The 285,957-nt window shown below is 40.0% G+C and overlaps 14 protein-coding genes and 1 long non-coding RNA gene across 33 annotated transcripts in view; 8 read left to right on the top strand and 7 right to left on the bottom strand.

Annotated features, from left to right (window-relative positions):
- The first annotated feature begins 9,660 nt into the window (after positions 1-9,660).
- LOC124857534 (protein transport protein Sec61 subunit alpha-like 1) lies at positions 9,661-16,675 on the top strand. The gene is made up of 12 exons (XM_047348837.1): positions 9,661-9,808; positions 10,527-10,594; positions 11,323-11,388; positions 11,502-11,580; positions 12,395-12,526; positions 12,662-12,771; positions 12,889-13,042; positions 13,691-13,851; positions 13,931-14,128; positions 15,192-15,383; positions 15,492-15,568; positions 15,641-16,675. The coding sequence occupies exons 1-12, from the start codon at positions 9,802-9,804 to the stop codon at positions 15,825-15,827; spliced, it is 1,431 nt and encodes a 476-aa protein (XP_047204793.1). The 5' UTR covers positions 9,661-9,801; the 3' UTR covers positions 15,828-16,675.
- A 12-nt stretch (positions 16,676-16,687) lies between these two features.
- LOC124857535 (mitochondrial intermembrane space import and assembly protein 40-like) lies at positions 16,688-20,549 on the top strand. Its single transcript, XM_047348838.1, has 3 exons — positions 16,688-17,768; positions 18,200-18,298; positions 19,145-20,549. The coding sequence occupies exons 1-3, from the start codon at positions 17,747-17,749 to the stop codon at positions 19,483-19,485; spliced, it is 462 nt and encodes a 153-aa protein (XP_047204794.1). The 5' UTR covers positions 16,688-17,746; the 3' UTR covers positions 19,486-20,549.
- si:dkey-202e22.2 (netrin-4) lies at positions 20,292-53,079 on the bottom strand. 4 transcript variants are annotated; one of them, XM_047348834.1, is made up of 14 exons: positions 52,939-53,079; positions 52,815-52,837; positions 52,301-52,435; positions 52,078-52,145; positions 38,782-38,852; positions 27,004-27,485; positions 26,632-26,919; positions 24,168-24,294; positions 23,831-24,019; positions 23,325-23,541; positions 22,583-22,707; positions 22,433-22,501; positions 22,155-22,325; positions 20,292-22,010 (listed from the first exon to the last, which is right to left on the bottom strand). In XM_047348834.1, exons 6-14 carry the CDS (start codon positions 27,310-27,312, stop codon positions 21,874-21,876), a joined length of 1,632 nt encoding a protein of 543 aa, XP_047204790.1. In that variant the 5' UTR covers positions 27,313-27,485; positions 38,782-38,852; positions 52,078-52,145; positions 52,301-52,435; positions 52,815-52,837; positions 52,939-53,079; the 3' UTR covers positions 20,292-21,873. The 4 variants fall into 4 exon arrangements, with proteins under 4 accessions (XP_047204790.1, XP_047204791.1, XP_047204792.1 ...); XM_047348835.1 differs by lacking the exon at positions 52,078-52,145; XM_047348836.1 differs by lacking the exons at positions 38,782-38,852; positions 52,078-52,145.
- A 151-nt stretch (positions 53,080-53,230) lies between these two features.
- On the top strand, positions 53,231-103,590 carry dnah1 (dynein, axonemal, heavy chain 1). Of its 4 annotated transcripts, none has more exons than XM_047348828.1 (76): positions 53,237-53,579; positions 55,622-55,781; positions 55,870-56,011; positions 56,141-56,255; positions 56,387-56,545; positions 57,524-57,779; positions 57,880-58,037; positions 58,145-58,356; positions 59,270-59,547; positions 59,702-59,852; positions 59,978-60,168; positions 61,845-62,067; positions 62,167-62,286; positions 62,393-62,475; positions 62,863-63,004; positions 63,269-63,424; positions 63,526-63,724; positions 63,840-64,093; positions 64,307-64,519; positions 64,601-64,762; positions 64,869-64,990; positions 65,260-65,365; positions 65,456-65,635; positions 65,740-65,877; positions 66,031-66,194; positions 66,299-66,412; positions 66,552-66,740; positions 66,832-66,937; positions 67,570-67,683; positions 67,773-67,922; positions 68,037-68,123; positions 68,202-68,388; positions 68,473-68,564; positions 70,717-70,871; positions 70,954-71,131; positions 71,228-71,422; positions 71,529-71,648; positions 73,097-73,249; positions 73,463-73,537; positions 73,640-73,780; positions 73,881-74,041; positions 74,686-74,843; positions 74,997-75,167; positions 76,007-76,185; positions 76,397-76,627; positions 76,760-76,956; positions 78,333-78,468; positions 78,582-78,790; positions 78,895-79,066; positions 81,156-81,347; positions 81,454-81,564; positions 81,732-81,908; positions 82,186-82,377; positions 84,433-84,600; positions 84,725-84,916; positions 85,103-85,234; positions 86,977-87,102; positions 87,242-87,361; positions 87,490-87,639; positions 87,731-87,891; positions 88,279-88,498; positions 89,729-89,924; positions 90,075-90,226; positions 90,325-90,521; positions 90,631-90,775; positions 92,718-92,876; positions 93,311-93,442; positions 93,580-93,750; positions 93,907-94,086; positions 95,598-95,768; positions 96,384-96,560; positions 96,700-96,830; positions 98,150-98,294; positions 98,644-98,850; positions 99,658-99,892; positions 103,356-103,590. In XM_047348828.1, exons 1-76 carry the CDS (start codon positions 53,375-53,377, stop codon positions 103,475-103,477), a joined length of 12,420 nt encoding a protein of 4,139 aa, XP_047204784.1. In that variant the 5' UTR covers positions 53,237-53,374; the 3' UTR covers positions 103,478-103,590. The 4 variants fall into 4 exon arrangements, with proteins under 4 accessions (XP_047204788.1, XP_047204786.1, XP_047204784.1 ...); XM_047348829.1 differs by having other exon boundaries at positions 73,100-73,249; XM_047348830.1 differs by lacking the exon at positions 96,384-96,560 and having other exon boundaries at positions 53,235-53,579.
- A 208-nt stretch (positions 103,591-103,798) lies between these two features.
- On the top strand, positions 103,799-133,320 carry mapkapk3 (MAPK activated protein kinase 3). The gene is made up of 10 exons (XM_047348571.1): positions 103,799-104,522; positions 113,182-113,321; positions 122,036-122,100; positions 122,447-122,526; positions 122,627-122,753; positions 122,924-122,999; positions 123,867-123,991; positions 129,829-129,914; positions 130,007-130,087; positions 132,590-133,320. Exons 1-10 carry the CDS (start codon positions 104,220-104,222, stop codon positions 132,743-132,745), a joined length of 1,239 nt encoding a protein of 412 aa, XP_047204527.1. The 5' UTR covers positions 103,799-104,219; the 3' UTR covers positions 132,746-133,320.
- Positions 124,017-130,052, bottom strand: LOC124857350. Its single transcript, XR_007035574.1, has 3 exons — positions 129,971-130,052; positions 125,738-125,831; positions 124,017-125,328 (listed from the first exon to the last, which is right to left on the bottom strand). It is a non-coding gene; the product is annotated as an uncharacterized LOC124857350 (long non-coding RNA).
- A 6,002-nt stretch (positions 133,321-139,322) lies between the features above and the next one.
- On the top strand, positions 139,323-156,237 carry pfkfb4a (6-phosphofructo-2-kinase/fructose-2,6-biphosphatase 4a). Of its 5 annotated transcripts, none has more exons than XM_047346365.1 (14): positions 139,323-139,597; positions 148,395-148,511; positions 148,642-148,738; positions 148,814-148,880; positions 148,983-149,057; positions 149,146-149,202; positions 149,463-149,584; positions 149,747-149,954; positions 150,061-150,207; positions 150,563-150,667; positions 151,950-152,079; positions 153,127-153,189; positions 153,304-153,368; positions 155,445-156,237. In XM_047346365.1, exons 1-14 carry the CDS (start codon positions 139,546-139,548, stop codon positions 155,502-155,504), a joined length of 1,365 nt encoding a protein of 454 aa, XP_047202321.1. In that variant the 5' UTR covers positions 139,323-139,545; the 3' UTR covers positions 155,505-156,237. The 5 variants fall into 5 exon arrangements, with proteins under 5 accessions (XP_047202321.1, XP_047202320.1, XP_047202319.1 ...); XM_047346364.1 differs by lacking the exon at positions 155,445-156,237 and adding an exon at positions 153,906-154,640 and having other exon boundaries at positions 139,324-139,597; XM_047346363.1 differs by lacking the exon at positions 139,323-139,597 and adding an exon at positions 146,211-146,484.
- Positions 156,238-157,423: 1,186 nt separating this feature from the next.
- On the bottom strand, positions 157,424-159,889 carry LOC124856140 (actin-related protein 2/3 complex subunit 4). The gene is made up of 6 exons (XM_047346372.1): positions 159,755-159,889; positions 159,046-159,164; positions 158,641-158,752; positions 158,457-158,552; positions 157,992-158,162; positions 157,424-157,911 (listed from the first exon to the last, which is right to left on the bottom strand). The coding sequence occupies exons 1-6, from the start codon at positions 159,755-159,757 to the stop codon at positions 157,906-157,908; spliced, it is 507 nt and encodes a 168-aa protein (XP_047202328.1). The 5' UTR covers positions 159,758-159,889; the 3' UTR covers positions 157,424-157,905.
- Positions 159,890-160,035: 146 nt separating this feature from the next.
- Positions 160,036-169,754, top strand: tada3l (transcriptional adaptor 3 (NGG1 homolog, yeast)-like). Of its 4 annotated transcripts, none has more exons than XM_047346369.1 (10): positions 160,036-160,215; positions 160,340-160,399; positions 160,541-160,928; positions 162,119-162,366; positions 162,512-162,617; positions 162,741-162,876; positions 162,974-163,077; positions 163,234-163,340; positions 169,012-169,203; positions 169,299-169,754. In XM_047346369.1, exons 3-10 carry the CDS (start codon positions 160,719-160,721, stop codon positions 169,489-169,491), a joined length of 1,296 nt encoding a protein of 431 aa, XP_047202325.1. In that variant the 5' UTR covers positions 160,036-160,215; positions 160,340-160,399; positions 160,541-160,718; the 3' UTR covers positions 169,492-169,754. The 4 variants fall into 4 exon arrangements, with proteins under 4 accessions (XP_047202325.1, XP_047202326.1, XP_047202327.1 ...); XM_047346370.1 differs by having other exon boundaries at positions 160,687-160,928; XM_047346371.1 differs by lacking the exon at positions 160,340-160,399 and having other exon boundaries at positions 160,687-160,928.
- A 24,967-nt stretch (positions 169,755-194,721) lies between these two features.
- On the bottom strand, positions 194,722-208,950 carry LOC124857002 (RNA-binding protein 38-like). Its single transcript, XM_047348026.1, has 4 exons — positions 208,515-208,950; positions 205,016-205,139; positions 203,922-203,976; positions 194,722-196,287 (listed from the first exon to the last, which is right to left on the bottom strand). Exons 1-4 carry the CDS (start codon positions 208,725-208,727, stop codon positions 195,945-195,947), a joined length of 735 nt encoding a protein of 244 aa, XP_047203982.1. The 5' UTR covers positions 208,728-208,950; the 3' UTR covers positions 194,722-195,944.
- Positions 208,951-211,257: 2,307 nt separating this feature from the next.
- Positions 211,258-216,430, bottom strand: rae1 (ribonucleic acid export 1). 3 transcript variants are annotated; one of them, XM_047347862.1, is made up of 13 exons: positions 216,394-216,429; positions 215,734-215,852; positions 215,534-215,638; positions 214,523-214,615; positions 214,345-214,431; positions 214,175-214,261; positions 213,930-214,001; positions 213,745-213,852; positions 213,547-213,653; positions 213,322-213,397; positions 212,531-212,725; positions 212,362-212,447; positions 211,258-211,790 (listed from the first exon to the last, which is right to left on the bottom strand). In XM_047347862.1, coding segments are annotated over exons 2-13 (1,107 nt in total). In that variant the 5' UTR covers positions 215,824-215,852; positions 216,394-216,429; the 3' UTR covers positions 211,258-211,789. The 3 variants fall into 3 exon arrangements, with proteins under 3 accessions (XP_047203818.1, XP_047203815.1, XP_047203817.1); XM_047347859.1 differs by lacking the exon at positions 211,258-211,790 and having other exon boundaries at positions 212,358-212,447; positions 216,394-216,430; XM_047347861.1 differs by lacking the exon at positions 211,258-211,790 and having other exon boundaries at positions 212,358-212,447; positions 216,364-216,408.
- Positions 216,431-222,344: 5,914 nt separating this feature from the next.
- Positions 222,345-270,193, top strand: LOC124857159 (bone morphogenetic protein 7-like). 2 transcript variants are annotated; one of them, XM_047348295.1, is made up of 7 exons: positions 222,345-222,948; positions 228,871-229,060; positions 232,946-233,094; positions 234,961-235,167; positions 235,252-235,325; positions 235,417-235,527; positions 235,616-237,097. In XM_047348295.1, the coding sequence occupies exons 1-7, from the start codon at positions 222,552-222,554 to the stop codon at positions 235,763-235,765; spliced, it is 1,278 nt and encodes a 425-aa protein (XP_047204251.1). In that variant the 5' UTR covers positions 222,345-222,551; the 3' UTR covers positions 235,766-237,097. The 2 variants fall into 2 exon arrangements, with proteins under 2 accessions (XP_047204251.1, XP_047204252.1); XM_047348296.1 differs by lacking the exons at positions 228,871-229,060; positions 232,946-233,094; positions 234,961-235,167; ... (1 more) ...; positions 235,417-235,527; positions 235,616-237,097 and adding exons at positions 252,725-252,902; positions 253,010-253,056; positions 269,205-269,357; positions 269,428-269,571; positions 269,651-270,193 and having other exon boundaries at positions 222,348-222,948.
- LOC124857158 lies at positions 239,070-247,924 on the bottom strand. Its single transcript, XM_047348294.1, has 3 exons — positions 247,770-247,924; positions 242,210-243,365; positions 239,070-241,093 (listed from the first exon to the last, which is right to left on the bottom strand). The coding sequence occupies exons 2-3, from the start codon at positions 243,233-243,235 to the stop codon at positions 240,755-240,757; spliced, it is 1,365 nt and encodes a 454-aa protein (XP_047204250.1). The 5' UTR covers positions 243,236-243,365; positions 247,770-247,924; the 3' UTR covers positions 239,070-240,754.
- A 980-nt stretch (positions 270,194-271,173) lies between the features above and the next one.
- On the top strand, positions 271,174-284,666 carry cdh27 (cadherin 27). 2 transcript variants are annotated; one of them, XM_047348748.1, is made up of 16 exons: positions 271,174-271,256; positions 271,604-271,726; positions 271,976-272,125; positions 274,949-275,093; positions 275,167-275,330; positions 275,673-275,804; positions 276,780-276,962; positions 278,523-278,839; positions 281,044-281,186; positions 281,256-281,480; positions 281,563-281,781; positions 281,861-281,988; positions 282,066-282,161; positions 282,239-282,301; positions 284,080-284,154; positions 284,240-284,666. In XM_047348748.1, the coding sequence occupies exons 1-16, from the start codon at positions 271,236-271,238 to the stop codon at positions 284,456-284,458; spliced, it is 2,403 nt and encodes an 800-aa protein (XP_047204704.1). In that variant the 5' UTR covers positions 271,174-271,235; the 3' UTR covers positions 284,459-284,666. The 2 variants fall into 2 exon arrangements, with proteins under 2 accessions (XP_047204704.1, XP_047204705.1); XM_047348749.1 differs by having other exon boundaries at positions 284,258-284,666.
- LOC124857482 (protein LSM14 homolog B-B-like) overlaps positions 284,463-285,957 on the bottom strand; it is a 2,999-nt gene continuing 1,504 nt past the window's right edge. The window contains exons 5-8 of one of the 2 annotated variants that reach the window (XM_047348751.1): positions 285,851-285,925; positions 285,257-285,397; positions 285,060-285,186; positions 284,463-284,979 (exon numbers count right to left, since the gene is read on the bottom strand). In XM_047348751.1, coding sequence (XP_047204707.1) covers positions 284,823-284,979; positions 285,060-285,186; positions 285,257-285,397; positions 285,851-285,925 — 500 coding nt within the window. In that variant the 3' untranslated portion in view covers positions 284,463-284,822. Of the gene's footprint in view, positions 284,980-285,059; positions 285,190-285,256; positions 285,398-285,850; positions 285,926-285,957 lie in introns of both variants that reach the window. The other variant, XM_047348750.1, reaches the window with a different exon arrangement.

Consider the following 285,957-nt stretch of genomic DNA (forward strand, 5'->3'; position numbering starts at 1 on the left):
TCTAATTAAGACTGAAGGCCTGTATGCATTATCCAAAGATTAGTGGGTATGAATGTTTATGTTTGTAAAAACTCTACAATAACTGCTAAACTTTTACCATGTAATGCATCTTGGCTATCATTGAAGTTGTTTAAAAAAAAAAAAAAAATCATTCCACCTCGGGTCATTAAAAGTCAGAAGTCAGAAAATGTGGATTGTTCCAGCAGAAGGATGGTGACGGCGTTCCCCCTGACTGCCTCAGCCTGCCTCAGCCAGTCACTGTCATCTCCAAACTGGTCTGAGGCAGACGGCACGAAGGCAACTCATCTGTTCCCAGCGTCACACATGCATCAGTTGTCTGTGTAAAATAATAAATAAAAAAGCTCATAAGTAGACGAGGGCTTGTGTCAACAGAGTGCAGAGACCATTAGCGCTCTCTGAAACGTGCTACACTGCTGGTACAGATCCATCAGACTCACAGAGATCAACTCAGCCTAAGCTTCTGACAGCTTTAATGCACAAGTAACCTTTTCTCAAGGAAGATTAGGTCCTAAACATCGGATATATTTTTGCTGTCTTTCTTAGCACATGCTTGTTAGAACAGAACTGAATTATTCCCTTACATGTGTTGGGTTTCAGATGTAAACAGTTTGGGCCACATACAGTATGATATGATATGTAACATATTTTCAGATGTAATGCCAGTCTCGCTAAAATCAGTAAAAATCAATAAAAAAATAAAAAACTTTATTTCTTGCAGCAATAGGTTGTACAAAATTATTTAAATAAAATTGATCTTTGATTCGATTATAATTACTCTGTGGGGACAAAAATGCCATGACAAGAAGTAATTGTTTTTTACAGAAATTACGTTGGTTCTAACAGTTCATATAATATAAAGCATGCTTTACTCTTTAAGTTGATCTAATGCTTAATTAGTATATATTTTAATACATCTGTCACAAACCAGATGCCCAGTAATCTTAGACACTCTTCAAAAATCCGCAAGACAAGAGATGTGTTTTGCTTCACCTAAATTAGAAAATGGCTGAAGAAAATACTCACCTAAACTTGTTATTTACAGTCACAGCATCTTTATCTTCAGCATGAGATTATGATACTGCAACAAAAGATTATCTGAAAACGCTTTATACATCTAGAGGAGGGGCTCCAAGAAAGCTGGAGGGAGTGTTATTAGGTCCAAACATTTGATGAAGTCGGTACATTGTGGCTCCTGCACATGTCCCAGCTTCTATCAGCAATTCTCTGAAACCCACATGGTGCTCTGTTCCATCATATGCGAAAATCACTTTGTACATAAAAGTGAAAATGTGTGAATGGGAAAACAAGGAACACATTATAAAGAAATTTGTAGAATCAAAGGTGCTGAAAAGAGCAAACAATTTGCTTCTACATTTATTTATTTGCCGTTTGTATTATCCAGTCAGATAGTAATGTGTTCACTGCTAAGCTGTGCCATGTCTGTTGAAACGATGATCCCACTGGCCATTGTGGGTCAAACCCTTGGTGACACGACAGACAGGTTCATCTTTAAGTGTCTAGGTCAGGGCAGCAATGGAAGAGCACAGACTGTACTTGAATGGACATCACTGTTCGTTCATTTTATTTTAGAAGCACATGAAAGACTTAAAAAGAGATAATAGGAGACTTAATTAAAATGACAAAGTCACAAATATTAAATCATAAAAAGTGTGCAGATTCAGTACAAAGTGGCTTAAAGCGTTATCACAGTACAACTGAAACATTAAATCAGTGCGTGATTGTGGAGTGGAAGAAAAAGTGATGCATGGATTTCAAATATTTTACCAATTAAAATGGGCAAGTATTCTGGCTCCTCTTACAAATAAACAACATCTAGCAGTATAAGAATAAAAAAGTTCTGAAAACAAACTCACGGCACACTTTTCAGACTTATATTTGTACAAAAAAAGCAGGCATCATTTTACTTTGTGGTTACAACGTGACAAAATGTAGAAAGGTTTAGGGGATATGAATACTTTGCAAAGCACCGTAAGCAGTTCTGAACCATGGATGATGCTTGAAGCCTTAGCTTTGGCACAGAGATGAGAAAATAAAAGATGAAAGGATGGAAAGATAGTAGATAAGCTCTTCCCTCTCCACTCTGCTGGTAAGGAGTGGGGGAGGGGGAAGAGCAACCAATATTACATAATAGCCTAAGGGTCAGTGGGATGTTCTCAGCCATCCGAATGACCCCATTCTGTCACTGCCCCGTGTGCTGTGGCTGCCCAAGCCTGTGCTCCGTATATTTATACGTTCTCTGCCTTTAGAAAACACATACCTCTTGAATTATCCTGTTTCACATGTGAGCCTGTGCATCATTATAGTCCATTGCTCTGTGTAGGTTGCCACCACAAGTGGAGCACTTGCATAACATCGGGTAAAGTCGCTATGGCAACAGCAACCGAGTTTAAAAGAGTGTCAAATTTTTCGGTCCCTGTAGTCAAATCCTCATTCATCGAGTTCTAAAAACACCATCTCTCACACTTTGTTCTGTTCTTCATTCATTAAATTCATTCCAGTACTGGAATCAGGCCAACCGAAGCATGTAGCGCATTACTAATGCAAAAATAATTACTATTAATATACTATGCATGTTGACGCCTCTAAAGTTCTCCAGTCTTTAGGAAGTACACCGCAGCCCAGAAACTTCCAATGGCTGTTCGCTGTTTTGCAGGATTTGCCCTTGACCTTTACACTTATGACACAGCACTCAATGTAAGGGAAAACACTGAGCTTTCTATACTTATTCCTCTGTGTTTGTATTCTTATGAAGGGCTCTGGACTGAACAAGAGTTTGGGCCTCTTCCGTGTATAAAGTCTACAGATGATTTTCCCAATCAATGCCCATTTGCATGAAATCTAGTTGAATACACATACAAACCATTTGATAACTCAGTCACACACTCTTGAGTTTTGCATGTGATCCTCAGCATGATGAGTCGCTTCAGGGATTGCTCTATTGCTCACAGCATAATTTACTGAAGGCACATCTCTGCAGAGACCTCAGAAAACAAAGCAGGGCCTAAATGCAGCAAGCAAGACTGTGTGCGAAGTTCACATAAATGTGATTCAAATATAGCAACGATGTCCCATAAATAACACAATACATTATGCTGTCTGCCATGATGAAAATTCACTCATCTTCCTATGCTGGATGCATGAAGCTGAAAGTGAAACTGTTGGCTTGACCTATTTTTTTTTTCATTTGGCTAATGCCATCGGACCACTTGGGGGCATATACCCTTTAAATTTTATTATCACGTGGTCCGTTAATGATTAATTATAAAAAACACAAGATGAAGTTATGTACCCCACCCTGATGCACCAGAACATGTTTGATGTCCCACAAAATCCATTTCTTATCCTCATATTTAGACCCATGTAATATGTATTTTTCAATACGGGGGAATACATGGCAAGATAGGAGACAGTGAACCCGATCAAGTTGCTTTTGATAGGTGCCTCACAGAGTTTGCATGGGGCTGGTTACCTGTACAGGCAGTTGGGTAAATAAACAATAATGTCTGGCCATAATGCATTGTGTGAAACACAGCATATTAGCATAATTGCAACTTTGAAGCAGGGAAGTGGAGGCGTTATGATTTGGGCTTGTTTTGCTAACACAGGCCTTGGCCACCTTGCAGTCATTGGATTGATCATTAACTCCTCTGTATAGTTCAAAATGGGACTCTCTTCTACCATTGAGGTTTGGCCCAAACTGAGTCATGCAACTAAGAAAATGGGCCAAAATTAATCAACAACAATGCGAGAGACTGATAAAGTTGCATAAAAGACAACTACTTTAACTTCTATCTGTTAAGCAGGGTTCTGTAACCATTGAATCTTGGAGTATAATAAGTTTACCACGTACAATTTTTGCCATTTCGGCATCATCCTGGATGCCTGTTGTACCACAAATCATTATCTCCATCTATTTAGATATTTTTTGCCAGCTATAAATTCATATCTGCAAATTAGTCTTTAAACATACGTTAGACCGAATCTACGTTTATCAAGAGCCTGAAATCTTAAAAAACAGCAAGCAAAAACAAACGTTGCATAATTCTGCATTAATTTCACTCAACCCCTGTTATAAACGTGGTTATTATGGTTATTAATCATATTGTAGAAAATGCAATGACTTTGAAAATAAAATATAATGTCCTGGGACAAAATACAGTATGTGCAGCATGATATTAATCATATAAATTGTTATCATCACATTCTTACACTTGATTCTACTATTAAACAAGCAGTTCTCCTCTCCTTCCTCTGTTCTCACCTCATATGTATGCTAACAGCACTTATGTGAAGTTGGAATTAACCTTCCCCTGCAATCAAACTGTTTATAAGAGCATGACCTGACAACACAAGACAGAAAGCCTACGACTGATTATACAGCCACACACAAATGAACAGTTAAAGCAGGACAGGAATGGCAAACTAAAGCCAAGATGTAATTAGGATGTTACATAACTGTGGCAGGGAGGATGTCCCCCAGGCATCTGGGTATGGAGCTGGCGTAAAGCTCCTGGTATATCCACTGTGTGTTGGTCCACGCTGTCAAACCTATTTACACTGACCTCTTAATTATTCTAATGAACGATCACAAGCATAAATTAACTCCAAACGAGCTCTTAATGTAGGATCGCCCATGAAGGTTAAATAAAAGAAGACTGTCTGCCCTATCAGATCAGGTTGTGGGTGTTAATGTGACTTTTTTTTATTGCAGTCCCAGATCATGAATGGATTAGTCGAGGATTACAAGGGTTTTGGAGTCAAAGGGGGGAAAACAGATAAATACTATGAACACAGAGCAGTGGGAAACGTCCCGAAGGGGCTGCCAGAATAAGTGCATCCACAGTGTGACAGGGTTTCAGTACCACATGATGTTCTATTGTGAAACAAATGGATAATACTTCATCCTTCCTATTCCAAATAACCTTGGGTTCTCTTTACCCTCTGATAATTTTCCTCCTTGTGATTAGGATTCTCTTGGATCTCCTTTCAGTTTGATCAATTTCCTTTAAACTTCTCCCAGCTCCCAGTCAGGCTATTTTTCTTGATGTCCATCCATAGTCTACTGAGAACGCTGCCCAGATGCCCTTAGCCCCTCAGAATGAACAGTGCTGTTTTTTTTGTTTTTTTTACATTTACTCATTCCTATAAATAAATGATTACAAATGACTCATCTGGAACAAACGCAAATTGGACAATGTGTTAGCATCATCATTATACTTACAGCACATCTTCTGCACATATTAGCCTCCTCCCCCTTAGGCAAACTGCACTTCTGTGTCACTCTGCACTACATCACTATGTGGAGGCATATGTGTCTGGTGATGTGTGGATAAAATCAAGTGTGGTGTGTAGTTGTGAAAATGAGGCCAGAACATGTTTGGCTTGATCCAGTCTGATGTATTTTATGACAGCAGCAGTATGTATGCTTGGGAAAGCAAAGTTTTTCAACACTTTGGATGTTCTGCTTCTTGAATCCTTTCTGTAAATTTAATCATCTCTGGACATTAGATATACAGATTTCTGCATTGTTTAGCTTAAACGCGCTGCACCTTGTAACAGTGCTATACTGTGTCTTGGAAAAATAAAATGTTGATTACTTCCAATAATATGTAAATTGGAATTAAAATGATACAAGGTTTTATTATTTTGTTTGTTCAAACAAGAAATGTAAAAAGTGTTGTGTGTACATGTATTCAGATGCCTGAGTCAATACTTTCTGACTGGACCATTCTAATACATACATCTAACACATACATATGCTTTAATGTAAAGCATTCCATTGTAGCTCTGGCTATATGTTTATGGCTGCTGCCTTGTGAACCTTTGTCCAAGTGAAGGTTGCACTAGATTTTATTTAGGAGCACCAGAGTAAGGGGAGCTAAATACAAATGTGCACAACACCTATTTTATTTGTAAAGATAATTCACTTTGTAAAAATTTTGAAAACTATGTCTCCTTTGTCCTTCCACTCCACAATTATGTGCTATTTAATGTTGGTCCATCACATAAATTATAATAACCTAAGTTGAAGATTTGTGGTTGCAATGTGACAAAATAAAAAAAAGGTTAAATGGCCAAAACATATTTTTCAAAAATCTGTAGGCCATAAAGAAATGGAACTATCACTGAACATTCATTCATGTGTTCAAAGCTGACAGGTAATAACAGTTATCAGATCGTCCAGACTTTTTAAAAATGTGCCTTATCAAACATAATTATCAACAGCTGCCTGGATGGGAAAGAATGTTCACAAATTTGTCTCACGTCTGCAGTTTTATTTAACCTGGGGTTAGACCTTAAGTAATGGTAGACGTAGGTTAAGAGACTGAGCCACAGATCCATCAGATATGTTCTGCATGCTCCATATCGGAAGTACAACACTGATCAAGGATCAGCTGAGCTATGGATGCCAGTAGCAGCTCAGTATAGTTTCTGCTTACTTTATTTAACTCCATTATGTGACCCACAGTGTTGGTCAGACTCTTCAGATGGCTAAGCCTGGGTACAACTTCTACAACTCGTTAGTTTTTAGTACCATAGCCCAAGGTACAGAATGTGCTCTTATGTTGTTAGCATACTTGCTACTTCTAGGGGTAAAAGTTGTTTTATATCTGTTTTCCATTGCTTGCGGTTCCATGTATTACATAAAGCAAAGATCAAGGACATACAGAACATCTGCTGCAAGGATACACAGGTCCACCTGTACTGCAGGAAGGAAACATGTCATCACCAAGCCACTTTAACTTCACTTCTTTATTTGTTTAGATTTCCTTTTTGTCAAAAAAGATAAAAAAGATTATTTGCACATGAGAAATGGTTTAATGAAATATTAAAGCTTTGCTGCTTGGTTGTTTTATTGGTAATTTTCTGTCCACTTCATCAAGAAACAACGTGAATTTTATGTTTAATTTAGAGTCAAATTGAATTCTTGCACCGCTGACAGTTGAGACGCATTTAAGCCACAAAATAACAGACTATTCACATTACAGTGAAACGCAGCAACTGAAAGGGTTCTTTGTGGTGTTTGCTTGTCCTCACCTCTGTGTTTGCTCACAGCTCTTTGGTCATTATGTAACCACATGAACAAATATCTCTTTATCTAAATCAAGATGAACAGCCTTCAGACCACCCTTCACTCTGTGTGTGTCTGTCTGTTCTGCTGTATTATTGTCGTCTGGGCCATGGGCTAAGCATACCACCTGCACCAAGTTAATATTCCTTCAGCACAGCAATCAGATACGAGAGTGAGTCAATCCTTTCTTATAAGCTGTGTCTTGACTCGATTAACTAAGTTATTTATTTAGATTCACAACATGTTTTACAAGAGCCCCTCATAAAAAAAAATGAATAAATAAATGTAAATGAATGAGGAAATAAAAATAATCTTACACCATTTAGGCAACCACGACATCTAGTGGTCATACGCGATATTACTACGGAAATCTTCCTTTGATTTCTGTACTGAAATGTTGCTTGAAGCTTTTGTATTTTCATTTAAAAATTTAAAACTGAACTAGTGACTTGTTTTTACATGAAAATTTTCTAAATGATCTAAACTAATGAGAATAACAGTGCGCTCTACACCTGTGATCCAACTGGCTGATCTGTATCAGAAAGAAAACCTAAGAGCTGTGTCATATCATTAGCTAAATGTCAATTAAAGAAGATTAGTAAAATATTTGTATACAGGGTCAGTCTGAGATATAACAAAACTTTGCGAATGCTTAAGCCCCCTTGATTGCTTGGGGGATCTGAGAGAAACTGAATTCACACAGCACACGTTGACAAACACACAAGTTGTTTACATATTAAGGAAAGCCTTTATAGTTTGAAAGTTACGTTGACAAAGTCATGATTTAAAAGGTAATGTCCTAATATCTTGCGTCCGCATCATTAAACTTGCTATGCCCTTGCTATGTAATCTACAAAGCAAATAAAAGAAGAATATTGACAATGGTAGGTTTAAGTGGAGGTAGACTTATAGGGTCACACATAGTCTTGGGCCAGGTCTGTTTATATGTATGATATTTATTGTGTAAGATGCTGAAGTCATAAATGTAACCTCAGGGACCGAATTTCACATGTGACAGGGGGCCGAGGAAACTGGCAAGCTAAAGAGAGACAAAGACCCCTGCAGGATCTTACTTTAGTCTTCCAGCAGCTTTCCTTGACCACAAGTGCTGCACTTACTACAGTGTTCTCTGTTTGATCAGTCTAATCAACACCATTTTTAGATAAACCGTGGTCCGTTTGTTATTAACACTGTGTTTCTATTACATTGACATATGAGAATATGTATTTATTTTATACACAGCTCTCTTATGATGACAAGGCATTTCACTCTGATTGAAGTATAAAATCAGAGTAATTGCAGCTCTAAGATTTATTTAAAACCACTAAGATGTGTTGTTCCTTGGCCCAACTTGCTACAACAAAGACTTTTTCAATGACAAGTCTTCAGACAGTTATTAACTTAGGTGAACTAAGGTAACTGATTCATTCAATATAAAACCTTTATGATTTATTACCAAAAATAGCTGATATTTTTTAACCATTATTGGTTGTTATATATACAAACTTATATGACTGATAGAATCATATCTAATAGTTAATTTTTTGTAATGTGGGATCCTTGTCCTGTTTCACGACTGTTGGACAGATGGCCTCGTGATTTCCTCAAAAAGCACTTTAAAAGAGGTTAAACAAAATAAAGAAACGTGTGTAGAGTACAGGATCCCCCAGCTTCTTCAGCTGTAAACCATCAGCCCTCCACCTCTGCCTTACAGCAGGTATGTTTTTATTATTAGTAGTATTATCTTTGACATGATGTGCACCGTTCAACCAACATGGTAGGCAGTTTATAGCAACTGTCTTCAACAGTTTTCACATGTGATAATCCCTATGTACACTGTGGGGATGGCTCCTGCTCCATCTACTGGATGATTTGGAAATGGCAACTCTTCCATGATTGAGGGGTAAATGAATTCCTTTAGAAAGAAGCAATAAGGACTTGTTTTTGTAATGTAATGTTTCTGCAGACTATTCTGTTTGTTTTTGAATAAACAATGACATGGCCTAACGTTTTAATGTGTTCATATTAAGTTATATACAGATTTAAAAACCTAGACGGATATTATCTATATATCTGACAGCTCTGGGGGTGACCTTACTGTGACTGAAAGCAGGTGAATATTTGTGAAGCGATTGGATTTGAAATCCTCCGTGATTTGTAAAGAGGAGGAAAGCGCTGAATGATCTCAACAGATATCTTTTTGAGGTTTTCAAAACACTACTATTGCAGTTAACTTTCTATTGCTTAATCAAAGGCAGCAAAATAAAAATAAAAAGCACCTGCTGGTCTGCGTTGAGATAGGTGGGGTTGGCTAAAAATGGAAAGTCTCCAAATCACAGCTACTAGTTTCTTAACGAATGGGCGCCCTCTAGTGGAAAGGAGGACTTTGTGAATAACAGATGCTTATTTAAAACGTAAGCAATAAAAAACATGCATTTTTTCTTATCGAAATGGTTCTTCTGGCACCCTAAATAAGGCGTGTCTGCAGGCAGGCGTGCATGCCACCGTCGGGGAATCATTTTATTCTCCGTTTGCTTGTCGGAGAAGTGACGTGTGCCTGCGGCTTGTCTGGTGACGTGTCTCTCCGACTCTCTCTTTCCTCTCGCAGCGGCTGATGGAGCCACACTGACTCCTCTGTGCACTTAAACTGTTAACAGCTACACAGCAGGAGTCGGCCCAAGGACACCATGGGGAGTAAGTACTCTTCTCTTTTGTTCTTCTGTTTACCTTTTTGGAGAAAGTTGAATTAGTAGCTTGTTTTATGGTTGGAGAGCAGTGACCAGTGAGCTCTCGCAGGGGAAGCTAATTAGCTAGCCTTCGTCTGGTTGGAAAGTTAAACCTCCTTCTAAAGACCCTAAATTTAAAGCTTTGGCGCAGTGGACATCGGTGTAGTTAGTTGTAAATGTTACATAAGATTAATAAAGTCTACTGTGCGTCGGCTGTGGTTTTTGAACGCATTTGTCGTCTGGTTTGTAGTAGGACTCTGTAGTTAGCATTTAGCTAACGTTAACACCTAACACCTAATTTTGTTTCTCTTTATTATTTTTTTTTCAATACCGTTCCTGATATCTATCCCTCCTAATTGAGTCCATTATCTGGGCTGCGTTAATTAAATCTCTAGATGATGTTATAGTCAGCTTCAGTGATTGACAGCTCTGACTGTCACAGAAGCTGAAAACCATCTGATAAGGATAAGGGTCTGCATAGTTGACACCTGTGGCTCTGAGGCAGTCGCATATTAAGATGTTCTGCGTTTAACATGTTAACCAGTTACCCATCGTGTTTTGCTTTGCTGGCAGCTGGTTAGTGATGACGTTGCATCAGCGCTCACCTGGTCAGAGAGGTGTAGGTAAACTAAAATCTTGCTGATACAGCAACTCTATGCTCTTTTTTCCCCCTTTTCTATATGCAGTTAAATTTTTGGAGGTCATCAAGCCTTTCTGTGCAGTCCTGCCAGAGATTCAGAAACCAGAAAGAAAGGTGAGCTCCTGTCTTTTTTTATATGCATTTGTAGGTTTGTTAGCAACATTTTCTAGAGCTGTGTGTCAAAAGATCAAAGATCATGCATGCAGGTTAAAAATTAAGGTGGCATTTTTCAAATTGACGCTTTGAAAAAATGTGTGGACCAAAAACACAAAACAGCATCATTTCAAATAACATTTTAGATACTGATATGAAATACTCAACAGTCTTTGTTTAATATTTTTACATCTTACCACTAAAACTAAATGTCAGTCAGCTTGCAATAACCTTTTTATTTAAACAAAGTGTCACATTTGTTACTCTTAAATATGGTATATTAGGCACTTAAAAGAGCAACAGAGAACTTAATGTATTAAAACCAAAATACATTCTGCTTACAGTGTTTTTCAAAGTAAACATTTATTCTCAATTTATGACCACAGCTAATTTCGATTTTTAAAAAATTGTTTTCCCATTAAAACTATAAAAGACTATGTGGTTTATTAAAGAAATTCTGTTTGTCAGCAAGTAACTCGGGTAATGACAAAAGTACTGGACAATACTAGGGGTAAAAACTTTTATTCAGCCTCTGTGAAGTTTTTGAGGGAATGGTGAGGAGGGTAGTGTCATCACAAGTCAAGCGACTGGACCCCGAACTAGTGGCAACATATCTAATATTAGTATGGCATTCTAAATGTGTTTGTTAAACTGAATGGCATCTCAACTACTCCTGTTTTCCATTGTAGATTCAGTTCAGGGAAAAGGTGCTATGGACAGCCATCACACTATTCATCTTTCTGGTGTGCTGCCAGGTGTGTATCTATTGATGAACATGAAATAGCGCTTTGTTCTGACACCCTTTCTGTGTTTTTTACACACTATTTAACCTTTTTGTTTTTATGTATTTTTACTTATTTTTTTCTAGATCCCACTCTTTGGCATTATGTCGTCAGATTCAGCAGATCCCTTCTACTGGATGAGAGTGATCCTGGCTTCCAACAGAGGTGTGTATGTCAAATATCTGCCACTCATTATACAGTAGAAGAAAGAGACTGATGGCACCAACTTCGGCTTGGTCCGCACTGACTGGTGACTTACCGGCCTGAAAATAAAGATGTTTTTCCGATCGGTGAACACGCCATAGCTTAGTGACACTCGTTGACTTTAGCAGCATTCTTCGGTGCGGAAAATGTCCCTGTGGGAAGAAAACCTAAATGTACCAACATTTTCTATCAGTGAGATGTTTAAAGCCAGAGGAAGCAATGAGATGTGAAGAAAAAACAAAAACAAAAAAACATTTTAAAAGGGATTTTTTTTCTGAGACATGTCTGTGGTTTGTACAGACAAAGCGCAAGACTGTCAGCAGATAACAGGAAGGCTGAACGGAGTTCTGCAAAGTTGCTTTATTTTATCCCTTTCAGCCTCTGCCAAGGCACATGTTGGGTTTGGAAATGCTGGCAGACCTTATGAAGCTTTATAGTTAGGTTAAGGTTAATGCTGTGTTAGTAACATTGGCAGTAATGTTACAGCAGGGAGGCTTGGAAAAATGTTCAAAATACTGTGCTTATATCTTCCTATGTTATAGTTCAGAACCAGCTAACATCGGTACTGGTAGGTCAACGTTTTATTAAAGCTACGAGTCAGACGTAAAATTCTGATTGGTGCATTTGTATTTATTTCCCGTGTAATCAAATCAAAGCAGTCAAGCCACAGTTGGTGTTGCGTTATCCCGCGCTACGAGCCACAGGTCAACAGTTGTCGGCTCCTTAGTGTTGTCACTGATTTTCAAAATTGTTGTCCTTCTGTTTTGGTCTCCAGGTACCCTGATGGAGCTCGGTATCTCACCAATTGTCACCTCAGGCCTCATCATGCAGCTGCTGGCTGGCGCCAAGATCATCGAGGTTGGTGACACTCCCAAAGACAGAGCTCTCTTCAATGGAGCTCAGAAATGTAAGTCCATCTTTGTGATTTTTGTAAATTGTTGCAAAACGTTTGGAACTTTGTGGACATCTTCATTTGATATTTTGAATGTGTAAAAATATCAATCTGTGTTCAGGCCGATTTATTTTTCTGTACTTTATGCAGTGTTTGGAATGATCATCACCATTGGGCAGGCCATCGTCTATGTCATGACTGGCATGTATGGAGATCCTTCAGAGATGGGTGCTGGCATATGCCTGCTGATCATCATTCAGGTTATTACTAAAATCCCACTAATGATAATAAAGGTTTAGTTTCAGTCTGGATAAAATGAAAGTGGATCCTTGTTAATCTTCATGGTCTTGCTCAGAACCTGTGCCTTTTTTATCCAGCTCTTTGTTGCAGGTCTGATAGTGTTGCTCCTAGATGAGCTCCTCCAGAAGGGCTATGGTCTAGGATCTGGCATTTCTCTCTTCATTGCGACCAATATATGTGAAACCATTGTCTGGAAGGCCTTCAGCCCTACCACTGTCAATACTGGTAGAGGTATGGGCACTGATAAAATAGTTTTGTTTAAAGCTCAAGGCTCCCACAGAGTCTGGTGTACCGTGAGCAGTGCGGACGTTTGAGGTTTCATAGTCGAGCGTACCAATTTCCTACATCTCTTGTGACAAATTGCTCAATTTCCCACATTTTCTGCCATGGCATCATCAGACAAGAAGGAAGAGCTAATTTGCCTTTTCACTTTGGAAAAACAGAAGAAAAGAAGGTGCTATATCAGGCCATTAACCCACACTAGAGATGAAGAAAGAAAATACATTACGCTGGTGAAGGACACGAAGACGATGGACAGCAAGAAACACTTTGAATCCTTCCGAATGGATAGTAACAAGTTTGATGAGCTACTTGGACCCCTGGCCCTGTTTCTTCTCCACCAGGCCACCCACCGCACACCTGTCAGAGAGTGGCAGTGACACCGCACACCGTCGCGACTGGTTGCTTAGGGCAGCGTGTCGCATATAAAATAGTTCAATGTGAAGACTTTTTCCCACCCAGAGGTTTATTGTGTGACAGCGCACATGTCTGACCGACGTCCGTAGATTCAAGTACGCCCGACTCTGTGGGAGCCTTAAGAAATAGAAATAAGGTGTTTATCCACAGTGAGTAAACCAGTGGATGCTGTTGTTTGACCAGGTACTGAGTTTGAGGGAGCCATCATTGCTCTTTTCCATCTGCTGGCCACCCGCACGGACAAGGTGCGTGCCCTAAGAGAAGCTTTCTACCGGCAAAACCTGCCTAACCTCATGAACCTCATCGCCACTGTCTTTGTGTTTGCCGTGGTAATATACTTCCAGGTGAGACTCTTATCATTGTCTGTTGCACAAAATTAGTTTGGATTACATGCTCACTTTCCTGTTGTTGTGATGTTGTCAGGGCTTCAGAGTGGACCTGCCTATCAAGTCAGCTCGTTACCGTGGGCAATACAACACCTACCCCATCAAGCTGTTCTACACCTCCAACATCCCCATCATCCTACAGTCTGCCTTAGTGTCCAATCTGTATGTGATTTCTCAGATGCTGTCGACACGTTTCAGTGGCAACTTCCTGGTCAATCTCCTTGGAACCTGGTCGGTAAGTATGTTATGGCTCCTTTGGCTTTGATATGATGCCGTATAAATGTATTCACTGGCGTGGAACCTTTGCACATTTCTTCACATTCCAACAACAAACCTGGACGTTTTTATAGGGTTTTTACGTGATAGACCGACGGAAGGTAGCATGTGAAGTTGAATGAAAATATTACATCCATCCGTCTATTGTCTATATCTCCTTAAGCTTGCACGGTTGTTGGGGGTTGCTGGCTAGATTTCTGATTTAAAAAATAAAAATCTGAAAAGTGTGGTGTGCATTTGTATTAAAACCCTAATACCCCTTGATGAACTCTAGCGCAACCAGTTGTTTTCAAGTATTACCTAATTAGTAAATACAGCCCACATGTGTGTACTCTGTCTAAATCCGGATGTTTTGTAAAATGGTTTATTAGAGAACATGGGTTCTCTGACATCAGCATCATGAAGACCAAAGAAACCTACCAAATATGCCCGTCCACCCAAAGTGACAGACTGGGCTAGGAAGAGAGTATTAATCAGAGAAGCAGCCAAAATGCTATTGGCCATTCTGGAAGAGCAGCAGAGCTCATCAGGTCAGGTGGGAGAATCTCTTGGCAGGAAAACTATTAGTTGCGCACCCCACAAATTGAACCTTTTTTCATGAGTGGTCAGAAGAAAGCCATTATCAAATGAAAGCCAAAAGAAGTTCTCTACAAGCAAACCCATGGAAGAGAAAACTTAAAGCATTTGGCCTACATGAAAGGTGTCCATAAAGTCAGACGGACTGAAATAAATGCACACCACACTCTTGTGATTTGTAAAAAGAAAAAAGCAAGAGAACCATGTGTCTTTCCAATTAACAGTTATTCATTACTTTGTGTTGGTCTGTCACATAAAATTCTTATAAAAGAAACTGGAGTTTGTGGTTATAACTTGACAAACTGGAAATCCTCAAGGGGTATGAATGCTTTTGCAAGGCATTGAAAACCTTGCTTCAGACAGATGATTAGGCCATGATACAGCTCAGGTTTATACAGAGCTTCATACATGTGATCGGATTTATGGCTAAACCAAAATGTTTCCAGGACACTTCAACTGGAGGACCAGCTCGGGCCTACCCAGTGGGCGGTCTCTGTTACTACCTTTCTCCGCCTGAGTCATTTGGTATGGTCCTGGATGACCCAGTTCACGCCGTCATCTACATCATCTTCATGCTGGGCTCCTGTGCCTTCTTCTCAAAGACCTGGATTGAGGTGTCGGGATCTTCAGCCAAAGATGTGAGTGTTGTGGGCTGTGCTACACAGCTTGGTCTCGAGATAGGTTGAACATTGGAAACATTTTTGGATGTTATGATGTTATTTATTTTTTCTTTTTTTTTTTTTTAGGTAGCAAAACAGCTGAAGGAGCAGCAAATGGTGATGAGAGGACACAGAGAGACCTCAATGGTGCATGAACTTAACAGGTACCAAACACATATATTGGGTAGAAATGGTGTTCTTGAGTACGCATGTCTAATTCTGATGTGTTTCTGCAGGTATATCCCCACAGCTGCTGCATTTGGAGGGCTCTGTATAGGAGGGCTGTCTGTCATGGCAGACTTCCTGGGAGCCATCGGATCTGGGACAGGAATCCTCCTGGCCGTTACCATCATCTACCAGTACTTTGAGATCTTTGTGAAAGAGCAGAGTGAAGTTGGCAGTATGGGAGCACTGCTCTTCTAATATCGAATATGCCTATCTCCTGACACACGAGATACAAAGAATCCAGCTATTTTAAATTTTTTATCCCAAACACTTCTGTTGGTCTATTTCACCGCAGGGATAAGTTTTTTTTGTTTTGTTTTTTTAACTCCACCATTTTTGTTTTCCACCATACTGCTCTTGCAGAAAAGTGTTTCGGTTACTTTCAGGGTTGAACGTAGTATCAGTTGTCATCAATCTTTTTTTTCAGTAGAGATCTCTGCAGGCTGCCTGAATCACCCTCTGGCTGCCTTATCAGCCTAATAACGCTTAAAAGCACACGGTTGTGACTGGCTGTGACTTACCTCAGGCATTTTTCATTGTAGGTGTTTAAGGAACACTAAGACGGCATCAGCATGCTGATCCTGATCCACAGCTGAAAGCGTTGCGTTCGGACGTTTCGGAGGGGAGTTGATAGAAAGCCATGTCGTGTAAATCACCTGTCAACCATGTTTGAGGTTTCAAAAAGCCCAGAGTAGGATGTGGAAAGCATACCGAGAATATGCCGGTACTCCTCATACCTGTCTCTGGTTATCTCAAACTGTAATATTTTCATTTTACTTTATTATTATTATTTTTTTTTAATCACAGACTGTTTATATCCACACCCGTCTTACGCTGGGGACAGCGTTTGTCCAATGTTCCTGGGCCCTCAGCGGAACTCGTCTGTGTCATCTTGCTCTTTTATTCCCAGACTGAATCGCTGCTGAAAACTGCCGGGATGGTCGGGATGAGGGTGGGTTTGATAGGACTGAGAAAGGGGTTCATTTTTGTTTTTACTTTGTGTAAGACATAATTGTGTTATTAAAAAAAAAACCAATGTTTTCCAACACAGTTTGTGGTTTTTTTTATTCTGATGCTGATCTTTTAAAAGACATTTATACCGTGAACAAGAAATATTTATTAGTGCAGAAACAATGCACAGTACAGTTCTTATCAAGTTGTATTAACAAAAGTTATATAGAACATTTAGCAAAGGTGCATTACACAACATACTGCTTTTAACCAGCTGTTATTTACTTAGATGGGGTCATCTTTTGGAAAGTCCCTTAATTTACACCAAAAGGCTGTGTGGTTGAGTCTAGAATAATATGCTTGGTACAGTGCCCTCCAGAGGTATTCATACCCCAAGAACTTTTTTAAGAGTTTGTCGTGTAAAACAACCTTTATTGGAATTTTATGATTGACTAGCACACTGATCTCTAATGCCGTCCTGTGCTGTCAACTGCTTTCAGAAGTCGAATAATTAGTGAACAAGAGTGGACTTGCGTGTAATTTATTCCCAGCTGTTCTGTGAAGGCCTTAGAGGTTTGTGAACAAAGCATCATGGAGACAAATATAATTATATTAGGTTATAAACCAGTGTCCTGAGTTTAGAAGCTCTCAAGTCTCTAAGTGAGACTCGAGTTTCCATCTCTGCCACAGAATGATGCTGCCACCACCATGTTTCACCGTGGTGATGGTGTGTTCGGTGTGATGTGTAGTGGTGTTTTGTCGCCAAAAAGAATGTTTTGCATGTAGCCCAAAAAGTTGAGTTAGAATCTAAATTATTCAGCTATATGAAACTTTGTGTTGGTCTATCACATAGAATCCCTATAAAAAACATTTAAGTTTAGGTTGTAACGTGACAACATTAAATTAAGAGTATTCAACTGAAAATACAAAAATCTAGTCCAAACGTATTTATTTATTAAAATACGTTTGGGCGACGTCATTCTTGTGCGCCGACGTGAACAGGTCACCGTCCAGACGGCTCAGGGGCGGAGTCACCCCGGCGGTCAGAGTTCCGTGTGACACCTGCTAGCCTGTCAAATGAAATCTCCGTTGTCTCACGGCGTCTTCCACTTCAGTCGTTTTCTGTCGAGAAGGCCGAAGGTCGACGGACAAAAACACCAGCAGACATGTCGTACTGCAAGCAGGAGGGTAATTTGAATGTCGTTTTCGGCTATGTTTCGCTCCAAGGCTGGGTAATATCAGGGAGCAAGCATGCCACATGCTAGGCCAACGTCTAGAAACAGCGAGAACTTCCCGCGGCTCCAGTGCTTTACCTAGAAACTTGTTCTGGCTGTAAACTTATGCTGGATATAAAATGTAGCGCTTTAGGAAGTTAACATCCTGATTTTCGCCATATCAGTTATAGTAAGTCGTCCGTATTGCTGTTAAACTAGCAGTAATCCTTTGAACCAGAGTGGCCACCAGGGGACGCTGTCAGACTGTGGTCCAGTGTAACAGCAGCGACAGACTTCAGTTTGTTCCTGTAATGAAAGAACTAGAACTGGCAAACAAACCACCTGCACCGTCAGCTTTACTAATAATCACTGTTGTTTGTACCTTTTCACTCATTACAACTTAAGGTAAGGATCGGATTATCTTCGTGACCAAGGAAGACCATGAGACCCCCAGCAACGCTGAGCTGATAGCAGATGACCCCGATGATCCTTATGAGGAGCAGGGTTAGTATTCCCTAGACTCCCGTAGACAAAGCTATACAGTTCTAGAGAAAAGTTTTTTTTCTACACTCACCATTGGCATGGGTGTCGCATTAATGTGGGGTTTTTAATCATCCATGTGAACCTTTATTTTTTTTTCCATGTAATGAAAGTAAAATGGTCAGAAAACGACCAGCTTCAACCTATTTTGAAAACAAGTATTGGCTGCACTGTAATCCACATAGGCTCAATTATGCTTGTGCACACTCACTAATCGGATACATGTCTGTCAGCAAGTAGCACCTTGCCTATACACTTTTAAACCCATTAACAAGCTTCTTCCACAATTCTGCTAGGTATTTGCCCACTCTCATCAGAAACGGTAGCGCTCATTTAAACTGCTTGGTTTCCTGGCACAGAGATCGATTTAAAGAATAGTTCATAAATCATCAATAAAGATTAGGCCCCAGCCATACCAGTCGCTTACTGTTACCCAGCTTTGGGTTTCTGTTTGGCATCATTGCCCGATTCTGTCCAGCTTATATCAGTCCAGTTTGATGTGAAGCTGTAGAATTAAGAGGAAGTCTCCCTCCTTTAGTATTCCATCAATTTTGTGTGTGCTCCAGCACCACTGACTGCAAAATAGGCACTCAGATATCTCACATATCAAATATGTGTCATTAATCAGAAGCCAGTGTTCATGTTTATTATTATTATTATTGGAAGCAAACTGTTAGAATAGAATAAGCAGTTAAAGGGTGTCACTAAGGGTTTAATGCTTATATTGTAGGATAGGTTTTCACGTATTCAGACATTTTTCACGTAGGATTGACTCAAAACTGACACATGTTGAATGTCTTGTTTCTGAAGGCCTGATTCTGCCCAGCGGAGAAATAAACTGGAACTGCCCCTGCCTGGGCGGCATGGCCAGCGGACCCTGCGGCTCTCAGTTCAAGGAGGCGTTTTCATGCTTTCATTACAGCAAGGAAGAAGTGAAAGGCTCAGAGTGTATCGAGCAGTTTCGCAGCATGCAAGAGTGCATGCAGAGGTACCCCGAGCTTTACCCCCAGGAGGAAGAGAAGGAAAGCTCCTCCCAAGCAGAATCGGGCTCTGCTGCCGCTGACAGCTCTGGCTTATTGTCTGAGAGTGACTCTGCTATAGAGGTTTCACCAGACAGCATGTTGCCTACAGACAGCCAGACACCTAGCTAAAGCCTGTCTAACCATCACAGAGTGACTCTCCTTGAGCCGTGGACGGGTCGAACCACTGAAGGCTATCCTACAGAACAACAGCAGAGGACTTTGCAAACGTGCAAAACAACATCTTGATTTGTTTTCTAAGCACTAAAACTTTGAGCATGGACTTGAGTTGTAAGATTCTCATTACATTATATGCAACAGTAGTTTATGTTGTTGCTTCTTCTGACAAACAGAAGAGCCGTTTTCTTCTGTCAGTGTTCTGTTAATGTGAGCTAATCAGGAGCACCATTTAAAAAAATCAAAATAAATAAAAAAAAAGACCTAAAATCCAAACTGACAATAGTTTGATGTTTTAACTAACGATTACTGTGTTTTGGCCAATCACTGATTATGTTGTGAACTGCCCACGTGCAGACGTGACCTAGTCTGTCAGAGCCCTCTCTCAGCAAAGCAAAAGGGTACAGTGGGTGATTTTCAGACCTTTGCGGAGGTAGATAAGATCGGTTTAACATGTAAGTATCGGCCAATTGATTGGCCGGCCAATCAGTCGGTGCACCCTAGTTTTAACTGTTTTTCCAAACCAGATATGTGTCAATGTTTAACATCAAAGCTTTTTTGTCATTTGAGACTAAAACACGTGGAAAAAGAAGAGCAAGGTCGCTATATGCCATCAGTGTGATGTATGTGTTCTGATGTTTCTAACTCTGTCCAGTCGAAACTTCCAACCCTGCACGGGACAGTAGGCGATGATTATCTGTGTCTTCATTAATGTTCCTGCTGTCAAAGGGTTGCAGAAGTCACCTTCATGTTTTTTTAAAGGTGTCTTGGTGTTTGTGACAAATTCTGTATTAAAATGGTCATCTGGTTTTTTTTTTTTCTCTCTCAGATTTCATGTTTTTCTTAAGACGAGGAACAATATCTATACGTTTTATGTAATGTGTGTTTTATTTAGTCAGCAAGAGAAAGCTGATTAACGAAAGGCCAGGGCTAGATGTTTTCTGGAGACCTCACATTGAGGCCAGAAAGCTCACCAATAAGATTCAAGAACAAAAAATAAACTTTTCAAGTAAATATAATTTCTGTGTAGATGATTGTTTCCGTTTATCTTGTGTTTCTTTAGTTTAAAGCACAAATAGTGAAAAAGTTTTTTTTTTTTTTTTAAACCATCTCCTACTGGGCACAAAAAGTCAATCTGATCACCTAATTGTTCAAACTCTGACTTGCAAAACTATTCATACTCCTTGAACTTCATTTTTTGTCCTGTTAGTCACAAATCTCAATGTACTGAGATTTTCTTAGATGATAGACCAACACAAAGAAAAACAAAAATGATACATGCTTTGCATGTTTTGTTTTTAATTAAAAACTGGTGGATGCATTTTAAGTCACCCCTTTCCTCTGATCCCCCTAAATGAAATCCAGCACAACCAGTTGCTTCTAGAAGTTACCCAATTAATAAAGTCCACTTGTGTGTAATTCAACCTCAGTATAAATGCAGCTGTTCTGTGAAACTCTTAGATGTTTGCTAGAAAACCTTAACATCATGGAGACCAAAAAAGCTCCAAAGTTTTAAACATTTCATGGAACTGTTCAATCCATCCTCATTTAAGCTGACAGGCCAGGCAAAGAGAGCATTAATCAGAGAAGCAGCCAAGAGGCTCATGGTAACTCTGGAGTAGCTACAGAGATTCACACCTCAGGGATAATCTTCACTTTCTCCATCTGACCTTTATGGAAGAGTGGGGACAAAAGCAACCGTTGAATGAAGACCCAAGAAGTCGAAGGGAAGCTGGTCTGAGCTTATGGGAAGATGGAAGAAGTTGATTACAGCCCAATCCTGAAATAAATCCTGTTGGAGGCATCCAAAGACTAGATAACCTAAACAATAAGGCAGATCGACTACAGAAGTGTTGAACTCAAAGCACAGTCATGTTAGAAATGCCCATGAAAGTCCAGACCTAAATGTTATTGAGAATCTGATAACTGGTGTTTCAGCCTAGATGTGCAAAGCTGGTAGACATACTGAAATGCCATATAGTGAAAGTATTGACATGCATGATATCCTTCTGAAGCATTTCCAAAAGAATGTTGAAAACTAAACTAATTATTTTCCTTCCACTTTACGAATACACATCACGTTTTGTAGGTCTAACACATAAATTCCCAAAAGAGTCCAGCTAGGTTTGAGGTTATGACAAAATGTGAAATCGTTCATAGGAATACTCTTCCAAGGCACTTTAAAACCTTCAATTTTTTTAACTTACCTGGCCATGGGTTTAGGTCTTTGGTCTCTTCTAGAATCACAACAGTCACTTTTAGACTTTTTCAGAAGTTTCTTTTGGAGAATAGTCTGCTTATATATCAGGTTAGGTCATCTAAATGTTGTTCTATCTGTGAGGATCATAGACATCCATTTCTCAGGCCCCCTGATAAAAGCAAAGATAGTCGAGGCGTCCATGGAACCACTAAACTCTGCATGGTGACCAACAAACGACCCGTTCCCGGCTCCTGTGGACCACCAAGCAAGTATTTCATACCTGAGGAGGAAAACAGTGCAATAGCATGATCTCTTAAGACCATTGGTTGCTTTTTGAAATACACAGATGATGTCTTGAATGTATCTTTTAATGCAAAAACTGAAATGTTGTTTCATGCAGCACAGTTTGGCAGCGTGCCTTTACCTGGGTTCAGGACAGGGCAGGTGCAGCCGCGGCTGGTCCAGGACAGAGGGTACATGCTGACGGTCCCCAAGTGCAGCGCCACCTGACCGGATCGAAGCACCTTACGAACTTTGACCCGCACCTCTGCATGACTGCCTTTGTCATGAGCAGACAGCACACTCGCCTTGATCACTGTCAAGAGCCCCAGAGGAAGAAGATCAAGAAGATTCCTTGAAGCACGGCTAACAGTAGATATTATAAACAGAAGCAGTTTTACATAAGCACGTTTCATTTCTCACCGTAGTCATGTTTGGTCTTGCAGAGGTCAGAGACACTTCTCAGACTTTTCTCCTTACACCTGCATTTTCCTGTGTAAAGACTATAGGTTATGCTCTGATTTTTTACTCCTGTATCTCCAGATTATTCCCGACAGTGCAGACAAACATCACCTGTATAGTGTAAAGCAGAGACTGCAAGCTTCTTCGACCATGGTATTTCTTCAGCTGTGAATATGTGATCCGCATCTGGGATTTTTCCACCAATCGGCACATTTAGTACATGATTGTTTGGGTAGCTGCAAATGTGGAATGAAAGCATTTTGCACATTCTGTAAATAATGCAGCTAAAGCCTTGATAGACAGACATAAAGTAATGCATAATTCTGAAGAGGAAGAAAAATTATACATTGTTTTAAAAAAGTTAACATACAAAATCTGAAAAGTGCACAGGGCATTTAGCCCCTTTACTCTTATGCCCTGAAATAAAAATCTTAGCTTCAATGCTATGGTTTAAACCAAAGCATGTTCATGTATTAGAATGTCCCAGTCAAAGGCCAGATGTAAATCCAATTGAGAAGACTTGATTTTTATACTGATGCTCTTCATTCAGTCTGGCTGAGTTTTGACCGTTTTACAAGGAAATGGTCTAAAATATCGCTAGATATACAAAGCTGATGGAGTTATACTCTGAAAGACTTGCAGCTGTAACTACAGCAAAAGGTGGCTCTAAACAGTATCAGATTAATAACCTGAAAAGAAATGTCCTAGATTTTAATTTGTAAAACAAATTTCAAATAGTGTATGCATGGTTGCATCCATCTTCAATTGTTTTTTTTTTTTCATTTGAAGGATGAAGGAACTTCCTCCACGAATGGCAATTCCATCTTCTATGCCAGGGTTTTTACATATCTACCTGTTCAGACAGTGCCCCGTAGTCGGATCACAGCTGTGTGGACAGGCACAGGGTTTACAGCCATCCTCTCCAAAGCCCCAGTAGCCAGGCAGGCAGTGACTGCAGCTCATGCCCTTTACACCGGACTTACAGCGACACTGGCTACTCTTAGGGTCGCACCAGGGTCCAACCTCTCCAGATGGAGGAGGCAATGACCCCCGAGGATCACACCAGCAGCCTAAGGTGGACAGATACAGAGTGGGTTACCATATTTACCAAACAGGTAATTTTATTCAATTGTAACTTATAGATAGAAGCCTTTCAATATATTAGCAGGGAGAGCCTTTCAACTGTTTCATGTCATCCACATTCATTTTGACCTAATGCCAATAGGAACAGAGCGATCATGAAAATCATTGTTAACTTTTTAATTTAAGATTGGGAGCATCCGTCTGTCCATCCAGAATATACCCAATATAATGTTAAAACCTTCCATTCTGATTAACTCATGATCAGCTGACTCTTACGCGTGCAGACGTGGGGAGACCTGAGGGGCTTGGACGGATGCCGATGGTAGCCGTGACGACAGCGCTGACACCTGCGGCCCTCTGTGTTATGTTGACAGTCGTTACAGACACCTCCGCTGATCCCACCTGAGGAGATCCATGCCCGCAGAGAGAAGTGACAGCTGTCTGCATGGCCATGGCACTCACACTCTTCAGGCGCAGCGGTGAGGGCGATCATTAGTGTTAGAGAGTGAAGGAGGAAAACCCACTGGTCATAAACACAACTCTGAGAAGTGACCAGAACTTTGAGGCTAAAAAGATCTAATTACACAATCTAAAAGTACTGTTGATTGCTTACTCTGACATGGGTTTGGCTCACCACTGCTGCCATTTGCAGGCCTCCAGGGTCGATCGTTATAGAGTGGGCCACACCTCTCACAGTGGTCCCCCTCAGTGTGGTGGACGCATAGACACTTTCCAAATACCTGGAAGGAATGTGAGAAGTTGATTAAAAACAAATAAACATTTGTTTATTGTTACAGACACTTGTTTTCTAGAGACCCTGATAAAACAGTTTAAGGCACAAGAGTGGAAAGTCATAATGATGATCATTTTATCTACAGGTACTTTTGGAAGCACCCAACTTTTCAGAGCAAGAAGAAAAAACAAAAAAATGGTAAAATATACACAGAATATCAAAATATATATAATAGCCCTCTTTGCATTTATTGAAAAATCCAACCTTTAACATGAGTGTATTTGGAACGTTCACTGTGACATCCTGAAGCAGAGCATTATCCCCTCCCTTCTGAAACTGGGCCGCAGGGCAGTACTCCAACATAAGAACAACCCCAAACATAACTCTAAGACGACTGCTGCCTTGCTAACAAAAACTGAGGCTAAAGGGGCTGGACTGGCCAAGCATGTCTCCAGATCTAAACCCTATTGAGCATCTGTGGGGCATCCTCAAACAGAAGGTGGAGGAGCAAATGTTTTAAAATGTTGTGATTAAGGAAAGCTACCAAGATGGGATGCAGAGTGTCTCGATTATCTGCCTCCCATGCTGTCCGGTGGGAGGTTGGTACTGTGAGGTGAAAGGTGGAGGAAGACCTGAGAGTTTGACGGTGTGTTAAAGCAGACAAGCTTAGGCAGGCATGATGGATATGGAGTTAAATTTGTCTCAATATTATTCAATCAAACAAAAAACTAATCTCAATCAAAAAAATAATATTCAATCAAAAAAAACTAATCTCAATCAAAAAATATTAAGTTGTGATCAAAACTTTCAGAGTTTTTTCTCACAAAGAGAAAAAAGTTATTTGCAAAACATAAACTTTTATTTGCGCATGTCAAAACCTTTGGTTACGAGTCTCGCTTTTTTGGTTTGGATGCTCTCTGTTTTTGGTTGAACTCAACAAATTTTGAGTTCTGGAAACATGAACATCCTGGGCGGGGCCTAAAGACGAACGGTGTAAGACGTTTCCCTATTGGTTAGCGCTGACTAAAGCAGCAGACTCTGATCCCTCCCACCTCTGAACTTCTGCTCGAACTGCAGGGCCTGCAGCGTCGCTTCAGTGAGGAGACATCAACTCTACAGAAGAAAACTGCGGTCAAGTGAGCCGACAGTCAGAAATACGCGGTCACGTCAGCCGACACCAGCTCTCTCTTAAAGATTAGCGTCGCGCATACAAGGCGCATTACGGTAATGGAGCAGAAAGGACCCGATCCTGGCAACGGTTGAGAAAATAAGAGGAAAACAGAAAAGTAACCTACAGAACATTTATATTAATTACAATTTTACAACTTTCACATTCATGTTTTATGTAAAAGAATAAATATTTTATATTTTACTGTACAGTTTTGGAGAAATATCTTGTCAAAGTACCTCAAAATGCTCAACCATTATATGCATTTGTCCCACATTCAGGAATTTATTTCTCCAAAACCATGAGAGGTGACAACACAATCTCTTCGCCCCGCCCAGGATGTTCATGTTTCCAAAACTCAAAATTCGTTGAGTTCAACCAAAAACAAAGAGCGTCAAAACCAAAAAAAGCGAGACTCGTAACCAAAGATATTTGACATGCGCAAATAAAAGTTTATGTTTTGCAAATAACTTTTTCCTCTTTGTGAGAAAAAACTCTGAAAGTTTTAATCACAACTTAATATTTTTTGATTGAGATTAGTTTTTTTTGATTGAATATTATTTTTTTGATTGTGATTAGTTTTTTTTTGATTGAGATTAGTTTTTTGTTTGATTGAATAATATTGAGACAAATTTAACTCCATAGATGGATGCCTTTTGTAGTAAATACCATCTGAAATTGAAAACCAGTAGAGATCTTGAAGAACAGGAGTACCTTAAAATGACTAGTAGAGGGTCTTCTGGTAATAAGGCAGAATTATGAACAAACTGGAGTCTATTATTAGGGTTTATAGATGAAAGTGTAGGCGAAATTATGACTTAAAGCCTTTTTACTAATATATTTGCTTTCAGAATCATTTTTACTCTTGGATTTAACGTGCTTCAAAAGGAATTTTACATCAACCAGAGGACACACGTTTTTATGTCTTAGCCTCTCGTCAGGCACAAATGCAAAATAAGCACGCCGCCTGTGGAGCAGGGGTTTAAGTGTGTGACCCAGGTGTGGAGGCCTTAGTCCTCAAAGCCAACTTGTGGGATCAAATCCTGGCCTGTTGAAACTTTCAGCACTCCCCTACCCTGCTTTCCACACTATTTCCTGTCTCATTACTATGAAAAAATACTTTAAATCTAGGGCAGAGGCTAAAAATAATAATAATAAAAAAACAAGCAAGATTACCATGTCACTATCTTGTGTTTTGTCTTTGTTGCTTTTATATGGTAAGCAATATTCAGCATGCCCATGGCACAGGCATGTCCCTTTAGCCAGTAATGTATAAATAGCATATGGTGCTGAGGGTGGGCTTTCTGATGTGGTTGTTGGGTTTGTCAAGTTCAGAGATGCAGGACAAGTCTGAGCTTTCAGCAGTCTGATGCGGAGATTTGTGATGGTCAGGCGGACAAGGCCCTCTGGACTGTAGGGGTCAAAGGTTTTAGCACTGCTTGGGTCCAGTGTACGTAAGATTACCTAGCAGAAAGAGAAGGAGAGAGGTAAATAGCACTGGTTGTAAATTCAGAAAATTCTTTTTCATCTTTGTGCAAGTTCCTTTACCTCCCCTCCACTGCAAGGCTGAGGACTAGAATAACGGGACGTGCACAGTGAGCCCGGTCGATTAAGGTCATCGTCCAAATCAAATTCCACCCTGCAGTTGTGAGCAAATACCCTAAGAGCCTCCCAGGTTATTCCAAAATCAGCTGAACGCTCAATGACCATAGCAGCAGGCCTGGGGGACCTGAACACCAAAACTACATGAGACAGACAGAACTTTGTCTCCATATCCAACCGGATCTCATCCTGCTCTTTGTGGCCTCCTCCTGATGCCCACCAGGTATCGGGATGCAAAAAAGGGTCGTCGGTCATGAGAGAAGAAGGATGAGTGTCCTCTTGGTACGAATGGGGTGTCTCAGGGGCATTGGGGCACAAACTCTGGTTGATATTGTCATTAATACTGCAGTTTGGCCAGGTTAGAAGTACCCTGCCACTAGCCAGATTCCCAATGGGTGGACTGCAGGCTTGGTCTACACACCTAGAAACTGTAACAAACAGAGAGAGAGAGTGTGAAAGAGCTAGTAAAAATACAAAAGGAGAACGCAATGCCTTGCAAAAGTATTTTTACAAATTGAGCTTTTCCAAATGTTTCATATTGCTACCATAAACCTTGATATGTTTCATGTGGATTTTATGTGATAGACCAACACAAAGTGAAGGGAAATTAACAGAAACAACAAACTGGTAGAAAATTATATATGATTGCCAACGTTGTTTTGTAAAAAGAAACTCCAAAGTGTTTTGAACATTTCTTTTCTGCCCTCTTTAACTGATACCCATAACCAGTGCAAACAACGGCCCTCAAAGGTCTAGGTAAAGTAGATAGACTCCACCCATGTGTAAATACAGTGGTTCTATGAAGACCTCAGAGGTTTATTAGAGCACTCTTGCGTGCAGTGTACCACAAGCCATGGACACAACGTGGATGTGGAAGAAGGTGCTAAACAGACAACAAAAAATAATCTTAGTTTGTAGATAAGCAAAGCTGATGGAGACATACCCTCAAAATACTTGCAATTGGTCGTAGTACTGTAGTATTGACTCAGAGGCTGAACATAAAAGCACTCCACACTTTAAAATTTTTATTTGTAACATTTTTAAACGAGTCATTTTCCTTACACTTCACAATCATACCCTACTTCATGTTGGTTTGTCACATAAAATTCCCAAAATACAGTTGCCACCGCTGACATCATAGAGGAAACCAAAGTCAACCTCATTGTGTTCTTTATGAATTATTAATTTGGATGACCATGGTGTCACTGATGCTGCCATCACAAAATCCAGCTCTTTGACCCTCTGGGCAGCATCAGATTACATTGGATGGAAATATTCTTTATTTATAAGCAAGGTGTATGACTTTTACTTTTCTCCTTCACAGAAAAACGCAGGACGACGGCTGTAGAAAGGGAATCAGCATGATGGCTTTTCTGCAAAGAAAGGAGACAAACAGCATCAACACAGAAAGACAGAGGCGCTCCTCACCTGATCCGCTACGCGTCCCGAATAAGAGAAGCCACCCAAACGCCACCAGCATGTGCTGTCCTCCACTGTCCAGCACCCTAAACCCCGTCATCTTTATTCCTGCTGAGGTCACAACTCACTTGGTGCGATGAACGCCTTCCCGCAAAAAAGTCCCCGCATTGCGCTTTCCCCAATTAAAGGACAAATTTCTGCCGGTGTTAGGCAACGCGCAATAGGTCCAGGCGAATCCGGAAGTTTTTAATCAGCATCCTCCCAAAACACGGCCAAAATATAAAGTTAATGCACCATCAAGAGATCCTGGACAGAGGCGGATGGTTCGTCGCTGGGTTAGAAGATTGATAAAGGAACGCTCAAAGTCTAAAAACAATTTTAAAACATTTGTTTACTTTTTTCATTCATGCTCACAGAGAGATTGTCTCTTTCTTTGATAGAAAAAAGCGTGTAAACTCCATAGTAAAGACTTCTATCATTAATTTTGTCCCCAGCTTAAAATCTTCATTGTTCTCTTAATGCGCTCTCTCTGCGTTTGAGCTCTATTTATACATGCGCAATGGCGTTTCTTGCACGAATGACGCCCTGTGCGCAACTACCAAACACACCTACCCAGTTAATTCCACAAACAAGTTATAGATAGATAGATAGATAGATAGATAGATAGATAGATAGATAGATAGATAGATAGATAGATAGATAGATAGATAGATAGATAGATAGATAGATAGATAGATAGATAGATAGATAGATAGATAGATAGATAGATAGATAGATAGATAGATAGATAGATAGATAGATAGATAGATAGATAGATAGATAGATAGATAGATAGATAGATAGATAGATAGATAGATAGATGATACCAACTGTGCCAAAACTGCACTTCACAGAAGAGTGCCTTACTGACTGGGTATGCAAAGAAGCAGAAAGCACAGAAGCAAGAAAACTAATTTATGATAAAACTGAGCAGCACTGTCCTGGGCAGAAAGCCACATTGCCCAAATCAAAAATTGCCTCTGTACACAGGTCTCCTCCATTCACAAACCTAATCTTTTCTTTTTCTGCATGTTGTACATACAGCACAATCTTTCCAAAGGTTGGCAGCACGTTGGGGACAGACTTGCTACTAACATGGGCTCACCCACACTGCTAATTTAAACCAGCATCACAGCGCATACCATCCAAACACAGTCCCTTCATAACCCGGGGCCTCATAATGATGCTTGGAAAAGTGTTTATCAACTTCTTCCCACTTATCTTTAGCTGCAGCAATTCCAAGTTACCACCTGCTTTGAAGTGGAACGCAGAAACCTGAGCATTCAGATGAAAATTGCCCTTAGAGCTGTAAAAAGCAGCTCAATGCATTGCGATGTGGCACCAAAAGAATCTGGCAGCTTTCAGTTTCATGCAAATGTCCAGAGAGAAAAAGGCATTTTCTTCCAGGTGCTTCCCTTTCTCTGAGATTCCTTTCCCATTCCTTATTGTAAAAATAGATCATAAACACAAAATCTTATACATGACAGTGCTTCTTTGTGAAACATATAGTCCTTTGATGAGTTTGATGTTTCTTTCTCTCCTCCAGCTCACACAGACTGAGCTGGCTGAATATATGCAATGTCAGATGAGATTCTTGGCTTAACTGGGAGCATAGGGAACTCATATCCCTTTGGGATTAATTAGAATAGACACACGGAATCAGGAGGGTTTTAATAAACGTTCTCAGAGAGATAGAAATTGCTTTCAGACCTGCCTCCATGCTTTTCTCCTGAAACAAGATTAAAAAACCTAATTACTAAAGACTGACAACAAAAGATAACACTAATTGCGTTTGGCCTTATTGTGACCAAACTTTAGAAGAAGCTGACAGTTTAGTCACATTTTGCCACCATCATCTGAATTTTGTCTAATTAGATTTACTTAAAGCTTGAATTCCCTCTTCTCTTCCTGTGCAGAGCAGCTCTCTATACACTCTCTTGCAAAAGTATTCATATCCCTTGAATTAATTTTTTTCATTTTGTCCCTTTACAACCACAAACGTCAATGTATTCATTCCTGTTTTTACATTCGACCAAAAGACTAACATAATTTGGACGTTGAAGGAAAACGATACATGGTTTTCAAAATCTTCAAATATAATCTTGCAAATATACAGGTCCTTCTCAAAATATTAGCATATTGTGATAAAGTTCATTATTTTCCATAATGTCATGATGAAAATTTAACATTCATATATTTTAGATTCATTGCACACTAACTGAAATATTTCAGGTCTTTTATTGTCTTAATACGGATGATTTTGGCATACAGCTCATGAAAACCCAAAATTCCTATCTCACAAAATTAGCATATTTCATCCGACCAATAAAAGAAAAGTGTTTTTAATACAAAAAACGTCAACCTTCAAATAATCATGTACAGTTATGCACTCAATACTTGGTCGGGAATCCTTTGGCAGAAATGACTGCTTCAATGCGGCGTGGCATGGAGGCAATCAGCCTGTGGCACTGCTGAGGTCTTATGGAGGCCCAGGATGCTTCGATAGCTAACTTTAGCTCATCCAGAGTGTTGGGTCTTGAGTCTCTCAACGTTCTCTTCACAATATCCCACAGATTCTCTATGGGGTTCAGGTCAGGAGAGTTGGCAGGCCAATTGAGCACAGTGATACCATAGTCAGTAAACCATTTACCAGTGGTTTTGGCACTGTGAGCAGGAGCCAGGTCGTGCTGAAAAATGAAATCTTCATCTCCATAAAGCTTTTAAGCAGATGGAAGCATGAAGTGCTCCAAAATCTCCTGATAGCTAGCTGCATTGACCCTGCCCTTGATAAAACACAGTGGACCAACACCAGCAGCTGACACGGCACTCCAGACCATCACTGACTGTGGGTACTTGACACTGGACTTCTGGCATTTTGGCATTTCCTTCTCCCCAGTCTTCCTCCAGACTCTGGCACCTTGATTTCCGAATGATAATAATGAACTTTATCACAATATGCTAATATTTTGAGAAGGACCTGTAAATCTGAATGGTGTTTTATACAGGAATATTCAGTCGCTATGCTTTTCACGCCTTTTGCAACAAACACAGCTGCATGTTTTGTGGCTGGCACTAAATATTTTTGCTCAGTAGTGAAAAAAGTCTCAGTCTCAGTCAGGCTGAGCCGTTCCAAGACAGGGATGAGGCTTGATCTAAAGGAGTCCAAACGTTTTGCCACATGGGTCAAAAAAGTCAAGTTAAAAGGCCACAGAAAATTATTTTTTCTTGTAAATAAAAAAGCCAAATATAACTTGACCGTGACTTATTTTGCGGGCTCAAAGATCAGCTGAGCATATAATATTATGAAATAAACAAAGTATAAGTTTTTTGTAGAGAAAGATTTGTGCATCATTGTAGATCTAAAATATAAAAAGGGCCTCAGACATTTCCCCTATTTATAGAAAAGCAAACGTTTTGTTGTTTTCTTTTTTCTTGCTCTAAAAAAGTTTGACAAAAGCAGGATGTTGGTCACCCTTTCTTTTTAAACGCTTGCTGTGTTTAGACAAGTTTCATGAATGGGTGAGCCCTGGTCTGTTTTTGAATAAAAGTCGCTAAATATTTGTGGGGCTATTTACTGTGAAATTAAAATAAGCAATAACATATAAATAACATATAAATAAGCAAAACACGTGATTTATGAAAGACAAACACATTGTGGTGTCTCTAACATTTATAGTTAAAAAAATGTTCATTTGTTAGGCACTATCCCACCCTAAAAATGTATCCATCTACATCAGCTACCTGTTATGGTGGGCTAAATATGTACCTTTTTTAAATTGGGGTTGCGGGCCTCACAAAATCATTGAGGGCCGCAAATGGCTTCATCCAAACCCAGTTGTTTAGGCTTTTTGTCCTGATGGAAGGTGAACCTCCATCCCAACCTCAGTTCTTTTCATCAAGAATTGACGTGTATTTATCCATCAGTCTCCCTGTCAACTCTGACCAGCATGTCTATACTGAAGAAAAGCATCCCCACAGCATAATGCTGCTACCACCATGAGTCACTATGGCAATATGTGTTTAGAATGTGTGTTACAAACATGGTGTTTTACACATAGACTAAAATGTTCAGTTTTAGTCCCATCAGAGCAGAGCACCTTTTTCCACATTTGAGGTGTCCCCCACATGGCTCGAGGCAAACCGCCAAAGGGACTTCCTGTCCCAGGTTTCATCTTGCAAATCTTGTAAAGAGCTAGATTTGTGGGATTTACAATCATTAGGTGTCCTATCAACAGCTTCTAAAGAGTTACAATGGGCTTCTTGACTGCTTCTCTGATTAATGCTCTCCCTGCCCAACCAACCAGCTTAGATAGGTTTGCACTTCATAAGTATGCAGTACTTTGTTTTGGTCTATGACATAATAACCTAATAAAATACATATAACCTAGTCCTTGACCTGTCTGGTGTGTTCCTTGGCTTTTGTGATGGTGTTTGCTCTAAATGCAGTTGGTTGCAACAGACTTTATTTAGGGGTACTACAGTAAATACTGAATCCAAATGAACACCAAACTTTTATTTGTAAAAACTGTTGAAAACCAATTCCCATCACATTACATTCAGTCTATGTTTGTGGCTGCAGTGTGACACAGTGTGAAAAAGTTCGAGGTTTTTTTTAAGGTACTGTATATCTTTATGACATCTTATGGATTTTCTTTTCTCCTGTCTCTCTTTCCTTTTTTGGAAAACCTATAAACAATAAATCCCATTTTGTCATTACACATCTGACATTTTTTCTTTTTGTTTTACTCATGTGCAAATACAAATATACCAAGAAAGTCTTTGTGAAAGACCAGGTTATTCCCGTTTAAAACATGTGAGCAGCTGCTCATTATTTTAAGTACCAGACAGACGTACCTTTGCACTGGTTTAAAATGATTTAGAGCCAGCTTTTGGCTCAGCCCAACATGCGGATATGAGATTTCCATGTTTTTACTGTTGACCTGTGTGGATTTGCGTGAAAGAGAGAACAAATGGGTAAAACATAAAATCAAATCACAGATGTGAGTCTGGCTAGCTCTGGAAGAATTTACCCTGCTTTGGTGTGTTTTCAGATTTTTGAAAAGGCTTTAAAATTGTGGCTTTAATGTAACATAAAACACTGAAGTTTAAGGTTGGAGTTTGCTGCAGGGCCATAAAACATTTTTAGGAGCAGCAAGTGCGATAAACGTCTGTGCAAGTAAATTACACTGAGCTGCTCATTTGAGCTTTAAAATGCAACACGTTAAATCCTAAAAAGACAAGACTGTAGTTAGGGATAATTTTGTATCATGCAGGAATGCAGACACACCCATAACCAATAAAGTGTTTGTTTAAAACGTGAGCATACGAACTGTGGTAAACATTTGTCCCAGTATGGGTACAGGTTGAAAAGTGTCTTTATTACCTTTTGAATTAATAATGTTTTAAATGTGTCTCTGCTGAGGCTTTTCAGTTGTTACAGATCATGTACTCGCCCAGATAGGTCACCAGGATGTCCAAACATGCAACATCCATGTAAATCCATATGTTTACCTAAGAGTCCCCTGCTGCTCTTCTCCATCTTCTTCTCCCTCCATGTCCTCTGTAAAGCTAGGTGCTAAATGTGTCAGCATGCAACTTTCTTCAGAGATAAGGAGGAATAACTGGCTTGCTTACTTGACCTTACTACATGGAGGCCACAAAGGCCAACATGATCCAATTTGAAATATCTCTGCACACAGGAGTAACAAATACGGATCTTAAACGATAGTGTAGCAGACCTATGTAGAGGTCCATGAAATTCAAAAATAAAACAACCTCAGTCTTATACTTGACAGATCACCATCAAATATCTACAAGTTTAACTTAAAAATGATTGATGTGAACATGTCCACAGCACTGGTTTTATCTGTTTCTTTAAATGTTGTCAAATAATCTATGGCCAATGGTAATTTTGGAGGAGCTGCAGAGATTCACAGCTCAGGTGAACAAATCTGTCAACAGGGCGATGGTTAGTTGTGCACTCCATAAATATGGCCTTTATGGATAACTGGCAAAAAAACAAAGCCACTGTTAAAAGAAATCCATAATAACCCTTGTTTACAGTTTGGTACAAGCCACATAGGAGGCACAGCAAACATGTGGTCTGATCAAATGAGAACAACGCTGAACTTTATAGCCCACATGTAAAGCATGTGGTGGAAGTCTAAAAATGCACAACCTGAACACACCCTCTTATGGTGAAACATGGTGGTGGCAGCATCATGATGTGGGGAATTTTTTTTGTCAGCAGGGACATGGAAGATGGTCAGAGTTGCTGTAATAACGAATTGAGCTAGATACTGGAAATCTTGGAAGAAAAAATGTTAGAGGCAACAGATGACTTAAGACTCAGGCAGAGGTTAACCTTCCAATATGACTGAGAATAAACTATTTTGTAAAGTTAAGTGAGCAAAAACTTCAGGTAAAGTCTCATACAAAATACCTAAAAAAAAAAAAACATGAAATAGATAGATTTATGATAACTGAGCAAAGGCGAGAGCATAAAACAGCACTGGAAATCATAGGTTTGTTTCAGCCCTCTTTCTTGTACAACAGGCATGCAGACATACCATACAGAAAAGAACATCACAAGATGGAGCTTGAGCGATTCAACAGTTGTGGGGGGAAAAAAGTAACTCAATGTATTGATAGGGATGAAAAGCTAAAGACTAAATACATTAAAACATTAAAATAAGCTCCAAGGAATCATAAACATGCTGCTGCTGTCTGAGAGCCAGCAAGGCCCCGATATCATGCAGGCAAACCACCAGTGACATGGGGAGGCTAATGAGGATGACAGGACCTGTTTGGCTTTTCTGATTTTTGGCAATATCAGTGAAAGTAGCTTACAGCTGCACAAAAAAGAAAATTAGCAGTATCAAAAAGAACACTTTCCATTTCAGTGTTTTTCTTGCATTGACATCCTGACAGTAGCCAATAAGGTGGCATCCCAGTAAATTCTCCTTGTGCTTCTTGCTACCATGCAAAGATTTGTAAAATCACACTAGGAATACCACCAGATTAAACAGTGATTGTTCATGGTGTACATTTAGTGTTACTCTGAGGAAACTTTGGTATCATCCATTTAATGTAAATACAGTTTAAAGAAATGAAATCATTTTACGTATCTAATAAGCTATAGTCAAAGAGGAACAAAATAAGTGTCAAGGAAAAAAATGGCCCTTGCTTCAAACAGACACTTCTCAAATATGAAATGCAGTGGAGGACATTTCAAAGAACAAGCTTAAACTGGAGCAGACAGCTGTGAACTAAGATCAAGTGCTCATGGCTACTCATTTTACCTATGAAGTTGGAACATGGATCTCTGAATAACATCAAGCACAACTTAACCATGTTATTGTGCCTAACTAAAATCTATCTGCATTTGATCTTTTTGCAGGTTTTCATGAAGTTTCCCACTTAAAGGAGAACCCAGCTAGGCCCATAACGTTCTGAAGGTATTGTGTAATTCCTAATGCTTAGGGATACCTTGGTATCCTCCAGATTGAGATAAAAAGTGTCTCTGCAGAAAGTAATGTTTGAGTTTCCACTGGTGGACCTGATTTCAGATCAGTGGAAGACAATAAATAAATGACTGGATGGACGGACGGACGGACGGACGGACAGACGCATGGACGGATGGATGGATGGATGGATAGATGGATGGATGGATGGATGGATGGATGGATGGATGGATGGATGGATGGATTGTTGGATGGATGGATGGATGGATGGATGGATGGATGGATGGATGGATGGATGGATGGATGGATGGATGGATGGATGGATGGATGGATGAATTGTTGGATGGATGTATGGATGGATGGATGGACAGGTGTAACGTGCTTGGTAGGGATGCCAGTGGAAACCCTCTTCTTCCAAAAAAAATATGGTAGGACAACTTTGGCTTGTGAAGTTGTATCTGAATAAACTAGAAGGAGATCTGAAACAATGTTATTTGCACAGATGAGACTGAAGTAGAGATGTGTGGCAATAATGGAGAGCCCCATGTTTGGTAAAAACCCAACACAGCATATCAGCACTGAGACCTCATGGCATGGTGATGGAGAGGTAAAGATTTGGAACTGTTGTACAGACATAGGTCCTTGGTTCCATGCAGTCCTTTAGACAGCCATGAACTCCACTGTTCAAAAATGATTTTAAAGTCAAATGTGAGACCATCTGTCCATCAGCTAAAGCGTGGTTCAAAGTGGGTCTTTAAACAGGACAATAATCCTAAAATAGCAGCAAAGCTACAATAGAATAGCCAAAAGAGAAGGGAATCAAAGTGCTGCAAAGTCCCTGGCCCAGGTCCATATTGCAACTCTCCAGAAAGGCTGCAGTGGGACCTTAGGAGAGTTGTGGCAAAACAAATGTCTGCAAACATGAAAAAAACGGAAGCAATGTAGAAATAAAAGACTGGGACTAAGCTCCCCCACAATCATGTGAGCCAGCTGTAAATGCATGCAGAAAACAATGATTTTAACCTATTGTTGCTGAAGTTTGTTTGAAATTCCTAAATTATGGGGTGTACTTAGTTTTTCACATATAGCTCATCCATTTTTACACCATAATTGTAATTCTTAAGCAGGATTTTACAGGAGTTTTACTAGGCAGCTTGCTAAAAGAAGCTTTAGTTGAGATGAGGATGACTTATTTATGCTTGAGATCTGTGTTTAATACTTGCCAACATATTAATTTCCTACATGCAAAAATTTATTCAAAATCTTGTGGTTCTCTGTGTCCGGGGCCGGGTGCTTTGGTATGTGCTGGCTCAATCCCGGTGGCTGCTTGCTGGGGCCTGGCCCCCTGGGCTCTGTCGGGCCTCTGCTTGGGGGGGTGGTGTGTCCCGGGGTCTTGGACCTCTGGGTCCATGGCTGGATCTGCTCGGGCATGGACGGCTGCCGGCGGGGCCTGTGGGCTCGTCGCTCCGGCTCCATGGGGCTTCTGCACTGTCGCTGCTGGGTGGTTCCCCTGGGACTCTCCACTGCTCTTCTCTGGGGGGTTGCGATAGTCCCAGCGGTGGTTCTCCTGGGGTTCCTGTGCTTTGGAGGGCCTTTACATGTCTGTGGCTCGGATCTCCTCAGTGTCCGTCCAGGGACCATGGGGCAGGCCTGTGGGTCCTCACACTCGCTATTGCATATTTTTGTGGAGAAACCTTGTATACAAAAGCGCGTCCACACCCATACTCACAGGTGTTAAGCTTCAGGTGTTGACAGATACACAGATGTTCTATATTGGGCTGCACCTCTCACTAAGTACATTTTACATTCAGAATTACCGTGTACTATTTTGTAAAAAAAGAAAAGAGGGTGTAATCTTGTATTCTCTTCACCTTCTTTCTCTCTTCCACTCTTTCCTCCTTTTCTCCCCTTTTCCTCCATCTCTCTCTTTTTTGAGCTTCTTTTTTCCTTTTAATTTCAGTCTCCATGTCCGTAACAATTGAAATATTCCCAAAGAAGTTTATAATAAAGTTTATTTTATAAATATGAAGTAGAGCTTTAAAGCATTAGCTGTGATGCTCTGCTTGTGAAAGTAAATCTGTTGGGCAATTTCTTGGCACTCAGACAACAATTCTGAGCGATACTCGGCCGGACAGGACACGGTAAAAAAAAAGCAACAAAAAAAAAATTTGTATTCAAAATATTGCACCCCTCAGTCTCCTGTCTCTGTTGGACCCTTTTATTTATATTTTACGTCACATACTAAGGAGCTCAAGATTTCATGTTGTCACCAACTCCCTCACATTAACATAAGCATCAGTGGGCAGACATCCAAACAAAGACAGTCATTTGATAACTCCTTCCATCACCCTCCCATTTAGACAAGCTAACTTTTATTTTCACTACAATAACACCAAGTGTCATCTGTTAAAGATTGTGCTCACTGCTTTCTTTCTCTGCTGCTTCACACTTACTTTGATGAAGAACACTGACTGTGCTGTGATTTATTTCCATGGTCTCCGGCAAAGTCAGAAGGGATATTGACTGACTTTGGTTTCTCTCCAAAAGCCACAAATTGAAACGTAGTTAACGACAGGAAAAATCAGACACAGCTGTCTGAGGTCGCAGGGTGGAGGCTGGGGGTTCCAGACTGTTCCCTTTGCCTAATTCAGCAGGCTGCTGGGCTATGAGGCCCCTCTCAGCCATTTAAACCCCTTCTTTATTGATATGCCAACTCCACCTGTGTGCCATCCAACTCTCAATGGCAGTTTAAATGTCTGGTTAAATGCACATGTCACTGTTCAGTGACAGTACATCATCTCACCTGGGAAAGATCAAAAATCTGTCCTGCATGCAGGAGGCCTGGTTCATGTGTGGATGGGAGCTGGTTGGCTCCTTTAAAACAAAGACAGAAGATAGTGATGTTAAAGCAACATTCGCTGGCCTAACAGGGCTTATGCTGCATCTTTTAACAGATACCTGTCTTCCATCAAACAGGGTTTAGTGATGAGTTGGAGTTTGTTGGTGTTGGCTGTAAAATTCTTCTATTTTGAACCCCTAGGTAAGCCATTATGATCGTCAAATAGTGGGTATTCGTTCTTGAACTTTTTCACAGTGTGTTACTTTATAACCTGAAACAGCAAAGTATTTAACTTGGAATTTTTGGGATAGACAAACACAAAGTAATACATACAGTAATTGTTAGGTAGTAGGAAAAAAGATTGTTCTAAATTTATCATCAATAAAAAATCTAAAAAACAAATGTGATGTTCATCTATATTCACCCCTCATGAATCAATACTTTGTAGAGGCACCTTCCCATGCAACAGTTGCAAGTTTTTGGGGTATGTCTCTACTAGTTTTGCACACGTAGAAACCTGGATTTTCTGTCTATTTTTCTTTGCAAACTAGCTCAAGCTCAATTTCAATTTTGATTGAATAATGAGCATCCATGTACATAATTTTAGATGTAGACTTTGACTAGGCCATTCGAACATCAATTTGCTTTGATCTAAACAGTTTCCTTGTGGCCATGCGAGTGGGGTTGCTGCCCTCCTGGAAGTCAAACCTCTGTCCCAGTCTCACGTTGTTGCACCCTCCAACCAGTAGTGAGCTCCATGAATATTTCCCATCCACTCTGACCAGTTTCCCTGTCCCTGCTGAAGAAAAGCATCCCCACACCATGATGCTTACACTACAAGGTTTCACCTTGGTCGTGGGCAGTATATTTTATTGCCACAAACAACATTTTTTTAGGTAGCCCAAAAAGCTCTCTTTAATTCTTATCTACCCGAAAACATCTTTCTATGTTTGCTGTGTCCCAAACCTGCAAATTGGACTCCTTATGAGTTTGTTTTTGCAGGAATTGCTTCCTTCTTCTTCTTCCCACGTGAGCAGTGGACCTCTGCAGCTCCTCTGAGGTTACCATGGTTTTCTTGACCGCTTCTCTCATTAATGCTCTCCTTGCTCACTCTGTCAGTTGTAGGTGCGACATCAAATACTGGTAGGTTTGCAGCTGTACAAGACTCTTTCCATTTTTTTATCATGCCCAGAACAGGGCTCTCTAAGATGTTGAACGTTTCGGATTTTGTTTTATAACATAAATCTCCTTTAAACTTTTTCACTGCCTTATCCCTGACCTGTCTGTTGTGTTCCTTGGTCTATATGTTTTTTTGTTCACTGATGCTCTGTAGCTGTGCTGAGATTGAACATGTGGCCTTTATTTTTTAATAGATTGAATAAATTGAATAGATTAAAAAAATATATATAAAAGGAGGAAACATGAAAATCTCATAAAAATAAACATAACTCAGACTGAAAACAAAAATAAAACAATTAACTGTGACTTATTAAACATAAGATCTCACTTTTCAGAGACTTTACTAGTTAATGACTTGATTTTTGACAGATTGATTTATTTGTCTCACAGAAACCTGGCTGCAGCAAGAAAATTATGTAAAATTATATAGCAACCATATTTCAGTCCGATTTATTGATTAGTCCCGGACCAATAGCTACAACTGTAATATAATTAATCCTCAGTTTTCCTCATCCAAATTGCAAAGCATTAAAACCACTTCAGTTTCTTGTCTTGTACCGTCCACCAGGCCCCTTCTCAATTTTTAGATCAGTTCTCATACTTGTATAATTTAGTGTTAAATACAGATATGCAGACCAGAGTCTTTGAAAAAGAATCTTCTTAGTCAATCAATTAATGTGGATGGCATTAAACTGACCAAGAGTAATAAAATTAAAAAAAACCTTGGTGTTGTTTTTGACCAGGACATGTCATTTAAATCCCATATTAAACAGCTGTTAGGTATTATTTAGTCAACTCAGAGGTAAGAACGATACAGTCAGAGTTACTTGTGACAAGGGTAGCCCACTTTGCAGTGAAACTACAAAGTTTTGACACCCTATCTCTTTATTTATATACACAGTTCAACAGACAGTTCAGACAGGGTGTGTGTGTGTGAGACGGAAAGGAGGCTGGTTCACACAGAGATAACAATGATCTCACACACACAGGGAGGAAGGCATAGTGCAGGTGCCTTCCAACCCAAGGTTTTTACATGAGTGATAACAAGTTTTTGCACCCATCCAACAGTCCCTCCTTTTATCACAAGTAAAAACATTTAATATAAAAACGAGTAAGAAAAATACTTTGTATGAGCGAAAACCCACGGACGGTAAACAGATTATATTTTGTGGGAAATACTCATACGGCCCCGCCGCCCTCGGCGACCATTAAAAGTTAAATGTTGATTAATACTTGAAATCATAAAAATAAAATAATGATACTTGAAATCATAAAAATAAAATAATGATACTTGAAATCATAAAAATAAAAGAATGATACTTGAAATCATAAAAATAAAAGAATAATACTTGAAATCATAAAAATAAAAGAATAATACTTGAAATCATAAAAATAAAAGAATAATACTTGAAATCATAAAAATAAAAGAATAATACTTGAAATCATAAAAATAAAAGAATTAAAAAATCTGCCCTGTTTATGTCATCATTGTACTTTTTCTCATTTCACTTAAGCAACAACTTCTTTCGATTTTCTGCTGTAAGGTCATTTTATGAAATATAATGTATGAGTACACTCAGGCTTTTGATGTGATTTATTTACAACATGTCATCATAATCGTCCCCTTCATTTTCGTGCATTTCTACCTAGTTCAGTGTTGCATATGCCACCATGAACAATACCAGAAATTCTGTAGGAATGGATGTGCGTCATGTTCTTCCGTCAGTGTTCTGAGATGGGTCCCGTCTGATGTCCATCTCTTCTGGTTCGGTATCACCTCCTGTGGATCCTGCTTTAGATAGAGAAAGAGTCCTGCTACCAGAATTAAACTCAGGCTTATCAGTCCTGTCCACAAGTTACAGAGAGCCATTTTATAATTGGGCGCAGATCAGCTGTTTTCTTCACCGGTTTGAGACGCTGGGCCATCTTTGAACCCGGACTTCCTCTGCTACCCCGTCGGTTGATCTGGCTCCTGTAACGGCAAAACTGGCTTACAGTGGCTTTTATGAATCCAGGAAGGCCTCTCTGCTATTTTCAGAACTGTGGGCGTTGTTAGGAGTATTTGAAACGGCCCTTTCCACCAAGGAGTGCTCCAATCCTTCCGGTGGAGTGTCTTAATCAGGACCAGGTCTCCAGGCCTCATTCTGTGGGATAGGAGCAGAGATTATCGGCAGACCACTGGACATTTGTTCTTCTTTTGTCTGCAACATTTTATTCATCCACTCAGCTAATGAAGGTTCCTGTTGTGCTTTCTCTATTTCATTCATGTCAGAGGGCAGAGAAAACGGTCTGCCATGTACTATTTCTTTGAGAATACAAATTCACATCAGCAACTTGGTGTCACGTGATCTCAGACTCAGAATATAGTGGGTGGAGCCATACAATGATGTACAGTAGGTGGCAAATGGAGTAAGACCAGTTTGATTTGGAGTTATTCTCATCCATAATTAACCAGGGATAGGCATTCGGGCCATGGCCTCCCTGTTTCTTCCATTGTTTTCCTTAATCTTTAACTGAAACCCTAATGCATTAGAACTTAGATCTATTAATTTATTTACAAAATGAGTTCCATTATCTGACCTTATAATCTGTGGGATACCATATGTGGGGAAGAAATGTGTCACTAGGTTCATCTATTACAACTAGGCAATATTTCTTCCCCCGTGTTTGCAACAAATTATGCATGATCTGCAAAAATTCTTTGCATAGTCAGAAAAATTTATAGTGTAGCATTAATGCTTTACCAGATGTGACATATTCCCCCCTTGACACGTGGGTCTTCCCAATGTGTCACTGTAGCTGCTGTGTTGTATAAATGTTTTGGGAGGATTGGTTTATCTTCTATCTGATAGATGTCATCTTTTTTCTGTGCTCCTCTCTTTAGCCAGGCCTTTATTTCTGTCTCGGGTGCTGACTGTTGGGCGTCTTTCAGCACGTCCGTGTCTATAAATAGCAGATCTGACATTGTCTCTTTAATAGGTTGAAATGAGTTAGTTCTGTCCCTGATGATGTTTTAAAACCTCTATTTTGCCAAATCTTAGCATGGTGATGTACTGATCCGAAAACGTATTGGCTGTCTGTGTATATAGTAAGTATTTGTCCCTCATGTAATTCACATGCTCTTACTACAGCATATAATTCTGCTGTTTGGGCTGAGCATGTATTGGGTAGAGATTTAGCTTCTATTATCCTATCGATGGTTGTTACTGCATAACCAACTCTATTCTTTCCATATTCATCTTTAGATGCTGAGCCATCTACAAACACAACACATGAATCTGGTATAAGGGTTTGAGAAATGTCTTGCCTGGGTTTGGTGTCTTCTTCAACTTTTGCTTTATAAGAATGTGGTTTTCCATCTTCTGCAGTAGGTATTAGAGTACTTGGATTTAAAGGGCACATCTTTTTAGAGTTATGTTTGGCTGTGATAATAATAGTGATGTCAGTGTGATATGCCTTGCATGTAGCGTCAGGTGCTTCTCTTAATATTCCTGACTTCAACATATCTTGTATTACTGGCTTAGTACCTTCTTCAGCTTCTGGCTTTAAGGGGTATTGGCGGACTAATGGCCTTTTTTCAGATATTAGTTTAACCTTGTATGGTGGGAACCCCTTTATAAGTCCTACATCAGTTGATGATTGGGACCACAGTTCAGGTGGGACAGCAGATAGGGCAGGATGCATGTTGCTCTCTTTGCTCTCAGCTAAGCCCTGTATTTGTCCCTCTGCCTCATCTAAATGTATCCTTGGATGGACTTTGACTATCCACGCCAGAATGAGCTTCCAGATTCCTGTATTAGGATCTACCTTTGACAGTGTCAGTGCTGTTCCTGCAGAGGTTTAAAGCCTCTGTTTTTCCAAATTCTTATTATTCTTTTTTATTATATTTTATAAAGTAAGTCCTTATTACATTTAAAAATGAGATCAATATTTTTGGTAGTTGCTATTATTATAAATAATGCTTGGTTTAGTTCTTATTAAAAATAAAAAATAAAAACTCACTCACTGATGAACACAAAAAAATGAAGGGCATATTATATCTTATAATCTTAGTTTATCTTACCCAGTTTTATAGATACAACATACACTTTCAGTCAGCTTTGTATTTAATTCAAGTAACTAAAGTTTGTTTCAATTAACTAAAGTTTTATCTATTTCAGTCCAGTTCAGTAATTCTGTTAAGGTTAATTTAATCTTATGTTAAGTTTGAGTCTAATTCAATCATTTTGAACCTGACTGGAAAAAGTCTAAACATCTGTTAAAATCTTTTTGTTTTACCATAGAGAACTGACCTAATATTATTATGGTAATGTTGAGGACTCTAATTTTTACATAACATGAAACAGACATTTATTTCACAAAAACAGAAAGTCAAACACAGACATTTGGCCACATGAAAGTTTAAATAACCTGTTTGTAAAAGAATTAGGAAAAATTCAAGACGGGTCTATGAACTTTCTTATGGTTATCAGTATTTTCAGTAGAGGTAGAACCTTTGCCATCTTTAAATGATTTTTTGAAAAAGATTCTGGAAACCTTATTAAGATATAAATTTGGCAAAGATCATCAGAACATCAGACCTTTATTAGCGCTTTTAATGTCCCTCAAAGATGCATTACAATGAAATCAGTCATTCCCATTCACACACATTCACACACTACTTACTTATTTCTCTGTCAGAGTAATTTTTATTTGCAAAGATTTGAACATAATTTGACTTCTATTATTCTTAAAATGCACATTGTTTCCTCATAACCCCTTTTGTTTCCACAAGGTCTGTTTTGAACGCTTCAATTCTTTTTTTTTTATTCACCAAGAATCAATAAGGTGTTCTTAGTGGGTCCACCTTAAAGGTGTTGTCTGTTGGGTGTCATGTTATCATTGTCAGGTCAGTGAGGTTCATAAGTCAGTCAGAACCTTGGTCATTTGTTCTGTGCACATAATGTTTCATAGATCCATCCTATGATTAGTCAGCAAAACTTCCACCTATAGGAGAAAAATTGATTGTTAATGAATGAGCTGCATTTCCTAGGAACACTGTCTTCCTCCTGGATGAGCATCACCTGTTGAAAAACTTTCATCATTGTTTGTTTCACATATTCACTCAGATCTTTATATTATACCAGTAGGTGAAGTTGTTAGTATCTCATGTAGACTGACATATACTGTTGCATTTGGAGAAAATCTCAGATTAAATAAACATAGTTAGAGCTTCAATCCAAGTTCATTTTGTGTCTGCAGACTTTAGCCAATTTTTCTTTTCTTTCTTTTTTTTTTTATACATAAAGAGCAAGATTCAAAACATTTTCAAAAGGCAGATTGTGGCAGAATGTAGACAAAACTGCTTATTGATTGACAAAATAACATTCAAGCACACAATCACCATATTAAAAGGCTCTACTTCTAGAGAATCACTAAACTTCTGGGGTCCGGTTTTGGCCCGCGGACCTTGAGTTTGACACATGCAGGGTAGAGTTACAATTTATTTCAGACCTTTCAGCAGAGACAGGCTTCTGCTGTTTGCAGAAGTTTTATCTTTGTTTTCAGGCAGCTGCATCTCTTTGTCAAGGTCGTTTCACAGAGCTGAAATTTAACTTCTCTCAAAGAGGAAAAATCAAGAATGCACACAATCTGAGCCAAATATGGAATTATTTTCCTGTAAAATGAATCTTTTGCATTTTATCATGATATCGTTGGTAGTATAACACCATAGAATGATTTTTAAAGCACCTGTTTCTCACTAATGCTTGCCTACAAAATCTTTTACTCTCAGATTACTTCTTTAACAACATTCTGTTCTCTCTTCTCTAGTCATTGTTCACTGGGTTGTCCAGTTGGACAGTTTCCATGTTGTCCACATTGTCACCTCCTCTTTTAACTTCCTTTACCACGTCCTCTAAAACCATCTCTTAGTCTTTATAATTTGGGGCTACCTTGGTATTCTAACCTGGGATGGGTGGCAGTCCGCCCCCCCCTTTATTTGTTTTCAGTTAAGCTGAAAGTTTTTTCCTGTGCTTTTCTTAAGGCCTCAGTATTATGGCTATGTCAGTTAAAAGCTGCTCTTATTGTTGTTTTTTTAATTCATCTTTTTGTTTTAATCTGTTTATCAACTGTGTGCACTCAGGGACTGAAAAGTCCCCTTTGAAATTATAATCTGGCAAGGTTTTTTATTGTCTCTTGAATCTTTTGAATGCATAATCTCCAGTTTAAGATCCCCGTGTAGTTTTAGGATTTCAGTGATAATTAAGTTACCTGAAAATCCATATTTTTATGCCATCGTGCACATATTTCTGTTAAATCAGAGCTTTTTCTCTGTTCTTCCCCCATTGTTCTTTGTTATTTTTCTCTTTTTAGTTTTCATTATTGCTAATTTTAGATCCCCTTGTAATTTTAAGACATCCTTTGTATCTAATTTGCCCAAAAACCCATGTTTTTTATTTTTTATTCCATCTATGACAGATCATACCTGCTCCTTTTACATAGTTCTCCATAAACTTTACCTCCCCTTCTAAGTCAATTAGTTTACTTTGTTTCTTCCCCATTATGTTTTATGTTAGTTTAATTATAGTATAAATGTCCCAGATAAAAGGTCACTGGCATGAGACTTTAAGGAGAGGACATTAACACGGCCTTCTACTGCGACTAATTCGCAGCGGTGTTAATTTTCTGGAATGAAATCCGACCTGAATCTCCAAAGTCACCAGTACGTAGTTTTAATCTGGGCAAAAGAAAACACAGGACTAGCAGAATCCTGCTATGATTCTATTAAAATGCTTAGTCCTCCAAACACACACAACACAGTCACACAGTTAGTTTCAGGTACCTTGTAACTTTTCTAAGTTAACTTGGTGTTATTTTATGAGCTCAATTTACTCCGTTCTTTTTACTTTTATAGCGCTTATTCTATTCCCTCGCAGGGGAATAACCCTTAGTCGTTTTATTTGGCCCCCTTCTTGGCGGGGCCCTACCTTAATTTGTCACTATTCCTTTCACGGTGGAATAAAACCATCCCAATGCAGCGTCCTTACCGGCGACGCACTACCAACGACTTTTAAGTACTTTTCTTCTTTTATTTATATAGCGCTTTACTCTATTCCCTCTCAGGGGAATAATCCTCAGTCGTTTTCTTTAATCCCCTTCACGGCGGAATTGTACCAAATTTGTCACTATTCCTTTCACGGTGGAATAAAACCATTCGAATGCAGCGTCCTTACCGGCGACGCACTACCAACGACTGTTAAGTACTTTTCCTATGAACTGTATTTTAAAACTGTCTCACCTCGGAGTTGACTTCTTGGTGACTCTTTGGACCCTGTGAGAGTCACCCCGTGCAGAGGAAGGCAATAACCCACTGGCCAGGTGTGAATTCACACACACCGGGACTTTCAGCCACTCCGGCTAAAGGAGGCTGTGCAGCGGTGCTTCGCTCGACGTCAGGCTTCCCCCACGGATCCCAGAGTCACTGTTAAAGCAAAGAGAAATAAGGTTATTGAATTAATCCGGCTTCGAAGGACCAATAAATGTTAGGTATTATTTAGTCAACTCAGAGGTAAGAACGATACAGTCAGAGTTACTTGTGACAAGGGTAGCCCACTTTGCAGTGAAACTACAAAGTTTTGACACCCTATCTCTTTATTTATATACACAGTTCAACAGACAGTTCAGACAGGGTGTGTGTGTGTGAGACGGAAAGGAGGCTGGTTCACACAGAGATAACAATGATCTCACACACACAGGGAGGAAGGCATAGTGCAGGTGCCTTCCAACCCAAGGTTTTTACATGAGTGATAACAAGTTTTTGCACCCATCCAACAACAGCTTTCTAGGATTTCCTTCTTTCACCTCTGGAACATTGCCAAAATTAGAAATATCCAATCCAGAAATTACAATGAAAAACCAGTCCAGGCATTTGTTACTTCAAGGCTAGACTATTGTAATTATTTACTATCAGGATGTCCACCAAATGCAGTTAAAACCATTCAGCTGATCCAACCTGCTGCAGCAAGAGTTCTGGTAAAAATTAACAAGAGAGATCATATTTCACCTATTTTAGCTTCCCTGTTAAATCCAGAATATAATTTAAAATTCTCCATCTCACAGATAAAGCCCTTAATGATCAAGCTCCAAGATACATCAGGGCCCATATTCACAAAGATTGTCAGAGTCCTCTAAGAGAGCTCCTATCTTAGCCTAAAAATTCCTGCCAAGGACTCCTAGCTTAAGAGGGATTCAGTTCTCTGCTGAGAGCGACTTAGCTAAGAGACGACAAAGATTCCTATCTCAGTGAGGAGGTGTGGTTGATCCCGTTGATAGGTGTGACACCATCTTCTGAGAACTGTGATTGGTTGCTACAAAAAAATAATAATAATACGCTCCTAGTAATCAATGGACAGAAATTAACTGATAATAGAATTTACACTGGATTCAGAACCAGCTCCCACTTTTAGTCCATGAGGCAGACCCCCTGTCTACTTTTAAGGCTAGGCCTAAAACTTTCCTTTTTGATAAAGCTTATAGTTAGAGTGGCTTGTAGTTAGGTTATTCTGAATTATCTCTGTAACTATGCTGCAGTAGGCTTAGGCTGCTGGAGGACATAACGACCCCCCTCACTCTCTCTGCTACATTCTCATACTACTCTCCAATTTTGCATTATTTGCTGTTATTTCAGCTTTTAACTCTATGTTCTGTCTTTGTTTTTATTTCTTCCTAGAAGCTAAACCTGACCTGGCTCTGTGTTTAGTTGTGGCACCTTCCTGGAGGGGGGCATCGTCCAAGCTCCTGCTTCCAACAACGAAATGCTCACCTTGTACAGATGATACACTTTGCCCTGTCTTTCAGTGTTTAACCTGGTCTCTCCTAGACATAGCTACTGGCTGAGCTGTTACTGTGACTAACTGTTTGTTCTCTCTTTCATACTCAAGACTTGAAAACTGGCTCAGAATGTATCTGCTTAGTGGTCTTTCTCTCCTAGATGAAGCCACTAAAGGAGCTATAACCATTAATGTTTTACTTTTCTGAAAGGACTCCTGGATCAGTGCTTCTGTGTTCTTTTTGTGCCTCTGCTCTGTTCTCTCAAACCACCAGTTCGTCGTGGCAGATGACTGCTCACACTGAGCCTGATTCTGGTTCTGCTGGAGGTTTCTTCCTGTTAAAGGGAGTTTTTTTTCTCCACTGTCGCTACATGCATGCTCAGTGTGAGGGTTGCTGCAAAGTCAACGCAAGCGACTGCCCACTGTTGCCACATGCTCATCCAAGGGTGAATGCTGCAAGCCACTGTCTTGATGCAATCTGCTGGGTTTCCTTAGAAGGAAAAACATTTAACCAATTTGAATAATAAACTGATTCTGACTGCACTGTATGATAGTTAGGATTAATAGGAATGTATGCAACTGACTTGAAATCTGTATGATTCAATTGAATTGACTTTGTAAAGTGCCTTGAGACGACGTGTTGAGAATTGGCGCTATATAAACAAAACTGAGTTGATTTGAATATTCTAATCACCTGACTTCAAAGGGCAAATGGTTGCAATGTATTTTTAAGGGGTGTCGGTGGACATAAATTTAATGCAAATTAGGGTCATACTTTTCATACTTTCATTTGAAAAAAAATAATTTGGAAACCATTTATCATCTTACTTTTACTTCACTACCATGCACTTCTTTGTGTTAGTCTATCAAATAAAATCCTAATAAAATACATTAAAGTTTATATTGGTTAAATGAATACATGTGAAACGTTCAATGTAAATATTCAAGCTACTGTATACCTGGGGAAACAGAGGCACAGAGAAATTTGATTTTTTTTCTGAAATATATAAGCAGATTTTTACTTCATATGAAAAGAGGCTATATTGAAAAGTTTACAGGATCTCTTGAGCCAACCCTTTTATTTTCCTATATTTGGACTCACAGACAAAAAATGCAGTCATAGAATGCCATGTGGGTATGCCAATGCACAATTATGGGTGTGCCCATGCAGTTATGAGTTTGCCAGTTCACAGTTGTGGTTACGGCAGAATGTGAGCTTCTGCGGAGGGTCTATGTAGTAATCTGTGCAGCTGCTCCTTGCCCACAATTGTTACAGTAAGAGGGGGCTTAGCTGGTGTTTGATGCTGTTGGTGAACATCTGGTCCTCAGGAGAACCTAAACTTAGCAACCCATGTTGATGTTATTAATGTGCAATTGGAGTTATCCTGATGCTGCTGGAGCAGAAAAGACAGATAGCTGATTTTTTCTTTAAAAATCAGGGATGTGATGATGTATTGTTCGTCTAGTAATTATGAAAGTGACCCACACTGACATTCTTTTAAGAATGATGATCTGTCCAACCTTAATGCTAGCAGAACCTCTGCTGGGCTTGCAGCTTCAGGAGAAAGAGGATTATTGGGCGGCTCAAGGCTGTTTAAGGTTTAATGGGTTTGGCTCAACCCGAGCCACTGATCACAACTTTACATTTAGGTCTCATCTCCATGGTGGCCTCCTGGCTGCACAGTTGTTGCAGGATTGTCAGCCAAACATTGGTAGGAAACCATGTTTCAAAGACCACCACCTCATCAGAGACTCGTGGTTCTGATGTGGTTTTCTTTGGAACTTCAGTTGTTTTTCACAGATTTATTTAAAAGCTCTAACATGTGGCAATCATTAATAATCTACTGTGGTCAGGATGTTCTGAGCACTGGGGCTACTCTGATTTAATAATCCCATTATTAGATGTGGGTTGTTTAGATCCTCGGAGGCTGTGAGGTCATTTCTTAGGAAATTCAGCTCTGCTGGGAGAAAGTCAATGGACCAGTAGAGCTCTAATAAACATTTCACCAGATATGTCTTGATTATTGATTGGGTGAAAAACAAAACGTGGCAACATACAAGTTGTTTACATTAAGTCACTCTTTGCATTTAACCTTTGCTCCTCTGTAAAGCATTCTGTCCACAACATACTCAATGAACCCAATTTAACTTTCCACATCTTCAGCAATCTTGTGCCCCCTATTTGTCTTCAATTTACATCAGAATGTTTCTCAAAAATTACTTATGAGGTTTTAAATGTAGCCGTTTATTTATACAGTATTTAGCGAGCCAATCTCTGGTAGCTCCAAGTGGTTTTAGCTTAACAGGTCTAGGCTCTAAGGAAGTGTAATCCCGCCTAAGGTTTCTTTCAGAGGACTACTTAAAACTAAAATACTGATCCAATTTTAAACCATTGCTCTCTTTTGATGCCAATCCGTTTATGGCATGAAAGGGTAAAAAGATGGCCATTTACAGTCATCCATCTATTTTCTGTACAGGGTCACCGGGGAGCTTGTGCCTATTGCCAGGGGTCTACAAGCGAGAGGCGGGGTAAACCCTGGACAGGTCGCCAATCCATCGCAGGGAAACACAGAGACACAGGACAAACAACCATTTACACACCCATTCACACATAAGGGCAATTTAGAGAGACCAACCCAGAGAAAACCCACACATGCACAGGGAGAACATGCAAACTCCATGCAGAAAGACCCCAGGCCAGGAGCTGAACTCAGGACCCTCTTGCTGCAAGGCAACAGCGCTACCAACTCCATTTACAGTCATGTTCAATAAATTAGAATATATGTTTTGATTAGGTCAGATTAAAAGTAATTTTTGAAAATAACATTTAAGCAGGTATTATACATACTTTTAATTAGGTCCAGATTTCTGTACTAAAAGTTTTTTTATTAGTCTGAGATAATATTCTAGTTTTAAATGTGTTTTCATTAGCATTAAGTAAAAAAATCTAACAGAAATAAAGGCTTGGAAATGTCAGTCTGTGTGTAATCAATCTTCACTTCGTGAATTGAGTCACTCAAAATTACATTTTTCAATTGTATTCTAATCTATTGAATATGATTGTATATTGTAACAACGGCAGGCAGGGTTCCTTCACATTTTTATTTTAAGATTTCATACTTTGCCAGACACAGATATATGGATTTTTCAGCATTTTTTGAAAAGTTCTGTACATTTGAGTGCAAAATATTAACCTTAAATATTTTTGAATAGTATTCAGGTCTTAACTGTAGGTTTCAAAAATAATGACATAGCAAAATGTTGAGATTACCTTCTTATTATCAATGGGGTGTAGTGTCATAGTTCTTGAAACTCTTTTGGCCCACATGTAAGAGAACCCTCAAGAGAAAATAAAGGTTTAAAACGCTTATTGGAGGGCTGAAGGAGTTGACTGGCGGATCTCAGGAAGGGTGTACAGCAGCAGCCTTCTTTGGAGATAAAAGATTAAACTGATGAAGATGATGTTGATGTGAAATAGTAGAATAGAATCTTACTAGTATTTTGCAGCGGGCAGAGTCAAAGAGGGCTGAGTGCAGGCTTGTGTAGTGGGTTGTGTTCCAACAGTAGCTTAGTGGGGGGCGTTGGAGGGTGTGCAGAGGAACGCTGCTCAGCCTCGCCCTCCAGGGAAACTGCAGCTCAGAGAGGGAGAACAGATTACCTCATAGACAACCGCAGATCCCTTACAAAAGGGCCGTTTTACTGCTTTTTTCTACCAAGACCCTGAAATTCTATAGCTTGTCAAGTAAGGACTGGAGTGTCCTAAACATAATGCAGATTCTTTAATTCATAACTTGGGACCTTTGCTACATGTGTTGAGGTTGTAAAAGCTACCACAAAATAGCTGTTTTAGAGATTTTACCCAGAAGAAACACAGGGGCAGTTTAACCTGAATTTACAGTTGTGTAAAGTAAAATGTGAAGGTGGAAGAAAATTTTTAAAATAGAAGAAGGAAGAGAAGACTGGTAATTAAAAAACAAATATGGAAAATTATACAAGCAAATTCCAGACCTTTTTAAGATGTCGTAGGAGCCCTGTATAGTTTAAGTGACAAGAAAAATGTGACACTTTAACCTTTCATTTTCTCCTAAAGTCATGTACACATACAGAATAACCTCTTTATCTACAAGTTCACCTTAATTGGCTAAGAGAGAAAGACAGCATTCATATTGTTAGGTCCACACGCTGGTTTTCTCCGTAGCTGATAAACGATTATGTCACATTTTTCAAATAATAGGCTGTTTCATGCAATAAATAATGGTGTCGCGAAGGTAAGACGCCAGTAAAATCCTCAAACGGTCTGCCCTACCAGATGGGCATGCGCGAGTTCTGAATCTCCATGGCAACAGGAAATAACTGTACTGTTACTGTGGTTAAGGAAACCGAGATTTGTTGCGTTCAACGCTACGCTTGCTTTCAATTTAATTTAAACTAAGGTACGTCGGAGTCGTTTTATTTTATTGTCTTTTTTGTATCAAAGAATAAGAAAAGCAAGCCGTTTGGAAGTTCAGTTTGCGCGTATTAGCTCCAAGATCATGGTGTGGCAGCACTGCTTTAAATAACCTTGTAAAATGCAAAAGAAAGGTCCGAAGCCTCTAATGATCCCCAGAAAACCTCCTGAACAGAAGCCTGCTTTTGTAAGGCACAGAGCTAAACTCCCATCGACCACTGAGTCGGACATTTACTCACCATTGGTTGGTGAGGAAGAGCGTTTTGTCCAGCAGAGTTCCCAGGCCACCTCCACGCTGGAATGTGCTGTTCTGAACTCATCGGAGGGTGAGCATGCTGTATTAGCTCATAAGTGATTGATAAAATGTATGTTTAATGATGCATAGATAAAGTAACAACGTTCCTATTCCTTGAACTTATTTCCAGGTTTCCTTTACTTTAAAGCTACAAACATCACTTTATTTTATTGGGATTTTAATGATACAACTCAAAGTAACCTATAATTATGAGGTGGTGATCCATAGTTTTCCAAATTTGGAGGTTTTCCAAAGTTTTCACAAATGAAAAGTGGTAGGCATTAAGAATGGGCAATTATTGTATGTATTGTTATGGGAGAACAATCTGTTGCGTTGATAATTGTGATTTATTGTAATAACTATTAACTGATGATGTTTGCAAACCCCACAAACTGACAGCATGATTTTGTGTTTTTCACTGTCGGTTCCATGAGATCATCACTAAATGTCGATATGACTGAAAAAATTATTAAATGCAGTCATGTACTGGTTATTGATGGGTTTGCAGGATTCTGCAGGACTGCATGGTTATTTTTGCTGTTGCCTCGCAGCAAGAAAGTCCCGAGGTTACATGTTCTTCCCATGCTGGGTACTCTAGCTTCCTCCCACAGTCCAGTCTGTGAGGCCATGTTAGCATAACTGGCTTCATTGAATTGCCCTCAGGACTTAGTGTGTGAGTGCATGGCTATTTGTCTATGGAGAGCTGTTTCACTCAAAATTAATAAATATAAATAAATACTGCTATTGATAAATTATTGATAAATATTCCATGAAATAAATAAATATCCCCATGAAATAAAACAAAATAATTATGTGAAAAGAACAGACTTGGTGTGTGAGTGCATGGCTATTTGTCTTTGGAGAGCCGTTTCATTATTATGTTTGCCGATGCCTTTGATGGACTGGTGACCTGTCCTGATTGTACCCCACCTCTTACTCAGTGGAACTAGAAACCAGACGAGCCCCCATGACTCTGACAGGGAATAAGCAGGTGTAAATGCACGACAACTGCACTACTTAATGTAACTGTAACTTGTGTTCTCTTCCAGTCCTGCCTTATATTTAGCGCCATCTACTTTCCCATCAACACTGACCAGCCTCCCTGTCCATACTCAATAAAAGTATCGCCACAGAATGATGGTACCACCCCCATGTTTCATGATGGGAATGGTGTGCTCAACATGATGGCCAGTTTTAGTTTTCCGACACATGTGGCGTTTATGCATATATGCCAAAATATTCAGTTTTGGTCTTATTTGACCAAAGCTTATACCTCCACATGTACGTATATACTTATAGATGTATGGCTTTCTTTCAACAATGGATTTCCTTTTGCCTTGTTTGTAATGTTCACGTGTTCCCTTTTCTTTCCACTTCACGATTATATGTTACTTTGTGTTGGTATGTCACAAAATCCTGATAAGGCACATGTCATCCCTCTGTTCATTGAGGTCTAATGGCTACCCTTAGCATCGAATTAAATTCCCTGATGTTAGCCTATAAAGTGCTTCATGGAACGGCTCCTGTCTACTTGAATGCTGCCTCACTCCGATCGTGAAGGGATTGTCGGCTAGCAGTGCCTACACCACGTTCAAGACGATCCAGACTCTTCTTGTGTGTCGTTGCACATCGGTGGAATGACCTACTGAGCTCTACCAGAACAGGGCAGTCCCTGTCTGTCTTCAAGAAACTCATGAACACCCAGGTCTTCAGAGAGCATCTCCTACCCTAGCCCCTCTACTGCACGCTCCGTCTGCTCTCTCTTTCTACACGGTCTCCTCTGACAGACCCTGACCAGTGGTCTTCCTTCTTATTGTTAGCTTCGATATTAACAGCATTGTTATATTGCCATTTGTAAGTCTCTCTGGATAAAAGCATCTTCCAAATACATAAACATCAACAAAACCTTTGGAGTTTGTGGTTGTGGCATGATAAAACATAGAAAAGTTCAAGGGGTCGGAATAGTTTGTAAATCGCTGTACAGATTGTATTTTTCAAATAAGCAGACTGTGATTCTACTAAAACATGTTTGTTGCTGTCTAAAAAAAAAACCTTCTCCACGCTTTTGTCCAGCTGTCAAGACTGCATGGGAAGAGTGCATGGACAACAATCATCATGATAGTGCAGAGCAGTCGGAATCCTCGTATTTCGGTATTGGTGGAGATGTACCTAAAGTTCAAATTCCCTACGAAACCCTCCCTGGCCATGCTGCTCGCCAGTTAGTGGTAGAGAGGTATGAGCTGTTTTTGATGAAGAGTGTTTTTTATTTTACATTGTTTTTCATGAAACTATAATTAAACCTAAGTCATCTCTGTTAACAGACTTCGTAGAGAATACTTGGTTATTGACTTGGAGCAACTTCTGGCAGAAAAAGGCATAGAGCCTAACAGCTTGATGCCAAGACATCTGAACAGTACTGATCCTATATCAGACAATGTGCTATCACCCATCCTTCCACTTGAGGTAAATCCATAGTGTTTCTGCTGCAGTTGCTTTCTGGCAACTATTCCAAATATGTGTACTGTCTCCTATAAAATGTCCATATCTCTCTTGTTCTTATTTGATCTATTTTTATTTTTTTTATTTTATGAGATTTTTGACAATGAGGATTACGACTGCCGGACACCAGAAGACTGGCTTGCTCTGGGCAAAACTGAAGGATCACCTGGTCAAAAGCCTGTTCCTGCCAAAGCCTTGCTGCTTAAAGGTGATAAATTGATTTTTGGGATAAATGTTACTTCCCTACTTTATAGATTTATAGACATTTCTTACTCTTTTTTTCACGTCTTCATTTGTTCATGTCATTTTTTATTCATTTGTCTTCTTCTTTATTCCTAGATGATTCAGGAAGTCCGTGCCCTGAGTACAGCTGGCATTTAGTTGGGGTTCTGGACTACTCTAAAGAAAAATGTCAGTACTTAGTGCAGAAGGCTCTCCATTACAGCAATAAGAAAGATGAGGAAGTAAAACCTATTAAAAAAAGAGGACACAAGAAAAGTAAATCCTTTGTTTTGTTTGTTTTCTTGTGTAGCGTAGTAGCAATACTTAATAAACTGTTGAAACCAGATATTTACAAAAACTATATGAATACAAAATAATATTTTTCTCACTATCTGACTAATCAGACTAAACTTTTCATATTTTGGTATGAATTGTGCATTTGAATTTCAGAACAAAGGAAAAGAAAGTCAGAGTGTACCAACATGGCAGAAAGACCACTCAGAGATTAAAAAGCCATTACTCCCAAAAACATTAAAAAAACAGGTTGTAGTTTGCTGAAGCAATCTGGGACAAAGACCTTAATTTCCATGTTCTGTGGTCTGATGAATCTAAAATAAAATGTTTGGCCATAATGGCCATCATAACATTTAGAGGAAAAAAAGGGGAAGATTGCAAGTCGGAGAAGACAATTCTCACTGTACGTAAGTAAGGGGGTGGTAGTGTAATAATGTGTGGCTCACCTCACAGAATAGATGGCATCCGAACAGACATTGACTCTAAGTATGCCACTAAATTCATTACAAAGCGGCACGAAGACAACAAAGTCAGTGTTCTGGAGCGGCAATCACAAGGCCCTAAATTCAGTGCCAAAGAAAATTTGTGGGCATAGCTGAAAAGGTTTTTGTTAGCAAGGTGGCCCACAAACCTGACTCAGTAAAAATTAGTTCTAACAGGAGAAATGGGCGACAGTTCCAGCAAACTATTGAGATAGGATACTAAAAAATTTGAACCAAGTCATAAGGTTAAAAAGGCAAAAAAAAAAAAAAAAAAAACATCTCCCAAATTCATTCGCTTTTAATTCTGACAGTGAGCAAACAGAAATTATTTTCATCCTTACTGACCTAAAACAATTGAAGGTTTAGTTTGATTTAATGCCAGAGAGTGATGAAAACAAGGTTTTATCTTTATGCACAGCATATGTAAACATTTGTTTTCAGCTGTATTTTTCAGTCAATCAACACTTTGCTTTCACAGAGATGGACCTTTTACATGGAGGCTCTGAGCACTGGGTGCCGAGAATCAGACTGTTATTCAAAGCTGAGGATCCTCGAGTCTTTGCGGAACGAATCGAGTTTGCTGTACGTTTCAGGAAGCGTGCAGAGGTTCAACTCCTGTACAGCACTTCTGTGGACTGCATGCCCATCTGGGAGGGAAATCCGTCCCTCAGCGATGACAGTCTGCGACGCATCAAGATATTTGTCCAGTCAGCTTGTGGCTTTAAGGTGACAATGTGAGTCCCTTCATTGTTGACTTTGTTTTGTGTTTTTCGGACAGCTCGATATGAAGTACACTGTAGAAAAGGGTATAACAAGGCGATGTTTTATGTGCAGATTTGAGAGATGTATAAAAGACTTGGAGAAGGAGGTCAAACTGGAATATGACCGGATTATGAACCGCATGGTGTTTGACAAAATTGTGATGAGCCACCCTGAGGAGTTTTCAGACATCTCTTTGCCACAAAGAGACACAGAGTGCATACTACAAAATGGTAAGGTAGTTTTTTATCGACATGTACCTTGTTTGGTCAAGATTAAGGACATGTAGTGTCAGCCAGAACTCTCAGAACCTAAACACTTACTTCTTTTACTCATACAGGATATGTTCCAGTCCCTCCTTATGACTTTGAAAAGAAGCAAGCTGAATTTGCCCTGAACTCTTTGCTAAACCTACCGGAGGTGATCTGTGTGTTACCTCACATTTTGTCTGAATGCCACAAAATAACAAACATGAGGCTGTTTAACGTGACATTGACCAAACCAATTCGACTGGACGAATTTGAACTTGTCCAGTCTCAAGTTTTCACTGAGGTAATTAAGCACTGAGCGAGTACAGCGACACCTCTTTTCTGCTAATTTCCTGTTAATAATAATAAAAAAAATCAACAATTAATGATTGAAATAAAAATACAACATCAATACAGCAACGATAAATATAAAGCAAACTCTCTGTTAATTCTGAAATTAACAGAGTTAATTTTCTGCAGTTATTTAAACCTCACTTTACACTGTAATTATTTATTCAACAAATAAGAAAGATCGTGAGACAAAATGGAAAAATCAGATACATACAAATGAATCAAAATGAATTTATACAGCCCGTTTCATACAGTCTGGTGTAATGCAAAGAGCTTTACAGAAGTTAAAAGCAGAAGGACATATATAGAACCACAACATATACACAAAAAGATAGATTTAAATTTCTTTCACCAGAAAACCTGTCAAATTCCATATTTTGAGACGTCAAATACTGAGATATTGATAAATAATTTAAATACATTTTTAGAAGGTCAAATATACAGACCTTCTTGCTTATGTTCCTGTTCCTGTTTAATTACATTTAATTGTGCAGAAAATAATATGAATCCAATATGATCAACATAAATTCCAAAATAGTCTGGTTAATGAATAGTAGTCGGAAAATTGGGATAAAAACTGATTTTTGCTTATAATATTTTTATAATTCATAATTTAAAGTGCAAAACTTTGTTTACATTTATTATGTATTTTGCAAAAAAGTGAAAACGTTTTGTTGAGCTTTTTGGAGGATTAATAATCTTTCAGAAAAATAGTTAAATCACAGAATTTGTTGATAGATTAATAAATAAAAGGAACTGTTAGGGTCAAGCCCACCCTTAAAACCCAACGTTTGAAAATACCTTTTGCCACACACATTTTGCATCACATGATAAAAGAAGCACAGAGACCCTTTTAATTTTTCCAGGTAATCCAGTATCTCCAGGAGAAGTGGGTCATCTCACTCAGCAACAGCATCCGCTCCACTAACAATTCCCTTGCCAAGGGAGGCGCTGGGAAGGAGTCTCGCTTCACCATATTTAGACTGATGAAACTCTTGGTCTTCAGAATGAGGAGCTCCTTGCACGACCTTGTTCTAGATTCACTGGATAGCCTGAGCGAGTTTTTTCTGGAAGCTTGTCACAGTGTAATGTCGTGTCCTCCGGATATGGTCTGGGGAAGTGACCTCTTCAGAAGCCCCTACAAGTAAGATAAAGCACAGTTACATGGATGCTCCTTTTTAGTGGTGAAACAATTCGTCTGATGAAAAATTAACATAATACATCCTTAAGGTGCTTTTACTGGTCATATTGATATTCAGTACTTTGTCAGTCATTTTTCTACGTCCTTCTTTATCGAGGCCGAAGAAGAATCCTCTGTTACTTGTGGATCTGGTTTTGGACCAAACTGGGGTTCATTACAGCCCTTCACTAGAAGATTTAGAGACATTAATCGCAAAACTGTTCAAATCTGCTATTTTGGTCACACACAAAGTTCCGCAGCTTTATAAGGTAACCATAAAACACACGTTTCATGTGGATTTGCTTTGAAAATTAAGCTCTTGGCTCTCTCCATGGTGATAATGACATGTGCATGTGTGCCAAAGACATAACTGTTTGGTTCTTGTTCTTACCAGTTTGTGATGAAGAACTTGGTTACCATGGGCAGTTTGCTAATTGAGCCAATGAGTTTCCAGAAGAAAGAAGTAGCAGAGCTGGAGGAAAAAGTCCGGGAGGCTGTGATAAAAACAGCTACTCCTCTTAGGGCCTACGCTGCTGAGTATGAGAAACACTTGGACCTACAAAATTTGGACATTGAAACGTTCAAGTAAGTTTGTTTCCTTTGGTGCCTGGCATAGCTCCACACTTTGCTGCCAGTAATGGTTCAAAATGCTTGGTTCACTGTATCTTTTGCGATTTTTAGATTATCTTTAAACCCAGTATAATCTTGAAAACTATGACAACCAGATACTATGCATGTACTAAGTGCATCCCTGACAGGAGAAAGTTTAAACTTGGACTTTCAAAGTAAAGCTCATAGCTACCCTCCAAAATAAGAGTAACTATTTTCTAGAGGACATTTTAACAACTGAAGGATTCAAATTCCCGATGGGCCAAAACCACTGATTACGATTGCTGGTAACCTTCAGATTTAAAGCAGATTAATATTTCATGCATTAAATCAGGAGTGTCCAAAGTGCGTTCCAGAGGCCATATGATTGGTGGCCCTTGGATTAATAGTGCGTGGCTCCCGGATCTGATGCACGTGGACACTTTTCAACAAAGAGTTAGCTTCCAGTTATGTTTGCAACTGTACATTTTGATAATACACAGGGTAAATGTCTTAATCAAAGGTTATGTTATATCCAGAAGGACGTCTACAATTGACATCAACACTTTTATTTGACCAGATTCCCTTTTATTTGCTTTTCATGAGGTAAAAAACACATTTGGGAAAGTTTTGGCACCCTATGCCTAACTGCCATTTCTGCCTGGCACATTGCTCTCTAAAACTTTTGTTGAACATATATGCTTCAACTTATTCAGTCCAAATTTGCTGCAGTTATAATGAAGATGTGGATTAATGCAACCTGGGGGTTCTCCTAGGAATTCCAAAGGATTTCCATAGTGTTTTGCAATGTTCATTTAGAAAAAACATTTGGCGAGGCTCAAAAATGTTTCTTTTTTCTTTGTTTAATCACAAATAAATCAGACATAGTAACAGTTACAATAGTGGTTCCACTGGAAAAATATTCTTTTATGTCTTACCTTTACGCAGATACCAAACATTTGCATGTAGGCCTTATAACTGTGGAGTTAGACTTGATTTATTTAAGGTATGTAATTTCAGGCGGAAATTGCTCTAAAATCCCTTTTGAAGAACAGACTAAAAAAATACTAACGGAACTAAACCAGGAAAAGGGTTACTTTGACCTTTTAAAAAAAAAAAGAACGTAAAATATTCTTCAAAATAAAAGCTGTAATACTCCATAGAACAGATTATTGCAAAAGCAGATTTCACATAAATAATGTAAGTAAATTAGTGATAAAACATTTTTTTTCTAAATTAACACTTACATAATATGGTATCTTTTGTAATTACAAAAGGAGGTTCTAGGCTCCTTGTGGACCTAAGCCTGGAATGAAAATAGATCCTGTTTGGGCTGCATACTCAGAGATAATTTTCAAAATAAAAGTCTTGTTGTTTTATGGGTTAGATTATGAAGAGAGTTGTTTCCAAATTTCCAGTGACTCTAAAGAACAATGTTAATTAATTTGTTTGTCACCGTTCGGCATTTGATAGCTTAAACATTTTGCACAAGTTGCAGGCAACATCAGATTTTCCTCTGCACCTTTCTTGTTATTTTTATTATTTGACACAATTCAGTCTTACACAAAATGAACTCTGTGGCTCACTGTATGGTCATATTTATTTCTGGTTTGGCACTGAATGAAATGATTATTTCCTCTGAATGATGAGTTGTTATTTCCTCTATGCTTCAGGTCTCATAATGCAGAGCAGACCTCTGAAGAGGTGAAGACACAGGTCAAACAACATCTTAAAGAAATGGAAAAGCTTGAATACTCCCTGCCTTCTTCCATTGTTATTGGTCCCTTTTTTGTCTGTGTGGGGGCAGTACGACAGTCACTCATCAGAAAGCGAAAGTCTTTGGCCAACGCCCTCTTGGAGAATCTTGCTCTAATGCTACGCAAGCAGATTGAAAGTGTAAGTCGTTTGTTGGGAGGCCAGAAACCCTAACCCTGTGGTGTGTGGACTTCGCTGCACTGCCACTACTAAATAGCACGTGGGATTTTCTGTTTTCAGGCAAGCGAAAAGTGTAACATTATAAGCAGAGCGCTACAGGAGAAACCCAACAGCATTGAGGAACTGACTGAAAAAAGGGAATGGATGAAGCAAATCCCAGAGCAACTTAAGAGTTACACGGTACAAAATTCAACAACTAAGTGGATATTATAACATTTCTACGTATTATAATAATAATAATATCTTAAGTTTTACACAAATAACATCTGCAACCTGTCGACAACAGGAACATCTTGCCAAAATTTTGTTGGATCTTGAGGTTCTGGTAGAATTTTACTACAGTTTTTCAAACGAGGATGTTAACAGAAAGTAAGTGTATATTCATTATCTCCAACAATATGTATCAACGTTGCAGGGTTTATACGCAGTCTTGAAAAGTATGGAAAAGTTCTGAGTTTGAGTTTTAGCATTTTTACAGATCTGGATAAGTATGAGAAATGAACGTAGAGGAAGGTAAAACAACTGCTTAATCAGACTTTACTTCCTGTCATGTGGTCCACGTGATAAACAGAAGCTCCTCCAACCCGAACAGTTTAACGTCGGCTTTTATATACCAAATATGTATCTGTCCATCCATCCATCTCCCTCAGTTAGCTGTGAATTGTTTTTGCTTTGGTCATGTCATTTAGCTTTCCGTTCCATTCTAAGATTGAACTGTCAAGTTATTGGTACTGTTGCGGGGGCTTATTTGTGCAGGTGGAACGCTATTTGGTGGCCACAAAGGATAATGTACCAGATGGAGATGGTAACCATCCAGCATGAAGAGGATGAGAAGTGCTTCCACGAGATCCAACTAGCAGACCGAAACAAATTTGAGGAGCAACTTGACTCTTTGAAGGTGTTTCCTGTCTTTTTATAAATGTCAATACATTTCTATTCCATATGAAAGAAGTATTATCCTGATGAGGTCTGGATAATTTTCTGGTTACTTCTTCCCCATAAAACACATGGAAACTTGTGGTTGTAACGTGCCAAAGTTTAGAAAAAACATTTGAGGGGTGTAAATATTTTTGCACCACACTGTACATGTCTGACAGTGGTCAGTGTCGCATTCAGCTAATTATATTGATTTGGTTCTCATTTTATATACAACTGTTTATAGAATACCATTGTTGAGTTTGCGAGATATGACGACATTGATCTTGCCCATGAGATGGCTAACAAGGCAAAGGGCACAAGAACACAACTCAAGCAGTGCCAAACCTTGGCGCTAACCTACAACGCCAGAGAGCGTCTGCTTGGTTTACCAGTCTCCAACGTGGGTGCATGAAAGTTCTTAAATCACTCAATGAATTTACAGCAGGGAGTACTTGGTTTTCTCCTTTTTTTTTAGCTGCAAATTATGAATGCTTATTACAGTTCGATTGCCTGCAAAACCTGATTAAGGACTTCCGGCCCTTTGAAGAGCTCTGGACCACCACCTCTGACTGGCTACGTTGGAATGAAAGCTGGCTTAATGACCCATTGTCTTCAATCGACCCTGAGCAGCTTGAGCGTATTTTCACGGCTGCCCAAAAAACAATGAGCAATTGTATTGAACAGTTCAAGGGAAATCCTGGTTGGTAACTCAATTATTACCTTAGAAAACCTGCCAAAAGTAAAAAGTGATCGTTAACTTGACTGTTTTTATTTTGTGTGTGTCCTGGGATGCTCTGTTGTCAACACAATATTAGATGTCCAAATAGTGGCAAGTGTAATGCTTGGCAAGATGGAGAAATTCCAGCCGTTCTACCTTCTGATTCAGTGCCTGAGGAACCCGGGAATGAAGAGCCACCACTGGGAGATGATTTCACAATGCGTTAACACCAAAGTTATACCAAAAGCAAACATGAATCTTAATCGCTACTTGGAGCTTGGCCTTCAGCACCACTTGGATGAAATATCTCGCGTGGCCGAGACTGCTGGGAAAGAATACAGCATTGAACAGGTGCTAGATACAGTGATCCACAGTTTTTATTATGTAATCTCTGTAAATTGTTGTCAAATTGACAAAATTAAAAGGTTTAAATTCATTTGTTGGCATTGTGCAATATGACAGGAGAGCTACTGTCATGGTATAAAAGACTGAACTTTCAGTTTTTGTTTGTGCATAACTTGACTAAAGTCAAAGTTACACGTCTCTCTCCACCTTCTCACCTAGGCTCTGGAAAAGATGGAAAAAGAATGGGCGACAGTTGTCTGTGATGTGTTTCCCTACAAGGACACAGAAACGTTCATCCTGAAGGTCCCAGATGAGATATTCCATTTGCTGGATGACCATATTGTCAAAACTCAGAACATGTCCTTCTCCCCTGTCAAAAAATTCTTTGAGGGGCGCCTTAGCAACTGGGAGAGAAAGCTCAGACTAACTCAAGTACACACGTAAACAAACATTAGATTCACAAGATTGTTCCTGTGTCTCATCTTCTATTGCTGCCATCTTCTGTTAATACAGGAGGTGCTGGAAGAGTGGCTGTCATGCCAGCATGCTTGGCTGACCTTGGAGCCCATCTTTAGTTCTGATGATGTCAAACAGCAGCTGAAGCAAAGAAGAACATACGAGCATTTAGAGCAACGTTGGAAAAGTGTCATGAGCATTGACTTTAGTGATCAAAATGTCTGTGCTTTTACGTTTCGCATTTTTGAAAGCAGGGCTAAACATATAGTACACTAACTTGGCACCAATGGCAATAATGAACAAGTGCATTTGTGTTCATTTTTAGGTGATTGAATTGTGCCAGAATGTTCAGCTACTAAACAAACTGAAGCGCTGCAATGTGTTTTTGGAAAATGCTCAGAAAGGTCTCTGTGACTACTTGGAGAAAAAAAGAAGCTCCTTTCCAAGGTAAGAGCGATGAGGGGGTGGTTGTATATAAATATAAAACATGGAAAGTGTCTCTCAGGTAGAGTGAAGCAATACATTTGTTTTCTTGGATGTTTCTGCAACTTGTAGAAGTTTTGATGCTCCTTCATCTTTTTCACATTTTGTCACATGACAACAACAAACTTCAGTGTATTTGTGAGGATTATCAGTGATAGGCCAATTGTACTATATTGTTCCACACTGACTGCTAAACATACCACTGACACTGTGTATATAACCTCTGTATGCAGGTTTTTCTTTCTATCAGATGTTGAGCTTCTGGAGATCTTGTCCCAGTCCAAAGATCCCACTGCTGTTCAACTGCAACTGCACAAATGCTTTGGGAACATTTCACAGGTTTGCTTTGGCTGGATGATTCTTCAAGTACCCCTCATATAGTATATAACAGGAAAATGAATAGAAGCTAAGTCCTCCATTTGTCTTTAGCTGCAGTTTCAGTCAGACCTACAGATCACACACATGTATTCCAAAGAGGAGGAACAGGTCAAACTATCCCTGCCAGTAGCACCAGTTGGGAATGTGGACATCTGGCTGAGGGCTTTAGAAAAGTCTATGAAGGCCACCCTGAGGGATAGCATTGAGAGTGCTCTCAAAGTTTATTCGGAGGTTAGTCGACTTTTTTGTTGTATCTCACCAGATATTACATTTTTTCCCCACATGAAATTGAAGGCTTATTTTAAAAGCTCCATATGTGTGTTTTTTTGCCTCAGCAACCTCATGTTGAGTGGGTGTTATCATGGCCTGGTCAAGTGGTGATAGCTAGCTTTCAGGTTTTCTGGACTGCTGAGGTGTCTGAAGCTTTGGAGAAGGGAGACTTGACTAATCTTCATCCCCGGCTACAGAATCAGGTTTGCCGGCGCTAAAACTACATACCAGTTTGATTAGCCACAGTTTGTTGAATAAAGTTCATACATTTTCATGCACAGCTCAACTGAACAGTGTGCACCCTCGATTAGACAGTTTCCTACAATCCTAACCTTTTTGTCGTTCTGTTTGTGAAGCTTGGTGACTTAGTGCAGCTAATGAGAGGACATCACTCTAAGATGCAGCAAGCTGTGTTGTCCTCCCTTATTGTGATAGGAGTCCATACAAAGGATGTAATTTCCAAACTGGTGGAGCAGGAGGTTTCAACCATCAATGACTTTGAGTGGATCAGCCAGCTAAGGTTATCAGTTTGCTTTATTTACTTAACAAAAAATAAATTTTTACCCCCTGATATTGTTGCTTATTATATGTTTGACTATTATATTTATCAAATACTTGTTGCAGATATTACTGGACAAAAGAGGACCTGTACATACGAGATATGAATGCAGAATTCTTATATGGATATGAATATCTTGGCAACTCTCGTCGCCTGGTCATCACCCCACTCTCTGAGAGGTACAGTAGTGCTTAAGTATGATGGGGTTTGTTTATTTAAAAAAAATAAAAATAATAATAAAATAAGTATGATGGTTTACTGGTGCTTTTTGCTTGTTATGGAGTACATCCACTGAATACCTACTTCTGGCTCTTTTAGGTGCTACCTCACCCTTACAGGAGCACTAAATCTCAAGCTTGGGGGTGGACTTGCAGGCCCAGCAGGTGCAGGAAAGACAGAAACCATTAAAGATCTCGGAAAGGCTTTGGCCATCCACACCGTAGTTTTCAACTGCTCCGATCAGCTCAATACCTTTGCAGTGGGAAAGTTTCTTAAAGGGGTAGCCAGGTAAAAACTTGTCAGTTGCAAAAAACATCATGAAAAAGCTTGACACGTGCTGTCATTCATGTAAGATGTCCTATCTGTTTTTGTGCTACAGCTCAGGCGCTTGGGCTTGCTTGGATGACATTGTTCACATTGCTGTGGAGGTTCTCTCTGTTCTGGCACAACAGATCTCCACAATACAAAAGGCCCAGCAGCAACAGGCAAGCACTGGATAATTCACATTCTACTGCCTATTAGAATCACATTTTGCTCATACCTGTGCTCTGCATATAAGAGATTTACCAATCATGCTTGTCCTGGCCAATGAAAATCTCCTTTTTTTCAGGTCTGACCTGCCAATTTTGATTTTTATCAATGATGATGTTTATTTTACAGACTGTAACACATGAATGAGAAAGAAATAGCAGTAGATTTTTTGATAGAGGTAGTCATTTTAAAATGAAGGAATTACAAAATTAGCCCCAATACGCATCAAAACAAATGTCCCTAACCTTTATCTGATTTTTATGAAACTCAATAAAGTGCGTCAATGTACATTAGGTTGCTTGATTCATTTATAGACCAAAAATGGCGAAAGTTCTCAGTTTTGATCCATTTAAGGAATCGGAGATAAGCAGATTTTTCAGTAACTGACTTGCTGATCACTGATCAGAGCCGATCAGGGAAAAACTGCCCGATTCCGATGTTGTTTCAGTGATTGGTTCATCTCTGTATCTTTGATAAGTTCTTTATTTGATTCTTGTCAAAACTGAACAGAGAATATTGTTAGTCATTTGTTTGGAAGTCAAGCAAAAAAACAAGCTCTAATAGAAAAGTGAATGTTTTTTCCTAGGCCGATCATTTTGTGTTTGAGGGAGTGGAGATTCCTCTTGTCCCTTCTTGTGCCATATTCTTCACCATGAACTCGAGTCGTGCTGCTTGCACAGAAATGCCTGCCAATCTAAAGGTATGAAATAATGATTTAAATCCAAATAACTTTGCAACACTAAGGAAAAAGTAGGTGGGATTCAACAAATAGCTCAACATCTCCTGCAGGCCCTGTTCCGCCCTGTGTCCATGATGATCCCTGAATATGCTGTGATCGCTGAGATCTCCTTGTATTCGTTAGGCTTCACTAATGCCAAAGCCCTCTCCAAGAAGATTGATGCGTTTTTCAGGCTCTCATTGGAACAATCAGGTTCTCAGGTAGAAGTTTTGAAGAGATGTGTTGATTACGTTTTATATACACTGAAAAATAATAATTTTCTGTTGGGTAATCTTTGAGGAAAAAGAAATATATATTTTTGTTTTAATCTAAAGGATCAGTATAATTTGGGAATAAGAGCTGTAAAGACTGTGATCTCTGTAGCTGGAAACCTGAGGAGGGACAACCCCAACATGAATGAGGTTTGATGTTTTTTTTCTTTTGTGTAGATCTAATTTACCACCAATAAAACCAACCTTCCTTGCCAATTCTGTTCCCAGGAGCTAATCTGTCTTCAGGCAATTCAAGAAATAAGCATGCCACAGTTTTCACTGGACGACCTGAGACATTCCAGAGCCGTTCTCACTGATCTTTTTGGTAACATAAAACAAGTCCCCATGAATTCTGGCTTTCTGGAGCAGTCCCTGCGTAGTATTTGCATCACGAAGAACCTCAGAGATTTGGATGGTTCGTATCTTCTTTGGAAAAAAAACTTCAAGGATTATCCCTTCTTTTTTGAGTAAGTCTATAACAGTATTGTGGTCATTTCAGGGTATATTAACAAGTGCATTCAGCTGTATCAGACCACTCTGGTGAGACATGGTCTGATGCTGGTGGGACCTCCTGGATCTGGTAAAACCAAGGTACAGTATATTCCAAAAGTATTCATATTTAAAAGCTCACAGGGTTGAACTTTTCCACATTTGGTCACCTTACAACTGCAACCTTTCATTTTATTGGAATTTAATGTGACTGACCAATACAAAGTATTTCATAATTGGGAAAAGGAAGGGAAACTATTGATGGTTTTCCATTTTGTTGCAAATAAAATTTTGAAAATGTGGCATGCAATTGTATTTAGCCCTCGTATATTAGTACTTTGCATAACCGCCTTTGGTTTATGTCTCTATCAGCTTTGTACATGTAGAGTATTGCCACACCATGATGCTGCCACCACCATGTTTTACCGGGAGGATGGTGTGTTTGTGTTATTTTCTGCACACATAGATCAAAATGGTGTTTTTTTCAACTTACCTGAGCAGAGCACATTCTTCCACATGTTTACTGCATCCCTACATGACTTGAGGCAAACTGAACTCTTTATGACTTTCTTTCATTAATTGCTATCCTCTTGCCACTCTTCGATGGACAGATTTTATTTAGAATCAGATTCACACCATACTTTTACTTTCTTATTAGTAAAACATACTGAAAACCAGGGATCCTTTTCCTTCCACTTCACATGTGCTGCTTTGTGTTGGTCTGTCGCATAAAATCCCAGCTATACACATTTATGTTTCAGGCTCTAAAAGGACCAAATCTGAAAAGGTTCTATAAGCATGAACACCTATGCATGGGTGACTTAGTCATTACAAGTAACTTACATGTAACTGTTGTATTTACGACTGCAATTGACCCCAACAACAAATTAGATTTATTGACAAAATTCAAAATCATTTAGGCGTCTCTAATATACAGCAAGCAATTTTAACAAGAAAAGTTTAAATAGGATAATAAATCTAAAATTACAAGAATTTGATCTAAATTCAACACTAGGTCCTACTTTCAGTCATTGCTGCAGTCTCAAAATAACCCCCTGAGAAGATTTATTTGTAGGAGCACACATTCACAAATCAAGTGTGGTCTCAGGCACATCGAATGCAACCGTTTTAGGGATTCAGCTCATATACCTGGACTGATTAATACTTGAATGTGATTAGTAACCTTTTACTGCATGTTAGAAATAAAGCAAAGTCAAAGAAATTGTCCAGAAAGGTCAGAGAAGAAATCACAAATAAGGAAAAGGTTTCAAAGCTAAATGAAAGGCACTGAATGTTTTTAGCGATACAGTTGGAAGCAGTGTTTGCAAGTTTAAAATTCAAGGATTGCTACGTCAATTCCCACGCCACCTGCTGACAAATAGAGGAAGCTATTAACGATTCCAGTTGAGCCAGGTGGTCAAAAACCTGACTGACTGGATAAGACCTGCAGCAGCCATTATGGTTTCAGTTTCCACAGTAAGGCACATAAGAAAGACTGGAACCTTTAAGACATACACCACTACTGATCACTATCCCTTCAGTGAAGCATGGTGGTGGCTCAGTGATGCTCTGGGAGTGCTTGGCTTCCTCCTTCACTGAAAATCTGCAGCATGTGGAAGGCAAGATGGATTCAGTCATGTTTAAGAAAATCCTAGGAGAAATGCCATACTCTCTCCGAGGAAGCTGAAACTTGGATTTTATTGGATTTTCAAACAGGGCAATGCCCCCAAACATGTCTCAAAGTTCACAAAGGCAGGGTTTTAGAAGAGGTCCTGGAAGATACTAGAGTGACCAACATGGTTCCTTTACTTGCTTTATTGAAAAGCTCTGGTGGGATTTGAAAAAAGCAGTTGCAACATAAGAACATGAACATGAATGTCAAGTGGAGGCATTTGACCATGAGGATGAAGATTCTTCAGGAATGCTGCTAGAAGCTGATGCCTGGCTATGAATCAGGTTTGCAGCAAAAAGCTCCTCTACTAAGAACTAAAGAAGCTTGGCTTGAGGAGATGGAATATCTGTCAGACCTCAATAGTTATTATAGATGGTATTTTGTGTTGAATTTGGAGAAACCTCTTTCAGTACTAGTTGTGTTGAGTTATTTAAATTGCTTTTGTTTCATTAGTTGGATTTAATTTATTTTTCCTTTCTATCTTTCCCTGTAAACCTAATTTGCAGTTTGGGTTGAATAACTGTAATTGCAATGGATACATGCACTAAAGCTGAACTGAATTCATATGTTCACTTTATTTAGTGTTACGAGCTTCTAGGTGCTGCATTAACAGCTCTGGAGGGCCAGCCGTCTACAAGGGGCAGTGTTTATCAGGCCGTCCAGGTCTATGTCCTTAACCCAAACTCCATCACTGTGCCGCAGCTCTATGGAAACTACGATCCTCACAACTATCTCTGGTAACAAAATGTTCCTTTAAAATACTATCTACACAACTAATAAAAACAATACCCAAACTTTGGCTTATCTCAAACCATGTAGGAAAGATGGTATCCTCCCAGCTCTTCTTCGTGAAGGAGCAGCATCTGTGGACAAAAAGAAACGGTGGTACATCTTGGATGGACCTCTGGATCCTGTGTGGATGAATGGCTTGAACACTACTCTGGATGACAACAAAAAAATGTGCCTTAGCTCTGGGGAAATTATAAATCTCACTGAAGTAAGGAGATTTTCTTTTACTTCAGTGTGTATTTTCTCTTACATTGCTTTCTCTTCTCCCATTTACACTACAACATCCCATGTTTTTAACCGATAGGAAATGACCATAATGTTTGAGGTGCAGGACCTGGCTGGGGCATCTCCAGCTACAGTGTCTCGCTGTGGTGTGGTCTACTTGGAGTCCAGTATGTTGGGTCTCCCCTCCTTCACAGAATGCTGGCTGAGGCAGGTTCCTGAGGCTTTGAGAACGTACACAGAGCAGATGAATTCACTGTTTTCCAGGTTCCTGAAGGTGAGAGAGGAGTCTGTATGAGTTGGACCAGGAAGTAGTATTAACGCTCTTTCAGCTCAGCACCTACTAATGATCAAAGCACTTGTTTTGCTATGTTCTTATACAGGACTCAGTTACATTTGTGCGCTCATCAGTAAAAGAGGTCAGCCCATCTCTGGACAGCAACCTTGTCTGTAGTCTCCTTAAACTCATGGATTGCTTTTTTTGTCCCTACAACATTAAAGAGGTTTGTGTAAAATTCTTCAGCTGTTCATGCTAAATCTTTAGCCTCATTTAAAGTTCGACAACCATAGAAAACTGCTTTCCTGTCCTGAGAACGGTCTTTGATTTGTAAATGGAGATGGCCTGTTTCATTGTAGAAGAACAATACAGAAAATACTTTGCCATATGTATTTTTTACATCTGTTACATTAGAAAAGTATACATACTACTTAAAAGTTTTCAAATATTGTCAAGTGACAATTTAATCACAAACTTCAATGTACTTTGTTGGGATTTTATATTTTAGTGTGTAATGAGGTAGAAGGAAAATTATAAAAAATTTGGTTTTCAAAATTATTTCAAAGTGAAAATGTGAAAAGTGTGGGGTGCAGATGTGTTTACCCCCCTTACTCTCAAACCCCTAAAAAAAATCCAGTGCAGCCGACTGGCTTAAGAAAATCTCTTTTTAATAAATAGAGTCCACCTGCATATAACCTTGTAATCTCAGTTTATATTCAGCTATTCTGTGAAGGCCTCAGGTGTTTGTTAGAGAACACTAGTGAACAAACAGCATCAAGGAGCACAGCAGGCAGGTCAGGGAGGTTGTAGAGAAATGTAAAGTAGGTTTAGGTTACAAAACTCAAGTGGGAGAAATCTGTCGACAGGCTATCTGTAAATTGTGCAGTGCATGAGTCTATTGGTGGCTAGAAGAGAGACATCCGAATTCCCATTTGTAGCTATAGGCCTCGTGGGAGACACAGCAAATATGGATGAAGGTTGTCTGGTCAGACAATAACTACACTGAATCTTGGTCTACATGAAAAATGCTTTGTGTGGCAGAAGATTAACAGTGCACATCAATCTGAACAGAACATCCCATTGGTGAAACATGGTGATGGCAGCATCATGCTGTGGGGGTGCTTTTCTTCAGCAGAACCAGGGAAATTGGTCAGAGTTGATAGACAGACAGATAGAACATTTGTGAAAAAAGAAAAAAAAAAACAATTTGTATAATAAAAACATAATGCAAACATGTAATGCAAAGCTGGTGGAGACAAAGACAAAACACCGTAAACTGTAATTGCAGTTAACGGTGATTCAGCAATACATTGACTCTGGGGCATACGTTTTCTACTTTTTATTTGTGGAAATTTCTTTCAACCATTTATCAAATTTTCTTCCTCTTCTCAATCATGCACTCTATCACATAGAATCCTCATAAAATGCATTGAAGTTTGTGGTTGTAATGTGACAAAATGTAAAAAAGGTCAAGGGTTATGAATCCTGTAGCAACACACTGAACTGAACTGTTATTTAGACTCCTTGGTCACTCAAAAGCAGTTTCCATTAACAATTACAGGAAGCAGGAAATAGCTGAAATTACATCTCTACTAATTGTTATTTACATGTCCTGCATGTGTGAATATTGTTGATCACCCTTCTGTGTGGTCTTTGGTTCTTTTTTGGTTCAAGAAGCCACCAACTCAAAAGGAACTGGATCGTCTTACGGAGCTGATAGAACCCTGGTTCTTTTTTTCACTGGTGTGGAGCGTAGGAGCCACAGCAGATGCAGCCAGCCGGCAACGCTTCAGTGCCTGGCTCAAAAACAAAATGGCAAAAGAACAGGTCAGATTAGCTTAGTGTAAATGTTTTTTGGCACAGTAAAAACATCATGAAATCACAATAAATCTAAAAGGAAACAAACAGAATGTGTTGGTGGGATAAAAAGAAAGCCAAGGGGTTCTTACAATTTGTTTGGATTTGTTAATCTGTATAACTGTCAGGTTTCAGTGATGGAATTATGTTGAAAAAAATAATATATATACTTGTTATCATCAGATAAAATTATCTTTTCCTGAGGATGGTCTAGTTTATGATTACAGGCTTGATGAAGATGAAGATGAGGAGAGAAAAGTAAATATATATTTAAACCCTTGAATTGTTATTTATTAATTTATTAAGTCTTCAGGTAGAAGTGCAGTTCTGCTCCATATACCTGCTTTGCCTGTGCATTAGGTACAGTGGATCAGCTGGATGAAACATCCGAAAAGTGTTGTCATCACTCCAGAAGCAAATTATGCCGACATATTTGTTCGAACTGCTGAAACAGAGAGGTTGTCTTTCCTGATGGATTTGTTATTGACCAATGGGAAACCTGTAAGTATGGTAGTGTAACCACAGCAGATACGACATTTTACTTATTTGTGTTTGGAGAGCTTATTTCTATTTCAGTGTTCACGTTGTGTATTTGATCCAGTTGCTGTGTGTTGGCCCTGGCGGTGCAGGAAAGACTCTGACCATGACAAACAAGCTGCTGAGGAACATGCCTGCTGAATTCAACACGCATGCTCTCTTGTTCACTGCAAGCACCTCGGCCAATCAGACTCAAGATTACATTGAAAGCAAACTAAACAAAAGGTACACTTTTGTAATTAACCTTTAGCATATTAAAGCTTACTTTTTAAACATTCTTTGTGAAAACTTTCATCCATACCCAGACGGCGTTTTTCATATAAAACTAAACAGATTTCCAGGTTGGAAACCAGGTGATGGCAACTGTCAGCTTTATTTTTAAGCCCTTTCAATTAAACTGATTATTACATAAGATAAAACACATGCAAGTGCTGCAACAGTCATCATTTAAATTCTGCACAGTACACAACCTCTCTCTTACTGTGTGCATAACCTGCAGTTTAGGCACTTACAGTCATATTCGTTCAATTACAATATGCGTTCCAATGAGGCTCGTTTGTTGGATTAAAAGTACCTTTTAAAAATACCAACCTTTAAGCAGGAATTAAACATACTTTTCATTAAGCCCGTATTTCTGTATTAAAATGTTTTTTTTGGTCTGATGTAATATTCTGACCTTAAATGTCAGGTTTTCATTAGGTGTAAGCAGAAAATCAGCATAATTAACAGAAATAAAGGCTTGAAAGCATCAGCCTGTGTGTAATTAATCTATATAACGTGTTTCACTTAGTGAACTTCGTGAATGAATTAAACTGAATTAAACAACATCAATATTTTAGTTATTGAATATAACTGTAAATGTCTTTCAGGCGGAGGGGTGTGCTGGGACCTCCGATGGAGAAGCATTTTATCTTCTTTATTGATGACCTCAGCATGCCCATGTCAGAAATGTGCGGAGCTCAGCCTCCATTTGAACTTCTGAGGCAGTGGCTGGGTCATGGTGGCTGGTACAACAGGAATCAGATAGGTATGTTTTCTGAACTTGATTAGGGTACTCTTTGCTTTAAAAACATTTAGATTATTGTTATATGATTTGTTATATAAAGAAACATTAGATTATTAGAGAGACATACATCCACAAGACTGAGTTATCTTGTGTGTTCTTGCTACTTCTGCTCAGGAACATTTAACCATTTAGTGGATGTAAATTTAGTTTGTGCCATGGGCAGCTCAGGAGGAGACCGACATGCCATCACTCAACGCTTCACACGGCATTTCCACATCCTGTCCTTTAATGGCATGGAGGGCACAAGTAAAACTATTTTTTCAAGCATTCTTGGAAGCTGGATGGGTGAGTCAAAGCTTTGATTGAAATTCAAACATTTAAGTGATAGGTAAAGTTCCTGGCAAAGGTATTGCTGCCCTTTGAACTGTTTCACATTTTCTCACAATAAAACTGCAAACTTCAAAGTATTTTAATTTGATTTTATATGATAGGCTAACACAAAGTAGTGCATAACTGTGAAGTGGAAAAAAGATATGAAAAGTGGAACCACCTTTCATCCTGATTGTAGCTTCAAGTCTTTTGGGGTAGGTCTGCCAACTTTGCAAATTTAGAGGGGGAATATTTGGCCAGCCTTCTCATTAGTCTTGGTCAGATTGGCTTATTATTTATTGAGAGTTTAGTCGGCTTATGGTCTGGGGGATGAAACTGTTGCTGAATTTTGCTGTCCTGCTCCTCATGTTTCATGGCTCTCTTAATACGCATTCATACACATATATGCAGATCAGTAGGCAACTTGGGGTTAAGTGCCTTGCCAACGGGCACATTGACAAGTATAGGGGGAAGCCGGAATTTAACTCACAACCATTCAATTGCAGTCCAGCTACCGTTCATCTAAGTCACAGCAACCCAGAGGTTGATTGAAAGTTGTCCTCATGACAGATGTGGATCTCTTCTGCTCTTTCAGGGTTACAATGGGCCTCTTAGCTGCTTCTCTGGTTAATGCTCTCTTTACCTGGCTTGTCAGTTCAAGTGGACAGCCATGCGTTTGTCAGGTCGCAATTGTATCATCTTATTTCCATTTTCAGATAAGGGAATGAAAGTACAATAGGTTTTTACAGAAATTGTTTTAAAATTGTGACTTTTTAACAAGTTTTCATTTATGTGCCTCTTTTTTTTTTTATCAGGACCTGCTCCAGCAATCCAGGAGCTGCTGGAGCCTCTTGTTGATGCTACTATTCAAATTTACACCGCCGTAACCTCCCACCTCCTTCCAACTCCAGCAAAGTGCCACTACACCTTTAACCTCCGAGACCTGTCTAAAGTCTTTCAGGGGATACTAATGGCCGAGGCACACACTATAAAGGTGGTCATTAAATCGTCACGTTAATAAATAAATTGAGGCATAACTTGTATTTATTCCATGGGATACATTTCAAATGGGTTGTAATGCATTGTAGCTTAGATTTGCAAAACAAAAAGCATTTAGGAATAGAAACAGGGAACAGAAATTGAGTTTTTTTATATTCATGAGAATCCTAAATATTAAAGCAGCATCACTGCATTTTCGGTTGTAGGATAAATTAGAGCTACTTCGTCTGTGGTACCATGAAAGCTGCCGGGTATTCCAGGATCGTCTGGTTTGTGCTAGTGATAGGAACTGGTTCAACAGTCTGCTGAAGGACTGCATTCAAGGCTTTGACTGGCAAAATGAAGACGTTGTGCCCTGCCATCCTGTTTTGTATGGAGATTTCACATGTCCTGAATCTGACGAGAAGGTCTACACAGTTATAGAAAACAAGGAAGATGTGAGTAGTACCAGTCAGTTTTGGAATCTAAGATTCTGGTGTTTTTTTTTATATCAAATTTAACCAGATTTTTCTAAAGTGAATTATATTTTATGTTGTATTTGAAATATTATATTGTGTTACCCCGTCTAGCTTGCAAAAGTGATGGAACAGTATGTTGAAGACTACAATCAGAGCAGCGTGGCCAAGATGCAACTGGTGCTTTTCATGGACGCCATTGAGCATGTGTGTCGGATCAGCCGCATCTTGCGCCAGCCCCTCTGTCATGCCCTGTTGCTTGGAGTGCACGGCAGTGGCCGCCGGTCACTCACCAAACTAGCCTCATATATGTGAGACTCAAGCAAGTCTTTATATTTTCATGTAATCTTTCTAACTAGCTGTAATTTAAACCATACGTTTTAAGAAAATTATTTTCAAATGTTAGCTTTTTAAAATGAGTTATTGTATGATTTTTATTTACTTTAAAAAAATGTAATGTATGTTCAGGGTTGTAGATAGCATTCCTTTGTAATTATTTTTAAAACAGAAATGGGCCTTCTAAAAACATGTGGATGTCACGTACAGTATCTGCTCTCAATACCTGGGTGGGGCTTCTTTTGCATGAATTACTGCATCAGTATGGTGTGGCATGGAGGCGATCAGTGTGTGGTTGTGCTGAGGTAAGGAATCCCAGGTTACTTTGATAGCGGCCTTCACCTCGTCTGCATTGTTGGCTCTGGAGTCTCTCATTTTTCTGCTGAAGACAGTCTATGGCAGGCATTGGTGTTTTTGTCAGTGTGGGCAGGTTTCCACAGGAAAATGAAATTAGCACTTTCATAAAGCGCAAAAGCAGGGGGAAACATCGTGTGCTTTAAAATTTCCTGGTAGATGGCTGTGTGGACTTTGGACCTAAATAGACACAGTGGACCAACACCAGCAGATGACATGGCACCCCAAAATTATTGCTGATGGGAAACTTTACACTGGATGTCCAAGTAACTTGGATTCTGTACCTCTGCACTCCTCCTCCAATCTCTGGCACTTTGATTTCCAAATGAAATGCTAAATTTACTTTGATATTTAAAGACTTTGGACCATTGAGTAACATTCCAGTCTTCTTTCTCCTTACCCCAGGTAAGACACTTCTGACGTTGCTTCTGCTTCACGAGTAGCTCAACACAAGGAATTCACCAGTTGTAGTGAATACCTCTTGGACTAGCTGGAGTTCAGGGCTTTTGCTTGTCCAACCACACATTTTCCTTCCAATTAACTTCCTGGTAACATGCTTGGATACAGCGCTTTTTGAACGGCCAGCTTCTTTAGCAATGAACTTTTTTGGCTTGCCTTCCTTGTGGACCCTGTCTATAATCACACTATCTGCTCAACACCTGTCAACTCTGCAGTGTTGTATAGGCCATAATATACCCATAAGCCAATATTGCTATTATAAAATACTTTTTATTGCTCTGGCCTTACGTTATATCATTAGTCATTAAAAGTGTTAAACATTAAAAGTACAGATTAATTCTTAAAGTATATCACATACATCACTTTGTGTGTAATGAATCAATATATGATTTTACGTTTAATTGAATTACTTGAATAATGATGTTATAATTTATGGAGATCCTGGATGTGACTTAGTGTTAATTTTATGAAACATGCACAAAGACCATTGGGATATATGATGTATTAGCACAGTCTTAATTCATTTATTCATATTTAGATCTGGATATAAATGTTTCCAAATTGAAGCATCTAAGAACTACAGTCAAACCGAGTGGAGAAAGGATATTAAAAACAACATGCTCTCAGCTGGTCTTCAGGACCAGAAGATTACATTCCTCTTTGTTGAAACTCAGGTATACAGTATGACTGTTACCAACTGCTGCTGTATTTTTGAATTATAATCATATAATTACCAAACCCACTTCCACTTACAAACAAGAACAGTGGTTTGTTATTCATTCACCAGATTAAGATGGTGTCATTTCTGGATGATATCTGCAACATTTTGATCAGTGGGGAAGTTCCCAACCTGTATACACCAGAGGAACAAGAGCAGATCTTAAAGGCAATGAGGCAAGCAGTGGAAGTCCAAGGCCAGCAGCCAACAGAAGCTAATCTTATGGCTGCTTACAAGCGGAAAGTTAACAGCAACTTTCACCTGGTTCTCTGCATGAGGTTAGTCAGGAAAGGTTAAAAAATCTTCCAGCTGTTTGTTTTATACTTTCTGTCAATGAAAATGTTTCCTTTTGCAAATTTTTTTACCTCTTTTACGTCTTCAGCCCTGTAGGTGAGACGTTTCGTGCACGGTTGAGGAAGTTTCCTTCTTTGGTGAAATGCTGCACCATAGATTGGTTTGATGCCTGGCCAGAGGAGGCTCTGCAGGCTGTGGCTGGATCATTTTTAAATGAGCTACCTGAGCTGGAAGTCAGTCCCATGACAAAGAACGCTCTGGTAAGAATCTGGTTTATGAACTTCTGTTTGTGAACCACTGTATTTTTCTTTTGTTGAGTTCCTACAGTACTTTGTGTACAGTGTTTGTCGCGTTTATTGGCACCTCGTGTACAAATGTGTAAAAAGCCTTAAAGTAAATTCATCTTTTATTGTAATAAGATAATCGCTCACTAAGAAAGTTAGAAAAATCTAACCTTTAATTTGAGTATTCTTAGAGCGGGGAGTCTAATGCGAAGAATCTATTGTTTTTCACAAAATCATCTTCTGTTCTCATAACCATACCATCAGTCCATCCATTACTTATACTGACTTATCCCTGCAGTCCATGGGGGTGGGTGGTCCCTATCTTGGGTGAGAGGCAAACCCTAGAGAGGTTGCCAGTCTGTCACAGGGCAACACACACATACACAGGTCAAACAACCCACACACTCACTTAAGCGCAATTTAGAAAGACTAGTTACCTAACAGTCATGTTTTTAACTGTGGGATGAAGCCATATTACCTGGAGAGAACCCACGCATGCATGGGGAGAACATGCAAACTCCATGCAGAAAGACCCAGCTCGGGATTCAAACCCAGGACATTCCTGCTTCAAGGCAACAATCCTAGCAACTGCTCAACTGTGCAGCACCCATTAAAATCCCTACAAAAAAAATCTAACTAATGCATTTCTTAACATTTATACATTTATGTATGATTATGTTTTTAGGAAATTATGACTGGTAATGCGTGATTTTTCCCTGGGGTATAAATAAGAAGTAACACTGAGGGCGTTGTCTTCTGGTTACTGGCCACTAGGCTAAAACCATGTCCCATATTTATCTTGCCACTAACCACACCGATGATGGTAAGAAAGGATGGTAAGGGGTCTAAAAAACTTTCCAAAGCTTACTGTTTAAGAACTACTCCATAGAGTGGTGCCTTGTGGTAGCAAATTTCCATAACAACCATCAAATGCTATCTACATGGCTATTGGTTGTCAGATGAGACTAAGATCAATTTTTTCTGACAAACACTCTAAGTGGGTGTGGCATAAAACATTTGATGAATACGTGGGAAAGCATCTCTTGTCTACTGTTAAGTGCGGTGGAGGATCCATGATGCTGTGGGCCGTTTTCTAAAATGTTACAGGAGAAGACAACGTGCTGCCATATTGGAAAAAAGAGGCTGTATAAAGGATTGACAGCAGTGGTCCCAATCTGTATAATTAATATAGTATATTAGTATAATATTTTCCTCCGACTGAAAAAACGTACTCAGATTACATGTTTTCAATTTGGATTTTCAATGTGAGAAAAAAAATGTAGGGCTTTTAATACATTTTTACCAGGGTTACCAATCAATGTGATCAGCACTGCATGTTAATAGCAGTTATCAAAAGTAATCAAAGTTCATAGATGACGTGTACCCTGCTGAATGACGGAATATCTTTTTTTGTAAGTCTTCTTTGGATCCTACTGGAAGAAAATTTCTCAACTTTTCAGAGAGGTGTTGACAGATCATCACTCACTCATTTTCAGGCAGTCAATCCTAAAGGTTGAGGTTGTCACCTTTGTACCAACATGTACATTGTACAACAAAATTATTTCCATGTCTTTCTTTCCTCAGTTGAAGCTGTGACATATTGGCCAGAGCTGATCATAATGAATATAGAAAGTTATCTGTGGGAACAGGTCAGCTGGATGCTGAAGTTTTCCGTTGATTAGCACATTAGCTAATATTCTGATGGGGGCAAGTTTAGTTTATCTGCTAAAATGAAAATTGGCACTGTTTGTCCTATAGGTGACAGCAGAGCAGGTACAGATGGGCTTCCTCTGCATGGATTATTGCACATTAGAAGTGGGGGCTCCCATCCCCAGCTGTCTTTGCTTCTTATTTAACACAAAGAAGACCAAAATCTCCCTTACACAAGGTTATGATAGTCTATTTACTGTCTGCAGAATCAATGATTACCTCTGTTTACTATATGTTAAGATTTTTAAAGACAAACAAAATGAGTGCAGCTTAACTGTCTGCAGCAATCATGAAACCTTGAAACAAGAAAGCCTTGTCTAAAGATAGTAAATTCCTATTGAATTTCTCTCCACAGACATTGGCATGTGTGAAGATTCACCAACTGGTGGCCACGAAGAGTGAAGAGTACCTGGCAGAGCTATCTCGACACAACTACGTCACACCTAAGAGCTATACAGAATTCCTCAAACTCTTCTCAGAGCTCACTGGATGCAAGAAACAAGAGCTGTGCGTTGCTCTTCAGCACGTAAAAACTGGCCTCAACAAGGCAAGGCACACTGGAAAGCAACTGAATAACTGATTGGTTTATATACATTTAAATAGCATTGAGTGAGCATTAGTAACTGAATGAATAATGAATGGTGGGTCTGTAGCTTTGCAGCACAGCTGAGGACGTGATCAAGTTCCAAGAGGAGCAGGAGATGATGCGACCTCTTTTGGAGGAGGCTGCTAAAGAGGTGGAAGCAACTATGGAGACCATTCATGTAAGCAAATATCACTAGAAGTGCATGAGTCATACTGACATGTATAACAACAAACACAATAACGAACCCTGATATGTTATCTATATATGGTCCATCCTTTATGCACTGGAATAAATGCTATCATCAGATTTTTAGATCTGTTTTGTCCTCAAAATCTATATTACTAGAGCACTTCAGCAGTCGCAGAGGAGACCCGTAAATCAGTGGAAGAAGAAGAATCCAAAGTTTTAGAGAAAGAACGTTTTGTTAAGGCAATCTCTGCAAATGCACAGAGAGACATTGACAACGCTTTAAAATCCGTGGATAAAGCTTTTGCCAGCCTCGACAAAAACAGCATCACTGAGGTAAGAGGAGGTAAGATGATGATTGAATATACCAAGGGTGTCCATCTTCAGTCCTCAAGAGCTTAGATGTTCTTCTGGTTCAACACATCTGAATTAAATAAATGCCACATCACCAAGTCTGTGCAGAACTTGATGACCTGCTCAGGACATAATTTAACCATTAGTTCAGCTGTGTTGAACATCTAAAACATGCACAACACCATCTCTTGAGGACTGGAGTTGGCCACCCCTGGATTATACCTTTTTAACTATAATCTAACTGATTTTAATTTCACAGGTCCAAATCACTGAGCAGGCTCCCCTGGGGGTAAAGCTTGTGCTTGAAGCGGTTTGCATCATTATAGGCATCGGACCGGTTAAGGTTCCTGGAGAGAAGCCTGACACCAGCTTTCAAGACTACTTGGAACCTGCTAAAGGTCTCCTACAAGAGCCAAGCAATTTTTTGGAGAGCCTCTACAACTATGACAAGGTAGACCACATTGATGTTATACAGGTAAACTAAAGAGTAATTACATTAATAATAAGGCTTGACATATGAGGACATGCAAACGACCTGTTCCTAAATTGGTCTATTATCCATTAACAGGAGCCCTCAGATAAACTTAAACACAAATATTTCCCTACACCGTTGTTATTTCAATAAAATACAACATCAAAATGCAGAAGCTGTTTGCAAAAACAGACAAAACCCTAACAGTACAGATGAATAAAGGGCTAATTAGCAGCCAGATGATCCTAATCTAATGCACTCTGCAGTGCCATGGAAAAGTATTCATACCCTTTGAACGTTTTTTGTCACATTACAGCCAGATTTCATTGGAATTTTAATAAGCAAGTAAGTAGGTAGATCTTATTTATTTAACACCTTCGACACTACAGTTAAAAAAAAAGTGCTCCACATAGTAGTTCATTAAAACTATTAAAAACACAAAGAAAACAACTAAGTAAATGATAAAGATGATTAAAAACAAATATCAAAAAATCTTAAGGAAAATCTCATTAATCAAAGAAGCAGAGGCCGAGAGGGCCATGGTAACTCTGTGGGAGCTGCAGAAATCCATCCCTCAGGTGGAAAAAGCTCCTCACACCAAACACACCCCTGGAAAGACCATGAATTCTGGTCAATATTTGAAACCTCAGGATTAAATACAAGTCTTTTAAACTACCAAAAGTAAAGGGCGAAATGGCCCTGATGGAATTACTATAAGATTATTATTTCATCTACTTGTGGTGTAAAACAAACTATGAAGCCAATATAAATAAATATATAAATAAGTTAGGAGTTTTTCCCAATTAAAAATGTGATTGAAGATAAAGAGTAAGATAAAAACTCAAAATTGTTTCAGAATTTTACCTTAAAAACTTGGTTTAGAGTGGCCAAAAATACAAAACTGAAAGTGATCTACAATCTCTAAAGTGGATATTGTGTGACAGTAAATTTAAGGCTATCACTGCGGTTTTTGATTTATACTATGGACACAAAATAAATCGCAACATGGACAGCTTTGGGGAAAGAAGGAAGATTAAAAGGTTTCCATGAAATTAGGGATAAATGTGACCTAAATAAACATGAATTCTTAAATGCCAGCCATAGTCATGAATTCTGGACATGTCCAAAGATAAAAACCTTTTTATAGGACATAAACAGTGAATTGAAAAAATAAAAACCTTGGATACAATTTGTTTTGACTGTTTCTGTTATATACTTTGGTATTTTGCAGATGAATATAGAGGGGAAAGATAGATATCTGGTTAATATTCTAATGGTGGCTTGGAGAAAAAGGTAATAGAACCAGGCAGATCCACCAACTTTTAAACAATGAACTGGCATTATTCAAGAAACCTACAACAGCAAAAAATAAAACCTACATAATTGAAAAACTGATACATAATAAGACTGTCGGAAACCCAAATTGAAGAAAAATTTTAATATAGACTATATTCAAAAGGAAGATGGGCAACAAAGAGGACCGAAAGACCATGTTATATACGAGACATCTAGAAGATTCAATCAGGAAAATCTCCCACTTTGTTCATTGTTTGACAAAGTTTCTGTTCATTAAAATACTAAAATAAAAAAGTTACAGAAAAAAAGTCAAGTATATTATAAATTGTGGTTGTATTGTGACAAAATCTCAAGACATTCAAAGGCTTTGAATCCTTCTTCATGGCAATGTATGCGGGATGACCTTTGTAAAAATATTTTTTGGCAGTTTACTGCTCTGAAGCATTTAAATTTATTTTAAAAAGAGCTGCTAATCCTTCAAGGACATGCTCTTCCATGGAGGTAAAATCCTGTATTGCTGAGAGGCGTAAAAATGTTCTCATGATCTGGATGCCAGATTCTAAAGCTCCACATTAGTAGGTTACAGGTTCAATTTCAGCACTGAAACTGCAAATGTATATATGTCCCTTTTACTTGTAACCTTAACCATTAAAACAATGTGTAATTTAGATTTGTTAATTTGCTGGTTGCTTCACTAAAAACAGATTTTTTTGTCCCCCCCCAACGCCTGTTGTTCAGGACAACATCCCAGATGATGTGATCCGTTCTGTCCAGCCCTACATTGACCATGAAGAATTTCAGCCTGCTTCCATTATCAGGATTTGCACCGCCTGTAGCTGTATTAGCCAGTGGGTTCGAGCCGTGTACGATTATCACTTTGTGGTCAAAGCTGTGGAACCAAAATGGGTAAAACCTGAAATACCTATTCGCAACATTGTCTGAATTATCTGTGCAAAATATTAGATATACAAACATACTCATATTTTAAAAGAGAGCCTCTAAACTGTTGGAAATGTGAACATTGTTGCAGCAAGCTCTCCAAGAAGCTGAAGAGGATTTAAAAGCCACCCAACTGTTTCTTTACGATGCCAGGACAAACCTGGCAGCAGTGGAAGAAAGAATTCCCTTTTTAGAGGCCAAGCACCAAGAATGTCTGGCTAGGAAGAAAGACCTGGACTACAAATATCGACTGACTGAGACTCGCCTCGTCAGAGCCAACGAGGTCAGAACAAAGACTGACGCTTACATGTAAAAACAAAACCCTCATAGTTTAACATTAAAATTACTGAAACCGACCAAAATCAGACACAATTTATAAACAAGTTGAAAAAAACAGTCGGAAGACACGAAAACGTTTAATATTCTGAAAATATTAAGCTTCTGTTACACATTGTGTGTTGCTCTCCAGTTGGTAGATGGGCTAGCTGAGGAAGAGGAGCGCTGGAAGGAGAAAGTGAAACATCTTGACCATATGGTTTATAATTTAGCAGGAGACATGCTTCTGTGTGCAGGCTACATCGCATACCTTGGGCCCTTTTCTGTAAGTTTGGTGGAGCTTCGGTAGTGTACAAGAAAATGAGTTTTTGTCTTTGCTTGTATTTACTAATAGAATTAAGAAAAAAAGTCCTTAACTGTTTCTAAATGGATATGTGCCTGTATACAGTGCTCTACAAAAGTCTTTTTATGGTTTGACTTTTTTTTACATTCACAAATAAGAAAAAGGATACACGGGTTTTACAAAAAAACTGGTGTGCATTTCAGTATAGCCATCTTTACTCTGGAAGATGGAAGAGTGGCAATAAGTGCTATTATTGAAAGAAAGCCCAAAGAAGTCCAGTTTGCAATCTGCCATGGCCAATGTATGTGTCACAGCAAACATGGAAGAAGGTGCTCTGGTCAGAAGAGACCAAATCTGATTACCTGCACATCACCTTCAATGTATCATCATCATAGTGAAACATGGTGGTGGCAGCATCATGCTGGGGGATGCTTTTCTTTAGCAAGAACAGGGAAGCTGATCAGAGTTAATGGGAAATTGGATGGGGCTAAATATACATGGCATCGCAATCCTGAAAGTTAACCTATAAGACTCTGGGGCCGAGGTTCTCCTTCGAACAGGACAACATTTAGAAATGAGCTGGATGAAAGCATGCATCAATCCAAGGCAATCAAGTCCATTACAAGTCAGAGAGTAAGCAGATATTCTTTAGCAGGGCTTGGATTCTGATGTTCACAGATCCTCTCAATTCATTCTGACTGACCTTGAACTATTTTGCAAAACTTAAAAACTTTAAAAAAAAATTCAAAAACTTGCAAAACTGTATTTTCCTCTGTGCGCAAAGCCAGTGGAGATATACCCTAAATGACTTACAGTTGCAATTGCAGCAAAATGTAGTTCTACAAGGTATTGGGGGACTGAATGCAAACACTATTACTATACTTTTCTGTCCACTTTAGTTGAACAGGTGTAATGCTTTAAGTATCTGCATGGGGACACAGATAAACACCTCTCTGTCTGTCCAAATACACCCTGACAGGATTTATAACAAATCCTTCCAGCACCTCTATCTTCTCAGGAAGCTGAGATAATTTAACGTTAGCAAAAAAGATTTTTATCATGGTTTACCGGTTATAGAATCCATTCTCACCTTCAGTATCACATATTGGTACAACTTCATCACTAACAAAGAGAAAATAAAACTCTGACGCATAACAAATCAAGCAAGCAAAATAATTGGTTCATCGCAAATTTCACTCTCCCATCTGTATGAGCGCTCTGTGATCACGAAAGCCATTCTGATCACAGAGGAACCCTCTCATCCCTTCCATTACTCATTCAGTCTCATCCCATCAGGCAGGAGATACAAAGTCCCACTGGCCAGAGAGGCAATATACAAAAAATCCCTCATTCCAACCGCAGTTACAGTCCTCAACAGCAGAGGGATTTCAATAACCCTTTTATGATTTTAATTTTGTATCGTGTGTATTCTGTGTTCATTTTGGTGTAATTCTCTTTTTAACATCTATTTGCATGTATAGAGCACTGTCAAAGACAAATTGTTACGTTTAGTGTCAGACAAATAAAGTTTCTATTTCTTTCTTAAAATTTTAGATTAGTTTGCATTGATCTTTTACAGCAAAACCTGAATGAAATATATTAAAGATGGTTGTAGTGTGACAAAATATGAAAAAATTCAATGGGTGTAAATAGTTTTGCAGAGCTTTGTATATTTGTAGGCAGGTGTCACTAAAATAATTTTTACACACTGGTTTTGTTTTTAGGGAGAATACCGGGCAGCTATGGTAGAAGAATGGCTGCAAGGTTTCAAAGAGCTGAGTCTTCCACACTCTGCTGATGCTAACCTGATCAACAGTTTAGGAGATCCTGTCAAGATCAACTCTTGGAAGGTCAGATGCAGACCATGATCGGTTTTTCTACGATCAAATGGAACTCTTCTATACACGCTTACAATGATCTGATGACCACAAATGATCTGAATTTTGAATATTATAAATTTATTGGCAGTTTTTATCTCCATGTTCATAGATTTCAGGATTGCCCAGGGATACATTTTCATTGGAGAACAGTATAATTGCCCAGTATTCTCTCCGCTGGACACTGTTCATAGATCCTCAGGGTCAAGCAAACAGATGGATCAAAAACATGGTGAAGTATTTCAAATTGTACCTTAATTACTTAGGGTTGCTGATATCCATAAAAGGCTATTGAAGGTCATTTATTAACCTGCAGTCATAGTTGCATTGCTCTTTTTTGCTTCCTGTTTTGTTTTTCAGGAGCGGGACAGGGATCTGAGGGTTTTAAGGCTCAGTGACAGTAATTACCTCCAAGGTCTGAAGATGGCTTTACTTGAGGGTAAACCTTGCTTGTTGGAGAATGCAGGAGAGGAGCTGGATCCCGCTTTAGAACCCGTCTTGTTGCTAGAGGTGGGTTGCACATTCATCCTTTACAACTGTTGGCAGAAACTCAAACATGTAAGACAAACTGAACTGTTTAATCTGTATTTATTACTCCTAGACCTTTAAGGAGGAAAACAGAACAGCGCTGAAGCTGGGTGACTCAGTTGTTCCGTACTCTGAGGGCTTCAGGTTGTACATTACCACCAAGCTGCCAAACCCACGTTACTCTCCAGAGGTTTCTGCCAGCGTCACACTCATTAATTTTACTGTGTCACCAAGGTAACACACACTTTCAGATAAAAGAAAACGGCATCATTGAAGCTTAGTTTTTTTGTTGGTTATCTTCATTTCCACCATTATGGAGAATCAGAGGCAAAGTACAGATGCTTTGATGATGATCTGTCAGGAATAATGGTTCCTAAATAGAAACTTTGAAAAGTGATGAGCAATCCCACAATTTAAAAAATACTGTTCTTAAAGATATTTTGTGTCATGCTCTTCAAATTTCACACCCTAAAAATGTTCTAAAGATGTGTTCATAAACAATTTTAAGACAAATTTGAAAATAACTGTTTTGCTTCTGTATTATAAAGAGACAAATTATGTTTTCAAACAACCTTGGTGTGTGAGTTCTAGTGTGTGACTGGACATTTTGCGTGAAATCAGGGGTCTGGAAGACCTGCTGCTTAGCCTGGTGGTAGCTGAGGAACATCCAGACTTGGAGGAGGCAAAGAACCAGCTAGTAATTGGCAGTGCCAAAATGACCCAGGAACTGAAAGACATCGAGGATCAGATCCTGCATCTCAGTCCTGCAGAAGGAAACTCCAAGGCTGAGGATTTAAATCCAGTGTTGGAGGCTTCTAAGATCAGAGCTGTGGAGATAAAGGTCAGAAAGTTTGAATGTTTAATATACACTGCCTTTAAAAAATATTCCTATCTTGAGGATTACATATTTTGCCATGTTACAGTCACAAACCTCAGTGTGTTTTACTGTGATTTTATATGACAGACCAACATAAAGTAGAACATTTAATTAAATGGACAATAAATCATACATAAAAAGTAGCATGCTGTGCATTTCTATTCAGCCCCTCTCAGACAAGACATCTGCAGTTACAGATGCTAGTCTTTTGTGGTGTCCCTTTACCAGTTTTGTACATCTAGAGACTGAAATCGATACCAGTTCCTCTTTGCAAAATACAATACAAGCGCAGGCATGTTGGAGGAGATCTTATGTGAACATTTCTTCTTTAAGTCTTGAAAGCAGTTTGAAATGCAGATTGGATTTAGGTCTGGACCATTGGACCATTCTAACACATGATTACGCTTTGATCTACCCATTCCAGTAGAGCTGTGGCTGTATGTTTTAGGGTTGCTGAAGAATAGATTCCCCACAGCATGATGCTGCCAGCATCGTGTTTTACCATGGAATTGTTGTGTTCAGGTTAATGCGGAGTGTCAGTCTCATGTTTGCTGTTTCCTCTACATTGCTTATGACTTCTTTGGGGTTTCCTTCAACAGTGACATGAGATGAATGTTGTCCTTGCCTCTCCATGCGTTTAGATGGACGGCCATGTCTTGATAGGTTTGCAAATGTGCCAAACCCTTTTCATTTTCTGATCATAGATTGAATAGTCGTCCATGAGACATTTAAAGCTGGGATATTGCTTTATAACCTAATTCTGCATTAAACTTGTTCCTCATTCCTGACCTGTCCGGTGTTTTTCAGTCTTCATGACCGAACATGTAAGACAAACTGAACTGTTTAATCTGTATTTATTACTCCTACACCTTTAAGGAGGAAAACAGAACAGCGCTGAAGCTGGGTGACTCAGTTGTTCTGTACTCTGAGGTTTCTTCACTGATGTTCTCTAACAGACTTCTGAGGCCTTCACAGTTGGTTGCATTGGATTTTATTTAGGGCTATTAAAGGAGGCTTAATAAAAATGCACTTAAGGGTTGTCACAATGAATATCCCACTAAAGTAAATTGTGGTTTCTTGTAATGGAATATAATGTAGAATGGTTACTAATATTTTTTAAGTTACTGTATTAAATGTTAAGACTACTATTGGTTGGTTTTTATTTGGTGCTCTTCATTTGTGTTTTCATGGCAGGCTAAAATGCTTGCAGCAAAGAAGATGGAGCAAGATATCGATGCCACTCGTTTCAAGTATTCACCAGTGGCAGTGCGAGCTCAGATTCTGTTCTTTTGCGTGTCAGAGCTGTCTAATATTGACCCAATGTACCAGTACTCTCTGGAATGGTTCCTAGGTGTCTTCATGGCTGCTGTTGGCAACTGTGACGCAGCAGGTACAAAGCAAATCTTACAGTGAAATTCTGTGGAGAACTGGCTGTTCTGTGCAAAAACAAGACCTATTTTACGATGTATCTGATAAAATCAGTTTAAGTATAAAACATTGTTATGATTTAGGTTTTCTATCTTCATTGTCTTTTGAACAGACACAGTGGAGAAGAGAATCAGCAACATAAAAGATCATTTTACCTTCAGCCTGTACAGGAACGTGTGCCGCAGCCTGTTTGAGAAACACAAACTCATGTTTGCTTTTTATCTGTGTGCTCGCATCATGATGAACGAGAATCAAATTAAAACGGTAACAGAGTCAGTGGGATTCTTCCTCTTTTTGAGCAGTCTCCAACTGATCTAGCCCATGTCCACTTGCTTAATCTCCGTTCTCTTTTGTTGTGGTAGACTGAGTGGAGGTACCTGCTCTCTGGAAGCATGCCTGTCCACAAGCTGACCAGCTCAGGGGCAGCCTGGATGTCGGATTGGGCCCGGCAGAACATTTTAGACCTCAGCGTTCTGGATGACTTTGGGGAACTGGCAGAAAGCTTCACAAAACATCTGCAGGGTTTCAACAGAATTTTTGACAGCAAGTACCCCCACAGGCATGAAAAGATGACCACTATTTAAACACATGCAGCCTTCCATTGTTTGTTTAGAATTTGACGTAAATATCAATTTATAAGGTGACTTTCTGTGTCTGCTTGTCTAAAGAGAGTTGCTGCCAGGAGAATGGGATGTCAGACTAAACTCATTCCAGAAGTTGTTGGTCCTTCGTTGTCTGCGACCGGACTGCCTGATTTACGGCGTGCAGGACTTTGTGTCTGCTCAGCTGGGTCACCGCTACATAGAGCCTCAGGTAAAGTCCCTCCCTTCCCTGCCGTGTTTATTTTCTTCTCAAGTCAAGTATTTCTGAAGTTATTTTGATCTCTCTAGCAGTGGCTATGAGCTGTCATTTTTTAATTGTGAAAGGTTTGTCTCCCTCTGCTGACTGTAGAAGTAGATTGCATTTATTATACAAACATGGTTTTGTCCCTGGCGTCATTCGCTTTCTTAGACTGATATTCTTTCTCTAATACCAAGCATTTGCAGTAACTGGCAGTGAGTCTTTTACATCACTGGTAGGGAGCTTTGTTCTATTTGTCTTTGCAGAACAATTTAGTTGAAGCGTTTTGGAGCATGAACAACCTGTTATGCTTCAGAATTTCAATTGGAATTAAGTCTGCACTTTGACTAGGCCACTCCGAAACCTTAACTTTCTTGTTTTCTTTGACATGTAAACTTACATATGTGCTTCAGATCATTGTCTTGCTGCATGACTCAAAACAACTTTAGCTTTAGATCCCAAACTGATTTCAAGACATTCTACTTCAGGGTTTTCTGTAAGAGAGCAGAATTCATGGTTCCATCAATAGCAGTCAGTCGTCCAGGTCCTCTAGCTGAAAGCCACCCCAGACTGACTTTGCCACGCCCTGTTTAACTGTCACTATGATGTAAAATGCTGTGTTAGTTTTACTCCAGGTGTAACGGTACACACAACATTCAGAAAGGAAATTTTTTTTCTGATCAGTCCACATAATAGTTTCCCAAAGGTCCTGGGGATCAAATGTTTACCCGATGTTTTTGGTAAGTGTGAGGCGGGCCTTTATGTTCTTTTTGGTCAGCAAGAATTTTGGCCTTGGAACTCTCTTATGGATGCCATTGTTGCCCAGTCTCTTTCTGACTGTTGGATCATAAACACTGACTGTAACTGAGACAAGTGAAGCTTGCAGTGGTTTAGATGTTATGCTGTTTTTTTTTTTTGTTTGTTTGATGAGTTGTTGATGTGCTCTTGGAATAACTTCGATAGGCTCTCCTCTTCTGGGGAGGCTCAACACTGTTCTATGTTTTGTTTTTTTTGTATAATGGCTCTTACTGCGGTTCACCAGAGTCTCACTCTTAGAAATGGCTTTGTATTTTTTCCCAGACAGACATGTTGTCAGACAGGTTATATTTAACAGATTTTTTAATTCTACATATAAGACAGTGATCAGGCCAAGGTGTGGTAGGTAAATTAAATTAGAAAAAACTTTCCCGTAGGACCATTTTGGTTTGAATAGCTTCTCTTCCTTAATAAATGAAATCAGAATTGTTTTTTTTGTATTTACTCAGGTATTCCTTGTCGGATATGTTTATTTGACTGTCTGAAACAGTTAATATGTGACAAAAGAATTTGGGGCCAAATACTTTTTTTAAAGCACTGCAGACTTAAGCAAAATGTAGAATAATAAATACATATTAAATTAAGAAGTAGTTTTCAAGTAGTTAGCTGCTTATCAGACTTGCTGGTTGTAGCTTGCTACCTGCATTTCAAAATACATCACCTTATTAAAAGGGGTGAGTGGTGCTGCTTTAGTTATGCACCTTAACTGTCCTTTTTCAGGACTCAAAATATTTCCAAGTAGCCATATTTGTCTTTCTTGTAAACAAGAAATAAGTGTGGGAGCCAAAGTATCAGCAACAGGTGGGGGAGGGATAGTACTGTGCTGCAATAAGGCTGAGAACACTTTGATCACTCCAGCACTGGCCTAGAGAAATTGGATTGTAAGAACCGTATGAAGGTAAATTGTTTATAATCAGGCTGTAGATGGATCCTAGTAAATGGCCCATGCCTAACTGAGACAAATTAAGACTAAACCCTTTTTCAAATGTAGATTTAACTTTTATCTTCAGGCATAATGCTTTTGGTGACTCTTCTGCCACCTTAAATGGTGTCTAATAAGCAAATTGTTATAACTATTTGTTTTTCCATCTCTCTGCAGATATTAGACCTGCCTGTAGTCTTCAAAGAGTCATCCCCCATCAACCCCATCATCTTGATCACGCCTCCTGGCATTAACCATGCTGCTGACATCTACAAGTGTGCTGATGTTATGCAGTTCTCTAAGAAAGTTATAGACATCTCGCTGGGTCAAGGCCAGGTCTCTCCAACTTTCAATTCTTATTTTTCTATTTTTTTTTTCTATGAATGAACCTCCTGGTTCTAACGGTTCTCTTGATTGATTGTGAATGAATACAGGCAACAAACTTAACCACGTGCAGCATTACAGTGAGAATCTAATATTTAAAACCTATCTTTTAGAAAACTTCTTTCTGCATGTTATAAGTTGAACGTGGTCTAAATCCAAAGAAACTCCAATTGGAAATTGTTTTCAAACTGTACACTCCAATGGTGGCTGTTCTGTAGATTTCAGAAGGTATTTTGCAGAACAATGTCTGTTTATGCCATTTAAACCTGGTCCGAAGCTGGATTATGAAGGGAAGTGTGAACAGTTAAACCTTCCCTAAACCGATTTAAGAGTATTCTCTTGTCTACGTACTCTGTTTTCTTACTGTCTGCTGTCAATCCCATCAGGGTCCCTTAGCTGAGGCTGTGATGCGTACTGCTATTGAAAGTGGTCATTGGGTCATTTTCCAGAACTGTCACATGGCACCCGGCTGGCTGCCGACCCTTGAACGACTCATTGAATCCATCAGTCCTGTAAAAGTAATGACATGCATGTGCATACAGTATATATACAAAAACACAGCTGAACAATACCAAAAACTGAACTAATCTTTTTGAAGCACAGATCTAAGGCCTTTTCACAATGCCTCTTTTACTGGGTCACCCTTTATGCACAGGTGCACAAGGATTTCCGTCTGTGGCTAACAAGTATTCCCTTTAAGAAGATTCCAGTATCTATTCTTCAGAATGGCTTAAGGATTATCATTGAGCCTCCAAGAGGAGTCAGGGCAAGCCTAGAGAAAGCCTACCTGAGATTCACCAATGAATTTATGTCTTCTTCAACGAAGGTCTGTCACCCTTCCTATATATTTACCTCCATATTATTTACTTGTCATGTTAATACATTTCCCTTTGGATTTGTTTGTTGTCTGTTCAGCAGAAAGTTTCACTTCAATGGGTTGTTGTAGCTCACTATATTTACAATGAATTCCTGTCTGCTGTAGGAATCTCAGTTCAAGTCATTGCTCCTCTCCCTCTGCCTGTTCCATGGGATGGTTTTGGAGCGAAGTCGGTTTGGCCCACCGGGGTTTAACGTACCCTATGAGTTCACTGATGAAGATCTGAATATCTGTGTAAACCAGCTGAAAATGTATTTGGATGAGTACCAGGACATTCCCTACAAGGTGGTTGGACCAAATATGACTGTCCATTATTTCTCAAAACTACAAAAAGCTTCTCCTGCATGACATTTCCTTACAGAGCCCTGCATAATGCCTTGTTTAAACCACTCATGCCCTACACAACCATTTTCACCAATAGCCTTATAAACAGTGTGGTGTGCATTTATTTTGATTTGAGTCATTAATTAGCGTCTGGGGTATGTCTCTACCAGCTTTGCATGTAGAGACTAAAATGTTTGCTCATTCTTCATTTTAAAATTGCTTGAGCTCAGTGAGGTTAGGTCTGGACTTTGACTGGGCCATTCTTTTTATTGATCTAAACTGGAACTCTGGCTCTTGATGCCTGGTATTAAGTGTCATCCATCTTCCCATCAGCTCTGAGCCATCGGATTTCCTGTGAACAGATGCTCTTATCTGAGTTGTAAATCTCTGCAGCTCCTCCAGAGTTACATTATGCTGATATGCAGCTTCTCTGATTATTGCTCTCTTTGTCTGTCCTGTCTAGTTAGGTGGATGGTCGAAGTAGGTTTGCAGTCATGCCATACTCTTTCTATTTTTAAATGATGGATTGAGTGGGTGCGGTGGCTGGCGGAGCGGTAGAGTGCGTGACCCATATATGGCCTCAGTCCTTGACACAACATCCCGAGTTCGAGTCCCAACCCAGAGACCTCTGCTGCATGTCCCTCTTTCCAACCCACTTCCTGTCTGCCTTTAAAAAAGAAACAAAAAAATGAAGGCCACTAGTGCTGCAGTTTATGAAATGATGGATTGAGCTTCATGAGATGTTCAGAGTTGGGATTTATATTTAAGCAAAGGCAATTGATTGCAGTGGATCTCAGACTGCAGTGGGGAATCAGAGTAAAGGGGGGCAGAACACAAATGTTTAGTTTAGTTTAGCTTATTATTTATCTGTCAGGGACCGTGTAAAAAAAACAGTAATCTCACAATAGGAAGAGATGGTTTGAACCAGACTTAGCAAAGCTACTTTCCATCTGCAGGGGCAAGAGTACACAATAAAACAAATCACAGTACAAACTGACCATTAGCTCATATTAAGAAATACTTTGTTCGTATGTCATATACAATACAAAACACATTTCCTACAAACTATTAATTGGCCTAAATTAATTAATACTAAAAATACTATACAAATATATCAACAATAAGTAAAAAAAAATAAAAAGTAAACACAGCAAATGCACTCCAACTTTTCAGATTTTTATTAGTAAAATCCTTGAAAAACCATTTATCTTTCACTTTCCAAACTACCATTATGCACTACTTTTGTTGGCCTATCACATTACATCCCAATAAAATATGCTAAAGTTCGTGCTTGTAATGTGCCAAAATGTGAAAAAAAATCACTTTTTAAAGGTGCTGTATGTTGCTCTCATGTAAAGTCTAATTAAAGTAGAACGTGTGACCAGACAACTAATTCTATACTCTTGAGACTAAAAGTATGTCTGTAAGCATGATCATTTATCTGTCTGTCTTGTTGTACTCCACATGACCAGGTTCTAAAACACACTGCTGGGGAGGTTAATTACGGTGGCCACGTGACAGATAACTGGGACAGAAGATGTCTGCTCACTCTGCTGGAAGACTTCTACTGTCCTGCCGTTCTTGGTGCTGATCACGTCTACTCTGGTGTCTACCGCCAAGTAGACTCTAATCTGGACATCAAGGTTAGATAAACACAAAGCCATGTAATTGATAGTGTGGATTTCAAATTGAATTTGAGTGCATCAGGTTGCATACAAAGCCATAAATGTTTTTCAGGGCTGCAAATAGATGAGTATGTAATGTGACAGTAAACACTAACACAGTATGTTAGGAATTTAAAGCAACAATTGTGGTCATTCATTGGTTTAAATAAAGATATAAAAAAAACAATTCTTCGAGACAAAGCAGCCCTAAAAGGTGCACTTTCATTTAGATATCAAACAGCCACACACGGGAGGAACTGCCCGAGAAAGATTTGACCACAAATTTCAAATGCCTTCAGACGCTCCACTTTGTGTGACCCTCTAACAATAAGTTCACATTAATAAAGTGTTTTCTCTGTTCTGTTTGCATAACATAAACAAGGAAATATAAGAGGTGAGCCTGTCAGTATTTTTCTGTTTGCAATAAGAAGTGTAGTGATGGTCGGTGCCGAGTAAGGATGTGTGAAGGTTGTCAGAGCCTAGAAATGCGTTATTTAAACGTTATCTATAAATAGTGTCTGTAGAAATGTTCTCACGTGTGTCAATCAGCTCCTGCTGACTGACAACATCCTGTCATGTTACTTCTGACGCTAGGGCTATTTAGCGTACATCCGAGGATTGCCTATCAATGATACACCTGACATCTTCGGTCTCCATGACAACGTTAATATCTGGTCTGCGCAGAATGAGACATTTGCCCTGTTGGAAGCTCTGGTTTGTCTCCAACCTCAAGCTTCTGCTACATCTGCTGGAGGCAAAACATTGGATGAGGTTTTGGCATAATCTGATTGATGATCTTTATTTGAATGAATGACATTTATGTGTTTTTAATTTATTAAATAGTGTAGTTAATGTAGCAAATGTGTAATTTTGTAATATGTAATGTTATGCATGTCCTCTTGGGGTTCAGACAGTGGAGGAGGTTGTGGTCAGCATAGTTGAAAAGCTCCCTCAGCCTTTCTTTCTTCAAGAGGTGACTGAAAAGTACCCGGTTCTGTATGACCAGTCCATGCATGCAGTGCTGATCCATGAGGTCATCAGGTGAGATCAGGCTGCACTACATTGTCTTCTGAACACATTCATAACCAATGATGTTTTTTTTACTTTCTGTCATGTTACAATCACAATCTGTGTTCAGAGGGATGCACGGTGTTAGTTTTCCACCACACACAGTATGTTGCCTGTAGGTGAGAAAGTTTTAGTTTTGGCTTCTTCTGACCAGAGCACCTTCCTGTGTCCACTACATTCATGGTTCTTACCTTTTGTCCTCATGGCTCAGATTTGTCTTGGCCCCAACACACCTGACTCCACAGCATGCAGTCCAGTGCTGCAGAAGAATTTTACCACTGATTCATTTAAGTTAGGTGTGTGTCAGTAGGGAAACACCTAAAACATGCAGGACAGTGGGCCCTGAGGACAATGGTTGAGAACCACTGCACTTCATGGTTTGCAGCAAACTGAAAAAGTGGCAAATTTGTGGAGTTCCTTTCAGAACTACCATGGGCCTCTTGGCTGCTTTTTAGATTATTTCTCGCCTTGTCTGGCCTGTCGGTTTAGATGGACAGGTAAATATGCAAATTGGTAGATTTTTTTGGATGATGGGTTGAACAGACCTTTGTGAGATGTTGAAAGCTTGAGATACGTTCTCCCTGACCTGTCTGCTGTGTTCCTTAGTCTTCATGATGCTGTTTGGTTCCTTAATGTTTTCTAACAAACCTCAGAGGCCTTCACAGAACAGCTGGATTTATACTGAGGTTAAATTGTACACAGACGGACTCAAAGGGCAGTATTTTATGTAGGGTTAATAGGGGGCTGACTACAAATACAGCTTTTGTTTGGTAAATATTTTTCAAAATCATGTATCCTTTTCTGTGAACTTCATAATTATGGACCACTTTGTGTTGGACTATGACAGACTCTTAATGAAAAAGCTCAAAGGGTCTAAATACTTTTGCAAGGTACTTTATAAGACACCAGTTTCTACATTTTTAGATCAAACTTCTAAAGTGGTATTTCACTTTTGTTTGCTACTTTGCAAGAATGACTAGTGATCAAACGTTAATACAACTAAAACAGTATGCATTACTGTATAAAATGTCCTATATTTTAATCACAATTACCTGCCTTGCTGTGATTAAGTGAAATGAATGTTTCACTGTGGTTGTTCTTTGTGCTGCAGAAGCCAAACTGAAACCAATAAAAACCAGTAATATCCCAATTTAAGACTACTGTGAGATTTTCAGCATTTAAGAAATAGTATATGCTCATTTGAAATGTGGTGCCTCGATGTGTTTATAAGAGTTGGGATAGTGCAATAAATACATAAAATGTGTTTTATTCTTGTATTTCTTGTCTTTCAGATACAACAAGTTGTTGGGGGTCATTTCTCAAAGTCTCAGTGATATGATGAAGGCTCTGAAAGATTCAGATGTAATGTCATCAAATATGGAGCTTATGGCCCTCAGCTTGTTCAACAACACAGTGCCTGATATGTGGAAATCCAAGGCAAGGCACGGAGAACTGGGAATAACTCTTCAATTCTCTGATAATGTTGTCTAATCAGTGCAAAGCCTTACTCATTTGTGTAATACAGGAATTTATTGATATATATTCCTAGAAAATATGAATACATACATAAATGTTATGAATGTATTTAAAATTAGAGTTTCAAATTTGTATTATTTTGTAATTATTTCTCTATTCTTTGTATAGTTATAAAATTGTGACAAGCTGAATTGCTGACCTATAGCCTTGGTGCTATATCTGTCTTATAAGGAAAGTCTCGGCTTTCTAGGAATACACAGAGCTCCCCATTGGTAGTAGAACTTTAGACTGCTTTGCTTTCTCTCTGCAGGCCTACCCATCTATGAAGCCTCTGGCTTCCTGGGTGTTGGACCTTCTTCAGAGGATCTGTTTCCTCCAGGGGTGGATCTCCAAAGGCATTCCACCTGTGTTCTGGATTAGCGGGTTCTTTTTCCCACAATCCTTTCTCACTGGGACCCTGCAGGATTACGCTCGTCGCTTCGGCCAAGCTATTGAAACTGTGGAATTTGACTTTGAGGTCACTAAGGCTCTTCTTTGCTGTACTAGCTCAAAACATTTTCATCTACAATTTCCAGGATTAAAGATTTAGGTTTAACTCTGTATACTCCTACTTTTGCAGTTACTCTGAAATATTAGCAGGGTTCCTACACAGTTTAGAAAAGTCTGGAATCTGATTTTGATACTTTGATAAGTATGGAAATATGAAAAAATCAAATAAGAGTATGGAAACATATTTGTATTTTCAGACTTAATTCCCTTTATTGACTAAAATGTTGTGACATTCCCTCTTATCTTCCTTCTTCTTATCCTTCCTTCCTTGTGTCCTACATCCATGTATTCCTTGTGTCCTATTTTCCTTAAGTCTTTCTGTCCTTTCTTTCTTGCTTCTTTTATTTTCTTCCTTGTCTCCTTCCTTCCATCCTCATGTCCTGCCTCCCTTATTTCTGTCCTTTCTTCCCTCCTCATTGTCTTTTTTTCCTTACCATCTTGTTTCCTTCCTTTTTTCATTTGTTGTGTCCTTACTTCTTTCCCTCCTTGTATCTTTACTGCTTTCTTTTTGTCAAGCCATTCTTGTGGCCAATTTGCTTTCTTTCTGCCCTTCTTCCTCCCTCTGTTGCCCTATCTACATACCTTTCTTCAGTACTTTTTTCCTTACCTCTATATCCTGCTTTATTTCTTTCTTTCCTTTCTTATGTTCATCCTGTCTTACCTGACTTCATCCTTCCTTCCATAAAAGTATGGAAGTGTTACATGTAAAATGTGAAGGAATTTATTCCATAATTCCATATCTTTCCCATATCTTTTGCAATGGCTCCTCCCCCAGGTGCTGGTCAAGCCAGTGTCAGAGATAACGGAAATGCCTACCACAGGCTGCTACATCTATGGTCTTTTCCTTGAGGGGGCTCGCTGGAATAACATGGCAGGTCGGCTCACAGAATCCAAGCCCATGGAGCTCCACACAGAAATGCCTGTCATCTGGCTGATCCCCAAAGCCAACCGCAAACCTCCAACTTGCATAGTCTATCTCTGTCCCATCTACAGGACCCTCAGTCGAGCCGGTTAGTACATACAGAAGATCTGACACTTGGACACAATGTTACGTAGTCAGTGTACAGTTTGTGTAACATTGTAAATTTGCTGTCTCCTCAAAATGACTCAACACACAGTCTTTGATATGTCTAGAATGCTGGCAACAAAAGTGAGCACGCCAATGTCCAAATTGTGCCCTATTAGTCATTTGTCCTCCCTGGTGTCATGTGACTCATTAGTGTTACAAGGTCTCGGGTGTGCATGATGAGCAGGTGTATTAAATTTGGTGTTATCGCTCTCCTCCTGGTCACTGGAAGTTCAACACGAGGTTGAGTGCACGTGCTCAGCATCATATCCAAAGGTTGTCTTTTAAAAATAGACGTATGAGTGCTGCCAGCATTGCTGGGGTTGACGGGGTTGACTTTCAGCCTGTCAGTGCTCAGACCATACGCCGCACACTGCATCAAATCGGTCTGCATGGCTGTCGTCCCAGAAGGAAGCCTCTTCTAAAGATGATGCACAAGAAAGCCCGCAAACAGTTTGCTGAAGACAAGCGGGCTAAGGACATGGATTACTAGAACCATGTCCTGTGGTCTGATGAGACCAAGATAAACTTATTTGGTTCAGATGGTGTCAAACGTGTGAAGTGTAATTAGGGGTTTGGGGTCACCAGCCAATATAGCACATTTTTAGGAAGAACTGTTCTGGCACAGACTTATTTTAGCACATGAGGATTTTATTTCATTTAAGCCCATTTCAGAATCACAGATTGATGCATCAGACCAGGGGGATCCTAACAGAATTGTAAGAGAAATCCCAACTAACAATGAACACAGCTGTTTTTTTATAAACTCTGCGAGAAATGCATACGCCTCCTTCATCCGGTTTTCTGTTACCACTCAGTAGACAGCTTCGACATGGGCATGGATTCCAACCAGCATCAGTGCTCCTGTGCTGCTGACTACCCGGTTAGACACACAACCCTTCAGTCTCACAAACTGTGGTCTGTATGTCAGGTAGTCTTTGATCCAGCAGATTGTTGAGGCCTCCACCTGAGTCTTCTGGAGTTTCTGACAAAGGAAATCTGGTTGAATTGTGTTACATGCACTGGAGAAATCAAAGAACATGATCCTCACAGTGCTGCTGGCTTTGTCCAGATTCATTCATGTGGGCCAGGCTAAGGTTGAAGAGGTGCTGCAGAATCCCACGGAGCTGCTCTGCACAGGCCTTCAGCACCCTCGGGCTGACATGATCTGGATCTGGACTTGCAGCCTTATTCCAGTTCAGTCTTTCCAGTTGTTTTTTTACCTGACTCCTTGAGACACACAGATGGAAGTGGGAGGCAAAGGGAGCATCAGCATCTTCTGATTTGGTTGAAGGCAAAGATGTAGAAGCAGAAGGGTCCATGGCTGAGGTGGAAGATAAAACATTTGATGTGTGACAGAAAAGCTGTGGGTCAAAGGAGGGTGGGATGTCTGTTTGGCTGTGAGCAGGATAGAAGGATGCTGAGCTTGTTTCAGATCTGAACCTACTGAAGAATTTTTTTAGGTTATTGGCTCTGTCCAGACCTTCATCGGTCTGATCATCCTTCTGCTTGAAGCCTGTGATCTTCTTCATCCCTAACCACACATCTCTGATATTGTTTTGCTGGAGCTTGCTCTCCAGCTTCTTCTTGTACACCTTCTTGCTGTCTCTTATCTTGACTTTAAGTTGCTTCTGTAAACTCCTGAATAATTTTCTGTCTCCCTCTCTGAAGGCTCTTTTTTTCTTGTTAAGCAGGTCCTTCAGGTCACTGGTGATCCAAGGTTTGTTATTGGGGAAGCATCTCACGGTTCTGGTGGGGATGATGTTATCCACACAGAAGTTTATATAGTCAGTGATACTCAGTCATGGCATTGATGTCCTGTAGCCTCAAAGCAACCTCGCAGGGCTTCTTCAGCTTCCTGTGACCATCTTCTCACAATCCTCTTTATTACGGGTTGCCTCTGAACAAAGGATTTATATTCAGAGCAGAGAAAAATAAGATTATCTGATTTGCCTAGAGGAGGTCTTGCTTTAGAGATGTATGAGTCCCTGACATTTGCACAAAAACAAATCCAACGCTTTGTTTATTTCTGTAAGAGCAGTTGACAAACAGTTGAAATGTTGGAAGTGTAGCAGAGAGTGAAGCGTGGTTAAAATCACCAAATATTGCCACAAATGCATCATAACAAATGTCCCAAAGTAAAAATGTATGAGCAAAAATCCTTCCAAGAGCACAGCATCCAACACTGGAGGTAACAATCATCCAAATCAATAAATCACTATCCACAAAAGGAGGTTTTTGAGTTTTTTTAAATCAGATATCAGAACAAAAACAACAGAGCAACATGGTGCCACACTGATCGGCGCAGTTCTAAAACCCAATAGAACACCTTTGGGATAAATTTGATCGTAGAGAGCTGAGATACTGTACAAAAAGAAGATTCTTAATCAATGCTAAACCAAGGTTTAAACTCTGTCACATGTGAATGTTTTGCGTGGCAGCTGAGGATCTTCCTCAAGTGTTTGTGTGCACCTCCTTCTAGTGGTTTTATTACTCATCCAAAATAGACTCCAGCTAGTGTCGAGTTTCATGAAGCCTCTGAAAGTGCAGCTCTGCATTTTCCACTCACAGCACGGAGCCCACACTGTCTCGTCAGTTTACTCAGAGGCTAAATATTTAGACCTTTATTACAGATATTATAGGCTAAGGGAAGAAAAATATTTCATAGCTTTTTATGTACCACAGACTCAGTGTCTATGACAAATACCTAACACAATGCAGAGAAGGGGGTGTATAAATTTGATTTCATTACAGCATGAGAGATACGGGGGAGTTGTTGTTTATTGTGTTCTTTCATACATTGTGTACAGCACTTTGGTCAACGTTGCAGTTGTTTTTAAATGTGCTATATAAATAAACTTGAACATAAACTTCTTCCATCGACCTTGGCAAAAGTATTCATACCTCCGGAATGTTTTTTAACTTTTGTTACAATGTAACCGCAAACTTGAGCATATTTTAGAGTACACAATTGTGATTTGGACAGAAAATATATGATTTTAAAGTGTTTTAATAAACAAAAAATCGGAAATTTTGTACTCAGCCCCACTGCAACACTGCCTGTTTTTAGCTGTTTTGCTTCAACCAAAAACAGCCCATCACATTACGTTCTTGGAATAAAAGGATGTACACAGCATAATAGTGCCACCATCGTGTTTCTTTACTAGTTAGGTCATTTCTGAATGTAATTGATTGCACTGGAATCTATCTAGGGATGTTAAACTAAGGGCCTTCAATGGTTTTCAGATTTGTTTCTGTGAAAAGAAATTGGAAAACATGTATCATTTTCCTTCTTTGTCACATTTATGTGCTACGTTATGGTGTTTAATGTTATAAAACACCAATAAAATATACTGAATTGTTTTGCAAGGCGCCCTATAGCTGAACTTCTGCTTGTTCCTCTTTAGGGACCTTGTTTCCCACTGGCCTTTCCAGCAATTATGTGACGGCCCTGGAGCTGCCCACAGACCAATGTCAGAGACACTGGATCAAACGAGGGGTTGCCCTAATCTGTGCACTGGATCACTGAACACATGGCATGCTTTCGTCTTTGCTTTCATCACTATAAAGCTAAGCAGTCCAAGGTGATGTTAGGCGCAAACTCAGCTTGTGTAATAAATTGTTCTCTTTCTGTCATTTAAATGTTTTCTGTTGAGTCTTTTTTTTTTTTTTTATTAAACTGGATCTTTACGGGTTGAAAGCCTTATTTTCTCTGTTTTCTGGCGGGACTTTTAATGACCGCCTCTTTGTATCGGTCCATTACAGAGTAAGAGCCTAATGAATTTCCGTCTTGCTCCTTTAAGACAGTCTCATAGGTCAGTGGAGAAACATGACTTGACTGAAAGAGGGTGGTGCTTAAACAAACAGTGACAGCGTCTGGCCATGTGAATTTAACTAGAACTCAAGATCAACGGGAAACTGAGCTCACCGGGGCCAACAGATGATCGCTCTTTAAAGGATTTAAATGTTCGCTTTTATTTCTGGTGTGTTAAAGTAATCAGTGAGGGGACTGGCCTGGTCTGAACAATTTGAAAATAGGCGCGCAGTTGAAGGAAATATTAAAGACCGCTCTACGACTAAATTAGAAATGAGATCCGCCTTATAAAGATAGACAGCGTGGATTTTCGTGGAGTGTTTCCAGAGGATCTATTGTCCAGGATAAACAAATGTTTGATTAGTGGTTGGGTTCGGAACCTCTCAGCTTTACGCGATTAGCGAGTCATCAAGTAACTTTGGTGATTTACTCAGATTCGCTCCAGGTTGGTGTGATCATGCTTCAAAATGGGAGCGGGAAGGAAAAACAGCCACAGTCAACAAACACCGATGGGTCCGAATCAGAGCCTCCGGCTGGCAACCCGAATCAACAGCAGCAACCTGCGCCCCCAGCCGAAGAAAGGAAGGGCACAGACCCTGGGTCCACACATTTCCCTTTGCCCGCTTATCCCAAAGTGGATATAAAGCGCAACGCAGTGACTGATGACTACAAGATTTCCAGTCAGGTTCTGGGTTTGGGGATCAACGGCAAAGTTCTGGAGTGCTTCAATAAGAAGACTGGAGAGAAGTGCGCTCTGAAGGTACCGAGCTCATCTGACTCTTATCAGTTGTTTTTTTATAGAAACTAGATAGGCAGTAGAACAGGGGCAGGTTTGCTTACACTCATTAAATGTGTCCTTGTACAATAAGGACATTTTTTCAGATTTCGTTGAGCAGATCGAAACCGTATTTACAAGTAAAAAACATTTCACTTTAGCAAATAGAAAATGTTTAGCTATATTTGTGTGTTCAAATGACCGCTGCTCTGTTTAATTAAGGCTTTATTACATTTAAAAGTATAACAAGATGATTTCCTAAAGTGTCAGACACGACTCTTTGAAATACTAACATATCTGAGGATAATTTTACATGAGCCATCTTGGTTCCGTCATAGAATCGGTTCTGGAAAGGCTTACCCTGTATCTGTATTCCACATGTCTATGAAAATAAGAAACCTGTTGTATCAAGAACGTTGAAATGTACTGGAGTTAAATTTTGGTCACAGACAGAAATACTCAAAGGAAGATGAGGAGTGCAGAACAACTATTAACTATAAAAGTACTCATCCCCCTTTCACATTTGATCACTTTACAAAAAGTATCTGAAAAGTGTGGTGTGCTTTTGTACTTGTGGCCACTAAATAAAATATAGTAATATAACCACCTGCTTTCGAATGTCACCCTTAGTACACAGAGTCTACCTGCGTGTCATTTGATCTTAGTATAAAAACAACTGTGTTACGGAGACCATGAACTTTTGTTAGAGAACATGACAGAACAAACATCGTCACGATGACCACGTCAGACAGGTCAGAGACAAGACATCTGAGAAGTTTAAAACAAGCTTGGAATATCTCACAGAGCCCTGTTCAGTCCATCATCTGAACATGGAAAGGGTATGGCACAACTGTAAACCTATCAAGCAAAGCCGGCTGTAGCAATTTTGGTGCCATAGGTGAGATTATGTTTTAGCTCGCACCTCCCACCAACTGAAAAGATGTTGGACAACACCAGTATGTATTAAAGGTGTAATTATCCTGTAGAAAAGGTGAAGAAGTATTGATGGTTACAGCCTGTGGTCCCTGTGTCAACTGTCCAATAATAATATTTACTATAATAATAGAAGTGCATAAGATAGATCTTGATAAAAGATAATGTTGCTGTTCTTAAATTAATTCCTTCATATCAAATATGTGGGAAAGCTGTATTCAAATGAAAACTAGCTCTGTTTGGAAGCTGCAGTTCACATAGTTTTCTCTTAGTTAGGCGGTTTTAAAAGTTTAAAGGTTTAGCCTTTTTATCGGCACAGCAAAAATAGACTTAGATCCTCTGTTTGGAAAAAAACAAAATGTGAAAAAATATTTCATCAGTGCATCTGTCTAGAGAAGATGTAGATTAGCTCTACCTGTTGCTGAACTGTCTGCAGCAGACACGAGGAGCCCATGAAAACTAATAGTTGTGCGCTCCAAAAATCAGTCCTTTATGGAAGAGCAGGGGCGCTGCTAGGAATTTTGGGCCCCATGAACAAAAATTGAATTGAACCCCGCTCCCTACACTTCCAGTAGTTCAATACCAGCACAAGCACAACATTTACTGATAGTGAATTGTACATGCAACAGTCTGCACTCAGTATGCAATTCGCTATTTTATGCAAAATTCAAAGCGGACATAAAAAACATGCTAAAACCATTTTTCACAGTCTCCATGCATTTATTTATTGTGAAAATTCAAAATGAAAAATTCTCTTAACATTCTGAAAAGATAAAAAAAACAAAACTTAAATGCGCATTTTTAACAGTTTAACTTTTATAAAATTATAACATGAATACATTTGTACAACCATAAATCAAAAAAAATTCTAAATAAACTTTTCCCCCCTATACGACGTCACTGTGGAAGAGTAGCAAGAAGAAATCGTCTGTTAAGAGAAAGCCATTGGAGGTCCTGTTTGAACATTGCCACAAACCGCATATGGGACAAAGCAAACATGTGGTTGATGAGACCAAAATGAAACATTTTGGCCTACATGCAAAATGCTATTATGTGGCAAAATATTGATACTATATATCACCCTGAACACATAATCTCCACTGTGATGCATGGTGGCAGTAGCGGCATCCTGTTGTGCAGGGAAGGGACAAACTTCAGACTGGGGTGGAGATTAGCCTTCCTGCAGGACAGCAACCCTAAACATACAGTCAAAGCTAGAATGGAACGATTTAGATCAGAGCATATTCATGTTGTTGGAATGGCCCAGTCAAAGCCCAGGCCTAAATACAATTGAGAGTCTGTCCTAAGACTTCAGAAATGTTGTCAATGAAATCAGGTAGGAATCTAATCATGTTGTAAAGAAGCATGGGATAAAATGTCAGATGTTCAACGTTGATACTTATCCCGAAAAGACTTGCAGCTTTAATTGTTGAGAAAGGTGCTTCTACAAATTGACTCAAATTCATGGCAATTTTTTCCGATTTTTATTTGTAAAATGTTGAACACTATGTATAATTTTCCTTCCAATTCACAATTATCCACAACCTGTTGTTGATTTACATCCTAAAACCTCTATAAAATACATTGAAGCTTGTTGTCTCATAATAAAATGTGAAAAGTAAAATATGTAAATAACTTTGCACGCCGTTCACATGTCTGTGGTGGAAAGTTCTGCCTATCCCAGAATCAGATGCAAATATCTGGGGCAGGTCACACTGTATTCGTAGAAACGTGCATTTTGATGGTGATACTTTTTTTCCGCGAGCAGCTGAAACATGAGCGCACCCTTTGCGCGCTCAAAGTCAGGCACATGGCCAGGTCACTTACCTCTCACACCTGTCACCACAGTGCCACACACTCTGAGATTTGCAGGCTTATAATAATCTGTCTGCATCTGAGTGACCAAAACTAGGCAGCAGCAATGTGACACAACCAGAACTGTGAATTTAAAAGACTGAGAAATGATGAAAAAGATCAAATATGACAGAGATTAAGTCACAAACAAAAGATGAAAAAAATGAAGGCAATGCGAGGCTAATATCGTTGTAATTGAAAAAGATAAAATGCACGTTGCCTAAACATCTGAGGCTACGATGAGCTGTTCATAAGAAATGTTGTCAAGGCTAAACAGTGCTGTTGGGTAATTCTTTGAATTCTTGTCTCATCAAGTAACAGCCTCATGATTGGCAGATTTTAGCTTTCACCCGTGTTAGCTCATACAGGGTCATTTTCACACAAAGTGTCAGAAAACACCACAAACTGACCAATTCCTTAAAAAAGAAAAATCTGTTTAAAGATTTCAGAGAGAACGAAGAAGAGACACGCACTCCTCTAATGTAGATCTCCCTCTGTTGTGTGTGGTTTGGCTTTGTCTGGGAGCCAGACAGTCCAGAGAGCTCATATTTCATTTGCTCTGACAGATCGCATAAGGTGTCCCTTCTATTCGGACCGACATTCACCCAGATTTTTACTCAGACCAGCACCCCTCCCCCCTAACTCACACACATACACACACTCGCACACACACTCGTTTATATTGGCTACATATTGAGCCAAGTCACTCAGAGCTATGTGACATGTTTCACCACAATCATTTGTGAAATTGGTCTGCTCAACTGACACCTCTTGGAAGCGTAAAAAAAAAAAAATGTATCGGGACAAGATATTTTACAATCAGACATTGTGTTGGCAATGCAAACTAGGTTTACTGGGTTGATGTGAAGTTTCTTAAGAGAACCTGCCTTAGATGTTATTTCCATTTTGAAACAAATAGAATTTGAGTAGTAATGAGCAAGAGTTTAATGTGAAGGCGATTTAAAAGAGTTGTCCGTCTGTGTTTTAAATTAAGAATTTCTTTGAGCCCTGAATGTAATAGATGGATCTAGGTTTAATCCACTTTTCAGCCGCGCTGGCCAGGAGCCATCCCTTTTAATGTAATTCAGTTACCATGGTCTTTTAACTCAGACTTGTCTCACTTAGTGACAGGACAAAAGGGTTTCTTGTGCTGTTTGGATGGTCTTTTGAGCACTACCATTTACTGCACATGACGGGAGAAGCACAAATAGCCTTAAATGATTTGATTTCACAGGTCTCTATTAATAGGGAAAGCCTTCTTACAACGTATACGGGTGTGTTTATGGCTGTGGTACAAATCAAATACAAAATAGCTAGAAGTTCAAAACTACTGTTACATGCCCTACATGCTCTCCCTTAGTAGCTGATCCTGTTAAACAAGTTAATCAGTCTCTCAGGTTTAGAGATAAGAATCGTCTTGGCTGATTGGATCAGGAGCTTTGGAGTTGAGCATGGTGGCTAACTGTGTTTTTGGTATTGTAAAAAAATGAAAAGTAATCTGTTTGAATGATTCCTATTCCTGTCCTTAGCTGATGGAAAATACAGAAATGGACTTTATTCACTCATGGTTCTGTTCCAGCTGACTTCAGGAACTTTATGTTGATTGCCCTTGAACTTTTTTCCATGTGGTTACATCAAAACCACAAACTTCAAAGCAATTCATTGGGATTTTATATGATAGACTAACACAGAAAATTGCATAATTGTGAATAGAAAGGGAAAGCACATATTGTGGTTAGGTATAGGTGTGTATACTTGGATTGAGCCCACTTTACTCTTATACCCATAAATAAAATCCAGGTTTGTCTCTACAGGTTTTGCATCTAGAGACTGAACTGTTAGTATATTCTTCTGCAAACTACATCAACCTCAGTCATATTGGATGGAAAGTGTCTTGTGAACATCATTTTTCAGGTCTTCTTACAGATTTTCTGTTAGATTAAGATCTGGACTTTGACTGGAAAATGTTAAGATGTGAGTATGCTTTGATCATTACCACTTCATGTTTATTTTATGGTTGTTGTCATTTGGAAGGTGGACTTCCAACGCATTCAGAAGTTGTTTTTTTTTTGTCTCCTTAAATGTTTAGTAGACTTCATTCTGAACGTGCACTGACAGGAATTGAGGTGGAGAGAGAGTCATGCAGCAAAGGTCTCTGGGTTGGGACTCGAACCCAGGACAGCTGCGTTCTCTACCCCTGTGCCACTGCTGCACCCTGTTCTTCTTCCTATGACTTTCATCTTGTCACTCTTCCATAAAGGCCAGATCTGTAGAGTGCATAACTAATAGTTTTCCTTTTGACAGATCCTGTTATCTGAGCTGTGGCTCTCCGCAGCTTCTCCAGAGTTTCCACAGGCCTTTTTGGCAGTTTCTCTGATTAATGCTCTCCTTGCCCAGTCTGTCAGTCTAGATTGACTGTCATATTTAGTTTGGTTTGCTGTTGTGTCATATTCTTTATGCTTTTGAATAATGGATGGAATAGTGCTCTACATGATTTTCAGTGGTTGAGGTATTGTTTTACAACCAAATTCTGGTTTTAACAACTCCATAACATTCTCCCTGTGTTCCTAGGTCTTCACGGTGCTGTTTTCACTAATACTTCTTCTATAAACCTCCGAGGTCTTCAGAGAACAGCTGGATTTTATACTGAGATGAAATTACACACAGTTTACTAGCTATGTGATTTTGTAAGGTAATTGCTCTACAAGATTTCATTTCGGGGGTTCAAATTAAAAAGAATGCTGTATACAAATGGACCCCACACACTTTTTAGATTGTTATTCATAAGAATTTTGCACACTACTTTGTGTTGGTCTACCTCATACATCACAACAAACTACATTAAGGTTCTTGGTCGCTTAGGGGTATGAAAACTTTTATATTGACTATACAAGTCTTTGTGAAGGGTCCGTATTTCTTTTTTTTTTTTTTTTGCTTAATCAACCATTGCAGATGGGATGTTTAACCCATGCTGGGTGACTTTGTTGTTCATTTATGAGTGCTGCTTTATTGTTAAAAGGTTGTAAAGATAAGCCCAAGTTTATTGAAGCCGTACACACAGCCTCCTTGAAACACACGGATGTTTAATAGAATGTAAACATCTCAGAGTATAAGTGAGTGCATGCGTGTAATTAAGGTTCTGTGAGAAGTACTGTGCAATCAAAATGAGCGAGTGATCAGGTAAATCGTGTGTTTCGGTGTGAGTTAAGCCTCTCCTGACACAAACGTATGGCTTTAAGTGCCAGGACGATTTTGATTGGTTTATTTGTCCACCTGCTCACATAAGACCAAAGTCCGTCATAAGATTAGCTGTCTAATTCTCTCCCTTTCCCCCTTTTTGCGGCGTGTTTAATTCAGTTTTATTACAACCCATTCTCTTTCTATTCCGGAAATTAAGGAAACCCTGCTCGCAAATTGTCCGCTCAGATGGAAGTCATAAAGCCATAAATAACACAATTAGAAACAAATCTGCGCACAGCTTTACTCAAAAGTCAACCTGAAGTAAGTGAAGCTATAAAAATGAGACGTATAGAATGCTAGGTCAGACAATTTTAGTCACCGGACATCTTAACTTCTTCTTTCAACACCCTGTTTCTGAACTCTTAACTTCCTCTTTTAGCCAGCTGAAATATGGACTTAGAAAAATAAGGTGTTGTTTGTGACATTTGGAGTTTCCAGGAAGCCTAGATTTTCAGTTACCAACTGAATGTGAAAGCCGTAAAACAGTCTTTTCAGGTGCAGGTACTTTCTGTTTTAGCGGTGGTATTTTGTTGTTGTTATAGAGATAGAGAAGTGAAGACAGGCAGGGAATATGGAACCAAAAACCAGGCAGTGACATGCAGTAAAGAGACACCCACTGCTGGCAGAGTTGTAGGCTCATGTGCCCTGGGGTCACCTCAACATGTTTGACACTCCCCAAGTCTGCCATGTGCAGTTGAGTCAAAGTGTGTGTGTGTGTGTGTGTGTGTGTGTGTTCTTGTACTTGTTGCTGAGTGAGAACCATTTTTTGTATTTTTATCGCAAAGTGAGGACATTTTGATAAAGTGAGGACATTTTCCTAGTCCTCACTTTTTCAAATTCCGTTTTTGGGACAGGGGTTAGGTTTAGGACTAGGGTATGAATTGAGTTATTGTTAGGGTTAGGGTTAGGTATTAACTGGTTAGGGTTAGTGTTAGGGTTAGGCACTAAAAATCAAGGAAAATTAATGGAAGTAACCGAAAAGTCCTCATAAAGATAGTAAAACACGGATGTGTGTGTGTGTGTTTTATCAACTTCAGTTTTTTTGGCCTTGTGAACGAGTTTTTTCTCCGTCAGTGCAGCATCCAAAAATACACTGACTGCACGCAGTTTCATAGTCAAACAGTCAAACACCTGTTCTGTACATCTATATGTTTGCTTGACTGAGGGTGATCATGTCCTGCATCTACATATGTCAAACACCACCCACCATCTGAACAACGACCTTTAAAACCTACACACACATACACTGAGTACACTTGTGGAGCATTGAAAAATCTGTACAGTTGCAAAAACCCATTAGCCCGTCTTTTTTATCTATTTTTTTGCAGCTGATTTTAGGAAACACAGTGAGAAACGTGACTCCAAGACTCCCCCAAATTCAAAGAAGAATGTGTTTTTTGGGGATGCACGCATAAACACCGAAGGCCAACAATATTCTAAAACAAAACAAAAAGATGGATGAAAGTTAAAACGAAACACACACACAACAAACTGACCTCACCCAATGACAAGCATTTACTGTTTCGCAGTTTTTGTAAGTCACCGTTTAAAACCACAAATGTTTTTGGACAGTTCCTCAGTGTTTGTTTTGGGTTCTTAGAACCTTATGTTATTAGCCGTTTTATGTGGATCAGTGTTCAACCTGGCAACTTTTTAAGTCAGCTGGGTTTTTTCTTGAGTTTACAGTAACAGAAAATCTAAACTTTCATTCCCTAAGTCATAACATTTCAAACAATATAGGATTTTCTTAGGTGTTAAAAAAATTGAGCAGAGCAGTAATTAGCATTATCACCTAATTTTCTTGTGACAATATAGGTGGCTATTACAAACACTTGCAATTGTAACTGCAATCGAAAGTAAAACTAAATAACTAACTTACGACATCTGATTTGCTTATAATTTCGCAAAATTTGAACATGTAATTAGTTTTACATGATTGCTTTTTCAGTTGTGGTTTACATGTGAAATTATGAGGAAAATATTTATTCCTTGCTTTGTTCTGTGAGAAAGAGGAAGTCATGAAATGTCTGAGAGTGGTAGCTTTGACACCTAACAAACCAGTACCCTACCGAAGCATTTAAAAGCACTCTATGGTGAGCCACTACTTCACTACAGTAGTGAAAGCTCGTTTGTGACCGTTTCTGAACTACATTGTTACTCTGCTCTGTGTGGAGCACCCCTTTTTTTCAGAACCACTGTGAGCAATTTTTATTTAGGCTGCCACATAGTAGCAGTGAATGGAAGCAGCTGAAAGTCTAACTTTTTTGTTATGCATAATTGGTCCATGTATTATCTGTGAGAGGTTAACAACACCATAGTCATGAAGCTGTCTGCCTGTCACACCACTAAAAATCTAAGGCCATCAACAGTTAGCTCGCCCCCTAATGGCACTGCAAGCTAATCCTTGCTAATAATAATATAAAGAAATTAATTTTGACATCATAACAGACAAAAAATGATCTTTAAGTTTTTTGTTTACATTTGTCTTAAATCTTTGGAGAGACCTGGCTTTTCTACATTTATAACATACTTCCACTCACCCAATTACCAAATGCATTAATGATTAAACTATGTAAGTGTCTCTTCCTCATTTATTCCATGTCTGTTGACCTAACAGATTCTCTACGACAGTCCTAAGGCAAGACGAGAGGTGGAGCTACACTATCGGGTCTCAGGAGGGCCGTACATTGTTCGCATCCTGAGCCTGTATGAAAACATGCACCACGGGAAGAAGTGCCTCCTCATCATCATGGAGTGGTAGGACGACTAGACAGTTTACAAATGTTGACCTAACTCAGCTTCTTTCATAGCAACAGGTCCAATACTTACATGAAAATTACAATTTTTAAAATGATAACTACACTATTGTGAAAAGGTATTTCCCCCCCTACAGATTCCTTCTGTTTTTGCAGTTTTGTCAAACTTTGTTTCTGATAATCAAACTCATTTTTATGTCAGACAAAAATAACCTGAATAAATACAAAATGTATTTTTCAAATTATGCTTTAATTTATTGAGGGAAAATATCTGTCAGAAAAATCCTGAAATTGAAGTAAAATCACAAATCATTAACCACATTTTTTTAGAAAGCTACATTCAATTTCACTAGCCACACCCAGGTTTAACTGCCAGACCTGTAGAATCAAGACATGATTTCTACAGAACCTGTCTGACAACATGAAGTAGACTAAAGGATCTCCAGAAGCAGGGCCTCAAGCCCCAATCCAAGGAAGCTCAAGAACAGATCATCTCTCTGGAAAGGGTTACAAAGTCTTCGCCAAGGCTTTGGGACTTGAGTGAACCAGACTTGGAGCCATTATCCACATATGGAGGAAACACGGAACAGTGGTGAACTTTCCCAGGAGTGGCCAGTCAGCCACAATTACTCTAAAAGCAGATTGATGATTCGTCAAGGAGGTCCCAAAAGAACCCAGAACAAGATCTAAAGCACTGTAGATCCAGCAATAGGAAAGAGACTGGGAAAAAGTGTCTTCCATCACAAAACAAACACAAAGTATTTCTCAGATTTGCCAAAAATATCTTGATGATCCCCAAGACTTTTTGGAAAATATTCTGCAACTGTAGAGTAATACAGTTTTGGATTCATACAAAGCCGGGAACACTCATGTAATTCCAGCAAATGCCGGATGGAACACCTAACTAATTTAAGGTAAAAAAATATAAAGGAGGTGCACAACACTTTCATGTTTCTAACAATAGTACAGTCCCAGGCCATAAATCTAAAGATAAGACTGCTGCTCTCATATTTTTACAGAGTTTATGTACAGTGTCTGTTTTATCAGCAAGGCAAATGTTCAAGGTCTTTTACCTTGGATTAAGTCAGGGCATTTTCTTACGGATGGGATTTTTTTGTTTAGTGCTTCTATATCCTCGCATAGATAACAGAAGATTTTGTATGTGGAAGCTGTGAGAATGGATAGGCTCTTTATCTGTAAGAGTAGAGCACACATCCCAGCTAAAGAACAAGAGACCTGGATGCTTCAGCAGGAAAAAATGAAGGTGAGACACAAAAAGGATACCAGCTGGAATTTCTTTCATGAAATGTCGATAACAATGACAGCACTATTTTGTTTTTTTGCTTTGACACGCATGTAACTTTGAATCCTGGATTATTCTTGATCAAGTGGAAAAACGATATCACAGAGAAATACGTGAGATCACAGACAGTAACTAAAAGCAAATTATGATTTCTGTTCCAGGGAATTTTACACAGTGGCTGATTATTATCTTTACACTTAATCATGCTGCAGCTCTGTGTGTGTGTATATGTCTGTCTGTGCGTAACGAGGTGAAAGTTGAAAGGTCTGTGTAGTTCTGCTACCCTATTGATTCAAATGCATGTGACTGAATGTCTATTAGAACAAGTATCATTTACACCATCACGTCTTGACCTTTAACCTCTCACTAACAGGATTAACTCTATTTAGATGCAATCTCAAGTCAAAACACGGGTTTAGCTGCGAGTTCAAAAGAGGAAACTGAGTAATTAAGATCAAGTTTAAGCAGCTCATCTGCATTCTTATTCCCTTCAGCCAGAAAGCAGTGTGAAGAACAGTCAAGGATAGAATAGCTCTGCATGGTAAAAAATATTGGAGAAATCCAAACAAGACTGTGGAGCTTCATATTTTTATAAAATCCCATCTAGCAAATCCATTCGCATGGTTTCAAGCTTCTGATGAGTTCGTTATTTCATCCATGTTGTGTATATTCAGCATATAAATTTGTCTGTAGTGGATTAGTCTCCAGTTCTTGTAAAGCTTTGCTGTGCAAACTGGCTGATTTCTGGTTGAGAACGATAAGAAGATGTTAAAAACAACAATGGATATATTTTAGCTCTACTGTTGTAAGCAGTCAGTAATTATTTATATTAAAAGTAGAGACAACATCACTCCGTCAGTGTGAGAGAATGCTCTCTGTTTAAATAAGGTTTTACTAATCTTTTTAAAAAAGACCAAATTATGACATTATAAACTGTCTTTAGCATCCCATATTATTGATCAGGGCAAGCTAGCATTACTAGAACAGCAACCTCCATGTGTATATCTAGAGCATGTAGATCCTTACCTTAACTGTGAGTCTTCTGAAAGGCTACCAACCCTTTTAAATTCAGCATGTTTCTGGACACCTAGATGTGGAAAGTTTCAAACACAGCAAAATAGAGCAACATTGCTGTGCCTTTTCCACCCTTCCTGTTATTACTTTATGGTTTGCTTTCTGTATGCCTAAATGACCAACAGACATGTCTTTACATGTTGTATAAATTATAGTTTGACAGTTTCCATTATCTTTCATCTCTGTGTCCTCTGACATCAGTTTCACTTCACTAGTATTGAAAATAGCAAACTTTAAGACTTTTTTCATCAGTAACAACTATCACATCAAGGTGCCTAAGTCTGATGCATTCACTTATTAAAAAAGGTAGGTTTTTGGGGTTTCCGTCACCTGTCGAGCTGAAAAATGGCTGATTTCTCCACAGATCTCCTTTACAATTTCTCCTTTTGTTCACTATGATAGACAGTTTGCTCATTTTGATAGCTGTCGTGATGGGTAGTAATGTAGTTATGTTTGACAAAATACATAGTTTGCTGATGGTGATTTTATGTAAATGTTTCAAAGCAGATGGGGTATCAGTGGTGTAGCATATGGTCAGTGATTTTTAGAAAAGCCCCTACTCTAAACTATAAACCTGACACCATAGCAGCAGCTAATGGAAGATTCCCTGCTGTTTACAGCAGTTCTGACATGAATCGAGGTTCAAGGGAGGACGGCCGTGCGGTCTTCTGCAGATAGTCCTCCAAACAGACTAACAGTCACATTTCTCCTTCGCCTATCTGCTTGTCTGTGAACCACAAAAAGTACACTCTTACTTAATGCACACAGATCCACTTAGCAATGAGACATTTTGCTCAACAACAGAAGGGAGTTGCAGGTGTCAGTCACTGAGTGGGGAGTATGAGCTTAGAACTGAACTTGAACATTTTGGCGATATTAGTCTCAAAACTTTTAAGCAATTAGGCTGCAGTAACGAATTAAATCAAAACACACAAACTGTAAATGATTTTATTCATCCTTGTGTAAAATATGGTCAGGCTAAATATCCAATAAGCCATAAATATATTAGAATCTAAACAAGGTCAATCATTGCCATGTTGTTGTTAAAACAAAACACATTTTTCCCTTAGAACGTTTTAGTTTTCAGAACATTATGGAATGGGTCGAAAAAAAACGGAATCAAAAGCAACTGGCGTTACATTAATGCTTAGCTTGGACTCCTGCTTTACTTGCACTGCCATACTTGCACACTGATCACCTGTACTGTTGTACCGCTCTCGCATCTTGTACTGCTCTACATTTACTCTCACTCACTTAAAACTGTGCACATACATTTATATTATATTGTAGATATGTTTATACTGTTTAATTTGTATTGTAATGCACCGACTACACCAAAACAAATTCCTTGTATGTCCAAAAACGTACTTGGCAATAAAGCTTTTCTGATTCTGATTCTGGATCTCTTGTAATTCTTGAAGACCTTTTGACCTCTTTCAGAGGTCTTCTGCTGACCTGAGTTCTAGATGGGGAGTAGCCATGTTTTTAAGCTCTTGGGCTTAATTCACATGCAAATCTGTGCCGCTTATCCCTTGCCTTCTACCCTGATCACATGAATAAATGTGTGAATTGTCCTGTAACGTCTTTGGAAGGTGTCAGTGATGTGTTATATGTGGGGGGGGGAAAGGTGAAACTTCAGTCCTCCTCCTCAGTTAAGGGATGGTTTCTCATGTCTGATGTAAATTGCTTCCTTTACTCCTATCTCAGAACTGAAGGCAATCTCTGGAAGAAGTTGAAACGTCTTCAATAATTACAAGAAGTCCACTTGCTTTTGATTTTTGTAATGAGTTACCCTCCTAAAGATCAGTCAGTAATCAAAATCGAACAATTTTTCATGAATTTGAATTTAGCAAAAATTAAAAAAAAGGTTGGGTACATTTGCATCATGCATAAACTGGGATGTTCTTGTAGTCTCATAATTGGCTATGAAAATTCGAAACTACTACCACCATCAAGGAACCTGCAGAACATTTTTCTCTTTTATCGTCAATGTTTAGTTGTTAAGCTAAAAAAACGAACATGAATTTTTAGATGACGTGGTCCATAGAAAATCAGAAATCAAACAAAACCCACAGATTAAAAAATAATATTATTGGGAACATAAACCATTTGGGGTTGGGGGAGTCTGACCCTGCCTAATTTAAGGTTTTCTTACTGGACTCCCTGAATATGCCCTATTGTACCCTGGTGAGAAGACACTCCTGGGACCTGGGGACTGCCCGTCATACTGTAAGCAGATATGATGCTTTGTAAAAGTATTCATTTCATGTTTTTCATAATCCAACCTTCAAGGAATTTTATTGAGATGGCATGTGATACATCAACAGAAAATTGGGCATAATTACAAAATAGAAGGAAATGTTATTAAATTGTTATTAAAACCTGAATTTATTTTTAAATCTGAAAAGTTTGGTGTGCCTGCATCAATTCTTTATAAAGTCAGCTTCAATACAATTACAGCTGCAAGACCGTTGCGGTATGTGTCTTTTAGCTTTGCACATTTAGACTTTTTTGCCCTATTTGTTTTACAAAGGTTCATCCTCAGTCATATTGCAGAGTGTGTCTGGGAACATTTATTTTCAAGTCTTGATCCAGTTTATTAATTTGATTTAGTTCTGGCTTTTGACCGGGCCATTCTAACACCTGGATACGCTTTCATCTAAATCATTTCATTGAAACTGTATGTTTTGTGTCATTGTCCCCTTTCAATATGAACTTCCACATCAGTTTCAAGTCTTTTATAGCCTCCAACAAGTTTTGTTTCAGGATTGTCCTGAATTTAGCTCATTCTACTTTCCCATCAACTCTGAGCAGCCTGTCTACCCCTGCTAAAATCCCACGTACCCATCCCCACAGCATAATGCTGCCACCACCATGTTTCATAGCTGGAATTGAATACATCCTAATTATGTGCTACTTCATGTTAGTCTGTCACATAAAATCCAAATAAAATACAGACATTATCACCTACGTAGGCAACAGATAGTGCTTCAATTCAAAGCATTTTTAAGGTAATTTCAGGATTACTCTTACTACCTATAGCAACAAGCTCACTATGAATAACTGTATTCTCAAACAAGACCATTAACAGCTGGAGGAGGCAAGGAGAAATTTGTCATATTGTCAACCTTTACAAGGAATGGAGCTTTGGCTCCTAAAGAGTCGGTTCTTCAGATACTTCTAGATCAAAACACAACTACGTAACTTTAAGTGGGGAAAAAAACAGTCAAGCTAGAGAGCGACATTAAACTGTTTGCCTATAATCTCTGAAGTATAGTAAACACTATGGAGCACATGCCTTCCCAGAACAGATGCTATAAAGGGAGAGTGGGAAGAAAGGGCTTCTTACCCTGATATTCCCTATATTTGTGTTTAGGATTTTAAAGCACCTTCCTTATTGCTCTGTTTTTGCCTCACACAACACAATTTGTAATCCTACACATTTTTACACCATTTGAAGAAAAAACCGCATCGTATTTTAGAGACATTGGAAGGCCATGGAGACCACCCTATCACAGAGTAATGCTCTTTATCCCAGCATACAAGAGTATGAGTGTAAAATATACATTTCTTTTACCCTGATCCTGGAAATCCAGATGATACCAGTCCCTGTTTTAAGGATTTTTGGAATATGGCAAGAGCTTGAAACTGAATACAGTGCTACAGTGTTTTCTGGCAGCTGTTGCAACTCCAACAAAAAATTTTATTTTCTGTAAGGACAGAGGTGCATTACTTCAAACACCGACTGGAGAGGTTTAGGCTCATACTGAAGATAAGCTGAGGGACAGAATATGGCTGTCTTTAGTTTCTTGGCAGATATACCAACTCAAAACCCAAGGAGGAATGCATTCCTGAAGAGGAAGGAAGGGCTCAGGAAAAGGATAAGATAAGGAGAGGGTAGGGTAGTGTGTACCAGGTCTTATATCCATATACAGGGGTTGGACAATGAAACTGAAACATCTGTCATTTTAGTGTGGGAGGTTTCATGGCTAAATTGGACCAGCCTGGTAGCCAGTCTTCATTGATTGCACATTGCACCAGTAAGAGCAGAGTGTGAAGGTTCAATTAGCAGGGTAAGAGCACAGTTTTGCTCAAAATATTGAAATGCACACAACATTATGGGTGACATACCAGAGTTCAAAAGAGGACAAATTGTTGGTGCACGTCTTGCTGGCGCATCTGTGACCAAGACAGCAAGTCTTTGTGATGTATCAAGAGCCACGGTATCCAGGGTAATGTCAGCATACCACCAAGAAGGACGAACCACATCCAACAGGATTAACTGTGGACGCAAGAGGAAGCTGTCTGAAAGGGATGTTTGGGTGCTAACCCGGATTGTATCCAAAAAACATAAAACCACGGCTACCCAAATCACGGCAGAATTAAATGTACACCTCAACTCTCCTGTTTCCATCAGAACTGTCTGTCGGGAGCTCCACAGGGTCAATATACACGGTCGAGCTGCTATAGCCAAACCTTTGGTCACTCATGCCAATGCCAAACGTCGGTTTCAATAGTGCAAGGAGCACAAATCTTGGGGTGTGGACAATGTGAAACATGTATTGTTCTCTGATGAGTCCACCTTTACTGTTTTCCCCACATCCAGGAGAGTTACGGTGTGGAGAAGCCCCAAAGAAGTGTACCACCCAGACTGTTGCATGCCCAGAGTGAAGTATGGGGGTGGATCAGTGATGGTTTGGGCTGCCATATCATGGCATTCCCTTGGCCCAATACCTGTGCTAGATGGGCGCGTCACTGCCAAGGACTACCAAACCATTCTTGAGGACCATGTGCATCCAATGGTTCAAACATTGTATCCTGAAGGCGGTGCCGTCTATAATGATGACAATGCACCAATACACACAGCAAGACTGGTGAAAGATTGGTTTGATGAATATGAAAGTGAAGTTGAACATCTCCCATGGCCTGCACAGTCACCAGATCTAAATATTATTGAGCCACTTTGGGGTGTTTTGGAGGAGCGAGTCAGGAAACGTTTTCCTCCACCAGTATCACGTAGTGACCTGGCCACTATCCTGCAAGAAGAATGGCTTAAAATCCCTCTGACCACTGTGCAGGACTTGTATATGTCATTCCCAAGACGAATTGACGCTGTATTGGCCGCAAAAGGAGGCCCTACACCATACTAATAAATTATTGTGGTCTAAAACCAAGTGTTTCAGTTTCATTGTCCAACCCCTGTATATGTTTAAGGTTTTTGTTGCTTAAAGGTGAACTTTCACCCCAGTTTCAAGTCTGTTGCAGCCTCTAGCAGCTTTTCTTTCAGGATTGGCCTGAATTTAGCTACATCCATCCTGATCAGCCTCCCTGTCTCTGCTGATGCTTCTACCACTACCATGTTTCACTGTGGGGATGTTGCGTTCTGGATGATGTCCACTTAGTGTTTTTCCCACACATAACATTTTGCATGTAAATATAAAACATGCAATTGTCAAGCAGTGTTTGCTTTTTTGAGTGGAAGGTTTTACAGTAAACAAACACTGTTTGGTTTATCCATGGGGTTTAATATGATGTTGGACCACATTTTTTTTTTAGCAACAACAGCTTTAACACTTCTAGAAAGGCTTTCCACAAATGTTAGGAGTGTGTTTATGGGAATTTCTGAGCATTCTTCCAGAAGAGCATTTGTGAAGTCAGACTCTGATGTTGCTGTAATCCATCCTAAAGGTGTTCTGACAGGTTGAGGTCAGGACTCTGTGTAGGGCAGACAAGTTATTTCACACCCAACCTTGCTTTATCTCCCGGTGCTCATCATGTTTGAACAGGAAGGGGTCATCCCAAAACTGGTCCCACAAAGTTGGGAGCATGAAACTGTCCAAGATGTATTGAAATAGCATTAGGAGTTCATTTCACTTGACCTAAAGGGTTGAATAACAACCCACACCACAATCATCTCTGCACCTGACACACTGCAGTCAGATAAGTCCGATTCCCCTACATTTGACTGGCAGACAGACAGAGAGGCCTGATTTGTCCAGAGAACATATCTCTACTGCTCTAGACTCCATTGGCAACATCCCCTTCACCACCACATTCAACGCTCTGAAATGCACTTGGGATGCATCTGCTTAGCCATGGAAACCCATTCGAAAAGCCAAAATGAAACTTCCTTCTTGACTCTTATTCCAGTTTCTCTTAGATTTAGTAAAACGAATCCAGAGGATTTAGAATTTAAAAATAATTAAGTAATTTGTGAGTTCTCAGGTTTAAAACCCATCGTGTCAGTCTGTTGAGCAATAAGTGAGATTTTATAAAGCTTAATTTTCCTCTTTCCTATAAAGCTAATAAACCTCATGTTCTGGTCTCTGTTTGTCCAGTATGGAAGGGGGAGAGCTGTTCAGCAGAATCCAGGCCAGAGGAGACCAGGCCTTCACTGAAAAAGGTGAGAGTGGACCCTGTGATAAACATCCATCCATATAAGATCCTCATCTTAGACAGCATTCCACAGGAAAGGACAGAGTAAACAGGTCCGATCCGTCGAGCCAGATGCACTTCAGCCGCAAGCCCAGACAGCAGCTGGATTTTAGTAAACTTCCCTGGAAGGGCTCGACTCCTTAAAGCTGCCTAAATCCTGAGAATTCAGCTGCAAATAGGAAATGTTACTTTAACCAAACAGTCACAGTAAACTTAAAGTAGACCTGTGCTTGGTTTCTTCACCACTACTTTGTATCCTGCTGGATCAGATTGTCTTCTGGTTTGAGAGAGTCTGTTTATCTGTTTTCTCCCAGAGGCGTCTGAGATTATGAAGGACATTGGCACAGCTATTGCCTTTCTTCACAACATTGACATCGCCCACAGAGACATCAAGGTACACAGAGATCAAGATGAGAACCTCCAAATCATAAAGCACATTGTAATTTCTGTTCACCATTGAAACAATCCCTCCATTTCTCTGCTTGTGTCTTCAGCCAGAGAACCTGCTTTATACCACTAAAGCTAAAAACGCAGTTCTTAAACTGACAGACTTTGGATTTGCGAAAGAGACAACGTTACATAACCCCCTGCAGACCCCTTGCTACACACCGTACTATGTGGGTAAGACGTTTTATTACCTTTTTGAGGTGTGTAAAATGATATCTCGAAAGATTTCTGGGTTTTATGTCCTGCTTTAAAGCAAAAACATTGCAGTCGTTGTGATTCTTTTCTGACTGCTAATATTCACTAGTACATCTGTTTATATGTTTGGGTGTGTTTCCTTTGATAAGCTCCTGAGGTTTTAGGTCCAGAGAAGTATGACAAGTCATGTGACATGTGGTCTCTGGGCGTCATCATGTACATCCTGTAAGTACTGATGTTATATTCAGGGGTTTCCGTTGGGTAAGGGGTATGATGATTTTATGCAGTGCTTTCCAGAAATATTCACTCTTACAAATTTTGTCTAACAAACTCTCATGTATTTTATTTGGGGTTTACATAGTGATGAAGAGAAAGGAAAATAACATGGTTTTCACATAATTTCACAAAAATTATCTGAAAAGTGTGGTGTTGAAGCACATTTTGCTGTGTGTTGGCTATGTCTGTACCATCTTTGAAAATCTAGTGACAATTTATTTTGACCGTTCTTCTCTCCAGAATAGTTCAATATGTGTAGCTCAGTATAGCTCAGTCAGATTGGATAAAGAGTATAATTGGACATCAATTTTCAAGTCTTACTGCAGATTCTCATTTGGATTTAGGTCTGGACTTTGACTAGGCTGTTGTAACATATACATATGCTTTGATCCAAATCATTCCGTTGTAGCAGAAACCTTTTGCAACTCTGACTACAACTGCAGCCACTGTGTTTCATAGTGGAGGTGGTGTATTCAGGGTGTGGTGTTAGTTTTCCACCACACGTAGCATTCTGCATTTAGGCCAAAATGTTCTAGATTCGTCTCATACAACTAGAGCCTACTTCCACATGTTTGCTGTGCCCCCTATGGCTTGAGGCTTTAGACAAGCAATGTCTCTCTTTTCTTTCCCTTCACACCTATGTGCTACTTTGTGTTGATCTATCCCAAATAAAAGGCATACAATTTGTGTATGTAATGTGACAGAAATTCCAGGGGATGAATACTTTTGGAAGGTACTGTGGATATGTGCAACAGAAGCATATTAGAGAACAATTAAAAGTGCTCATATCCGTCCTCACTGTGTTTGTCTCCCCAGGTTGTGTGGCTACCCTCCATTCTACTCCAACACCGGTCAGGCTATTTCTCCAGGAATGAAGAGAAGGATCAGAATGGGCCAGTACGAGTTCCCTAATCCAGAGTGGTCCGAGGTGTCGCAAGAAGGTAGGAGTTCAAAAATGTTTTCGAAAGTGAATCTGTCACGAATTAAAGAGTTTTCAGAGGAAAACCTCTGGGATTACCTGAACGGACAAGTATAAGGGGGAAATGTGGATTGAGCAATCCCCAGGACAGGATGTGAATTTAGAGAGTTTCGGCTCATCCAGGACAATATTGTCGACCTCCAAGTCAAACAGGAAGTAATTTGCAATACAGGTCACTCTGAGCCTCACCGGGTGTGGGAAAACTTCAGGCAGCCAGTTCAGATTAATCAGTTTACTGTGGCCGACGTATGTGGATGTTGGAGCGGGACACATTTACCTCTGTTTGTGTGAGACTTCATGTTTTTTTATACTATAAGAGCAAACTGGACCTAAATCAAATTATTTATGATCATGCACAGAGCACATGGATGACACAAACGACCTTACACGGAGCTCGGCTTAATATCTGCAGTGAATTCAGTCAGATTGCAGGAATACGCCTACAGTGTGATCTGTTTAGGTGTGGTGCAATATTTATTTTACATACATGTTTAACTCACTTCTGGAAGTGCTTCACGTAGAAGACAGGTTTGCCTACATTATGAAGGATAAGGCCTATGCATTTTTCTTGTTATAGTGATGACACAATCTGCATAAAACAACCAATGTACCCAGCAAAACTGCTTCCAGATGTTGCTGCTTATTTTCATGTAACAGATACCTGGCAAATGTTGAAACATTGAGACAGATGATGAAGAGAAGGAAAAATGTCTCAAAAACAGTAAAGGTGGGATGTTTTCTGTTGATGTCAAGGTTTCCATAATATAAAAGCATACTTTATATCTTTAGCCATTTACATTCAAACTAAATGCCATTTAGTTTTGCCATTTTTCTTACTAAAGTCAGATAAGGAAGTTTTACAGCGGGTTGTGAAACTTCTTTAGGATCATGCTCACCTATGTGTGAAGTTGCTGACCTTCTTCTGAAGCGTACAGCAACAGAAACAGGAAACCATGAGGCTGCACAGAATGACTATGCAGCTTTACTGGGTGACCTACTAACTCACAAAGATTATAACAGAAATAACCTTACTGGTCAAACATGGCTTAGCATTGACACCTCTACTTATAGCCTCCACCCTGAAGCAGGCATCTGAATAAAAACAGGCTTGTTTTTGCATGGTTTGGCTGAGATCTACAGTTTACTTTAGTTTGAAATCTTGAGCTTCTTTGACCTATCAGAAAATCTTTCTTTCCCACATCTGTATTCTTTGTTTTTTCTTACCTCAACCAGCTGATGTCCTTCTACCCAACAATGACGGTGGATGACTCGATTCGCTTGTTCTTCTTTTTTCTCTCTCTGAAATTGAATTGAATTTCTTCTTAGAATCCCCACACTAGAATAATATTGCAGTACAAGTTTTGTTTAAATGTCTACTGATAACAAAAAACCCTTTTAAACCCTTTTTAATCAGTAACGATATTCAAAGAGTGTTTTTTGACTTATTCCTCCTCTCCACAATATAGTGTTGTGCAAAAGTATTTACACCACAAACCTCAATATATTATATTTAGCTTTTATGTCATAGACTAACACAAAGTAATGCATACATGTGTAGTAGAAGGAAAATAATACATGGTTTTCACTTTTTTACAGATAAACATCTGAATTGCATTTGCATTTATCTCCTTTTACCATGATGACCATAAATTATATCCGGTGCAACCAATTGTTTTCAGGAGCCACCAAATATGTAAAAAGACTCTACCTTTGTGTATTAATCACAGTATAAATCCAGGTGAAGGTCTCAGTGGTTTGTTTGGTGGCATCATCCCTGCTTTTCTTTAGCTGGGACAGGGTAGCTGGAAGATGGAGGGAGATAAATACAGGTCAGTCCTGGAGAAAAACCTGCAGAAGGCAAGGCAAGTTTATTTATATATATATATTTATTTAATCTTGATTTAAAGCAACTTAGGGTTTCAGTGCTTGTACAGTTTTCTGGGAGTTTATTCCAGATTAATGTAGCATAAGAACTAAAAGCTGCTTCTCCATGTTTGATTCTGGTTCTGAGGACTTTAGAACTGGGGTGACGTGCTCCACTTTCTTAGTTTTAGTGAGGACACGGGCAGCCTGCCTAAAAGGTGGAGCCTTTTTAGGCAGACCAGTGAAGACACTGTTGCAGTAATCAATTCTACTAAAGATGAACATATGAATTCGTTTTTCAAGGTCCTGGTGAGACATTAGTCATTTATTCCTGGAGATGTTCTTTAGGTGATAGAAGGCCGACCTTGTAACCGACCTTGTTATGTGCCTCTGAAGGTTCAGGTCTGAGTCCATCACTACACCCATGTTTTGAGCCTGATTGGTGGTTTCTAGCTGTATTAACTGAAGCTGTGTGCTAACTTTTAAACGCTCTTCCTTTGTTCAAAAAATTATTACTTCAGTTTTGTTTTAATTCAGCTGAAGAAAATTTTGGCACATCCATTCATTGATTTTTTTCTAAGAATTTACCAAGCACTTGAATGGGTTCATAGTCATCGTAATTTATAGCTGTGTGTCATCTGCATAATTATGATAACTTATGTTCGTACTCTTACTCGTTGTCTTCCGCTTCATCTGGGACCAGGTCGCGGGGGCAGCAGACTCAGTAGAGACACTCAGTCATCCCTCTCTCCAGACACCTCCTCCAGTTCCTCCAGGGGGAGCCCAAGGCGTTTCCAGGCCAGCTGAGAGACATAGTCCCTCCAGCGTGTCCTGGGCCATCCCCTGGGCCTCCTCCCGGTGGGACATGCCTGGAACACCTCCCGAGGAAGGCATCCAGGAGGCATCCGGTATAGATGCCCAAGCCACCTCAACTGGCTCCTCTCGATGTGGAGGAGCAGCGGCTCTACTCCGAGCTCCTCCCGGATGGCCGAGCTCCTCACCCTATCTCTAAGGGAGTGCCCGGCCACCCTACGGAGGAAGCTCATTTCAGCCGCTTGTATCCGGGATCTCGTTCTTTCATGACCCAGAGTTCATGGCCATAGGTGAGGGTAGGAACGTAGACCGACCGGCAAATTGAGAGCATCGCTTTTTGGCTCAGCTCTCTCTTCACCACAATGGACCGGCACAGTGACCCCATTACTGCGGCAGCTGCACTGATTTGTCTGACGATCTCCCGCTCCACTCTCCCCTCAATCATGAACAAGACCCCAAGATACTTGAACTCCTCCACTTGAGGCAGGAACCTCCCGGTGAGAGGAATGAACTCCAGCCCTGCCGGAGTCCAACATGCACCGGGAACAGGTCCGAGTTAGTGCCGGCAATGCGGACCAAACTCATGCTTCGCTTGTACAGAGACCGGATGACCCCAAATAAAGGGCCCCTGAGTCCATACTCCTGGGGCACCCCCCACAGGGCACCACGGGGGACATAGTCGAATGCCTTCTTCAGGTCCACAAAACACATGTGGACCGGTTGGGCAAACTCCCATGAACCCTCGAGTACCCCGCAGAGGCTGTAGAGCTGGTCCAGTGTTCCACGGCTGGGACGAAAACCACACTGCTCCTCCTGAAGCCGAGGTTCTACTACCAGCCAGACTGTCCTCTCCAATACCCTGGCATAGGCCTTACCAGGGGGCCCGCCCCTGCAGGTGGTGGGCCCACTGGGGGATGGCCCCGCGTCTCTCGTTCGGGCTTGGCCCGCTCGGGTCCCATGAGGAGCAACCTAGCCACCAGGCACTCTCCAACAAGTCCCGACCCCAGGCCTGGCGCCAGGTGGAACCCCGGCTCCGCCGTACCGGGCAACATCACGTGCCCTGATTGTGTGGTCCTCATGAAGGTGTCTTGAACCACTCTTTGTCTGACCCGTCACCCAGAGCCTGTTTGCTCCATGGGAGACCCTACCAGGGGCATTTAAGCCCCAGACAACATAGCCTCTAAGATCATTCGAACACTCAAACCCCTCCACCGTGTAAGGTGGCAGTTAAAGGAGGGGACAACTTATGTCAAAGTCACATGTGGTGTTCCCCAAGGGTCCATCTTAGGCCCCCTCCTATTCAATATCTACATGCTCCCCCTAACTCAGATTATAATAAACAATAACTTATGTGTAGATTATGTGTAGATAAGATGGACCCTTGGGGAACGCCACATGTGATTTTTGTAGTCTCTGATGTAAAGTTACCTACTGACACAAAAAAGTACCTGTCCTTCAAGTAGGATTTTAAACCAATGGAGTGCTGTTCCAGAAAGGCTGACCCAGTTTTCCAGGTGCTCTAATAAAATGGAGTGATCAACAGTGTCGAATGCTGCACTAAGGTCCAATAATACCAGCACTGTGGTTCTTGCACAGTCTGCTTTTATACGGATGTCATTGAACACCTTGACAAGAGCAGTCTCTGTACTGTGGTGAGCAGGAAGCCTGACTGGAAGACATCGAAGCTGCTGGTCATTGTTAGGAAGTTGTTTAACTGCTGAAACACATATTTTTCAATAATCTTACTGATGAAGGGGAGGTTTGATATAGGCCTGTAGTTCTGTAGTAGCAGCTTGTCCAAGTTGCTCTTTTGTCAAAAGTGGTTTGATAATTGCTGTTTTTAGGGCCTGGGGGAAAACACCTGACAAAAGGGATGTGTTTATTATTGGAGTTAAATCAGATGTTATTACAGGCAAAGCTTTCTTAAGGAAAGCTGTGGGTAAAACATCTAGACAGCAGGAAAAAGAGCTTAGTTGGTGTACAATGTCTTCTAGGTTTTTGTAGTTTATTTGGAGAAATTGGGAAATTTTGTCAAAATCAGTTCTAGTTGGAGACAACTTTGATACTGGACTTGATATGGATGTGCTGACTACAGAAGGCTTGATACTTTGACCCAGCTTCCCCTTCGTGGAGAAAAACAACCTTAAAGCATCTTGATGATTTAGAATGGCCCAGTCAAAGTCTAGACCTAAATCAAATTGAGAATCTGTGATGTATGTTCACAGATGGTCTAAATCCAATCTGACTGAGATGCAAACAACAACAGGCAAACATGCAAGTGTCTGGATGTACAGAGCTGGTAGACACATACCCTGAAAGAGTTATACCTTTACCTGCAGTGAAAGGTGGTTTTACAAAGTGTCGACTCAGGGGGGGGCTGGATACAAATGCATGTGACACTTTCCAGATTTAAATATAGAAAATATATTGAAAATGTATTTAGCATTTTTCTTACAAGTAAAACTAATGTGCTGCCTTGCGGCATCTGTTACATACAATCCTAGTAATGTGATTATGTGGCTGTAATGTGGAAAAAATGAATACATTTCACAAAGGACTGGAGGAGCTCCAAATACATCCCCAGCCTTATTCAGCAGTTTGAATCACATGTTCTGATGATGAAGCCTCAACAGATGGATTCAAACAAAACCGCTCTGGATGCAGCAGACTGATCTGCAAGATGTTTACAGTATCTCGCCACAAACCCTAAGCTTTTTCTTAGCTGCATCCCTTCTTGTAACTAGCCCCGGAGATGCATTTCTAGGTCAGTCTGCAATACAGGTTATCAGCAGTTTATCATCAGTATCATGGTTTTGTAGTTTCCAACCACTCATGCCTATTCTTTTAAAATCTTTGATGTTTATGTCTTGTTTTTTAATAAGACAAGATGTCAGTGCCCAGTCTGTTGCACGTACTCACAATCTTTGTCCATCACAGACAGAAGGATTAATAGGGGTGTCTGTGTGTCCTGAAATGGACCGGGATGATGGTATAGTCATGTGCAAGGTGATTCTCTCCTACTTACTGTCATTTGTAGAAGTAGGCTAAGCTGCCCATAGAGATACAATAATATACCTGTTTGCAGCTACTAATCTTATCTTCGCAATGTGTTTTTTCTCTCAGCTAAAGATCTGATCCAACAGCTACTGAAGACGGACCCGAACGAGCGAATGACCATCACTCAATTTATGAACCACCCCTGGATCAATGTAAGTAGCTGACCCATGATAACCTGCTGTTATCACCTGTCTGTATCAGTCTTCACCTGGACGTGTGTGTTTGTGTCTTCCCCGCTCTGCAGCAGTCCATGATGGTTCCCTCCACTCCGCTCCACACCACCCGGGTCCTGAATGAAGACAGAGAGCTGTGGGAGGATGTGAAAGTAAGCTAAAGAACTAACAACACTGACTCCTTCTGGTCACACTCTGCCATTACAGCCTGTTCCTGACAAATCCTTGACCTTGTTATTGTCCTGTGTAAATAAATAAATAAAATAAAACATGGATGTCTCAGTCAGAGGTGAATGGAGAGTTGACCTCTCCATTCAGTTTGTAATGTTTCTCTTCAAATGTAAAATGCAAAGTGATCACTTGATATTGTTGCCATGTAGTCCACAGTGGATACATAACATATATTTAATTAGAAAAATGACCTTTACTTACCTCTAAGCAATATTTTATGTGCAGTAAAACTGCGTGGAACCCTTAATAAATGAACGTGACGCCAGTTAAAATATTTTGTCACGCTCTGATGGTTCCTCGTTTACCACTAGGTGGAAGAAGCGGTTCCAGCCTGTAATATTAGCCTGTTAAAACATTGACAGTAACACTAAACTATTCTTCCAACTATTTCCGTTTGCTGTACACAAAGAGATAAGACACTCCATGCTTTCATGAAGTCATGCTAGGCTAATTGTACACGGACTGAGCAAAATGTCCAAATGTAGATTTGCACATTCCTTCATAACAACCAAATGTGCATGAACGAAGTGATAAAGTGTGAAAAGACCATTCTTTAAAATGAGACGCTCACAAAGGGCTCCTGTTCTGTGTTGCAACTAGCCACTGCCAGGTTGCGTAAAAATCAGACAAACTGCACAAAAAAGGTCCAAAACCAAAAGAATATAATCTTTTTTTTTTACACATGCTTAGTGGACCATGGCTGATAAATGGGAAAAGACTGAGGCTCCAGTTTCTCTTGACCTCAGCTTGGAGCACCTTCACTCAGTTTAGAAAATGATTCTCTGGTGTGTCCCAACAAGCTATTTGGTCAATTTGTTTTGTAGAAAGAAGCAGCTAGAATGCCTTGCAATAGTATTCACTCCGCTTGAACATTTTTACATTTCGTCACATTACAATCAAACACTTTGGTGTATTTTTCTGGTATTTCATGTGACAGACCAACACAAAGTACTGCATAATTATAAAGTGGTTGGACTGTGCAAATTGCGACATGGATTTGTATTCAGCCCCACTAACACAACTATCGTTTGATGCCATTACAGGTATGTCTCTACCAGATTTGCAGATCAACAGACTTCAATTTTGTCCATTCTTTCTTTCAAAACTCATGGTCTTGGTCAGACTAAATAGAGAGCACCTATGAACATCGATTTTCAAGTCTTGCCTGGGATTCTCACCTAGATTTAGATCTGGACTTTGTCTGGGCCGTTTTAACACATTAACCTGTTGCTCTGGCAGTATGTTTAGTGTTGTTGTGTTGGAAAGTTCATTTTTGCTTCAGTCTCAGGTCTTTTGCAGTCTCTAACAAGTTTTCTCCTGAATTTGCCCTGCATTTAACGCCATTCATCCTCCCATGAACTCTGACCAGCTTCCCTGTCCCTGCTGAAGGAAAGCACCCCACAGGATCATTCTGGCACCACCATGCTTCAGCATGGAAACAGTGTTTTCAGGGTGATCTGCAGTGCTATACTTCTAATGTACATAACGCGATGTCTGCAAGCTAGTTCAGGCAAGCAACTTTAGCTGTGCTGCTGCTTCACATGTGATATTTCTCATACTTTGTAGAATATATTGAGCATGCCCTACCAGTTTGGCAGTCTGTTTAAGCTATGAAGCAACCTGCTACACTGCATTTCATGCAATGCCACCTGCCTGCCTGCCCAGCTCCTCCACCACCCCATCACCCTTGTACTCTGAGGTCAGCGACCCTCTCCCCACTTCCTGACATGCAGGAACATCTTCAGGGGGTGGAGATGAGCTCATCACTCCATGACATGTGGAGCAGCATGGCCATGGACTCATGGGAAACCTTCACTATATTGGCTGATAAAGATTTATTTAAACAGTCACAAATCAGTTGTCTGACTAAAATTTATTGCCAGTCTTCCACAAAGGCTAAATCTGTGATTCACACAACTAACAGATGTCTAGTTCTCTATGATATGTTCAAGGCTTAGAATATGGTTTTAGAACGTCACTTTGCTGTGTTCCTTGGTCTTCGTGATGCCGTTTGTTCTTGAACAAACCTCTGAGGCCTTCAGGGGCCAGCTGGATTGATCCATCACAAAATCCAAAAGAAGATAAACAGATGATTGTGGTTGTAAAGTGACAAAATGTGAAAAAAAAGTTCAACGGGTATAAATATGTTTGCAAGGCGCTGTATTAAAGGGACAGTTTTTGAGGGTGGGAAATCAGTTTTGTTCTGTTCGGAATATAATTTATTAAAACTGATAAATTACTAAAATGATAAATTTCATTGGCTTAGAGTCTCCTAGGAGCTGTTCTGACTCTGAGCAAAGATTGGGAAAACATGTTCTCGTTTGAGAACGTACCACAATAATTTATTGCTTTGTTTGCTACCTGAAAGACCACAGTTAAAATCCTCCGACGTTCCCTTCCCCACCCTGCCTTGTCTCTTACAGGAGGAGATGACCAGCGCCTTAGCAACCATGCGTGTGGACTACGACCAGGTGAAGATCAAGGACCTCGACACATCCAGCAACCCTCTTCTCAACAAGAGACGCAAGAAGGCCGCTGCGGGGGCCAAGGGCGGGTCCAATGTCTGCCAAAGTCAGTGAGATGGGCAAGAACCTCTGTGGAAAATCCTGACTGAATGGTGTCGGTGATTAAGAGAAGCAGCTCTAGATGAGGAGGAGGAGGTGTTGGCTGAAATTAGTCTGAGGGCTGGTCTGGAGCTCCGACAGAGACTGGAAGTTAAAATGTGTTCTGAGAGGAGGGAACATAAAAGGGGAATTAAAGCTGGACATTTCTTCCTGTCAGCTGTAGAAATCAACAACTCTGCTCACTGTGGGTTTATCTTTGTTAATTATTTGTTAATTATTTTTATCCGTGCGGTTTTTAGAGCTAGATTGTTTATAAGACTGTCTGTGTGCAAACATGATATTTTTTGTGCATTTGAATTCTGGATTGCCTAAAATTTGGAGCTATTGTGAAGGAAACAAACTGCACAGAGAGAGCGACTGTGAAGTACTCCTTGTTGCCTGTGTTGTCTTTTTGCTGCTTTCCTTTTAGAATTAAAGCACAGTCTCACATCGACTGTCTTATTATTAACATGTAGCCTCCATACTGACCCATAGTTACATCTGAAGGAACGTTTTTCACTGAAGCAGCAATAAACATGGCATCACATTCACTACTGAGTGAGTGTTTTTACTGTGTAATATTTCCGCAAAACACTGCCAGTTCCCGTAAATGGAGCAACAAAAGTCAGGCAACAGAGCTTTACGTAAGAGCCAGTGGGTTAGCAATTGTTGTGTGACATGGACTTACAACATTTTACTTAAGAAACGCTGAATCTTTGGATGTGTGGCAGCTGAGTGTATGCTGGTGTATGCTGTCCAGACATGCAGTAGAGTTTGAATCCATGTGGTTTCAAAGTAAAACGTCTCATCAAGAAATCCCCCGGAGGTCTGACCTGGAAGGTGAAAACGTCTCCTGGTGTGTGTGGTTTTTCCCAGAAGTAAGAACTGGAAACTAAAAATGAGAAACACCTGAGTTTAGTGTGTTACAGCCTTTGAATAGTTTGTACCTACAGGTTTTAGTACATTCTATACACGCAGCAGCCATATTTAATCTGACCTAAGGTTATGCAAGGATCTCTGACTTTTCTAGATGGGAATCCTGACTGCAAGGGGGCATTTTATTTGATTTTTTTCTGACACTGAACCCAGAACACCAGACTTATCGATACAAGCAGAAAGCACAGTTATATGCAAGACTTTTTGATCTTTGTATCTAGGTCCTTCAGGCTTTGTTAGGTTGGTATAAATAGCAGCAGTGAAGTACTTTTTTTGGACTCAGCCATCTGACGTGCCACTGGACTCCCAAAGGTCAATGTTATTATGTTCAGAAGTGAAGACCCTTTTCCCCACTTCGATCACAAGGTTGTACGGTATTTGGGGTATAGGTTAGGAAACCATAAACTCCATCTCGGTTCCCCAGCTGGAAATATGGGATGTTGACTATAGTTACAAGTTGTCCATGCTCTAAAGAGCTTGGTTCAAGTAGGAAAACAAACTTCCTACTTGTGTAATTCCACAAACTGCCCATCCTCTGCACCGGCAGCTAAGGTTATCAAACAAGCGAGTCATCGAAAATAAGAAAGCTGGCCTGACGTTGGCGCTCTGTGGCCCGGCCTGTGGAAGCAGGAGAGGACATGATCCTCCGTGGTCTGATGGTGAAGCTCCTGGCCTTCCCTGATGTTATTGATGACTCAGCCCGATCTGCACAGTAATTCTATGTAGGAACATTTCAATAGTTTGATCTCAAACTGAGCACAATACAGACCTGTTGGACTGGTATGTTGCTCGCTATTTGGAGTCAGGAGAAAGCTGGGAGTGTCTTACGGGAGGGGCAGTGACACTTATCAGTTTGTCCTTTTGGGAAGGAATGTGTCAGGGTGGGGGGGGCTCTGACCTACAACTGTGACCTTTCCTCTCTGTCATCCAGAGCCTATGTAGTCTGAAGTTTTCCTGATGCCTTCTGGCTGTGTTTTTGTTCTATGTTCACGCTAAAACATCTTATTTGTTTTGTTTAGCTTACATAATCTAATCACCTCATCAATTCACAGATGTGCAGACACTCGATTTGCTTTTCTGAGACCCTGCAACGTTTTCATGTAAGCGTTTCACAGCTTTCCAGACTCAGTTCTGTCATGTTCACTTCAAAATATACTATCCAAAAGTTCCACATGCAACTATGGTCTTTAAAAATGGAACCTGAAAGAAAACAGGCTGGAGGGAATGACGCAAGAAAGGAAAGGAGGTAGAACACAAAGAGGCAAGGAAGGAAGGAAGGAATTTTAACGAAAGGAAGAAAGGACACAACCCAGGACCTTTGCGGAGAGAGAAGAAACACTAGGAGGAAAGGAAGGAAATAAAAAAGGACACGTGGAAACAATGGAAGAAGGAGTTAAAGAAGTAAGGAAGGAAGGAAGGAAAGACTGTGTATGTCAGTGGTAGAGCAAGCACACTATATACTTTATAGAGGCTATTATCCATGACACAACTGTCCTTGGTTTGATTCCTGACCCTGGGCCATTTACTGCATGTCTTCCCTTTCTCTCTCTGCCCTTATTCCTGTCAAGCTACTGATGAATATAGTCAACTAGTGCCTCAAAATCTTAAAAAAAAAGATGATAAAATGAAAAAAAGAAGCAGACGGAAAGTAGGGCCTGAGGAAGGAAGGGACAAAGGAAAAGAAGGTCGAGGAAGAAAGCAAGAAGACAGCACAAAGACATTAGGGTGGGAGAGAGTAAAGAATGAAGGGAGAACTCAAGGAGGTACAGTATACGAAGAAAGAAGGAATGACACAAGAAAGAAAAGGAGGATTCAAAGATAGACATCAATTACACTAGGTTAAAATGCATAAAGCCCTGAAATGCAAAGATTATTCAATCCTCCTATGTTCCTTTTATAATTTATCAAGACCTGGAAAACACTGAAATCAAATCACATCCTTTTCAGACTGCATAGAAACCCTGGATCTACAGTCAGAGCCATGGTTTATCACAGGCTGCTGCTAACGGAATCATTACTGCCACTAAAATAGCTTCAAGTCCTCACAGATGGGTCACATGATGCTTATATTATCTTTAGAGAGCCTCCATGGGGCTGGGACCTTTGAGCATGTATCTGCCTGTCCTGGCCAACTAGATTTATTTCCTATTATGTTATTCCTGGTCTTAACTTAAACAAATATTGTAACAAGTTGGCACAGGCTCAGTCTGACTTTTCCCAGATATAGCAAAAAAAGTGGTTTATTCCCAGCACACCAGATAAACCAGTTCTTCAAGCTGAAGTTGTTTTTTGAAAACTTCCAAACACATCTTCTTGAATTTGCAACAAATCCATAATTGGGCAGCCAGGACAGTCATGGAAAAAATCATGCACATCCTCTCCCATATCTAATGGTTCTCACCAGGTCCTAAAGCTAGCTAAATTTAGGCTCATTTGAACAAACAATATTTATTATGAAGAACAATATTGTGTGCTTATTGTGTAAGCAGACGTTTTGCAGTTTGGTTGTTTCACATATTCAGATGAGTTAACATGATGCAAATAAGGAAAGGTTCCCATTGAGGGTAGGCCTCACAATGCCAATAAATACACAAATAAATGTTTTGGCTTAATAATAACCGGAAGACTGAACAAGTAAGGTTTGTTTGAAACTGTTGCCAGTAGAAGGTTCCTCCATCTCTAAAATGAACATTACAGCATGGTTTATGTTTCCAAAGTTGCATCAGAACAAACTGCCAGGTTTCTGGAAAAATTTCCTCCAGACATACAGTACAGACCAAAAGTTTGGACACACCTTTTCATTCAAAGAGTTTTCTTTATTTTCATGACTATGAATATTGTAGCTTCACACTGAAAGCATCAAAACTATGAATTAACACATTTGGAATTATATACTGAACAAAAAAGTGTGAAACAACTGAAAATATGTCTTATATTCTAGGTTCTTCAAAGTAGCCACCTTTTGCTTTGATTACTGCTCCGCACACTCTTGGCATTCTGTTGATGAGCTTCAAGAGGTAGTCACCTGAAATGGTTTTCCAACAGTCTTGAAGGAGTTCCCAGAGATGCTTAGCACTTGTTGGCCCTTTTTCCTTCACTCTGCGGTCCAGCTCACCCCAAACCATCTCGATTGGGTTCAGGTCCGGTGACTGTGGAGGCCAGGTCATCTGGCGCAGCACCCCATCACTCTCCTCCTTGGTCAAATAGCCCTTACACAGCCTGGAGGTGTGTTTGGGGTCAATGTCTTGTTGAAAAATAAATGATGGTCCAACTAAACGCAAACTGGATGGAATAGCATGCCACCGCAAGATGCTGTGGTAGCCATGCAGGTTCAGTATGCCTTCAATTTTGAATAAATCCCCAACAGTGTCACCAGCAAAGCACCCCCACACCATCACACCTCCTCCTCCATGCTTCACGGTGTGAATCAGGCATGTAGAGTCCATCCGTTCACCTCTTCTGCGCCGCACAAAGACACGATGGTTGGAACCAAAGATCTCAAACTTGGACTCATCAGACCAAAGCACAGATTTCCACTGGTCTAATGTCCATTCCTTGTATTCTTTAGCCCAAACATGTCTCTTCTGCTTGTTGCCTGTCCTCAGCAGTGGTTTCCTAGCAGCTGTTTTACCATGAAGGCCTGATTCACACAGTCTCCTCTTAACAGTTGTTCTAGAGATGTGTCTGCTGCTAGAACTCTGTGTGGCATTGACCTGTTCTCTAATCTGAGCTGCTGTTAACCTGCGATTTCTGAGGCTGGTGACTTGGATGAACTTATCGTCCGCAGCACAAGTGACTCTTGGTCTTCCTTTCCTGGGGCGGTCCTCATGTGAGCCAGTTTCTTTGTAGCGCTTGATGGTTTTTGCGACTGCACTTTGGGACACTTTCAAAGTTTTCCCAATTGTTCGGACTGACTGACCTTCATTTCTTAAAGTAATGATGGCCATTCGTTTTTCTTTACTTAGCTGCTTTTTTCTTGCCATAATACAAATTCTAACAGTCTATTCAGTAGGACTATCAGCTGTGTACTGTATCCACCTCCTGCACAACACAACTGATGGTCCCAACCCCATTTATAAGGCTTGAAATCCCACTTATTAAACCTCACAGGGCACACATGTGAAGTGAAAACCATTTCAGGTGACTACCTCTTGAAGCTCATCAACAGAATGCCAAGAATGCCAAGAGAGCAGTAATCAAAGCAAAAGGTGGCTACTTTGAAGAACCTAGAATATAAGACATATTTTCAGTTGTTTCACACTTTGTTGTTCAGTATATAATTCCACATGTGTTAATTCATAGTTTTGATGCTTTCAGTCTGAAGCTACAATATTTATAGTCATGAAAATAAAGAAAACTCTTTGAATGAGGTGTGTCCAAACTTTTGGTCTGTACTGTACATGACCAAAGTGAAGTTGTGTAACTATAATGCCCAACGTCACATTGGTCGGCATGGAGGTGGAGGGTGGATGATAAACCATTGACTAATTGTTTCATTTACTGATTAATCTACCAAGAAACATTATTTTTGCTTAGGGATTTGCCGCACAACTTGAAGTACTTACAAACCATTTGGGTCTTTGAAAAACTTTTGTGACATGGCTCATTTACAGTGAATCAGACATACAATCCGCCATGTTTGATTTTAACCTGTAGCTCAGATGGAGCCGACGGATTATTACAATCCAGCACATTGATTACATCGACTAGTTGCAGCAGCCATGCTGATGATTTGAACTACCTTTCCAGTACAGAGAAAGGACTTGGCCACAGGTATTCCTAAGGCTTCCCGACTCACAGGTGAGGCTAGTTATGACTCATTCATTGTGACAATAATTCAGAGTTCGTCTTCATCAAAATGGCTGAATGAGTAAGAATCGGGCGGTGCATTGGCCTTAGCAAAATACAAACCTGAACCTAATTAAACTACTGGCAAAGGAACTTAAATTACACAAGCACACCTGTAAACTTAAATAACTTAGAATCAATTATTCTCCTATAAAATGTAATCTTTGACCAACCCTTTTAACACTATCTCTCCAAAATGTCCGGTGTCCTAAGTTTTCTTCTATGCTCTCGTCTCTTCAGCTTATCTTAGTAAGTTTCTGTAGGATTTAGCTCTGTGGATTCAGAGGACAATGTAAAAAAAGTTAATTTTGCTGTAGTGAACTTTGGAGATTTTCTTTGCTCCCTTACCACTCTGCTCCCTGAATGAGGTGGTAAGATGGGTCTTTGACCTGCAGGTGCCACATCATATTTATACCCCCAGGGGAACAGAAAAACGTCCTTAAAAGGTTCCTGAAAACGTTGTCCAACATTGAAAGTATTTTTTAAAATACTTTAATTGTATTTATTTTAAAGGGATCATTTGTAGTGCAACTCACCCAGTGTTGAAAAAATATATCCTAGTATAAGATTTTCCCTCCACTTCATAAGATAAAAAAAAGTTCAAATAATGTTGTATTTTTCTACATGTTCAGTAAGAGATCATTTTAATTTAGTTCAAGATGAATTAATCTAAAGGCTTGTCTACATCCTGTCCCCCCCCCGCCCCCGCCCCCATATCATTTAAAGAGTCCAGCCCTACAAAGTGGCGGAGGACAGCCCCCACCCAGCTGTCAGATGGTGGGTGGGGTGAAGGAGGCTGCGGACGACTGACAGGTAGAGGTAGCTCCTTCATCACATCCATTTCTGTAGCAGTCTCCTCCCGACCTGCAGGTCCCTCACACTCTCACGTACCAAGAGGGGGGTGTACGCTGAGCATCGCCGGAGTGGGCTGCTGTTGGAGGCACGTACACACCGCCGCGCATTGCGCTTCATCAGACACTCATCTTACGACCATGAGAGGCTGCTCCAGCCGATCCAAGTCCACTCAGAACCAAGGCAAGGCGGGTAAGAGACGTCGCTATTTAACGCCCCAGTAGATCCGTGCCATTAGCAGCTTTTTGGTGTTCGTTTAACGGGGTTACAGGAAGCGATCGGTAGGGGGACTGCACGACGTGGGTAGAAGTAAACATGTGCACGACGAGGCGCTGCTGCTGCTTCACCTTTCACCTACATTCAGCACCAGACAATAATCTTTACTGTTTATAGTAAGCAGCCTGCTGGTAACAACAGCTTGGACCATAACAGAGGATGGAGAGGCAGGCGGATTAATCTTGGCTTCAAACTAACATTTTAGATTCATAAAAAATAAAAGAAAAAAACAGGATGTCCATTTCAAGCTAATCTTCTGTCTCTCGGGTCATTATGATCCCACGGATCCAAACAGTGATTATGATTGATGCGTGGCTGTGGTTTGAGTGTTTACAGCTGTTTGTTGTGATTGTGCAGCTCTAATTGGACTGGACCGCCGCGATGCAACACGTCCAGTGATGTCATCCTGAGCCCAAATGCAACCTTCAGGTCGGGGTCCTTATTGAAGGGTTCTGTTATCACAGACTTCTATATTGAGAAGTGACTTGTCCAGGCTAAATGGCAGCTAGCTGCAATCAGAGCCTGGCAGCTGCTGAGCGGAGGAGGAGCTCAGCTCTGCTTCCTGTTCATACCCTGGTGTAAACTATGCAAGACACCTCGCAGAAGAATCTGACCCGTTTCTAACATAAATAGCTGTCCTAAAGTGCCTTGAAACACTAAACCTTGCCCTCAATGTTTGACATTGCAGCCACAAACTTTAGTGGGTTTTATTGGATTCTATGTGCTTTATGGTTTTCAATCTTTTTTTTTTTTTACAAAAAATGTGGAATGCTTTTGTTTTCAGAAGTCCCCCACCCTCCGAACGTAGCGCATAATTTTAAAGTGGAGGGAAAACTTGCATGGTTCCATTTTTATGTACATAAAAACATTGGTTTTCATTCCTCTATGTCAATATTTAGTTGCACCACCTTAAGCTGCATGTCTTTTAGGATGCATCTGCCAGCTTTGCACATCTAGAGAATGAGAGCTCAGTCGGATTGAATGGACAGCATTTGTGAGCATCTGCTTTCCAGTTTTCTGGCTAGGATTTAGATCTAGACTTCAGCTGGCCTAATTTAAACCATGAACATGCTGTGATCTTAACCATTCTATTGTACCTCTGGCTGCAGATGAAAATATATAATAATCTAAAATCTTTTGCAGCTCCAACAGATTTTCTTTCTAGAAGGCCCTGTTTAGCTCAGTTTATCCTCACATGAACTCTAATTTCCCTGTCCCTGCTAAAACAAAGCATCCCCACAGCATGATGCAGCCACCAGCATGTTTCACGATGGAGATAAGGTGTTCAGGGTGATTTGCGATGTTAATTTAATTCCAAAATAATTAAATTTTCCATGTTGCTAAAAGCTTCATTTTGGTCTCATGTGCCCAGAGCACGTGTTTGCTGTGTTCCCTACATGCGATGGAGCAAACAGAACTACTTACCACTTTCTCCCTTCTATATAGGATAGATTTAAGTTGTTATGTCGGCAGATTCTCCCGCCCTAGCTGTGGATCGCTGCAGCTCCTCCAGAGCCCGTGTTACCATAGCCCTCTTGATTGCTTTACTGATCAATGCTCTCCTTGCCAGACTTGTCAGTTTAGGTGGACGGCTATGTCTTGGTAGGTTTGGAGGTCTGTCATACTCTTTCAGTCTTTGGATAAGGAATTGAACAGGTTTCTAGATGTTTTGACAATGTTCATGGGGCAAGCTTCACAAGCCACTCCATTCAGTTGAGCTTCAGCCCATCAAATAAAAAATATAAACTACCAGATCAACACATGCAGATATGAGGTGTCTTAAGTTTGTACAGGATCCTAAAAACTCTGCGGCATGTTTACTTTACCCAGCTGAAATTCTAAAAATAAATCATGATCTACAAGAGCCACTTTTCTTTGTGGGCCCAATGAACCTGACATAAATTACGATCCACCAACAGTAAGAGACTTTAGATGTTGGAGGCATTTAATTAGAAACAACTCTATCTCACCACATTTAGGTCACAGGCTCTGTTGCTGACTTTGAGCTTAATATAATCAGCACATAAGAAAAAGCACCAAGCAGATAGGCCTACTAACCTGGAAACATGCGTGACTTTTCACATTTTAGATTAACCTGCACAATCTGGTCTGGCTCGGGAGAAATTGTGTTGTTGTGGTGTGGTGTTTTCAGATTGTTGTCGCTGACTGCACACACTGAGGGTTTCTGATCACCCAGGATGCACTGTGTTTCTGAAAAAACTCTCAAAATAAAACAAAGGCATGTTATAGAGATGAAATGTAATTGTAGCTGTTGCATGTATTAGAAATATGTACTCTGTTTCAACTTTGTTAAGACATATTGGTCCAAGTGTTTAGTGATAATGAGCAGACCTGGGTCACCTCATACTCAGTTGAAGGGAGTGCAATAGTGCCACCTAATGGCCTCTGTCCGCAAGTAACGTCTATCAAAATGAAGCTTTGTAACAATGTATTGTGCTAAGATTTTATTCCATAAACCAGGGGTCTGCAACTTGCGGCTCCAGAACCACAACTGGCTCTGGAGCTTCCACAGTGGCTCATAATAACTGGCTGAAAAAGATAAATAACAGATTTTGCATTTTTTCAGTTTTTAAATAGAATAATTGCATTGAATTTCCACATCAGGATGACACTAGATGTACCAGTAATAGTTTTTGTCTTTAGGATGGTAACTGTTTAAAATTTTTTTTTACATAATTTTCCACTGATATCAACTACCTATAGAAGAAAATATATCTATCCTAGATCTATCCTCTTTTCGCAAAGTTGTTTTTCTTTTATTCTAACACATAAAAATTGAAGTTGGATGGTAAATGTTGCAGACTTCTGCCACAGACCAATACAAAGTTGTCATCACTGTGAAGTGAAATCACAGAAGAATAAAGAGCAAAACTTTTAGTCTCTTGCAACGGTATTTGCAGTGAAAGGTGATTCTACAAAGTATTGTTTCAGGGAGGCTGAAAACAAATACATGCCACACTTTTTGTGCCACTTTGTGTTGTTCCATTCCATGAAATCCTGACCAAATACATTGAAGTCTCTGGTTGTAACTTGAATAAATGTGCAAAATATCAAGTGGTATAAATACTTTGCAGCTGACAAAAGGTTCAGCAGTTAAATACCTACACTGAAGCAATACACAGACAAATACACAACAGGCAGACTTCGTTCCTTGCACGCCCCACAGAGATCTTTCAACCTGAATCACATTTACAAGAATGAATGTACCGACTTTTTCTTGGTTGCAGTGCTGTGAGATTAGCTCGGATCTTAAAGGTTTGCATTTCATTCTGCAAAGATATTTCTGCTGTAGCAGGCGAGCTTTGTCTGGCGTCATGTCTGATGTAATATCAACAGAAAACCACTGAGCTCGGATAACATAATCTCAAACACAACACGGTGCTGGAGCAATACAGGAAAACAAGTTTTCTCATAGGCCCTTCACACACACACACACACACACACACACTTGTTTTGCTATATGTAGCGAGGACCATGTATTGACTTCCATTGATTTTCAATCGTTTTCAACCCTTTCTATGCCCTAACCCTGACAATAAACCTAACCATTACCAGTGCATGCCTAACCCTAATCTTAACCTAAAGTCAATTCACACCTTAGTCCTAAACCTAACTGTTAGCAAAATAGGTTGTGAGGACCAGCAAAATGTCCTCACTTTGGTACAAACAGTCCTCAATTTGATGGTGAAATCGGGAAAATGATTCTCACTGTGATGCCAAGACAGGAACACACACACACACACAAACAAGCACAAACATGCACATGGTTTACACTTTAGCTCTACGTCTGAAAAATAATCTTAAATTATGACGGGGGAAAGTTTTTAGAATCAGTACCTCCATCTTAGCACTTCTTCACACTCATCTTCACACTTCGACAAAGGTCAGAGGAACTTAGGTCTGTGTGGGTGTACCTAAGATCTTGCAGCAGGTCTGTGCTTGTTTCATTTCAGAGTTTTTTTATGATGCCTAAAGGAAAGAAGTCACTTCCACTATACACGCTAGGTTTTAATCCAAGTTATCTGCTGAGGGCTCTTGAAAGACCACATTAGACAAAATAGTGAAGTTCAATTATCACATTCTTGTGTTTTGTTGCTACAGCCTGTCTACTAATAGTTTGATCCATCCATCCATCCATCCATCCATCCATCCATCCATCCATCCATCCATCCATCCATCCATCCATCCATCCATCCATCCATCCATCCATCCATCCATCCATCCATCCATCCATCCATCCATCCATCCATCCATCCATCCATCCATCCATCCATCCATCCATCCATCCATCCATCCATCCATCCATCCATCCATCCATCCATCCATCCATCCATCCATCCATCCATCCATCCATCCATCCATCCATCCATCCATCCATCCATCCATCCATCCATCCATCCATCCATCCATCCATCCATCCATCCATCCATCCATCCATCCATCCATCCATCCATCCATCCATCCATCCATCCATCCATCCATCCATCCATCCATCCATCCATCCATCCATCCATCCATCCATCCATCCATCCATCCATCCATCCATCCATCCATCCATCCATCCATCCATCCATCCATCCATCCATCCATCCATCCATCCATCCATCCATCCATCCATCCATCCATCCATCCATCCATCCATCCATCCATCCATCCATCCATCCATCCATCCATCCATCCATCCATCCATCCATCCATCCATCCATCCATCCATCCATCCATCCATCCATCCATTTTCAGTAGGATTTAGGTCTGGACTGTACCTGGGTCATTCTTTTGTATTACAAACACATATGACATAAATTCACACGATTAAACATTATTAAGGCCATGAGACAAAACCAAAACAAATATAACAAAATTCTAAACTCCAAAGTTAACTAGAAAATACTTATGTAACAATAACAGTATGTTGTGATCTAAACCATTCTTGTAGTTGTCTGTATGATCAGGGTTGTTGCCCTGCTGAAAACTGAACCTCCACCCTCAATCTCAAGTCTGTTGTCATCTCTAACAGGTTTCCTTCCAGGATGAACCTGTATTTAGCTCTATCTGACAACTTCACCGTCTCATTCCCACTGCATGACGTTGCCACCACCATGTTTCACCATGTTTTGCACCACTTATTACGTGTTATCTTTCTTCCATTTATACCAAGATTAATCTACACACAGATGGACTGTATTTACTAATTAGGTACACACATGGACAAAATTGCTGGTACCCCTCGGTTAATGAAAGAATGGGTTTTTCTTTCATTAACCGAGGGGTACCAACAATTTTGTCTACTTGTGTAACTTCCGAGGGCAGCTGGATAAACTGGATTTCATTTAGGAGTATCAGGGTAAAAAGGGGCAATAGCCCTAAATATCAGCACCTACAGGCACTCTCCATTTAATCTGAGATTGAGAGTTTTGCAAAAAAAAGATCTGTTAATGAGCGAATCTGGAATAAAAAGATGCTTGTACAAAGCATTGGCACAGAAGGGGGCTCACTAAAAATGAGCTGTCACATTTGTCTAATATTTTATTTGTAAACAAAATAGAAAAAACATGCATCATTTTCCTTTCACTTTATGTTTCTTTGTGTTGGTCTATCACAAAAAAATATAATATAATCTATTAAACTTTGTGGTTGTAATGTGAAAACATATAAAAATGTTACCCTGGTATATTTTTCTAGGCAGTGCAGATTGTGCATTTTACCTAACGTCACCCTACTGCTCACTTTACTGCTAGTTACTTACTAGTTGTTACTTACTAGTTGTATCTGTGCTTATTCTGCTGTTATAACCGTTTATGACTGAGTGTGTCTGGGATTTTATTGAAGATACTCAAGCTATTCAGAGTAATTACTGCGCCTTAGCCATTTACAGTAGCGTTCACTGTGTCACACGGCTTACGGTTGAACAGGAAGCTAGTTGCACCTCTTCTTCCGCCGTTACGGTGTAGTATGGCAAGTCAATTTACATTTCATGACTGGAGAGAAGCTTTTGAGATGTCTTAGAATTGAAACCAGTTTTATTGGCGAAATTTGTGCACACAAACATGAAATTTGACTTTGGCTCCACTTGGCTCTTAATGTACAAATCGTTTAAGAAAAAATATATAACATTGGTGGGCAACAAAGAGGATTTAAGATAAATTTGTATATAAGTGGTGTTGTTGCAGAATAAACAGACATGGTTGAAATAGTGCAAATGTGCATAGTGTTCACTCCCTCTGTCTTAAGTTGAAGTGGAACAACTGGAATTTTGGATATTGTGGATACAAAAAAACTTTTATTTCCCACAAAACTTTTAGATTTTTTATTCTAAGTGTCTGTACATTGAGAGCAAAGTGAAACCAACGTCAAATCCCTAGTTTGTGTGCATAAACCTGACCTGTAAAGTTGATTCTGATTCAGAAGAAGTCAATGTATTGGGGAGGCGAGGGGAGTTTCTGATTAAATCCTAAAATGTCTTGCCAAACTGGGCCGACCGTTGGGTTCCACAGAAGCGAGAGGTGAGCACGTGACAGGAGCACAAACCGGAGAGAGAGCGCGAGAGGCAGCTGCGGGGCTGAACTGAGCGGCGCGGATGAAGCACCGGTCACCTTTGGAGCAGCATCACGGGAAGCAACCCCGGGTCAGTGTTCCCGCCGAGGCCGCCGCAGGCTCACTGCAGAGCGACATGGAGGACACATCCACGTTCAGTCCACGGGAACTTACCCAAAACCCCTTGAAGAAGATATGGATGCCGAATAAAAATGGCCTTCCTGAAAAACACATTTCTCATCGAATGGGTGCGTATGGACGACGTGTCGACACTTATGTTGGCTTAATCTTTGTGGCCCTTTAATGAGATCCGTATGTTGGTGAACCTTTTAACTTGATGAAGCGCTGCGCCAGTCCGTCTGTTTTGATGTGTAGCTAACGATGAGGTTGTGGAGTATCAGTGCGCAGAGTTCAGATGCGCTGCTCCTGCTGCTCCAACCTTCTGGTTCCAACGGTTACGTAAGGATTCACGTAATGTTCCCTGTTGATGAATCTGTTCGCGCCGAGGAGAAAAGACTCGCACTATTCATGTCTCTCGTTTCTGCTTTTTGTGCCAAGTGAAGCACCAGTTGTTGACAAACAGGAATTATGTCTTCGCGTTCTTGACAAGGACCTGTCCTGTGGATGAGATCACTGATTTTATCTGCGCACAAGCTGATCACTTCTCACCTTACTGTGGCAAGAGGGGTTTACCTTCCGAAATACTCTGGACTAGAACCAGTCCAAGGCAGAAACAAAGTTTCTGCTTAGGCTCCCCAAGAATGCTAGATCTCTCACACAAAATAAAGACTTCAGCAGTTCATATTTGTTTGTATGCCTAAAACAGTTAATAATTCTTCTAAATGTAAAATTTAGATTCATTAGGATTTGCTGAAACTGTCCATTGTACTAGTTGTAGTCACACAGAGGAACATATTTATAGTTAACAGTTTAATTTAGCTATTGCAAGTTCAGTTATACTCGTTGCCCGTGTCTGTGCTGGAGTCACATTTAATTGACAATGCAACTACAAAGTAAGGAATAAATAAAAAGCCATTGTTAACTGCTTCCTGGTTCCACGGAGTTGGTATTGAACCGTTTTACTCTGGACGTGACTGCCGGACCAAACGAGGAACAGCCACAACGTATTTAATGACAAATATTCATCAATCCACTGTCCACGTCAGCTCATCCATACAATTTTGAGCAGCCTCTTCTCTAGAGTGCCTTTTTAATAAACTGTAGTTGTAGGAGCTGTAGGAGAAGGTCCTACTTGGAATCCCTGCCTTAAACAACTACAACCTTGACTGAACTATTCCAAAGTGATAACAGATTCTGTACAGAACGGCTCGTGATTTGTGAAACCTCTGTTCTATTGGTAAAAAACAAAATGATGACTCCATTTTTGGCATGTTGACCTCCATTGAAAGAAAAATCAGTGACATCGGAGCGCAGCATAATTTACTACAGGTTTGACTTGTACTGTAAAAGCCCTTCTAAGGTGATCTGTATGCCAGAAAAGCATTAGAACATACACAAGGAAAAAGTGCTACAGGTTCTTGAAGAGAGAAAAGTATTTTTGAATCCAGGAATGAAGGAATAACAATATCATCCGAAGCATACGTCCCAACCTTTATCTGAACTTTATTCAACTAAGAAAAGTGTTCAGAGCCAACTTCAGAGTCGTCACAGCTTAGTAGTATAGGGTCTGTTAAGGTGGAGTGATGTTACTGGATATCTGCTGGTTGGGTGTGCAGTAAAAACAAATACTTCACAATACTCCATGACGTACAATTAAAACATAAATGGACACACTGTGTGCTCTCTGACCGAGTTACGTGGGCACTGTGGGGAGACTTGCTCCTTGCCTTCTTGATGCAGCATTTCCCAACCTTACTGACACGTCCTGGAATCGACATGACCTCTACACCATAATCTGCCCTGATAAAAACAATCTAGTGCTAACATGACCTATTTCTTTTTAATTATGTATTATGAAAGGCAATAATTAAGCGTACTGCAGAAGCGATACTGTCGTTTTTATAGCTGGGAAGTTAATTATAAGCAGGACTCATTACACTGATGAGTTTTAAAGCTTAAATCAGTTTGCCTGTCTTCCACACTCATGAAAATGAACCCGGACATGACGGAGGCTTTCTTTTTCCCTTGGTTTTTCCAGTATGTATGACCAACTGTCCCACCCTGATCGTGACCGTGGGCCTTCCTGCAAGAGGAAAGACTTATATCTCCAAGAAGCTGACCCGCTACCTGAACTGGATCGGAGTGCTGACCAGAGGTATGATTTCTCAGCACTTTAAGTTCTGGTGAGCAGAGGCTAACACACACCAGATACATGAGGCCCAACTGTACAAACACGTCTGAAAGAGAGGTGGGAGAGTTTTCATTTCTCTGTTCTTTTTCTGCAGAGTTCAATGTTGGACAGTACCGAAGGGAGTTCCTGAAGATTTACAAGTCCTTCGAGTTTTTCCGTCCCGACAATGAGGAAGGGTTGAAGATCAGAAGGTATAAGTCGTGTTTGTGCTATAATAATTTTTGGAATTATGATATTAAGAGCTGGAATATTTGAAATCTGTGCAGGCAGTGTGCTTCAGCAGCTCTGAATGATGTGCGACAATATCTAACAGAGGAAGGAGGCCAGGTCGCCGTGAGTTCAATTTTGTATTATTAGAGGTCTTTTTTGCAGTTAAAGCAAGTTATTTAATGTTAAAAGGCTCACCTATTATTGCACTGGGTTTCTATTTCTTAGGTGTTTGATGCGACAAACACCACCAGAGAAAGAAGGGACACCATCTTGGAGTTTGCGGAACAGAACGGCTTCAAGGTAAACCTGTCGACTTAAAGCCTAAATGTAAAGAGGCTATTTATAACGCCGGCTGAACCACATTTGTTTTGGCTCCCTTTTCTTTCAGGTTTTTTTTGTAGAGTCAGTGTGTGAAGACCCAGAAGTCATACAGGAAAACATCGTTGTAAGTAGCTGCATTTGCAGTGCCTTGCAAGGGTATTCATAGCTCCTTTCCTTCATGTTTTTCCATGTATTTAGCTCCCTCCCTGTTCGCATAAAATCCTAATGAAATACATTGATATTTGTGGTTATAAGGAGACAAAATGAAAAAAAAAAAAAAGGAAGAGGTGTGAATACTTTAACAAGGCACCATAAAAGATTATTTTGCCTTGGGGTGAATTAACTTTTGTACACATTGTACTCTCTCCCCCTATTTTCTTTTAGCAAGTGAAGCTGGGAAGCCCTGACTACACAAACTGTAACACAGAAGAAGCCGTGGAGGATTTCATGAAGAGGATAAAGTGTTATGAAAACTCTTATGAGACGCTAGATGAGGTTCTAGACAGGTGAGGATAAAAGATGAGTAATAAGGAAAGAAATGCCCAAAATGAATGTTTATATCCAACTAGAGTTTACTTGTTTTTTCTGTTAATTTTCTGACTGGAATTTAGTAAAGTTGAACAGAAGTCTTAGTTTGTTTATAACTCCTTTTTATAATCTCCTTTCAGGGATCTTTCCTTCATCAAAATTATGGATGTAGGCCAGCGCTACTTGGTTAACAAGGTGATGGACCACATCCAGAGCCGGATCGTCTACTACCTCATGAACATCCACATTACACCTCGCTCAATCTACCTGTGTCGCCACGGGGAAAGTGAGCTTAACGTCAAGGGTCGGATTGGAGGAGACTCTGGTCTTACGCCAGGGGGCAAAGAGGTAGAAGAGACTTTTAAATAGGAGGGACATGTCTTAGAAATGTTGTGGTCGTCTTTTTTATTTTTTTACCCAATAGAGTAAAACAAACTTCTTTCTTCTCGTCTAGTTTGCCAAGAAGCTAAACCAGTTCATCCAGACACAGAACATACGTGAACTGAAAGTGTGGACCAGTCAGATGAAGAGGACCATCCAGACAGCAGAGGCCCTCAATGTTCCCTATGAGCAGTGGAAGGTCCTCAATGAGATCGATGCGGTAAGCGTTGTTCCGTTGGCTTCTAAGCTCTGGCAGTTGTTCCATAAATGGTGCTTTGGGCGATCTTTTCTTTTATGACCGCAATCCTCAAGTTTTTTTTGGTTTCTCATATTAAAAAAAACAGGTTCCTCAGATCCAAATAGTTTATTAAAGAATCTCAGAATTTTAGTTGTGACTAGTCAGGGTGGTGCGTGGCGCAGCAGCAGAGCCACTGATTCACATTCCGACTGTTTCGGTTTTGACGCAGCCTTCCAGGGTTTTAATCCAAACCCTCTCTGTTTCTAAGCACCTGGTTTTACACTTTTTTTATGCAGTTTTGATGACGTTTAACTGGTGTGTGTGTGGTCATTTTTAGGGTGTGTGTGAGGAGATGAGGTATGAGGAGATCCAGGAAAATTATCGTCTGGAGTTCGCCCTGAGGGACCAGGACAAATACCGCTATCGCTATCCAAAAGGAGAGGTCAGTTTACTCAGTTTAGAGTTTTACCGTCGACTTGCAGAAACTGCAAGATGACAATGTACTCACCAATCTCATTTAACTTTGGATGTTTGTTATGGTTTTCTTTTCCATTTAGCAAAAATTCCTCCCACCGCAAACATTAAATACAACTGACAGCAGCTCAGTCCGAGACAGCCACAGGCAGCTAATTACATACTTATCTTGGACTTCGCCTATAACAACTATAAACCCACTATCAAATGTGTTGAGATAAAAGTCCTGGCAAGAAATGGAGCAAGGATTCCTAGTTATTAATTGCATGGTGTGATGTATTTGTGCATATCAGCAAATATATTTGAACAGTTCATTTACCTTAAAAGTTCAATTCTAAAAGTCAAACTCATATTCAGTTCATTAAACATATAGTGATATGTTTTAAATGTTTTTTTTAATGTAAATTATGATGAATGTCGATGTAGGTCTGCAGGCTTGACATCGCCCAGCAGACAGCTGTTGACAATCCCAGCACGCAGGCTAATCCGCCGAAGGTCATTGCTAAAGAAGCTGCTGGTTCAGAGTGCTTTTCTAAACGTATTAATGGAAAGTTGAGTGGAAGGAAAAAGTGTGGCACAAAAAGATGTACAAGCAACCGCAGCCATTAACCTTTCGAAAATATTCTAATTATTGACATGCACCTTCACACTGGAAACCAGTACAAATGTGCACAGGTTGTAATCTTTGGAAATGCTTGATTAAAAACTGTGAAGGAGCTTGTCTGTGAAATAAACAGGGGTTGAGATTTTTCTTTTTCTCCCAGCTGCACATTACACCCATCTATAATGATGTTTTAATTTGTTGTTTTAAATGTTGTATGTCTAAATTGAAGTGCCTTTAAGCAAAATGTGACTCAGATTCAGTTTTTTAGCCTGTTGCATCAGCTCTCCTTTGTTAATATAGTAACCGCCAACACATTATTCAATTCGCTGCTAACCACTGAATCGCTAATGAGACTCCGCTCGGATAATCAGCCTCTCAGGCAGCTTTAGCTAAACACTAGACCTCAGTAACCAAAGATTTCACATTAGTTGCTCTCTGTCCGTGGAGCCGAATGCCCGCTCTCACCTTTTGTTCACCCCATTACCGCTCCATTAGTCTCGCAGGCGAAGACGGATTTGGTCATGTGGGCCCATTTTCCACCTGATTACAGAGTTTATCTGTGATAGTAAACAGGCTAACTTTGCAGATTCATTTAACTTTTTAATTGATGTTCTGATTGGCCTCTTTAACATGGTTTCATGCTCAGTCCTATGAGGACCTGGTGCAGCGCTTGGAGCCGGTCATCATGGAGCTGGAAAGGCAGGAGAACGTACTGGTCATCTGTCACCAGGCCGTCATGCGTTGTCTGTTGGCCTACTTTTTGGACAAGGCGGCAGGTGGGTACTTCAGTGAAAGTCAAAGAAAAACACACACACACACAAAATAAACATTAAAAGCATTATGGGAAATAACGTAGGTTCCTTTCTTGCAGTCTCTAACTACATGGGTACCTTGTTAAGCTCCATTGTGTGTTATGCATAAAATGTATCGTCTAGGTGATTTTGGCTCAGTGGGTTGTCGTCTTGCAATCAGAAGGTTGTGGGTTTGATTCCAACTTCCCCGTGTCACATGTCAATGTGCCCCTGGCCAAGGCACTTAAGCTCAAGTTGCCTGTCAATCTGCGTATGATAACTGTGTGCAGGCTAGTGAGTACGATTGGGTGAACGTGGCTCTAGTGTAAAGCGCTTTGAGCGGTAGTATGACTGGAAAAGCTATTATATAAATTCAGTTTATTTACCATTTCCAATGAGTTCTCATGCAGTATGAAATGTCTTGGCCAGAAAAAAATCTTCTTTAGCATCATATATTAATGATTATGATGCTTATCATGGCTAACATCACTAAGCATTAGTGGTCTTTATGGGAACCATTACCTTAACTCTCAGGTTTCCTAAAGACGGCTTATAATTCAGCACCCAATATGTCAGAGGTTTAAAGCTCAAAAGGGTAAAACAGCAACTTTGCTGTAATGTCCAGATTATCTGCTTGAAGTCTCGCTCGCTCTCTCGCTAACTCGCAAGCTGAATGAGCGACAGACATGCGTGAGCATATCATAAAATACTGGTTTCCTTTTAAATAGCTTCTGACATCTTTTTGTTGTTACCATGACGACCTAGTTAATGCTAAGGTTTACTGATTAGAAAAAGATCTCATTTCTGGTCAGTCTAAAAGTTCTGGTGGGCAGCTGATTTGTCCGTACACCTTTCTGTATGAATCATGCCTGAAAATGCTTCCAGCTCCACCTCAGGGCTGTGTGTAGGTTAGGTTCTACCTTATCTTTAATAAGACTTTGGATGAAGCACCTCTGTGGTTACTGGCTACAGAAAAGCACATTTTCTCACAGTTCTGGTGGTTTCAGTGATCTGATGTAATTTTTGCTATAGAGGAGCTGCCGTACCTGAAGTGCCCACTCCACACTGTACTGAAGCTGACGCCTATGGCCTATGGTAGGACTGCTGTCCGGTGTTTAATGTGCTCAATAAGTGGATATGCACTGTCAAAATCATTTAGCACCACTCTTTTACCAACAAATATATAAATCATTGTCTCCTAATACGCAGGATGTAAAGTGGAGTCCATCAGCCTAAATGTGGAGGCAATCAACACGCACAGAGAAAAACCAGAGGTGGGTTACATCACATAAACATACTTTTTTTTTCCCAAGCCAAAATGGTTCAAAAATAGGTTGGTAATAGTCTCAGTTGCTGAGCATTATGGTTATGTGGTGTTTATCTGCAGGGTTAAAAAAATATTGAAGCAACTTCTTAAAGCAGTTTTTCTGACAGAAAACAATTTGTACAATTTTAAACTTGATCTCTTCTTCACACTCATGCGCATATTATTAAGAGATCTTTTTATTCTAGACAGCAACAGATGCTGAATGAATGTATGATTAGTTGGTTCTTTCATTGCTGCTTCAGTTATTGCACTTCGTAAATCAAATGCATAACATTATGCATGAGATGCTATCTTCCTGACTAACACTGCTAACTGACAGCTGATAGAAATAAACTCCTTGTCTTATGAAAAAAATACTTGAAGAACCAAACTTGGAAGGTTTTTTTTTTGTTTTGTTTTAAATAATGTGTTTGTGTGTATGGCGTGGATTTAACAATTCCCTCGTGTTTGATTCCTCCACCTCTTTCTGTTTTTTATCAAACAGAACGTAGAAGTGACACGGATGTCAGAGGAGGCTTTGATTACTGTGCCAGCTCACCAGTGAGGCAGTTAGCCCTCCCCAACACCCTCAACCTTTTCCTCTTTAAGCCTTGATTATGCACAATGAGCCCTTAAGACACACAAAATGTACCATCCAAAATCCTTGATTGAACTTTCCTCCTTTGGTCTTGTTTTCTATTTTTCTTCCACTTTTATTTAAAGAAGTGATGATGGTGGCGATTAACTGGATTCCAGTTTTTATTTAGTTTTTTTTATTATTCCTATTACCAATCTAGTTGTTCTCACTATCCCATCTTTGGATGAATGAACCAAAAGCAAACAAGGGTTGCTTTTATTATTTTTTTTAAACGATGCTGCACTACAAACCATGAAGCAATGACGCTCCAGCACCTTGTTCGAGGAAGCACCTTTATGTGTAGCTTATTTATTAATCTTGCCTGTAGATCTGATCTGACTATGTCAAATTTTTACCAGTGCCTCAGTTTTTTTTTTTTTACAAAACTAATCTGTCTACACATCATTGCAAAATTGTGCCTAGCAGTCATTTTAATTAGTCTGTGAAACAGTGTTAAGTTACAAATTCTGGATATATGTAGTTGTTTTTAACAAATACGTGAAAGATATTACGGTATATTCCTAATAATGATTATAAATAAGAGAAATATATTTCTGTTTGCTGTTTCTAAATAAACTTCGCACAAGCATCCACTAACCCATACCAAACTCTCCTTGTTCTTCATTTAAAAAGTCTCCATTGACAGCTGCTTTGTTTGAGACATAAAAAAAACTACAAAAATTTTTTCGCTAAAACATTTTTGTAGATTGTACATTTCTGTTTTTATATAATTGCTGTTATATGATTTATTCTAGCGGTTGAAACTAATGTAGAAGAGATTCAGATAGTGTTTTAGTGTGGAAAGCAATATATCAGCTCCATATACAATATTGAAGGGTGTTCCTCAGGGATCTATTCCAGCCCCACTTTTCTGAGGACTCAGATGTTTCCTGTTCATTCATAAGCAAAGGTTCCTCTGGGGTTGAATTACAGAGCGCTGTCATTCGGTCCGAACAGAAAGCTCACTGTGACTGGAACAAACCCGTCTGCTCAGAGTTGAGCTTCAGGTGAACTATGCCTTGCTTTTAGTTTTAACTTGTAAATAATGTTAATGTAGTTATGATTCTTTTTGTAGCTACAAAGATTTTGTAATATGAAAGCAGGAAATCCCATCTCCAATTGCATGGTGTGTTATTAGAAAAAACTGAAAAAAGGTGCTTCAGAGAAAAAAAAAGTGAAGGTACCAAAATGTCCTCCTTTCCACAAATCCAGTCAAAAAGCTGGACTCTTCTATTATTCTGTTGTTACGCCAAGCTTACCTAAAACTATCTCAACAAACATGAGATGCTCTGCAATCAGTGGCCAGAGAGTGTTAGATAGTAGATACATCAAAACTCCATCTCCCGATGACTTAGTACACAAGTGTGCATGAAAAGCCTTCTGACCCAGCTGCATTCCTCCTTCCAGAACGTTGACATCCATCGTACCACTGAAGACGCCCTTCAGACTGTCCCTGCTCACCACTGATGCCTGTGTTGGAATCTGCTGACACTGAAGTTGAATGTTCTCTCCCACTCGTAATGGACTTGTTGTGTTTCTCACATTTCCAGTCATCCCAACCTCATCTCACCTCTTACCGATTGGGTGGATGACACACTACTGCCACAATGTATAACTCCCCATGTGACCCGTGTTTGTCCTGTTCAAGGGGTTTTATGGAGTTTAACCAGAACACTGGACTATTATGACCCAACAGTTCATATCTGAAAGTTACAGTTTGATGATAGAACAGCTGATGCATGTATTTATGATTCAGACCTTTTGCCTTTCACGTGGTGGGGTGTTATGAACAGAGTCCACTCTGTTGTGAAATTCACCGTTTTCAGTGTATTGTGCAGCAGGCAGATTTAACAATGGGAGGTTACTGTAACGTGTTTAAGTGTTAAATTGTGTGGTTCTTTATCCGATAATCATATTTGCTGCATGTTTGACCTTGTGCAATCATAAATTCACATGAAGGTGGCTTCAGTGACTATGTGCAATTGGTAGGTTTTAAACCTGCTTAAAAAAAAACTAGCTGTGCTGATAGGAGTGAATGGGGTAGAGCAGTGCTACTTTGGTAATTGGTTATTTTGTTGTTGTAAAGCAACACATTTAAGCAATAGAAATGCAAACAGGATCTTTAGCCAAAATAAGGGTTTTGTTCTTGACCTAAAATGTTTGTTCCAACTTTACTGCAATAAAGATGTTATTTTTCTAATCCACTGAGTATTTTTTTTTTATTAATTTGTGCAAGCCATTGTTTTTTGAATGTTCTAGTATTTTTTTTTCCTGAAGTGTTCTTTGGCAAGAGGACTCCCAGCAAATGTGCCAAAATATATATATATTTTTGTTTATTGTTAATATATCAGACCGTTGCTCATTTTTACTGCCTGGAATAGTTGCTTTAGTAAATAAACAAGGGAAAGTGCAAAGATACTGAATTTTAGCACGACAAACAGAAGCAATTAGATATATAGCGATGGTTATTGTTCTATTTAGAAAGCAGTGTCAATGTAAAATACTGATTCATTTGAAGCAATGATATGAAAGTACCTTTTATGCCGATTTTTGACCCGATCTTCCCCTTCTGACATGCCCCGATCATCCGGATGGCTCTTCAGATAATCTTTTGAGATATTCCTGCTATGTGTGGTAAGGTAAGGTAAGGTAAGGTAAGTTTATTTATATAGCGGTGGTGTGTTAAGAGTGATTTAGTCTGCTCGGAAGGATGTTGGGATGGCTCCAAACTCAAATCAGAGATGTTCAACATGTTGGATTGTCTTGGTCCAATATCCCACCATGTGGGGTGTACGCCGAGGACAAATGAGCATGCGGCCTGTTTAAAATGACGTGTAGCCAATCAGAAAGCAAGGTGACAAAAACACGGAGGGGAATCACTCTGAGTGCAAGTTTAATCTCGAGAGGGTTTGCCTGATTTCCAGTCTGAAACCTGAATGTTTGTAAGTGATATCGGTCTGTGTGTGCTTGCCGTGGGGCTGGACACCACACTGTAGGAGCAAACTTGTTATATCTACGATTTTTTATCGTCACGTGTGGGGTCTCAGGTTTTGAAAATCGACAATTTTAAAATCTTGCTGTGTGAACCAGGCATTAACTGCCATCAAGATTCCCCAAACTGAAATTACCCCCACAGCTGTTTACTGCAAGTAAGACGTTGATAGTTTCGGACTACTTCACTCAACCCCACGTTAAAAAAAGAAAAAAGGATCTCACTTGAAGTGACATGTTTACACTGTCTGCAGCACTTCCCCTTCGGTGCCTGATGTCAGATTTGACCTCACCGCCTTTCTATGAACTTCCTCCAAAACCGAGAAAAGCTGTTTATAGGTGGAGCGGCAGCAGCACAAACCATGTATGGCATTTTCTGACTTCCAACACATAAGTATAAACAAGTGACTTTAATTCTCTTTCATTTCTTACACTGGTTACTGTGGCAACTTTAGAAAGGCTTCTCACTCCATGATTTAATGCCACACAGATCGCTTCCTTAAACATTTTTGTTCAAAACTTTGGGGACAACTTTGAAGCAACAGTGACAGAACATACAGACTCTGTTAGACAATACAAAAACCTGGTCATTTTATCTGCAACAACAAATCCTCAGCACCCCTGCATTCATGGCTATCAACTTGATTCATACTTTAAGGACCCGCCTTTGTTTGGGGATTTGTTCAAAATGAAACGGGTAAATATTTCATTATATACAGGATTTGATCTCCATGAATACAGGGAATTATATAAGACGGACACAAAATGTGTCGGTTTGGTCACAACTATCATCTTCTTGCTGATTGGCCGTTTACTCCTAAAGTTCTCCACTCATGTTTTGATTGGCCCTTAGAGAGTCCCAAAGGCAACGGCGTCATCAGAACTGTGGAAGGGACAGGATAAATTAATCGTGGCCATTACGCCAAACAATGTTCAAGCAGAGTAAAAAAGAAAAAGACTTACGTTCTTGAGGAATTCTTCAGCAACGATACGGGCCCTGGCATTAACAGACAGTTTCATCTCGCTGATCTCCTTGTCGATCTCCTCCATGAAGTGGATGACGAAGTCCACCAGCTTGTGTTTGTACATCTGCTCCGTGTGGAAGTTGGTGATCAAGAAACTAATATCATAACCCTGTGAAGATGTGAGAGGTGTTACAACTAATCGGCACATGAAAAAATCCGTTCATTCGTCATTTGCTGCTTATCCAAAATCAATGCATTTCTCTCCTCAGCAACACTCTCCAGCTTATTCTGTAGGGTTCCCAGACCAATAGGGATATGATTTATTTTAATTCAAGTAAGCTGACAATGTAATTTATTATCTTCTATATGTTTATGGTTGATTGTACCCTTTGCTGTCACTGACAGCTTTCAGTTCTATCTGAAAAAAAAGAAACTATTTCCTCTCTCGACTTTAGTCCCTTACCTCCACTGGTTTCCTCCTCAGAATGAAGAAGTTCTCGGCTCTCATCATCATGAACCGCATGAATTTGTGGCAAAGAATCTTCTCGATCTCATCAGCCTACAATTAATTAGAAGTGTTTTCAGATTTGAAAACGACAAGGGATTAAAAAGAAAAGGTGAGAGAGCATCACATTGTGTTAAATGACCTGTTTGACTGCAATGCTGACTCGGACGGAGTTGATGGACCCCTCGATGAGAACCTTCTCCTTGTCATTACGGCTGATCACCACTGGCTGGAGAAGCAGCTCCTTACTGCTCCTGTAAACATAACAGGACATGGCATTCTCAGCTTTCAGATAATTCATTCTTTGCAGATACCTACAGCTATCTACTCAGACATCTGTAAACAGGCTGCAGCAAGCATCTTCCAGGCACATTGCTGAAGCCTGTGTTATATTTGTCCCTCCCAATACTTTCTTATGCAAGTCAGATCAAGTCCATACTTGATCTGACAGCTGGAGATTATCCACAGGAGGCTTGAGGGAAGCAAAAATAAAAATAAAGACGGAGAACTACTGGGTGTCCAAATAAGCCTGTGCCAATCAACATACCTGACCTCCACCTCAGGCTTGTTGTGACGCTCCACCACTTGGGAGGAGAAATTCTCCAGGCAGAGGGCTGCCTGCAGGGTGGCCCTCACAGCGTTCAGGTAGGGGCGCAGAGTCGCTGTCTGAGGAGAAAAGGGGGGATCCGGTTATGTTATATTATGTAGATCAAATCAGGAAAAGATTGAACCTGTCAGCTCAGAAAGAGTGACCTCTGAGGTCAGGTTTGACTAATATGAGACATGGGGACATACATTAAACTTTTAGATTTCCTTTAACTGATTGTTAGACACTAAAAACAAGTTATTTGGACATAATTCAGCTATGTGTAGATTTAAATAAGTAGTTATTGGTTTTATTTGCGATAGTGGACATGATGCCTTCAGGTGCCGCTAGCTCGTAGTTATTCTTCAATCAAGGCCCCAACAATATATTAAAAATGTCAATTGTCACCCACAAATGTCAAGACTTTGAGAACATAAACCCATTACAGAAACAAGAGGAAAAGGTCTTGGAGAAAACAGACAGCTCAGCTAAATCTCTAGTTTCTGCACATCTTCCTATCAATGTCCGTGCTCATATTTTCCTGCAGCCGACCGCAAACAGCCACAGAATCCAGCTAGCTAGCTAACATCGCATTGAACGAAACCGCGATAAGTTGAATTAAACAGCTAAATTTTTAAACATAAAGATACATGTAGTGTAGGAGCCTTACCATTTTTGATCTGTACAAGAAGGAAGTTCCTCAGCCACGCCTGAGACGACTCTTCCGTAAATCCTACATGGTAGAGTACATGTAAGATGCGCTTGTTTTCAAACAACTCCTTGTTTGAAGGGGCGGGTGTCTTCAGGTCACAGAAAAAAAAAACATAGCTGTAGTTTATAACACCGCCCAGGGGACGAGTCGTTAGTAGAAAAATAAACGCACACAGCGACGAGTCCATTCTACGGTGTTACAGGAGAAGATGGTGCATTTTGGCGGTTTGTTTTAGGATCCTTTTGACATTTATAGACCGTTATTCGGGAAAAGTCATTATTTTACAACGTGCCGAAGAGTTAGAAATGTTACGGTTAAATATTTTGTTGGAAAGGACTGATGCAGTTATATTTTAGAGGAAAGATGGTTTGCACTGAACATACCACTTTAGCCTTACAAGTTGTTGGCATCGAAACCTAGTGAGTTTGCTTACTTTTTTCACACTATGTCGCATGTTTGAACCTTTATACACGTATTAAGGTAAATCTGATTTTACTTGAAAATGAGTTCAACATCTACACGAGGTTATGACGTTGTATATAGATGTTGCAGACACCCCCTCAAAACAATGGTTTCTCCCATCATGGACACTTTTTACTGACGGTAAATATTGCTGTTCTTTAACATTTAACTGCATATTTATGTTCCCCAAACATCTAAGAATAAGTTCCTAAAACGTTCTTATATATATTTGCTGTGTGCGTAATATGAATAGTGAAACGGTTTTTAATGAAAATTCAACAGTAATTTGGGGCCGTGTGAAGCGAGCAGCACTGTTTGTACGTGCTTTGGGTTTCTGATGAGAAACGCACAGCCGCACTGAGCTGAGCCGTGTTTCTGTGTCCGTGGGACTAAAGATGTACAATTAACCACGCTGCCCGTGAAATCAGACATTCACAGACCCCCACCGCCAGGCAGCATCATGAGCGAGCTGAAGGACTGTCCCCCGCTTAAATACTACGACTTTAAACCCGTGGAGCATGTGAAGCTGTGTCCCCGCTACACTGCGGTGTTGGGCCGCTCAGAGGACGATGGCATCGGCATTGAGGAGCTGGATACCCTGCAGCTGGAGCTGGAGACCCTGCTCTCCTCAGCCAGCCGTCGCCTCCGGGCCCTGGAGGAGCAGAGACAGGTGGGTGGTTTGTATTTGCGGTGCCTTGCAAAAGTATCAATACCACTAAAACCTACTGGGATTTACTGTGGAAGGTCAAACACTAAATAACAGATCATTTAGACGAGAAAGGAAAATGTTAGATGTTGGTTCTAAATTTGATAAAATGTGGTGTGCATTTGTATTCAGACCAACACCTGCAGGTTGAGTGCATCTGTGAAAATCAAATTTGAAGTCTTGCCACAGATTCTCAATCGGATTTAGGGGCGGGGGGCGGACTTTGACTGAGCCCTTCTTAGATATGCTTCGATTTAAACCATTCTATCTTTTACACCCAATTTAATTCCATGCGTCTTCTCCGTTAGGCATGACCAGTTTTTCTTTCCCAGCTGAAGAAAAGCATCCCCACAGCATGATGGTGCCACCACCATCACTCATTATAGGGATTATGTGTTCAGCGAGATGTGGAGTGTTATAGTTCTGCCAGACGTGCTGTTAATGCACGTTTGCCAGCTTTGGTCTTATCTGACCAAACAAGCTTCTTCCACTTGTGTCCCCTACATGGCTTGTGGTGGCTGCAATCGAGACTTCCTTTGGCGTTCTTCTTGCCAGTCTTCTATAAAGGTCGGATTTGTGCAATGCACACTTAGTAGTTGTCCTGGCAACATATTCTCCCTACTGTGCTGTGGCTTTCTGCAGCTCCTCCGGAGTTACCCTGGACATTTTGGGTGCTCTTCCTTCATATAGTGCTCCTTGACCAGCCTATCAGTTTAGATAGACAGATATGCCTAGGTAGGTTTGCAGTTGTGCTGTACTCTTTCCATTTTCTAGGATAATTGGCTGAACAGTGCTCGGTGAGATGGCCGAAGCTTGGCATATTATTTTAGAACCTAATCATGCTTTCAACTTCTCCACAACTTACACTCTGACCTCTCTAACATGTTCCTTGGTCTCCATGATGCTGTTTGCTCACTGATGTTCTCTAACAAACCTCTGAGGTCTTCACAGTACTGCTGTATTTATATTGAGTTTAGATTATAGACAAGTGGATTCTGTCTAATAATGAAATTACTTCTAAGTACAATTTCTCATACTGGATTATACAAGGAGTATCTATTTAAATAAAAATGCATGCCACTGTTTTCTGACAAATGAAAACCTTTTCCCCTAACTACCCCACCTTGCCTTCATCATCTTGTGCTCCATCTTAGATCCTCACAGAGTGGCAGGACAAGAAGGGAGACAAGCGTTTTCTGAAGCTGAACAAGGACCCAGATCCTGCAGCCCCAGTCCGCCATAAACCAAAGAAGCAAAAACTTGATGGCAAGGGTGGCCACGGACCAGGCCCAGGGCCTGGCAGACCCAAATCCAAAAACCTGCAACCAAAAGTTCAAGAATATGAATTTACAGATGATCCACAAGACATCCCCCGCACTCCAAAAAATGACGCTCCCAACAGGTAATCGGCACCGACTTTACATTTAAAGATAGGAGCTTTTTCTAAGTTATATCAGAGCTATTTGATTGTCATCGTAAATGAATGAAGGAAGATGCTTCTGCTGCTTTTGTGCTACTTTATTATGGTATTGCCAACTGTTTTTCAGGTTCTGGGCATCAGTCGAGCCATATTGTGCTGATATAACAAACGAAGAGATCCGACTGCTGGAGGAGCTGCTGAAGCCTCCAGAAGACGAGGCAGAGTATTTTAAAGTATGACGTGAAACAAAACCGAGCTCCTTAATTCAAGGCAGCAACCGTTTAGACAGTGCAGCAAGAGATGGATTGTTACTCAAGATGTAGACTGAGCTTTAGCCCTGATTGTGTTTACTGTAGATTCCAACGTTGGGGAAACACTATTCACAGCGGTGGGCTCAGGAGGACCTGCTGGAGGAGCAGAGAGAAGGGGCACGAGCCAATGACAAGAAGAAGAACCTCATGGGAGGACCGCTGTCAGAACTGGATGCAAAAGGTGAGAGAACCGTACAGTCTGCAGCTGAAGAGTTTTGTTTTTAAACTCACAGGATCATATTGCTACATAGCTGTACTCATCAATGTGTTCGTTATAGATGTCGACTCACTGCTGAAGAAATCCGAATCCCAACATGAATCACCAGAAGATGGTTGTCCCTTTGGTCCTCTCACTCAGCGTTTGCTTCAGGCCCTTGTAGAGGTCAGATTTATGTTTTCTACATGGATAAATTACAAGATCCTTGACATCTAAACAAAATCCTGATCAAAAAGCTTAGACCTCTTTAAATAAATCACAGGAGATAAAATATAAAGAAATAATCTGAATTTTGATTCATTTTTTCCTGTTCTGTTTTAGGAGAACATTATATCCCCCATGGAGGATTCTCCCATACCGGATATTTCAGGAAAGGATGCTAACGATGGAGCTGGGACTTCTCCTCGAAGTCAGGGAAAATCGTTCAGGTATTTGCAACATCAAATGAATGTGTAAAAACTTAACCCCCTCAACATATCAAGTTTCTATAAGCTGTGAAACAACGTGTGTTGTTTCCCTCGGACTGCAGTAACAACCAGATCAGTTAACAACGTGTTTTTATTTATGGGTTGATTCCCTTGTACAACATTAAGTTCTGCAGTAATTTAAAAGATCACAAAATAAAGCAAAAAGCTTACAGTGGGACACTATAACAGCCATGAAAACATGCAAGAACCTTTCTTTAATCCACACAGGGTCAAAATTATACATGCAGGCTTGACTAAAAACATAGACCCTGATGGGCAAAATGCACCTCAACCACACACCTTTTACAGCAATATACAAGCTTCTGGCATAATTCTGGCTAATTATCTCACCAACCTTGTTGTTTTTGTTTTTTACCTGTCCTGTGTGGCAGAGTACCGCTCAGAATTGTTGTCTTGGTGCCAAGAAGAAGCCCAACAGATTTACTTTCACAAGTGGAGCATTACGGCCAACGCTATAATGCTCCGCTTGATGTATATTTAAAAAAACAACCAATTTTTAGAATCTGCCTTGAGATTATTTTAAGTGAAACGGAGACGGAAACGAAAATGGGAAAAAAGAAGCAAGAGAGACAGAGAGAGAGAGGTGGGGCAAAAAGGAAAAAGGGAGAGGAGAAAAAAACAGAAGAGAGAAGAGAATACAAGACGGCACCCTTGACGACTGCTTCTACATCTGCAGAAACATACAGGGGTTGGACAATGAAACTGAAACACCTGTCATTTTAGTGTGGGAGGTTTCATGGCTAAATTGGACCAGCCTGGTAGCCAGTCTTCATTGATTGCACATTGCACCAGTAAGAGCAGAGTGTGAAGGTTCAATTAGCAGGGTAAGAGCACAGATTTGCTCAAAATATTGAAATGCACACAACATTATGGGTGACATACCAGAGTTCAAAAGAGGACAAATCTTGCTGGCGCATCTGTGACCAAGACAGCAAGTCTTTGTGATGTATCAAGAGCCATGGTATTCAGGGTAATGTCAGCATACCACCAAAAAGGACGAACCACATCCAACTGGACTAACTGTGGACGCAAGAGGAAGCTGTCTGAAAGGGATGTTCGGGTGCTAACCCGGATTGTATCCAAAAAACATAAAACCACGGCTGCCCAAGTCATGGCAGAATTAAATGTGCACCTCAACTCTCCTGTTTCCACCAGAACTGTCCGTCGGGAGCTCCACAGGGTCAATATACACGGCCGGGCTGCTATAGCCAAACCTTTGGTCACTCATGCCAATGCCAAACGTTGGTTTCAATGTTGCAAGGAGCACAAATCTTGGGCTGTGGACAATGTGAAACACGTATTGTTCTCTGATGAGTCCACCTTTACTGTTTTCCCTACATCCGGGAGAGTTACGGTGTGGAGAAGCTCCAAAGAAGCGTACCACCCAGACTGTTGCACGCCCAGAGTGAAGCATGGGGGTGGATCAGTGATGGTTTGGGCTGCCATATCATGGCATTCCCATGGCCCAATACATGTGCTAGATACTTGGGCGCGTCACTGCCAAGGACTACCGAACCATTCTTGAGGACCATGTGCATCCAATGGTTCAAACATTGTATCCTGAAGGCGGTGCCGTGTATCAAGATGACAATGCACCGATACACACAGCAAGACTGGTGAAAGATTGGTTTGATGAACATGAAAGTGAAGTTGAACATCTCCCATGGCCTGCACAGTCACCAGATCTAAATATTATTGAGCCACTTTGGGGTGTTTTGGAGGATCGAGTCAGGAAACGTTTTCCTCCACCAGTATCATGTAGTGACCTGGCCACTATCCTGCAAGAAGAATGGCTTAAAATCCCTCTGACCACTGTGCAGGACTTGTATATGTCATTCCCAAGACGAATTGACGCTGTATTGGCCGCAAAAGGAGGCCCTACACCATACTAATAAATTATTGTGGTCTAAAACCAGGTGTTTCAGTTTCATTGTCCAACCCCTGTATATACCAACAGCAATGTTACCGAAAGGTCCCCGGCCGGTGAATGTATCCCTTTCGTGAACTGGTGGACTGGGGCTGCTGGCCCTGTCTGGGGGGGGTTGGGCGGGCTTGGAGGTGTGCTGCTCTGCTGGCTGTCTTGTCCGAGGGGGGATCGGGGTGGTGGGCCGGGGGGTGGAGGGGTTGTGTCCACTTCTAGGGCGTGGGGTCACTGGCGTTTGGATCGGCTGGGCGGCGATGGTGGAGCTGAGCTGGATAGTGTTTCTCCCTGGGCGGTCGTTGCAGTGATGTAGTGTTTTTTGTTGCTGAGGGGGGCGTGGTGGGGTCACTGGCCCTGGGTGCCTGCCGATGGCCGGGGACCTCTTGGTGGATGAGTTTTTCCCGTCATGGTGCGGGATCGGGTGTCCGGTTGTGGGTGCGGTGCTGGGGTCTGCCCTGTTGCGCCAGTGGGCGGGGGTGGCGTTGCGCGGGGCCCTTGCCTTGCCGTTGCGGCGCGCTGTGTGGTGGGGGAGCAGGGTGCGGCGGGGGTTCTTAGAGCGGGGCTGTGTGTGGAGCTTGCGCTGTGTGGTGTGGCTTCTCGGCCACGGAGTTCACCTGTGGGGATGTGCCCCTGTGGGGGTGGGGATTCGTGCCGTTTGGGTTCGGGGGGATGTGTTTGATATCGGTGTCCTTGTTGGGGGTGGCCCTGTGGGGAGGTTCTTGTTGGGGTTCACTGGGGGTGTGAGACTCATGGGGTTGGGATCGGAGCTCGTTGGGGGGTCGGGACTGCTCCGTCCTGGGGTGGCTCCGGTTGGCGGGTTGCTTTGGGCCATGTGGACCCCTCTTGTGTACATAGCCCCCTCTCCGGAGGTGGATGGGGGTTGTTGGGGACTGGGTCTGGGGCGTGGGGGCAGGAGCCGGGCCGGGGTCGCCCGGGTCTGGGCAGTACCGGCGCTGTCTGCCTGCCTCTGCCCCAGGAGGGAAGGGGACCACCTCCGGGGGCTGGTTGCCTCTAGGGGGTACCGGAGCCTGGACCTGGGAGTATAGAGTATGCATGGGGAGTGTGAATGAGTGTATGACGTCCATTGTTGTTTATCCTTACGTTGGGTGTGAGTGATTTTATGTCTCTGCATGAGGGTGGGAGTGGGTGATTGTGACTGTGTGTGCCTGTTTTTTTTTTTTGCGACAGGTTGGGTCTTGGATTGCTCCATCTCCTTGATCAGCTTCCTCCCCGCCACACCGCCTGCCGGTTGTTGGAGTCTCTGCCCGCTGGTGTACTTGTGGTTCTCGGTGTCCGGGTGCTTTGGTGTGTGCTGGCTCACTCCCGGTGGCTGCTTGCCGGGGCCTGGGCTCTGTCGGGCCTCTGCTTGGGGGGTGGTGTGTCCCGGGGTCTTGGGCCCCTGGGTCCATGGCTGGATCTGCTCGGGCATGGACAGCTGCTGGCGGGGCCTGTGGGCTCGTCGCTGCGGCTCCCTGGGGCTTCTGCACTGTCGCTGCTGGGTGGTTCCCCTGGGACTCTCCACTGCTCTTCTCTGGGGGAGTTGCGGTAGTCCCGGTGGTGGTTCTCCTGGGGTTCCTGTGCTTTGGGAGGCCTTTTGATGTCTGTGTCTCGGATCTCCTCAGTGTCCGCCCAGGGAGCATGGGGCAGGCCTATGGGTCCTCACCCTCGCTATTGCATATTTTTGTGGAGAAACCTTGTATACAAAAGCGCGTCCACACCCATACTCACAGGTGTTAAGCTTCAGGTGTTGACAGATACACAGATGTTCTATATTGGGCCGCACCTCTCACTAAGTACATTTTACATTCAGAATTACCGTGTACTATTTTGTTAAAAAAAAAAAAACATCTGTAGGTGTATATGCAAGCAGGGTGTAATCTTGTATTCTCTTCATCCTTCTTTCTCTCCTCCACTCTTTCCTCCTTTTCCCCCCTTTTTCCCCCATCTCTCTCTTTTTCGAGCTTCTTTTTTCCTTTTCATTTCAGTCTCCTGTAGCAATTGAAATATTCCCAAAGAAGTTTATAATAAAGTTTCTTTTATAAATATCAAGCAGAGCTTTAAAGCATTAGCTGTGATGCTCTGCTTGTGAAAGTAAATTTGTTAGGCAATTTCTTGGCACTCAGACAACAATTCTGAGTGATATTCTGCCGGACAGGACACAGTAAAAAAAAAAAAAGAAAAATGTTACCGAAAGGTGCACGGTACTTATGAATGCAAGATGTATTTAGTGGTTACTGTGGCTCAATATAGAACATCTGTGTATCTGTTAACACCTGAATCCAAACACCTGTGGGTGTAAGTGTGAGCTCGTTTGTGTATATAAGGTTTCTCCATAAAAATAAGCAATAGCAAATGTGAGGAGCCACAGACCTGCCCCCCTGGACCCAAGCTAGACACAAAGGAAATCTGAGAGCCACCAATACACCAGCGGGCAAGGACACCCGCCACCGGCAGGTAGTGTGGCAGGGAGGAAATAGGCCCTACGTTTGATTGGGGGCCTAAACTGATCCAGGAGAGGGGGCAGCCCAAGACCCAACTTGACACAAAACCGGCACACACAGTCACAATCACACATTCCCACCCTCATGCATACATATAAAAACACTCACACCCATGCACCCAACGTAAAGACAAACAACAATGGACGCCTTACACTCACTCACACTCCCCATACATACTCTATACTCCCAGGTCCAGGTACCGATATCCCAGAGGGGCAACCAGCCCCCAGACCCAGGAGGTGGTCCCTTTCCTTCCGGATAGGAGACAGGCTGACTGCCCCAACACCAGCCCAGACTAGTGTCGGCACCGCCTGAACCCGAATGACCCCGGCCCAGACCTCAATCCCCTCCTCCGCCCCCAGCCTCTAATGACGATTTTATCTAAACCTGCTTTATCCATTCCAGTACCATTTGTAATGTGTGTTTGGGACCCAGTATCAATTAACTAGCTGAAGTTCAAAAAATATCGAGGTAGTTCTCTCATTTAATTATTCCACCCACTCTGTGTAATAGACTAGTTGCACATTCAGTGAAACAGACCCTCAGGATGATGCTAACATTACCATGCTTGAAAGTCTCACATTGACCTCTCTTAACAATTTTCTTGTCATTGTGGCCAAACGGCTCAATCTTTATGTCTTAAAGATTAAAACTTGTCTGCAGAAGGCATTTGGCTTGTCACTGTTGTCCGCTGAAAGTATGTTAAGTTTAACTTAAATGCCTTTTTGGTTTTTTTTTCTATTTTGGAGCAGGGTTGGTACACTCTCATCCTTGTTGAAGTTAACCTTGGTTCATTGTGAACAGCGTCACTAATTTTACTGTTTCCAGTTTGACAGGCTGGAGTCTTGCTGGTTTCTGTGTTTCCTATTCAGTTTCTTTTCATCTGGCCATGCCAACTCTGCAGATTCTGCCAGGAAGAGTGGGTGGATGTTATGCCAGGCTATAAAGTGTTTTCACTGCCTGTTGCTAAGGGTCATTTATCCAAATATTAGTAGGGATTCATCTCTGTAGTTATGCCTGTATGAGTAATTTCCACTATGTGTTTATCCAATATATCCACAATAAATTCCAACTTCCAGTTTTAATAGATTGAACTTGTATGACAATTTTACTCTAGAAAAATACTGTTCACGGCTCATTTAGGTCCAAAAAATGCAATGCAGCTTCATGCCCCTTTCTTTCCTCCCAGTGTTCCTCACACACGTTCCCTGGAGGCGCGGATCAAGGAGGAGCTGATAGCTCAGGGGCTGCTGGATTCTGAAGAGCGACCTGGACAGGGAGGAGACTCGGAGGACGAGGTCCTCGCCGAGCTGCAGAAGAGACAAGCAGAACTCAAAGCCCTAATTGCCCACAACAGAGCCAGGAAGCAGGAGCTGCTCCGGTGAGGACTGTATTTGTTGTCATTACCTTCCATGTGAAGTTTCCCTTTGAAATCCAGATGTTAAGTTGACCCTGTGACTTGCTGCTGTCTCACAGGTTGGCAAAAGAAGAGATGCGCAAGCAGGAACTGAGGCAGAGAGTGAGGGTGGCCGACAACGAGGTGATGGAGGGATTCCGGCGGATCATGGCAGCCAGGCAGAAGAAACGCACTCCAACCAAGAAGGAGAAAGATCAGGCCTGGAAAGCTCTGAAGGAGAGAGAAAGCATTCTCAAGTTATTAGATGGATAAAAGAAGCAATGTTCTTTTGTTTTTCTTTCATAGCTCACCCTGTCCTTCCACACTCAGACAACAGAAGCTGTCCTGTAGAGTATGAATCTATGTGGTGTAGTTCTAATAGCATGTAACATCAGGAAGTCCATTGATACTCAGCCTTGCGTAAATATCTTTTGTACCGTATTTGTTGGAATTGTTCTTCACTATGTTGCCCTTTTTTTTTCTTTTCTTAAATGATTGTCATGAAAAAATACACAACTATTGGGAATGAAACAGAACGGCTTGATTACGGTTTTTATTACTGCTGTATAAACGAGTCAGAGGAAAAGTGCATGTTCTGCGGTCCCTTCTTCAGGATACTCGGTGTGAAGCTGGATAACACAAACTATTTCACCTTCTCCAGTAATGGAGATCAAACTTGTGGCTTTGTTTGATTGGTATCTATTTTCTCATCAGCATCTGTTAATCAGATTAGTATCAACATTCAGCAGAAATGCTCTTTGTGTGTCGATGTGTAAACATAAAACAGTTAAATTTGTTTTATAACATGAATTGTGAAAAAAGCATATTTAGCCTTATTAAATATTTAGTTAACATAATAATTTTATTTAGCTATATCTTATATAACGACTAATCTGCCCAAGTAAAGATCAAGTAGAGCTACAGAAAAGCATAAATGTGATGAACTAAACTGAACTATGTATTTGTGGTAAAACAAAGTTTAACTTAAGGCCAATGAGAGGCAACACAACCATGGGAAATACTAAGTACATCCTTGCTGGTTCCATCGTATTTGAGAGGAACAATACTAACGAAGGCGGTCTATTGAAATGCAGTTGATCGAATGATCACTGGAAAATGTAAAAGCAGGGGTTTTAGCAGTCTGCTTGTCTGAGGTAGGTGGCCGTGTGTAAACACTACGTCTGGAAGGAAAAATGTCAGCAAGGATCTCAGTGAAGCAAATGTTTTCCATCAGTCTGAAGAGGATTTCAAGGTGATTTCCAAAAAAAAGATTTTAAAGCGCTTTCTCAGTCTGTATTGACATCAGTCTCCATCCGAAATGTTTAAGTTCAGGACTACAATTAAAATGACTTGCTAAAGTTTTGTTTGGAAATGTTACCAGAAGAAGGATTTTTTTCTAAAAAGAAATAGGATGCACAACTTAGTTTGCAACATTGGATTTAAATTAACCTGACTTCTAGATCAATATGGACAGATGAGACCAAAGTGCGGATGTTTTGGCCATAATTCTCGATGTTACTTTTGGACAAAACACCTTTCAGCACAAACTCCTCAAACCAACTGTCAAGTATGGTGGTGGAGGAGTGATGATTGGGGCTTGTTGCAACAAGACTTATAAGCCTTGCAGTTATTGTGTGTAGACCATAACCACCTTTGGATACCGAAGTATTCTCGAGTCAAATTCATGGCCATCAGTCTGACAGCTGAAAGCTGGTTGAAACGGGGTCATCAGGAGAATAATCCTAAACACAGCAACAAATCCATCCCTCCTATACCTGCTTATCCTTCTCCACAAAATATGGCTGAATAAGAATAGAGTCGATTTCTTGGGGCCCAATCAAAGTCAGCACCTCAACTTGATTGAAATTCTGCAGTGGGACTTTTAAAAAGTTATGCATAAACAACTGTCAGCAAACAATAATGAGATGAAGCAATGTAGTAAGAAAGAGTTAGTTTTCCCATTAATGTGTTGACAGTCATGGAAACCTTTCCATGACTTTGCATGTTTTGGTAACATTTCTTTCCTTCATTTCATCATCTCCCCAGTCTGACAATATTTTGCACAGAATAATTTATGCACAGTCATGTTCTGATTCCCACTTCTTAATTTTTAGGATTTGCAGTTACAGCGTCTTGAGTTATTAATAGATGCCTTTGAATATCTTGCTTTTTAAAATGATCAGTATTATTATTACAGGAGTAATAGTAGTAGTATCTATAAATAAACATTTTCGTTTTTGGAACTGAGAGCGCTCCTCCACCACTAGATAGCAGCAACAGCTTGGTGACTGAGCCAGCCATGCAGTCTCCACAGCTCATGACCTAAGGTTGACATTATCCTGTCACAATGTGTGTCATTGTGTTGTGTGTGTCCAGTCTACAGTTGAAGATATCCTTGTTGATGTTGATCCCAGGATGAAGCAGGAGCCTGTGTGTCTCACACTGAGCAGCTGCGTGTCAGGGGTCACACGGTTCATCCTGAAGGGTTACAGAGCAGCACAGGTATCCACCGGCAGTTTCACAACAGACAACAATCAGAGAAAAGCTGCTTCCTGACCAAATTGTCACATGATCACGGTAACAGCAACTAACCCCCGCAACACTTGACTGAACTGGACTCAGAAAAATCTCGGTGTGCAGCAGAGAAGAAGTCCGCCATGAACAATCAAGTTTTAGACTTCACTGGAGTCACGCTTATTTTTGATTTCCTGCTTTTTGCTTATTGGAAGTTGCCTTTCTTTTATAAAACAAGAATGTGTGTAATTTGTGTGTGATGTTAATGTTGTGATTCAGCTGTCAACACAGCATCTGACCGTCAGGTAAGACTAAAATCCCCCAAATCATTATTTTGTTGATGTAAAACATTATTGACCCCCAAGACTTGGTGCCTTGGTCTCTTTAGACTGACTTTCAACCATGTTAACGAAGTGATAGAAGAATGTTTGAGATTTTGGGTGTACCTTGTTACTGGTAACCAGCCCATACCTTCTGGTTAGTTTGTTAACGTGTCTATTGTCTGCGTATGTGTGTGTTTGGCTGGTGTATATTTACAAGCTCCATGTTGGAAACACACTAAATCCACTAACTTACAGTTTTACAGTAAAATATCCCAAATATAAAACAAAGAAAGCCTTATGTTTGGTGTTCTTGAGCATTAAGAGTTTGCAGCCAGGCTGGACACTGCAACAAAAAGCTCAGTCATCATGTAAAAACCCATTGTTGTTTGAGCTTGTGTTCTTTACACAAATCATAATGCTATCAGCCCACGTGTATGAAAGCTTTTAATAACATGAGGCACCATTGAGCCCTTCTCACCGGTGAATGAGAGGCTGAATAGACAGCTACGGCGGCCCCTTGAGGCTGGGTGTTTCACCCAAGGCTTTTGTTGTGTTTGTTGTCATTAGACCTTAGCTGAAGGGCAGGTGGGTTTTGTGTTGATGCACTACTCATACATGCTTAATGATGCTCAGCATCTGTTTGCGTATCTCATAATAATCTGTCTCTTTGAAAAAGAAGGCTGGCCATGCTCTCTATTGATGACCCAGGTGATACGTCCCTGATACTCTGGGGATGCAAGTTCAGCCGCCAGCTGTACGCTTACCAGCTTTCCACAACTAGTGATTAAAATGTTTGCCCAATCATCTTCGCACAGTCTCAACACAGACTTTCAGTTAGATTTAGAAAAGCTTTTAAATGGGCCTTTGTAATGCATTAATATGTTTTGATCTGAAATTTGCATTGTAGCTTGACTGTATGTTTAGGATTGTTGACTTCCTGGAAGGTCAACCTCTGCCCCAGTTTAGCTCGGTCCACCTTCCACTCAAATCCGACTACCTGAGGAAATGCATCCCCACAGCATGATGCTGCCACCACTGTTTCCACTCAGGTATTTTGTCTGAGTCCCAGTTCATCCCCAAACTTTAAGACTTTTGGGTATGTCTCTAGCAGCTTTGTACATCTAGACACATGTTTTAGTCCATTATTCACTGCAGAATAGCTCAAGCATAGTCACATTTGAAGGTGATCAAGTATTTAAATTTTGCCACAGATTAGAGGTTAGAATTGGGTCTGAAATTTGACTGAGGTGTTTTACCATAAATATTGCTGTGATCTAAATCAGTAGTTCTCAGACATTGACTTCAGTAAATACTTCATTTCCAGCTACCACCATCTTTATGTTCCTTTTCTATTGGCACTGCTTGTTTGATTAAAGAATGAAGGATCGATTTCACCCAGAAACTGAAACTTGGAAACTTGTAGTCGAAAAGATTGACAGAAAACTAAAAGGCATCTAACCCCATATTGCCTACAGATCTGCATCTGTTTGTGAATGTCTGTGTGTTTGTGAGTACGATTGGGTGAATGCGGCTAGTGTAAAGGGCTTTGAGCGGTAGGTACAACTAAAAAGGGGGTTTATAAATTCAGTCCATTTAGTCCATTTAAAGGCAGCCGAAATACCACTGGTGGTGCTTGTACCACACTTGAAGAGCCATAGATCTTCACTATTCCATTGTACCTCTGCCTGCATGTTTAGGGTTGTTGAATCTCCACCACAGTCTCATGTCTTTTAAAGCTTCTATCAGGTTTTCTTCCAGGATTCTCCTGTATTTAACTCCATTAGTCTTCCAGCCAGCTCCCCTGTCCCTGCCAAAGAAAAGCATTACCACAGCATGATGCTGCCACCACTATGCTTCCACAGAGGTAGGTCCCTGACACTCTCAGTTAAGCCCCCAGCTCCAATCCCTCACACTAAACTCTCTCCTCTCCTAATGTGAAATTCAACTATGCTGTGAGTTTCTTCACTCCTCCCTGCCATGGCTTGTAAATCATTATAGCTTTTTGGCGCAAGATGGACAACTTGCTCAGAGTCCAACAAATAAAGAGTAAACACAATGTTCTGTGAGGAGCCTGTGTGCTGGGAGTTTGTAGACACACTCGCACATTTATCACTCTAACCATCATTGGAGATCAAGAGGGTGAGGGTTTCTGTCCATTGCTTCTTTGTTTTGCTTCTGTTTATGAGCTATGTTTCTTTCTCCGGGGCTCTCCTACTCCACCTCCGTCCCCGCGTTCCTGAGAGCCTGGAAAGAACGGCCTGTGTTTTCGCAGATACACTCACACACCAACACACAATGGCCCAGACACATGCACACACACACACACACACATGGAGAGAAACTTGAGTGTAAGAGGGATTTAACGCGGATCCTTTCAGCTTTCATGCTGAATTGAAATTGTGTGTGCGTATTAGAGATCCAGCGGCTAAGACAGCTGCTGGGGCCGGTCCCCTGAGAGGAGCCTCTGTCCAGCAGGGCCACGCCTTGGCCCTCATCCTGCACAGTGAACTATTGTCTTCGGAGCTGCTTCCCCCTTTCTGATGTCACAGTTTGTCCTTCCCCAAAAGGCCACTGTGACTGCTGTGGTAAAACTGGACTGGCCTTTTAGCCAAAAGTCAGACACACAACAAAACTGACGTATGATACTGCAATGTCAAGCTGTATATGATATGCGTAACACTGGTATGGTCTCACTTGTTTCACCCATCCCTTTTTACATCAGCCTGATTTGAATACTATTTGCCTCCCATTTACATGGCAGTTGAGGCTTTTTCTTGTGCATCTCCTGAAATTGACAGCTTACATGCAAAACAAGCACTTCTGTGTAACTAAGCTCCACCTGTCTGAGCTTTATCATTGCTGTGGTACACAGAGTCACAATGACTGCCTGCTGTTTTACTGAATACAGACTCAGACAACCACAGGCAAGCTATTCACCTACTGTCAGAGGTAAGAAAGGGTAAGCGGATTGTTCAGTATATTTAGAGAAAACTGGCAGTTATAACAATGGCAAATGATAAATCAAACTCATTCAAGGAGGAATTCACAGACACAAATATGGTCTCCACTCCATTCAGAAAACTGAAATCAAGCACAAACAAAATGGAGAAAGAAAAACTGGAAAAGGGAATCGTAAAGGTAAATCATGAAAAATGTCTAAGGGTAAGTACAACTGAGAGTAATTTGTCTCCAAAATAGAAAATCCCACATAACAGAATTAAACATGGAGAGAAGGAGGGATCAGTGTTTTATAAGACTGAGATGCTATGACATCAAGTGAGCCATTAATCTAGGAACTGTGTATCTATCATAATTATTAGAAATTATTTTGTTTATTAATGAATTTGTATATTAGTATTTTTTTTTATTGCAGCGGCATAATCCCTCACAACACGAAAAACAATTAAATCAACAGTTTGAGTATAGTTGTTTGTGTGTGTGTGTGTGTGTGTGTGTGGGTGAGTGGGGGCGGTCCCATTATATATATTATTACATTATGAAAAAATTCAACTAAATAATTATAAAATAACATTAAGAAAATCAAAGTGACACAATTGCAAAGCACTTAGGCCGGCTGTCCCCTATAACGTTTTCAAACACTGGAGCCTACTTTAACAATCTCCCTACATCATCCAGAATCCTCAGTCCTCTCCTATGCACTTGTCTCTTTAGCCCACAAGTTTTCTGCAGGTTCTAAGTCTGAGGACGTAGTTGCTCTTAGAAGATGAACCAGTACACTGCTAATTCAGCCATATGCTTTGGATCACTGTTGGGGTTGCTGCAAACCTAACTTTAACGTAACCTTTTACCACTTGACATGATAAACTAAAGTGTTGTCTAGAGATGACTTTTTGTGTGAATCGTGGCTCTATCTATCTATCTATCTATCTATCTATCTATCTATCTATCTATCTATCTATCTATCTATCTATCTATCTATCTATCTATCTATCTATCTATCTATCTATCTATCTATCTATCTATCTATCTATCTATCTATCTATCTATCTATCTATCTATCTATCTATCTATCTATCTATCTATCTATCTATCTATCTATCTATCTATCTATCTATCTATCTATCTATCTATCTATCTATCTATCTATCTATCTATCTATCTATCTATCTATCTATCTATCTATCTATCTATCTATCTATCTATCTATCTATCTATCTATCTATCTATCTATCTATCTATCTATCTATCTATCTATCTATCTATCTATCTATCTATCTATCTATCTATGCCATGCCATGCCATGCCATGCCATGTTATGTTGATGTACCCATAAGCCAAACTATAAGCATATATTTGACGGGCTTATGTCCTAGCAGATTAACAACACCCCTCCATGTGATGCTGAATGGTGCAGTAGTTTCTTCATCATGTTCACTGCTGCCACAGTTCCTCATTTCTCAAGAGCTATCACAAAGCCATTGGCTTGAGCCACCAGACAATAACCATGATGTGACAGAAAGAGTCAGTCAGGTGGGCTATTTTGAAAGGGGAGGTAAAGGCTGTTCAGAAACATGCTTTGCTTTGGAGATAAGGCCAGAATGGAGAGCTGTATAGACAGAACCCCTTTAAAAACCCCTTTGCTCATCTCTCTACACAGATCATATGGTTTCTGCTTTTCTAGCCTCACCTTTAACTAGGTAAACTAGAGCAGCAGGAATCAGACAGGGTCCTACTTGTGTCTAATGATTGAAAATCACAAACCTTTCTGAGTGTTTTTGGGCCTGGAGAATGAAAAAGATGCAGTATAGACCTTTCTTTCACCCCCTACCACTGTCATTCCCCCACCATCTCTCTCTTGTTTCCTTTCCTGTGTTATTATCTCTGAGATCATTATCAGGCTCACTCTCACTGTGTGATGGGGTTGAGGGCGCCCTCCCACATGGCTCTGGTGAAAGATTGGTAGCAGCAGTGCACAGGAGGAGAGAACAGTTAAGCAAAGACAAGAGGCCCAATAAAGTCTATCTAAATATAGAGGCACCAGAGCCTTGTCCTTATAAAGAGCTGCTGGTGAATCCGGGTGGACTTCCCTCCTTGCTGTGTTGAGAGCTGATAACTCCCTCCAGGGTTGGGAACACGACTGTTACCGCAAGGAGATAACACAGGGCTGTCTTTTTGGGGAGTAGGCAGGGGACTCAGTCAGGTTTTTCCTCTCTATCGCTCTCTCTGTGAAAGAGGGTAAATCATGCCTGGTGAAACATACTAAAATAGGAGAGGTCTGAGGAGATCTTAAAGAAGAAATGATGAGAGAAATGAGTGACTGGGGGATGTTCCCGTGCAAAAGATTAGAAGAGTGGGAGCAGAAAAATACCTCTGACCAAAAATATCCCAGAGGACGGATTTTATGTTGCAGTTTCGATCAACACAATCCCCGTGCCTCATCCAAATAATGCCCCAATTTGGCTCTGACTCATGACCACGTTTTCTAGAATTGCTCCCAGGACCTGGATCAGAGTATGGGAGGAATTTGACAACATTTTATACATAGGCTGGTACTAAGCCTATGTGTCTAAAGGTAGAGCAGAGCAGGCGTTTGTTATGAGGAGGTTTGAGTAATGAACCAACAGGTTTGTCTAAGGAAAGAAATCTAAATCAGCTAAGTAATTATCTGTTTTATTGTTTGTAGCTGTTCAATGTGGCGTATAACTGTGTAATCTTACCAATCTAATAAGTGACTGAAGTGAGACCATAAAGACCCTGGTTTGGTCACCCAAGGCAAACAGGTTCTTAGGGGAAGGATCAAACAAAGCGCCGCCCACAGGCCCCTTATGATGATTGCCAAAAATGGACACAGTGTTCCTTTGCCAGGGTCACTGGGGCCCCACTCTGGAGCCAGGCCCGGAGGTGGGGCATGCTGGTGAGTGCCTGGTGGCCGGACTTTCACCCATGGAGCCCGGCCGGTCATGGGTGGCAGCCAAAAGAGGAGACCTTGGCGGTCTGATCCTCAGGTGCAGAAGTTGGTGGAGATACACCACCGACACTTTTTACATTGATGAGGGTGTGCTGTTGACCTCAACTCTGGACATTGTGGGTTGGTAGGCGGAGTACTTCGAAGACCTCCTCAATCCCACTGGCATGTCTTCCACTAAGGCAGTGGAGCCTGGGGATCTTGGGGCGGGCTCTCCAATCTCTGGTGCTGAGGTCACCGAGGTGATTGAAAAGCTCCTCGGTGGGAAGGCGCCGGGGGTGGATGAGATTCACCCGGAGTTCCTTAAGGCTCTGGATGTTGTAGGGCTGTGTTGGCTAACGCAACTCTGCAGCATCACATGGACATCGGGGGCAGTTCCACTGGATTGGCCCAACCAGTCTACATGTGCTTTGTGGACCTGGAGAGGGTGCTCGACCATGTCCAAATCCTGTGAGGGGTACTCCGGGAGTATGGGATACCAGGCCCTTTGATACGGGCTGTTAGGTCCCTGTATGACCGGTGTCAGAGCTTGGTCCGCATTGCCGGCAGTAAATCGCACTTGTTTCCGGTGAGGGTTGGACTCTGCCAAGGTTACCCTTTGTCACCGATTCAGTTTATAACTATTATGGACATAATTTCTAGGCGCAGGCAAGGTGTATAGAGGATCCATTTTGGTGGCCTTAGGATTGCAACTCTACTTTTTGCGGATGATGTGATCCTATTGGCTTCATCAGCTCGTGATCTACAGCTCTCACTGGAGCAGTGTGAAGCGGCAGGGATGAGAATCAGTGCCTCCAAGTCCGAGGCCATGGTGTTGAGTGGAAAACGGTAGAGTGCCTTGTCCGAGTCATGGGGGGAGGTCCGGCCTCAAGTGGAGGAGTTCAAGTATCTTGGGGCCTTGTTCACGAATGAGGGAAAAATGGAGTGGGAGATCGATAGACGGATTGGTGCTGCGTCTGCAGTGATGCGGGCGCAGTACCGGTCTGTCATGGTGAAGTGAGAGCTGGGTCAAAAAGCAAAGTTCTCGATTTACTGGTCGATCTACGTTCCTACCCGCATCTATGGTCACGAGCTTTGGGTCCTGACCAAAGAACGAGATTACGGATACAAGCGGCCGAAATGAGTTCCCTCCGCAGGGTGTCTGGGCTCTCTCTTAGAGATAGGGTGAGAAGCTCGGTCATCTGGGAGGGACTCAGAGTAGAGGCCCTGCTTCTCCACGTCGAGAGGAGCCAATTGAGGTGGCTCGGGCATCTGGTTAGGATCCCTCCTGGACGCCTCCCTGGTGAGGTGTTCCAGGCACGTCCCACCAGGAGGAGGCCCAGAGGAAGACCAGGACATGCTGGAGGGACTATGTTTCTCGGCTGGCCTGGGAACGCCTTGGGATTCCCCCAGACGAGCTAGCCCAAGTGGCTGGGGAGAGGGAGGCCTGGGTCTCTCTGCTTAGGCTGCTGCCCTCATGACCCGACCCCGGATAAGTGGAAAACGATGGATGGCTGGATGGATGGATGGAACAGAGTGGTGTACATTTGCATTCAGCCCATCTGATCTAATACTGTGTTGAACCCCCTTTTGCTGTAATTACAGCTGCAAGTCTTTTAAGCTTTGTCTACCAGCTTTGCACATCTAGAGACTGAAGTGTTTGTCTATTTCTTTTTGAAACCAGCATCTGTGAGTATCTTTTTAACCACAGACCCCTTTTTGATTTAGGTCTGGACTTTGACTGGTTCATTCTAATACATGAATAAGCATTATTCTAAACCATTGTAGTTCTGGTTGGATGTTTCAGGTCTTTGTCCTGCTGGAAGGCGAGCAGCCACTTTTGTCTCAAGTCTTTTGCAGCTTTCCAGAATTGTCCTGCATTTCGCTCCATCCGTCTTTTCTGACCACCTTCCCTGCTGAAGAAAAACATCTCCACAGCTTGATGCTGCCATCACCATGTTCCAACTTGTAGATGGTGCATTCAGGGTGATGTGCAAGTTTGTTTTCTGCCACACATAGCATTTTGCATGTAGCCCAAACAGGTCAATTTTGATATGAACAAAGCACTTTTCTTCATACATTTGCTGAGTTCCCTACATAGCTTGTGGCAAACTCCAGACAAGGTTATTATGACTTTATTTCAACAATAACTTTCTTCTGACCCCTCATTCATTCGACAGATTCTCCCATCACAGCTGTTGATCTTTGCAACTCCTCCAGAGCTGACTTTGGCCTTGTGTTGCTTCTCTGCCTATTGGTAATGATTTGCAGTTGTGCAATGCTCCATTCATAATTAGGTATCAGAAAATATGGGGACATCACAAAGCCACAAATCATTTCCTTTTACTTCACACTTTGAGTCGGTTAATTACATCAAATCACAACAAAATACAACAAAATAAAGAAAAATATTTATGCAATTTAGCTGTTTCCGCTGAATCACCTAACAATCTAAAAACTATTTCTCAGGTAATTGTGGTTCAAATCTTGACATTTTAGCCTACTGGTCCTATTACGGTCTGGTTGTGTTTCCCCCTCTATTAGCTTGGCCATGTATTTAATCTGTATCAAGATTCAAAGTATATTCTAGTTTGAGAATTCTGATGCCACTGAAGGACACTAGTTCCTGGTTGCACTGAGATGACTGACTGTTTTCCCTATACGACATTATAACCATTTGTAACAAGACCACTGGATAATATCTGAACACAAAACCTACCTTTGCTATTATTGTTACGTTCCATCATCTGAGTGGTATTATAAAAGTTCAGACTATTCATTTAATGGATTATATTGACAGTGGGGCTGCCTATCTCCCTTGAAACCCTTGACAGGTAGTCTGTCACAGGGCAGTAATGAGACATACAGGACAAACAACCATGCACACAGGGACTTGCTACAATGGGGAATTTTGAACCCACTAATGCACTAGGAGAACATCAAGCAGCAAGGCCCTTTCTGAGATTCAAATCCAGGACCTCATTCTGCAAGGCAATAGTGCTAACAACTCTACCACCACGCATCCCCAAATTAATAGTTTCAATTGGTATCAAACACTGAGTAATCTGTCAGCATCAACTACTCATTTAATCAGTCACAAAACGGGACATAACCAGACTGCAACAAACAATCAGGTCTGCAGAGAGGATCATTTGTGCTGACCTTTCTTACATCCAGGACTTGCTCAGGTCTCTAGTCAAGAACTGGACAGCTGACCCCACACATCCTGGCCATTATCGTCACATTTTTACCTTCAGGCACGGTACACAGACCACTTTTTGCAGAAATCAGCTGCCGCAGCGACAGTTTGTTCCCCCAATTTGTTACTCTAAAGAACATGATGAACAGCTTGAGCACTTAGCTACCCTACTGGCAAACAATAATACACATATTTACCAAGCTTTAGACATCAGGAGTCTTCCTTCCTATTTTTGCCATGAGTAGCAGCTTTCCACCTTCTCTCTCTTAAGTTTAAATAATGGTAATATGCTTTCTGGGCTCTTCTAAACAGTGCACAGGCCGACATGCCTGCAGGGCACACAGAAACAGATTAGTAATTGTGCACATTTTTGGCACGACTGTGAAGCTAGCTGACATAAGTGTGAATCAGAGAGGAGATCATTTTCACAGCTGTCCTCATGTATATCAGCAGTGACAGCAAAGGTTCAGAAGTTAAAGGAGACAAAAACATTCGCTCTGTTCTTAAAAATCCCTCTGTACACCTGTTGCTCACACTTCCCCCTGCTGTTTGACCACACACCAGGACACATATGGACATCTGCTGAACCTGCAAATCTGAAAGTAAAGTTGGTTTTATAATTTTAGTCTGAAACTGTACCCCAATGAATATGATCACAGTCATAGACAACAATGTTACATACGTGCTTCTCTACACTGCAATCAGTCTGTCAGACACATTATGTGGAAGAATTTGTGACACTGTGTTATAGAAACAGCTAAAGTGGAATGATCTGTGTGCGCGTGTGTGTGTGTGTGCACGAGGGATTGTGTCTGTTTGTGGTCATGAAACCCCCGCAGAGAGGGGAAATTCAGCTGTCAGTGGTCGTCAGGCGCTGGGCCTCCCCGTCCTGCTTAAGGTGCCGCTCCTGCTGCAGTTAACCTCAACGCCCTCCTCTTTCCTTTCCACCCTTCCTCTGGTTCTCTGCCCCCAAGTAGCAGCTTAACTGAGTCTGAGATGGAGACACTCCTCATCACAACAGCTATGTTGGCTGGAGATAAGGAAATATGCCACAGCACCAGCAACCTTTCAGAGCTGAGAACATGGTGAACAAGTGTCAGACACTAAAGGCTGACTTTTAGTGCCCAAGTTCTGTTTTGCAGTGTGTTGTGTGGATCATATGCTAAATGACACCGAAGAAATGAGCTCTCATGTTTTGTGGGGGTGAAGATGTTTGTGCGTACATGCCAGTGCTGCCAGACTGCTGTGTTAGACAGACATGTGGGGAGGAAGTGAGGCTGCAAGAGTCTGTGACTCTTGCAGCTCTGAGATGTGGGGGTGGAACATGTCGTTGTTCTGGTTCTGGATGCTGGCTTGTCCGACTCTGCTTGAGAAAGAGATTTTAGCTGGAGATTTGAACTGGTGTAGAAAACTAGCAGATTATAAAAGCAAATTTGGTACTTTTAGTTTGATATTGTGTATTTTTTCTGCACCACATTAAGACTTAAATACATGCTGACAACATCTTGGAAAAGTCAGTCAGTCAGTCAGTCATCTTCTATACCGCTTCTTCCATATTGGGTCACGGGGAAGCTGGTGCCTATCTCCAGCAGTCTATGGGCAGGAGGCGGGGTACACCCTGGACAGGTTGCCAGTCCTAATAAGTATTCCAATAATTTTTTTAAAAATTGTTAATGAAGAGCCACACGTTTATTTCAATGTGTTTTACTTGGATTTTATGTATAGCCCAAATGATACATGATTATTATTGTTTGTTTTGTCAAAAAATTGTAAATGGCCTGCACTTGTATAGCGCTTTATCAAGACCCCAGAGACCCCAAAGCGCTTTACACTACAATCAGTCATTCACTCATGCATACACACATTCACACACTGACAATGGTAAACAGGCACCACAGAGCCCTCTGACCACCATCAGCAGGCAACCCCTACCACTGCCGCCACCCCATGTTGTAAATAAAATTGTAATAACAGTGTAGTGTATATTTTTATTCAAACCCATGAGTCACTACTTTGTAGAACCAGCTTTTGCTGAAGTTACAGCTCCAAACCATTTGGGGTATGTAGCTTTGGACATCTGAAGATTGAAATCTTCTTTGCAAAATACCTCAGTCGCAATCAGATTAAATGGATAGCGTCTATGAAAATCAATCTTTAGATTTGTATTTATCTCTGGACTTTGACTAGACAACTCTAACACAAGAATATGTTCTGATCCAACCCATTCCACTGTAGCTCTGCTAACACATTTAGGATTGTTGTCCTGCTGTCTCAAGTCTTTTGTAGCCTCTACAGTTTTCATCCAGGATTACCCTGTATTTAGCTCCTGCCATTTTCCTATCACATCTGAGCAGTTTCCCTGTCCTTTCTGAAGCAAAGTTTCCCCACAGTATATATCCAGAATAGAATTCTGGATATATACTGAGGAGGAGAATTAAAAATTCTCCTCCTCACATATAAAGCCCTTAATGATCTAGCTCCATCATACATCAGAGATCTGATTGTTCCATATGTTCCTAACAGAGCACTTCGTTTTCAGACTGCAGGTTTACTGGTGGTTCCTAGAGTCTCTAGAAGTAGAATGGGAGGCAGATCTTTTAGTTATCAGGCTCCTCTCTTGTAGAACCAGCTCCTAGTTTTAGTCCGTGAGGCAGATACCCTGTCTACTTTTAAGGCTAGGCTTAAAACTTTCCTTTTTAATAAAGCTTATAGTTAGAGTGGCTTAGGTTATCCTGAGCTATCTCTGTAGTTATGCTGCTATAGGCATAGGCTGCTGGAGGACATAATGACCACTTTCACCCTCTTCACTACATTCTCACACTACTCTTCAATGTTGCATTATTTGCTGTTATTTCAGCTTTTAACTTTGTTCTCTCTCTTTTCTCTTCCTTGAAGCTACACCTGGCCTGACTCTATCTACCTGTGACACCTTTCTGGAGAGGGGAATCATCCGAGCTTCTGCTGGCAACAACTTAATGCTCACCCTCTACCGATGATCCACATGGCCCTGTCTTTCAGTGTATAACCCTTTCTCTCTCCTATGGCAACTGACTGAGCTTTTACTGTGACTAACTCTATGTGCTCTCTTTCAGACTCTAACCTTGAAAACTGGCTCAGAGTTTATCTGTTCTTTCTTTCTAGGTGAAACGACTGAAGGAGCTACATCCATTAATATTTACTTTTCCTTCCCATAGAAAGGACTCCTGGATCAGTGCTTCTTTGTTCTCTTTGTGTCTCTGCTCTGTTCTCTCAAACCCCCAGTCGGTCGTGGCAGATGGCCACTCACACTGAGCCTGGTTCTGCTGGAGGTTTCTTCCTGTTAAAAGGGAGTTTTTCCTCTCTGCTGTCGCTACATGCATGCTCAGTATGAGGGATTGCTGCAAAGTCAACGCCAGTGACTGTCCACTGTCTCTACTTGCTCATCCAGGTGGAGTGAATGCTACAAGTCTCTGACTGGATGCAATCTGCTGGGTTTCCTTAGATAGAAAAACTTTTTATCCAATTTGAATAAATAACTGAATCTGACTGCACTGTTCAATGATTAGGATTAATTGGAATGTATGTACCTGACTTTTGTGAAGTGCCTTGAGACGACATGTGTTGTGAATTGGCGCTATATAGATAAACTGAATTGAACTGAATTGAATCTGCCACCACCATGTTTCACCATGGGGATAGTAAACTCAATATGATGTGCACTGTTAATTTTTCACCACAGATAGCACTCTGCATCTACAAATGGAAATGTTTATAACTTTTTTTCAACAATGCCTCTCTTTCCTAACCCTGCTGAAGAAAACCACAGCATGATGCTACCATCACCATGTTTCAGTGTGTGGATGGTACACCTTCCTCCATATGTACTCTATTAGTCTAGTCAGAATTTATGTTATGGCCAGATGTGTGGCATGCCACAGGAGATCCTCCCGCCGGAGCTATGGATCTGTTTACTTATCAGGGGACTTCTGACTTGGATTGTGTTTAGGGGTTTCTGAATAATTGCTTGTGGCTGTAATGTAACAAATTTGCAACATTTTAAGAGAAACTTGAGCACATTTGCAAGGCAGTGTACCAAGCATGAACTAAAATCAAATACTGACCAATATTCATTCAGCTCAATGATCTCACTTCCTTCACTCTCCACCCTTTAACAGCTGTTTCGGCCACAAAGTCCCTACTTGTGTTTTCTCTGAGAAACTTTGTCTCCTCTGCCTCATCTCATTATCACTGGCCTCTGTGGGAATGCCAGCAGGAGCTGGAGGTGTTGGAGCGGCACGCAAGGTTTTCAAAAGGTGGCTGAGAGGTTAAAGGCCTGCTGTCGGTTTAATGTCTGATCCAGAGATACTTCAGGTTTTATCGTACCCTGGAGTCCACAGTGTTTGTTTAACTGCTTTCAGTAACTTGCACTAAGTTAATCACAGTCCTCTGGAACACTTAACACTGTCTACATATAATCCCTATCAATATCTGAGCATCAATTTAAGATGGTGCAGGTAAACTTTAATCTTCTCTACATTAAGAGCACTATAAGCTTGGTTGAGCATTCAGCTTTAACATTAGCTTACAACTTCTTCTGAAATTGTAGGATGCACACTTTCTAAAACGTTCCACCTTTGTCTCGTCAGTCCACAGAATATTCTCAAAAAGACTTGGGGATCATCAAGATGTTTTTCAGTCAAATGTGAGATGGGCAGTGATTTTATCCTCAGAACTCTCCAATGGAGGCCATTTTTGCCTGGTCTCTTTCATATTGTCTAATCATGAACACTGACTTTAGCTGAGGCAAATGAGACCTACTGTGCGTTACATGTTCTTTGGACTTTTATGACCCTCTGGATGAGTTGTCATTGCTCTCTTGTGGTCATTTTGGTTGGCTGGCAGGGAAGTATTACCACTGTTTCTTGTATTCTCTATTTGTGGTTCGCTTTTGGTTGCTGAAGGCTGAAACTTTAAAAATGACTTTGTACGCCTTTTCGTATTGATAGCCGTCAATGACTGTTTCACTTGGGGAGATCTTTTAGCCTACTTCTTGTTAGTGAAATTAACCAAAAATATCTAGATAATGATTTTTGTTTTAACAAAAATTAGCAAAACCTTTTCACAAATGCCCAGATCGGTTTGGATTGCTTTTGTCCCTTAATAAAAGAAATGATCATTTGAAAGGATATGTTTGTCTGATTTAATAGTAAATTGTTTTACAGTTATTGCCATAAAAATGAATCTTCGTCTTATTTGTTGTTTAAAAATCCACATATTGCTATCAGGCCTGAAGACTAGACAGGTCACTATGTTACCTGGACTCGAGGTCAGGATTGCATCACGACCTCTTGTCCAGAAGCTCTGACTAAGAAAAAAAAATTCCTTGCTGTCAACCGAAATCCCAAAAAATTTAACTTTTCAGGACATAAAAAAACATCTTGATTTTTCATGTAAATTACACTGTTTGGTCAACATTACAGGCTGTTTTTTATACTTTTCACTGGAAATATGTCCATGAAGCCACAGGCAGAGGTGAAAGGTGATCAATAGAGCTGTTTTTTTTACAAGAAAACAAAAATGACTAAAAATGGAGATACAGGGTTTTTGGCCGACAGAGGTGAGAACTTTTGAGTGGAAGAATAGGCTACACCAAGGCAAGCCTCTGTTACTGGGGACTCAACTGGTGTGAACTGGTGTTCGGGTCCCTGCCGATCTGGCCTGGACCATATCACATCTTCTCCTGCTTTTTCAGGCCTAAAGATGAAGATTTTTTAATTTATCCCACAAAGATTCTGCTGGATTCTGTGTTCAATGTTCAATGTTTTGCGCCAAAGGGAGTTACTGCTTAGAAGTTTAAATTGTTAAACTAATTCACCATCATGCCTGTCTTTGCCCATTAAACACTGCTTGTTTTTTTTTTAAACAGCACCATGCACTTCTTACTATATGTGAAACACTGATCCCACAAATACAAAAGAAAGTGTTAGCATTGATGATGGAAATCTACCTGTTTCAGGCTCTGCTGTGTGTCCAGTCTTTCTTGCTGAACCAGCCTAATTCTTCTGAACCGACTGTTTGAGGTTTTTAGCTGAACAGGTTTTCATCCTCAGTTCCTTGTTCCTCTTCATCTTCTGCGTTTTTCAGAAGTGTGACTTTTGCTAAAAGCTTTAATTCATGTTGCTTTGAGCTTTTCTGTTTCATTCCAGATCTCATTTGTCCTATTTCCTCACATAACATTTTAGGTTTAATATATTCAATTCAATTCAATTCAGTTTTATTTATATAGCGCCAATTCACAACACATGTTGTCTCAAGGCACTTCACAACAGTCAGGTACATACATTCCAATTAATCCTAACAATTGAACAGTGCAGTCGGAGTTAGCTTTTTATTCAAATTGGATAAAAAGTTTTTCTATCTAAGGAAACTCAGCAGATTGCATCCAGTCAGTGACTTGCAGCATTCACTCCTCCTGGATGAGCATGTAGTGTTAATATGTACACAGATCTTGCTAAAGTTATCACACCCCATAAACCTTTCCACAAATGGTTACATTACAACAAAAACCTTAATGTGTTTTATTGGGATTTTACAGTGTAGTGCATAAATATCAAGAGGAAGTTTTTTTTTAAATATAAATTGATGAAAACATAAATTGGATTTGTATTTAGTCCCCTTTTCTTTGACACCCCTAAATATAATTCACTTTAATATGCTGATTTCATATGTCCTCTACATCTGCAGTCCATCTGTGCATAATTTAATATCAGTATAAATGCAGCGATTCTGTGACGGCCTCAGAGGTTTGTTAGAGAACATTAGTAAACAAACAGCATCATGAAGAAAAAAGGGGGCAGCTGATAGTTGAGGGAGAAAGTTGTGGAGAAGTTTAAAGCAGGTTTAAAACAATATTCCAACCTTTGATCATCTCACGAGGCACTGTTTAAACCATCATCCAAAAATGAGTTTGGCACAACTACAAACCAACCAAGACACGGCCGTCTACCTAAACTGACAGGCTCGGCAGGAAGAGCATTTATTAGAAAAGTTACAAAGGAGGGGGTAAGAGAATCTGACAGGACAATTCTTCTTTCTGCACAGCGAAACTCTCGCCATTATGACAGAGTGGCAAGAAGAAATCTTTTTTCTGAAAGTAAGCCCTGAAAGTCATGTGGAAGAAGGTGCTCTGGTCAAATGAGACCTAAAAAGTTTTTTTTCTAACATGTAAAATGCTGCATATGGCAAAAAAATAATGCTGGACTCTTCACACTCCAACCCCACATTGACACATGGTGGTGGCAGCATCATGCTGAGGCAATGTTTTTTTCAGGTTCGAGTTTAGTGTTAGTTTTCCACCACACATCGCGTATTAGTCTACAATTGTGGTGGAAAACTAACACTGCATGTTAACCTGAAAACACCATTGCCCACAGTAACACATGGCGGTGGCAGCATCGAGCTGTGGGGAAGCTTTACTTCAGCAGGGACTGGGAAGCTGTTCAGAGATGATGTGAAGATGGATAAAGCTAAATACAGGGCAATCCTGGATGAAAACCCTGTTAGCGTTTGCAAAATACTTGAGACTGAGGTGGGGATTCACCTTCCAGCAGGAAGACATCAACAAATACTATAGACTTGCAGATGAAATTGCTGCAAAAGGTGGTTTTACAAAGTATTGATTCCGTGAATGATTGTCACACTTTTAAGTTTTTTTTTATGTAAACAAGTTTGAAAACCTTGTATCCTTTTACCTTTCACTTTACAGTTATGTGTGTACTTTTACTTTTAGTTTAAGGGGAATAAATACTTTTGCAAAGCACAGAATAAACAAGTTCGAATGCACAGATGCCTTTGCCATGAAGTGTTCCTCACTTACAGTCATCCGGAGAAACACCTTTTATCTCGCGTTCTTCTCACTGTCTTTACATCTGATGTACTTCTGACTCTCTCCAGACCCTTTATTTTATCTGAAGAGTTAGAAGTGTTTAAAAACGGCCACGTGAGACAGAAGGTGATGTCTTTCTGGAGTCTGGTGATCTCCAGTAAAAGGCAGGGTAAATTTAGCATTTGGCTGAAGCTTATCTGAGGCTGCAGCAGCAACACTCCCCAGCCTCCAGCAGGCCCAGCTGGGGCCTGACCCCAATGGGCCTCTGAGTCAGGTGGGGCAGGCTCGTTCTGAGCTTTACAAGAGTTGAATTTGCATAAAGTTATAAATTACTTCTGGTCATAGTATAACAAAAATTACTTCTTCATTTAGAATCTTACATTGATCTGAACTGTAGAACAAAGATGAGTAGTGTGTTTATTTCAGTTTATTTAAATTTAGTTAAAGATCTCTTTTCTGTTGAACATAAGTTGATATGCTTTGTCTATAGCTTGAAAAGTTGTGCTTTTTTTTACTAGAACCTTCGTAAAGTTAGCGGTACTAAAGTTTCTGTTATAAAAGTTCCAAATTTATGTCAAATCAAGATACAGAACATCTCTAGTTCATTGCTCGTCTCACAGACAAATGCAATGTTTTTTATGCAAGTATTTGACACCATGCAAACAGGAGGTTATCTTCAGCAGGTTGTTGTGGTTAAAGTTAAGCTGCAGGCTGATAAGAAGGGACTGTCTTCCTGACGTTTCTGAGGAACCACTGGGCGTCAGAGTTACACGACAGTGAGAAGTGTGCAGGGAGTGAGATTCGGCTGTGCCTACTTTGTATGTCCATGTGAAGATGAGGATGAGGTGGTAGGTTGCAAGAGGCTTTATGATGACCCAGCATTAAACACGGTCTGCTGGGGCTGCGTGACCTCGTTTATCAAGTTGACACCCGGTTCTGTATCTGCCCTGTGACTCACGAGGAGAAAAGCAGCACAAAAAGACGGTGAGAAAGAGAAACAGCAGCGTTGCGAGGAACAGGAGGGCAAGAGCTGGAGTGGGGAAGGCATGAGGAGGGGGAGGGGTGCAGATGTTCAGAGAGAGAAAGGCCATAAATGAGAAATGGGAAAAAGTAAACAAATGTGTGAGAGAGAGAGCAAACTGAGAGCACAGGGCGAGATAGAGATAGATAAACAGTGACAACGTGAGGAGGACGAGAGGAGGACCAGAGCCGCCTCGCTTTAGTAACGCCCAGAAAACACCAGCAGCAGCAGAGGCATTCATTCTGCTGAGCACGAGTGTTTGGAAATCTGTGACATGATTCAGCTATTTTTAAACAGCAACTTGTCTTTAGTGTTGGCATCCTACAGCATGTCCTAACACACAGCCATCAAACCTTTGTTTTTTTGTTACAGGAGGACTTGTCTTCTTCCAAACACAAATACAACAAATCATGCTTACATCAAAACACTTTCACTGAATATTTGAGGTGCAGCACCACTTCTACACGTTCACTTGTTTATCTAAGACACTCATGATGATTCCTGTAGCTCCAAAGGAGTCAGTGCTTAGCTCAGAGATTTTCTACGCTGATGTGAAGTCTACAGTGTCCTACATAAGTATCTAAACCCCTTTTCTCATTTTGTTACGTTGCAACCACAAGTTTAATCTATTTTCTCTTGATATTGTGTACACAAAGTAGTGCATAATTGGGAAGTGTAATGAATATAATGACTTTAAGAATTTTGTAAGATACAAAAATCTAATATGTTTGCTCTGCATTTGTTCCCAGCCCCTATTACCCTGATACCCATAGATCAAAATATAGTGCAACCAACTGCCTCCTCATTAGCAAACAGTTCACCTCTGGGTAATTTCATCTTTGTATAAATCAAGCTGTTCTCTAAAGGCCTTAGAGGTTTGTTAGAGAACATTAGAGAACAAACATCACCCCAATGACCAAGGAACATGTAGGATAATCACAAAAAGAGACTAACTGTTGCCAGAAACCATGTGAGGGCCACAGCAAGCATGTCAAAGAAGGTGTTCTGGTCAGATGAGACCCAAAATACATGTGAAGCTACAAACGACCTGGGACCGGGGCGGAGGTTCACCTTCTAGAAGGACAATGATGCTAAAGATAGAGCCAGAGCTACAATGGAAGGGTTTAGATCAAGCCGTTTGCATGGGTTAGAATGGCCCTTTCAAAGGCCAGCCCCACATCCAATTAAAAATCTGGAGCCAAACTTGATGTGAATAGACTCCCTACATCCAATGTGGCTGAGCTTGAGATATTTAGGAAAGAACAATTAGCAAGCATTTTAGTTTCTAGATGTGCAAAGATGGTAGAGAGATACCCACAGGATTGCAGCTGAGAATGTAGTGAAAGTTGGGTCAAATGCACACCAAACATTTCAGATTTTCATCTGGAAAACATTAAAAGCCATGTATGATTTTCCTTCCACCTCACAATTAGGTGCTTTGTGTTAGTCGATCAATGAAGTCCATCATAGCATGTGGTTGAAATGTGTGTTTGCAGGTGTGAATACTTTTGCAAGACGATGTAACAAAGCTGCTGCTTTGAAAGTGTATTAGGTGGACACGTTCCTTAAAGAGAAATGTATAAAAATCCTACCTACTAAGTCCTCTTTTGTTTACTTAAATGTTTTTCAACTCTTGCATCCATGGATGTCATCTGACCCCAAAGCCAGTGTAGTCAAATACTGCTAATTTACATTTACATTCAAACCATATTTGCATAATAAAATATAATCCTAAGGCCACTATTTCTGTTTGAGGAAAGTGGGAAGTACGGTGATCCTGGCAAAAAGTGCACCACCCTTGTGCTCCGAACGGTTTTGATGTATGTGGGAATTTCTCATTTTTAGCCTTACCACACCTTAGAGAACTGAGCCATGCCATATTTCCCTGAAAATCACAATGCTCTGCTTGAATAATTCCTGATATGCATGCCCAAACATGTTTTGTACGTAGGAGTGACAGGAAATCAATACTTGATACTTCAAGTGTAAAAAAAAAACAAGTTCCTGGTTTAAAAATATAAATAATCCTATGTACTGAAGCTCCCAGTAAGGGCAGTGTGTCTGTGTCATAAGCGGGACATTCTTAGAATAAATAAGGTCCTAATGAAATTCAATCAAAACCAAAAGCACTTTGTAATACCTCCATTCAACTAGAGGCTGCACTGTAAATCATTAACAATTGGAAGAATTAAAGCCAAAGAGAGGACAAACAGATAATGGATGTGCTTTTTGTTTCTTTTAACCTTGTCTCTGTTGTGTTCGGCGTGCCTAGAGTGGAGCTCTGAAGTGACACGTCTTGTGAAGCAGCTGATGTAAGCACAAACATGTAAAAACGCTGCTGGGAAACTGAGCCAGATTAGCTCGTCTGGCAATGTGGGGGAAAAAAAGAACTTTTACTTGGACCTCTGAGCAAAATGGGTTTGCAGATATAGTTTAGGGTTTTTAAAGTGTTGTTCAGCTTAAAAGTCAGAAGTATTTAAAATCTTATCTGCTGTAGAGAACTCTCTTCATTTCCACCATAGCTGGTCCTGGTGGAAGAAGCTAACGGCTAGTTTGAGAGGAACTAAAGACATAAACAGAAACATTGCAGCAGACAGTGGTCATGCTATTTATTACTGTTGAACTGTGCACTTATTTACAAATAAGCTAAAGATTATTTAAACAGGTGATGAAGTTGGTGCGCCACAAGTGATCTTCCAACATGAAACAGGTACTGAGAACGGAAGATGTAAAAGTGTTTCCATCAGATAAAGTTGTAAGAGGCAGGGGGAAAAAAAATCTATGATATAGTGTCCACCTAGAACACCATGACGTCTTTGTAGTTTCTCAAAGGTGGTAGTGGTTCGTCTTGTAACCAGTTCGAACCCCCACTCTGTCTTCACCCGCCTCACCTGCTGATGGTGGTCAGAGAGCGCCGATTGTATGACAGCCTCTCTTCTGTCAGTCTGTTCCATGGCAGCTGTGACTACAGTTTAGTCTACCACGGTCAATGTGTGGATGTGTGTATGAATGGTTGGATGACTGACTGTAGTGTAAAGCGCTATGGGTTCCTCAGGACTTGATAAAGCGCTATACAAGTGGAGGCCATTTAAGCTGTAGAAGTGTTTTGTTTTGGCTCCTCTTGGCCTTTAGCCTTTGCGACCAACTCATTTGGATTTATACTAAAAGAAGACATGAGAGTTATCTACTGCTTGTTACCTTTTAACAGAACCTCACTTCAAAATGCTAAGCTATCCCTTTAACAACTTTGTTACAAGCACTCTTTCTCATTTCTCCAAACACACAACGTGCTCAATAAGTTAGCAAGTGTTGGCAGAGGGAACACCCAGCTTCCCTGGCAGGTGGTGGTGTTGGTGCTTGATAAAAAAGATCTGGGCCCCCTCCCCCTGCTGATGTGCTGCTTCTGACAGCCTTGATAACAAACACATATATAACTGCACCCTTTAACCTTTGAGCCCTCACAGCACCACTCAGCAGGAGCAGCAATAAATGCGCACTGCAAACACACATGGGTAGTCAAACGATATTACAGTGTGCCGAGGTTTTTTAACTCTTAAATGACAGCTTTAAAACTGTTAAAATGTTCTGTTCTATGGTTCATACTGTTCAAAGCAGTGGTACCAGAACTGTCAAGTAGAAAGTAATTGAGGACCACAAAACTGACTTTTTGCTTTTATAGTTCAAAATTCAAATTTGTTTCTGCAAAATGTTTCATCTTTATCTGCACAACTACAAAAAATCATATTAATAAAATCATTCGCTGTAAACTACTCTAGTTCTAAAGGAGAAAATCTCACAGATTTGCCTCATTTCAAGGAAAAACAAACAAAAAAGCCAATGCAACGTTTTAAAACTCAGTTTTTCCATTACCTTGGTCTGGATTTGATGCGTCTATTCATAGAAACAAGAGCAGTATATGGGTTGCTCTTTTTAGAAAAAAAAAACCAAAACCTTGCTTTATTTAGCTAAATTTATAAAATAGGTGCACCAAAGTAAAGTCACTGGATATTTGCCATCCTATTTGCTATGAAATGGAATTAAAAACAAAAAACATGATAAAAGATGAGTATTGTGTTTTCCCTTCCATTTTTAGTTGACTTTAGGTTGTGGTATTTTTGAAAGGCATCGCATCACTAGAAGATTTCTTTAACTTCAAGCTGGAAAACCAGCCTTGTATTGCAGACGAAGGCAGCAAATGGCCCCCCTGATTTAAAGTATCTGAGATGAAGGAGTGTGTTGAAGTCACTGGAATTTTCTTTGGCTGATAATGTAGGACAAGTCCCACCCCTCCCCCATGTGTCACTGCACACTGCCCGAGAGCTGGCTAAAAACTTCAGTTGGTTTGAAAGGTTTGCCATCGCAAAAGACACTAATTTACAATGTAGAAACTTGGAAGGTTGACCATCACTCTTAATGTAAAGCTGTTTTCTAACTCCAGAACGTAACCTCACATAGTATATAAAGCAGCATACTGCCGGCTACCTGAGCAGATTGTCTGACCAAGTAACCAGTTAAAATCAATTTGTTAAGCCGTTACTCTAGAAAGAGATTCAGATCATATCAAATATTTCTGTAAATATTGTTAAATTCATGTTTTTAGCTTATGTAACAAGCAATATGTGTTCTCGTTGTGGCTTTGGTTTCCTTTATCATGGAAAGAACACATCAGAAGGCACCTTGAGTAGAAATTTTTATTCTTTATGGCTTGTTTGAAAGGATTGTAAAGGACAATCTTACTGGAAAAGAAGGAAGGAAAAAATTGTTTCCAATGAATCCAGTCAAAGATCCACTGAGTGGTAAAACAATGAAAAGAATGACACTTGTAGATCTGCAGGAATGACTCTGCAAGTTAAATGACATCAGTGTCACAACTATAGTTACAATAACAAATAAAAAAAGCATTTTTTTTTTAACTTAGTACCTCTTATAAATACCTACGTATAAATATTGAAAAATGCACGTGACGACATCTGAATGTGCTGTAAATGGATGTCCTTTGGAGAGCAACAGTTTTTGACCATCTCAGTAAAGAAAAAGAAATAAAAACACTGGTTTGTGCTCAGTGTCAGCAACCTTTCTTCTCCATATAGACAGCTACTGCCCCCCCATACTGTTTGATTATCTACATCAAATTAGCCCAGCTCAGTTACAATGGGGCTCTCCGTACTTTACTTGGTTTGGAGTGGAGAGGCACAGGCAAAATAATCTGGAGATGCACAAATGGGAGTCCGTCTGTTTTTTGAATTTATTTCTTAAGGCCTCTTGAAATCAAATATTAGAAAAAAAAAAGCTGTGCAGTCTCTTCTCTTGGAGTTGGAAGTTTTCCTGCGCTGTGGAAGTCTGTTTATGAGGCAGACCTGTGTGGTAAACTTGCCGCATCCCTCTCCAATCACCTCCAAAAACTAACACGAATGTCCTTTGGAGTCTTCAAAGCAGCAATGTCCACCGCGTCCGGCCCAGACGCTTCAGACTGGGATAGAAGGTGTCGACACATCAATATCTACCATGGACATGCGTGATCTCTGCTGATTGAGCTACAAGAGATGCCAACATGGATAATAATTGCAAACAAACAAGTAGTGACCAGGACATTAATACAATAATAAAGAACAATAAAATAATATTAATAATGATAAAAAAAATGAAGTGTCATGTTCTGGAAGCCCTTGGAAGCCACCACATACTGTACGCTGTTCAGCTTCTCATCCTGAACTCCCAACAGTCCTCCCACCCCTTGTACCAATGAGCAAGCAGCCCTTCCTGATCATATAGTGCAATAATCCAAACATTTTTTCCTGAAATCTGCTGCTGACGACAGCAGTGGCACACTATAGGGGTTTGCTCTTATGTCCAAAATTCTCCGTCCTCTTCCACCTGCACGGTCTGCCTCCTGCCCCCGTTCACTGCATCCTCTCTGGCTGGATGTGCTGCTGTGGGGCGTAGTGCAGGAAGGTTGGGCCCTGGCCCGTGGCAGAGGGCAAAGTGGGGTGCACGGTGGCCGGGGCCGTTGTGGCAGCGGCTGGCCCGGCGGAGGCCGTGGGGCTGGTTGTGTAGCCGTAACCCAGGAAGCCGGCCGGTGAAGCGGCGTACGGGTACTGTTGATCGAAGGCAGCGTGAGCGTACTGGGCATAGGCTGAGCTGTAGTCCAGGTACGGGCTGGTGCTGACAGAGGCGGAGACCTGAGTAGGCAGCAGCAGGCTGGGCTGCACAAATGCTTGAGGGTAGATGTATGGCTGGGCCAACCTGCACAGTGACACAGAAGAGAGGTAGGGGGTTAAAGGCACTATAGTAGAGAAATCCCCCTGGCCTGGCTTCTATTGTTTACATTGCTCTCGGAGGAAAGGTGTCAGGAATATAAACACTGTAGATGTTCTGAGCAGCCAGTCTCACTGATTGCCATTATTATCACACATATTTATGATAGTCATGTGAGGAACAAGTACACAAAAAGAAGTTAGTATCAAAAGGTGACCCAACCCTTCATCTATGTCAGTTAGTGAAAACCCACAAAACCTGTTCGGTAGGACCTCCTGCATTAGATGAGAGGGAACAAGTAGAGGGGGGTGAATGATGGAGGCAGCCGTTACTGGCAGCTTTTCAAGCTCAGGCATCAGCAGTGTTTTACCAGCTGCTGCTCTTCAACCTGTGAACACACTGGTGCACACAGACATAGGGAGGGGAAAAAAGGGAAGTGCTTTAAGGAAGGGCAGAAGTTGCAGCCTTTTACTTCTCAATCAGTTCGTAACTCGCCCACCATCTCACAGGTGATTATGGTGGCTGGGGGGCTCATCAATGCTGGTGTGAGGTTCTGCCAAACCTCATGGGCCAGCTCAGATGCGGCTGATGAGAGCTGTGTGGGGGTGTGAATGTACAGCATTGGCTTTATTCACAAAAGAAAGAGGGATGGTTTCACCCAAGTCTTAGTTTAGAATCTAAAAACAAAAATCTAAAAAAAGACTCCCCTTCCTGTTCCTACTTTCCCCACCAACAAGCAGTCGAACACACAGGAAGGATTATAAAATACTGCATATCAGAAGGTGACAGACCTGCCATGAGAGAAAGCTTTAAGCCTTGATATTACATCAACACACAGCATGGGAAAAAAAATCTAAGAACAAACACCAGCTACATATAGGATATGATAAAAATCTAATTCATTTCAATTTCAAGTTCCCTTCAGATAAAGATCGGTTATAAAAGTAATCTACATGCTCAAAGCAAAAGATAGAAGCATGCATGTACTGCATCTTGTAAAATTATTCATACCGCTTGGATTTTTTCCACATGGTCACATTAAAACCACCAATTTCAATGTATTTTATTGGGATTTAAGTGAAGGGCCACCACATGTGTTGCATAATTGTTGGAAGTAAATAGACACACAGATTTAAATGTTCCTAATCAGTAAATATCTGAAAAGTCCACTGTGCATTTATATTCTCTATGGAAAACCTACGAAGCTATGGCTACCTAAACTCTCAGACTGGAAAAGGAAAACAGAGAAGCAATCAAGAGGCCCATGGTATCTCTGGAGGAGCTGCAAAGATTCACAGCTGAGATGGGAAAATCTGTTGACTGGATATTTATTAGATCTGCACTCCACAAATCTGGCCTCTACTGTCAAGTGGTAGGAAACCATAAAAGCCATTGCTGTAAAAAGTTAGAACTCAATGAAGTCCCATTTGTAGTTTGCCATCAGCCGTGCGGATGAAGGTGTTCTGCTCATATGAGACCGAAATATCACTTTTTGGCATCATGTTTAGTGGAAAAATCAATACAGCACATATCCCTGAAGACACCATCCCAAAAGGTTAAACATGGAGATGGCAGCATCATGCCGTGGGGAGGGTTTTCTTCAGGAGGGAAATGGAAGCTGCTCAGAGCAGATATGATGATGGATAGAGCAAACAGGACAATCCTGGAAGAGGATCTGAGACTCACCTTCCAGCAGGACGACAACCTTCTAAAGCTAACACCCAGAGCAGAGATGAAATGCTTTATATCAAGGCATATTTATGTGTTAGAATAGTTAAACATTGTTCTAGAGTTTATTGAGTCAAGGGGGCCTAATAGAAATGCTGAACTGCACTCAATTACATTTTCAGATTTCCATTTGTAAAAACGAAAACCCTGAATCATTTTTCACAGTCGGCTCGCCGCTTGGTTTGGTCCATCACTTAAAATCCCCTGAAGTTTTGGGGTTGTAAAGCAACAAGAGGTGAAAAATGTCATTTGGTATGAAACCTTTGCAAGGCACTGATAAGGATTTACTCACTTGATTTATATTTATACCCACAAACACGCTGTGATATGTCTCTCACTCCACCCCCACCCACCTACACACCAGTTACCACTGCAAACCCAAAAACCATGCCGTAATAGGGAAAGAGTCACATCGCACTCAGCACAAGCTCTTCAGTTCATATCACACAAACAGGAGGGGGAATAAAAAAAAAAAAAAAGAAAAGATAAAGACACTTCAGACCATCACAGCACACTGCACTGCACTCTCAAGCCTTCACTGGCACCTTGTAGAGGCCGGCGAGGGAGACAGGAGTTTGAGCAGATACTTTCCCTGCCATAGTCCCGAACTGAGGGCATCGTCTGATCCTCTATTGGTGCACTTGGTCAGCTGGCAGCAGAGGGCAACCATGGCACAAAAATGAAATTAAAGTGATGAGACTTAGGTCAACCTGCATCTTCATGTATGTGAATGGAGACTAGAGGTAGAAATTAAATGCCCAAGCAAAATCTTTAAAAGCAAAAATAAAAAAGAGGATATGTTAAACAGTGCATGAATATTTATATAATTGTGTAATAAATAAAAAGGTAAATGAGAAATGGACAATAGGGGCTTTTAAAGTAAGAAAAACCCCACCACCAGGGAGCTTCAATTACACTTCAGCCGTGATTTTCCTGCACAGACTTGGGAGACGATTGTACATCAGTCCTGCAGGGCATGGATGCCCCCACTCCAACTCTAAACGACCACAACCTTGTGTAGTTAAGGAAGGAGACGAGATGATTGTGGATCACTGCTCTGGTGCAGCAGTGGTGAAGAGATCAACTGCACATTCAGAGAAGAAAAACGAGAATTGGGATCACAGCGAGTCCAGAGGGCAGCATGGATGCCAAGCACACTGCAAAAACGATGGAGGGAAGACTGTGGATGACAGCTGGAATATCGTTGCTCAGCTGGTTTTTTTGCTGACGGCCGGTCGGAGCGCCACGCTGAGTGGCAGGCTGGGACAGCGGAGAGACAGGCTCACCAGAAAACACTGGATAGCGACGTACATTAAATCAAAATGCTGAAGCATTCGTCATTAAGGGGAGAAACATATTGAGCTGATGAGAAAAGCCTGGGTGACGTCGCACCAAGCAGTTAAATATTTCACAGATGACCTTCAGCGCATGACTGGATGCCATGTGAAGTGTGAAAGACGACAAGACTGGACTGGGTGGGTGTGGATGAGGTAAACTCCCCCCTAAAGAACTGCAACGGTTCTTTGAAGGCCAGGGGGGACAAAGGTGTTTTGTTTGACACCTGTAGAGGAGAGTCTCCAAGGGAGCACTCTGCCTCATTAAACATTAAATCAGAGAACACCCCCCCCCCCCCCCCCCCCCTCTTGATTCTCTCTCAGTCCCCCACCCTCCAGGTCTCACAGAGGTGTCGGTTTTCAGACTCCATTAGATTCAGAAGTTGTGGGAACGCTCTAATGGAAGACCAAAACCAAAAAAAGAAAAAAAAAAATGAAGCAAGAATCTGACGGGGTGGAGTAAAGGAATTGAGCCGTGACAAGAGATGAGTCTGCAAAGACCACAGTCAACTCATCCCCTCCCCATAAATACACAGTTCACAGCTTCGGTGACCCCATTGGCCCACCCCACCCTTGCTAAGACTATTGGCGTCTTAGCGAGGACGCCGTCCAACACTCGAGCCAGGCAGAGGAAACCTCAGAGATGGAGAGGACAGGTGTTAGGCGAGCTTTGGAACGTCTCAGGGGTGGTGGTCACAGGAGATTACAGAGGGGGTTTGATCCAGCACCTGTCAGGCACACGCCTCACACACAGCAGCACTGAGAGTCATGTATGAAAAATGCTGGGTTTACGCAACCCTCTCCAGACTAGCAAGACGTGGACAAGGAAGGGACTCCTGAGGTCTTGGGACGTGTTCCACGTGCGGCTCCAGCTAATTTAAGAAGATACAAAACCCTTCCAAGTTTTGTTTTCTCCCAAATTTCACTTATTTTTGGATTCCCATGAATGGCTCAATCTTTTAACTCAATATAAAATGGCCTGTATGTTTTAGTTTTTAGAGTCACCTGCAGGGTTTTCTGTAATAGATAAGAAAAGGGAAATTTAGATATTATATAGATTGATTTTACACAGTGTGATGTAGTTGAAGTATTTTGGTTGGTTAATTTAGCCAATTACAGCTTGCAGCAAATCAAAACTTCAGTTTTTCAAACAAATAATCCAAATATTGCATACAAGTAAAGCGTTACTCATTGCGTAGGTCATAACATGCCCACAATCAAGTGGAATCGATTTGACAGATGTCCAGTCGTTGACAACCTCTACAGGGAGGGTAGTCCACCAAAAGGTCAAAAAAGCTGGCTGTTCAGGGTGTCCTATCCGACCATGTTGGTGGAAATGTTAGAGAAAGGAAAAAGTGTGGTAAAAAAAAAAAAAAAAAAAAAAAGTGCACCAGCAACAGGGATAATCACAGCCTTGAAATGATTGCGAAGCAAAGCCCTTTCAACAGTTTATGTGGTGGCTCTTGAAGCACAGAAGTCCACTCTTCGTCAATGTACCCCACAGACATTTCCAGGACATTGGCTACTACTGGTGAAATCCTGGTGTCGAGTCACTTCTGAACAAAAGACATAAAAAACAAAACAAAAAAGAATCATCTCAACTCGAGTAAGGAGAAAGAGGAGTGGACTGTTGCTCAGTGGTCCAAAGTGGCACATAATCCAAGTTGAGATTCAACTTTCCACAGTCGGTACCGATTTGGGAACCATATCTGCTGCTGTTGGTCCATTGTTTCATCAAGTCAGCACAGCTGTCTACCAGGAAATTTTTAGAGCACTTCATGCTTCCCTCCAATCAGCTTTATGGAGACGCTGGTTTCATTTTCCAGCAGGACTTGGCAACTGGCCACACATAAGTACCAATACCTGCTTTAATGAGCTTGGTATCAGTGGGCTTGATTGGCCAACAAACTGGACTGACCTAAAGCCCACGGAGAATCAGTAGAATATCGTCACATCAACACAGTATTTTATGCAAAAGGAAACCTGACCAAGTGTTGAGTGCATATACCGAACACACAAACATTTCTATATAGGCTGACATATCCGTATTAAAAATTCATTTTTTTTTGCTCCTCTGGAATATTCTAACTTTATAAGAAACACACCTTTCAGTTGTACTCATTGTAAGCCACGGTTATTAAAATCAGCAAAAACAAGCACTTGACATACAGGTCCTTCTCAAAATATTAGCATATTGTGATAAAGTTCATTATTTTCCATAATGTAATGATGAAAATTTAACATTCATATATTTTAGATTCATTGGACACTAACTGAAATATTTCAGGTCTTTTATTGTCTTAATACGGATGATTTTGGCATACAGCTCATGAAAACCCAAAATTCCTATCTCACAAAATTAGCATATCATTAAAAGGGTCTCTAAACGAGCTATGAACCTAATCATCTGAATCAACGAGTTAACTCTAAACACCTGCAAAAGATTCCTGAGGCCTTTAAAACTCCCAGCCTGGTTCATCACTCAAAACCCCAATCATGGGTAAGACTGCCGACCTGACTGCTGTCCAGAAGGCCACTATTGACACCCTCAAGCAAGAGGGTAAGACACAGAAAGAAATTTCTGAACGAATAGGCTGTTCCCAGAGTGCTGTATCAAGGCACCTCAGTGGGAAGTCTGTGGGAAGGAAAAAGTGTGGCAGAAAACGCTGCACAACGAAAAGAGGTGACCGGACCCTGAGGAAGATTGTGGAGAAGGGCCGATTCCAGACCTTGGGGGACCTGCGGAAGCAGTGGACTGAGTCTGGAGTAGAAACATCCAGAGCCACCGTGCACAGGCGTGTGCAGGAAATGGGCTACAGGTGCCACATTCCCCAGGTCAAGCCACTTTTGAACCAGAAACAGCGGCAGAAGCGCCTGACCTGGGCTACAGAGAAGCAGCACTGGACTGTTGCTCAGTGGTCCAAAGTACTTTTTTCGGATGAAAGCAAATTCTGCATGTCATTCGGAAATCAAGGTGCCAGAGTCTGGAGGAAGACTGGGGAGAAGGAAATGCCAAAATGCCAGAAGTCCAGTGTCAAGCACCCACAGTCAGTGATGGTCTGGGTGCCGTGTCAGCTGCTGGTGTTGGTCCACTGTGTTTTATCAAGGGCAGGGTCAATGCAGCTAGCTATCAGGAGATTTTGGAGCACTTCATGCTTCCATCTGCTGAAAAGCTTTATGGAGATGAAGATTTCATTTTTCAGCATGATCTGGCACCTGCTCACAGTGCCAAAACCACTGGTAAATGGTTTACTGGCCATGGTATCACTGTGCTCAATTGGCCTGCAAACTCTCCTGACCTGAACCCCATAGAGAATCTGTGGGATATTGTGAAGAGAACGTTGAGAGACTCAAGACCCAACACTCTGGATGAGCTAAAGGTCGCTATCGAAGCATCCTGGGCCTCCATAAGACCTCAGCAGTGCCACAGGCTGATTGCCTCCATGCCACGCCGCATTGAAGCAGTCATTTCTCCAAAGGATTCCCGACCAAGTATTGAGTGCATAACTGTACATGATTATTTGAAGGTTGACGTTTTTTGTATTAAAAACACTTTTCTTTTATTGGTCGGATGAAATATGCTAATTTTGTGAGATAGGAATTTTGGGTTTTCATGAGCTGTATGCCAAAATCATCCGTATTAAGACAATAAAAGACCTGAAATATTTCAGTTAGTGTGCAATGAATCTAAAATATATGAATGTTACATTTTCATCATGACATTATGGAAAATAATGAACTTTATCACAATATGCTAATATTTTGAGAAGGACCTGTATATCCCTGTGTTATAAATTTATGAGTCACTTTTCAATTAAATTACTGAAATAAATACAAATTAAGTACAAGGATTCCACAACCAGAAAAAAAACAAAGAAAATGAAAAGCTGGATCTTAGATCAAGCTGGCTATTTAAACTCGATATTGATAATTAACTGAACATTTAAGCTGTTATTGTTTAACTTTCTGTGTTTGCTGATTAAATGAGTTACAGACCACCATGTGGAATTTTATTGTAATACATAGAGACCATGCCAATAAGTGCCAAATCCTACTCGGACCAACTTCCTGAATTGCTTTGTACCAAAATGGGGGGGGGGGGGGGGGGGTTCTGCATGGAAAATCCAAACATGCCTTGTATTGCAGCTTGAAGCGTGATATCTGAGAGCTGCAGGGGGAGTCAGAGGAGTCACAACAGTGAAGTGGTCGTTAGCTGCTCAGTCGACTGTAGCCTCCAGACGCTATGGAGTTTCTTCTCCACAACACAGCCACGGCTAGAAATCCCCCCTCGGCAATGGAGCTCAGGCAGGTCTGCGTGTCAGGAGCCCCCTGACAGGTTAACAAGCGAGTCACACGTTCACCTCTGGAACGCATGTCCATTAGCACCGATACGCGAATCATCTCTCGGTCCAACAGGATATGCTAATAGGGGGCTGGTGGAGTTGCATGTGGACACTGAAACTGGCATGTACTTTCCAGAGGCTGTGTTTGTCAAAGAAATAGTAGCCCAGTGGCATAATAGCAGAGAGCATAACAAGCACCCACTCCCTGCTCACTTACCCATACTGCCTCTGGATGAGTGCCGGGTGGATGGGCTGCACTCCAATGGATATGCCTGGAAGAGAGAAAGGAGAAGAAAAACAAAAAGAGAGGAGGCTGGTTGTCAGACACACATCTGCATTTACAGAGGAGGAGCAGAGAACAATGCACAGAGGGCACAGAGAGACAGAGGCACAGCCTGTTTCCAGCCTAGCGTGGAAAAAATATTTCAAATGTGCAGAAAGCAGCAAAGAAAACATATATACTGTTTCAGAGCTGCATGGTATGCGTCCCATAAAACTGAGGTATGTAGGGATTGTGTTTATGGATGGAGCTGCGGGCTGAGATCATGTGACCACACATTAAACAGCAGCAGTTTGTCTCAGCCTGTAAACATGCAGCAGATCACAATTTTCACAATTATGGCTCCAGCAGCACAGTCAGGTGCTTTAACCCCATTATGCTGCTTACAGGCCAGAAGTCTCACATATAGATCATTGTAGAAACGTTATGTATCCAATCATTTACACATAATTAAATACTTCATTTGATCTTATGGCAACACCATATGTACTGTAAGGATTCAAGTATTTATTGAATTATTCTTGTGCTGCAGCACATCGTAACTTTATTTTATCTGCCCGGATTAACCATTAAACTCGGTCTGCAGGGCTAACGCTGTTCTAGACAGAGATTGGTCAACAGGTCAACCAATCAAACGCTAGGTGGGAGGTTAAATTATTTCATGATCTGTAGTACAGGGAATGTTCCATAATTAAATACTAAAATAACAGGACGTGTTAGGATAAATTCAAGTTTTTTTTTCAATTAAAAACAATGCATTTTATAGTATTGTGAATTAAAACATATGAATTTATTTTATATATACACACACATATTTATACACATTTTAACTGTATGTGTTCATTATATATTCATTTAAACTATTCTATAAAACGGTAAATACATAGATATAAAAAGTATTTATTTTCTCAAATTAATTGTTGTATTCTGGAACGTTTGGACCTCAGTAATAAACTTCTTGATTCTGGATTTTAATCCCGACCTGCGTAGATGTTCTGCTAGCCTAAAGCTCACTGTAACCCCCGCCTCACCTGTCTGCAGGTTGCGAGGCTTGGCGCCCAGGTACGCCAGGTTGACGTTTGCCTTTCTGCCGTCTATGATGGGGTTGGGATCCTTGCAGGCTCTCTCTGCTGCTCCTCGGTCAGTCATCGTCACCTGGTGACCACAGACACAACCAATATTAAAATCATGCTTCAGTCTTGTAGAGAAAGCAGAAAAAAAAAAACAAGCATGAAACAGGATTTAAACCCAACATGGACCAGAGTAAAACCAGTTTAAGAAGTTGATATTGGCTGGTTTTGAAATTGGACTACTTGCTCCTGCACCAGCTGTCTTTAGCTTGACAGCAATGTGTAACTATATGCTGCAATCAGCTGGAGTAAACTGGTTACTCGTTGGATGGGATTTAAACCACAAGAACAGCATGATGGAAAACTTTAAGAAGTTTTGAAATGGCAACCGGACAAAACCTCACTACATCTTCACCTCCCCACCCAGTCTGGGCTGTCCGTTTTCCTTTCCTCTGTTTTGATCCCATTTATCTAAAGAAACGGAGGAAAACTACCACCAAAGCAAAAATATTAAGCCATAAAAAAAAATGTACCCACAGCAGCATTTGTCGGCCTATGGACTGCCACTGAGACGTGGGCAGAGCTGCTGAAAAATGGATCTGGCCAACAAGGAGCTTATCCAATTAGGAACAAAATAAGGAGATTGGTATTAGTCCATCCCCCGCCTGGCATTAGATGAGCCCTTCTGCTTTGATTGCCACATCCTGCTAGTCTCCTCTGCACATGAAGCCAATCTGGGACGTAGGTCAAGTATTGTAGAGTTTAGGAGGACATTCAGCACCTTTACAGTGAGGTTGATCAGGAACAAAGCACACTGCAGGGCCTGTGTTGTGAACACACAGGAAGGAACAAGCCTGTGTTTACACTTGAAGCGCCTTGCTGCAGGGTTAGGCTGGTGGTAGTGGTAGGTGGGGGTCTACTAATCCACCTCTGAAGTGTGTTTAAGATTAAATAAGTGCACTCAGCTTCAGGCTCCTCCCCCTCATCCTCCCAGCAGCAGATACCCCTCAGAAAACAGAGCTAGCAGGCTGCCTCAAGCCAGACACAGAGTCATCCAAGTGTAAAACGGTGAGGTATAATCCTGGGAAGCACCTGCATGGTTCAACGAAGAGCCTGTTTAACCTGAAATGCCAGGCTCCAACAGAAAGCCGGTCGGTACCTGCTGAACTCACAGGACAGCTTCCCCCCTCTGACTTCATGAGCTTATGTATAAACAAGGAACAATTGTCTTCCAATTCCCCCTTTAGGGGTATACATGTACACAGAACTGTTTTCCACTCCTTCTTTGGCCTGATCAGACAGTTGAACTGGTGCGTCTCTGCAACGTTCTGGTAAATATTTGCATTTTTTTCCCCACTGCTGCTCCTGTTCTTTGTGCTTTTATCTTCCAGGGACAGGACAGGTCACTTATTAACGTGGAGATAAACGTAGTATCCCAAAGAATCTTGAACAATTTTTAAGTTCGAGAATTATGGCACAATATATATGCACAAACACACACACACACACACGAGTCATTTTCCCACAGAACTCCAAACACTGTGATAACAGGCAGCAGCTAAAAATGCTATGATGACTTCATTGCTCCAGAGAGGTTATATCAAAAGGAAATGTAATCATTTTTCCAAAATAGGAACATGAAACCATGGACTCTGAAACATATGAGTTGCAGCCGAGTCCAACCTTTAATGTTTCAGTCTGATTATCTCCACTGGGCTCATGAGTCTGTCGGCCTGGTGATCATATTCGGTGGAGGAAGCAGGTGATGAAAATTTCATCTTAAAAGGAAACACAGCAATCAGACCGACAGCTTGTCTGGAAATGATCTCCTAAAATCTTCGAGGATTAAATCCGCCCTGGTCCTCTTCAGGAACTGCTTCCATGCGTCTTTGGGGAGCTGGTCATTTCGTACCAAACCTATGTCATGCACGAAATGGATGGAGCCATTTTGTATCCATCAGAGGGACGTTTTTAAACCTCCTTTGAGGAGCAGGGATCTAGCATAATTTTCAAAAGTCTCCTCGCAGTTTACCGTTCGTAAATGTGGTGATATAAGTCCAGCAACATCCAACGACAGGAGGTCATGTAGTTGTTTTTTTCGTTTGATAATCTCCCATATCTGATAAGAGTCAACTGGCCTGAACGGGGATCAAAACTGTACAGTTAAATTAAACATTACATAATTTTTTTTCCCAGACTACTCATCTCCATAACTCCTCAATATACTTAACAACCAAATCCAATTAACTGATATAACCTGTTTCAGTGGATGGGCATGCAATGAAGGTAGTAAAGGGACAAAACTGTCATGCACTGGTACAAAATGGGGATATACATTGGCTGTAGGAAATTGGTATTGCCTTTGAAAACTGCGATACAACAACTGAGGTATCTCTCGCTCAGTTTATTCCCCATCATCATTTTGTCCTCACCACTCTGGGAACTTTAGCACCTTGGTCACTACAATTTAGGTCAGTTGTGGAGTCAGAATGAATGGTCCATGGGATATAACAGCACAACAAATATTGCATTCAACCAGCTCTTTACGGTTTGGATATTGTACACATGGATATCGTGATGCTGATTAGATGTTATTGTACAGCTCTAGTTTTATTGTCGTTTCTCTGAAATCCATCCAAGTCTTACACGAGACTTAAATGTTTCGCTACACCTGTGCAGAGCATATGTGACAACTGCTCGAGGGAGAATTTGACGAAAACAACGCCAACGAAACAAAAAACAAGAAAACCACAAATAGACATACTTGGCCTTCTGCCATGTGACTGGAAGCTTGTTTGGGTAGATTTTTATCTTGATTAAATAACAATTTACAACTGACCATGACATGTTGTTCTACAGCAGAGAAACTGAATCTGAAGAGTCTGGTACGTTTCTAAAAACTCCAAGCATGTATCTTACTGTCCTTTTCCTATCTCAAATGTGATGTAAATAATATCTTCTGGTCCTTGACAATGAAAAGCAGGTTGTGCAAGGTCAACCTCCCCACTGCTCTGAAGTAACCATATAAAGCAAGCAAGGAGTTCAGCCTCTCTCTCTCACACACACACACACACACCACACACACACTCCCAGAGCAATAAGCTGAGTCTACTGAGGCCTGGAGGGTTGGGGACTTTGAATGGGGGTTTAAAGGGTGTTGGACATTAGACATATGTTTAAATATAATCTTCTTAGTTACTCATCAGCCGGGCAACAAGGCAAGACCCCCCCCCCCAAATGCTGTGCAATTGTGCGTTTAAAGCCTGTGGGATCTGCATGAGTGACTTCAAAATGAAAGATATGCCAGAATATAAAATGTCATTAATACTTTAAACATGTTTCATACCTATTGACCTGGAAAACATGTTTTACGAAGAGGCAAAAGCAACTAAGATAACTTAGAAATACAGTTTCGTGTTATTAACCGTGATTGCAGTGAGTCAGTCTCATTTATACTTACAAAGCCGTACCCCCTGGATTTACCGGTCTGCCTGTCAGTTATCACCACGGCCTCGTCAATGTCCCCAAAAGCCTCGAAGTATTTTCTGAGCGAAGCGTCAGTCGTGTGGTACGGCAGCCCGCCGACGAAGATTTTGGTAAACGTAGTGTCTTTCTGGACCGGTGTGGGAGGCATGACTTCTAGGGATCCGTTCATGTACTGATGGAGAAGCATTGGTCAAGCCGGAGAGAAAGACCGAGGCACAAAGAGTACTAAACTATGCGTTTAACAGTTTCCCGACATCCAAAAGGCCCTAAACTCTAGCTGAGCGTCGTTGTTTTATTTTGGCTCTCAGTTTACTCCGATAAAAGTTGCGGCAACCTGTGGGCAGCCACGCTACTTGCCGCTTAAATGCCTTCAATAGACACCAGACCGGGCCGGTTTGTAGCTATGAAACGACAATGTGCCAGCAGTATTTATACGAAAAGCTCTGACTCCGCCCCCACACAACTGTTGACCAATGAGCATAAACTCCTCGTGCACAATTGTTGAAGCGGGACGTACCATTGGCCAACCTTATGGTGGTGGTAGTTGCACCTGCTTTTGTCTTTTTCAGCACAAAGAAAAGCCCGTACTGTACGGACCCTGCCACATGGTGGACGGCTCCATAATGAGAGAGGAAGTTATACCACCGACTTGTGGCCATTCTCCTAAATGTAATACTTAGTAGCACACATTTGCTTTTTACAGGTATGACATGGAAGATACAGCATGCAAAGGCAAACAAAAACATGCTACACTGTAGAATCCTAAATTTAAGCCACTAGCTTTACTTTCTTGTGTAATGAAAAAAACTACTTCAGATCGAGTTTTCACCAACAGATCGAGATATAATGGTCAGCTTTTGCTCTTTTGGTGTTAAACGTCATGCATTCAAGATAAAGTCTACCCTCCCAACAACAAAACATTCTAGCATGATTTTCTGACTGATTCTGAAAAACACATTAAACACCACTAAAAAATAAGTTAGATATATAAAAACACGCTGCTTTTATATATTATAGGGGATTCTCATATGACAAAACTCTCAATTTATATCTAGTTATCAACCTTTCACAATGTGTGAGCAAACCCCAAAATCCCCATAGTAGCTTTTTTTTCCAGACATACAAATTCACTGGGAACCCTGGATTCTATTCCAAATAGAAACAAAGATAATTTACTCAAACTTGTTCTTGATCTACTGGTGGTGAGGCTGTTAAAAATACAAATGTCTGCATATTTCTTTACAACTCAAACATTTACTGTATACACCGAAACATCCTTGCATCTGCTGTGAATTGTTAAACTAATGTTTAGTTGTCAAACCACTGATGGTTAGAGCTGCTACACATTAGCATAGTCAATCTGTGAACAGGACTTCCTGCCCAGGACAATTTAACTATATTCCATAACTAATCTACATTTCATAGTTTTACCTCAGAAACAGCATTTTTAATGTTACTTCACAAGTTTTCTACTGGTTGATGGTCTGGGGATTGGGCTGGCCAATCCATAACAATTAGCTTGATCTTGTATCAAGCTTGCTTGCTTTGTCACTTTGGCTGTTCTACAATTCATTGGAATTCTGGTTTTCCAATTTCTTCCTCATCTTTCCTGTTTTGGTTTCCACTTCAAAGCATTTGAGATCATTTCAGCAGAGCAACCTATCACCTTCAGCAATACTTTACAGGTTTTCCCATCTCCACATAACCTTTTAAAAAAAATATGCTGTCCTTCTGTAAAGTACAGATCAACCAGTTTTACTCTGATTGCATTACACCTAGCAAGTACATTTGTTTCCTTCATCCTTACATTGGGCCACCGGATCTCACTGGCTGAAGTTCACACTGCTATTTTTTTCAATGAATGATTCATTTACACTGAATCTGCAGCATGCATGACATGACTGGGTTTTCTATTAGTCTTTGACACCTACAAGTAAATTACTTGCCACATAGAAATATTATTTCTCCCAAATACAGAGATTAATCTGGCTACTGATATTGGACTGCTACTAATTTCACCTCAAACTCACAATTCGACCATTGAAAGGGTGGATGTGCTGCATTGATATACTTTTTATACAACTTAACCTGGATTTTGAGGACTGGTTACTCTCAACCTATTGGTTGTTTTCTGCAGGTTAAAGTCTTAGAACAAGCAACAGTTTTGTCCTCACATAGCCAACATTTCTGCATTTTCAGATCCAGACAGAAATGTTAACCGTGCAACACAAGCAGATTTTGGGATCTCAAGCCAAAGGATTTTATTGCAGCTTTACTGAAAGTTGAGGGGGCTAATAAAGTGAATGTCATTCCTTGAAAGCTTAATGAGACCGCTAAACTGAAGCAGCTTCGTAACTTCCCGCCACCGTTGCCTCGGAGGTCTACTGTTTAGTACCTAGAGTCGGGCTGACAGAGAGGTGACACTCTAATGACCTCTATAAAAAGACACTTAACTCACACCTTTTACTTAAAGATCTGGTCCACTCTTCACACATTGCCTTTGTAGTATCCCCAACTACCTTATTCATATCCTCTTGAAATCCCCCTACCCAGGGGAACTGGATGGAAGAATATATCACACACCTTTGATCCCATTTGTCCTGCTGAGCTATCTGGACTCAGCTCCTAGTTGTGTCTGCATTCAACAGCTAAATCAGTTAACTGTTGGGCAAGACACGACACCTGCTGGTTAACTGTGAGTAAAACAGGCAGACAGGAGTGGTTAAAACATTTATCATTTAAATGTGAGCTGAAATACTGGTCAAGTCCGCAGGTGATACCTTTGCGTGCATAACAGTTCTGTAATCTCCCAACACAGAACCTTACAGAGATCCTTTAGGTCATTTTTGAAAACGAACCAACATCTTCAGATCTAAGAGTATGCACTTAATTTATTTTACATCCCAATATCTTTAATGTGACAATAAGTAACAGCAAATTACAGGAAAAAAAAACAAAAAACTTTTTGGAAGTTGTGGGAAAAAAACAAAAACTTGGAAACATTATAACTGTCAAATAAAAAAATAAAAAAATAAAGATTAACAAATAAAACCCTCCCCTTCTATGAAGACTTTAAAGGCCAGCTATCATGCAACATCAACATGGGTTGACCATGCATGGCACCAGAGAGCCACAGCATTGGTCCAGACGTCTGTCGAAAGGAAGGAGTATGTCTCGAACGCATACACGCACACTAAAGCAGCTGGTCTTCCGCAAGTCCCCACAAGAGGTACGACGGGGCACGATGAATCTGGAGACAGGAAGCAGCAATCAGTGACAGAGCAGCAAGGTTGCTTTATTTCGTGTTTATTTCTGAACTGGTTGCACTGAACAGAGGAAAAAATAAGAGGAATAACTATTCTACAGGCAAAAAGCTTACAAAATATGCATGATTTCTGTAATAAGGATATATTTCCATTTTAAACCTTGTAAATTTTCCAAAAAATAACTAATCTTTAGGCTTCATACCATCAAATGCCATTGAATGGTATTACCAATAAATACTCTGTTAATGCTTACAAGCCAGACACATTTGCTAAGACAGAGGGCTCCATCCTTTACAATCCTGTTTGTATGGGTATGAAGCCTGTTTTTGCACACACTTGGGAGCAAAAAACGTGACACATTTAAAGTGCTATTCCCCAACAGGGCGGCTACAGAGCAAGACTGAGTTCAATTTCACACCAGTATCCTTACTGCCCACATTCATGCATGCCCTTGAGAGCCCACAGTCAGAGCCACAGGACCAATCAGGAATTGTGGCAGCCCCATTCATTGACCATGGTCTCCACGGTAACAGACGGCGGCTGCCCTTCTCTCACCATTTCTTGTTCCGAGGCTTCAGCTCCTCAGCAGCGTTCCTCAAAAAGATGTAGTTCTTTTTCTGGGGGTTGTAGTACTCATGGCCCTAAAAGATCATGATTTTTTTTAAAAGGGCTTGACAAACAGAGGGTGGTAAACAAGCTTTGTAATGATTTTTACGCCTCGTACCTTTGACCAGTCGTAGCTCGAGGCGTATGCAAAGATGTTGCCATTATGGTTGAAGCAGCAAGCTGTGATAGGCTGGTCAAGCTGCTCAGAGGTCTTCAGCTTGGTGCGGGCGTCTTTGTCCCAGAAGCTGAAGCGTCCGTCTGAGCCCACGGTGGCCAACGTGCCGTGGACAGGATGGAAGGAGATGGCATTGACCTGATCAGAACAAAATGGAAGTAAATAGTACAGTGGGGGTTAAAGTACAGTGTCCTGCAAATGTGTTCAAATCTTCCTTATATTTTGTTTTGTTACAACCACAAACCTCAATATATGTTATTAAGATTTTAGGTGACAGATCGACAGAAAGGATACAATAATTGTGAACTAGAAAAAAAATTAGACAATTGTCAAAATGGTTTACACACGCACATCTGAAACGTGTGGCATTCATTTCTACTCAGTCCATCTGAGTCAGTGCTGCAGAACCACCTGCTGCAACTACAACTGCAAGGCTTAAAGGATATGTCTCTTTCAGCTTCGCACACGATGAGGCTGAACTTTTTTTTTTTTTGCAAATTAGTTTCTGTGAAAGTGTCTAAACATCAATTTACACCTCTTGCCACAGATTACCAAGTAAAGTTAAGTCTGGACTTTAACTACACAAAACTAGGCTTTAATCAAAAAGCGTTAAATCTTAGCTTTGATTGTATAATAAGGGTCAATGTCCTGCTGGGACATAGACACAACTTGCATTCCATTTATGATTAAAAAAATTAAAATTAAAAAGAATTTGAAAATGAAGAGAAACTTACAGCATAAATGTCCTGTGGAGTGGTTGTGTTGGTTCCATTGGACCTGTGGCACTTGAAGGTGAAGTTATCTTTGGCTCTGAAGAAGTTCAGAGAAAACGATCAAGTTTGATTCATTTTAGATTCAGAACATGAAGACTGAATATGCATTAGGTATTTTACAAAAATAATTAGTATTTTGTTTATTTGTAATTTGTATTTCAGTTAGAAGAGTTCTGATCCACTCACGGGTTTGGCGGATTGATGTAGTGGATTGCCACTCTGCCCTCAATGCTTCCCAGTGCAAAACCTGTTGGCTTGTTCTGCTTGTCCTTAAATATGGCAACACAGCGGTGCTGAAAAACAAAACCAGACAGCATACTGGATTTATATGATTGCTGTTGAGCTGGAAACCTAAAAAAGTGTTTTTTTTAAAGGACAACTTACCTGATGTTTGAGAGGGGAGTCTATTCTGCGAAACTCAGAAGGCTGGTTCTCTAACTGGTACACTATAAGGCCTCTTTCAGCTGTGGCTACCACTGCCATGGGGTACACCTACATACAGAAGTATGTATTAGTTATTTCACCAGCAAGTTTTAAAAATGACCTCAAGTCGGTTATAAAGGACTTACAACATCGGCACAGTAGCATCTCTCAGGCATCTGCAGGGACATCATGGGATTAGGAGAGCGGGTGTCCCAAAACTAAGAAGAGAAGAACTTCAATGTTTCTAAATGCAACACAAGTTAATACCAAAACTTCAAAGGTTACAGGTTACTAGGGCTGATAGATTTGTCTCAAACTAGAATTTCTTTCTGTTACATGTCCACTGCCTGTAAATGCAAATGATAAATGTGTTTCAAGATGGCTGTTATACCTTTAATGTTTTATCCCAACTGCCGGTCATGACACAGCTGTAGGTTGGGGCTTTTATCCAGTGGATTGATTTAATTGGACCATCGTGCTGTGAAAAGAACGGAGGAGACACCCGAGATTAATCTGCTTAGTTCCTGATCACAAAGCTGATCAAGGAGCATCTCATCCAACCTGTGCAATCTGCATCGCTTGATTGCTGTTAAGATCCCACATCTTAGCTGTCTTGTCACACGAAGCAGTGAATACTTTACTACCATCCTGGAGGAGAACGTCACATCATAAGCCTTTATACAATCCAACACCAATAATTTAACACAAGGTTTGTTTTATGATCTGACATGACACGTACATCGCTCCAGCAGACATCCAGCACCGGACCTGTGTGCATCTGCTGGGCTTTGGGGACTGTCTGACCGTTGTCCTGCACCTCCCAACATCGGACCTGAGACCACACAGTACAACAGAACTAAACTGTTTATATATAAGACTTTTCCACACAGAGATAGGTGTAAACAGGAAATGTCTTGTTTATGTAAACAAAGCGACATTCTGCATGTCATGTAACAGTTCTCAGGTGAACCATAAGATTAAATACCACAACTGTAATAAGAAAACAACTAAAAAAGTTGCTTTGCCAAAAGGTCCTATTGTGTCCCAAGCCCTGACAGCGAAGGACGGTTAAAAATGTGACATTTGGGAAAAAAATATAGACAGTATAGACAGCTGAAAGTTCTAAACATATTTTGCAATCTTGTTTTATGTCTCTCCTATGACGCAGCATTAATAGAAATCCGACGCATATAGTCAATGGCATCCAAAATAGGGCTACATTAACGATATGCCGTTCTGCTTCGGGTTCCTAGCTATCATAGACCCGAGAAAATGAGCAGTCTCTCCTGCTACTGGAAAACGTTTTTATTATATCCATCTCAATAACAAAGTTTTACTGAAAAAGTTGCTCTGCATGGCAATTAAACAACTTTGCTTTAGTTTCTTAAAGACCTCTTTAGTTTCAAAAACATTTTTTGCTGCATTAATTAATGTCACCAAATATATTTCAGGTCAGAGTTGGCATCACTGTTTCAACCACTGTCTGTCATAGAGCATGCTGGATTTGGAAATGTTGACAGCCTTATGAAACTCCCATAAGGCTGGGAGCTTTAAAATAAGGAGCTACATTCTCCATGGACTACACATGGAGACCTCTGATTTAGAAATGTTTTACAACGCTCTCTGACTCGCGTGGTGGGTCAGAAATCATCTACAGAATTCTGCAGTTTTCCTTGGTCTTTGTTTTGATAGTCACTCTACGTAGATTTCAATTTACAGACTTAACAACAACAACAACAAAAAAACTCACATCATTAGCCCAGGATCCTGCAATAAGAAAGTTTCCTGGCATGGTTGGAGGACTGAAAGCCAGACAGCTGATGCTGTCATCTGGAGGCGAGGTCACTTCAACATCCTGTAAGAGCATATCAGGCGAACAGGTGAAGGGCTCAAGATGCATTATAGAGGCATTACTCTATTCAACAATTTCCTTCTTTATTTTCAGTTTACCTTCATGGGATTGTGGCTGTCAGTTGTCGTGCCTCCAAAAACACCAGTCCCTCCTGTTCCAAAACTGGAAGCCGTTCCGAACAAACTCATGCTGCATTAAAGTCACGCCTATTGTACGGCTGCAGAGATGATTTTCGATTATTTAAAAAAAAAAAAACATTTGGTATCGTTTTTACTATAAATTATTTAAATGTATCTCGTACAGACAAATGTGCATTTGCTAAGAGTAGTAAACAATCATATGTTTTTAGCAGCATTGTCAAACTAAACGGAGCAAGCTGCAATAGCTTGACAGCTAAATTAACGATGTTGCTAACATGTCAGCGCTGATTAAATACGGTTTACTCTAACATGCTTTTAAACAAATTAATAAAGAAATGTACAGCATCTAACAAAGACGTAAGGGTAAACGTAACTAATTTTAATAAAGGTAAGAAATAAATCCAACTGAACAGTTCAGGCGCCATCGTGAGCTCAGTCCGTCTTTAGCTCAGAACTAAATACACTCTTTTAATTTCTTTATTCAGTATTTTAGTATTAGCAGCTGCTGCTATACACTCAATTAATACACAAAGCTTTAATAGGCTCACTAAGACTATCAGCCTAAAGCTCTGAAAACAACAAACATACATTATCACACAGCGAAGGTGCGGCGCTTACCACCGCGGCGCGTCTGTGTCGCAGTTTGATGACTTCATGTTAATCGGTGGGTTGTTGGCTGCTCGCAAACCAGCTCATAGTCTCATTATCGCCACCTGCTGGACTGAAATGTGCAAGAGAAAAGGAATGGATGCAAATATTGTGAAGGATTCATCCTGAAAGCTTCTCCTTTAGAGTTGATTTATGTCCCCCCTACAGTGTTATTATTGTATTGAAGATTTTCGCATATTTCATAACCACAAACCTCATTGGGATTTTGTGCGATAAACCTGTGCAATGTTATGCCTAATTGTAGTGTTGAGAGAAAATGAAAATTGAATATGAATAAGAATAAAACAAATAAAAATGTCTTTACTTTTTGAAAACAATTCATGGTTTTTAAAATTTGTACAACAACGTTCTAACACGTTTGATATTCTTCTGTTGTACATCTGGTATATGTTGATGCCACCACCATGTGTCACTGTATGGCTCAGGGTCATGAGCAGTGTTGTTTTAGCTGAGAATAAATTACACTTAAGGGCTGCACGGTGTCACAGTTGGTAGCACTGTTGCCTTGCAGGTTCAACTCCCAACCGGGGGTCTTTCTGCATGGGGTTTGCATGTTCTCTTTGCATGCAGGATAGTGGCCAGGTCACTACGTGATACTGGTGGAGGAAAACATTTCCTGACTCGCTCCTCCAAAACACCCCAAAGTGGCTCAATAATATTTAGATCTGGTGACTGTGCAGGCCATGGGAGATGTTCAACTTCACTTTCATGTTCATCAAACCAATCTTTCACCAGTCTTGCTGTGTGTATTGGTGCATTGTCATCCTGATACACGGTACCACCTTCAGGATACAATGTTTGAACCATTGGATGCACATGGTCCTCAAGAATGGTTCGACAGTCCTTGGCAGTGACGCGCCCATCTAGCACAAGTATTGGGCCAAGGGAATGCCATGATATGGCAGGCCAAACCATCACTGATCCACCCCCATGCTTCACTCTGGGCATGCAACAGTATGGGTGGTACGTTTCTTTGGGGCTTCTCCACACCGTAACTCTCCCGGATGTGGGGAAAACAGTAAAGGTGGACTCATCAGAGAACAATACATGTTTCACATTGTCCACAGCCCAAGATTTGCGCTCCTTGCACTATTGAAACCGATGTTTGGCATTGGCCTGAGTGACTAAAGGTTTGGCTATAGCAGCCCGGCCGTGTATATTGACCCTGTGGAGCTCCCGATGGACAGTTCTGGTGGAAACAGGAGAGTTGAGGTGCACATTTAATTCTGCCGTGATTTGGGCAGCCGTGGTTTTATGTTTTTTGGATTCAATCCAGGTTAGCACCCGAACATCCCTTTCAGACAGTTTCCTCTTGCATCCACAGTTAATCCTGTTGGATGTGGTTCGTCCTTCTTGGTGGTATGCTGACATTACCCTGGATACCGTGGCTCTTGATACATCACAAAGACTTGCTGTCTTGGTCACAGATGCGCCAGCAAGATGTGCACCAACAATTTGTCCTCTTTTGAACTCTGGTATGTCACCCATAATGTTGTGTGCATTTCAATATTTTGAGCAAAACTGTGCTCTTACCCTGCTAATTGAACCTTCACACTCTGCTCTTACTGGTGCAATGTGCAATCAATGAAGACTGGCTACCAGGCTGGTCCAATTTAGCCATGAAACCTCCCACACTAAAATGACAGGTGTTTCAGTTTCATTGTCCAACCCCTGTACACTTACTAATTAAGAGACTTGGCACTGGCTTTATTTAAGGGTATCAGATTAAAGGGGGATGAATACAAATGCATATCACACTTTTTTCTGATTTTTATATGTATAAAAATAAAAACCACCTACACATTTCAATATAATATGATACATTGAATGTATTTTGGGCGTAGGTGTAAAAATATGGAATACCCAACTTTAGCACTCTCTATCAGGATATTGAGAATGAATACCCAGACAGAATGCTGTCAAAATAATCTTTAACAGTGCACCATATTGGATGATTTTTGTAGTTCGTGTTATATCCTGATGTTTACACTTGGCAAAGACGGAAGAATGGAACAAGTTAAAAATTGGGTTGTACACCATCAATTCAAGACTTTCTTCTACTGTGTCATGCTACCACCTCCAAGTTTGACTGTAAATTTGTGGTTCTTTTCTGAAATCCTACAGGTCACGGAATATTTTCCGAAAGGTTTTGGGGATCATAAAGATGATTTTATGGCAAGTGAGAGATGGGCCTTTGTGTTATTTTTGACAGCAGTGGTTTTTATTGTGGAACTCTCCCTTTAATACTATTTTATAGAGTGTCTTTCCTGTTGTTGAATGATGAACGCTGACCTTTACTGAAGCAGGTGAGGACTGCAGTGCTGTAAATATTGTTCTTAGTTCTTCTGTGACCTCCTGGATGAGTCATTGATGCGCTCTTGGAGTCATTTTGGTTGGATAATGGCTGTTTCTGTAGTTTGCTGAAGTGCCAAAACCATAGAAATGGTTTTGTGACCTTTTCCAGACTTATAAGCACCAATGATGTTACTCGTGTGTTCTTGAATATCTTTAGATTGGGGTGTGGTCTGTTGCTTTTTCAGATCTTTTAGTTTAATTTGTGTTGTCGAACAGGTCATATCTAAGTGGTTTTAGTGACTATGTGTAGCTAATGTAATGGAACCAGAAAAAATTGATGAATCATGATTTTACAAGGTAGGGCAGTGATATTTCACATCGGTCCAGCTTGTCCCATTTTTCCTTAGTAAATGAAATGATCATTTAAAATATCCTTTTTGCATTTACTCAGGATAAGTATGTCTGACATTACAATCTGCTTGATGATCTAAAACATTTAGGTGTGACAAAAAACCCCTGAGAAAACTGTAAAGGAGTAGCACTGTAACTGCTGAATCTGTTGATTACAGATAGATTGCATTTTAATTAATACAAAACATTTTTTCATAGGCCATGTGGATTCTGTATCATTTTTCAAATTAATCCATGGACCTAAATCCCTAAATATATTAGTAGGTGAAAAGATAAATTTACTTTTATATCGCCTAAAACAACAAGGAAGTTTCATTACTCAGCTAATTAAATCACTACGGACGAACGTGATTTAATTACGAATGCTCTGTAGACTAAATAATTACAGTTAAGGGGACACTAAGGTTTACAAATGTTTGTGTCCCATTTGGACGACTCATGAGTTTATTTAAGTTTGAAAGGATGAGTCACATAACGTGATCTGGATGTGCTGGTACAAACATCTTCAGCTGTCCAATGTCTGCTTGTGTTGAAACTGTAATTTCTGTTAAGTCAGGCACTAATAATGAAAATGACTTATGAGGAGTCTTTTGAAGAAAACACATAAAAACATCAATGTATTTTTTGGGGCTTTATGTGGTACCCCAATACAAAGTAGAGTAAACTTGTGAAATGAAAAGAAAATCATGGCTGTAAAATAATTTTATGAATATGAATCTTTAAAGTGTGGAATGTGCTTGTGTTCAACACCCATTACACTGATACTGCTACTCAAAATCCAGTGTAACCAACTAGAGCATCAAGTTCTGTAATGTCTCTGAAGTCTGTTTGTCACTATTCAATACTGGCTGTCCAGTAGTTAAGTGTGTATTGTGATCAAGACTGTAGAATTCACTGTGTTCTGTTAAGTCAGGACAGGATACCTTACTTGAGCAGAGACAACACCGTCACTGTTAACTATTTGCTTTTTCATATTTAAGAGTCAACTGACTGTCTGGGAATGAAATTAAAAGGCTCTGTTCCCATGTGATCAGATAAATACTAGCCAAACATGGCATGCAAGACAGATAAAATAAATGTAATACCATAAAACAAAATCCATTGTAACAAAATGTCCAAGTGTGCGAAATTTAATATTGCTATTAATGTAATTGTTCTGTGAAGGGCTCAGGTTTGTTAGAGAACAAACATCATTATGAAGAACAATTAAGGAACACAGCAGACAGAATATTTTAAAAGAAAACAAATGGGTGATAAAATGGATTGCAAACCTGGTAAAAACATAACCCAAAATACTTGGAGCTGTAAGTGAAAGGTGGTAAGTATTGACTAAAGAGAAGTAGATACATATGCACATGGCACCTTTTTATATATTTTTTTGGAAAGTCAGTTTGGAAGCCATGCTTATTCCTCCATTCACTTCATGGTTATGTACTTCTATGTGTTGGTCTATCTTATAAAATCTTAATAAAATACAGTGAAGATTGTGTTTGAATATCACAAACATGAAAAGTTGAGGACCATAAATATCAGTGATCCACTTATTATATTCTCCTCAGGCCAAAGTAAAGCTGGTCTCATTCATCACCAGCTCTTCTTTTTTGTTAATGTGATACTTTGTGTGTTGCAGTAAAGTGTTGCAGTGCCTCTTTGGAAGGAAACTGGCATGTCCCATCATGTACCTGGACCACTGCTAATCACTCAGTAATGAAGGCGGGCCTTCCTTTATTGCTTAGGTTCAAAGAATTTTTCTGCTGTAAAGGGGATTAAGGGATTTGTCCTTTTTCAATGCAGATTGCTCACAACAATCAAACTACCTTATCGGTAAGACAGACAGAGTTTTGTGTAAGAACTGGCCACAGACCCCTGAATGTAAAAGAAATGGCTTTTAAGGCCGTAAATAAATAAATGTTGATCCAGTTAGATCCTGCTTTGATCAGCACCTGAATGATCTTATCCAAACTATAAGGCACACTGACACAAGCCTGCAATTGAACATCAAAGGTCCACACCCCTCCATTTAAGATAAATAGCACTTTATGTCTGCCACTCGCAGCGTCTTTTCCATGCTCTATAAAAAGAGAGTATTAAATCTTAGCTATTAAAGAATTTGGTGAATGTAATGTTTAATAACAGTTAGATTTCACTGTAATTAGCTGATGTGTTTTTGTAAAAAACAACAAAACAAAAAAAAACAACAACATTTTGTTTTGTATTTAATGCAGGATGTAGATTTAGTCAGATTATACTCATTTGGCATGTGCCTATCCAGTAGAGAGCATTAAGGCTGATGTGTTTACATAGGGATTTATTATTAATGATTAATTACTTTCCTAAGACCTACGGTGCCAATGGACAGCGCCTTTATGGTGCATTCTGTTTGTACCTAGTTAGTGAGTTTGTATTTTCTGAGTTCCCAGTTGGAATACAATGCCCTTGAGGTCTAGTGGTAAAGCCGAAAGTCTTCAATCAAATTCGAGCTTTGTATCCAATACGGCTGTTCACATAATGCAGTGCAAGTGAAGGATTTGACAGTTTATCAGGACCTTTAACAGCCTGTGTCTCATTTGCAGAAAGATGTTAAATATCTACTGTACTTGTGAACATTTCACTTTGTGGTTCAGTGTATGAAATGAGGAGGGAACTATTGTTCTCCGTTTTATTGGGATATGCAGTTGTCACCAAAACAACCAATTTGCAACCTGAAGGCACTGAACTCGGGTGTGACGTCGCTCCCAGATCAGAGCTCTGAACTTTATTTGCATTGGGGCCAGTCCCACCCATTATTATCTTTGGTTGTCAGGGAAATGGCTTACATGCCCGCTTGTTAAAAAGATATATAAAGTTTCTAATGTTGTTTGCCTTAAGCACAAAAATAAATATATATTTTTGGTTTCTTTTTAACATAGGAGGACAAACCAGATAAGCACAATTGTAATAAGTTGTTAGAATTTAACAGATTTATTTCAATAAGTACATTTTAGGAATTGATTGAAATGTGAGTAATTTATTTAGGTGTCTGTTGTCTGTTAAACTCACATTATCTTATTGCAATAAAACTACCCATAAAAAAAGTCTGTAAATTGTTACACCAATTGTGTAGGTCAGATTGTAGCTTTATTATCAGTGTAGCTTATCCTTTTCTGAACCGCTGCTGCTCCTCCCCTGGACGTAGCGCCACAATAAAATCATTTCCCCGTGTAGCAGTCGGAGGAGCGCACGGCGGAATCACGGCAACCAGCTGCGCAAGGGTGATTATGAATGAATGACACGCCGCGCTGATGGTGAGAGGCGTGTTTTACTCTCCGCACATGTCCGAGGAGTACCTAAGGAGTGGATCGAATCTCCAGCGTCTTATTTGAACCGGTTAGAGCCGTGCGTAAAAAATTGGTCTTAACAAAATGCTGGCAAGCGCAGTGGCGACCATTCTTTTCCTGCTGTCGTGTTGGGGCTCCTGCGTGTTGGCCACGCGTGTCTCCTTCTCCAACTTCACCTTGGACAACGAGGTGCGCTCCAGCTTCATCCAGAGGAGACTGCGGACCCAAGAGCGCAGGGAGATCCAGCGGGAGATCCTCTCTGTCCTGGGGTTGCCACACCGCCCGCGGCCGCACGCTCACCCCAAACACAACGCCGCTCCGATGTTCATGCTGGATCTGTACACCATCTCCACGGAGCCAGAGCCGCACAGATACTCGCAGTACAAGGCGGTTTTACAGGGTCAGGCCTCAGCAGTGGTGAGCCCACAGGACAGCCGCTTCCTGGACGACGCAGACACGGTGATGAGCTTCGTCAACCTCAGTGAGTGTTTCCACTGATATTTATAACAATTTACAATACAAGTCATCTTTTAAATTCCCCGTTTGTAAGATTATAATTTTTTAAACACATGAAAGTATCTTCATCAAATAATTTATGTATTTCCATAGTATACAATTAATCTTTAATCTTTAAAATCTAACTTCATCCAATAAGAACAATATCACAACTAAGTTACAGACGTGATAAAGAAAGTACACCCTCTAACACTTTTCAGTTTCTACATGTAAGGTCATGATAAACTGAGTTGAAATCTTAATCAGGTTCTAAAAATGCTTCCATCTAACATCAAGCATTAAAGAAAGCACAAAAAAACACCAGATTTCACTAAAGCCAAACTGATAAAAGTCATGCGTGGAAAACCTAATCACATTCACAATTCAGTGGCTTCTAGAATCCCCTTTAACAAAAATAAACCGAAGTAGTAGTCTTCTGTTTGACTTTAATATAATACCCAACTTTGTTATTATATGAATGTTGTGAATGAATTTTGGCCCACTGCTGTGTTTGGGAGTTTAGTTAAATTCATGACCAACCATAAGCTGTTTCAGCTGTGCTACAGATGGCTTCTCCTTTCACATTAAAATTCTTTGATATTCAGAGGAGATCATGTTCCAATGAGTTAGTGGAGCTCAGGTTCTGTACCTCTAAAACAAGTCAAAATCATCACCCCTCCACCACCGTGTTAACAGCTGTGTAAGGTTTCACCGTACATGGCACTGTTTGTGATGGATCCAGAGGTTTTGTGGTTCATTGTAACACAAATGTGGAAACCCAAACTGTCCTGCTTTAGTTTTTTTGGAAAGTAGACTCTTGCTTGTGGCATCTCTTTCTAAATAACAATCCATCTTTCAAACCTTTTGTTATTATTTGTAATTGTACTGTAATTCATTGAAACATTTAACATATTTAGTATGCAGAGATTTAGAGTTCTCAGTTTTTTTTTACAATTTCTTTGAGCATTGCATTGTCAGACATTTTGGTGTTAGGATGTCCATGGTTGGGAAGATTGGCATATACTCCAAATGTTTTCTACTTGTAAATGATGTTTCTCCATGAAGAATAATTGGGATCTTATAACCCTTTCCAGATTGATTGGGAGCAACAAGTGCTTCTGTAAAATTCCTCATTGCTGTTGTCTGTTCTTCATGGTATTGTGTTAACACACCTGTATGTTCAAAAGCAGCAAGCTTTGTTTTTCAGGGGTGGTCACAATTGCTGATACTCACTTAGCAACACCTGGTTTCCTTAAATCCAATGAAAGCAGCAAGTGTGTACTTAGTCTTTCACGTACAACTTCTCTCTTTCTCATATATATTTAATAGATATTGAGGGTGTGGAATATGTTGTGTGGTTTTGTACATTTGAGGTCAGAATGAAATAAATTTAAAACTTGGTAGAATGCAGATCATTCTTATTGTGTCCTGATACATAAAACTGTATAAATTAAGGACAGTGTACTTCTTTCCAAAATATATAACAGTACATCATTAGCTATGGTTTTTTAAGGACCTTTGGGTCACTGTCGATGAGACAAATAATTATGCATTCCAAGCCAAGATGTAAATGGTTTGACAACATACAGTATATCTGATTTCTCTGTTCACTTTACAATTGAACACCTATCTGTAAGCCCCTGGAGAGTTTACTGTAGTTATCTCAGCCGTTGCTGCGCGTTGTACTCCAATGGTTTGTGATTGGCTGGTGGAAAATAAGAAATGGGGGAAACTGGTGTGGTATTGAGTTAATAAAGAGAGGAATCCTAATGCTTGCCTTGGAGATGAAAGCTCTGAAGTCTCTGTGGGGAAACAGCAGGCGGTTTGGTGCTTGTGCTTGTTTTGTTACTCCAGGAAACCTGCCTCGGGGCGTGGACTGGGTGGAGAGGCTAAAGCTAGTTTTTGCCCCTTATATCAGTATATCAGCGTGATTAAATTTGCGTGTTTTACTTAGCACAAGTACAGTAAAGCAGTTGGACATTGTGAGAACATCTCATGCCATGTCCCCGGTTGTGAACTTTGAACTGTAGCTAATAAGAAGTGGAAACAGGCTTCTAAAAACCAAAGGCGCATTCATGCGGTTTCATATTTGAAGAGTTCTGAAGCAGACAAAAAAAAGACAAAAAAACCCCCCAAAAAAAACATGGGTGGATAGTATTTCTCTTTTAAGCCCACTTCGCCCAGCTGTTTGCTTTACCACATTTAGCTAAAGGCATCTTTTCTCGGTGGCTTTACAATCATTTCAAGACCTTCCATAAAGCTCATGAACTAATGTGACAGATTGATGCCAAGGTTCGTTTCGGGTGGTAAATAAATGAACGTAATTCTCTAGAAGAGGAGTGTTTTACATACACACTCAAGTACATTGCTACATTGTTATGCAGTGCTATCAAAAACAGCTAGACACGAAAAGTAGTAGAAGTCATAAAAAACTGTTATCAGTAGGTTGGAGACCTAACAAACTGGCACCCTATGGAAGAATTTTAAAGCGCTCTGTGATGAGCCCAGTGAGCATGTAATAAAACAAAATGATGAAAGACAAAAACCGTTATTTGAAACATTAAAATCTTGACAGGATTCAGTCCTACATTTGGTTCAGACATGGAGAAAAGATATGTTTCTATAGCTAATTGTAAAAAAGAATTTTCTTACCTAAGAAACCTAATGTTCACAAACAACAGCTGCGGTTGCCTTGGTGGTCTGGCTATTGACTTAATGCTAGAGCATCCTTTTTCTGTGCCATTTCCATTTTGTCCACAACCACAGAGAAAGTCAAAATAGACAGGATATCTTTTATATAATCCCCCAGAAAACATCCCCAACTAAACTCTGGTGTCTCGTGAAAATACAGGCAGGTTAACACTTTCAGTTTGAATTGTATAATTAGTTGAAATGGGCTAAAATAGGTTGGTTAGACTGGCTGTTCTGAGGATGTATTCACTTTTCTGCAAACTCACTGTGGGATTTGCCTGCTACAGGTAAGGGAACAATTAATGTAATAACTTTAAAGAATTCCAAACTATCTCCCTAACTTTAGACATTAGTCCCTTTAACCTATTACTGAGGTTGAAAACCTAACCCAACCTGGCTGTGTTAGACCAACTTCTTCACTTCCAGCAGAATTTAGATTGTAGCTTTTGACCAAAACCTTGCTGCTCTGTGGCAGACTTAGGGTGAGTTTTCCATTTATTACCTTCAGTGTTGATCAAAACACACCCTAATAAACATAAAGAAAAACGTTTGAGTACAACAGATGCTGAATTCGAAAAAATACAGCTGAGTCAAGAAATAGTTTTTGACCAAAAGCTGGAAGAAATGAGTTTATCCTGCTAAGATGATTATAAAAAGGAAGATTTCAAGATTTAGTTTTATGGTGCCATAAAACATCATGTATCTACTCATTTATTACTCTATTTATGACTGGTATATTTAATGATTGTTTTTATATGAATATAAACATCATTGTGAAAGTTTCCAGAAAACAAAAACAATTGCTGATTCTCCTTATACCAGAATGTTAGTAGTTCTAAAACAAATACAAGTTTCACAATTTCATAAATTATCAAATAACAGATATTCATCTTACATATTACAGCCTCCCACTCTGTAAAAAAAGGATTTACTATAAACTTGCCACAGGTTAATGATAGCTGTGTTGCTGTGTGGCCCTGGAGTGTCAGGAGCAATCTGTAGTGTTGAAATGTCTCCCAGAGGGAAGTTTGCATATCTGAGGTCTGATCTGTGCAGCTAATGGGCCCAAACGTAAACACACCAAGTCCTTACAAGCAATTATTGCTTTCATAAAATCACCCCTCGTTCCCCCTGCAGCATTTAATTGTGGTCAAACAAATGACTAGCAGGGTTTAGAATGCGGCGTTCAGTGCTCGTGGCATGTGTGTGTTTTTATGTTGTTAAGAGGGTTTTTAGAAGACTGTGACTCATTGTGGGGTGCCATAAAAAACATTCTGGATTTTAGCATCAAGGTCATGTGAAGATGGAGGATGTTCTTCCCAAACATTCACAAACTATCAGTGGGAATGAAAGATGATGTCATGGTTTGTGCGAGAAGGAAGGATGGGTTTAAGATTGGTGCTTCAGTCTGCACACCACAAAGAGTGATAGATCCTCAGTGTTCCTTCTAAGAGTACACCTGGATGCTAATGTTGTATAAAACATCACATTAGATGGCTGAGGAGCTGGTGGGAACTTCTTTTTGGAGATCCTCAGCTGCCTTTAGAATGGGTGGAAACTTTGTGGTGCCACAAGTTACTGCAGTTCCGCTTTCTTCTCTTCAATCAAAAGGAAATCACTGCATGGTGATGCATTACAAAATGATTATGGAGGTGTGGTGGGAGCAGACTCAGGGAGTGAAGGCACACATGAATTGGTGTGGGTTTCCATACTTTATGTGTACGTTAGTGGAAGTGCACTTGCTGCTGCGGTTTTCCGGGCAGAGCCTGAACAGGCCTTTTCTTGTGGTACAGCACATGTGTGCGATTTTAAACGGAAAGCTAAAGTGAGCCATGAATGTGTTTTCATCTCCCCCATAGTGGCATTTAAGGCGGACTTGACTTAAATGATGTTTAGATTAGTCATTCCACTCATAGAAGCAGGATTTTCCTATTTCTGACAAAGTGGTTCCAAGGTTGCTGGAAGAGAAACACCCAGCAGAAAAACTTTTAAATAAATGACAGTTTACCACTAACTGGTTTACCACAATAAGCTGCTTTTTATTACATTATCCCCAATAAGATTAATATATTTTATTGATATTTTATGGGATAGACCTGGGATCAGCACCCTTTTAAAATTCAAACAGCCAGTTTTGCCTTCAATCTGGCTACATATAGTTTGGTTTAGAGCTGCAAAATATGCATTGCCTCTTTTAAAAACATTTTGGACATTTAGATATTTACAGGAAAGTTGCTTTGATTTTTAAATAAAAGACAGCTATTTCATTTCTATTTTTGGGGGTTTTAGATTAGAAAAACAAAACTTTTACAAAAAGTTATTAAATACATTGTCTTCTGTGGAAACTTCCATATTTATAATCATTATTGTAAAAAAAACCCACAGAGTTTGCATTTAATGAAAAATAATTAAATGGAATTAAAAAAGAGATACATGGCTTTCACAAAATCTTGTGATTAAAAATCAGATTAACAAATCTAAATAGAGCCCATTTGTTTGTAATTTAATCTAAGGTTGCAGATGTTTATTTGAGAAGATTGATGAACAAACAGCATGAAGACCAAGGAACACAGACAGGTCAGAGATGAAGTTATGGTGATTACTTGTATGCTCCCAAATCTTGCCTTATTGGAAATGTGGGAAGAAGAACTCCTGTGTTGAAAGCAAACCACAAGAAGTTCTACTTGCAGTTCCATGTAGAAGACCCAGAATGTGTAAAGCAAGCTTCTCTGGTCAGATGAGGCCAAAAGTCCATTTAGCCTACTTGCAAAATGCTATACGTGATGAAAAGCTAAGACTCCACCCTGAACACACCATTTCCATGATAAAACATGGTGGTGGCAGGATCATGCTGTGGGGATGCACACCAGACAGGTCACTGATATAGTTGATGATAAATTTAAAAGAGGGTTAGGTCATAAAAATATACAATATCATGAGCTTTGAAGATTTTATGGTGCACTGCTGAATCTATCATCTGAAAATAGAAACCTATCAAGGCATGGCTGTCCACCTAAACTGATGGTAGATGACAGTCTTACCAAATCCACAAAAGTGGTGACAGCGTCACACTGTGGGGGTGCTTTTCTCGTGCAGGAAATCTGTTCAAACCTGACGGGAAGATGAATCAAGTTCTGCAGGTAATCCTTGAAGAAAACCTACATGTATAAGTGCCACCTGAAACATTCAATCATGGCTGTCTCTCTTTATCTGATAGTCAATCGGGACCAGGATCTTCTGTTCCAGCCGTACACGCAGGCATTTCGGTTTGACATTTCCCGTGTTCCAGAGGGCGAGGCAATTACGGCAGCAGAGTTTAGGATTTACAAGGATTTTATCCCGGAGCGCACTGGGAATGAAACCTTCAGAGTCAGTGTCTACCAAGTCCTTCAGGGGCCCCCTGACAGGTAAACATGTCCTCTTGTTATGATACTTTTCTTTCCTGCTCATCACATTTTCATAAAGGCCAACAGTCCTAATTATTGAAGTTTTAAACATATTGCTTTGCAGCATTCTTTTATTGACAATCATGTTAATCTTTCTGCAGTATTGAAGTGCAAAAAACCGGATTTTAATCATGTCCTGATTTTAGATTTTTCACCATCACAATTCTGGCTCAAATTTGCTCCAGACTTGTTTATCGCAATAAAAAAGGATGCTAACATGAGTATGTATTTAATCTTTTACCACATATTTGGACTACAGCTCTGCAGGGTGGAACAGTAAACTTAATCTTATTTATTACTTCCATAATGAAGAGGTTAGAAAGCTCAGATATCAATTAAGTCACTCACACTTTGTGAAGCGATTAGAAACATTTTCCAGCTGACCTTCTAAGTGCTGTAAATGTTGGACTGGTTTGTCCCATTATCTTCTTGTGGTCTAGATAAGCACTCTGGCTCGCACGACATTTCGGCTTGTGTGAGCGTCAGCCCCGACATGTTTACACAGACGTTAGTGTTAATTGTAGAAACACACAGATTTTGTCTGGAGAACTGTTGCTCTCACAAAATCCGAACTGGACTGTTCTCAGGGGACCTGCAATTTCATCACACAGCTCACACCATAAATAACACTAAACCTCTGGGACGTCACTATTTCACACATGAAGTTGTTCATTTTCTTTGGGTTAATTTTCTACCTGTCTCGCTGTCTGTGTTTTGTTTGCCAGCTTCTGTTTTGCTTTTTCACCGTTTTCAGTATGCAAAACACTAATCTCCAATTACAGTTTGACAGCAACTCCTCACGTTACACCTTTTTCTGACTCATCAAACGTCAGACACTATTTACTCACCCCTTGCTGTTAAGTGTAGTTGAAAATGGTCTAGAGCTATCGCCTTATTACCCCGAACCCAAACAGACTTGCTGATCAATCAATGAGTCTTGTGAAAACTGTAATTTGATAAAGGAGCAATCAATTATTTCATGTTGACGCAAAACAATCAGCAAATCCTCCCCAGATGTGAAGCACAACATGGGTTTCATCATAGAAAAGCAAACATATTTTTATTCTTTGTTCTGTGTCAATTTGGATTTTTCAAACAGGATGATAGAATAATAGGCTTTAATTCTTTTATTTATATTTTCTTTCAGTCTGGCATCAGAGGAAGCCACTTTCCAAAGGAAAAAATATATATTTTCGTTTGACACAACCTATAAAAATGTCAGATATTATCCATATAGGGTTATGCTCACAGGCTGCCCACTGGCCAATTGGCCAATAGGACGCCTAAGGCAAGCTATCCTCACAGGTGGTGGGTAAAAAATAATCAGAGAAAATGTTCAAGAAAATTTAATTCAAAAGGTTTCTGAAGTCCCTCTCAGTAGGGGAATCCAGATAACTTAAGAGATTTAGTAAGTTTTGACCATACAATACAATCACAATCTTGTATTTATTTAGGATTTAATGTCATCGATCAAGACAAAGTAGTACAAAAATGTAAGGTGGAAGGGAAATTATACATGATTTTACAAATAACAAATACTAAAAGTGCATGCATTTGTGTCAAGAACGTTTTACCCTGAACTCCCTGAATAAAATCCAGTGTAAAGAACTGCCTTCAGAAGTCCCCTAATTAGTAAACAAAATCCACAAATTCAACCTTTCTGTTTAGGGTTCAGAGGTTTATTAGAGAACATTGGTGAACAAACTGCATCATCAAGATCAAGGAACACAACGGGCAGCTCAAGTATAAAAGTTTAAAGCAGGGTTAGGTTGTAAAACAATATTTTATGCTCTGAACATTTAATGTTGCACCGTTTTAATCCTTCGTCTGAAAATGGAAAGAGTTTGGCAATATCAACAAGCCTACCAAGATATGGGCATCTACCTAAACTGACAGGCTGAGCAAGGAGAGAATTGGTCAAGCAGCCAAGAGGTCTATGGTATCTCTGGGGGAGCTGCAGAGATCCACCACTCAGATGGGAGGATCTGTAGACTTGATAACATTTTTTTGAAATCTGACCTTAGTGTTTTTTAATGTCACTTAGGAATAGTGACACTAAAAAGCAATGGTTAATAGAAAGAATGGAAGAATAGAATGCAATAGAAATAAATGTTATTGTTCCACAGATGGGAAATATATGTGTATGAGCAGCATCTGAAAGGCAAATGAAAGCATGCAGATACACACAAAGGTACAAAATGTAAAAACAAAAAATAGGAATTGGAGAGTAAGGGAAAAAAACATAAGTAAAAAATACTGGACAGTTATTAAAAATAGCATACTCAGATTAAAAGAAATGTGCAACTGAGTATGGTGATTCTAACAAGCCATGAAAAGTCTAATTTAAAATTTGTAACAAGCAATATAGCAAACACGTGGAATGCTCTTGGGTAGCTTTAGTCCAAATCTGGACTTTTTTGCCTACATGCTATGTGCTGTGTGGGGGAAAACTAACACTACCCACCATGACCAGTATGAAATATAGTGGAATGCAGCATTATGCTGTGATACAGTGATACTGAGCAGGGACTGAAGAAACGGGTTTGAAAATGGATACAGCTGAGTATAGGCAATCCTGGAAAAAATATGTGAAGACCTTACTCTGGGCCAGACCTCCAAGCAGTACAATAAACCAAAACTTACAGCCAGAGCTACAATTAGATGGTTTAGATTGAAGCATAGTCATGTCTTAGAATGGGCTAGTCATAGTCAAGACCTAAGTCCAATTGAGAATCTGTGGAAAAACACTTGAAGATTGATTTTCACAGATGCTCTCCATCCAATCTAACTGATCTTAAGCTATTTGGCAAAGAGGAATGGACAAAGGTTTGACATGCAAAGCTGGTAGAGATACTTAGATGATACTACATACTGCAGCTCAAGAGACTTCTAGCTTTAATAAAAGGGTGTCTACAAAGGATTGAGTCAGGGGGCGTGGACACGACTACAGCACTGATTTTAAAGAAAAACAACATCAGCATGCACGTTTTGAACTTAGTCTAACTTGTTGTTAAGTGACATTCACCCTTGTTCAGGACGCCTGCCGTTAACCTGCTGTCTGGCTCGAACCAACAGCATGAATAAGAGTAAAATCTTCATTTCCATAAAAAAAGGTGGCCACTGTGGTGCTAGTAGCTCTGTACTTGGATGCTTGGTTTGGGGCAGTAAGGCTGATGATGGTGGTAAAATAACACCATTGTTATGCACAGACAACCCCACACAGACCAGAAGGCAGCAGGACAAGTCACATTTGATGTATATAAACAGTGTGATTGTCTTTGAAATTCGCTACAAAGACGGAATGTCTGAAAGCTCAATCCCTGTTCACACAAAAATTGGTTTCTGAGAATGATCTATCTTTTTATCATATCCAAATACTTCCCCAAAACACATGAAAACACAGAAATTGATCCAGTATCCATGTCCGTGCTGTATGCAGCTCTGTAATGCTCTAAGGGAAATACACCAAAAACAGTGAAGAAGGTGTGGAGTATTTCCATAATGCTTGCAGAGTGGGGCTAAAAGCTCTGTGCATTGCTGTCTCCACGAAAAATTAAATTGTTTGAAGGTATTTTAATTTTGGAACCAGCTTCTTAAAAATCTGTAGTGGTGCAATACACAAATCTAGAAGGGGAGAGTGGAAATTGTTGGAAAAAATCCATCATAGCAAACCTTGTTGAAGAAAACGTTCTGCTTTACAAACAAAACACTTTGTGGTGACACTGCACACTGCACTGCCTGTGCTGGTGGCACAGGTTGATAGAGTATGATATTTTTAATAGGTTACCCCATATGTGGAAACTAATGTTATTTACTTAATATAACATTACATTTTGGCTTTTCCAGTGAAGTGGAGCTGTTGCTGCTGGACCAACGAGATGTTTGGGCTTCAGATGAGGGATGGCTTGTGTTTGATCTGACCGCTACAAGTACCCTCTGGCAGCTCAGCCCTGAACAGAACCTTGGACTGCATCTAGTTCTTGAGGACAACCATGGTCAGTAACAACTATAATCCTACACTTAAATTGCAACGTCTTTATTTATAGCATATGCTGCAACCAGAACAAAGAATTTGAAAGCAATCCAAATAAAAGCCACTCTATTCATTTTAACCTTTTCTTTGGTCAGTTGCTTCAGCTGAACGTGCTTCCCATTTTCCATTTTGCAATACATGTTTCACATAATACATAATTAGTAACAGAACCATTACCGAGTATCCTATGTATAAATAACAATATACTTCAGTGGACATAGTCATTAAAGCTAAAGTGACAGTAGTTTAAAGGTTTATAAAACAGTCAGTCAGTCATCTTCTGTACCGCTTCTTCCATATTATTCATTTTCACCGGTGGATCCAAATATCTTGATAGAGAGTGCTAAAGCGGGTTATTCCATATTTTTAGATCTACGCCCAAAATACATTCAAAGTATCATATAATATTGAAATGTATAGATAGTTTTTATTTTTATTCAAATAAAAATCAGAAAAAAGTGTGATATGCATTTGTATTCATCCCCCCTTTAATCAGATACCCTTAAATAAAGCCAGTGCCAAGTCTCTTAATTAGTAAGTGTAATTTGGTCAGTCAGTCATTTTCTATACCGCTTCTTCCATTGTGGGTCGCAGGGAAGCTGGTGCCTATCTCCATCAGTCTTTGGGCCGAAGGCTGTGTACACCCTGGACAGGTCGCCAGTCCTGTCCAGGGGCAGGGCAACAAACAAGCAAGCACACACTCATTCACACACCTAAGGGCAATTTAGAGAACAATTAACTTAACAGTCATGTCTTTGGACTGTGGGAGGAAGCCCAAGTACCTGGCAAGGCAACAGTGCTACCAACTGTGCCACCATGCAGCTCAGTTTATAAAATAGTGTTCACATAAACTGAGATGATTCGCCAGTCATTAGCAAAAGCAAAAAACAAATATGTTTATCCAAGCTGAGCTTGGTTAAGAGTAATCACTAACTAGGTCAGAAAAAAATTAAAATACTGACCGCTGAGAACCTTCCTAGGGAACCCCACTTCATCAATATGACCTACAGTCCAAATTCATGATCAGAATTTTACTTAGAGGAAAACCATTCAAATGAAAAAACATTCAAAAGCGTTACCTGTGGACATCACTGCAAATAACCCTGAAGGCCAGAACACGCAATGCTCAAATGAGAAAGAACCCAAAGATACATCTCTGAGGCTACAGACATCATATAGCATCTAAAATGTTAATGTTTTAAAAGGCACAAAAAGACAAACACGAGTATGGCTATTCTGGAAGCTTTGCCCGGAAAAAGCCTCTTTTTTCCTAAAAAGAATTTGACAGTAAGTCAAACTTGGATCTGAAAGATCTATATAATATAAATATTTCTGGACAATGTTCTAAGCACAGGCCATAATGCACAGCGGTATGTTTGACGAAAAACAAATAGAGCATATCAGCACAACTGTCAAGCATGGTGTTGCAGGGTTGATGGTTTGTGCTTGTTTTAAAGTCCATGGACCTGAGCACTTTCCATCGATACCAAGAAATAAACAATACCGCAGTACTCTTGAATCAAGTGTAAAACCATGTTTCTGGCAGACAAGCATTGACCCAAACGGGGTCAAGCAACAGGAGAATACCAAGAAAACCAGCAAATCAGCAACAAGAGGGCTGAAAAAAGAAATTATCAGTCATGTAAACATAAAATTAAGAGAGCTGTGCATAAATGAATGGCAACAAAATGTGGTAATAAAATACAGTTTTTTTCTGTTTTGTGAGGTCATATTTACAGTAGAAAAATAAACCCCAGTTTTGTTGGAACTTGGGTGTGTATTTTTTTTGCCATAATCTAATGGTTCTTCGTCCCTTTCCCCTACAAAGGCCAGAAGAGGAACCCCCAAAGAGCAGGGCTGCTGACAGGGAGTGGGGCTAAGGACAGGCAGCCGTTTCTTGTTGTCTTTTTTAAATTCAATGAGGTGCGATTCCGCAGCACTCGCTCAGCGCAAGGCCATAAAGGACGGCATTCAAACCGCTCCAAACAACAGAGGACTGTCCAAAATGCACTGAAAGCAGCAGAGGCTGTAACAGGTACCTAAAACTTTGATTATTACCAGGATAGAGTGAAGACCTCCCTGATATTTTGTGTTTAAACTTTGGTTATGCATGTTTCAGATACCCTTGGATTGTCAAAAGAGGGTTGTAAGAAGCATGAGCTGTATGTCAGTTTCAAAGATTTAGGATGGCAGGTACAATGCAAACAAACTTTATTTCACAGACAGTTTTATAATAGCGTCAGCTACATTATTGATACTTTGCTTGTGGTTTTACTCTGATCAGGACTGGATCATAGCACCAGAGGGCTACGCTGCATATTACTGTGAGGGGGAGTGTGCTTTCCCTCTCAACTCTGACATGAATGCCACCAATCATGCTATTGTGCAAACTCTGGTAAGTCCCATACAGTCCCTGATCACTTGTACTTTACCAACAACCTCCACATGCTTTGCAAATTAACTTGCGCTTCCTCTAACCACAGGTGCACTTTATCAACCCGGAGACAGTTCCCCAGCCCTGCTGCGCCCCCACGCAGCTCCATGGCATCTCAGTGCTGTACTTTGATGACAGCTCCAATGTCATCCTCAAGAAGTACCGCAACATGGTGGTCAGAGCTTGTGGCTGTCATTAACCATTTTAACACCTTTTGCCTGACTTCTGCAAATCTGAATAGAAGTTAAAAGGCAGAAGGAGAAGTTATTGGACACTAGAGATGATGGGGTCTCTAATCTGCAAAAGCTTGTGCCACAGTGCAAGCTTAATCTTGGGCGAGTCATTATGACTAGGAGCCACTCCTGCAGACTAGCTCTAAAAGGAGAAAACTGCAAAGACTTGTGAAGACTTTACAAGCATGAACTAAACTTACAGGAAGAATTCACAGTTTGCAGATATTGCATCTTAAGCATCATATACTGTATTTGCAGCTGAGGGTTTGAAAACGTACGAGGTCTTCTGCATGATGAGATTTTATTTAAAAGCTTTCGGAACATCTGAAGAAATCTGGGTTTACCGGGTCGGGTGTAAAACATCTAAGAGCTGGTGAGAGGATGACTTCTATGACAATTATTTAGATTTACACTGCCTGTCCAAAAAAAAAAAAGAAAAAAATCAAACTCTAATATTTTGCTGGACTGCGTTTAGCTTTGATTACGACAATCCTTCAGCTTCAACAATTATTTCCGTTCAGAGTTGCCTTAATTTTTCACCACAATCATGTAGAGGTGATGGGAGATTCAGACTGCTTCAGCACATCCCAAAGATTCTCTGTATGGTTAAGGTCTGAACTCATGCTACCCAAACCGCTTGCACAATTTGAACTCAATGATTGGTGGTTTTCTTAAGGCGACACAGCTGTTTACATCCAAACCCTTATTGTGTGGAAATGCTTTTGCTGTTACAACTGAACATGTGAGTTGTAATGTTTCTTAAAATGTGATTTCACAAAACGTGTAAGTAATTGCGGTCATTTTTTTCCAACTGCATTTCTCCCATGAAGATGATGGTTTTCCAATATTCTTCCCATTTCTAATAATGCGTTGGACAGTTCTTGACTCAATTTCAGTAGTTTCAGCAATCTCCTCAGATGTTTTCTTTGCTTGATAAATGCCAATAATCTGACCCTTAGATAGACATAATTTACAACAAGATGGGTTTCTTACATGGTTTTTTAAGAAACGAGAAGCTCACTGCACCAGTTAAAAAATGTACCAGCTGAAAGATAATAAGCCATGCTGTAATGATCCAATATGTGGTTCTTAGCTATTTTCTTTTTTACGTCCAGGTGGTGACATGTTTTTGGACAGGCAGTGTAAATCACAACATATTTGAAAGCTGGTGGATATGTTTTCAGTGATTCATCATCATAGAGTGCCCATCACCTACATACAACTCTGAGGTGTCAAACCAAAGCTGCAGATCAGCTGCGGTTTTATTTTGTCTCATTAAAAAGGTCAAATGGAAACAGCTCACGCAGATGGTGTTTTTATTTACAAGAACATTCACATATGGTCCTTTGGTTTAGACGATTTTAAATTTCAGAAATTGCACTTGAACAAAGTACTCATAGCTAATTTTAAACAGATTTAATTCTACAACTGCAACAACTTAAAGGCCGTATCTGGTTATAGTGTTGATGTCATTTCATGTGTTTGTTTGCAAAACAACATGTGAATCTGTTTTTCTTTCCACTGTTTTTAGGTTACACAGCCTGGGCTTTATGAAGTATTGGTTCATTGGAAACAAAAAAGCTGTAGGTGGTGCTGTTTCTCCAACCAGGAGGGAAGTGGAAGAAGAGAGAGATAGGGCAACAGTTTAATGAGAAACTTTGTGTGAGTTCAAATTATGAAGAGATTTACAACATTTATAGTTATGCCAAGCATAGCATACCTTTTTAAAATCTTTAAACAAGGTAAAGTCACAAAGCATGGCTGGAAGTTATGAAATGAAGATCAGACAGATAGATAGATAGATAGATAGATAGATAGATAGATAGATAGATAGATAGAAAGAAATGGGGTAAAGGTTTCGAAAACTAAAGCTGTTTTCAAGAATCTGTAATTAATGTAGAATATTTCATTGAGGTTTGATCAGGTAATATAGTTTTTTGTGCTGGTCTTTGTCTTGGGCGAAAAAAAGTTGTGAAAATAAATTATTTTCTGTGTGCAGACATTGACCTATGGTTTATTAAATCTTGGACAGTGTTTCAATGAATCTCTGTTTAGTTTAGAATAGTCCTGTCACCTGTAAGTATTTTTGATTTTGAACTAGAGGTGATTAGATACAGGCCAGATTAATTAAAAAACAGTGTAATAGCACTTTAAATGTCTTGAATCAAGCCCTGTCGCACTTCCACCCTTGTGTCCCTGAATTGCGCGTTCCCGTTGATGGGTTTGAGTGCGTAGTGTGTTCCAGTTCTCCATAGTGGTGCTTAACCCCGTCCCCTTCATGCCCTCAATCCACACTTCGGGTAAACCTGCTTCTGCGGACTTTGCCCAAGGATATTACCCACAATTCACTGCTGCACGTGACGTTTTGCACAAATACCAATCACAACCATCAATGTAATCAAATAACATATCAGAATAATAAGAACTGCGTAAACGTTCGACAGCAAGCCGACAAATATTTTTTTGTACTGGTTTTCCAGGCTCAACATTGTAAGATACCACTGGCTTCAGAGTGATTCTGGGTGATTCAGTAGCACATAACATGGAAATTACCTTTCAAACAAACACTGGCGAGTCTGGTGTATATTCACTTCTTGCACTTTCTTCTCCTCAAAACAATTGCGTTTTGGAGTTTTAAAATATTTTGTTAGCAGCAAGACTGCGAAAACACCGACGGATCCCGGGACTTTTAATGTTGCAGTTACGGTGCAGAGGTGCAAGTCGATGACGTAACCTCTACTGTCCCAATCCTCCAATTTTGCACGCTTGTAACCTGCGTACTTCAACTTCTACGTACTTTTATAAAGTACACACTTCATAGAGGGTCGTTGGGTGTAGTGTGGGTATTGGGTCAGGGCCTCGGCTTCAGTGTTAATATTCAGCCCCATGCCCAGCTAAACCTTCTACCAGTGCTTACACACAGCAACAGCTTCCACTGCCCGTAGACTGGACCTGCAAAAACACGATTTGCTGGACAGAACTGAAAACTAATTTATTATTATATATTTCGAAGTACCTGTGCAGCCCGACGAAAGAATAGCGCCCTGGGAGGTGAGCCACACTGCCCATTTTAAAATCCACCACTGCTCATAAATATGTATATTTCTCCAACTGAATCCAGACCTAATTGTGCACGTGTGTAATACAGTACAGATCATAAAAGTTTGCTTCATCCAACTGTTTTCAGCCAAAAATGAAACAAGTAAAGATAACAGCTGGATGCAAATGCTTACATATTAATTCACACGATTCACTCTTTAATTTCATCCCAATGAATTAATTTGGGTGTTTTTATACAAATTCAGCTTAAATGAACCAGAAAAATCAAGTCTCTCTGGTGCTTCCAACACATCATGTCATGTCACATTTACAAACAAGGATCCTAAGTTGTACAGAGAGGTAGAAGCTTTACAAAGTTGCAATACAGAATTAACGGGCTGATAAAGGACTCATTTGACAGTAGAGAACTGGAACTATAAATTCAGTGAAAAACCTGAGGCAATAATTGCATGTGCTTTTCAAAGGAACAAGAGCTGATATAGTCAGAACAGCAAAAAAATCATAAGTTTACTGTAAATATCAACAGTGCAACTCACCGAGGCAACATCAGTTCATGCTTTGGTTCTTCATTAACACCTAACAATATTTTACATAACCTATAACCCTGAGAGGTGAGCTCACTGCAGCTGTCCTCTTTAACGTTGACTACTTTAAAAGCTAATGAAAATGACTAGTCAAGTACAGAAGCATGATTCAGGAGGTAGAAAGACAGACGCTGATTACAGCACAGGTCAAAAGAAATTCCAGACCTACGGTGCCCTACAAGAGCATTTCTACCCCTTTTTGTCACTTTACAGCCACAAATGTATCGGGACGTTGTGTGATGGAAAACAAAACAAAACTTGTTCATAATAGAAAATGATTCATAGTTTCCATTTTATTTTTAAAAATAAAAATCTCAGAAGTTGAACATGCATTTGTATTCAACTGTCCTGAGTAAATACTGTGTGATCCACCAATTGCTACAACTGCAGCTGAAGGTCCCTTTAGGCTTTGTCTCTACCAGCTTTTAACATCTAGAGACTGAAAGTAATGTCTGTATTTCTTTGAAAACTGTTTAAGTTCAGTCAGATTGCTATGATGGCAGTTTTCAAGTCTCACCACATATTCTCATTTGGATTTGGATATGGACTTTGAGTGGATCAACCCAACAAAGATATCCTGCTGTAAGGTTACCATCACCAAAGTGTTAAGTATTTTGCAGTCTCTGGAAAGTTTTCTTCCAGTCATTTAGCTCCATGCATCTTCCTATCATATCTGACCAGCTTCCTGGTCTCTGCTGAGGGACAGCCTCCCCACAGCATGATGCTGCCACCACCACATGGTTACAGCGATGAGCAGTGTGAGGGATAAAGTTCAAATTTGGTCTCTTCTGATCAGAGGAGCTTTCTCCATTAGTTTACTGTGTCCCCTCAATTGCTAGTGGCAGACTTTTAACAAGGATTCCATTTCAGACATAACTTGCTCTATGGTCATCATGATGATGTTGTTCACAAATGTTCTTCAACAAAACCCAGAGGCCTACACAGAGCAGTAGGATTTAACTACACAAGTTGGACTCTGTTCACTAACTTGGTGACTTCTTAATTAAACTGACACCACAGGATTTTATGATGGGTTATCTGTGTAAAAAGATGTGTGCAACACACCACTCTTTTCAGATTTTGTAAACTTGTAACTTTGTAAAAAAAATTGGAAATCATCTAGTGTTTTTTTTCTACTTCTTGATTATGTTGTGTTGGTCAGTCCAATAAAATCCCAATATGTTATTCTGATATTTGTGGTTTTAATGTGACAAATGTGAAAAAGTTCAAGAGGTGGGAATACTGTTGTAAGGCACTGTAAATCTTGTGAAAACCATTTCCTGTAGTTCAATTACCCCTAGTGGTCTAATCTCATGGGGCTGAATAGTGCCTCCTGCGGGACACCTTAGTCTCCATTCTTTGCTCCCCTGTGAGCTCCTTCAGCTCAGGTGGAGCCTGACTGCACAGGGCAGTGTTTGCCTTCAGGGAATCATATCTGTCCTCTGACTTTTTGGGTGCAGTTTTTGGCCCCAGGGAATCTGACAGTAGTGGGTCGGGAGTAGAGACGGGCGTGAGGGCCAAGCAGACATCTCCCACACTGAGCTGGCGGCACTGCAGGCCACAAAGTAGGGCGGTCCTCTGAGGGCTGCAGGATGACCAGCCCTCTCCGCGCACAAAGAATGGGTACTCCACATACACATCCACCAACTCCTGAAGGAAGGAAGTACACACACAGACACAGAGACAGCAATTACTCAATGCATTTAAAATTATTCAACCCGAACTGCCAATTAGGTCTATTAGCTTAAGGAAAAAATGTTCAGGTGTGTATATAAATACATTTAACAAAAACTGGTTAAATAGTTAAATAAAATTACTCAGACACTATACACTAAAACATGCTTTCAGACACTACTGTAGTCTTTAAATTATTCAACCACCTGAATAGAAGTCTTCACAAACCAGCTGTGGTCTAGGCACACCTGATGCAACCAATCATGAGCTACAATTGCTAACAACTCCAGTTTGCCAACAAAAATAAAAATACGCAAACAGATGAATGCAAATGAATGCGGTGCCAATGAATGCATAAATGCATGGATGGACGGATGGATGGGGAGTATCTGGATGAGGTAGAATAAAGCATCTGCTGAAAAGAGCATTGGGCATGCAGTGAAACATGGCGGTGTCTGAGTGATGCTCTAAAGGCTGCTTTGTTGGAATCTGAAAAGAGCTGGTTTCAGCGTACAAACTAAAGAATATAAAAGCCTTTGCCAATGAGGAGTTGGCCATTCCTCAGCAAAACTTCAAGAAGCTGTGTGGCTACCCATCATATTTGCAGCAGGTCATGAAAGCAAAAGGCTGCTCTGTTAATAACTAAAGATTCTAGTCATAAAGGGTTTAATTAATCTTGAGACTGTGGTAGTCACTGAAAGTGTAATTTTGGAGAAACCACATTCAACTTTAGCTGTGTCCAACTATTTAAATTGTTCCTGTTTTAATTGTTTATTGCAAACAGCTGCTAGCTTGTATATTTTGCCAATAAACCTAATTTTCAATCAGTGTTTAATAATTTTAGGTGGATATTATAGGTGATCATAGCAGCATTTTAATAAAATCAAAGTTTATTGGGAAGGTGTTTGTCTACATCTTGTGTTGGTTCATTTTCAAGAATGTGAAAGAGTAAAAGAATTTGCAGTATTTCAAATGATTCCTCTCTGCAGTGAAGTGAGAGCGCTTGACACGCCATTAAAAGGACTATTAACAGCTACTTGTGTGTGGGCTGCCGTACATAATTAATAAAACCACAGCGTGATTTCCCCTTACTTGGGACTGCTGCTCGTGTAGCAGGATGAGGAGGCGGGAGACGGAGGAGGAGGAGGCAGAGGCAGAGGGGGAGATGCTTTGTACCGTGCAGCAACTCAAGCGCAGGTCTGGACAGGCCAGAGAGCCGAGCAGAAAGTCCTCGGTTTGCAGGTTCTCCACCCTCCTCAGTCGCCCGTCTCTGAGCTCGATCAAAGACCCTGCAACAAAGTGGGGAAGCAGCCAGGGGAAGTGATTATGGGAGGTGGGAGAGAAAGAAGTGTGTGTGGAGGATGGGAAAACGGGAGATCTTGGCCTGTCTCCTGTAGTGGAAGTACATGTGCCATTTACGTTGTCAGGGGAAACTCTGATGAGGGATTGTCCAGACACAGATATGGCTTTTGTTGATTTGAATGATGAATTTTGCTTCAAAGGGGTGTCCTCATGTGTGGAATGAGGTAGGTAGGTGCCTCCTTTTCCAGCCCTGAGTAGATCATCAGTTCTTCTTTCTCCTCTCCTCGCATAGGGACCTCTCTGTGTGCCAAAGGTTCTGTCTTTTAACGTCTTCAGCCGCTCCCAGCCTCCTCCTCCTCTGTGCATGCCCTCGGAGTTAGGGTTATCGCTGAAACTAGAGAGATAATGTGGACGTCCTGACTGGAGAGAACGTGTTCCAGATAAATGATTTTGCAGAGGGTACTGATGGGAATAGTCCCACACTGGAGGCAGTGGACAGAATTCTCTCCACTCTGCCCAACCATGGGGCTCTCTGAAAGCAGACGGGATGTTCTGTTTGGGCCTTGGAGGGGCGTGTATTTGCATCCAGGGTTGGTATAGGGCTGTAACCCGCCTTGGCACAGGTCGAAACAGACCCATGTGTTTTGTCTTTAAATCACTGTGGCTTCTGTATGGATAGGGTGCCTTGAAGTTTGTGGCGTCACACTGCAGCTGCTGCCTCTGCTGCTGCTGTGGGGAGCTCACTCTTTGGTCTCTCTTTTTCAATGGGAGGCTGTCCTTGTCTGGGACCAGAGCTGGGCTTGTTGTTAAGCTCATTGCCTCACCTTGCCGGTCATTCACTCCAAGAATACATAGCCTTCTGTTGAAATAGAGCTGGTTTGAAGCTCGTGTGTCAAAACCTCCATTTGTCTCTTGGCAACAGTCACATATCCTAGGTCATTATGATCTGAGCAAAGGAGACAGATATTGATTAATTTTAAGTTTAATTAAATTTTTCCAATAAAGTCACAAGAAAATACATGAGCACTTTTAGGGGTCCAATTATGGAATATCAAGATGTAAACAAATCACTAGCTTTAAAGCAGGTCTTAGGTAAATGCAACCACCACTTAACAGCAACACAACAATATGACATTTTATGTGATACACCAGTACAAAGGAGTGCGTGATTATGGAGTAAAAGGAAAATAATACATGTTTTTTAAAACCTTTAGATAAAAAAATCTGAAAAGTGAAAAAATCCCCCCTTAGTCAATACTTTGTAGAACCACATTTCCCTGGAATAAAGTAGCAAGTCTTTGAGGTTATGTCTATAACAGCTTTGCACATCTAGAGACAGAAATCTTTGCTCATTCTACTTGGTAAAATAGCTCAAGCTCAATCAGACTGGATGGAGAACATCAATAAACTTCAGTTTTCCACTGAATCTCTATTAGATTTAGATCTGGATGTTGACTAGGTCCTTTTAACATAAGAAGATCATGCTTTGATATTAACCATTCCATAAGCTTCATGCTAATGTCTGTGTCTTACTGGAAGGTGAACCTCCACCCCAGTTTCAGGTCTTCCACAACCATATTTCCATTAACTCTGATCAGGTTTTTTGTCCCTGCTGAAAAAAGCATCCCCACAGCGTCATGCTGCCCCCACCATGTTTCATGGTGGGAATGATGTGTCAGAAAGATGTTTCATTGCTCTGGCTGTTGGTTTGAGTGGATAAACATGTCTTGGTAGGTCTGCAGTTGTAAAATCCTCCAATTTTCAGAGGATGGATTGAACAGTGCTCTATGAGATGTTCAGAGGGTATTATATTTTGCTTTATAATGCAATTTTCACTGCATTCAGCAAACTAGATTTAATTTAGAGGTATCAGAGAAAACAGGACTGATTACAAATGTATACAGTTTGAAAAACTTTGTTTTGGTCTGTTACATGAAATCATATAAAATACACTGAATGTTGTGGTTGTAATGTGGAAAAATGTAAATACATTTGGAAAACACTGTATTTTATAACCACAGCCAAGCAAAAATGGTGAAGCAATGGTCAAGCTGCTAATTATTCTGATTGACTGATCCTCTGCAATAGTCACTGAGTCTAGAAAAGTAGAACTTCCGGCATTTTATCACTGACCAGTGAGAAAGATAATAAACAAGGCAAAAGCATTGAAGTAATCTGCTGAATTTGCTAGCTGGGGATGTACCAACCAGATTACCCCAGGGTCAAAGCATGAAGTACTCAGGAAAAACACAAAAATCTCCATTCAGATACATCTCAAACTCTGCAGGCCTCGGTAAGCATGTTTAAAGTTCAGGTTCTTGACAAGAAAAATAAACTTAAGAATTATTGATTGTTTAGAAGCATTTCCTAGAAAATGTACCTTTTCTTAAAAAAAGACAACATGGTAGCACAGCTCAAATTTGTAAAGTTGGATCTGAATGAACCACAATACTTGTGGTTCAAAGTCATTCAGGCAGAAGGTGAGAAAATGGTATCTGATCCAGCATCGAGTGGTGAGAAGCAAACAATCAATAACTGCAGAAATACCTCAGATTAACTGTTAAGCACGGTGTCTAAAGGGTGATGATTTGGTTTTTTTTATCTACTCGGATGGTGAGATAACCATAAACTCTTTTGTATAGTATAGCATAAAGACACCAAACATGAGGTCTTCTGTGCAACAGATGAATCATGTGTCATGCAACAGGGCAACAATCCAGAACCATCAGGAAATCTCTCAAATTGACTCAAATGCTGAAGCTTTTTTTTTTTGAGAAAGTTGAAGAGAAAAAAACAACAAAAAAATCTCAGAAAAAGCAACGAATGATGCAACATGTTTGCACAAGATCAACTTACTACAGATAATTCTTATCAATGTATATATAAAACATTTTGAATCTTTGGGTATGATTTTTTTCCATTTCATTTTTATTAAATCTCCTGATATGTCAAACTTTGCAAATGAAAAAGGATACTTTTTTCCCTCTTGTTAAGATTTAGAGAACATTTTTTCCCATCTAATAGTGCCGTGTGGTTAGATCACTGCCTGTAAATATCCCCTTGACGTGCAAACAATAACTTCACCATCAGCTTCAAATTACAGCTTTCCAACCACAATTTGCTGCTCTGAAAGTTGTTTTTTGATGGACATCTACCAACTCCTTTGCAAAGAAGAAGTTACTATGGTTACAAAGTGCTCCGCAGTGTGGTTGAATAAGGAAAGAGTGCAGAGAGAGAACAAGGCAGAGTAAAATGTGGGTAGTGGGTGTAAAGCTGGAGGTTAGATTATAATTTTTTTCACACCCCTTGAGGTTGCTAAAGTAATATTTTCCATTAGAAAAGTGAAAAATGACTACTTAAATGTATGGTGTTAAACACTCAAACCCAGGTTGCATCTTAAACTCCTACAGAAACCTCTTCTTCTACCTTATGCGCAAGCACAGTGAGTCAATTCACAGAGGTGGGATAAATATAAGTTCTCTGTGGCCAGAAACACAACAGTATATTATGGTCAAAGACTGTCTGTGGACTCATGTTTTGACACAAACTGTTAAAAGAGGTTAATAGCAGCAGGCAATTCTTACAACCCGTCAATGCAAAGCTCATCTCATTGAGCAATCATCACAGCAGAGCAGCGGCTCTGACATCATGAAGAACAAGGAACAAAGCAGTCAGGTCTGGAAGAAGTTTAAAGCAGAGTTAGATTATAATACATTACCTCAAGCTTTGAATATCTCACAGAGCAATGTTCAGTAGATTATCCAAAAATGGAAAGAGCATGACACAACTGCAAATTTACCAAGATATGGGCATCCACGTAAACTGGCATGGAAATTAAGGAGAGCATTAATCATAGTAGCAACAGAAAGGCCAATGGTAACTCTGGAGGAGCTGTAGAGATCCACAACTCAGATGGGAGCAACTATCAATCATCCGCTCTACAAATCTGGCCTTTATGGAAGTGGTAGGAAGCAAGCCATAACTGAGAGAAAATCAGTCCCCCACCACAAGTCTTGTAGTGGCACAACAAACATGTGGAAGAAGATGCTCTGGTCTGATGAGACCAAAATACAACTTTTTGACCTGATGCAAAATTTAACAATTACACACAACTCTGGAAACAGTATAAAATTCAGTTCAATTTCAGTGTATGTATATATATATATATATATATATATATATATAGTTAATTTATATAACACCAACTCACAACAAATGTCTTCTCAAGGCAGTCTACAAAAAGAGTCAATTCAATCCAATCAATGCTCCTGGACGAGCCTTGGTGACAATCGTTTGCATTATATAGCTGACTTTGCAGCAATCCCTCCTACAGAGCATGCATGTAGTGACAGTGGAGAGGAGAACTCTCCTTAAACATTAAGAAACCTCCAGCAGAATCTGGCTCATCCACATAGCGGAACATAATGGTGGTAGCATCATGCTGTGGGGATGTGTTCTTTTCAGCAGAGATAGGGAAGCTGATGGGAGGATGGATGAAGCTAAGTATAGGAAAAATCCTGGAAGACAACCTATAAGTGGCTGCTGGGATGGAGGTTCACCTTCCACCAGGACAAGTAACATATAGCCAGAGCAAGAATGTCAAAGTCCAGACCTGAATCCAATTCAAATTAATTAAAGAAATGAGAAAATAATGTATAATTTCCCCCTCAATCCATCATTACGCACTACTTTGTTAGTCTATCACAAAAGATCCCAATAAAGTACATTCTAAAACAGTTTTTGGTTGAAACATCACAAAAAAGGAACAACTTCAAGGTGTATGACTACTTTTATCAAAGCCCTGTATGGTCCTGATATAAACTCTGCATGATGTGTGTGTGGGATGAGACTAGATCCTCATACAGATATGTCCCTGTGTCAGCAGTCTGTCTCACACCGCTACGCTTAACATGACAAGTATTTGTCAGCTGAATGCCTGCAGTTTGAATGTAAATTAATTCAAATCGCATTGCTGTGTGGGTTCCATGTGCTCACAGTGACCTGCACAGGTATGGTCAGATCATGACTCAAGCATGCCAGTGATGTAAGGCTTTTGCTACCTTCTGCATCCATAAGAGGAGACGATGATCACTACAGGCTGCTTATCTAAGGAAATGAAATGTAAACACAGCAGTGTTTAGTGTGTTTGCTGTCATCATGATAAAGATAATCAGGACTTTGTATATCAGTAGTGACAATATTGCTCTTGGTCAGTTAAATGGTTCTTTCTATAAAGCTGCAATGTGAGATAACTTAGTTCAAACACATCACAATGTTCTGTTATTTAAGAAAATGATGCATAAAGAAAACATTACATGCAGAAATGGAGAATTCAACAAGTTTTACTTACATGTTGCTTCTTTTACACATCTGTGCCTCTAGTCTTCGTGCAGCAGGTCCATTTGTCACCCCCACACACCTGTGTGGCATGTGTCAAGCTTTCAGGCTACAGGTGAGAAAGCAGAATGAGGACAGGCATCCAGACGAGCTCACCAGACACTCCTTCTCTCTTCTCTTCTCTCTCTCTCTCTCTTCCCTCCTACTCACTTTTACATTTTTGCTCTCCCACTCTTCTCCCTCACTCACTTACTCACTCACTCAAGCCTGCTAACCTTTCTCAGACAGATTCACCATCTCTTGCTCTCCTTCTCTCTCAGTCTCACACGTCTGAACTTGTTCACCCTGGTTTCTGCTGTTGCTGCTGCTCTCAAGCCTCTCCTCCATTCGCAATCAAGCCTTCTGGTTCTCGCCGTTGCTGCACGCTCCATGGCGCGCTGATGTCGGGTGTATAATTAGAGATGAGAGTGTTGTGCAACTCCTCAGCTGATGGTAGGCGTATGATTGCCTGATGCACTGGCATTGTGCCCAGTTCACTGAGTTGTTTCAGACCAACATGGACACTAACATGCACAAAACAACACTTTCCTTTGGCATGTGAACTCCCTTAAATCTTTGTGGCTTAGATGCAACAGGGTGTTAGAAACATTTCTCTGAGTTTTTTGCTAATGTTGACATGATAGCATCACTGTGCATCCATAATGCAAATCACCTGTTCCAGTACATTAAAAAGGTGCTCTACTGGATTGAGATCTTGTGACAGTAGAGGCCATTGGAGTACAAAGAACTCACTGTCAAGTTTAAGAAACCAGTTTGAGATCATCTGAGGTTTGTGAAATGAATCAATATCCTGTCAGAAAATGAGAACACTGTGGTCGTAAAGGGATGGAGATGGTCAGCAAAAATACTAAGGTAGAGTGTGGTGATTCAACTGTGCTCAGTGGGTACTAAGAAGCCTAACTGTGCCAAGAAACTATACCCCATACCATTACACCACCTCCACCAGTCTGAACTAGTGAAATCCATACGTTCATTCAATTCAATTAAAATTCAATTCAAAAATACTTTATTAATCCCAAAGGGAAATTAAATATTTTATATATGTTCATGTTGTTATACCAAATTCTGACCCTCCCACCTGAAAGCTGAAAGAGACTCATTGGACCAGACAGCATTTTTCCAGTTTGTCCAGTCTCGTTAAGCCTGTGTGAACCTAAGCCTCGGTTTCCTCATCTCAGCTGACAGGAGTCAAGATTTGTCATGTTGTGCTTTCAGAGATTGTTTTCTAAATACCTTGGAAGTAACGAGTGGTTCCTTGAATTAGTGTTGCCCTTCTATCACCTGGAACGAGTCTGCTCATTCTCCTCTGACCACTGACATCAGCAAGCAATTGCTACACACTAGATATTTTCTCATTCTCTGTAAACCAGATAGATGGTTTTGCATGAAAATCCCAATAGTTTAGAAGTTTCTGAAATGCTCAGAGCACTGGCACAAACAACCACGCCACATTCAAAGTCACTTAATTCATCTTTCCTCTCTATTCTGATGCTCAGTTTAAACTAGTGACTTCTTGATGTCTAAATGCATTGATTTGGTGCAATTTGATTGCTATTTGCATTAAGAAGCATCTGAAAAGTTTAACCTAATGACGTGGGTGTATGAGAGCATTGCCCTGCTGATAATTTCTCTTTTTGATAGTTGATAGCTGATAGTTTCTCGCTTCCTGTTTTTCTCTCTTTGGTAGACTTATGTGAATCAAAATTGTTTCATAACTGAGCGAAGAAGTGAGAAAGTCTTTCAGACTGCTTTTGTTGAGTTTATTAAAAGGTCAACATCAAGTAAAGAATCCAAACAACCTACAGAAAATTGAAAGCAAGCCATTCATGGTGGTGCATGAAACCTCCTCTGTTTGTTTTATCTCATAGAAGAAAGAGGACATGCCTTTTGCTCCACCAGCTTCTGTCTCAGCTATTGATTTTGCAGGGCCTCAGCAGGTGAACCCCCAGTCATGAAAAAGCCCACGCACGATTTATTATGTGGTGAGGAGGATTTCTCACTTTGACTCACCATGCCTCTCCTGCCTACTCTCTCTTTTTGTCTATGTCTTCAATTCTCTGGTTCTTGTCTGCTAAAAAAAAAAAACGCACACACACACACACGCTTGACGAAGGTTCATGGCAATGGTGAGAGGTTGCATTGCATGCCTATGCCACGATTAGCAGTTTTAGGCTGAACCACAGCAACCGGTGACATTTACAACCAGTGTGATTTTATTGATAGAAATCGCCAGTCACTCCCACCATTTCCCAACTGCTGTTCAACAGCTTGTATTTGCAGTTTCACTTTGCAGCTTGGCACATACACCAAAATGAGGGTTTCACAAGTGATATTTTTTCCATTCTGAGGTAGAAGCAGGTTTGTTGTTCTCACACCAAACAAATATGTTTGTTTTGGGTTGGTTGATTTACCAATAAATATAATAAATAAATATATGTATTCTTTTAGAGATTCAAGAAAGGAAATATCCCTAACCAGCATGTTGCGTATATTCATAGTGCATACTTGTATTGATATATGTTCCTTCAATTTCCTGTAATGATTCACAGTCACTGTCTTTTCCTGTATGTATCTGAAACAAAACAGCTTCTCTTAAATCTCAGGACTGTGTTCTGGAAAATGAAAAATAAAGACAGAAAAGTATTTTCAAATGTGAAGATGAAAACCAGTCTGGAATTCAGTCTGGATTTGACATCTTCTACCCACTAGGTGGTGACAAAGATGCACAAGTTAGCAGCTTGTTTTTTAATTATAAGGGCCCAATTCTATCCAGGCCCAAAAGCTTCACAATTAAAAATAAGAAAAGCATGTATACACGCTTCTGGTTACCTGCAGAAAACCTCTCTGGTCTCTTAGGCACTTTCTGTGGCATCTCATTAAGAGGATTTTAAACCATAACAAAAGAGCATGATGACAAATTTCAGCTGCTTTAAAATCATGACATTATAAAACTTTGGTATTTATTGACACTGGAACAGGTCTCTGTAACTAGTTTTAACATAAAAAAAGTATTTTACCAGGTTCCAATTTATTTATTATAAAACCATAAGTGTACAAAAGTGACACCCCAAATTCTACCATGCCATTATTGACTGTACAAGGATAAGGACAAAATGGCAATGTTTGTGAAAAGGTTACTCCAAAAACTGAGAGTAAAAACCTGTCGATTCTGTCCAAGACTTTTGAATGTTGGTGGGGGCTTACTAGTCTAGAATGGAAACTGTGCTGTGTATAAGGAAAACACCTTTAAAAAAAGTGATGTTGAAGACATGACAAAGATGGATTGTAAAAAAGTGTATTCTTGCACAGCATTTAACTAAATCCACAAACAAGACCTAGGGTACAATATAGAAAATATAACAAGTGAATTCAAAACCTGATCTACATAAACAGTTGATGACACAGTCGGCAAGGCCTATTAATGGATTCTAGGGTTTGTTGAACCTAACTTCAGCTTAAGTCGGAAGCCTGAGGTTTTGGAGGAAGAATCATCATGAGGGACTGATCAACCAATCAGAGGTGGACTTGGCACAGTGAGAGAGATAGAAAGCCAGAGAACAATGGATTCTTAATTTTTCTTTTATAAAACACATTCTTTAGATTGATAGACACCAAAAATGTCAATGGTCCACTCTACTGTAACAAGATCAGCTGTTTTCACATTGTTAGTTTTCAACCTTTAATCCTACCATTGAATAAAAGACAGCATTCAGATACAATGTTTAACTAAAAGCTTAAAAAAACTTTGATTTCTCCAATTGTAGAAGGAGCCTCACATCTTTCACAGGATTTTATAAACAGAGGGTACAACATAAATAACTAAGATCATGTATTCCTCATATCTTGGAAAATCCGAGACACCTCCGAGGTGTTTATGTGCACTGCACTGGCATCCAGTTTAGTTATTACTTTCACTTATGTGCTTAAGATTCATGAGTTATGTAATTATCTACTGCAGAGGGGGAAATATCGAAATTCCATTCATTCTTTTCTTAAGAAACATTGTTTTTATGAATTTCTTTATACATTTGTTGAAACTCTAGATATGTCGAGTCTACCTCTGAGCCTTTCATAGACACAGTTGAAACCATTGTTTACATACACTTCATAAAAACAGACAATGCTTTTTTTATTTTCTTCTAATTGAGAATTGTACCTATATTTCCTTAGCATTTGGTAGAATTGCCTTTTAAACTGTATGATTTGACTTGAATTTGGAAAAGAGGCTCATTCCCCCTGACAAAACTTGTGTAATTAATTCAGGTTTATTAGGTCACACAATCCTTTTCAGCTGTGCCCAAATATTTTCTTTGGCACTGGGAATATGGCTTTGTGATGGTCACTATATTAATGATAGTTGCCCATTTGAAAAAGCCATGCCATTTGGAAACTTTAGTATGTTTTCTGTTCCTCTTGGTGCAATGGCTTTTTCCTTGAAGAGTGGCCTCATGGCCCATGATCAGTTTTGATCTGGCTAGATCTTTTAGGACAGAACTGTAAATATGAATGTATAATACCAAAAGAATCTGGAGACAGAACTTCAAATATCCAACAGATTTATGCTAAAGTAAACAATAACAGAATTTGAGTCTTTTCTTGTAGGTTTGCTTCACTGTTAAATATTGTAGTATTTCCCTAGCATTGTGACCTTTTCCACTTTTTCAATAAAGTGAAACTAATATTGGTAAACAAATGTTTGAACATGTTTCACTCACAAGGAGTAAACATTTCAAAATACAAGCAAACAAGGAAAAAAAGGACAATAGACGTAAATGAGGTGAGGGGAGGGAAAGGGGAGCGAGAAGACAAAAATAACTGAAGCATGTGTCTGTTTCTCCTTGGTATTTTCCACTCCGTTAAATAAATCCCTTCCTCCCTCCTCTCCCTGCTTTCCTTGCTCTCTTCCAGCTCCTCCCTCAACCCTGTCATTGGTCAGTCAGTCGAATCCACAGAGCCACAAAGTTGTTCTCGCTCTCATCCAAGTGGTTCACGCTGCCCTCAGGGAGGAAAAAGAGAAGCAGGGAAGAAGAACCAAGGGGGAGGCAATCTATTTCAGGATACTTTGGACCGGTTGGAGTGAGCAAAGGTGGGAGATGCTTGTCAGGATTTTGGTTAATCTCTGACAAGACTGTCCGATAAGATCTTACCTTCATTGTGTCTGACTGATGATTGTGTTTCTAACAACTCTTCCAGCATCATGAGCTCCTCATCAGCCAACCTTCAAAGCAAACGCCTATCTCGTAAGTCATTTTAAAACTTCTAACTGAATCTGCTTGATCAGGGGAAGATTTTAACCCAGATTTTATTATAAAAAAAAAAATAGTACTACTATGTGTGTGTGTGTGTGTTTGTGTGTGTGTGTGCGCGCGCGTGCGTGCGTGCATCTATGTTAATCTTTAGTTTACTCTTTACATTCAAATGTGGGAATTAAAATTAACTAATGCAAACTATTACCACTAAAATGAAGCTACAGTTACAACTTTTTCTCAAGGGTTTTTAGTATTAATCAGTCTAAATCAGTCTAAAAGCTACTGGGTTAAAAACCCCCAACCATATTTAGATTATTTTGCTAACCTAGTCCTTTGCCAAATATGAACCGATGTAGAACTAGATTGATTTCCCATAACTGGGTTGGATTATTGTTCATCCTGGGTTAGGTTTTTAACCTAAAACCTTGTGTAAAAAAAAACGAAGTAATAAATTGTATTTTTAAATAAGTAATATTGAGGTTTCAATTACTGGTACGTTTTTAGTTAAATTATGCACTAAGAATGATAATCTCACAAAAGTACATTTATTAGCAAACAATTTTTTACAACAATGAATAACATACAATGATGCACATGTGCCCCAATCTTTTGAAATTTACAGAACTTCTGCTTTATTTATTGAATGTTATTACATGGTTGGATTGCTAACCTGGTACTTACATCACTTAACCTCATGCTACACCACGCAGACTCTCAGTGCGCTGACGAAGATTGACACAACTATATGCTAAACTCTGCCAAAGGTTATTTGACCACTTGAAGGCATTCACAGGGGATTAAGCTTTAAGCCACGAAACGTCCTTTATTTCCTTAAATTTAGAACTATGTAAACATATTTTACATATGCCAATGTACATGGTTAGATGAGTAATAGTGTCAAAGCAGCTTTAAATTAATTATTAAATAATGCTACAAAGTGAAAAATAAATTTGTTGAAACACAATTACAAGAAAACATTAAGTAGAAAAAAAATATAGCTACTTTACCTACCTATATTGACTGTATGATCAATTGTTTGGTCAAATCTGAATGTTGAACATGGCTAGCACTTAGCAGCTAAAACCTGAATGTCATTTAATGTGAACAAACATGTTTTCTAGAGTAAATTAAAATCATTAACACAATCTAATGACTTTTACATTACCATCATAAAATTTCCTGTAAAAGGGATTCAGTAAAGTCTGATCAAGTTGTTGTATAGTTGAAAATGGCTGCGTGTGAAGAATGATGAGGGGTTGTGCTTGTGTCCAACCGAATAAACTAAGTCACAATTTTTTACCCCCTACTTTTTGGTTAAAACTATCCAATGTCTGTCCAAACAGCAAAAACCCAGGATTAGGTTTAAATAAATACTTCAGCCAGGGAGTGACGATACTTTTTAGTGTGAAGAATAAGCTCCATTTGTGAATCATGCTCACGTGGAAGCCGGTGGGACAGCTTAGCTAGTGTTTTAAAAGCTGCCTTTGTGCTGATATTATCTGCAGTGACAGACCAAAATGCTTCAAGTGCCAAAAAATGTGAAAGAATGTTGACTCATCACTGTAACTCATATTCACCAGTACAAGATGAACAGGTCATACTCTGCACAGGGTTGCGGAGGCATTTACCCTCACACACTCACACAGAGAGATAAAAATGGACAGGGACCAAAGCACAACTACAGACAAGGACCTCTTTTTCCTAATGGGATTGTAGCTACAGATCTCATCAGAGCCGACTCACTGCAGTCTGTTTTTAGAGACAAAGCGACCCAGATAGGACCTGAAACTGAATCAGTCGCATTGAGTTCAGAAATTTCACGAGACTAAAATGGATCAGGGCCGCGACTCCAGAGAAGGCGTCTCCCATCTGTTGCCGTGCAAGCTTCACCATGCAGTCTGCTCTATCACGTTTTGATTTTTGTATGAATGAACCAGAGAGATCCATTATGCCATGTTTGGAGGGAGAGACAGTTCAGCTGTTGAGAGGATGTTAGAGTGTAAAGAGGGTGGAGAATATACTTTTCTCAAATCGTGACGTTTTCAAAGTTCAGAGTTGGAATTGGTCCAGGCAATAAGGAGGAAGTTGATGCTGAACGATGCGCATTATAAAGACGATAAAATGTTTAGCATAGGCTTAAAGCATCACTAACATTTCACGCTGAGGTGTTTATTGGTGTGTGCTATGCTTTTCTCATTATGCATCTCACAGGACACAAAGATCTGTGCAATAAGGGTAAAAAGAAGAATACAACTGAATAGGCTATTGTGTCTTGCAAAAGTCATTACAACCACAAACTTTAGTTGATCTTCTTGGAATGGAATGTGAAGGCGAAGGAAAGGCCTCTTCCTACTCTTTTTACTCATCTGCTGACTTCTGAAGGTGACTACTTGCACTGGATTTTATTTTGAGGTATCAGATTAGAGAAGTGTTGAATATAAATGCAGGCCACACTTTCCAGATTTTGATGTTCCAGATGTTTGTATATCATATAAAACCTCTATAGAATACATTGAAGGTTGTGACGTGAAACAATTTGGAAAATTCAAGGGTCAAGAATGTTATTGTCGTGATCACTGGTCACATGCTATGAAGTGTGCTGAACTGTACTGTTGCACTTAGGCTACATTCACACTACAGGCAAATGCAACCCAGATCCAATATTTTTACCTCCCAAAAAAAAAAAAATCAGAATGGTCCCATTTTCTTATTTGGTACTACATTGGATACATATAGGATAGTTTTCAAAGCGTCCACAGTCTGAACGGTCATGTCACATTTCATTCGACTTTCACGTCATTGTCCTGGCTCTGACTACGCATCCACACACATACTTCTCTACAGAAGTAGCAGTCACTGCTCCACAAAAGGTCATTGTAAATAGTCTTGCTCCCTTTTGTCTTACCTGTCTTCATCTTGTTATTATGTGATCATAGTATTGTGAGCTTTAATTGCTCAACAACCTAATGATGGCACGGAGACACCAACATCCATTATTACTCCTGTAAACAATCTGCTGCTGTGTGACACATGCGGGTCGCTGTGGGGTTGTGAACCGTTCAGACTGACGTTTTATGGCGGTCGCATTTAATTTGTAGTTTGAACAACCTCGCAAATAAAATTGCATTTCAGGAATACATTGGAATTGAGCTTCAATACCAGCAGTGTGAATGTAGCCTTAGTATAACAATACTATCATAACTTAGGACACTGTTGGAGTGTGTAAAGTACTTTAGGACGGCATTTTAAATATAGCAGCCGTTAAAGGGAATATGACAATAGGTTTGCTCCTGAAAACTCTAAAAACATGTGATAAATGTTTGGCTAAGGGTCTTAAAAAGATTTACCTAAATAATAACTAGTAATATCAAATAAAATCTTGACCATAGATACTTTTATCGTACTTTTAGTGCAATTCCATTTAGTCATGTGTGGGCAAATCTAGCAGAAATGCTTGTTGTCAGCTCACACATGAAAGTGAAAGACCCTGATTGCTTTGATCAGGAACCAAGCTGACGCCTGGGTTCAGATTGGGAGATCCCTAATAATAACTGTATTTCTATTTTCTAGTCTATCACCAACCAAACAACTATATTCCAATCTGTCAAAACCTATGTTAAATCACTTAAAGCACAGCTGGAGTTTTGGATCATCTAGATCATTGCAGGCAAAATGTAAAATTGTTATTAACAAAATAACAGTTGGCACCTTTTCCCAGCAAAGTCTCAAGACATATTTGTATTAATTATTGTTACAGCAAAGATTACCTGGATCAATGCTTATATTACATTACATCACACATCATAATTACTGTATTGGAAGCAACCAAGTGCTTATTTAATCACTGGGTGTAATTCTGCTTAACAAGCATGAAGGAACAACTCAGTAAGATACAGATTAACTGAAAAGTTTAAACATTGATGCCTTGTGGATACAGATCAGCTGCACCCATTTTTTTCTCACGGGTACCGACACAAACAGAAAGAGATGCAACCTAAAAAAGAAATGCCTCTGGTAAAGACCTGAAGGATTAATCCGCGCTTGGCTATGATGTTTGACCGTGAGCTTATGACTTTCCCATCCAGAGTTGTGACAATCCTGCACAAGATTCTCACTTGGTTTGAAGCTCCGCCTGTGAATATATAAAAGGCCTTACTTTTAAAATATTGATGGATAAAATAATGTAATTAAAAATAATGTACTTTTCTGTCAACAGCTTACCTGATTTTAAACTACCAACTGTAATGTGGCTGAAATTAGACAAAACTACTTGAAAAAACAGAACACTGCAACCAAATAGCTCATACAGGGCCAGCTCAAGGTTAAACAGGGCACCAACAAAATTTGATTTGGGAACACACCAGCCACATAGTTTTAACAGGGTGCTTTTGAGACAGCCTGATAACTACTGAGCCAATGAATTCAATATTGTAAGGTGAGTGTATGACAGTGAGGTGAGTTAGTTTGGTTTATTTATATGAAACATTAGCACTTGCGATATTTTTTTTGGAAAGTGGATTCTGTGAATAAATTTGAGACTGGGTTAATTCTCCGATTAATGGATTCCCTTCTGCAGTTATATCCAGTGTGTGGTGCTTCAATAGAGATTAAGTAAAGCCTGTAATAGTTGGTTTAGCTTATATTCACATATGGAAAACAATTATTTGTTAACATATATTTACTATCGGTGTCATAATGCGTGATGAGGTAGGACCCAAATGCAGCGCGTAGTGGATAAGATAAGAAGGGTTTAATGAGTCAGTAACAAACAAGTGACAAACAATAGGTACCAGGGGGCTTAAATACTGAGGGAAGTGGAGTTTGAACTAATGAACTGGGCGGGGAGCTAATCAGGAGAATTTGAGACAGCTGGGGACCAGGCAACCTAAACAATACAGAAGGAGAATAACTAAATTAACACAAATAAGCAGGGAGTACAGGGAGGTAACCAAAACAAGCAAGTAAACAATGAGACTGAACTAAAGGACATTAACCTGGGGGAAACAAGATCTATAAGGAAATGTAAACTAAACACATCTAACACACGAAGTAATAAAAACTAAATAGAAGGAATCTAATTAACATGAATGAATAGAGAAGCACCTGGCTGAGCTGAGAAAATAGACAAACACAAAAACCTAACACAGATAGATCCTTACATTCAGCATCAGTTCAGGAGGTAAAACAGAAAACAAACCACAAGGAGAAACTCTGGAAGATAGCAAGAGTTGATAATGTAAGGAACCAGCAGGGAACAATGAAAACTAGAGAGCTTATAAGCTGAGGGAAGTGGAGTATGGACCAATGAGACAGGGAGGCAGGTAATCAGAGGAAACATGAAACAGGTGTGGACCAGGCTGCAGGGAACTGAGGAAATATGTTACTATGGAAATGGGAGCTACAGAATGGAGAGACAGAAGGAAAAAACTAAACTAAACTAAAGACAACTCTAGGGAAAGGAAACCTAAACATAAACTAACATAAATAGTAATTCTAGGAAGAACTAAACAGGGTCATGGGGAAAAGCTAAACTTATGGAAATCAGACCTAAGGAAACCTATATAAATAAAAACCCTAACATCAAACACAAAACTAAATCCAGAAGAACCACCAACTAGACAAAGCAGGGACACGAATAACTAAACTAAAGAGCTAGGCTGGGAAAGAACAACTAATCTTAAGGGGAACAAGCAACTGGGTAAATAATAACCTTAGGCCAAAGGGAAACTAATAAACTAGAAGAGTGCAGCAAGAACAATTAACCTAACAGTAAACAAGCACAGAAACACTAACCGAGAAACTAAACTAGAAAAGCCAAACAAGAAAAGAGAACTGTTCTAATAATAATAATAATAATAACCAGAGGAGAAAACCATTCTAAGTAATAAATAAATGAGAAAGCAACCACCAAGGGAACTATAGGCGAGGGGAGAAAGAACTACTAAACTAAGGAGCAGGAGAGAGAACAAAACTATCAGGATGACAGAAGGAACAAACAAACATAACTACTAAACCCAAAGGAAACACCTAACTGAGAAAGTAAACAAACACAAAACCCAAAATGGCAGAACCTGACAATATTAAATTAATTTCCAAAAATCCAATATTACAAAAATAAATTTTATACTTAAAAACTGACCACAAACAATAACAAAACAATGTGGCATTATTACCGTCGCTGGTCGTGACCTTAAATCTGTGGTCTATGGTTGTTCAGTGTTTTCAGACATGCAGACTGCTGATTCAGAGCTCTCCTGACCAACAATGATTTGCTTCAAATAATGTTCTATTGCACAAACAAGGCCAATAGGTAATCTGCAGGAGGGGAGAAATTTGTTGTGTGTTTAGGGGTGCAAGAACAAAATGTTATTCTGACCTTGCAACTCTGGTTTAGAGGTTCTTGCAGGGTGTTCTTAACCCATATTAAAAGCAAAACCTTTTCTTGTGTGTCATCTGACAACTTTTGTTTGATTGGTCAAATATTTAGAAGTGGACAAGCTTCTGCAGTCTTTATACAACTCCAATCTCAAAAAGGTCATAGCGGTTTAGTTGATTTTTACATTACTTCATCAATCAGATTGTTTGACTGGAAAGGTTTAGGATGTTCTGTTCGTAGTACATGCTTCAATACACACACTGCCACCTAGAGCTACAATATAAACAACTGACTAAACATGACAACAGTTTTTGAGGTTTGTAAACTAGTGTTAGCATAAACTGCTATGACGTTTTTAAGATTGGAGTTGTTTTAGGATGGTTGCAATCTGCTTTGGTCTTGTTGGATTTTCTGTTAGTTCCAGCCCTCTGTGTAAACTAATCTGGATTTCAGTGGTGGGCATTGTTCTGCTAATCTGTTAAGAGCTACTAACGAAAAAACTTTTTTTTTTTTTTTTTGCGGATTAGCATTTCTGCTAACTTTGGAAACCATTAGAGGCAGCTTAGCTTCCGCTAATTTATGTTTCGCCAACTTTAAGTCAGCTGACAAATGTCACAAGTTTGTTTCTTTCTATTGTTGGGATTTCTCGAATAGTCAGCACATCATTGTGTGATACAGCAGCTACTAGTTGAAGGAAGTTTTCAATTGCTATGAAGTGTTCAGTTATTCTTCAAGTTAGGGAAGGTGACAGTTATCTTAGCGGTTACTGATAGCATACGCTTCTGCAAATTTCTTTTATCTGTTTAGCGTTAGCGAAGCTAATATTTTAGTTAGTGGAATATGGGCTAGCGAAGATAACTTTTTGGTTAGTTGTGCTCCCCACTGCTGGATTTCAACTAAATGAAGAATGGAAGGAGAGTTGTTTACTGCACTGCGTCACATTGCGCATTTAACACTCTTATTTTGTTTCTGTTTTAATGATTGTTGTGACTTCATAAGTGGGATCTTAGGTTCCTGATACAATGAAGGTTAAGCTGTGCAGCCATACATCAAAACCAGTCACAGCAATCACAGGCAAACCTCAGGGCTGTGGTCAATAGATGCCCCCTTCTTTTTTGTCTGCTTATCCATGATCACATTGCAACCAATGCAAATCAGTGATGTAAATTTGTCATTTTTCTAATGACAAGAACTTTACCACCACTGCCACAGCAGTTGTTGGGAAAGCAGAAGTGGCTACATCCTCTCTAGAGACTCGGAATGGGAGGTTTTCAAAAACTATATGATTTGTATTTATTCTTCAAACATTTTCTCCACAATCCTTTCAAGTTTTAATCATTTCTTTACAGTTTTGACTCTAATATTTGTAATTTCAGCAATAGATTTAACAGCTCTGTCAACTCTGGCAAAGTCAAGATTTTCATAATCCATGATGATACACTCATTTGTTAATTCAAGCATACCAATCATGGTAACCCAGCAGGCTCTTACCTGTTGGCTTATTCAATTCCAGGTAGTGTTATTAACTTAAAACATTTCAACTGTAAGCTCAGCAAAAATGAAAAATGTCTAAGAGGTTTTATTTGGTTAAACAAAAAAATCTTCTCATTTCCCTTGATAATGTGAAAATAGCTTTGAGCTTCTTCAAAAGTACAAGAAGAAACAACTGGCACAATTGTGTGGGAGTTGGTCCCATTAAAAGATGAGGTGTGAGAATTAAATAAGTTAAAGCATTTTGCATGTGCATTGGTGTGAAAATGTACTTGACCCCTTTACTGATTTCTTCTGTTTCTGCTTTTTTGTTAAACTTAAATGTTTCAGATCATCATTTTGAGCACTGTTTCCAATTAGGGAATTATATGTTGCTTTATGAGATCTTTTAGCTCACTTCTTTATGTCAGACAGGTTGTATTTAAGTGACTTTTTAATTCTACATGTCTGATAATTGATGATAATGACTGATCATTTAAAGAAATAATGATTACTATTCACATGTGGCCTGGATGGTTTGGACAGAAGATGCGATTGTAATTTTTAAAATCTCCTTTTTAGTGTTTATACAGGTTATCTTTCTCTGAAATTAAAAATTTGTTTCATGAGCTGAAACATTTAAGTGTGCCAAAAAAGTAATAACAGAATAAATGCAAGGGGGCAACTATTTCTTTACAGAACGTTTTGTTTCAATACCTATAACAATTTGAAAACTTCATGCCTCAATTATGCTGGCCCTGCCCCAAAGACCCTGTGCACTTTGCAAAATGCTGTCACTCTGCTGTTCAGTGGTAACGATTCTGTGTAAGAGGATTTGCCAGTGCAGTAAACAAACATGGATCAGTGCTTTATCATCTGGTAAAGCCTATTGTGTTAATCAGAACTCAAGACGGTCTGCTGTTGGACACATGGATAGTAATGGTGCAGGACAATGACCTATAAAATGTCCTGATATTACGGCGTAATGAAGGACGGGCTTCACACGGATGATGTCAGTGTTGGTGGATGGTGCGGGACACAGCTTTGTCGACCCAGTGGAAAGACGCACATACGCTACTGTCCAAATGTTTAGGCAGGTATAAAAAAAAATGCTGTAAACTAAGAATGGTTTCAATATTTGAAGTGTTAATAGTTTATTTTTATCAATCAACAAAACACAGCGAATGAACAGAAGAGGAATCTAAATCAAATGAATATTTGATGTCACCACCCTTTGCCTTCAAGACAGCATGAATTCTTCTAGGTACACTTGCACACTGTTTTTGAAGGAACTCAGGAGGTAGGTTATTCCAAACATCTTGGAGGGCTAACCACATATCATTTGTTGACGTTGGCTTTCTCAAATTTTCAATTGTACCTATAGGAATTGAAACTTATTTAAAGGCAAAGGGTAGTAACGCCAATTTTGATGTGATTTAGATTTTTATTTTTTTCACTCACTTTGCATTTAGTAAATTAATTAAGATATGCAATCATTATTTATATTTTAGACAGCATTCTTAGTTTACAGCGTTTTTCCACACCTGCCTAAAACTTTAGCACACTACTGTATATAACCAAACATCAGTATCTGTCATTAATAATTCACAAATCTTGCAACCTGATTCTTGTAAACAGGAGCTTTTTAGAGAGGGCAGTAGGTAAACTAACCAAAAATTGAAAGCGAAAGAATCGAATGAACCCAGGAAAACATATGTTTAACAGTCTGACTGTTCCACTTTAGTTTAGGGAAGGAGTAAAGTAAATGCAAGCATGCAGTGCAGTCAGATTTTGCCCTCAGATGCTGCTTGATTTCCTGCATCTCTACCCAGCCTTGTCGCAGTCCGGCAAGCATCCATGAGTGATCAAATCTTTTCTCTATTGGGAAGGACATCTAGTCCAATCACAACCCTGTGTTTAGAAATCAGCAGGGCAGACTGGCTAACAGGGCCACAGAAAATATATTTCACTCATCACCTAGAATGTAAGAGACTAAAAAGTAAAAGAGTAAAAAGCTTATATATATATCAATCCTTTATTAAAATTTCATGTCACAATAAAAAAATTGAAAAATCAAACCTTTAATTTTGGGACATTATTGAGTAGGGTTAAAAAAAATCAACTATACATTTTTTTTTTTTTTTTACAAAATTTGCACAAATGTTGACAACCTATGCAATTCATTAATAATTCCTATGACCAAAGTACTTTTTTTAATTTTTGTTTTATAATGCTTTAATTATACTTTATTATGCTTTAGCTATCAAATAACCACAAACCTATAGAAAACAGATGAGACAAAATGGGAAAGGAAGACCCATTTTTATCTTGTTATCATGTACAGTGAGCAGGATGGTAAAGGTAGGAAAACAAATCTCTCAAAGCTCAGTGTAAGATAACTTGAACAAAGAGCAGTATCTTTGGGTCACTAAGTCCTAACTACAACTTCGAGAGGCAGCCAAAAAAATCTACATGTTTACATTTCTATCCTTCCATCAGAAATGTAAACATGTAGAGTTTTCTAAACACTACTGGGACCTTAAGTGGACCCATGTGTTTTGGTCAGACGGGACGGACTGAGCACCCCACTGTTAAATATGGTGGAGAATGAGGGAAGCTGTAGGCCTGTTTCATTTGTCTTTGAAAGTCACTGGGCCTTTTATCATTTGATGCTAGACTTGACAGTATGTACTGACACAAGAGTTATTTAAACAGGGATGACTTCACCCAGCTGGGTAAAAAAACCACTTCCCAGAAAATGTCTCAGCTCAGACCGAACCAAAGGAGGAGTGTGGCAAACTATGCTATAATCAAAGTGGAGAAGGACGTGATGATTCCCAGAGGAGATTTAGTTTAACTTTTAACCAGAGGTTTCAATTCTCCACTGAGAATCCAAAACAGAAAAACATTTCCTCAGAAGCATTTTTTGTCTTCGCTGCGCTGCCTTGACCCTCCCTCTCTTCGTCACTGGGAGCTTCCTAAGCTCATATTTTCTTTTAGCTCACTGATGGGCCTAATGGCAGCCTGTGGGCAATACCGAGCACCTCCTATCCCTTCATTTAGCCCAGGGATCAATGCTTTACTGCTGCTGTTTGTGCAGCGGACGCTTCTAAACTGCCATCTCAGCGGGCAGTTCCTCAAAAACATGACGGGGGAGGGAAACATGTGACATTCAGACAATAAACAAAGAGTGACCTGATTTTTCTTTTTCATTTAGGTACGTGTACTTGAAACTGTGCTGTGAGGAGATGATAAGATTTAGTTGAACACTAAATGATCCAACATCATGAAGGGATGATGGATTTTATTTGGTACATGCTATGCTGAGCCCTTTCATGTAGTCAGCCTCATTATGACACTGTTTTTGCGAAAATTCAACGATAGCATAATTCAGGCTGTTCATACTAATCGCAGCAAAATGCCTTTACACTCCCTCGCAAAGGTATTTACATCTGTTCACTTCAAATTTTGTCATGTTACAACAAACCTTACAATATTTTAGTTTAATTTTATATGATAGACCCAACACAAACCAGTGTAAATACAAACCTAATTCCAATGAAGTTGAGACGTTGTGTAACACGTAAAGAAAAACAGAATACAATGATTTACAAACCTTGTTACACCTATATTCAACTGAATACAGTAGAAAGACAAGATATTGAATGTTCAGATTGATAAACTTTATCTTTGTTTTTGAAAATATTCACTTATTTTGAATTTGATGCTTGCAGAACGTTCCAAAAAAACTATCACAAGCAAGGAAGGGGCGAGGTTCACCACATCTTGAGCAACTGCATATTCCAACTTCTTTGGAATTGATTTGTAAAAGGGAAATGTTCAAGGGGCATGAATACTTTTGTACTGTACTTTTTCCTGGTCACTCTACTTGGAATTTTTTGTGATTTTTAAAGCTGAATAGCCTTATTCAATATAGCAAATGACTAAAATCCAAATTACCCACTCTTGGAACTTGCGTTGTCTTTAAGAAGAGCAGTCAGTCCCAGTCTGTTACATCTGTCTTTGTATTTCTCTTGAAAGGGCCCTTCATTTGACTACTGCCTAAGCTGAGGATCTGTGTTTGTCTTTATGTGGGAAGGCAGGGTGGCATTCAGACACATCCGGCCTGCTACATCTGTAGAAAAAAAACTTTTTTGTCTGTTCTAGTCATTCTGCATGTCCAGCTGGTCTTATGGACCTCTGATTCTAAAGGCCCAGGGTGAAAGAGAGGAAGGAAAGAGGGGGACATGGAAAGGGAAAATGACTCAGAAAAGACTGAGTGACTGAAATCTTTCACATTCTACCCTCCTTCTACCGTGAAACTAGTGACTCTGTTGTTGTGTGGAGTTGACAAGTAGGCCTATCAGCTGTGGATACTACGACCAAGCTTTTTCTTTGACTGAAGATTTTCCCACGTGAGTTCCTGTGGTGCTCAGAGGTCACTGGGTTCGTCCGTGGCCAGGGATGCTGTAACAGTAGAGATGATCTGGTGGGGAAAAAAAGAAAACCTTAGATAAGGAAGCAAAATGGAGGATGTACATATGCAGCTAACCTTTAAATGCCCTGTGGTATCAGGCTTAAAGTGGAAACAATCAATGTGTTGATCAGTCAGAGTATAAATGGGTGGGAAACAAGCAGCTATATTTAAACCTGTAGCCTTAAAGGGAATCGATATAATCCAGCTCAGGTTAGATGCTGTCCAAAACAAACCCTGTGTTTTCCCTGGCACAGTACTGTCAGCTGGACACAGTAAACATTTAGAGCCTCTACTTATTGTGTCAGACATCTTGCCTTGTCAGTGCTGCCTCCCTCACATCCTGTAAGGGCTCTGAGGAAAACTGCATTTGTGATTGTGTAACAATCAGAGATGTCCCCTAAAAAAATTCTTCACATTAGGTATTTGGCAATACCAAGTCACAGTCACTATTTCATTAAAAATACAAGTGTATGTATTGATATACGTACTACTTATAAGTTATGGTAAACATAAATAAATAAAAATAACTCTGTCAGCATCTCCAAAGAAGAAGAATCTCACTTTCTGAAGGATATTTTTTATCTATCCAGAGTTAACATCACACTTAAAATTAAAAGAGTACATTTTTATACTTTCTCATGATTGATATTTATTAAAATGAAAAAATATATCAACATGGAAAATGAACACCTTAACTAAAGCTTATAGAGGAAATAAATTAAGTCTAACATCAACCAGCAACTAAAAATAAGACTACTATGAATCAGCTAATGACCACTTGCTACTCATTCATTCAAAACAAAACAAAACAAAAGAAAAGACACACACCCACTCAGGGCTAACATACTTATTTATACACATTTATTTCTACACATATGTTCACTCACCATCATACACACATACAAACGCACACACACACGCACGCACGCACTCTCACACACACACACACACACGCACACACACACACACACACACGCACACACACACACACACACACACACACACACACACACACACACACACACACACACACACACACACGAACCGTGATGGAAGGTTATACAGACAGGTTACTGTAACATCAATGTGGCCTGCCTACTCTGAAGCTGGGTTGAATCTGGAATTAATAAAGTTAATCACGCAACTGTCTTCCGATATCCTTTTTGTAGAGCAAAACTACATTTAGAGCAAGACAGTATGAAAGAAGATTCTTGTTTTGCACTCAACCTCCATCTGACAAAAAGAATGTGGATGTTTTAAATCAACTCATCACTGACTGGTTCCTCAATTGGTCTGATGCCACATCAGTATTCATGCAACCAGTTATAATGTATTGCTTTCGACATTTTTTAATGTGTCGATAATCTGATAAGAAAAAGAGAGAAAATAATACTTCATTACTATTTATTGAAAAAAATAGAAAACAGGTTAAGATGGTGGTGTTTGCAATAACTGATGTTTTGAAATGTCCTCAGTCTTCCTCAGGAAGCTCTCTCTTTCTGATTGCGGTCCCTGTCAACAAGCTGTCAGTTACTTCAGACTCAAGCTTCTCTTGTTGCAAATGTGTGCCTGGTCATGACTCATGGGGAGCACTGCTGATGCAGCACACCAAACAAGGATACCAGTTGTTCTTTTTACATCAGCTTTGCTGCCTTAGCGTTTCCAGAGATGGAGATTTTTACAGCCCCATCTGAGCTCCTTTACTTAATAACAGGCCCTTTACAGAAAGCCTGCAATCACAAACTTCTTCATATTGTCACAAGCAGTTATGTTACTGTTTGCAGGTTGTAATCGCTCCTCCGAACTCAAAAACTGTTCTGATGGAGATGACTAATAATAAAAGTATCCACAGACCACAGATGTTAATTCAAGTTTCTATAATTAGCCTACATGTTTTTTGGCAACTTTCTTTTTATTTATTGAAAATATGCAACCTGAATAGAGATCCCTAGTTTTTACTACTGCTCTGTTGTAGCTCACATCTCTACTTGGTTACTTTGGAACTGCAGTTGGGTTGTATTACAGTGATGCTGATGAGGAGGAAAATGGGATCACATGGTTTTCTCAAACAGGATTAACTTAGAGAGAGGACTCACAGTTCCCCTCAGAATCTTAAGAGCAGGACTGATAATGTGTGGGTGAGCAAAGTGTGGCTGTCTATAAATTGCAGTGAGGAGCTCAGTAAAGCTTGAATTTTCACACAGATAATAAATACGGGGATTTAAAAACTCAGTATCCACATACTTTAGATGTAGGCTTACTGAGTAGCAGTTTCTTTCAATACAAACTGAAGTCCAGTTCTTTTTAGGCTCACTTACAGCGCCCTCTTCTGGCTTAGAGCGCTACTGAAGGAACAGCTGCCCTAAGCAGTTAGCATGTAAGGTATCAATGCATCATGCCATTCTGTGTCATTAGATTAAAGTGTTTTTGTGTGAAATGTGTTTAGCTTAACAAAAGCAAAATATCTTGTGAAGATCCTGGCTGAAGAGAGTGTCAATTCTGCACAGTGAAGCAAGTCCTGTGCTGTGACATAGGCTGACATTGCTTCAAGATTACAGCAAGATTACAATTGCCAAAGCACTTAGGGACAAAGACCTTAATTTTTAGTGATATGTCCTAAGAGTTCAGTCATAATCAGAATCAAAAGATTCTGATTATAAGCTTTTTTTTGGCAATATAAATGGAAATAGAAAATATCTTTAAATTGTACAAATACACATAAGTGACTTTATAATAGAGAGCACCACTAAAATGCAGAAAACGAGAGAGCAAAGCTCCGAGGCTGATATCAGTTGAACTATGTTGGATAATGACAATTGTTACATTTTTTAGCAAAACCAGAAAGCTTGCAAGCCTGAGAACCACATCACAGCTCAAGTAAAGGAGTAGCAGTATTATGTTGTGTGGATGTTTTGCCGCAGGAGCGACTGGTGCACTTCACAAAACAGATGGCATCATGAGGAAAAAACTTTATGTGAAAATATTGAAGCAAAGAGAATTAAAGCTCGGGGCACCAATGGGTATTCCAGTTAGAAAATGACTCTAATCATAGCACAAAATTAGTTACAAAGTGGGTTAGGGACAACAAAGTCAATGTTTTGGAGTGACCATAAAGCCCTGATCTAAATCACAAAGATGGGTGCGGGGGGGGGGGGGGGCACGTACTCCTCCATCAATAGATATGACAAAAAGCAATAGAAAGCTGACTGCATGTGCTGCCCTCTGACAGTTTAGCCCCCTGGTCAGTGAATTATATCACCAGTATCAAAAGCCACCACCAGTCTGGAGTCAGTAGACATTTCATGCATGGGAAAAATAAGTAAGAGAAATGAAATGTGAACATTGGCTTCTGAAAGAAGAGGGAAGTAGCCTACTAAAGAAAGCAGAGAGGTCTGTGGGCATATCTAGTTTGATAAGAGCTCATCCATTAGAAGGCATCTAAAATCAGATATATCTCATGTGCCTTAAGTCCACACACAGCCATGCAGTTTGTGCAAATAATGCAGTTTTCTTTCTCAAAACACTTTGAAAATGCAATTGTTTTGTGTTTTTGCAAATAGAATAAATGTGTCAATAATCAAAAAGTGTTTTTAAGAATGTCTGTTAATGTAGAATAATTCAGTTTAGAATTGACCTAAATTTAGTTTAAATGCAGTTTCCCGGTACTTTATCCTTGAAGGTACCTGGAATCCCCTGACAGAATTGGGCCCTGGGCAGTGAGCCTTATTACTACTGTTAGTGAACAAAGCTGCTGGAAACTGTATTACATGTGCTGAAATAATGTCTAACCTCCTGTCCTGCTGTTGTGATTCCCAGCGGAGACAGAGCATACCCAGAGGCTTCCAGACATTGAATCAGCACAGCAGCTCAAGCTTAGAGAGAGACAGCGTTTCTTTGAGGAGGTCTTCCAGCATGAAGTAGACGTCTACCTGTCCTCAGCACACCTGTGCATCAGAGACTACAGGAGACGTAAGTTGGAGTTTGGTAGTGGGCTTCTGCATGAACAAATAAGACATTGCTAACTGCTTTTATTTTGCAGCTCCCATCGGCAGCATCTCCTCCATAGAAGTGAACGTGGACCTCCTGGACCAGATGGAGCTTATAGACCTCTCTGATCAAGATCCTGTGGATGTCTTCTTCAGTTCTGTGGGGGAAGAAGGGGTGCTGTCTTCCCCACTGCCAGGTATGGAAACTGGATCACAGTTCAAATCAAGCAAGTTTGAACTACTAATAACATGTTACTTTCTAACTCCAAATGTAAGCAAGCAACAACAACGAGGAGGCCATCAGGAACGGGCTGTTTCGACATGTCCTTGAGAGCCTAGAGAGCAAGTCCCGCATGTCCTCCACATCTTCAGATAGCTCCTCTGACAGCCAGGCCGCCAACGTCAACGGTGGAGACACTCCTTTGGTTGCAACGGACAACGCGGAGACGCAAAACAGCGCAGTGAAGACGAGAGGCATGTCACCAGATGAAGCAGAGCAAAAAATTCAGTGTGTATACCCCTATCTTAGGGAAACATCTTTTGCTGTACGTACAGCACGGCAGAGAACGCCCGAGCCAGAGGAGGACGTTTGAGAACAGACTATTTAAATGAGGCCTCACCTACAACAGCTGGGCTCATATAAAGGCTTCCAGGTTCTCTGCTAATTGATGTGTACATTGTAGTGTGGACCGTGAACTTTAAATGTACTGATTCTGATTAGATCTTCCTTCATGTCATTTGATTTCATTTCTTTTTGAAAAATAATGCTTTTGTACAATGATAACAAAACCCTAAAATAAAAACATGACAGAGAAAGAATCTTGGTTGTTTTTAGGTTTCTGATTAGCAAATTACTTCATTTAAAAAACAAAACCACAAAGAAAGAACGATGTGTGTGTTATGAGGCAAATTAAGGAAGACAGCAATAAAGCTGGTTGTGTTTTTCTAAGCCTCTTGGATGAATGTGAGAATGTGTTCAGCCACAGACCACGATTAATAAATATGTGCTTCAGGCAAAACTCACAAGTGCAGTCAAAGTTCACACAAAGGCCTTTTTCCCCAACAGATCTGATTATATGTCAATATCACAGAGTGCAAAAAGGTAGAGAAAGCTTTTACACAGTTTGTCACAATAAAAGTATAAACTTTACATCTTTTAAGAAGTTTTGTGTGATAGAGCAATACAATGTTGCTCATAATTGGAAAGTGAATGGAAATAATACATGATTTTCAAAGGATTGTTTAACAAATAATAATCCAAATATGAGACATCCATGACACACAATTGTATTTATTCCATTTACTTTATTTGCCTTCATTATTATAAAGCAATATCATAAGCTTAGAAGATCTCATGGAGCACTGTTATAACCATTATCCAAACATGAGTACTGCAACAACAGGCAATTATAACTTTGGAGGAACTGCTAGGATCCATAGCTCAGGAGGGATAATCTGTCAACATGTATTCTACATGTTTCCAATTTTTATTTGTGAAAGGTTTTGCAAACCACGTTTCATTTTCCTTCATGATTATGAGTTGCTTTTTCATTGTTTCTTTTAAATACAAAATGTGAAGTTCAGGGAATCCTTTTGCAAGATGGCGTACATGCTTTGAAATCTGTATGCATTGCATGTCAGAAACCAGATTATCTGCTCAGTGATCGGAGCAGTGTCCCTAACTGTGACAGGTTGAACATTATACATTACAAGCTTTCCTAAGAAGAAAGACTCAGCTGCAGATACACCTGTAATGTGATTGCTCTATTAGGGTATGTGGGTGTGGAAAGCTAGAGTCCAGGTCCTTTATGTTTGTTAAAAAAAGCCGGTCTGCACACATTGCAGGCACTGAACAAGCATCATGCTCCTCTTAACTCTGCTGGTAGGTAACACCTGTATTCTTTAAAAACAGATGATTTCAGGTCTAAGGCTTTTTGCCCTATCTTAGATTGTTCTAGTTTAATTTTGAGTCTTTGTTCATATTTAACATAATTTATTTAGGAAACAGAAAACCAAGACACAATATTGTTTCAATTTTGTCAAATTAATGTTTTGTTTCTGGTCACATTTAACAAAGCCTATATTCAAACTACAAAATATTTCCGGTCAAACCTTTCGTTTTTCCCTTGAGGAAAACTGATTTATCATCTAAGCATCTAGCCAAGAAAAAATTATCAGTGTGAAGAGGCTTTTACTGCCCTTCAGGTTTGGATGTTGTTTATCTTTCAGATAGTATTTGTGACAAGTTCAACATGCTCAGAAACCCAGAGTCGCCAAAAAAGAGCATGGATCATCGACTCCTATGAAATAGAAGAGGGACACCTGGGGCCCTTTCCTTATAAGTTGGGCCAGGTAAGAACTTCTAAGAAAACTGGTCTGGCTAAATGTGAAGAAAAATTCATCAGTGATACTCATCTTTAAAACCTGTAAACACAGGATCTAAGAACCTTTACGGCTAAAGATGAAGATAATGAAATGTGTAACTTTCCTGAATATTTTCTAATTTTCTAAATTTAACAGATGTAAAGGAAATGTTTGCTCTTGTAAAAGCAGATTGTAAAAAAAAAAAAAAAGCAGATTGTAAAAATAGGTGTGTTGCAGGTGGGCATCGACCGCAAATACCAAGTATACTTTGACCTGTACGGCCAAGGAATTGACGAGGAGCCAGAGGGAGTCTTCACCATTAATAAGAACACGGGTGAACTTTTTGTCCAAAGGCCCGTGGACTACGAGGAGCAGAAAGTGCTTAAGGTTTGTCTTGACACGTTACACATAACATCGTGGATAGCCTACGACTTAAATTTTTCAAAATATCTATAAATATTAATAGATTAAAACTTTTTTATCAGTTTTATTTAGTTTGATTTAAATATGATCTAAAGACCCCACACATCCCAAATGGAGACCACTGTTATACTAACTGCATTATAATTCACTTTGTGACCATATCCTGCACATATAGGCCAATATCAAACAATTTAATCTTTATTTTAAATATACCTTATATGCAATTTATGATTTTTAAATTTCTAAAATCTCAACAAACATCTAGACTAAAGCAGGGATATATTTGGTATAAAAGGGAACATTTTTGGATGCCTAAATAGCATCTTATTATATTTAAAAATTGCAACCAAAGCTGGACCTCTCGGTGACAAGTTTGATTAGATTGATTAAATTTGGTTAGATTTTTATTTTTCATGTTTAAGATAGATGGCAGTTGGGGGCAGTAGTGGCTCAGTTGCTAAAGCGCACGCACCATGTGCAAAGGCCATAGTTCTCCATGCTGTTGTCCTGAGCTCGATTCCTGTTTTCGGGGGTTTGCTGCATGTCTTCCCCTTCTCTCTCCACCCTCTTTGCTGTCTGATTGCTGTACAATAAAGGCCACTAGTGCCAATAAAATCTTAAAAAAGGGCGCGCCACTGGTGGTATAGGGGGTTGCGCACGCAATCCGTATACGGAGGCCTTAGTCCTCCTGGGTTTGAGTCCCAGACCCGGGCACATTTGCTGCATGTCTTCCCCTCTCTCTCCACCTGTTTCCTGTCTACCTACTGTCAAAAATACTGGGAAAAATAAAGGCCATTAGTCTCGCAAATAAAATCTTAAAAAAAAAAAGATAAAGGGCAGTTGATGAAGTGCTTAGCACGGTTGCATTGCATAGAAAGGGTCCTGAGATCCAATCGCTACCTGGGGTCTTTCTGCCTCTTCATTTGTGGATTCGTCCCACAGTCCAAAAACATGCATGTTTGCTTAGTTGGTCTGTCTAAATGTCTGTGTTGCCCTGTGATGGACTGGTGATCTCTTCAGGGTGTGTCCCATCTCTCGCCCATTGACTGCTGCAAATAGGTACGAGCCCTCCTGGAATCCTGCATGATAAGTAGATAAAAACAATTAATGGATTATTTGGAAAAAATTTTGGTCCGTCATTTTGGACAATAATAAAGTGGTTTAAATTTCAACTCAGTCTTTTCAATATTTAAATTAAAAGTGTCTGTTTTTTTTATTTGTACTTTATGATGAGAAAGTCCAATTACCAATTGCCCTTTCTTCAGTTCTTACTTCCTGTTTCATACCAACTGTATGTACTTACACAATGGTGAATGAATCTTTTTGGTATTGTAGTTTAGTATTTCAAGAATTATGAAGATAAATGATCATAAAAATGCTCCAATGAATGTAAATTCTTTGTATTACACTCTACTCCTATTTATTGTGGTTCTTATTAGGCTTTGGACCAACTCGTGCTCTCACCAGTTCGTACTTGCCATCTCCTTCCCTCCTATTTTAGTTTCGTACCTCAGAACAAAACATTTTAAACTGATTTACTTTAACGGTTGTGTATGAGTTTTTTTTGTTATGTAAGTTATGAAGATAAATAGTGATACAAATGTTATTTCCCTTGTACATCTTTATCTTAAAATTTTGTATTACACTTTATTTCCATAGATTGTTGTTCTATTTCCTGTTTCGCCAGCTATCACAAAAAATGACAGATTCAGACCCCTGATAGGAGCATAATTACTCAGTGACTTCCTGCTTATAGCTAATATTTGTTTGAGTTATGTAACCACATTTCCTTACAGCAGAGTATAAAACTATAGGTAGAAAATATACAATAACCTTAAATTGGTGGTAGTCAAAGCAGGCACAAAACTCTCTCCTGTTGGGTACGAATTCACACATAGTCTGTATTTAACATCCTGAGGACAAAAGGGGAAAATTACCAGCACCCACTTAACTAACTGACTCTTATTGAGGATGGCATGAACAATATTTAACTACAGTGAAAAATAAATGGATACTCCATTTTTAATTACATGACATGACATAATACTAGGAAGGGATGAAATGGCAATGTGAAGGTACGAAATGGGGGTAAGAACTGACATTGAGCTGTTCCTACCTGAAGCCAGGTACAATCTAAGCTGCAAAGGTACGAAATGATGATATGACACTTTTTCAATTCCTGTACAATTTTCTGTCTTCTTCCTTTAGCAAACCATCCTGTCAGAGTTGTGTCATCTGTGTGTTAAGAGGGCGAGTTATAACTCAACTTCAAAACACAGAGGTGCTGCCACTGTACGGAACATGTTGCATTTGTGAAAACAAACTCAACAATTTGCAGCACAAGTGACAACTTGATGTCGAGAAAACATCTTTTGATCAATGCACAGCATGGACAGATTGAATATTCAACAGTACACATAGAAATGTGTGTTGTTTCTTTCTGCCTGTACAGCACAAATATGTAAAGATCTCTTAATTTTTGACAATATTCTCTAAAGATTTTGCTCTAGGGTAAACAAAAAAGATTTTTCTTCCAAACAACAATATCACAGAATATTAAATGAGTTAAGTTTGAGTTTAAAGTTTTTGAGATTTTGGGAAAATTTGGAGATTTTCCTTCAAACTTATTATTGGAGATAAATTGGTGAACGTACAGGGGCAAAACTGCTTGGTTTAAATGTGGTCTTAAAATAGAAATATCTGCATCTAAATTAAATGGTCTATAGAGTTAACATTTTAATCAGTCTGTTGCTTAATGGGTAACTTTGCTTATTTTTGGATTTCTAGTTTAGTTTTGAAGCCAAGAAGACGCATGACCTTACAATTGACACTCGACTAGGAATTGAGATTTTAATTCGAGACATCAACGACAACCCTCCACTCTTCGAGAGACCTCTGTATGAAGTCACGGTTGATGAGGATCTCTCCCAAGGTAAGAACATTGAGCATGCTTCTTCTTTTTAACTCTGCTCTAAATCAATTTTTGTTTCATTAATTCTTTACAGGCTCCCATATCCACACTGTGGTAGCCTATGACAGAGATCAGAAAGGAACCCCCAACTCAACTTTCCACTACGCCATCAAATCAGTGTCCCCAGAATCTCCAAACATTGAATTCTTCATCAAAAATACCGGAGCGCTGTCATTTAAAGGTTGTTTGGATCATGAGGCAAGGCATTCCCTTTTTCTAGACTGTAAAGGAATAGTTTTCCTGTAATTCAAACACCATTTCTTGTTTAGCTGGATCTGCACCTGACAAGAAAACATTTTACATGTATTCAGGAATTTAGGGTGTGCTCACTCTGAGTACTGTGTGACAGCACCACAATTGTTAAGAAAGCTGGTTTGAAGCAAAAATGAGCCGCAGGGAAATTTGTACCACTATCTGCTGCATCACACTTGATTTATATCTTTGGGAGGAGTAGAATATTCCTGTGAGAAATCCTCTTGACTGTTTTCTCCTCCACACCCATTCTGCTAATGTAACTAACCACTCTTGCTTACATCATAGGTGGCCAGCAAGCACACATTGCTGATAGAGGCCATAGACCATGGTGAAGTTGTCCAGTTATCCAGTTCAACCACAGTCATCATCAATGTGGAGGACGGTAACAACCACCTTCCAGTCGTCACAGGTCAAACGGTAGGCAGTCATCCTTGTCCAACTGATGGCCTTACAGTCACCTTTTCATTCATCAAACTCGTGTGGGTCAGTTTTTTTTTTGACATTTACGAATCTTCAACCATATTTCAACCTTTGGTTGCTATGTTTTAAATGTTGCAAATTGGAAAAGGTTTTACCAAAATCAGTGGTGTTATACCTACTAGTACCAGAATAAATGCATATGTTTATACTTTACTTTACTTTTATTTTTTTTTTCTAGGTAGCTCTTTTTAGAAATTCATGACTTCCTGCTGCACTAAGGTATAAATATAGACATAACAAAGACAGCCATTTCTTTTGTCACTAGGCTGGATAAGGGACCATATTTATCTTCCCACCTGTAATCTTACCTATCTTACCTGCCTTGTAAGATATGGTATTATACAACAATAGATGGAGTGAATTTTCGCACTGGTGTCCTATGGCGTCCCCTGCGCACATATATAGAATAACACAACTTCTCTCCAAAATGCAATGAAAGATTCAACCAATCTACAAAGTAATACTGATAAAAATAAGGAAAAATAATAAACAGCAGGTGTATTTTTGCTGGCAAATTTTAAGTACAAAAAAAAATTCACATACACAATTGCACAGTATAAAAATTCAATGTTATAAATTCAATGTCTAAAGAATGTCTCATTCTAATGAGACTATTTTACTTCCATATATTTAAGGCTGGGCATTTTTTAGTTTACTAAAAAGTGCACCAAACACACAAACTGAAGATGCATTAATATTTTAGCACATAGTCCGATAAATGAAAATTCAGTATGAGTAATGCGCTTTACATGATGGTGACTGTAACTTTCTTAAACGTCTGTAACTTCAAATTACGGCTAGATACAAAAAGATATGTATGGTTAACATGTGTTTAGTTGGTTTAACTTGCAGCACTGATTATTTAAACCTTGTGAATATTTATTATCACCCTCACACATTGAATTTAAACAGGGCTCCGGCAAAGTGAAGGAAAATGAGTCCGGGGTCTCTCCTCTGCGCCTCCATGTGACGGACCATGACGTGTTTCAGAGCAAAGCCTGGAGAGTGGAATACACCATTCTCGGGAATGAGAAAGGATACTTCAACATAGAGACAGATAGAAAGACCAATGATGGAATTCTGACTGTTGTAAAAGTAAGAAGTGTTTGTTGCATGCTTACATGACACCTACAGTATCTCACAAAAGTAAATACACCCCTCACATTTCTGTGATTTTTTAATCTTTTCATGAAACAACATTGAAGATATGACATTTTGATAGAATGTATCAAAATAACAAAGTTGTCAGTGTACAGCTTGCATATCAATGTAAATTTGTTCTCCCCACAAAATACCTCAACACACAGTCATTGATGTCTAAACAACTGGCACCTGGTGGTTCAACATCACACCTCATGGCAAAAAAAAAAAAATACTTACTGAGGATCTGAAAAAAATAATTGTTGCTTTACATAAAAATGGCCTGGGCTTTGATAAAGTTGCCAACACCTTGAAACTGAGCTCCAGCCCTGTGACCAAGACTATACAACAGTTTAATAGGATAAGTTCTAATCAGAACAAGCCTTGAATGGTCAACCAAAGAAGTTGTTCAGCATCATATCCAAATGTCTTTTAAAAATAGACGTATGTATGCTGCCAGAATTGTTGCAGAGGTTAAAGGGGTGGGTGGTCAGCCTGTCAGTACTAAGACCATATGCTACACACTATCAAAATGCTCTGTATGGCTGTCATCCTGCAAGGAAGCATCTTATCAGGATTATGCACAGGAAAGCCTAAAAACAATTTGCTGAAGACAAGGTAACCATGTCCTGTGGTCTGATGAGACCAAGGTAAACTTATTTTGTTTAGATCGTGTCAAGTGTGTGTGGCGGCAACCAGGTGAGGAGTACAAAGTGTCTTGCCTAGAGTCAAGCATGTTGGTGGGAGTGTCATGGTTTGGAGCTGCAGGAGGGAGATAGAGTTCATTGAGGAAACCATGAACGCTAATAAGTACTGTGACATACTGAAGCAGAGCATGATCCCTTCCCTTTGGAAACTAGGTCACAGAGCAGTATTACAACATGATAACGACCCAAAACACACCTCCAAGATGACCACTACCTTGCTAAAGAAGCAGAGAGTATAGGTCAAGCATGTCTCCAGACCTAATCGCTATTGAGCATCTGTGGGTCATCCTCAAACAAAGGAGGAGGAGTGCCAGGTATCTAACATCCGCCAGCTCCATTATGGAGTGGAGGAGGATTCCAGTGGTAAGCTGTGAAGCTCTAGTGAAATATATGCCCAAGAGAGTTAAGGGAGTGCTGGAAAATAATGGTGGTAGCACAATATATTGACACTCTGGGCAAAATTTGGGCATTTTCACTTAGGGGTGTACTCATTTGTTGCCAGCAGTTTAGACATTAGTGGCTATGTGTTGAGTAATTTTGAGGGGACGGCACATTTACACTGCTATACAAGCTGTACACCAATTACTTTACATTGAATCAAAGTGTCAAATCTTCAGTGTTGTCCTATGAGAAGATACAATAAAATATTTATAAAAATGTGAGGGATGTACTCACCTTTGTGAGATACTGTGCATCTACTTTGACATGCATTATCAACAAATTTACTTATTACTTATAACTCTATGATTTGACTTAAATGTGTTTGTATAATACAATTATGGTAAACCAAAAACAAATCACATTTCAGTCATTAGACTTTGAAGAAGGAGCAACAAAAGAGCTGAAGATCTCTGTTAAAAACAAGGCACCATATTTTTCCTGTGAAGTGAAGAGCCGGCCGACCATCGGCTTGTGGAATGTTGACGTCACTAAAAACCAAAGCAGCGGTGGCAACATTCACTATAATGCCACAACAGTCATCATTGAGGTAGTGGATGTCAACGAACCCCCGGAGTTCACTGTGACTGTCAAAGAGGCCAGGCTGCCGGAGAACACACAGATCGGAACCTGGGTGGAAAAAGTGACTGCTGTGGATCAAGACTCCAGTGCTGCAAGAGACTTCATGTAATGTGGCTTTTATTTTGGAAATATGGGCAATCATAGCTTACTTCCCAAGGGTTATTGTCTTTGTGGTGCATTGTACACTCTGTAAAACAAAAAAGTGAACTGGACCACAAACAGGTTATTTTTGCTGGTTTGCATGTCAAAACAGTGTGGGATGGGTGCCCCCTTGTGTTGAGGACACAGTTTAAGCACTGTTAGAAAATATGTTAGCCACATAGAAGATAGCATTAGAGAGAAACAAGTGTCATTAAAGTTGGTATTTGACTGATAGCTTGTAACTTGGCACTAAATCAGGCAACTTTTTCAGCATTTTGTAAAACAGCAATAGTTTGACATCTAACATATCTTTTTTATAAAACACAGCATTAACATCAAACAGACTATTTTTGTAGCTTTTAAAGTTTTTCGTAAGGTACATAACAAAACATAACTACTAAAGTTGCCTTGGGGCAGGAACACTCAGTCATTGCACATTCGTAACAATCCTACAGCCCTACAATGAAAACTTATTCAATTTTGTTCTTAAGAGGGTTAAAACATCAGGATGCTCCCCTTTAATAAAATCCTGATTCTGTTTAAGAACATTAGCTTACAAAATCCTCAATCACATAAATTAAATTAAATGTCTGTGCTGTTGTTTTATCTATACCAACTTGTACAATGCTCTGAGAGAATAGTTAGCAGTTTAAACAAGTGCAGCTGATTTCTTCTCTGTGGCATCTTAACTGTTTTTCCTGCCCATAAATAAAATTAGGGTGAACATTTTTTTTGTTTTTATGGTTTGGGTTTGAGCGTTCATGACAATAGCGTCAACAGTCTTTTGCATAAAGGTAAATCAAAGGCATCAGTGGCGGACCGGAACTAAAGAACAGCCCTAGACTTTCTCTTGTCTGCTATCTAAGTGTGAACTAAAAGCCCCCAACAAGGTTTTCTTGCTAACACCACATTGCCAAAAGTATTCGCTCAACCTACCAAAACATTAAATTCAGGTGTTCCAATTACTTCTATGGCCACAGGTGTATAAAATCCAAAACCAAAGTACGCCGACTGCTTCTACAAACATTTGACAAAGAATCGGTCAACCTCAGGAGCTCACTGAACTCTACCTTGATACCGTGATAGGATGCCACCTTTACACTAGGTCCAGTCGTGAAGTTCTTTGCAATTCAATTTTCCACATTCAGCTGTAGTGGCAATGTAACACAACAGATTTTCTCCAAAAAAAACCTTTTTGTTAAACATTGCCCTATTTTTAACGCTCTGCTGCTCTTGCTAACATATCTATAGAGTGGTACAGGTAGACACCTTTTGTTTTCTAGTTTCATTAGGCATCATGGCCTTCTATCTAGCTGCAAAATAAGGGTAAAGCAACAAGACACAACGTGGTGCTTTTGAGATTTTTTTTTTATACGTTTTTTACTTGGTTGGGCACTTAAAATTTAATACAATGTTTCTGACAGCAACATCTGTTTTACCATTTTCACTATACAACCCTTGCTAAAGCTGACTGAAAGGAATCCTCCTGTTCTGTCCCCGCCTGGATACACTCCAACACCTGTGGCTTAGGTGATATTCCCTCTGCTGTCTGTTCCACTTCAGGTTCATTTTCTATCTGGGGCCAAACCTGCTTTTTGTTATTTCTCAACAGATGTGGGAAACTGAAGAATCAAAGCTTGTTGCTGTAATTAAAAAATAATCATTGGGCTAAGTTTATGAACCGGGCAGACCAACGAACATTCTGGACTTCCAAAGATTTGACAGATTTCCAAAGTGCCCACGCTTAGCAGTCACTTAGATCCCCTTTTGAAGGAAAATCTTGTGTCTCTTTTCTGCATGAATAATATAAGTTTGTCCCTAAAAACCCAGTGTATACATTTTATTTAACTAGCATTGTGTTATTTAATGACATCAGGTTGAAGGGTGCTCCCTTCAAGTTCGTCAAGTGAACAAAAACCACAATCGATTAGTTTAAAGTGCTCTAGAACGAGAGTTAAATTAATGAATGTGGACATGCAGAACACCGGGCACCAGTAGGAGGGAGGTAGTAGTGGTGTGACAGGGGCTCTGACACTCAACAGATGGGGCTCGCTCAGTGCAGCATTTATGCCAGAAACTGTTCATGTATATGTATTGTTCTAAACATCTGCATGTTGAAGCTCCATCTGGCACCTTTGTCTGTTAATGTGAGTTGCATTTGTCAACAGTTACAAAGTGGGAGATGATCCTGCAGGGTGGATGGAGATTGATGCAGATACTGGGGACATCACTACCATAAAGATGCTGGACAGAGAATCCCCCCATGTTGTCAATGGCTTTTACACCCTAATATTGCATGCTATGGATAAAGGTAGTCTCAAACTCTTGACATTATAAAGTTAAATATCTTTGCAAAAGCATCATTTTCAACCTTTCACAGGTCAGCCACCTATGACAGGCACAGCTACACTGCAGATCCACCTTATTGACATAAATGACAATGTGCCAAAACTGGACGTGAACTACGTCGACGTCTGCTTATCTGATAGCCACACTCCCACCAACATCTCAGCCACTGACCCAGATGGGGATCCCTTAGGGGGGCCTTTCAAGTTTGAGCTGCTGGGGGACATCAAAGGAAAATGGAAACTAGATCCATCTTATGGTAAAATCTGTGATACAATGTAGAGAAATGTCAACAAAACACAACCCAAACATCCCAACAGACTTTGTTTTTGTTCTTGTAGGTTTCACAGCTGGATTGGTGAGGGATTCCAGTGTGTATGCTGGCTTATACACTCTTAAAGTGAAGGTTTCAGACCAGCAGGGAGAGTATGGCATTTACAGCCTGAACACAACTGTTTGCTCTTGCTCTGTGGTACGCAACTGTCGCAGTCGGAACATTGGAACATTTACTGGCGAAGGCGCTATAGGCATCATACTGGCCTCTTTGGTTTTACTCTTGCGTAAGGAATGAATGCATTTATCTTTAGACCAACCTGAAATATTACAACTCTTGTAACACGAGTTTTTTTTTTTTTGCAGTGGTGCTGCTTGCTGCAGTTTCCTTCTCCTGTAAAGAGGAGTTTGACAACTGGGAGACGATTCCTGATGATTTCCTTTTAGGACAGATAAATCATTCAAATGTTGAGAAGCCAGGGACTGACTGCAAGGTTACACATTAGAAACACTCAAAAATCTGACCTATTTAAGTAAAAATACCAGTGACTGTTTTCCATTTCTTGCAAAGGTATCAAATATTTTCACTGCACCAGATGGTCAGAAGCCCAACTATTTATCCAAGACACAAGATCAGGATGACAGGAGAAGTCACATTATTTGGAAGGTGTGTACAGAGAAAATGAAGTGGATTCATAAGTCAATCTACAAAGTCTGGCTAAAGTTTTTCTCTCACATCCAAAGGGTATGGATGAAGCACTCATCAATAACCACACAGAGGTTTTCTGGAGGGAATACAGGAGTATGGTAATTAAAGACTCTGTGATGTTCGCATTAAATTTAAACAATCAGTTGACTTCTCCTTTGCATCTACATATCTGTACTTCTCAGGACTGATACCTAAATTTTTCCTGATAAAGTTCTGCTACTTGTCTAAAGAATGCTGTATTTTGGGACTTTTGAAGTAAAGTTCCATTTACAGGACCAAATAGGTCATCTATCATTTCAAAAACGTCTCCACTCTCAAAATAATTACAGTGGCTTATGTGAGTGCTATTTTATGAACCTGTATTGCATTGTCAGCATTAGGTGTTTATTTTCAGCTTTATTGTACCATTGTCATACTGAAATTCAGATTCCCTTTTGTGGGGGAGTCCTGGGCAAAACAGCTAGGCCCAAAATTATTTCTACTTCAGACAGATCTAGAATCAAACTCCTTTTCAATCAAAAAGCTTGTTTCTGGGAGACATCCCTCAAAACATCAAAACTATAAAAAAGAAAAAAAAAAGTCTCAGTGTAGAAAAATATAGTTTCATTACATTTTATTAGGAATATCATGTCAAAAATGAACGCAAAAATCTTTATTGGTATTATGCCAATCAAACCCTTGCTAAACAGGCTTTTTGCCTATTTTCATGGACATTTTCACAGTCTGTATTTGGTGAGGAGTTCCAGGTCTTTGATGTTGGAGGGCCTCTTTGCCTTCCCTAATTTTTAGTTTTCTCCACAGATTCCCCATCAGATTTAAATGGATACTTTGGCTCAGCCAAAAGATTATTTCTTTCAGCCAGAAACATAAAAAGTAGAATCAAGAGGCTGCTTTAAATGTCTGTGCCCGAAGATTGTAGCTGCTGATGACTTTAGGAATCAGCAGAAAACATGAGGTGGCAAATCAGAAAACTGTACTAATCTACAATTGTGCAAAAAAGGCCAACCAGCACTCATACAGGATACAATGAAGAAAACTAGAATCAGTAACAAATAATGCATGTTCCGCAGAGTTTACTGGATCTTCAGATAAATTTGCATCATCTATAGTCAAGTATTGATAAAAATGTTGCTTGTGTATGTTTCTTGCACTAAAAGAGAAACATATTTAAAAACTTAGTTTAACCAAGAGTTTGATACATGATGTGATGTCTAAAAGACAAAAGATTTCCAAAGAAAGTAATTCAAGATATGTCAATTAACCTTATCATTTACTGTTTAAATTTAATTGTCTGATTTGGGAAATATTCTACATTTGAGAACAGTAAGATATTCAAATTATATAGATTGTGTACAGAAACTGACAACTTGCATTATGAAATGGAGATCGGAGGCAGTAAGCCACCAAGCATTATCCTGTGGGGGAAAAAAAAAACAAAACAAAAAAACACATTGAAAATATAACTATGATTGTTAAAAATAACAGAAAAAGGGTAAGCAGGTCTTAAAAAGTTACACTTATTGACTTTATTTTATTTAACTATGGTTTGATAGTTACTAGCTGGAAACTCATGTTTCATACAGAAAGATCATGGGCGGTACACAGACTCTTCCCTTCATTTCCTGTATAAAGTCACCCAATTCAGAAATTGCAACATTTCAAAGGTTTATAGTGTTTGCACAGTGCTTGCGATTAGAATTAGTTTAAAGATCATGGCTGTTACATTCAGTTTCCAGGATAAATTAATCAGGATTAATACTAAAACAACAAGTTTGTCTGCATGCAAGATATTTAGTGTTTATAACCTCTTAACAGTGCCTCCAATTTAAAAATGCCAACTAAAATTACCTGAAACTTTCCACTTTTCTGTTTACAGTATGAAAACAGAGACTTGAAGTACCACAAAAGACACCAACTGCTAGACAAATCATTGCGCTCCTTGATTCAGTTGGTTAGTATTGTAAACGATCCTAAACTTAAACCATGAAAATGAGTACCATCTTCAACTTTTTTTTTTTTTTTCTTTCTAAAAACAGAAGCTCTGTTCTCTCCAGGAAACTGTGGATGATCTGCCCGATTATGAACCTTACATCTATGCAGAGGAAGGGGACCTCGACATAGTCTCAGATCTGGATCGTATATGCTTTTCTGATGGTCCCCCTTCGAATTTATGTGAGAATTTAGGCCCAGAGTTTGAACCACTGGCTTCCATCTGCATGCCACCACAATTACAAAATCAAGAGCACAAACTCTAAAACAGTCTTTATGCAACATGGCATTTAATGGCAGCAGTTGCACATCTCCACTTTTAAATCTTACAAAAGGAGCAGAAAAGAAAAAGAAAAAAATCCAGTGCTTTGAAAAATGCTTTTTCAAGGCCACTTAAGAGTTGCTCAAAAGTACAGAAGACACTTAAATGCTATTTTAATCTGAAGATATTCAATATTCCATAATCTCACAGCTGCTGCATTAAAAAGAAATCTCTCTCCCATTTCATGTAAATTATCCAAAGCTTATTAAATAAATGAAAACAATGTATGAAGATGTAGGGAGATATGTTTAAAGTAGAAAACAACAATATTTACAGTAGCATTAACGCCCCCCCAAAAAAACAACTCTTTACACCCTCCCACTGCCAATCTTTGGGAGAGTTCGCTGCTCTGTGGTGCCCTCCGCTTTGCGCCCACGTCCCTTGAATCCTCTGCCTCTCAGAAAGCGACCAGGCACTCCAAATGTTTCCATGTTTAGCTTTTTCTCCTCCGCCCAGGTGGTTCTCCTAGGAAGGTCATATTGGGCGAGAAATTAACCAAGGGGAAAAAAAAAAAAAAAAAGTACAGAACCAACAACTAAAATTACCTGAGTTTAGGGTCTGATGAGATATTGTCAAAGAAGCATTTGGCTTTGTTATAGCACTTCTCTGCAAGAGTTTCCTCCTCTTTCACATCCTCTGTGTCCTGGGCCTGCCCAGAGTCCAGCTTCTCACCTGCTTAAAAAGAAGTTGTTAAACTTCTTACTAGTTACACCAATATGACAAAGATAACTTTTAAACTCACTGGTTGTCTCCTTTGTCAGATGATCTCTAAACTGAGCATTTGCAGTTTCAAAGTCAAAATCTGCTTCAAACTCCAAAGCTGTGACTTTGGAGTTTTTTGCCAACAGCTGGCCTCGACTTCTGGTCCTGGACCTGCGACTGCCTGTGAATGTGCATCAGAACCAATTAAAAATTTGACATCAGTGTTGAACTGGTTGAGTGGCCACATGTTTCAGCCTGGAATGTTTCTTTCCCAGTTTGTTTACACGGTACTTTGTTTTCAAACCAAGTCTATATCACTGCTAGGCATTTTAATTTGCTGTAGTTTCATACAGAAAACCCAATATAGTACCTTTGGAAAACAAAAATAAAAATCATAGCTCCACCTGTATGCCAACATTTAACCCCGAGCATGTCATACTTAACAGCAAGCTTGAGTGTTAAATTGGCATTTACAAGCCTGGCATAACTACTGTAATTTTTTGGATCAATGTTTTTTTTTTGTTTTTAAATGGTTGGTGCCAAATCCAGCCCTGCCCTCTGCATTTGGCAGATGTCAAAATGCTGTCAAGTGTTCTTAAAAGAAGAAAAAAAAAGAAACTGGTGTATTTGATACCTTGTTTTTGTCTTGGTTCCTGTCTGTCACCACCTTGGACTTGTACCTTAGCTACAGCTGGTTTTAATGATCGACCTAAAGAACAGAAGAAAAAAAAAAACGAGAAA

This window comes from Girardinichthys multiradiatus, chromosome 20 (assembly GCF_021462225.1).
Source record: "Girardinichthys multiradiatus isolate DD_20200921_A chromosome 20, DD_fGirMul_XY1, whole genome shotgun sequence".
NCBI classification, from domain to species: domain Eukaryota; kingdom Metazoa; phylum Chordata; class Actinopteri; order Cyprinodontiformes; family Goodeidae; genus Girardinichthys; species Girardinichthys multiradiatus.

Excerpts from the sequence above, each read along its gene's own strand:
- LOC124857535 (XM_047348838.1), top strand. The coding sequence starts at position 17,747 with ATGTCGTACTGCAAGCAGGAGG. Across the intron at positions 17,769-18,199 it reads GTCGTACTGCAAGCAGGAGG|GTAAGGATCGGATTATCTTC; the intron begins GTAATTTGAATG and ends TTACAACTTAAG. Across the intron at positions 18,299-19,144 it reads TGATCCTTATGAGGAGCAGG|GCCTGATTCTGCCCAGCGGA; the intron begins GTTAGTATTCCC and ends TTGTTTCTGAAG.
- LOC124857159 (XM_047348295.1), top strand. The coding sequence starts at position 222,552 with ATGCTGGCAAGCGCAGTGGCGACCATTCTTTTCCTGCTGTCGTGTTGG. Across the intron at positions 235,168-235,251 it reads AGCAGCAGAGGCTGTAACAG|ATACCCTTGGATTGTCAAAA; the intron begins GTACCTAAAACT and ends TGCATGTTTCAG. Across the intron at positions 235,528-235,615 it reads ATGCTATTGTGCAAACTCTG|GTGCACTTTATCAACCCGGA; the intron begins GTAAGTCCCATA and ends CTCTAACCACAG.
- tada3l (XM_047346368.1), top strand. The coding sequence starts at position 160,324 with ATGACGTTGTATATAGATGTTGCAGACACCCCCTCAAAACAATGGTTT. Across the intron at positions 163,078-163,233 it reads TGCTTCAGGCCCTTGTAGAG|GAGAACATTATATCCCCCAT; the intron begins GTCAGATTTATG and ends GTTCTGTTTTAG. Across the intron at positions 169,204-169,298 it reads AGGAAGCAGGAGCTGCTCCG|GTTGGCAAAAGAAGAGATGC; the intron begins GTGAGGACTGTA and ends GCTGTCTCACAG.
- mapkapk3 (XM_047348571.1), top strand. The coding sequence starts at position 104,220 with ATGCTTCAAAATGGGAGCGGGAAGGAAAAACAGCCACAGTCAACAAAC. Across the intron at positions 122,754-122,923 it reads CTACACACCGTACTATGTGG|CTCCTGAGGTTTTAGGTCCA; the intron begins GTAAGACGTTTT and ends TCCTTTGATAAG. Across the intron at positions 130,088-132,589 it reads AGCTGTGGGAGGATGTGAAA|GAGGAGATGACCAGCGCCTT; the intron begins GTAAGCTAAAGA and ends TGTCTCTTACAG.
- LOC124857534 (XM_047348837.1), top strand. Across the intron at positions 11,389-11,501 it reads TCTTTCTGGTGTGCTGCCAG|ATCCCACTCTTTGGCATTAT; the intron begins GTGTGTATCTAT and ends ATTTTTTTCTAG. Across the intron at positions 14,129-15,191 it reads ATCTCCTTGGAACCTGGTCG|GACACTTCAACTGGAGGACC; the intron begins GTAAGTATGTTA and ends AAATGTTTCCAG.
- LOC124857002 (XM_047348026.1), bottom strand. The coding sequence starts at position 208,727 with ATGCTTCTCCATCAGTACATGAACGGATCCCTAGAAGTCATGCCTCCC. Across the intron at positions 205,140-208,514 it reads AATCCAGGGGGTACGGCTTT|GTGACGATGACTGACCGAGG; the intron begins GTAAGTATAAAT and ends TGTGGTCACCAG. Across the intron at positions 196,288-203,921 it reads CTCATCCAGAGGCAGTATGG|GTTGGCCCAGCCATACATCT; the intron begins GTAAGTGAGCAG and ends GTCACTGTGCAG.
- LOC124856140 (XM_047346372.1), bottom strand. Across the intron at positions 158,753-159,045 it reads AAGCCTGAGGTGGAGGTCAG|GAGCAGTAAGGAGCTGCTTC; the intron begins GTATGTTGATTG and ends TTATGTTTACAG. Across the intron at positions 158,553-158,640 it reads TCAGCATTGCAGTCAAACAG|GCTGATGAGATCGAGAAGAT; the intron begins GTCATTTAACAC and ends AATTAATTGTAG.
- LOC124857158 (XM_047348294.1), bottom strand. The coding sequence starts at position 243,235 with ATGAGCTTAACAACAAGCCCAGCTCTGGTCCCAGACAAGGACAGCCTC. Across the intron at positions 241,094-242,209 it reads TACACGAGCAGCAGTCCCAA|GAGTTGGTGGATGTGTATGT; the intron begins GTAAGGGGAAAT and ends TCCTTCCTTCAG.
- cdh27 (XM_047348748.1), top strand. The coding sequence starts at position 271,236 with ATGCTCCTCTTAACTCTGCTG. Across the intron at positions 275,094-275,166 it reads TGATGAGGATCTCTCCCAAG|GCTCCCATATCCACACTGTG; the intron begins GTAAGAACATTG and ends AATTCTTTACAG. Across the intron at positions 281,187-281,255 it reads ATTGCATGCTATGGATAAAG|GTCAGCCACCTATGACAGGC; the intron begins GTAGTCTCAAAC and ends AACCTTTCACAG.
- dnah1 (XM_047348828.1), top strand. The coding sequence starts at position 53,375 with ATGCAAAAGAAAGGTCCGAAGCCTCTAATGATCCCCAGAAAACCTCCT. Across the intron at positions 68,389-68,472 it reads GAACCTCAGAGATTTGGATG|GGTATATTAACAAGTGCATT; the intron begins GTTCGTATCTTC and ends TGGTCATTTCAG. Across the intron at positions 90,776-92,717 it reads ACCGCTACATAGAGCCTCAG|ATATTAGACCTGCCTGTAGT; the intron begins GTAAAGTCCCTC and ends ATCTCTCTGCAG.
- pfkfb4a (XM_047346363.1), top strand. The coding sequence starts at position 146,280 with ATGAAGCACCGGTCACCTTTGGAGCAGCATCACGGGAAGCAACCCCGG. Across the intron at positions 148,881-148,982 it reads AGGAAGGAGGCCAGGTCGCC|GTGTTTGATGCGACAAACAC; the intron begins GTGAGTTCAATT and ends TCTATTTCTTAG. Across the intron at positions 152,080-153,126 it reads CTTTTTGGACAAGGCGGCAG|AGGAGCTGCCGTACCTGAAG; the intron begins GTGGGTACTTCA and ends TTTTTGCTATAG.
- rae1 (XM_047347859.1), bottom strand. The coding sequence starts at position 215,823 with ATGAGTTTGTTCGGAACGGCTTCCAGTTTTGGAACAGGAGGGACTGGT. Across the intron at positions 213,654-213,744 it reads ACTCCCCTCTCAAACATCAG|CACCGCTGTGTTGCCATATT; the intron begins GTAAGTTGTCCT and ends TTTGTTTTTCAG. Across the intron at positions 213,398-213,546 it reads TACATCAATCCGCCAAACCC|AGCCAAAGATAACTTCACCT; the intron begins GTGAGTGGATCA and ends GAACTTCTTCAG.
- si:dkey-202e22.2 (XM_047348833.1), bottom strand. The coding sequence starts at position 28,576 with ATGACGGGGTTTAGGGTGCTGGACAGTGGAGGACAGCACATGCTGGTG. Across the intron at positions 26,920-27,003 it reads AGCCTTGCAGTGGAGGGGAG|GTAATCTTACGTACACTGGA; the intron begins GTAAAGGAACTT and ends TCTTTCTGCTAG. Across the intron at positions 22,326-22,432 it reads CAAGACCAAACATGACTACG|TGATCAAGGCGAGTGTGCTG; the intron begins GTGAGAAATGAA and ends GGCTCTTGACAG.